This window comes from Eumetopias jubatus, unplaced genomic scaffold (genome assembly GCF_037043125.1).
Source record: "Eumetopias jubatus isolate StellerSeaLion01/CBP00866 unplaced genomic scaffold, mEumJub1_p1.0 scaffold_4, whole genome shotgun sequence".
NCBI lineage: Eukaryota > Metazoa > Chordata > Mammalia > Carnivora > Otariidae > Eumetopias > Eumetopias jubatus.
In genome coordinates, this window is record NW_028274810.1 from 170,614,911 (window position 1) to 170,858,703 (window position 243,793).

At 36.1% G+C, this 243,793-nt stretch overlaps 1 protein-coding gene across 2 annotated transcripts; it reads right to left on the minus strand.

Moving 5' to 3' along the window:
• Positions 1 to 87,896: 87,896 nt before the first annotated feature.
• On the minus strand, positions 87,897 to 236,248 carry CUNH8orf34 (chromosome unknown C8orf34 homolog). Of its 2 annotated transcripts, XM_028112586.2 has the most exons (7): positions 235,923 to 236,248; positions 155,574 to 155,721; positions 149,075 to 149,206; positions 146,204 to 146,332; positions 127,367 to 127,395; positions 97,636 to 97,808; positions 87,897 to 88,080 (listed from the first exon to the last, which is right to left on the minus strand). In XM_028112586.2, the coding sequence occupies exons 1-7, from the start codon at positions 235,989 to 235,991 to the stop codon at positions 87,897 to 87,899; spliced, it is 864 nt and encodes a 287-aa protein (XP_027968387.2). In that variant the 5' UTR covers positions 235,992 to 236,248. The 2 variants fall into 2 exon arrangements, with proteins under 2 accessions (XP_027968387.2, XP_087879261.1); XM_088023135.1 differs by lacking the exon at positions 146,204 to 146,332.
• Between the last annotated feature and the right edge of the window lie 7,545 nt (positions 236,249 to 243,793).

The window sequence follows — 243,793 nt, forward strand, 5'->3', positions numbered from 1 at the left end:
CTTTCTTGTTTCCTATCATAATCTCAGTGTTTTAGAAGTGTGTCTACCACAGGATATTCATTGACATTTGCTGACTACAGGACTTTTTTTTTAAAGGATAGCCCTGAGTTCCTGTGAGACTTTACTAAAAGCACTTATCAGACACCAGTCTCAAGGGAAGACTTCGGTATAATCTGACAAATTCGGTTAATGATTTGACAAACTGATCTTTTATGTGGAATTGGCTTTTTGTTTTTTTTTTAAGATTTTTTAAATTTATTTATTCATGAGAGACAGAGACAGAGAGAGAGAGAGGCAGAGGGAAAAGCAGGCTCCCAAGGAGCAGGGAGCCCGATGTGGGACTCGATCCCAGGACACTGGGATCATGATCTGAGCCAAAGGCAGACACTTAACCATCTGAGCCACCCAGGCACCCTGGAATTGGCTTTTTGAAAATGGGTTTCTGAATACATTTGTTGCACTTGCCTATAGCCCTTTGGAAAGGTAAAAACTGAAAACAGGGAGATGAGGCAGGAAGGAGTGCCTATCAGTAGTGAATGTATAAGCTTCTGAGGGCCTGGAGCAAGGAAGTCACAATAAGAAGCTAGAGAAATGTGTTAGAAGGTCATTTCAGAGGAAGACTCAGTAGGGTTCGTGATTGAATGTGAAATCCTAGCAGGTTTCTCCACATTACCTTTTTGGGGAATACAGAAAGAGAGAACACCTTTGGTTTGGCACACGCTGAGATGGAGCTAACTGTCTTCAAGATATCCAACCAGGTGTTTGGTAAACAGAAGGACAAGTCTAGGGCTAGGAAGGGAGTGTGGAGTGAAGGGATAGACCATATAAGGGGGGAAAAACTGATACAGTTACTAGCCTAGCAGTTAAAATCAAGCAGGGTCAATTCTTACGTTAACTTTCTCTACCCGTGAAATGATACATTATATTAATATTATATTTAAAAAGAGAGTGCTGCGTTCTGCTCTGCGTGGAGCACTGGGTGTTATGCACAAACAATGAATCATGGAACACTACATCCAAAACTAATGATGTAATGTATGGTGATTAACATAACAATAAAAAATTTTAAAAAAAGAAATGCTGAAAGCAAAAGATAAATAAATAGATAATAAATAAATAAATAAATAAATAAATAAAAAGAGAGTGCCGAACTTATTTTTTTCATAGTAGAAAATACAAGCAGTTATTTATTTTTAAAGGTAGCCTATAAAATTGTGCTGCATCCTTTGACTCACGGGGACACTATTGAGAAAAATGAACCAATTTATGACTAAAGACTGTGAACACTTTATACAATCTAAATAACCAAGAATTAATCAAGCAAAGAATTGTTTTTATTTAATTTAAGGAAATAACAGCTGCCTAGATGAAATAATTTCAGGACTTTCATTTCATTCAAGTGTAATCCATGAAATAGTTTACAGCTGCTTGAACTAGACAATGTGGTATATGAGTGAATTTTCACATCTGTTTCTGGGAATTTTATAACAAAAATTAAAAGCTTTCCAAACATAAGTCCCTTCACAGTGATTCAGTGAAGGGTTACATAAGAATTATATGGCAGTTTTTTCCTGCATTGCAATTGGTTTGTTGATTTACGTTGATAGTGATGATTTGGTCAAATATTTTAAGCAGATGTTATATATTCTGAGTGAATTATTAAAAATAAAACAAATGTTAAGAAAATACATAAGAAATTAGACAAGTTTAAATAAAAATATTTATGAAAACTTTTGTTATGTGAAACAGCTATATTTCTTTATAAGAAGGAAAGAAAAAATGGAGAGCAAAACATAATTCACTTTGCTGGGACAAATTCTGGTTGAAAGGTACAGGAAAAATGTTAAGGCCATGCTTCTATTGGTTCTTTTTCTAAAATCATGCCTGAAATATGAGTTCAGCATTCTTTCTTAGTACATCAGAATAGTACAAGTTAACCAAATTTTTAAATAGTAAGAACAAAGTCATAGATATAAAAAATTATGGGCTGTAATTTTTTAGAATTACCTTAATTTAAAAAAATTTAACTTAGAATTGCATTTGGAAAAAAAAGTCTTATGGAATTTATATGCTGTGCTGGTTTCCCTCTTTAATAACATAAGAGAGAGCAGGTTACAGAATATTTACTTTCCTTGACCACATGAGATCAATAAACAAAGAAAGTGATTAGACCAGTAAGTTAGGGAAAATGTTTACAGAAATTTAAGTTTACATATATTCTGTATCTTCTATTAACTGAAAGGAGCAAGAAACTTCCTGAGATATCTTTGCTAGCTACCAGTTCCTGTTTAATTTCTTTGACCTTCAAGAGCCAAACCCATCATGACCACAAACATTTGTAAAAATTGAGGCTAGAATTTGTTCACTTAGATTGCAAATGAATCACAAGACTTGTGCTAATTGAACCCATCATGATGTAAATTGTGAAGGTTTTTCTCTTAGTCAGAAAAATTAAGACATCTGGGAGTGGTTTTCTCTTTCCAGTCTGCAAGAAAATACTACTGCTTCTAGCAAATTCAAATCCAGACACTACCCAAAGTCTGGTTTCTGCATTAGTGTATCTTTATTTTTCTTAATTTTCACCCACCACAAATCAAGAGATTATATTGTGTAAACAACAACAAAAAATTGGCTTTTCCCCGAAACTTTTTACCCTTGGAAGGTTTTACAGATAGAGATTGTGAACAATTCTCTTCCATAAAACTTACTGAAATTCCAGGCATGTGGCCTTACGTCAGGTAAAGTTATATGAGCACAGTGGCCTGATATAAGTGAAAGCCCAGCTACAGCCCTAGTTGAAGTGAGGACACACTGTGGATAACAGAGAACTAGAGACTGTATCAGAGGAGTAGCATCAGGGACCAGATTGGGAGGATAGTAGGGAGAGGCTCCAACAGATCAGCAAAGAGCTTAGAAGTAGAGGTGTTCAGGAATACAACTGGAAAACAGAATGTGAGGCAAGCCAGGCAAAGTGTGTAGACACGAGCAAGGCAGAGATGGTATCTAGGAGGTCAGAGGGAAAGGTTGGTTACCCTAAGAGACTGCGATTAAGTCAATTATTAATTTTCATAAGGTGATGAGTAAAAAGGTGTAATTTTTTCAAATATAAAAATCACCACAAAAATCTTGCAAAAGCTTATCATTTTAACTACTGTTTAAAAGTGTATTTATTCCATTTTAATTTCCTTGGCATGTGTCTCTGGCTAAAGCACTCATGTAATTTTTATCTCCCAAGAGTGAGAAGGCAGGTGCCTGGGTGGCTCAGTCGTTGGGCGTCTGCCTTTGGCTCAGGTCATGATCCCGGGGTCCTGGGATTGAGCCCCACGTCAGGCTCCCTTCTCAGCGGGAAGCCTGCTTCTCCCTCTCCCACTCCCCCTGCTTGTGTTCCCTCTCTCTCTCTGTCTCTCTCTCTCTCTGTCAAATAAATAAATAAAATCTTTAAAAAAGAAAAAGAGTGAGAAGGCATTTCTCATCCCAATGGTTTAGTTATAGAATGACTGCTGGCCGTATTAGCCACCGTTATGTTATAGGAAACATTATTTCAGCCACTAGGGGTGACACAACATAAAAACACCTATTCTTTTTGTTTTTAAACTAATTGTTAACCCTATTTAAAATAATTTTTATGTTTCTACAGGCTCTATGTTAAATAAATAAGGTCCTACGTTGAAAAGTCCCTATGTGCACTATATTAATTTGTTGATTGCTAATGAACTTTGACCATCAACCTAATAATGTTTGTACCCTGTACCATATTTGATGATATTTTGATTTTTTTAAGATTATTTATTTATTTATTTGAGAGAGAGAGAGAGAGAATGAGAGAGAGCACGAGAGGGAAGAGGGTCAGAGGGAGAAGCAGACTCCCCACTGAGCAGAGAGCCCGATGTGGGACTCGATCCCGGGACTCCAGGATCATGACCTGAGCCGAAGGCAGTCGCTTAACCAACTGAGCCACCCAGGCGTCCGGTATTTTGATTTTTGATCCAGACCACAATTATTAATCAGGCTCATTTTGATGAGTGTTTCTGCATTGATTATATAAAGTAAGTCCTTTGAGAGAGTATGATAAATTTATTCACTAATTGCTACAGCCCCAAGACTAGCAGTTAAATTTTCTGTGTCCATGCTCCAAACTTATCTTTAGTAGAGTTGACTCTACCTAAAGCCAGTTTACTTTATATTCATGGTGCAAATACACAAAAGTAAATTACTGTGATATTTGTGATTAAACTCAGGATTCATTGTTAGTTTACTTTTTTCTTGGACTTCAACTGTAACATGTCTTAGGTCATTGACATCTTCCACCACTATCCTTCTTTCTTCTTTCTTTTCTTATATCTTTATTTTTGATTAAGACTTCAGTTTTGATTGTATTCTTCCTTCCCTAGATCCTTGACACTGCAGACTTCTTTTGCTCCAACAGTCCTCCGTTGTAAATCCTTTGTACTTTGCTTCACTCCCTCGCTCAACTTTGTGCTACTGATATTGAGATTTTTTTCATCTCATCATGTGCTATTCTTTTTTTTTTAAAGATTTATTTATTTATTTATTTGAGAGAAAGAATGAGAGAGAGAGAGAGAGAGCACATGAGAGGGGGGAGGGTCAGAAAGAGAAGCAGACTCCCCGCCGAGCAGGGAGCCCCATGCGGGACTCGATCCCGGGACTCCAGGATCATGACCTGAGCCGAAGGTAGTCGCTTAACCAACTGAGCTACCCAGGCGCCCTCATCATGTGCTATTCTTAATTAGGCAAATTTTAAACAACTAAATGCACATTTAAGAAATTTTTAAAAGTTGGGTAAAGAAGTATTTCATCATGCTTATCACATTTGTTGGAATTCTAAATCCAAAATGGTTAATCTAAAAATAGCATTAAGTAACATAGCTACCCCTTTTCCTGTCCCCTCCAAACTCCCTTTAATTCTGTTTTATACTCAGTCCTTTGGAATAAATTTTAAAAGAATCAAATTTTAGGAAAATAAAAAAAAAATCATGGCTGGCCATATACTATAATTGCTACTGATGTATTTTGGTTGTGGTTGCCAACTCATTCTCCCTTGTGGTGTGCCACAGGCAAGAAGCAGGCACAGGACATACCTTTCCCATCACTGAGATGGGAGCCACATGCCACAAGATGTTGCCACCCTGTCTGACACACTGTAAATTCTCTTTCCATCCTATGCTGCTTTTTTGGAATTCACATGCTGTTCTCATCCTTTACACTTCAAGCCACAAAACATTGTTACCCCAATGAAATTTTACAAGACCATTTTTAACTTTGTTCCATTTTCTTGGATAGTTGCCTCTATGGAACTATTCTTTAATAACGTGTCATGTGGCATGATATCACCTAAGAACTCATCTCACATCCTATATTATATAAATGTTTTGAGTTTACTAAAAATGGATGTTTCAAGATAAGAAAAAATATAAAAACCAAAAAATGTACAAATTGGCTGTACAATATACTCCTTCTATAGCAACCCTAGCCTATTTCTGTGCCTTATGCAATCCAAGAATGTTAATGTTTTCAGGTCCCTAGACTTAACATGCTCCCTTCCTGGGTGCCCTTTCCCTAGACAGGATCATACTGCTCTGCTCAAATACTGACCTCTAATAGGAGACTCTCTTGACTATTCTATCCAAGAGAGCATCATCTATCATTCTTTATCCTTTTTATCCTTCCTTATCTCCAGAACATTTGTTACATTCTGTAAATACATCTTATATTTATTTGTTCATCATTTGATTCTCCACTAATAAATTTCCAGGAGGGTAGAGACTGTCTTACATTTCCTATACAGTCCCTGGAACATAATAGATGCTCAATAGGTATATAATGAATGAATGAGTGAATGAATCATCCCAAAACCATATCCATGCCATTGTTTTTCCATTTCATTGATAACTAAGGTACATTATAGATAAGGTCCCTTAGAAAATATGAAGCACTTCCCCAAGGCACATAATATTAACTGGAAGAGACAGTAATTGAAGCTTGATTGGTTTGACGTCAGAGGTGAGGACCAGCTTTTATATATACACATAAACACCTACAACTAATGATTTCCCAAATTAGTGCTCATATAAATTATTATTAACATAGTATTATTTACCTTCTATATTTCAGTAAACTTATATCAAGTTAATTCCATGTATGATGCTACTCTCCAATGTCAAATATTTAGAGGAAAACTATCATTTGTTCAGTGTCAATTATGTTTTAATCACTCTTTCACATGCTTTCAGATGTTACACCTTATTTTGTCCCAAACAATGACCCTGTAAGGCAATGGTTCTCAACCATGGGTAATTTATTCCTCCCCTCCCCTACAAAGAGACATCAGAAAAATGTCTGAAGACATTTTTTTTTTTTTGTCATAACTGAGGGAGAGGGGGTGGTAGATACTACCAGGATCTAGTGGGTAGAAGCCAGCCTCTCACAACAAAGACTGTTAATAACGTCCAAAATGTCAATAGTGCTGAGGTTGAGAACCCCTGCTCTAAGGCTTGTATTATCCCCTTAGCCGCATTACAGGCAGGTACCTTATATGAATAAAACAGATAGGATAAGAAAACTGAATATTGGCAGGAGATTAAGCAGTTTTAGGAGTTCAAAGTATAGGCCAAACAATAGTTAAGCCTATGGATTCTAATAATTGAGTTAGTCTTTAGTTTGAAGTTTTTTTTGTTTTTTTTTTTGACAGAATGAGAGAGCAGGAGAGCACAAGCAGTGGGAGCGGCAGAGGGAGAAGCAGGCCCCCCACCGAGCAGGGAGCCTGATTCTGGGCTCCATCCCAGGACCCTGGGATCATGACCTGAGCTGAAGGCAGTTGCTTAACCAACTGAGCAACCCAGGCGCCCCGAGTTAGTCTTCAGTTTGATCAGGTCACACAGCTGATATGTTGTGCAGCCTGGATTTGAACACTAAGGCAATGTTTTCTCAACCATAGCATGATACTCTATTCATACTACATTACTGATTAACTCTATGTTACACAAAGATGACTTAGTCTGCTGGTGCTATTCTCCTTTTACCTTAACACCAATCTCTCCAACATCTCTCATCATATACCCTCATTCCAAATGACATCTAATGGATATTTTTCCTGAAAAGTTCATAAGACGGTGGAAGAGATAGTCTCTTGACTATCTTTTGCTTTAAAGGAATAAAAATTTTATTTATTTAAGAGAGAGAGAGAGAGACCACAAGGTGGGGGGGGGAAGGGGGGTAGAAAGAAAGGGAGAAGCAGATTCCCAGCTGAACAGACAGCCCAAAGTAGGGCTCGATCCCAGGACCCTGGGATCATGACCTGAGCCAAAGGCAGATGCTTAACCGACTAAGCCACCCAAGTGCCCTTGACTATCTATCTTCACTAAGTTGAATTTTGAACAGCAAAACTTCCCCCAAACCACCTTTAAACATTTTGGGTATTTCACCAGTTTTTGCTCCCTAAGGCTGCTCCAGATTTTGCATCCCATCTTTTTTGATTCTCCCATCTTTCCTAACTACAGCCTTATTCACAGTCCTTCTGGAGCACAACTGAACTCATTCTCAGTTTGCATCCCCACTCAACACCATGATTAATAAAACAAAGATTTCACCTTGAGATTCATCATCCTTATGAAATCATTTCTGTCATGACCATTTATTACAATGTCTTTTAGTATTACAAAAGCCCCCATCTTATGGCTGTATCATTCATCCCCTATCACTCTGCTGTATGAACAATGCAAAAAGCACGTATGTTCTGGTCCCTTCTCTACTCACAACATTGATTTCTTTGTCCTTCAAGAGCACTGTATATGAGAAAGAAAACAAGAAGAGTTACATAAAGGTTAATATGCTGAACACATCTGTGTCAGGATGACTCTAAGATGATCCATAGCCCCTGCTTTCTAGTTACTCATGCCCTTGTATAATCTTCTCCCATTGAAGTATGGCTGAATATAGTGACTTATCTTCTAAAGAGTAGAATGAAGCCAAGTTGATTGGATATCACTTGTGTGATTAGGTTTTTAAAAAACATGACTTTCATCTTTCTAGCACATTTTCTCTATTGTTTGTTTGTTTTGGGGGGGTTTTTTGGCTTGCGCACTTTGATGAAATAAGTTGCCCTGTTGTGGAGGCCCACAACAGGAACAAGGAACAGAGGGTGGCTTCTGCCCAACACCTAGGTAAGAACTGAGATCCTCAGTCTGAAACCCTTGAGGAACTGAATTCTACCAACAACCCTTTGAACTTGAAGGGAGACCTCCCCAGTTGAACATCAGAAGAGACCCCAGGAGCCCTGACTAACACCTTGATTACAACCTTGTAAGAAACCCCAAAATGGAAGACGTACCTGAGCTGGACCTAGATACTTGACCCAAAGAGATTGTGAAATAATAAATATGTATTGTTTTAAGATGGTAAGTGTATGGTAATCTGTTATAAAGCTATCGATAACAAATACAACATTCAAGCATTTTTTCTTTTCTCCAAATTATTAAGAATAAAATTCTTGGGCGCCTGGGTGGCTCAGTTGGTTAAGCGACTGCCTTCGGCTCAGGTCATGATCCTGGAGTCCCGGGATCAAGTCCCGCATCAGGCTCCCTGCTCGGCAGGGAGTCTGCTTCTCCCTCTGACCCTCTTCCCTTTCATGCTCTCTAGCTCTCATTCTCTCTCTCTCAAATAAATAAATAAAATCTTAAAAAAAAAAAAGACAAGCTAAGTACAGAACATTTCAAAAAAAATAAAATTCTTAGTGAAGTCTGAAAGAACTACTTTACTGGGTAGTTTTACATTAAATAACCTGACTTGCAGATTAGTTGAATTTACAAAATATATAAAAGACAAACAATTAAAATTTCAAAGGACCTTATTTTAAGACACATGGTCATTCAAATAATTCCTTAAAGTATTTTCCCAGTTTCAAAATGGCAAGTAAAATTATGAATTAAAGATGAATAGTTATCATAATTTAACATTTGGTGAAATCTATGATACATACAGCTAAGTTGTGTGTAGAGTATTTTACATAGAGTTTACAGTATATTGGAGTTCCACCTATAATTATTTTATATAATACTTTTATTCATAGTTAATACTATCATGATGTAATTTTGTTATTTTAAATTATTATAAAATTTTGTAGTAACTGAGTTTTCCCTTTGTAGTTGTAGTGCTTATGATAGCTAGGATTTGATGCTGTATCTTAAATTTAAACCAAAATTATAACATCATTTGGATAGGAAAAAATATGATCTACTCTGTGAGTCTCAGATCCAATATGTGGTTTCCATGACTACATTTTGACAAAAAAATGGAGTCAGCCTGTAGCAGCTTTTCATAGAAGGTACGCTCATATATATGCAGACAGACACACACAAATATACATGCATACAGACACACATTTATACCCATACCCATACACACATACCCATACTCATGTACACATGCACATACAAATACACACATACACACTTATACACAGACACACACACATAACCACACACACACACACACACACACACACACACACACACTGCTGGAGGACTAAAGCATCACATGACCCATTATGTTCCACACTGTCCTAGCTCAGAATCTCCAGGATGGACTATTGCCATAGCTTAGATAAAGCCAGAGCCAGAGGAAAACTCATCCAACGTTTCTGTGTTTCATCTTCTGGAACTTTTGAAATTAAAGCACTTTTTCATATAAAACACATTGAATATATTTCCAGATCCAACTTCAATGTATTGGTGTTCCCACATTCAGACAAATATTTATATATTTCTAAGTCTACGGATCACTACTTCCTAACACAAACACTCCACTCCAGGAGGTTTGGTTTATTCACAGCCTCCAAAACACATGCAGACTGCTCCAGAACTAGTTACAAGTCAGACGGGTAAAAACTGCGGCATTCTTTATTTTTTATAAGTGATCTATAAGTGATCCATCCTTTCACATGGGGGCAAATAAAATAAAACTAACAAATAATGATAATAAACACTTACATTTGCCTTTTAAAGGTATCTTAATTTCCTCTGGCTTAAACTTTCTTTTTCAATAAGCGTAATCTCTTTTTAGCTTAGATACAGTCAAATTTAGGTTCAAATTCCCAAAAAGGACCTTTTCTCCCTTCTTTCCAGTTTCACTTTTCTCCCTTGCCAACTAAGGTAGCACCTGGATATAAAGGGAAGAGTATGTGTCCTCAGGACACTGGCTAGCAGGCAGCTACCACGTGTGTGGACTCTGATGCCCTCCTCTGTTCCTTGCTGGACACTGAGAAGACTGTGCTTATGCAGCCTGGGGTCTGAGCATGGCTTGTTCTCAACATGGTTAGGAGCCTGGCCATCATCCCTCCACCACTGATTAAGCTCCACCTCCATTCTGGGATCCTCTGAGTCCCACCTCCAAGCTCCTGGACTCAGCGTAGGCTGGGACATCACATCTCTGCTGTGGGGTCCCCTTGCCCTCACTGTGGCAGCCCCCTAACTCTAAATTCTCAGCTTTCCTCCATGTCCCTCACAGGGCATGTAAGAGCTGCTGGGCCTCCTCCTCTTGACCTGAAGCTCAGGGAGAACTGGAAGTGCCCTCTGAGGCCATCTTGCTAGTCCTCGTCTCTCTGCTCCTTTCTGTTCTTCACTGTTGGTTACATAAACATGGAAGGGAAATCAATAGCCCAAGAGCTTTCAGATTTTATATCAACCAGTCTAAGGTTTTTGAGTAAAGATTTTGTCACCTTCCTCCCCATTCTTAATTCATCTGGATGTTTCTATACCCTACACGACTGGGATTTGTATCCTGAGAGGTGAACCAGGGCATTTGTCTCTGATCTCCTAAGCTGGTCTTTCTGTCTTTTCCTACTATCCAGGATTGTACGAGATTTCCTCTTTCACTCTGTCAGCTGGCTACTTTCTCTACATCTCATTTTCCATTATGAATATGATCCATGATTAAACCTCTGAGGGGTTTTGCTTTAGAGATGCAAAGGGAGCCCTTTTAGACTTTAGAAAATACCTTTCCTCTCCCCACAGGTCTTGCTTTAAGATGACTACATCCCTTTACCCTCAAGGAAGTTAGCTTTGAAAGATAAAGCTAATCAGAAATAACTTCTTTTTTTAAGGTAGTACTTCTTTTTCCATGAGGTGATAGCTTCACTGTGGTCAAAAGCAGCAGGGAAACAACTTAAAATTAAAAAAATAATTTAAAAACTTTTAAAATTGGGGGGCACCTGAGTGGCTCAGTTGGTTGTGTCTGACTCTTGATTTCAGCTCAGGTCATGGTCTCAGGGTCGTGAAACTGAGCTCCGTGTGGGGCTCTGTGCTGAGCTTGGAGCCTGCTTAAGATTCCCTCCCTCCCTCCACCCCTCCCCTCACTCATGCTCTCTCTTTCTCTCTCTCTCTAAAAAAATTTTTTTTAAATTTCATTCAATGGCAAAATATTATCCCTATTTTTCATGAAAACCTTGTTTCCCACATGCCTTGTTTGTTATCATAGGTTATGTGTCCTCACTCAAATTTTTGTCTCATCTGTAAAGCCCTCTCATGGTTTCTCTATCAGTAAAAAAACAACTTCTCCTTCCAGTTTAGCTCAAATGTTACTTGCTCCATGCCGTCTTTCTCATCACCTTAGCTCACAGACACAATTTATTTCCATTGAACTTCAATGACATATTACCTATGGTGTCTGAAACTTAATATATTGCTTTGCACCCTTATCTAATTTTTAATATTTGTCTCCTCATTCATTGACTTACACATCTGTTCTTGAGAACTGACACATATGTAGATCATCTTTTGCCCCTTCCCCACCATGTCCATTCAGCTAGTACCAGCTTGACAGGAAGCCTCCAAGCTGCAAACTGATTTTATATTTCTTAATTTCATCCATATAATTTGACCTTTTAAATGAAGTAACAGATATTCAACTTTTGGCAGAGGTAAAGAAGTATATCTAGATAAAGAAAAGAAAAAAATTTTTAAAAATCTAATAAGTATATGAGTTGCATCCTTTAGTGGAATTAAGGACCTTAGATATGTGCTTCAGGAGTGTAATTTTGATCATCACTCCTGTTATTTTGTTAAAAAAAAATAAAGAGAACATGAGTTTAAACATCCCTCACAATTATTTTAAGAAAGTTAATACCTGTTTGAGACATTCAGATACAAGATTACAGTAAGTTTTGAAGATTCATTTTTAAATTGGTACATAAGAAGGGGTAGGTGGTCCAAAGGAAAAAACAGCATTTAAAAAGGCATAAAAATGGAAACACTCATAAAAAATTTTTTTCTTCACAAGAAAAGTTCAGACCATGGGACAAGAATTCCTACAGCTTTCTCCCCATTGCACTTTTGAGTTTAACTCCAATAATATCCACTATTCTTACTTTCCTTCAGTTTCACTGAAATCCACTGGGTTCAAAGTCAATTATCCAACCAATGATTTTTATCCCATTTATAATAGGTAGGCTATATACTCACAGGTACAACTTTCTGGAAGATACAAATATTTTTAATTTTTCCCATATGAAAAAATAACCATACTTTACATTTGCAAAATCACTAAGACATATTCAAGTGGATGAAACATTAAATAGTGCTTGAAACAAACTCAGTCAATTGTGGAGTAGCCAACATTTTATGAGGTAACCTGGAATTTGAGATTTTTCTAAACATGGGCATTTTATTGTGGATGTTGACTTATCAATTCAAACAGATCTATAAGACTCACAGGAAGAACCATGTTAGCAAAAGGTGCAGACACACAGCAGAGAAAGAACTTAGCCAGAAGTAATGGAGTAAGGAAAGAAAAAGTATAATAAATGATTTATTTGTCAGTGCTCCTATTAATTTTTAAGTTCCTGAAAATCAGAAACCATAGCATATTCATCTTTGTTTCTCTAGTACCATGCACAGTTCTTGGCATATATTTAATAAATGTTTGTTGAACGTATACATAAATAAAAGTTTCTTATGGGAAATACAATTGGATGAGTAAAGTGATAATTAAGAAAGGTCTTGAATGGCAATATAAGTTGAAATGATCAGACAAGCAAAAGGTTTATTGAGCTAGGTCAGGGTAAGATTTCTGTAGTATTTCAGAACACTGGAGAGGTGAAATGGTTTAATGGTTCAGTGTTATCTCTGGAGTCAGACTACTAAAATTCAAATTCTGATTACATTTCCATCTAGCTACTAGCTGTGGGGCAAATCAGAGCCTCAGGTCCCCCATAAGTAAAATGAGGAAAAGCGGTGGCTAACTCAGAATTGTTATGTTGGTTAAATGAGTCAACACATGAGAAGTGCAAAACAGTGTCTGGCACATAGATAACAGTCAATAAATAGTACTTTCATTGTTATTACTTCAAGAAATGATAAAAATGGATTTGAACTGGAGACACGGCAGGGAATGGTACCAGATGATTATTCTATATCCCTAAAGCTATGGGGAAGATCATTCCACCATTCCTCCTATTCATTTAATAGGTACAACTTACTAGTATATTTCACTTCCAAAGTTGCCCTTCACAAGTTTGACTTTTCTGAACTTTTCTAGGAAAATATAAAATATTAAACTTAACACATGTCATTTGACAACAAAGCCACATTAATTTGAAATTAATGTGAAAAACAAAGCTTTTTCCTTCTGACCCACTGAAGTACAAGAATTCATTGTTGGTGATTTTACTCTTGGTGCCTTTGTTTACGGTTTGTTGTTTATAAGTACATGGACAACTGAAGTCAGAGACAAAACTAACATGCATTTTTGTGTTCTCTCTGGTAATCAAAATTGTTAGCAGACTCAAAATCTATAAACAGTGCGTACCAAGCAATATAGCAATCTACAGTGAAGATATCAATAAATTAGTTGATACTGACTTAAATTCATGTCACTACAAAGTGAAAATTTGTAAAACATGAGGAAAAGATTTCAATTTAATTTTAAAGACTAAGAAATTTAATTAGGAGCTTTTCTTCCAATCTGACTTAAAATAATGCTGTATATTGACTGTGAGTACTTTGTTTAAAACTGTAATTGACTTGAAAGGCTTAAAGATATTTACTTATAAAATGCATCCACTGCTTGCAGTCTCAGCTAACAATCCTATGAGAGACCTCATGAGATCCCAAGGTACTTTACCTTAGACCTAGGAGTTCTTCAATTTCTTTTTACCAAAATAAATGCAGCTGAACTGAATTGACAACTAAGAACAAGAACAAATACAGAGGTAGTTGGTTCTTTCTTGTAAAAAGCTCATCAGTTTCCTCATTTCTTCCTAAACATTGCCATTTGTTTCCATCTCCACACCTTAGCTCATGCTATTTCCCTGATGTCTCTCTGTATAAATCTCTCCCTTGAAGACATGACTAAAGATTTACTATTACCATAAAACTTTGATCCAAAGTTTTTCAAATCAATTTCTTATTTATTCATCATTGGCATACATAATAAAATGTACATGACACTAATATGTCCTCACTGGGTACTTTTAATACTTAGCTTTTTTCTTATAGTTTTCAGGTATCCACCAATTAAGTTAATAAGTCAAACTAAGTTAAACTAACTCAACTAAGTTAACAATTGAGAAAGGGACAATAATAATATTCTACCTCCTCCTATAGCTCTGGCTTAATAGCCAGTTATCTCCCAAAGCTTAGTAGATACCTAACAGGTCTTGCTGAATATGTGAATCAAGGCAAGAATATATGAAAGTTTGCCTAGTTATTTTTAATGACCTAAGTCCAAATATGATTACATTAGACCTAAATGTCACATATATGTTTGAGAACTAATATAGATTTACAACACTAACATACATTTGATTATCCCCTAGGAATAACTCAGAGAACTTCTAGGCAGTACCTCATTAGAGAGAATCACTACATAAATAATATGACCACCGTTTACATACAAGTGTCAACACCCAACTCTTGGTACATGCAGTGCCACAAATAGTAATATTCTTCAATGCATTGCCCTCATGTAATTAGTTTCATGAATTACTATCTTCCTATCCACCTCCCTCTCTCATGTATCCACTCTTCCAGAACTCTTAAAAACATCTGAACTTCATATTAATAATTCCTGAAAAAATTTATGTTGAGACCTATTTCTGTTCATTAAAAACTCCTATGTTGCATATATATGAAACAAACTGAGTGCAGACATTGGAAATTCATGCTTGAAATTGGTCTTCAAATTCTATATTCTTGTACTTTTTCCTGAGTTAATGTGTAGGTCACAGTGGATTTGTTTCCATGCTCAGCCTCTCAGCCCTTCTTTATTCCTCATTGCACTTGGAAGAATCTGGGAAATGGCATATATTCCCAGTAAAATAGGAGATACTGTTGATTAGTTCATTAGTTCACCTTCTTTACATCATCATTCTTTATCTCCATCTGGCTCCACTTCCCTAGTTTTGTTGTTTGATCTCAACACTTTCCACCTTCCAGGAAACTAGTGATTGGACCATACGTGGTATTTATCTGGCCTGCTTCTCCCTTGAGGCCCACAGACCTTCAAAGCTGAAGAAGGGTATTAATGGTGCAAAGAGAATGTAACACTTTCCCTGAAAGATTCATTCAAACTATACAGGAGAGTGTTCTCTGTTTTCTTACCCACCATTATTTTTTCTATTTATTGCAATCTGGATGCTGGCATCACCACACCACTGTTTTCAAGACAGCCAGTGATTTCCCAGATATCCAACCCAATGAGCCTACTCAGTTTCCATCTTAGACACCGGTGATCACCAACATTTTTAAAACTCTTCACACCCTTGGCTTCTGTGACCATGCCAATTTCTGGTTTCCCTTGTAGTTCTCTGTTAATTCTTCCTTTTGCGGACTTTGAGATCTTGAGATTCCTCAAGTTACATGCTTATTTTTCGCTTCTTCTTACTCTGTTCTCTCCTACAAAAGAACCTTAATTCCCAAGGGTTTCAACTACCACAGACATGCTAATAACTCCTAAGAACATCTCCAGTTTGCTGAGCCCCATATAGTCAAAGGGCACCTGAATTTGTAACACAGAAATTAGGGATCCATCTTGACTCCTTTTCTACCCTCAACTCCCCACTTCCCATCTTCCAACTTACCGTCAAGGTCTGCTAGTTTTACTTCCCAAGTATGTCTTATATTCACCTGATCCACTCTATCCTTACTACTGATGCCTTGGGTTAAAGCACTTAGACTACTGCAAAGGCCTTCAACTCTTCTCCTTACTTCTTGCCCTGTCCCCTCAGACTAGCTTCCACACAGCTGCCACATGATCTAGAGAATATGCACATCAGCTCATGTCATTCCCAGACCTTCCCTGACTACAGAACATATCTCGACTTCTCTCAGTGTCACAGGAGACCCTGCATGTGTGAGGAGAGGCTCTGCCCTCTTATCAGTTTATTTTCCTGCTTCTGATTATCATCTAGCTTCACCAAATAGCTGCTTCTAGTTTCCTTTCATATACAATGCTATTTCCTAGCACTGTGCCTTTGCTCATATAGCTCCCTGAGCTTTGCTGTCCTCTCTCCACCTTCTCATCATTTCGTCCTCTTCACCAAAGGAATTCTATCCATAATTTAAGGCTCTTCAACCCTGTTCTCACAGCTCTAGTGTGGTATGGCTCACTTACCTCTATGTTCCTATTATACTCCTCTTTTTACCACATGGTATTATAATTTTTGCTTGGCATGTCTTTCTCACGATGAAAAACTTGAGTAGGGAGGCCACGTTTTATTGTTCTTTCTGTGCTCAATGTCTACTTCACTGCCTAGCACATAATAGAATAGGCTTGTTGAATAAATGAGAGAATGAATAAATTAATAAAAAGTATTATATTGCTTGCTACCATCTGTCTATTTTCTTGACCAGAAAGTTCTGTTTACTTCCCCATTAGGAACTTCATTGACCATTCCGACCACACCCAGACTTCCAAAGTTGCTTTACAATTCATATTCATTAGAGTCTCACTGAACATCTCAACCATATCCTTTTGAACATATCTTAGCCGTGAACTTCGCCAAATCATGATCAAGACTCAGTGTATGTGCTACCCTCCAAATGACACTACTCATTGAAAGGTTTTGATGCCAAAAACTTTAAGTGAGAAGTAATAGAACAGAGGTTCTGCAGATTTTGGTATTCAACAGCCTTGGTAATTCATTTACACTGCACCAGGAATGATTTCTAACTTTCCAATAAATCTGCATCTTCAAGCCTCAATGTAAATAAGTAGGTCTTATGAGCTAAATTGTGCGCTCCTCTGCCCAAATTCTTATCTTTGAAGTTCTAACTTCCAGGAGCTTGGAACATGACTATTTTTGGAAATAGGGTCTTTACACAGGTAATTAAGGGAAACTGAGATCTATAGGGAAGGCCTTAATCCAATAAGACTGTTGTCCTTATAAGAACAGGAAATTTTACAAAGATATGGGCCAAAAAAATAGGACATGAAGACACAGAGAGAAGATGGTCAACTACAAAGCAAGGTGAGAGGACTCAGAAGAAACCAACTCTGTAGCATCTTGACCTTGAACTTTCAGCCTCCATAACTATTGTTTGAGCCACCCAGTCTATATTTTGTTATGGCAATCCTAGTAAACTAATACAATAGACCACAATATTAATCTTGAATATTTCATTATAATAAGGAGTATTTATTACAGGGAAACAAATCTTGCTACCAGTGAAGCAGGGAAGAAAAAAAATTAGCCTTTCTGTTTTGCTTTTTCTGATCAAGACAGCCTTAGGAATACCTTCAACTGTTGGTGATAACACTCCAAGAGAGTCTTAGGAATACCTTCAACTGTTGGTGATATTGAAAGTAAGAAACCACAGATGGTAGTTTTCATTTTTTCAAATACTTATAAATGGTAAACATCTGGAGATGTGTACTCTGTGTGTGAATGTTTCCTGAGAGATGCTACTATGCAAAATTTTACTCCTTTGTCCAGCAGTGCTTTGAAGGTAGACACATGGAGATCTTAAATTAGTTCCACTAGTTTACTTTCATTTCAAAATATACAAGAAAAAAGTAAAATCCAACCAAAAAAAAAAATCTATCTTAATACCAGGAATTAATTGAACACAGTGGTACGAGGCATTTTTAGTTTAATAGATGTGATACATGATCCTCAACTATGCCATCCTTTATCCAATTCCCACACTGCCCCCCTCTTCATCCTACAAAAAATCTATGACCATTGCTTTTCCATTACAACATTTTTCCAACAAATTGTAAAGATTAGGAGGGAGAATATCAGGTTGCCTGTGCTGACTTAGTTGCCGATTTACTATACCACATTAATCTCACTAGATTCAAATTAAATACCAATAAATACAATTTATCTTCCTTCAGAAGTCTGCAATCTGAGGTAATGAATGATATCAAATTTCTTAAAATACAGTCAACTCCTGATTATTAAAGAATTAGCTAGTGGATGGTAAAATCCTTTATTCTGTTACCTCTCCCTAAAAGGCCCATCTTTTATCCACAAATATTTTGTTTATTTATGATTTTGTTAATAACTGGTCAGAATATATCAGGGACTATTTTTTCCACACAACAAATATTTGTTGGATACATTATTCCAGGAACTGGGATATTAAATAGAATAAAGCATAACTCCTGCACTTAGTTACTAAAGCTATGTTTCTTCATAATACTAATATAGGAGAATTTACCAAATACTATACCAAGTACAAGTCACTTTGTCAAATACTTATTAATTATAATAGTCTGTTTCTTGTTTTTTTCTCAATAAATAATAGAATTAATTCCTAATAATTATGATTTTGTTTTTCACTATCAGTTATGCTTCATATGGCATTGGTTGATAGTTACAGAAAAAATATTATACTCTTATCTTATTCCTGACTTTATGAGGAATTCCAAATTTTGAAACCCATGAAAATTGTTGTCATTAAAAAGATTTACTTTTATTGACATAAATTCACATTATGTAATGTATTAGATTATACTCCATTAATCTGGAACTTGTTTGTACTTTATTTTTACTTATAAATTCCTCTGAATCAAATGAAAAAAATAGAAAACTTCAGCCAAGAAATAGTAGTTAAAAGAGATCAAGCAAAAATGATAAAAGTAAAAAATACAGTAACAAATAAAAAGCTTGCTGGATGGGCCAATAACAGAGTGGAGATTACAGAGGATAGAATCAGTAAATGTGAGGACAGATCAGTAGAATGTATCTAATCTGAACAACAAAGAGAAAAAATAGATTGGGGGAAAAAGAGTGAACAGAGTGTCAGGATGAATCCATGGAACACTAACAAAGAAATAGTATGTGTACCATTGCAGTCCCAGAAGGAAGAATGAGAGAGAAAGGGGGTAGGGGGGAGAGAGAATGAAAAAGTATTTGAAGAAATAATGGTTGAAAACATTCTAAATTTGGCAAAATAATAATAATAATAAACCAACAGAAACCAGAATATGAGCAAATCCCAAACAGTATAAACGCAAAAAAAATCTATACAAAGATACATCATAATTAAACTTCTGAAAACTAAAGACAAAGACAAAAACCTAAAAAAGCATCTAGAGAGAGATGACACTTTATTTAGAGAACACCAAATTACATGATGGTGGATTTCCTATCTGAAACCATGGGTGTCAGAAGAAAGTGACAACAATTTTCAAGGGATGAAAGTAAAGAATTGTCAACTGCAACTTATATCAGTCAAAATATACTTTCGGCCCTGGGATGCCTCTCCACTGTTGTGAACACTAACAGAGGTAATTGGACATTTCCCTATAAGCGTCCTGGCTCATCCAGCATGTCAGTAAGGCTCTGGCCTCCACTATGAGAGCTGCACAGCTGTGGCTGAATCTACTTCCTGTGTCATAACCTCAGGAAATAAATTTCCTTGACTTTATAAAAGTCAAAACACTTTAGGAATAAGGGAGAAATAGATATTCTCAATGGAAGGAAATTAAGAGAATGTGTTGGTAGCAAACCTACTCTTAAAGAATGGTTAAAGAAAGTTCTCTAAACAGAAAGAAAATAGTAACAGAAGAATTAAAACTTGAAAAAGGAAAGATAAACATTGGAATAGGCAAAATAGCAGGTTATCTTTACCACAAGTTTTAAAAATCATGTTTGTTGGTTGAACCAAAAATTGTAACATCACCTAATTATATTTACCATATTTTCATGTCCTTATTGGCCATCAGTGTATCTTCTTTTGAAAAATGTCTGGGGCACCTGGGTGGCTGAGTTGGTTGAGTATCTGACTCTTGATTTTGGCTCAGGTCATGATCTCAGCGTCCTGGGATCGAGCCCTGCGCTCCATGCTCAGTGGGGAGTCTGCTTGAGGATTCTCTCTCTCCCTCTCCCTCTGCCCCCCCAAAATAAATACATCTTTTAAAAAAAGGAAAGAAAAATGTCTGTTTTTCCCCATTTTATGGTTATGTTTTTACTATTGTTATTAAAGTTATTTAGATATTCTCTTGACATATATCTTTGTGTGCATATAGATGCTACTTCTGCTTTTTAATTTTCTTAAAGGTGACTTTTGATAAGCAGAAATTTTTAATTTTGTTGATGCTTAATTTATCACTTTTTTTAATGATTGGCATGTTCCATGTCCTCTCCAAGAAATCTCTGTTTTCTATGTTCATAATCTATATTCATAACCATATTATCCTATGTTTTCATCTAGAAGTTTTATAGTTTTAGCTTTTGCATTTATTCTTAAATTTATTTTTATATAATAGAAAGGAAGAGTCCAACTTCATTTTTATCAGGCATAATTCATTTAAAAACTTGCCTTTCAGACTACATTCATAAAGGTCCATTTCTAAATTCTCTGTTGTTTTCTATTGACTTATTTTCCTATTCTTATCCTAGTACCACATTGTATTTCTTACTATAGCTTGCAAATATCAGATAGTATGAGTCCTCCCATTTGTTCTTCTTTTACAATATTGTTTTTTGGCTACCTAGGACAGCTGTGTTTCCATACAAATTTTAGAAATATTTTGTCAAATTTCTATAAGGAAGCTTGCTGGGATTTTCACTAGGGTTGCACTAAAACTATATTGACATCTTAATAAGATTGATTTACCCAGTCCATGATCATAAGGTATCTTTCCATTTATTTGAGTTCACTTTATTATCTCTCAGAAATGTATGTTTAGCATTTAGGGCAGACTCGTAAACTTTTGCTAAATATATTTCTAAGTATTTTATGTCTTCAATGCTATCTTAAGTGGGTATTTTGCTTATTTCTTTTTTCTATTTTTTGTTGCTAGCATATAGCACTAAGATTGTTCTTTGTATAATGACCTAATCTTGTTTAACTTCCATTTTAATTTTCCTTTCTCTTTTCAAGCTCCATTTAAATTTCACCATGTTATCTTTTTATATTCTTTTTAATCCCTTGTTTCATAAACACCTTATTTTTTGAATATTGAGAGTGCAAAGCAAACGTTTCTTATATTATAGAAAACCCTCTCAGCTCATTAAGAGAAAATTGTCCACCTCTGTATCTTATGCTCTCCTATTTATGATCTGTAACATTTTCACTTTTCTTTAAGTTAATGTTTTGCAGATTTCTATTCAGATCTGACATCTTCTCTGAAAGAGAATTGGTAAGTCCGCATTAGATTCCTTCATTCTTCACTTAATTACTATAAGAATCCTCTTTTCACATCTGAAAAGGAAGGTCTTACAGAAGAAAATTTCTATAATCTATTCAATGAACCAACGGTCTTAGAATTTGAGAGATGCTGGAGTCACAGGTAATCTAGGAGAGAAATCCTTTCATGTGGTTTCTAGCTTCATTTTTTTTATATTTCTTTTTTTAAATTGAGGTATAATTTATATACAATATTATATTAGTTTCTGGTATACAATATAGAGATTGGACATTTGTGTTCCTTGCTAAGTGAATACTTTACTGTATTTCTGTATGGCTTTTTCCTCTACTAGTCTAGCTTCTTTTTGTTTGTTGATACCCTAAAGCTATGATCCAGATTTCTTTATCCATGTCAGCAAAGTTAGCTGTGCCATGGATTCTTCCCATTGGTGTTTTTTGCTGTTTGAGTAATTAACTTCATACACACCAGGGTTAACTCTTATATCCTATAAACCTTGAGTCCCCAAGAACCGTTGGTACCCATTACTTTTGATCTCCAGTAGCAAAAGTAATCCCAAATGGTATGCTGCTAGAATATTGTACATCTTGTGCTCCCTTTAAATATTTTGGGCATATTAATGGGACAGTATAATACTGCCTAGGGAGCAGAGTTGAAGCTGATCTGTGGAGTCTTTAGTTTGATCTCTGCTGCATTATTTCTAGCTTCAAGCTTCTAGCTTCAAGGATTATGGAATTGGTGGCCATCTTCCAAGGTTGTCAGTTATAATGTACTGTTTATTTTGATTGGTATGGGGGGTTTGACGAAAGAGAAATTTGCTTAAATATGTTAAAATAGTCACCTTAGCCTAACACTACTTTTTAATTTTTAAAAGCAACAATTAACATTAGTTTGAATTGTAAATTACCTTAGCACAGTTTTGTCAAAATGTTAATTTTCTTGAATATAGTAAAGAAAAAAAAAGGACCGTCATAATTAAAAAGTTCTTAAATCTAAATAGTTGTGGGAAGAAAAAAACTTCTTGGTTTTAAAATATTCACCATATTCATTATTTTATCAGTATAAACAAACTTAAAACTAAGACATATGTGCTACTGACTGTCAGACCGTGACAAGAAACAGGAATAAAGTTACTCTTTCCTAGTAGTTATATTACTTTAAGGCTTAAAGTGGGTTTAAAGGTATTATCTGAAACATGAGAAAAATTGCTCTTACAGTATCAATTTTCTAGCAAAGAGACTCCCTTTGGGGTTCTTCCTTGGATGCCAAAATAATGAGGGAAAGAATCCATTTAAATTTCCCTTATCATTGCACATGCACACACATACACATACTGATTTGGCTTATGTATTATCTGAACTGCAGGATGAATTTATTTAAGTTCCTCTGATTTCCCAGGATTTGTACTTAGAAAAATAGACAGATGAGTTTTCAATGTAAAGTTTACGCCCTTATAATTCAACTACTCTTCCAAAGCACATGGATGAAGTCCTTTGTTTAAAGAATAAAGATATTCCTAATAAATCATTTTAAAATAAACATCTTATTTCATACATATAAAAAAAAAGTCAGCCATTAGAATACTGTCAGAAAGCCAATCTGTAGGCCATAAGAGAGTGTGCACATGACCCACTCTCACATTTGAGACACCAGACACCTGCCACTTGACTGAGACTGACAATGCTTCTCTTTGTGTGACCCTCACTTCTTGTTCCATAGGGAGTAGTCTGACCTCAGGAGCATACTCATGAGAGTGGGTTCACCTAAAATCCTGTCAGGGGATATCTTCTGACATCTCTGATGTTTTGACATCAGGATTCTAATTTGAGAGGTTCCCTCTGAGTTTCATTTGTGTTTTTGCACTTTTTGAAAAGAAAAATCCTCTTTGAAATGATTCAGATTTCATTCATCTTTGGCTTTTTAAGCAAAGACTAAGTTTCTCAGAGTTCTACTCTATAGGCATATGGTATGTTTTTGAGGAGGATGGTGGCCTCGTTAAGAATTCCTACCAAAACCATAAACTTTCCACCTCCACATGAATTGCGGCTTTGAAAGAGTGCATGTTTCCATGGAGCAAGATGACTGCAAAACATAACTATTTTAATTAAAAATAAAGAAATCAAATTTCAATTCTCAGCTACAATGTAGAAAATATTTTAAAGGTTTAAATGATTCATAGCAATTATATGTACATTGAGGATCCATAACTACACATATCTTGGAAAATTCTTTGAATTGATTATTAAGATAGTTTATCCACCCATGTTCAGAAATAACTGTTTCTGCATGCCTTGACACCTTTTGTTCTGGACTGTCTTTTCAATGCATTTGTATAGTAAACAGGCTTGGGGCATAGAAAGTATATCACTAATATCTCCCTCCTGGAAAAAAGTTGGGCAGGTTTGCTTGCATTCCCATTATAAAAGACAAGAGTTGCCCTGGCTTAGGGTTAATTTCCTGTATACAATCCACATATGTGCAGGTGTCACCTGGCCTGGTGACGCCACCTGTGGGAACTGGGATATGAGGAATCACCAAAGGAAATGCTAATACCCTGGCTACTGTTATTGCTGTGGGTACTGAACTAACCTTTATCTCTAATACAGGAGTCTTGTATCTTCTGCCAGCATCCATGAAACCATAGCAGACTATCTTATTGGCCAGAAAGTAGGGCAAAAATCACTGGTCCTTCATAGTTTTGTTGTTGCTGTTGTTGTTTTTTAAGATTTATTTATTTTAGAGAGAGACACACAGAGAGAGAGCACATGAGTGGGGGGAGAGGCAGAGGAAGAGAATTCTCAAGCAGACTCCTCGCTGAGCACAGAGTCCAACCTGGGGCTCAATCCCACGACCCATGAGATCATGACCTGAGCTGAAACCAAGAGTTGGACACTCAACCGACTGAGCCACTGAGGTGCCCCATCCTTCATAGTTTTTGACATCTGCATTTTAATAACATATATATGAATGGGCAAAAATAAATGTGTTCAGAGTAAGGCCATGATACTTCAAAGATGAAAGAGGCTTTAGAAAATGAAGTATCCAAGGAATATGATCATCTAATGAGGGTGGTAATTGAGTTCATAGTACAACAACAAGGTTCTTTATCCTACCTCTATCCCCAGCTCCCTAAAACTTAGTTGGAGATGGGGACTGGGCTTTTGCCACTCTCTCTTAAGTCTCAGTCAAGTTAGTCAAAGGGAATATATAGTCACATAGAGAAAGAACTCTTATGGCATTCAAGGGGCATAAGTGCAATAAAAAGAAACACACAAACTAGATAATCTATACCAAAGTAAGTAGAATTAAAAGACCAAAAATAGAACACTATTCATAAGGAGCACAATGGAGGTTCACAGAGAGACAAAGGGAGATCTCAAAAACACATAGCAAAAACAAGTAGTTATAAGAAAAAAAGACCATTTGAATATATTGGATATAAATCAAAGCATGCAGTATTGACAATAAACAGCTGAATTTGTTCAATACAGGCATAGATACAAGCAAAGAATCAGTGTTCTGGAAATACTTTTTGGGATCTCTGCCAGAATGTTTCAGGAAAGGACAAAGAAATGAAAAGAAAAAGGAAAAATTAAAAGATGTGGAGAATATAAACAAAAGTATCAATTTCTATAGAATGGAAGTCTTAGTTGAAGAGAAAACAATATAAAAAGGAGTCAATATTTGAAGATATATTGCCTGAAATTTTCCTGGAACATGAAAATCCTCTGAATCAAATGATTTATAAGGGGAATATCTAAAGAATAGGTAAAGGGAAAGAAACTCCCCCACACATAGAAACATTACAGAGAAATGTAAAAACCTCAAGGAAAAAGAAAACTCTAAAAGCTTTGAGAGACAAAAATAGATTACAAGAAACAATTATAATACCCTCAGACTTCTCAACAGGAACAATATTCACATATTTTTGAAGAAAAACATTTCAAACTAGAATTTTATATCATCCTTGATTTAATGTAAGAGCAAAAAAATTTTAAATAATAGTTTCAGATATACAAGTCCTTACAATTTTTCACCAAAGATCTTCTTTGAAAGAACTGTTACAGAAGATATCCTATAAAGAGAGAAATGAACCAAAGAGGATGCTAAAAGTGTCTGGGAGGTGAGCATCAGTTAATCACTTAGAAGAGTTTGTTATTGTAAACGAACAAACAGAAAATGCAACTGTAAAAATCAAGAGCTAAAAAGAACTATAGATAAAAGCAGCCAATGTGGAGAGCTGAAAGCTCAGAAGGAAGTGAGAGTAAGCAAACATAATTGTGTTGGCTCAAAAATCATTAAGGAAAGACACAAATATGCATTAATCTTAAAGTCAGGGAAAATGCCAGAAGGTAAAAACAGAATGCATAAATTTTAAACCAGCAAAAGTAAAATTGATCTACCCTATCGAAGGTATGAAAGAAGAAAAAAAAAACAGAAAATTTAAGACAAGATAACAAAACTATTCCCTGATCAAAGAGTAATTACCATGAAGTTACATGGATTAAGTCCATTGCTCAAAAGTCCAAGACATTCAGGTTGAATTTTTAAAAGATCCGGAAATATATTGGCTAGAAACTATAAATATAAAACAAAAAAGTACAGAAAGGCAGAACATAAAGATATGGAAATAATGAACCATAAAGCTATAAACAATGACTTCTATAGTACTCATTTTAATATTAAAATATTAATATTTTATTCTAAAAGATAAAAGAACTTAATGTAGAAAGACATCTCAACAGGAAAAGGGGAATCATATTTAAATAAATGGAGCAATAGATCAAGACATCTTAATTATCATCCCCATGCATGGATCTAACATAGTCTTTTTTTTCTTAAGATTTTTTTTATTCACTCATTTGGGAGAAAGGACAAGCAGGGGGAGCAGAAGGCAGAGGGAGAAGGAGAAGCAGTGTCCCCACTGAGCAGAGAGCCTGATGTGGGGCTCATCCCAGGACCCTGGGATCATGACCTGAGTGAAAAACAATATCAGACAGAATTGTAGAAAGAGAGATATATGCAGATATTGATAAATCAAGAGGACAAAAAAGAAGCATAGTATTTGAGAGCACATTTACTACACTCGACATATGGATATAGAAAACTTAACACTCCCAGAGAATAGGCACATTTCAAACATTCCAAAAAAATCTTCCATGGCCACAAGATATTCAATAAATACCAATGTATAAACATTGAAACCCTAAAAAAGGATACCAAAAACAAAATCACACAAAAAAACTTTCCTATGTCTATAAGAGAAATGAACCACTATTAAATAACCTTTAGCTTAAAAAGAATATTTGGGAAACTTAAACAGTAGTTAAAACTAAATCAAAAAGAAGTCACTATATGCCCAAATTTGTGGGACACAATTCAGTACCTTAAGGAATATTAGACTGGAACATGTTTACTAGAAAGCAAGAAACAACTGAAACTTTAACGATTTAAGATAATAAACCTGAGGATACAAGAAGAAATAAAATGATAAATGTTAGGTCAGAAATCAACAGAACAGAAAACAAACAACAAAAAAGAGATATTAATAAAACAAAAAAATACATCTTTGGAAATACTAATAAGATAGAAAAACTCTGATTTTTCTATATTACCCATTTACATTTTGTATTTTGTCCCTTTGAAACATTTCTCTCATTTATTTCTTCTTTCATCTTGCCAAAGATTTATCTATCTAAGATACTGAACGCTTTATGCAGGAAGTAACCTTATGAAGAATTCTCAATATCTTTATGGAGAAACATGTAAAAACTCATTAAAAGTTATGTGAGTTGAATAGTTTACTACACTAAATTGGTTTATAGATTAAATGCAATTCCAATCAAGACCCCAAAAAGAAATTTTTGCGGAACTGAAAAATTAATTATGATTTTTTTAGTTTAAATGCATTACTATGAATGCCCATGTGGAGAGTGGGAAGAAAGAAAATATTAATAAAGGCTAAAGGAAAAAATAACTATAAAATAAATGGAGAAAGATATAGTAGGTGCCCATGTGAGAATGTGTTGTGAACTGAGGTAGATGATCCACTCCTAAATTTATACACTTACAAGTTAAAAAATAAAATAAAACAAAAAACAAAAATTTCAAGTAAATCAGGGGAATTATTTCTCTCTTAAAGAGATTGTTTTCTTTTAGGGGTTCTTTTTTTTAAGATTTTATTTGTTTGAGATAGAGAACAAGTGGGCGCACACAAGGAGGGAGGGGCAGAGGGAGAGGGCGCAGGAGAAGCAGGCTCTACACTGAGCAGGGACAGCTAATGGGACTTGATCCCAGGACCCTGGAATCCCGAACCGAGCCGAAGGCAGACACTTAACCAACTGAGCCACCCAGGCACCCCGTTTTAGTGGTTCTTTCTAACAGTAATCTTACTCTGTGCATATTTTTATGAATTTCAATTTAAGAACAATCTTACTCAGGAAAGTGCACTCGGATCATGAAATGAGAAAGCTCCTGGGGTCAGTCAGACTCAAGTGACATCCTGATCATGGGCAATTCATTGAAATTCAGTTTTCTAAATCCTGGTTTATTCATCTGAGAAATGCAAATAACAACATGTACTTTATAAGTTTGTGGGAAGTACATGAGCATATATACATGTAAAAGCAGTTACGGTTTTGCCTAGCACTAATATTTCCTCACGTATGATAGGTACCATCTATATTCTCTGGTGGGATAAACTCTAGATGATCTGTGGGAATAAATTCTGATGTGTAGGGGAAAATATGTTAAGTTAGCCTATAGTTTAGGTTATTCCCCACCAAATTTGGAGGATCTGCTAATTATGAAATATTAGGTATATTTAAGTATTCCACACTGCCTCACCATAGAGGTGAAATTAATACCATTCATACCATCAGTGAGGTGAATCTCAATTATCCTAAAAGCAGCAGTTTTCAGATTTTTTTCAGAATCCTAATCTTGTGGGACAGTTAAAATTTTTACCTGATATTGCCCAAATGTGCAAAGGAAATGTAGCTTCTTTATTTTCTCTTCTAACTAGTCCTCTTAAGGTCTCTATCCTACTGGATAATAATGGAAAAAGCAAAGAAATCATCAATAATATTATTTTGTCAAATAAAGCAACTGGAGAATTTTCAGTTCAATAGTTTTCTCTTGAATGACTTAGACTTCACATATCTCAACTTATCATATTTTGCTCCCCTCCTGTTGATACTTTCAAGATGGTAACAGGGTCTCCAGGGGGACTCACATGACCACACGATCTTGAGGCAGAAATAGAGGAAGGGGCCTCAAATCTCTCTAGTACTTTCCCCTGGGTTTCTCCTGCACTGTGGCTTGTCTGATACTGGCCTTGTGTCTCTGGTATCCTTGGTAGTAGGATAGGTCTCAACCGGGTTTTTTAGAAGGTTGTGCTGGCGCCTCCTGACTCCAGTGAGAGGCCCTGCACATTGTAGCATCTCTATTCTAACTCCAGGTTTCTTCTGCCAGTCAGCTGTCTCAGCTGGGTGCCTGAAGTACTGCTGGCTATGGGAAGTCAGCTGCCTCACATCCATCACTACACACTCCCTTCTGCCAGTGTAGCCCTTTGCTCCCACATCATACTGGGTTAAACTGTGAGCTAAGGGCTGGGGTTCTGGAATTTTATCCTGATTATAGATTCACAGGCTCAAATCCTTGGGGGGCTTCCATTATGTGGTTGTATGTTTTAATGATTTCATTGGTTCCAATTTTATTGATTTAACGATTTCAATCCCTTGAATTTGGCTTCAAGAGGGAATGAGAATTAGAACTCTTTCATCGACTTGTTCTCTGTTATTTCCTCCATCCGCCTCTGCCACATGTGTTTGGATTTTTCTCCTATTTCTGTGAATAGGAACTTCCTTTAATTAATATCCTGAGTTCTTGACACCTTGACTTTATAGTACAACTCCATGATCTGCTTCAAAACCCAGGCTCTTTAGGTTAATGAGGATGAAAGAGAATAAGAAAATGTTCTTTCTTAATAAAATTGTTGCTGAGGAATTGAAAAGTCATGCTCTGTATTTTAAAGGTTTTTCCTTCTTCCCTCTCTCCTACCTCTTTCTCTTTCTATTTCTTCCTCCCTCCCTCTTTCTTTCCTTCTTTTCTCTCTTTCCTTCTCTTTCTTTCCCTTTCTTTCCCTCTCTTTCTTCCTCCTTCCCTCCCTCCCTCCCTCCTCCACCCCCCTTTCTTTTTCTTCCTCCCTCCCTTTCCTTTTTTTTTTTCTGTATTCCTGCTATATCAATCTTAATCTCCATCATAATAACAGATATGTCTGGTCAAATAGGAGAGAGGTAACATATAATGAAATGTGAAAGAGAGGCATGGGTTTATAGATAGATATGGAGCAGAGGTGGGTCCCTGTTCTTACACTGTCCTTGATATTGAAGAAAACTTAGGTAACATTCTCTGTCATTCTCAAAAATCTGTGTAGAATGTGACTGATAGAGAGGCTACTTGTCTGCGTTTGTAGTACCCAGCCTTGTAAATTAGCCTAGTCATAGGCTTAGCAAACTGGCCTACAGGCCAAGTTTAACCCTTTGCTTAGATTACAAATAAAGTATTTTTGAAACTCAGCTACAGTCATTCATTTGCATGCCATCCAAGGCTGCTCTGCACTAACTAAACAGCAGGGTTGAGGAGTTTGACAGACCATCTGGCTTGCAAAGCCTAAAATACTTATTATCTGGTCCTTTACAGGAAGAAGTTGCTGACTTCTGGCCTGTTATGTTAGCGAGCCTAACTCTTAGAAGTTCTTCCAAATGCAGAGCTGAAATCAGTCATTAGCCACTTTCTGTCATTAGTCCTGACTCTACCCTTGAGCGCCACGTAAAATGACAGTCCGTTTTTCCACATGATAGTCCTTCAAATTCATGAAGACCTCACTATGACCACCCCTAAACCTCTGTTGCATTGACTAATATCCACAGCTCATTTTTCCCCATTCAACTGTGTTTCTAGACCTTTTAATGTCTTATTCTCATTTTCCAATAAATTCCTAGGGCAACTTGTTTTCCCTAATATTCACGCAGTACTTGTTTACCACTATATCTCTTAACCTTGAACAGTATCTAGTGGAAGCTCAATAAATATTTAATGATTAAATATAAGAAAATTTGGGGAAAATCGTTAATATTTTAGAGCATATCCATTGTTTTTATTTTGCATTAGATTTATTTTTTTTGTATATCTACTGTATGCTTTTTTTTTTTTTAAGATTCTATTCATTTAATTGACAGAGAGAGACAGCGAGAGAGGGAACACAAGCAGGGAGAGTGGGAGAGGGAGAAGCAGGCTTCCTGCTGAGTAGGGAGCCCGATGCGGGACTCGATCCCATCATGACCTGAGCCGAAGGCAGACGCTTGACTGAGCCACCCAGGTGCCCCTATACTGTATGCTTTTTTGCTGATTTTTACTACAATACTGTATCATGGTCTTTATTATTACCAACTCACATGAAATTCAGTGTCTTTTTATGTAAATAAAAAAATAATAATGGCTATCTTCGATATACACAGGCTCAAAGCTAGAAGCTGGTTAGATTTCTACTTAAAACACCTCAGCTTTTTGATGGGGAAGGGCAGATAGTCAACATATGTAAAGGCTCTAGCACAATTCCTAACATATGGAAGTATAACTATACCTATGAAAATAATCAGTGTAAATATAATTTAACTTTTCCTATTGGGGATCAATGTTCCCTTTAAAAATGGCATCTAGGGCCACTTGGCTGGCTCTCGGTCAGCAGAGCATGAGACTCTTGATCTCAGAATTGTGAGTTCAAGCCCCTCATTGGATGTGGAGCCTACTTAAAAAAAAAATTAAAAATAAATGAATAAAATATGGCATCTACAACTGAACACAAATACTTACTTAAGTATGATTGGTTTGATTTGCATCCTTTGATTTGTACATTGTATGCTTTCAATGGAACCTGAGATTGCATATTCTCTCTTTCTCATAATCTTTCCACCACTCCTCTCTCTTTCTCCTTTTACAAACAGCCATGCCTTAGTTTATTCTAAGTCCTTCCAAATCTGTACTTTTATACAGTGCTTATCTATCTTTCCTATCTTTGGGTCACTTATAAGTATGTCGTCTGTCACCACTCAAGTCTTGGCAAAATGGTCAAAAAACCCTAAAGGCAATTCCTCAGAATTCCACGTGAGATCTAGATTAAAGTCAATTAACCAACACAGATTCTATAAAATAATAACATAACATAATATAAAAGTTAAATGCTTATGTTCAAAGGTATCTGCATTGAATTTCTCATTTCATTCATTTCTATTACTTATAGGTCATCTGTTTAATAATTTGTCCTAAAGTTTTACCATTGTCCAACAGCTATGTACTATGTTGTACTAGGCACTTGGTACACTTAACATCTCAGCCTCAAAAAAAAAAAAAAAATCTTATGATAGACTAAAGGAGAAATGTGACTCCAAGAAATTAAGTAACTTGTTCAAGATCATAACACCAGAGAGGGCAAGAGATGGTTTAGGAATAGGTAAGTAACCAAAGTCTGTGTCTTTAATCTCTAGACCACACCGAACCACACTGTCTTCAAATTTACCTGACACTCATATATTCTGGACACTCACTTAAAGCACTCAGAACAAGGGCTGGTAAACTTTTCTTATAAAGGGTTACAATAAAAATTTATTTACAAAAACAGGCAAAGTGTCAGATTTAGCCCTTGGGCCAGTTTGCTGACCTCTGATCTAGATGACGTGTGTCTGTTTCTTTATTCACTCCCTAAAGTAAAATCGGTTTTGAGAAACTAGCTATGAAATAGGTTAAATAAAGTACAGAAGAAAATATTAAACATGCTATATTGTTTTGTTTCAAAAATAAAAGAAATTAATCTTTATTTTATTTATAAGTTAATGCTGGTGCCCTTTGTTTCTATGTCTTATGGTCACATTTTAGAGAAAGAACATGAGGTATCTGGAGGATCAGTAGGATTCTCCTAACCTTGGCAGTCAACATTTTGTCTTTCTTCATCTGCTCTCAGTGAGTTAAAAGGTATTACAGTCTATCTGGCCAGATTAAGTGAATTAATAGATTTTATTATCCAGTTTTACTTAAGTAGCCCTCACAAAATAGATGGCTTAACAGATTTTTGGATAGAAATTACAGATTAAAGATAACACTAATAATGAAAAGTAAGGAATTAACAAGAAAATGGCAAAACTGGCCCTTCTCTTTCAAATAATACAATATCTGTGTCAACCAGAAGTAAAAAAAAAAAAAAAAAAATCACCTAGCCACGTCTGATAAGTACAAAATTTTTTACATAAGTACATATTTTTCATTGAAATATTACTGATGATAGAGAACATGTAGACAATTTGAAAATAATTACATATACATGCATTGATGCTCTCCCCCCCTTCTTATTTAGAGAGGGGCATAATCAAACACAGCTGGAGACCACTGTGCCTGGACCTTCAGGGCAGGGGCCATAGTGATAAGTCTAGTGCCTTGCACTGTACTGGAAAAGAGTATGCACTTCAAAATATATACTGAATGCTGAAATTAATGCAACAATACACCCTTGGTCTGATCATTCCTGTACTCTAACTCTTCAGTTAAAGACAAGGAGGAAAGTAATACAGGATTCCTTGTACAGTAAGAAATTATTCCTGGGAATATCAAGTCGACTATGCAAAATCATGGGGGTCCACTGACTTCAAGGTGAATAGGGGCATCTTATATTTATTGTTCATATGGAAACTTAAACGATACTGTATTTAAGCCCTATAAATGATCATTAAAAGTTTTGGAAATGAAAAGATACCAGATCTTTAGGGCAACAGATGTGCTATACCAGGCAGACAGTCTCTCCTCTGCTGTCCTGCCCACCTGTCCCTTGCAGTGTATTCAATAAACTTCTAGCTCCTTTAAAAAAAAATAGATGTGCTATAACACCCTAGATTCTATAAACAAATATTAATGTACTACAGTGCAAAGAAAGAAACTTTAAGGCTTCTCGGTTTAGAAAGATTTCTGTAGGATTTCAGAAGTATTTTGTATCTTTCAGCATTTAAAGCACTTAATTTTCATACACATGCCTAAACTCGTCAAATGTATAGCGTATCTGAAAATGTAGCCCATTTCAGTGATATTTCACTTAAGATTTCTTCTTTAACTATGGATTAGCTTGATTTGGTAATATTTTGCATTGTTCTCAGCAAATAGTAAAATGCAACAATGAAGGATATGTTAAATATCTAGCTCTGTAAAATCTTTCTTCTCCTTTTTTATATCTATACTTAGAATCAAAATCTCATCCATTTTCAGTTCTTAGTGTTGTATTTTGTTTTAGTATTTGTGGTAGTCAGCCTCCAAGCTGGTCCCCAGTGATCCTGTCTCCTGGTATTTACGCTCTGTTCTTTCTCACACTGTGTTACGGGAGAACTGGGTGACTCCTAGGATGCGTCAGGGGTGATGGTGGGTTACTTTCGAGGCTAGTTTATAAAAGACATCTGGCTTCTGCTTCTGTCTGCCTCTCTCACTCTTTCTCTCCCTTCCTAGATTGCTCACTCTAATGCTAGTTAGCAGCCATGTCATGGGAACACTTCGCAGCTTTATGGAGCAGTTTATATGACAAGGAACCGAGGCCTCCTGCCAACAGCCACGTGAGTGAGCCTCTTTGGAAACAGATTCCCCAGCCCCTCACTCCCTCACTGGGGAATGTGATCAAAAAAGACATGACTGGATGGCATGGTCAGTTAAGCATCTGACTTTTGTTTCTGGCTCAGGTCATGATCTCAGGATCATGAGATCCAGCCCAGAGTAAGGCTCAGTGCTTCCTGCAGATTCTGTTTGAGACTCTCTCTTCCTCTCTCTCTGTTCCTCCTCCCACCCCCTCACACACACTCTCTCTCTCAAATAAATAAATCTTGAAAAAAAAAAAAAAGACATGACCAACCAATTGAAGTGAGTTGCATCCAGGCCCTCAGAGACTTCTCACCTGCTCCCCTGGTCCTTGAAATGCAGTTTCCACTGCCTTTCCCACTCCCAGAGGCCCCTCCAAGGAAATAGACTTGAGATGGTGATGTGATCTTGAAAACACCTGCATGGTATGTGGCTGAGCCCTTGTAAAGCCTCTTTATATCTTTATAAATCTTTTTTTGTTTTGTTTTTTGAGAGAGAGAGAGAAAGATTGAAAGCATCCATGGGGGTGGGGAGGTGGTGGTGGAAAGGGGTAGAGAGAGAAAATCTTAAGCAGTCTCCACACCCAGCATGGAGGTTGATGTGGCGCTCAGTCTCAGGACCCTGAGATCATGACCTGAGCCAAAATCAAGAGTCAGATGCTTAACCAACTGAGCCACCCAGGCGCCCCCTCTTTATAAACTTTTAAGATTTGGAGGGCGGGTGCAGGGATCTATTTGTCTTGTTGCTGTCCAAAGCAAGTCTCATATACAAGTTCCCTTTGCTATTATTAAAATTGTCACCTATCAATATGGAGTTGCCAGCCTCTTCTCTTGAGTCTTTTCCTGCCCTCTTCCACAGGGGACAGTTTCAGATTATACCAGGAAAGCTGCTGAGAGGATTGTGAACCTACACTGCCCTCCTCCATGTCAAACCTGGCTGACATCCTGACTGTAACCTCCTGAGACCTTGAGTCAAAACCACCCAGCTAATCTGATTCCAAATTCCTGACCTATTAAGACTGTGAGATAATAATTGTTTGCTGTTTTAAGCCACTAGGTTTTAGGACAATTTGTTAGGCTGTGATAGATAACTAATATAGTATTGTAACTCATGGTAAAGCAAAATACAAATTACTGCATAACTGTCTGCTCAGTATTTTACCTAATATACACCTTTTATCCAATATGAGAATCTAGTTTTTTGTTTAACCATACACTGAAAATGTCTTATCCCATCCTTGACCAAACTAAATTCATAAATTATCCCCACAAAATTCCTCCCTACCTTTCAAAGCTTTTATCATGGTTCCAGCACTTCCAAGAAGCTACATTAAACATTAAAGTTGTCTTTCTCTCTCTCTTCTACAGATGTACTCAATACACCACTATTTTCTCTACATTTTGCTCAATAAATTGAATTATAAGCACCCTAAGAGCAATCTAAATTCACATCTCAGGCTTTTAAGTTTTCTGCCTACAAGCCAACACTGAGCATCAAGCTCAAAGACAGGATTTTAGTTAATGTAGTCAATTAAAAAGAATCTTAGTTCAGAAATCTTAATATTTGAGGTTTACAGAGAGTAAGCAACCTACATAATGACAGGTCTGCATTAAATTGTAGGAATCCTACTTCTCCATCTAGTCCAATTTCCACATCACCATGTTAAAACAAAAAATGATGTTGGTATGACAGTTAATAAACTGCAGAGGCAAAGGAAAAAAGGGTTATATCTAACTCTGTTTTCTTTATGAGATCCTTTAAGACCCATCACAACCCAATTCATGGTTATTATTTTTATCATGCCAAATATTCCATTTTTAAGCAATAAGAACCAGGTTTAAAAAAATAGAAAAGAAAACCAAGACCAAAGGAAGTTACAGTCATGATTTATTTTAAGATCTATGTTTTAAACAATGTTTCTCTTTCCAGATTTCTGGACTACTTTGTCAGAGAGAACACTCCACCTGCAGGGTTTTTACCTTGATCCTGGCTATGCTTATATGACTAATGATTCCCAGCTGTTCTCTTTGTGTTGCATTTGCTCTTTCTGTGCATTTGGTGCCTAAGAGATTAGACACTGAAGATATGGACATATGTATTTATATGCATATAAGTAGGATTTACACAGAAAGATATATACATCTCAGTTGGTGGGACAAAATAGTTCCCCCACTGAGGAAAACAGATACCCTTATGAGTACTCTGTTTTGCTCATCCTTCCTTGTTTGCATTCACTCTTTAATCAGGTTCCACAGACTTTTTTCTCCTAGAGAATTCTTTGAGGATGGAGGGCTTTTGGCAACAATCTCCAGGGACTTTTGGGGGCAAAATGAAGCAGATCTGATCTGTCTGGAGGTACCATTTAAGAATCAGGGGCAGATTTTCTAATTCTACCTATATAATAATACATTACAAACAGTACGCATATAATATTTATTGAAATATAAAAAGATTAATGCACTAAGTGATTGCCTATGAATCCACAGCTAAAGAAAAGTTGTCCTCATTATTCCACATCAGCAATTTTCAAACACTGTTAATCCCATGTCAGTAATGCCTGACAAACAGGCTTCAGCAATGTGAATTTTTTCCATGGTTGCCTTCACATGACAGATCACATTCACACAGATGACCTATTCCTATATCCATAATTTTTTAAAAATTCCTGTACTTAATATTTTTTACTTAATCATAAGTAACAGACTTTAGGATTCATAACCATCAGTAAAAGCCACTCACAATGAATGTGGAACTGGTTACATAGGTAATGTTATGTAGCATTTCCTGGATGTCCATTTCATCTCCACCTCTTAAGAATGCAAATTGGAATGGAAGTAAGATAATGACCTTGTTTGAAAAAAAACTCTGATTTTGTTCTAATTTGAAAAAGGGCATAATTTATAATCTTAGGTTCTTTGAATATTATTAGACACAAATTACAAAATTCTTCACAGCTATTGATGGCCTGAGAGTATAGATTTACACTTTCGTTGAGAACCATTTATACATATGTCCTATTGACTTAAAAAAATGAAATTGGATCAATACACTGAAAAATACCATTGTGGAGATTTGGAAATGAGTAATAATTTAAGCATACTGGGGTCATTATTTATCTGAAGAATTCATTGAGATTAGCACTATATGATGAATAGGGAAATAATTTTTTACTCAGAGAAAACTGAGTTCAAATATTAAACATTTGCTCTATCATTTACCAGTTATGTGAACTTGTCTAAGTTACTTAAATTCTCTAAGCTTCAGTATAAATAGAGTAATAATTTAAAAGTTGTTTGAAATATTAGGGTAATAATTTAAAAGTTGTTTGGAACACCAAGTAACTTAAAAGCCCTTTAAAGTTTCTCATACATAGGAGGCATCTAATATATGTACCGTTTTCCTTCCTGCAAATTATTCTTTCTCTCCACATGTTTTCACCACTATTTCTGCTCAGCACCCCTTCCTATCCTTTTATGCGCTTCTCCAAGTTCCATAAGAGTTAGGAGACTGAGGATTACTTTCCTGAGATTCTCTTGCAGCTAGAATTCTGGATGCAATTTGGTTCTGTCATGAGATGCACTGACAAATTGGAAGACAAAGGTGATAGAGGACATTTTCCGTGTGGCAGTAGTAATGCTACTACCACCACTACACTACAGGAATGTGATTTTTTTTTTTTCCATGGTGGGCTTCCATGACTGGTCTCCGCATCTAGTTACCAGCTTTGGCACTGAAGGACAGGTCTGACTTAAGGGCAGTTTCGTGAAGCTTCCTGATCTCTGGGTAGAAGCAGCTGCTCCAGGAATTTTGGATCAGCAATAGAAGCTAAAGACCGAAAACCGAAAACCCTGACTTTTGCTCCTTCATCCTGCCAATAATTTTGATAGTACCTAATCCCTGTATTAAATCACTCTTCACTTGAAATAGCTAAATGGTTTTCTGCACTGGACCTTGACTAGGTTCTAAACACGTTCTAGACACTGGGAAAGGTTAGAGTAGAAAAAGATTTTATTCCTGTTTTCAACAATGTGAGCCTAAGGAGTAGGCAACTCCATCATCAGAAAAATCAATATCTTTTCATTATTTACATTAAAAGCTATCTCTGGAAAATATTATGAATTATTTAATAATTTTGATACAAATTCTTTAATTTCACATTTTCTCAGAAGTAATTAGGCATATCTTCTCATGATTTATTAGTATTAGGTACTGATTATGCTGGTAGACATAAGTTAGTAACTCAAGTTTTATGTTCTTTTTTTAAGATTTTATTTATTTACTTATTTATTTATTTGTGAAAGAGGGAGCACAAGCAGGGAGAGTGGCAGGCAGAGGGTAAACTAAATTCCCCACTGAGCCGGGAGCCTGACATGGGCCTCAATCCCAGGACCCTGGGATCATGACCTGAGCCGAAGGCAGACACTTAACCTACTGAGCCACCCAGGCAGCCTGTAACTCAAGTTTTTTACCATGTAACATTCTCATGACCTCTGTTCTCTTCTGCAACCTAATTGTTAAAGCCAGAACATACCTTATTTGAATTAACCTGATCAGGGGCTTAAGTATAATGTTATCACTGATAGCATTTATTATAAAATTACCTGGATTTTTTTCTCTTTTGTACTTCCAACTAAAGAAATAAAAATTCCAATTCTAATGATTATACATTAATGTAATATAATATAAATGAATAGAACTACTAACAAGTCAAATACACACTTTAGATCCCCTTCCTTCCTTTCTCCCATTTTCTCCTCCTCTTCTTTCTCTTCTTTTCTTTTTATAAATTTAAAAGGCAGGTCTTGGGTTATTTCTCATAACCTTTAGTGCTCTGATACTGTTTCTCTATTTAAGAAAAAACAAGTTCTTGGTCTACAGGGACTTGGTCCAAGATAATCTTTACAGTTCTGGGAATGAATAATCCTCTCTCACTTACTACCTACATGTCAAGTCTTGTCACTCATTCATTATGTATTTGTTCTAGTTTCTGTACTTACTATGAATTTATATTGCAATGCTCTTATATGCAGCCATTTATAAAGTAATTTCTCTTATTTTTCTCTAGGGGTGAACAAAGTTGGTAATCTTTGTCCAGAAAGCTTAGGTAAGTTATAATGAATAGATTTAATGTGAATCTATGTTAAGGGCTACTTAGAGTGCTGGTTTGAGAATCTGTCTCAGGAAAAGTCTGGGATCAAGGGAAAAGAGTGACATGTTCATTTAGTGATGATAGTTATTACCACCAGTCGGAATAGAGGAAAATAGTAGCACATGTGCCCTCTATTTGCCATCCTTAATCTAAAATTCATTTATTCAGTCATCCTTGCCCTTAGAATAAGCACTCAGTTAGGCATAGCCTTCAGACCACAAATGGTAATGGGATGCACATGTGCAATTCTAACAAGTTCCCAGGTGATGCTGGAGCTGCTGCTGATGATCTATAGAACACACTTGGAAAGGCAAAGTAGAGAAAGCTTCATGAAAAACAAAAAGTTTATAACTTTTCTTTAAGGGGTAAGATACATCATCAGACTAGTTCTTGAGGGCAATAAAGGATAAGACAGTAATCAAAGTTTATATGACTAAGAGACTGGTATTTTCTGAGAAGGAACAAAGCCAAGAAGAATGAATTTAAAGAACTACTAGGTCCTTTGGAACTAATGTGTCTTTATATTAATGTGTCCTTATATTTATATACTAAGTCAGGTATAAGTATACCTGGTTCAGTCTTTCTAATTGCATTTTTTTAAGATTTTTTATTTATTTTATTTATTTGACACAGAGAGAGAGGGAACAGAAGCAGGGGGAGTGGCAGAGGGAGAAGCAGGCTTCCCGCTGAGCAGGGAGCCCGATGTGGGGCTCGATCCCAGAACCCTGGGATCATGACCTGAGCCAAAGGCAGACACTTAACCCACTGAGCTATCCAGGTACCCCTCTAATTGCATTTTTAAGAATGGAGATGCTTTGAAAAAGTGAAAAAAAAATTAAATTCTGCTCTCATCAAACATTTCCATTTTGTGTTCACATAAAATTTGATAAAAATTATTTAGGAATTCTCTCATGTCAAGAATCAAGGCAAAGAAGTTTCTGCACTTGAGAGCAGCAAGACAGTTATGATCATAAAAAATAAAATCTCAGAACCTTAAAGGGACAAGAATTCAGAGGGGCAGAATCTGGAACACCAGCCCCCTAAATAGGTGTTACTCATTAATTCTCATTTGGACATTAAAACATATATATTTTCTGCACAATTTTGGAAGACCTGTGCTGTATTCTTTTAATGAGGTAGGCTTGTGCTTTATAAACATCTAAAGACCTCTACCCCTTAACAAAGAAACAGATTTAATTATTTTACATGTTGATTTACTGAGGGCTGGTACTGGCAAATACTCCAAATAAGAAAGTAAAAGTAGCATGTTTAGGAATTGTGATCGGTTGTTTGCTTTTAACTTTTAAATGATATGGTATTTTTTTTCTCTAAGCAAGATCTTCTGCCAAAAGTAGAAGAGTAATAGATCAGATTTTGATTAGACATGCAACTGTAGGAAATTCAAATATATTAGTGATATTCAAGTATAGTTTATATACTAATGGCAAAATGATGGCAAACCAAGCAAAACCTGCTAAGTTCTTCAGACTGTGATAATAAGTACTGGAGAACAGATACATATTACATATCATATTTCATCTACAATGAACCATACATATCTTTCACAAAAAATTTTGCCATAGTTTTTTCTCTCCTGGGGCTAAATTACTTATTATCACATTAATGAAGCCTCTAAGAAACCACTTCTGTTGGCCACCAAGTTTGTTCTAGATTTAGGAAGGCAACCATATTGAAGTTACCCTCCTGATTTAAAAAGAATTAGTATATCCTGACAGAGGAACACATTTGTACTAGTTTAGGTATAGTCTCACTCAGTAAGAAATTTCTATTGAGAGAATATCTAATGTTGCACTGATTTAAGCAGGAATCCAAAATCAAGTTATGTTACTTTCCTTGTAGCCTTGGTAAATACTAACGAAGAGGAAAATTCAGGGCATATCTTAACACTGCAAATATTATTTAAACCTATTCACAAGACTTCAAATTCTTTATTTCTTGTGTCTTTCTTACATTTAAATCATTTGTAAGTGTCAAGCAAAATTTGAGTATTAGCCCCAACATATCTTGGCAAATGACTGTTAAATCTTTTCTTCCTTCCTTCCTACCTTCCTTTCCTTCTTAATTTTTTTTTTCCTGGTTTTAAATGTAATCTCCCATGACCATGGTAAGAATATGAAATGGAAAATACACAGAAACACATAAAGAGTATAACAGTTTCCCATAATGTCAGTCTCATGCAGTAGCCACTGTTCATATTTCAGAATATTCTCTTCAATGTTTTTATGCTAAAATTTTCTCTAAATTTTGCAGAATGTTGAAAAAAGAATGGAAATATGAAGTTTTCTAAATTAATCTTTGTACATAAAAGAAACTTGTAAAATAAGTTTGATTTATAACCCAGATTTCTATTTTAATAACTTACACCATTTTGTTCTGTGTGGAGTTTACTTACATATAACACAGTCATTCTTTTTCGAAAACTTAATTTTATCTAGATGTAAAGTTTCAAATTGCAAATCAAAAGCGTTAGCACCCCCTTGTGGTATAAAAAATTTTAAGCTCAAAGAAATGCTTTCCTTAAACTTGCCGCAATTTTTCTTTCATTCCATTTTTAATAATGCATAAAATAATTTAAAAATCTCATAACATGTAATTCTAAATATATTCTACTCATTCCAAAGTGAAAATTCACAATATAAATCATTTTAAAAAGTGTTAAAAGAAATATTACTAATTTAAAGAAAAGTTTAATACTTTGTTATATTCTTATATTAACACTTTATGTGAATTTTTTCTTTATGACCCTATGATAATAATAGCATATTTAAAAGCACTTATATGTATTTTTTAAAAGTAGATAGAACTTGTCAATGTGTGTATGAATCAGCTGGGCTTTGGTTAAAATGCAAATTCTGATTCAATAGGTTTGGATGGAGCCTGACATTTTCTAATCTCCCTGCAGACACTGATGTTGCTGGTCCAAACAGCACACTTTGAGAAGTAATTAGGTGGAGAAAATATTTAAGCTTTTGTATAAAGAATTTACAAATCTTTAGAAATACTTTATACAACAAGCTAAATAAAAGATATAAAGATACAGTCCTTTAGAATATGATTGCACTTTAAAAAGAGCAACAATTTATAAACTAATTGATTTGTGTGCATTTTACTATACCAGCTTACATTAATAAGTTCACAGAAAATTCCCAAATTGTTTTTTTTTAAGATTTTATTTATTTGAGAGAGAGAGTGAGAGAGAGAGAAGAGCACGAGTGGGGTGAGGAGCAGAGGGAGAGGGAGAGGGAGAGGAGGACTCCCCACTAAACAGGGAGCCCAATGTGATGCAGGGCTTGATGTAGGGCTCAGTCCTGGGACTCCAGTATCATGACTAGAGCTGAAGGCAGACGCTTAACAGACTGAGCTACCCAGGCGCCCCAGAAAATTCCCAAATTGTATTTGTGGATTTCTTTTACACTTTTTTGATTTGCGAATGTGGAAACAAAAGTCTATTTTGGTACATATTTTACTTTTAAATGTTTCTATCAGATTTTCAAGAAATCTGTGTTTGAATTAAACATCAATTAGCAGAATGAATTTTGACCCTAGAACTTCTTTTGGCACCAAATGTCATGGAACAATGCATTAAGCACTGTGTTTAACATACAATGAGAACTTTGTAAATTTTAACTATATTATACCATTCCATCAAATACAATATCCAAACAAAGTCTCCAATTATAATACATTTATTAGTGATTCTGTAGACAGTTACACTGAAAGGACTGTACTAAGCAAAAGTAACTAGGTAGTGATGATTCCTTCTGCTAAGGATACTTAGCCTGTTACCTATGACATTAAGCAGCTATTTTAAAGACTCTTGGTTTCAATAACTTTCCATCCCTAATTTAGCACCATGCTTAGAAGAAGGAAAAAAACTACTTGAATGTTAGCTGAATTCATTTTACTGTTTGTGTTTTATACTTTATCACCGAGTACTGAAAGGTTTAAATCCTCAGGGAAAGGTTACTGTTTCTTCTAAAATATTTCCATATACTTATAATATTATTTTAATAATTTGTATTTCCAGAAAAGCAGAGAGATAACATATAGAATGATGGTTGTGCATGTATATGTGTGTACGTGTGTATGTGTGTGTGTGTAAAAAGAACACTAAACTAGAGATAAGTAAATGCCCTAACAGTTCGAATCTTAGGATAGGAGTAAAAGCAAGATTATTGCACAGGTCCTGGGAAACACTGGGAATGACAGTCATTTTTGATGTCTAAATAACACAATTTTATTAAAAAATAAATAGAGAAGGGAGAAAATTCTCATAACCTATATATCAATCATAAAAAAATGTAAGCATGTATTATCATCCAACTTATCCAAATTAGGAAACCAAAGTTAAAAGGAGATAAATGACTTACCTTGTCACTTGGAGCCAATGATAACACTTAAGTCCCAATAAAATCACTATGCTCCTGAAGAACAGGAACTACAGCTCTTTAATGTATGTAGACCTTTTAGGACATACAGCATATGGAAGACTCATCATATTATCTCTGTTCACTCTTAATATAGAACCCCATTAAAAGATCATTCATTATTGGGTGGTCAGTGCTCATGGTAGGGGCTGAGCACTTTGTAGCCTTGAGACAGATTTAGGATGTCATCATTGTGGACAGTTCTAGAGATTGCACACCTCTGTAATGACAAAATATCTTTTTCTCCTACTTCAGTTATTTCATAAAATGAACAGTATCCATCTCTAATGCCAATTGCAAACTCCATTCAATGTATCACTGTAACACATACGGAATTAAAAATATGAGTAGGCAGTTATATACACACTTCAGGAAATGACCATATGAGGGATTAGAAACTATACTGTGCCAAAAGTAGTAATATAAACTGAAGAATAACAGCTTGACGAAAAAAGTGATTAAGAAGTAAGTGTGATAAATATTTTTAGCTATATTTAGTTTATGCGGATTTAGGTGTATACTATTTTATTGGCATTTTAATTCACAAAAATAGGAATGTATCACATTACCTAAATACAAGTCATATTTATAAGTGAAAAATTAGGAACTTATGGCACCCTTGTGCCTGTCTCCTAATGACATTTCCAACTTTTAATGGTTTATATTCATATTTCTTTCCTTGCAGACACAGTATAATTAGTATAGAGATGTCATTTAGAGTTTAGATTTTGCATAAACTTATGATTTTACTTAGAACAGCTTCCAGCTGTGGAGTTTTTATTCAAATTTGTATATATGTCAAAGTAAGGAATTCAGATCTCCCTATTTCTTTCTTTTTTTTTTTTTAAAGAAGAAGAAATATTTCACCGAGGAAGTCCTAGCAAGCACAGAAAATCTTCCAATATGGACTTATTTGGTCTATTTTCTACATCTGAAGAAATCACCACTGCTGTCGGATTTTTGACAAATAAAATTACAAAATCTAGTAGAATTTCAAGTAAGATCTTCCATCAAGTAAAATAGTAGCTCCTTATATGTGTGTTTTGAGTCTGTATGAAATAGAAAACAAACGTATGCACTACATTATTACATATAAGACAAACGATAACTGGGGTTCTCTTACTCTCATTTCCTCAGTGGGTCACATACTACTTAATTAATTCTATGTGATCTATAATAAGTATTTTCTACTCGGCAGTTCCAAAAATTTAAAGCACAACACAACGGAGATGACCTTTGCTATATACTAGATTTTTTTGAATTAGAGAAATATTCTGATTTTAAGACACTAGATAATATATCCTTATTCTAATTTTGTGAACAAGACGAAGTAGCATAAGATGGATGTTATGTCAGATAGATGAATACTTTCTGGTTGAACAATGATAATCAGAGAATATCACATAATCATGGGACAGATAATAAGCTGAGGTAAGAGCTCCAGTACCTTGTCCTAATACTCACTTTTCACCATTTTTCTCATTATCTTAGATCAAGATAAATATCACATCTATCAAAGACTTAAATTTTTATACAGATGTTAGAATAGCAGCTGATATTATTGGAAAATCAAATCAAAATTAAATCGATCCAATAGAATAAATTAACAACTCACAAATTGTATCGAGCAGAACACCAGCTTAATGATATGTCACTAACATGACTTGAAAATAATTCAGTAGTCAAATAAATTTGGGAAATATTGAGTAAATGAAGTTTAAATTGGTTTCCTAACTGTAGAACTTCTCAGAAGTTTTGATTATCTAATAATGATGACTGAAAATCTGCAAGACAGGAAACACAGTGTAAGTAATTTTATAAATTTATTTGACCACAAGAATTTTTTCTTAAGGAAAACTCCATAGGATTAGTATGTCATAAGAGGCACTAGCCCCCCGACCCTGTACCCTTTAGATTCCCCCAATAATCAGCATTTGACTTTGATACAGTCAAGATAAAGAAAGAACCAATCATTAATACTACCCAAAGCAATATACAGATTCAATGCAATCTCTAACAAAATTCTAATGGTATTTTTCAGAGAAATAAAAGAAATAATCCTAAAATTTGTCTGGAACCAAAACCAAAACCCAAAACAAAACAACCCAAAACCAAAGAGCCATATTGAGGAGAAAAAAGAACAAAGCTGGAGGCATCACACTCTCTGATTTCAAACTATATTATGAAGCTACAGTAATTAAAACAGTCGGATATTGGCATAAAAACAAAACACACAGATCAGTAGGCCAGAATAGAGGTCATGATATGCACTTTTGATGACCTAATATAAATGGCCAAATAACTAAATTGAAATTTAATAGGGATCAACATAAAATTACATGTTTAGATTATAGTCAAAAGGTCAACCAAAGGAGTAAAAGACAAGGAGACCTACCATAGTTGTTCTAGAGGAGCCAAGAATACGTTTGTAATGTGAACACAAAAAAAGCCAAATGCAATATTAAACAACATCCAAGATATGTGCTCATTAACACACATTCAATTAGAGTAGATCATGAAAAGATGCCAGAGATAGAAACAGCTCTACAAATGAAGATATCATGGAGCAGTCGAAGAAAATGAGAATGTTTAGCAGAAGGGAAGACTTGGCACATCCATGATAATACACACCCATGATAACTCAACTAAAGGCCACATATGAAGGAGTGCCCAGAATTATTCAGGGTTGCCCCAGGAGATTGAAATAATAGAAAGGCAAATTCCAGTCCTTTATAAACAAACAGGTCATGCAGTATCATTACCCCTGTTGTTTTGAAACACATAAAATCTGTCAGATTCCAAAGCAATGATCATCACAGTGTAATCCTGCTAAACTTAGCACCTTCAGAAACCAGACAGCAGTCATTAAACCCAAACATATTGTTTATGGTGCACTAAAGTGTAGTGATCAAATCTGGACAAATAGAGTAAAATGCCTATCAGTAAAATACAATCCCTAAGAATAGTTTAAAGTGGTGCAATACTTCTACAACCTGATAAGAAATAAAAACATAATACACACTGATCAAAGACATAGATAAATGAAATAGAATTTTTTTTCTGAATCATCAGTGTCAAATATATACACACATATGTATATGTACGAACTTATATATATATGTATACATATATACACATTGGAAATCATATCAAATATATATATTCCAGAAACACACACACATATCTGGAAATAATGATTGCAATAACACCACAACACTGTTCCAGAATATTTTATGTTTTTATAGTGTGAAAGCGTCAAATAGGTAGTGTAAGATACATAGCTTATATACTGTTCTAATGATGTCTTCAGTTAGAAAACATTAAAAGCAGACAAATAATCTCACTGGGAAAAAACAGTGATCAAATTCATTAAAGTACTGTTTAACAATTTGTTTGAAATACTACATATATACATATTTATATTTATCATTACTGTTAGTATTAAAAATCCACACATTTGCTTTTTCATAGCAGTTAGAAGGCTCAATCAGTATGTTCACATACTGAAATCAATGTAAGCAACATAAATGCATACCTAGCTATCTTTGGCATTAAAAGATAAAAAGAAAGCTAGTTTGCAATTTCCCTATGCTTCTTCCTTCTTTGATATAAGGGCTATTTATCAGTCATAATAAATAAGTTGCACACAAAAAGTATTTTTTCTTATCTCTTTTTCACACTATTCACAGGCACATGGGCCATCTGCCTACATTAATCTCAACCACTGGCACAATAAGCACAATAAGATTAAGAGTAACTTTTAAAACATTTTACAGATTGTGGGTGCTCCACACCCATTTTTAAATGAAAGGAATGATGGACAGTTCCTGATGGGCTTGACATTGCATCCATTGCTATAATTGTCTTCAACTTCAGGGCTAGAAGACTGATTACAAAGTTCCCAAGGGGTAATTTCCTCCTGGGGATTTACTTATGAACAAATTAAGCACAGTTAAAAAAAATGTTTTAAAAGCCTAATTATGTAGGAAGCAGACATACCAACAAAAAAATGTGGCCCTGTTGCTAAATGAATCTAGGTCTAGCCAAACATACAAGGCACTCCCTCTGTAGAGAGGAGGGGTCTCACTGGAATGGTTTTCTTGAGATTGCTGAGGTCCACCACGTGCATGGGTCTCAACGCTTGAATCCCAAAGGTGGACACATTTCTGTAGGCCCCTGCTCTTTTTTCAGGGAGAGGACCATTTCCCAATGATTCCCTTGACTAGTCAAAACTCCTTCCATCAGCCTTCATGATCAAGCAGAGAGGAACAAAAGCACACATTCCCTTCTCTTAAGTAAAGAGTGAAGTCCTTTTGCCCCAGGCTTCGGAGCCAGGCACTCAGCACATACCATCTCATTTAATCCTTTTCACCATTTATGTATTATGATTTCCAATTTAATGAGAAGACTCCCAAGAATTAAGTTGGCACTTCTCATACCTTAATGTGCAAATATATGACAAGGGATTTTGTTAAAATGTACATGATGATTCAGCAGTTCTGGGTTTGGGACTAGCTCACAGGTGATGCCTATCTGCTTGTTCAAAAGTACCCACCCTGTGAGCAGCAAGGGGTTAATGACTTATTTCACAGGGCTTAAACTTAACAGAGGAAAAGTCTGTGCCATTGACAGCAGTTAAAGGTATATTTCAAAATGTGTATAAGTTAGGTAGAGGAACTGCAACTAATATTGGATGCTCCGCAAACATCCACAGTGAGGTTGGTTTGTTTTTTTTTTTATTAGCATGAGGATTCTGCTCCCCCACCCCGCCCCGCCACCACCACCAAAGGAGAGCTCTAAGGCTACGTTGCTGAATACCAACATCACTGCCTTGTTTTATCTAGGTGGGGCATTAGTCTCCTATTATTGTTACTGTGGTTGAGGGTTTTTGGACATTATCTAGTTTCATGATGACAGAGTTAGGAAATGCTTTTGATAGGAAGCTTTCTAAGGATGAGTCAGAGACAGTAAATACAGAAAATATAACAAGGAAGATCTTCCCCAAATTTGTTTAAATGTCCTGGGCGCCTGGGTTGTTCAGTTGGTTGGGCAACTGCCTTCGGCTCAGGTCATGATCCTGGAGTCCCAGGATCGAGTCCCGCATCGGGCTCCCTGCTCAGCAGGGAGTCTGCCTCTCCCTCTGACCCACCCCCCCCAGGCTCTCTCTACCTCATTCTCTCTCTCAAATAAATAAAATCTAAAAAAAAAAAAAAAGAATTTACTAAATGTCCTTAAGCCAGATTCAGCTTCAGAACTGTATTTACTGACTAGTGATTATGTTCAAGTAATGTTTAGGTTTGCCCTCTGGTAGTGGTTCTGATAGACTGTGGTAGTGGTTCTGATAGACTGAAGAGAGGAAATTGCCTTTGATATAGAAATATGTGGGGTTCCAGCCAATTATTTTGATGATAATAGAAAATATGAGAGAATGGGACAGGAGGGAATTGGCAATGAGAAAAGACTGAGTCTCGGGAAGGCTGAAATTCAAACTGCATCCTGAATAGAAGCTTTGGTGTTGATAACCTAGTTGATGATCGCATCTCATCTTTTCTTGAAGTTATTCAACTATTGATAGAGATAAGCTATAAGTACAGAGGGAATGTCGGTGCTCTACAGAGGCAACTAAAATACTAAAGCTAGCAATATTTATCAGCAAGGCTATTTTAAAAGCCAACGAACGTAAGGGAAGCATGTTTAAATTTTAATGACACTGACTGACATTGTCCTCTGAATTCCTTGGCAAAAAATACTTGAATTCAGGGAGATTTGTAGCATAGTTCAGTAACAGTTAAGAACTGTCTGGGAGATTTGCAAAGAGGAAGTGAGGCAGGAGCAATGTTGAACTAGGAAGGCAGGTGCAGGTTCAGGTGACGTTGTGTCGGGTGCATCAGAAGAGCCTGCAGCCACTTCAGCTCCTGCCTGATGTCTGCCTTGAGGGTCTGTGACGCCTACACCAGGAGCGTATAACAAGCTCCGTGGAGAAGAGCACCCGCTCTGGGAGTCACATGTATCGCGGAAGTTGGAGGTCAAGTTGGGAAGGGGCTGATGTGTGTTCCAGTTGGTCCCTGTGGCTTTGGTTTGTCTTTGCTATCTCCCACTTCATGCCCATCTTTCCTCCTTCACTTGCTGTGCAGCTGACATCAGCCCAACACCAGACATAGAAGCAACAGCCTCACCCAGACTTTAACCAGCTCCCTCCATGTGTGTGGTCAAATCCTACAATAAATCCTTTCTTCTGCATCACTCTTAGAATTTTTGTTTCTCCGAGCAAACTCTAAGTCATGCAGGCTTAAATCCAAATTATCTTTTCTTAGTAAGGGTCAGTGTGTAAAGATTGATGATCTTGGCATAGAAACATGCACCTTATTTCTCAGAGCCAATATACCAGGTGGTTATTTTTTTTTTGAAAGATAAGTGAGTGAAAGGAAGGAAAAGAAGACAGTCTGCAACACAGGTTGACAAATGAAAGTCCATAGCCCAAATCTGACCCACTGCCTGTTTTTGTAGTTTTACTGAGACACAGCCATGTCCATTTGTTTACTTATTACTTATGACAGATTTCGTGATGTAACAGCAGAGCTGTGTAATGAGAGATGGTATGGTCTACAAAACCTAGAATAGTTATTATTTGACCTTTTACAGAAAAAGTTTTCTGACCCCTGTTCTTGACCTTAAAGATGGAATCCTTTATACCAGGTTTAATATTAAAATATTATAAATTTCTATTTTTAAAAGCTTTATATTATTAGAATTTCTTATATAAAGGTCTTTCAACAAAGGATTATGAAAACTTGGGGTCTTTATAAAATATACTGATGTGGTTATAATGTAAATTACCATACATTAATCAGGTACTTTGTGCTAGACACTGTTAAATATAAAAACATTATTACAGTTGCTCCATATTGTAATACACTTTACAGACTAATAATCAAAAGTTCAAAGAGCCTATTAAATTTCCTAGGATCACACAACTAGAGTGATGGGGTCAACATTAAAACCCAAATTCTATTCTAATTTTTAATCTTAAAGTCTCCCCTGGCAATATTTATGTTAAATATTTAGTGGAGTCTTAGTACCGTGTAAAGCTCACTAAACTAATACTTCACAAAAACAAAAATAAGAAGGATTTGATAGAATTACAAGTAAAATTAAAAACGTAACTTTACAAATAACTAACCATAATATGATGTTATATCTTTGAAATGCTTAACAGATAAAACAAAAATATAATTAAAATACATATGAAAATGCTGTAATGTTTCATAACAGCATCTTGAGTAAGACTCTTATTAGCTGACTTCTCTTTACCTGTTTATGTATAATTTGTACCTTCTTCCAACCTATTCCTGTTTCTTACAATGACTATCCATTTTGAATACACCAAGATTTCACTTACAAAAAATCCTTGGTAACTATATAGCTATATTTCATTTTTTTAAAAACTGTCTCATAACAAACTAAGTCCTATTTCAAACATTCTGTTTAAAGGATAAGATAAAATCTGAGTAAATCTTAGTCCATGCTGACAGATAACAGTTTAAGCAATTTTATGATATATTTTCTGCTGTTCATCACTGATCTTCATTGAGATTAGAAAACTCTTGGCTTTGGGGTACAAATAATGGGCCCGTTCTGCTATCAGCATTATTTAGCTTTTGAAATGTACCCTGTGTTTCTATTTTTTTTCCTTTAAATGCTCATTCCCTGTTTCTCTTACTTTCCCTCACTGTGCACTGCTTTTTCCTTTCCTCTATCCCCTGGAAAGAGAGTTGAAGAAACTCCTATTTTGCAAGGTACCTTTGAAGGCTATTCAGGGAATGATGGCACTGATTCATTCTGGCTTCACCCTGACCTCTAACCACTGGGCTAGCAGCTTTATCTTTTGGAAATTGATTTGCTTCCTAAAATGTAGGGCGTATCAGTTAACTGAGTTGAATGTAAGAGAGACTTATCCTGTACAAAAACCCATTCAGAAACACTGAGGCCAACATGGACAGACAAAGGCAAAATAGAAAGGGATTAGATGCAATATTAAGCAGAGAAAAACAGACCTGAAAGTGCAAAGAAGAGAAATTAAGAAAAGGAAAATGAAGAAACAATCCACTGTGGTTCCTACCTGCCCCCATTGGGCCACATGGAAGAAAAAGATACATAAGATGATGTTTTTGTGACGAGTGGTTCTGTGATTAGAAATGCCAGGCACTCTGTCTGCCCTTGCCTCAGCTCCAAGAGCATGTCCAGGGCAGTCAGTTTCCTCCTCCAGTGGTGGGTAGGGAAACCACACACTCTTTAGTTCCTTTGCATGTTTGTTTTTCAGTGTACTTACTAAAATCTAGAAGCCCAGTTTCCCTCCGTCTCTCTCTCTTTCTCTAAGTCTCCTTCCTTCCCTCCTCACCCACTCCTTCACCACCTCCTTCTTCTTTCCCACTTGCTCTCCCTCTCTCTCTAGAACAACCTGCAGAGTCCATTAAATCCAAACACTCAGCTTATATTTCATAACTTCTATGGAATTTATTTCCACCGACAAACCTCTCTGTTTTCTTCTGCTTTGCCTCCATCCAACATTGACTCTCTCACCTTCTCTGCCTTTTGTCCTGGTGGCTGCAGATCAGAGACCAGAGGGTGGACCAATGAGAAAAACAGGCTTCAGGAGGAAAAGCAAGCGAGGTGGTTGGAAGGAGCTGCCACCTGAATCTGTTCCTTGTTTGGATTTAGGGGGTAAAAAAAAGAAAGAAAAAAAGAAAAAAGTATTCCGAAAAGCTGCAGTCTGATCCAGGATAAGATTCCTATACTTAGCCACACAAGAACCAGGGTCAAAGAAGTTTATAGGAGAAAGATGCACTATCTCTTCGTTATATCAGTCCACACACTTCAGCACTGAAGAAAGATAGGTAAGTAACTCAGAAACACTTGCCGATTAAGTGGCTACATACACATTTGAAAATTCCTGTCTGCCTTATTCTCTTGTCTTTTCAACCCCACAGTCAGTCCGGCCGGAAGCTGGCAATGCAGTGAAAAATTGCAAATTGAAAATCTTGAAAAAGAAAGGATAATGTGAAGTGCTGGAAGTGGACTAGAGAGCACTCGGAGTCCTGTGTTTAGCCATTGAGAAATGAGGATGTGGTTGAGTTGGACCAGTTAAACAACTGAAAAAGAAAACAAGATAGGAATGGTGAGATCATAGGCCCTTCAGAAGATGAGTATTTGCAAATCAAAAGATTGAAAGAGAACCTTGGAAAAATTATCGAAGCCTCCAGATCATTTTGCAAAAGTGGCCATTTCTATGAAAGTGCTCAACAATTCAATGTGAATGAAGGATACAGTGACCATGCCAAAAAAGTCCACACAACTTACTCATTACTCTAACAATGAGTACCTAGTGGAACAGCAACCTAAATTTTATAAGCAAAATATAACATAATTTTAAAGAGAATCATTCATTTAATTTTTTAGGAAATATTCTAGTCAAACTTTTCTCCAATATTAACTATGAAATTGTGCACAGCATTTTAAATGATTTCATTTTAAGTGATCTCTTCCTGGTACCACTTTTTCTCGGATAACAATATCCTCCTCTATTAGGAAAGAACCTTTGGCATCCCTGGTCCTGTTCCCTCACTCTACAGAGAAAGAATCCAGAGCCCACAGGATGAGATGAGTTGCCTAAGGCCAAGGGGACCCAAATCAAGGGCAGGGCTGTCAATCATCCCACTGGATCTAAACTTAGGACTCCCCTCTTCCATTTCTAGTCTAGGCCCACTTCCACATTTCAGACTAACATGCAAAGTCTGTAAAAACAGAAGGTTTCCTACCATGTAAACATGTTACCCGTCCCAGGGTGCATCCTGAGTGAGCAGGTTCCCTACATTTGCCTTTTGGGATCTTTTCTAACTTCAAAGGTAGCAGTCCAGAGAGAAAAGATGACAATATATGTAATCAAATATCATTTTTTTGATTGAGTGAGGTTATAACTAAATCAATTATATTTTAATTTTTATTCTTTTAAAATAACACAGTCCGTTTTTTAAAGAGAAGGATATTGTCTGCAAATGCCATTTTGCAAAAGTTTATGAAAACTGGAGTTTTTGTTCATTTGTAAAATAAAAAACTTCAGAAATAAAATATATATACATGGCATTTTTACCACACTAACAAAATGTAGGGCATAAAGTTGTTTCCTTACTAAGAAACTATTAGCCAACTTATCTAGTTAAGTATATGCAGTCTCCATAGTTATGTAACACAGCCTTACTTTCAAATTCAAATAAACGAATTATAGGTACTTCTTTTTCAGATATCCTTTTGTCTTATCCAGTCAATACTAAATGTTGTGTGGAAAGCTCCTAGCAGATTTTCTGAAGGTAAATTGTGTTTAAAAATTCCCCTTTCTTCTATATATCTGTTTGATTTTATTTTAGACAATTTATTCTATCTTTCCTCAATTCCTCCTAGATATTTGCACATGCTTCTGTTATATCACTCACCACGTAATATAATTATTCAATTACATACCCATTTCCTCACTAATCTTAGAAGTTTTGTTTTGTTTTGTTTTTAAAGATTTTATTTATTTATTTGACAGAGAGAGACACAGTGAGAGAGGGAACACAAGCAGGGGGAGTGGGAGAGGGAGAAGCAGGTTTCCCGCCGAGCAGGGAGCCCGATGCGGGGCTCGATCCCAAGACCCTGGGATCATGACCTGAGTGGAAGGCAGACGCTTAATGACTGAGCCACCCAGGCGTCCCTAATCTTCAGAAGTTTTAAGGACAGAAACTTTGTTTTATTATTTAAGTATCAATGCAGCATAATATAACATCAGGCACATACTGAGTTTTGATGGGGCTACTATGTCTTTTTATTTTTTCTTAATTTTAGCTCTCTCAAGTGGATAATCTCAAACCTGAAACATGAGCCTTCTAAATCTCCTAGCCGGCTTTCAGTTGAGCTTTCCTTCTCCCCTTGTGGCACTGGGATCTGCAGGTCACCCCATTAAGGAAAAAGAAAACACTTTTTTAAAAAATGCTTTAAAAAGTTGTGTTTTTATTTTAAACTTCCACAGGCTTTTGTTAAGGTCACTAACGTGACCATTTCTTATAATGGCTCCAATAAACATAGCATTTCTTTAATGCTTTGATTTTCCTGACTCAATTTCAATCCCTCCTCTAAATAGAGCTGTGAATATTTAGAGATGCCACAACTATAAAGTCTGAAAAAAACTGGCTTTTCCAAATATAGGGGAGCTATGGCCCTAGAAATCACTTCATTTTTAACTACGTACTTCTTTCGGTAAGAAACCAATATTTTAATTAAGTTTCTTATTTATAAAAGCATTTCTCTGGCTATCAAACCAGGCTAGATCCTTTATCTGAAGCTTTATGTATTAATGGCAGTATGGAGGGTGTGGCAGTGGTAGGAGTATAGAGGATTAGTGGTGTTAGAATGGGTCAAACAGGGGTGCCTGGGTAGCTCATCAGTTAAGTGTCTGCTTTCGGCTTAGGTCATGATCTCAGGGTCCTGGGATCAAGTCCCGCATCGGGCTCCCTGCTCAGCGTGGAGTCTGCTTCTCCTTCTCCCTCTGCTCATGCTCTCTCACTTGCTCACTCTCTCAAATAAATAAATAAAATCTTAAAAAAAAATAGAATGGGTCAAACGGTCTTGGGAGACTGAGATGGATACTGGCCATTGTGTAACAGCCTCCCAAAACAACAGTTTCACACAGCTTGGAAAGGTATCTGCTTTGCTAGTACTATAACCCGAAACCAAAATGGACTATGTCATCAAGAAACATATCTTTTAAAAAAAATCATAGTGATATGCCATAAAATGCAGTTTTGGAAACAGGTCCAGCAATTATGCATAATTATCAAGATTAGGGCATGAACAGAAATTTAAATTCCTTAAGAAAAGTTCAACATGTCAACATTTGACAGGGATTAAGAGTACCAGTGGTGTTTCAGATGCCATGTTAAATTACTTGATAGAACAACAGCAAAGATCAAGTCTTTACTCTGAAGGAGCTCCCAGTCTGATTGGAGACACACACAAACATGAACAAATAAACTACATAATATAGGAATGCATCAAGGTACTTTGCCCCAAATGCTGCCCCTGTGTCTTCCACTTTCCATGCAATAAAGCATTTTACAAGAAATGGCACACAACGGATCCCCAGTATATTTAAGATTAATCAGGCTATTCTTCCTCAGTCTCTCCTGTTTTCCCCACCACTACTTCAAATAACTGTATGTATTGGAACTTTACACATTTTCCTTCCAACTTCCAAATAATCAGAGGCTCAGAGATAACAAATGGTGCCTAATACAATATCTGCAATAAGGGTGAGACTGCAGAAATGATTTACTGAACGTTGAATGAAAATAAATCCCTTTATTGACTTAAAAGAGCAGCTAAAACATGATAAAAAGTCATAAAAGAGAATGTTTCCTAAGTATCAACTTCATTTTCGTATCATGCTCTCACCCTACCAAATAGTTAAATGAAGGTAAGTTGTCACTAATTTCGGTCCCAGTTTCAGGGCAAACTGGGAAATAGTATAGGACAGTGAAAGGCAAATATTTAGAATTAAAATGGTCGGAAAGTATGACTATAAAATTTCACGCATGTTTTTCTGATATGAAACTAAATGAACACAAGGTCAGAAGTGAAAGTTCCTGTTCCTTTCCCCTACTGAGTGTGTGTGAAGTATTTCTCTATATGCATGTATATGAGTGTATTTTTCCCCACCTCTGGTCAGAATGTTTTTCCAATACATTACTAAACTTTCATGAAAAATACATAGGATCATGTGATTCCCTTGCTTATACCTTTCCAATGAGCGCAGGAGAAAAGCCAAACCATTTAAAATGAAACACAAAACCCTCCATTATCTGACCTCAGCCAATCTGTCTGCTTCATCACTTTCAACGATCTGTCTCCCACCTCGTGAACAACCCAGTATGGGTTGTTCATGCTCTCTGTTGTCCTCATTTAAAACCTAATTTTCCGCTCTGTAACTATTTGATTTTCAGAGACTCTGTTCCATCATCAGCTCCATGAATCCTTCTCTTCACACTCCACCCTCCTCTATTCATGGGGCGCTTACCCATACGTTCCCCACAGTATCACATTCTTGCTACATGATAGCACAGATCACTCCGCATGTTTTAACTGTTCACCTAACCTACTACCTTCTTAACTCTTTGAAGTTCCTGGCTATGCGTTTAATTTCATACCTAAATCACACTGGGGCTTATTTTTTAAGCTGAGATGTTTGTAGACATGTAAGAACAAAAACAAATCCAGATGATCTTTTCATGTACATGATTCTTCTGTATTAAGGCAGGTCACTTGTGACAACTAAGGAAAAATGAATATTTATCATGTGATTAATGTTGCCATTTCTCAAGTTTGCATTAGTATCCCTTCTGTTTTTACTTTAAATCTCTCTCTAAGCAGGTTTAATTTGCAAAACTAAAATTCCTATCCTACTTTCTTCATCAACCCCACTGCCAACTTATAGATCACCCATATATGCCTTTTATTTTACAGATGATGTCAAAAGAACATTTTAAAACTTGTTTTAACATGAAATTATTTCTCATTCCAAAACTGAAAATTAATTATTTTGTCTTATATTCCTTTTCTAGGTTGGTGACACCAACATTCACAGAGGCCAGATGTATGGAAATCATTTTAGATTCTTCCATCTTCTTCACCTCTCGAGTATAATCATCATGTTTCATCCAGATTCTTGCAAAGTTACCTCCGGTCTCCAAATGCAGTGATAATTCCTTTTAATCAAATCATTCCCATAACCATCAGAATTACTTCAAAAATGCCAACCTAACTTACCTTGTTGTATTCACTACTACTTTTAAATTAGTACTCAGCGTTCACTCTTAGTGGTATAACCTCTGCCACTCAATCTTCTTACAATAAAACCCATCTTTACTAGTCGAAACCCTGTCAATCTATCACTTCTATGAAGCCTTCCCTGATTCTCCCTCTAACAGAATCAATCACCCCTTCCCCTGAATTACATCTTATCTTGTACATACTTCTGATATTGTATATATCACATGGGTTTACCTATTTTAAAAAATGTTTTTGGTCTTTTTCTCTAATGTTACATTTGAGTAGGAACTGTATTTCATTTGGCTCTGTACTTTCAGCACCTAACACAGCACGGCATAGTCAATGACCTAAACAGCTAATTGGGAATGCAATCATAAACCTTGACTGGCACTGTTACCTAACGATAATCACAAAGAGAATTAGCTTTTTTTATGTTTAACAATTTCTTTTTGAAAAATCCTTTTTGAAAATTTCTTTTACTTGTGTGATCTCTCTTCCTCCTCTCTTCTCTCTCATCCTTCCCCTATTCTTAACAATTATGAAAAAAATTTTTCAAATAATTAAATTCCACACATTGTTACATTCTATGAGGAGGGAAAAAGAGAAACTATATGGTTAGGAGTTTTCTTTTAAGCTTGGTGAAAACAATTTATTGTAAAACAGATACATTTTATTAATTAAAAAACTAATAGCACAAAACATACATATGCTTTCCAAAATTTAAAAAACAGCAAATTTTTTGATTTTTACATTTCAGGTTAGTTATCACAATTAGACTCAAAGCCCAAATAAAGTGAAGAAGAATTAGTTTCTAACTTCACTCTTAAATTAGGTGTCTGCACAAACTTATGTTGCTAAATAACGGACGATTTCATTCTGTTCTGTGTTGACTCAGAATAAAAATACTGAGGGCTAGTGTATAATTCTCATCTATTTTCCTACAACTTTCATTTATAAAAAATTCACAACTCAGAAATGAGGACCAGTAGATGAGAACCAGATTCATAAAGAAGCACCTTCTGAACCACAGGCATTTCAGCATCTGTTCTTATTTTAAGTGGAAAATTTCCACTTCTTTCTCCAACTATACGGGCATTTTATTCAAGTGGCCAAAAATCAAGGCAGAGAACACTCTAAAACATTTCATTACTAACTCACATCTGTTGTTAATTCTTAGCCTCTCATCTCTGACTGCCAACAACCCTGCTGCCCATATTCTGATGTTTATGCTATGAGCACCTGGTCTGAAAAGGCACCATCACTCGTATCCATCTGAATAAAATAGCACAGAGGAAAATATCCTTGTTGTTAACAAATTGAATATTAAGTAGAAGCCATAATGAAAGTCACAATATTCCCTCAGTAACAATGCCTCTCAATCACACTTTTGGAAGTGTATTTATTCGTTATTGGTATGGAAAGCTGATATGATAAAGTCACACTTTTTGTTATGGGCTGTTCTATGGCAAGGCCATTTATAAGGAAATCAAAGCACCTCTGAGAATCCACATGCAAGGTGGGGGTTTCTATTTATGTGCAAGATCTAGGTGGGCATGTAGCAAATACATACTGACTAAATATATTAAGTTTTGTTTTGATGGGTCACTTAATTCCCAGGATAAATAGACTCACTGTTAGCCTAATAGTAATTTGAATATGGTATCTTCACAAAGTAATCTGTAAATAGCTTATTTTAAAAGTAGAAATATTTTGGTTCACCTTTTGCAGATCAAGTTCAGAGTCAGTTTCCAAAGGATCAGCTAATTAGACAATTTAATTTGCAAGAAAATGATTCCCCCACAGAGAAGGTTAATGGAGTTTTCAGTGTAAAATTATTTGCCTAGAACTAAGTGCTGAGTAAGATGCCAAATATAAATGGGTAACGAGTTAATTACAAAACACAGAAGCTAACAAACTTTATTTTATCCTGCAGGGAAATAATGTAGTCTGAAGTACTGTTCAATTAGTATGTAGAGAAAGCAAGATTTTTTTCCCCTGGTTCTATGCACTGAAATTCAATAAAACACACATTTTGTCTGTTGATGTGAATAATGTTGGTTGTATGTATGGCAGAAGTGATCTAAAGGTAGAGTCAAAATAAGTTAAGAAACTTAGGTTTAGGAAAATCTGTCGTAAGCATTGTTATTTCTTATTTTATGATAAATCAAATATGGTTTGCGGAAGGTTGAATAAGAATGAAAAATTTAAAAAGGGAGTATGTGGCTACCAAAATTGAAGGCAGTGCGCTCTGAAAGGGAAATTCAATTGACCTTTAAATGGCATTTGTGGATGGTATCTATCATAGCTGCAACCTGCATTATTATAAATGATTTAAAATCCACGAGGACTTTGTGGCCCTCTATAAAAAGCACAAAATTCCATAAGGCTGACACAAACAGAGAGGACACAGACCGATACTGACTTCCTCCATGAGTGGCCACAGTTGATCTGATTCACGTGTTCCTTTGTCTCCAGCAGGCCTCCGAGACATGTTCTGCTCTTGGTCACCTCCCAAACCTGCTCCTGCACCCAGATCCTGGGGTTTGCTCTGAGGCTGACTGCATTTCCAGACTTATCCATCACACAGCAGTCAACAAAACAAGTTCATGATCTGTCTTTTTTTTTTTTTTTAGCTTTACAAGGTTTTTACTTTGTTTTAAAATTATTAGTAGTTTTAGCATCTTTTTCTTGTTTAAATGCCTATATACAAAATCAACAACGAGGAAATAAATAAAGTAGAAACATGAAAGATTCCCTCCCTCCTCAGTTCTGTCCCTCTGAGTTAACCATGGATAGTAGTCTGGTTTGACGCATGGAAGTAGAGATAGATACCTGTATGCTAACTTATATATTTATAGCTCATATAAATTTATATAATTTTTGACAAATTTGCTTTTCAAAAATTAAATGACATAATGTTTGCTACTTATTTATAAAAACTAATTTTTATGTATTTATATATTTGTTGCATTTATTTTTAAATTTTTTAAAGATTTTATTTATTTATTTGACAGAGAGAGAGAGAGCACAAGTAGGGGGAGTGGCAGAGGGAGAGAGAGAAGCAGGCAGGCTCCCCACCGAGCAGGGAGCCAGACGCAGGGCTCAATCCCTGGACCCTGGGATCATGACCTGAGCTGAAGGCAGATGCTTAACAGACTGAGCCACCCAGGCACCCCTATTTTTTGCATTTAAAAACTATTATTTGGATTTCATTCAAATTAAACAATGTAAGTTTCCACCAATGTGACTAATTGAATGTCACAAAAGACTTTCTGTCATCCCAAACACAGAAATGCTAAATAACGTATAACAAAATAAAGTTACTTCAAATAAGTTCTAAAAGAAATGAAGTCTTTATGTAGCAGAAACAAGGAAGAACAAATCTAGAACAAAGACATCTAGTCTAAAGCCTATAGCCTACAGAGTTCTAGGACTGGATAGGTAGGCCGTGAGGCTAGTAGCAGGAATTTATGAAGTAAAGAGATGAGGCCTTTAGCTCACGTAAATCGTGGAGCTAGAATGGAGTCTTCTGAATAAAGTTAAGAACCCCCAAATGCTGTATGTTACATTAAACTGTGACCAGAAACTGGGCCAAAAAAATTCTCCTACTCAACCATGGAAGCGGTGAGGAAGCTTGTCATCCACTGATTCTTGTTGGAAGAGAAGTCATTAGAAATGGAAACACACAGATATACTACATGGTGGTGTAAAGTCCTCATTTACAATGTCTAAGTGATGAGGAAAGCCCAAGTTGAGAAATGAACATGAAAACTCGACTGAGAAATCCTCCCCCTTTCCTATAAGAGAAATGAAATAACACTTTGTATGAGTGCTTCCACAGCCCATGCTAAATGGGTGGCACTCTCCACTGAACTTGGTCACAATTCAAAGCCACAAATAGCATTAAAAAAGACAACTACCAGGAGGGAGCATAAACAAATGAAAACAAAGGAAGAAACAAACTGATACCCCAAGAACTGGAGATGATAGATTGACTTCAAAGACTAAATGTAAGTTTATTTAAAATGTTAAAGAAAGAAAACACTCAGAAACTATAATGAAAGACTGGTATATATGGGGAAGACAACAAAAACAAACAGATTTGATTTAAAAAAATAAAATTAGTAGGTATGAAAAATATAATAATTGAAAGTAAATATGTTAAAGGACAAGATAACTACAATCAAACAGAGAGAATGGGACAACATAGCTAAGGAAATCATCCATAACCCAAAAGAGATAAATAAGGAAATAGAAAATATGGTAACTCAACTTCATTAGTTATCAGAGAAATGAAAATTTTTGAGGTAATCGAACTGACAACTTTTTTTTAGGTTGTACATAACATGATCTTTATAGGGTATACAACATAATGATTTAATATAGGTATACATTGTGAATTAATTTGATTACCACAATCAAATAAATTAACACATCCATCACCTCATACGGTCAAAAAAATTTTTTTTAATTGACAATATCATGTATAGTCAAAAGTTATAGAAAAGCAGAAACACTTATTCATTGCTGTTAAGACAATAAATTGGTGCAATCACTTTGGAGTTCAATATGGCAATCTGAGCCATATTTGAAGATGTTTATAGCTATGGCAAAAACGGCAATATCACTCCTAGGTATATACCCTCAAGTAATGAAATATGTCTTAACAGGGGCACTACTGGCAAATTAAGTAGGAAAATTATTCAGTACCCAGAACAATCTTGCACAATACAGAATATTTAACATTCTTGTTCCTGCACAATAAATGCCAGGAGTGCCCCCAGATGCTATGCCAAGTAAAAATTCCTTCACATATTCAGAAATGCACCTGAGTGGTGCAGCACTCTCCCTGGTTGAGAACCATTACCCAGACTCTAGAGAAACTAACTCAGGCATACAAAGAGATAAATGAGAGAAATTAAGTAAAATCCAAACTGTTGCATATACACAAATACCCATTACCCAGAAGTGCCAGTCTCAGCTATGTACCCCAAAGATACTCCAGAACAGGTACCCATGGAGACAGGATAGGAATACTCATAGCAGCACTGAAGGTAATAATGTAAATCGGGAAACTGATGAATAGAAAAATGGATAAAAAAATTTTGGTGAATTTATACAATAGAATGTAGGAGCTGAATTGAATGAATTATATCTACATGTACCAACATGGGTACATTTCCAAAACATAAAATTAATTGAAAAGAGAAACATATTGTATGTACAATATGATACCACATATGTAAATGTTTAAAACTGTACATTATTATGGGCACATCTTTTACCATATAAACCATGGAATGAAAGAATACAAACCAACTTTACCATCCCTGGAGAAGGAGAAGGAAGAAATGAAACAATGGGGATGGAATAGGGAACTTGGCTGTATCTATGTGATTTTTGATCCTTAAAAAATATTTGGAGTAAATATGACAAAATGATGAAATTTATTAAATCTAATGATGAATACAACAGATTTGTTTGATTACTTTCCATAATTTTTTGTATGCTTGAAATACTTCATGATTACATTTTATTTTAAAAAATATTTCACAGAGATTAAGATACATGGAGTACAGAATGTGACTAAGAGAAAGATCTCAAGAGTCACTGAAATGGAAGGACATAATATGCATACAGAAAAGACAAACTGACTTCTTCAAAGTATTGTCTTCAAAATCCTGGTAAGAAACGACCATCATCCTAGAAGTCTACAACAGCTGAACTATCATTGAAGAATGAGTGTGCAATTGTAAGAACTCTAAGGAAAAGAACGATTAAAAAATCTTGTTTAGACGTATGGTGATTAACATAACATAATAAAATAAAAAAAAACTTGTTTAGAAAGAGAGAAATTGAATCCAGAAGGAAAAAACAAAACAGCAAAGATGATGAAAAATACATTGGCAAATCTAAAGAAGTACTGACTATAAAAGCAAATACTGACAAACTCTGGGGAATTTAAACACAGGGTAGAGCTAAAATCCTAGAGCACAATAAAGTGGAATATGGAGGTGGAAAATTAATAGGAAATGTTCTAAAATTTTAGTTTTGCTAAGAAGAAAGCTAGAGAGGCTGATTCCACTTAGACTTTGTTATGTCAAAAATGTATGTTAAAAATTTTAAAGAATGTAAAGACAATGCAAGAATCTCACCAGAATAAAGGAGGAAAGAAAAAAAGGAGAGGTGGATAATAGCAAACATTCACATAATGCTTATTATAAGTATGCATCAAGTACTATTCTACGTATATTTACTCTTTTAATCTTCATGGCAATTCTCTGAGTGTCATCCTCGTTCTGCAAATGAGAAAACTGCAAAAGAGAGAGGTTGAAATAACTGGCTTAAGGTTGTACAATTACTAACAGGGAACTTGGGAGTCTTAAACCTTGGCATGCTAACTCCAAAGGCCATTCTCTTTACCATGCTACCTCTTTTGTTGTTTAATAAAAACTGACAAGTCAATGGAAATCTGTGGATGGGAAGTAAAGTAGTGAAACAAACAAAAACTAGGGGAAAAAAAGAGGTAGAAGAAGAAAAAATAGTATAGCAAATATAAAACACAGAACAAGGTAGCAAAATAAATTCAAATACTTTCAGACCTAACAAATGTAAATAGAATAAGCGCACCAATTAGGCAACAAGTCTCTGAGCTTGAATTTTAAAAACAAGGGACAGAACTAAAAAAAAAAATACTGGCACAGAAATACTAAATTAAAATGATAAAAAGATTATATGTGTGTGTGTATGGCAAACCACTGCCCACAGAACTGGATAGACAGACAGGCAGATACAGATAATCACAATTTTCTGGAGAAGAAACCCATGAGTAGAAGCCTCCATGGGAAACAGTGCATCAGTAGGTATACCTAACCTGTAATTGATGAATTGCTTGGGCTCAGGCTGGACAAGTCTGAAAGTTAAAAACTCCAGGGAGCCCAGTCATGGAGGAGCACCAATACATTTGTGAGTTTTACTTCCAGGAGCTTTACCCCATTCTCATGGTAAATACCATGGAAAAATCCCCTTGTGCTTCTGGCAGGGGGAGGGGAAAAGTAAATAACTATCTTAAAATATGCCAGAGTATTCTGTTTTTAACAAGGCCTGCCTTTGAGAGAAACTATTTTACCAGAACCCAAACTATTATGGTTTTTAAGACTTTAATTGACCTGCGGGAAGTAAAATACCTAACACAAGGGAAATACTAAACTCCAGCATCCTGTAGCCATCCTGTCTCCAACTAAGGGGTTAGGGGGAGCAAGGAGAATGCAAAATACTTATAAATTTCACAGTCCAGAGGCACCAACTCATTAAAAAGCTGAGACCTAATCATAGGACTATAGAACACTTCTCCTCCTCCCAAAAGTTACCACTACATTACAAAAGGCTTACTTACCCCAGTTGCTTTTACCAAATACATAATGCTTGGCTATCAAGGAAAAAACTACAAGATACTAAAAACCAAAAAATAATCCAAGTGACAGAGCAAGCATCAGATTCAGACTCAACACAATATAAAAGGAGAAGAACAAAGCTGGAGGACTGGCAATACCCAACTTTAAGGCTTACCATAAATCTCAGATATAGAAAGGATGTTGGAAATATCAGACCAGAAATTTAAAATTACTATGATTAAAATGCTAAGGGCTTTAATGGATAAAGAAAACAGCATGTAAGAACAGAGGGACAATTTAAGCAGAGATGAAATTCTAAGAAAGAATGAAAATGGAACGCTAGAGATTAAAAACTAACAGAAATGAAGACTGTCTTTAATGGGCTCATTAGTACACTAGACATGGCTGAGGAAAGAATCTCTAAGCTTGAGGATATGTCAGTAGGAACTTCCAAAACAGAAAAGCAAAGAGAAAAAAGACTGGAAAAAAAAAATCTCCAGAATATCTAAGAACTACAGGATAACCACAAAAAGTGTAACATATGGATAACAAGAATACCAGAAGAAAGGGAGAAAAGACCAAAAGAAATATTTGAAGCAATAATGGCCAAGAATTTCCTCCAAACCAGTGTCAGCCACCAAACCACAGACCCAGGAAGCTGAGAGAATGTCAAGCAGGATAAATGTAAAAAAAAAAAAACAAAACAAAAACTCTACACTTAGACATATTGTATTCAAGCTGCAAAAAAATCAAAGATAAGGAAAAAATCTTGAAAGAAGTCAGGGGTGAGGTGGGGAACACATTATCTCTAGAGGAGAAAAGATATGAATTACTTCCAACTTCTCAAAACCATACAAACAAGAATAAAGTGAAGTGAAATGGTGTTGAGAGAAAAACATTCAACAACCCAGAGCAAACTTCAGAACAAGGAAAGTTATCAGGGATTAAGAGGAGCATTACACTATAATAAAAGGGCCAATTCCCCTAGAAGACATAATAATCCCTAATATGTATATGCCTAACAATGGAGCATCAAAATAGATGAGGCAAAACAGAAAAATGGCGAGGAAAAATAGATGGACTCATTGTTATAGCTGGCGACTTCACCATCCCTCTATCAGAAATGGACAGATCCAGAAGGCAAAAAATCTGTAAAGACATAGTTGAACTCAACAGTGCCATCAATCAATTGTATATAATTGATATCTACTGACTACTTCATCAACAACAGCAGAATACATACTCTTCTTAAGCTCATATGAAACAGTCTCCAACACAGATCACATTCTTGGTCATAAAACATAACAAATTTTACAAATAAAAATAATGAAATGTCTCCTTTCAGACCACACTGGGATTAAATTGGAAATGAGTAACAGAAAAACAATGGAATGTCAGAAAATAGTTGGAGATTAAACAACATATTTCTAAATAACACATAGTTAAAGAAGATATCAAATTTAAGAATATGTTGAACTAAATGAAAATGAAAAGAAACATCAAAATTTGTGGATGCAGCAAAAGCAGTGCTTAGAAGAAAATTTATAGCACTGAATACATATATTAGAAAAGAAGAAAGCTCTAAAATCAATAATCTAAGCTTCTACTTTAAGAAACTAGAAAAAGAAGAGCAAAATAAATCCAAAGCAAGGAGAAGAAAAAATACTAACAAAAATTAGAGCAGAAAACAATGAAATTCACACAGGAAATCAATAGAAAAAAAATAAACAAAACCAAAAGCTGGTTGTTGAATAAAATTGATAAGCTTCTAACCAAGCTAACTAAGAAAACAACAGAGAAGACACAAATTACTAAGATCACAAATGAAAGAGGGAATATCACTACAGATACTGTGAACATGAAAACAATAATAAAGCAATAATATGAACAGCTTTATGAGTGCAAATTTGGTAACCTAAATTCAATGGACCTATTGCTTGAAAGACAAGAACTGCCAAAAGTCACATAAAAAAATAAGAAATAGACAATCTGAATAGGCCTATATCTATTAAAGAAATTGAATCAATAAATAATCTTCCAAAACAGACTCAGATGACTTAATTGTGAATTCTACCAAACACGTAAGATAGAAATGATACTAATTCTCTTCCAGAAGATACAAGCAGAAAGAATACCTCCTAACTCATTGTTTGAGGATGGCATTACCTTAATACCAAAAACAGATGAAGATATTACAAGAAAACTACAGTCCAATACCTCTCATAGACACAGATGCAAAAATCCTCAACAAAATATTAGCAAGTTGAATCAATTAATGTATCAAAAGGATATAAACCATGACCAGGTGAGGTCTATCCTGGGTATGCAAGGCTGGTTCAGCTTTCAAAAATCAATCAACATAATTCATCACATCAACAGACTAAGAAAAATCACATGATCAAATCAAGGGATGCAGAAAAGCATTTGACAAAATCCAACACCCATTCCTCATAAAAACTTTCAATAAACTAGGAATAAAGGGGAGCTTCATCAACTTGAGAAAGAATATCTACAAGAACTTACAGCTAAAATCCTACTACTTAATGGTGAGAAACTCAAAGCCTTCCCACTAAGATTTTAGGTGAAAGGAAGGAATGTTCTATCAATCCTTGACACTGTACTTCAAGCTCTAGCCAATGTAATAAGAAAACTAAATAAAAGGTATACAGATTGGGAAGGAAGAAATAAAACTCTTTGTTCACGGATGACATGATTGTCTATGTAAAATAAATGAAACAACTGACAAAAAAGCTCCTGGAACAAACAAGTAATCATAACAAGGTTGTAGGATACTGGTTAGTACACAAATGTCAATTGCTTTCCTAAAAAACAGCAATAGATAAGTGAAATTTGAAATTGAAAATGCAATACCATTTACATTTGCACCCTACAAAGTGAAATATTTAGGTATAAGTCTAACAAAGAAAGGAAAATTGCAAAACTCTGATGAATGAAATCAAAGAACTAAATAAATGGAGAGGTATTCCATATTCAGGAATGGGAAGACTCAATATTATCCCGATGTCAATTCTTCCCAACTTGATCTATACATTCAATAACAGTCCCAATCAAAATCCCAGAAAGTTATTTTGTGGATATCTTACAAAGTTACTCACAAGTTTATATAGAAAGACAAAAGTGGCCAACACAAAGATGAAGCTGAAGAACAAAACTGGAGGACTGACAGTACCCAACTTCAAGACTTACCATAAACCTAAAATAATCAAGGAAGTGTGGCACTGGGAAAAAAAAAAAAGACACAGAGATGAGTGGAACAGAATAGAGAGCTTAGAAATAGACCCACATAACTACAGTTAACTGATCTTTGACAAAGAAGTAAAGGTAATAAAATGGAGAAAATATTGTCTTTTCAATAAATGGTACTGAAATAACTGGACATTCACATGTAGAAAAATTAATTTGGACAAAGACCTTTCACCCTTCGCAAAAATTAACTCGAAATGGAACACAGATCTAAACGTAAAAGGCAAAACTATAAAACTCCTAAAAGATAACATACAGAAAACCTTAATGATCTTGGGTAAATTAATGCCTTTTTGGACATAACACCAAAGGCATGATCCATGGAGAATGAATTAAAAAGAATTAGTAAGCTGGACGTGATTAAATTCAAAACTTCTGCTCTGGGAAAGACAATGTCAAAAGAATGACAGAGAAAATATTTACAAAAGATACATCTGATAAAGGCCTGTTATCCAAAATATACAAAGAGCTCTTAAAACTTAACAATAAGAAAACAAACACCAATAAAAAATAGGTCAAAAATCTGAATAGACAGATATATAGATGGCAAATAAGCATATTAAAAGATGCTCAACATCATATATCATTAGGGAATGTAAATTAAAACAATGAGATAATTCTTCACACCTATTAGAATGGCTAAAATCCAAAAAACTTAACACACAAAATGCTAGTGAAGATATGCAGCAAAAGGAACTCTCATTCCTTGGTGAAGGGGATACAAAATGGTTCAGCCACCTTGGGAGACAGTTTGGCAGTTTCTTACAAAACTAAACATACTTTTACTATATAATCCAGCAATCATGTTCCTTGGTATTTACCCAAATTAGTTGAAAAACTCATGTCCACACAAAAACTTGCACACAGATATTTTCAGCAGCATTATTTACAACTGTCAAAACTTGGAAGCAACCAAGATGTCTTTCAAGTAGATGAATGGATAAATAAACTGTGCAGAACTGTGTGAAAGTCAGTCTCAAAAGCCTATAAACTGCATGAGTCCAACTGTGTGATGTTCTGGAAGAGACAAAACTATGGGAAAAGTAAAAGAAATAGTGGTTGCCAGGGGTTATGGGAGAGGAGGCACAAATATGGCATAGAGGATTTGGGGGGTAATAAAACTACTCTGTATGATGTTATAATGGAGGATACTGTATTATACACTTTCATAACAAATAGAATGTACAACACCAAAAATGAACCCAGATGTAAAGTATAGACTTTGGGTGATAGTAATGTGTCAATACAGGTTTATTATAACAAACATATTACTCTGGTGTGGGATGTTGATAGTAGGGGAGGCTGTGCAAATATGAGAGTGGGTGGTATGTGGGAACTCTTTGTACCTTCAGTTCAGTTATCTGTGAACCTAAAAATGCTCTAATACGTAAAGTCTGCTTTGTTTTTTTTTTAATGTTACATTGATCAATCTTGTAAACTTTATGCTAAGCAAAAGAAGGTCTTTACAAAAGACCACATGGTATATGATTCCATTTATATGTAATGCTGAGAGTAGGTACAGAAAATAGACTAAAGATTATCTAGAGGTGAGGGAGTGGGTGGTGTGAGAGACAAGTAGTGACTGCTAAAATTGGATTTCTTTTGGGGTAAGGAAAATATTCTTGGATAGCGAGATGCTTGCAAAATTCTGTGAATTTTGTAAAAACCACTGAAACGTACACATTAAATGAGTGAATTTTATGTCATGTTGTATATCTCAATAAAGATGCTTTAAAAAGATGCTTAAAAAAAGAATATAATCAGATTCACATTATAGTACTATACATTTTCAGTTGATAATAAGGGCATTTTCAGGTCAAATTTCCACATCTTTCACTCTTTATATCACAGGCACACTAGTGAGAAAGGTTATTTCAGTATATCAAATATATGAGAGTGACCACACTGGAGGAGTAGATATATTCAAAACTAGGAAATTTATCAACAAAGATCAAATTCTGCTTTTTGAAGTGCTCCTATGAAATTAAAATGACAATTTCTGTTTCTGCTTAGGATTATTCAAACATCGTACTTACAAAAGACACACATTTTTGCAAAACTTATCAGAGGTCACGGTTATGAGACATTACTGTAGTAAGGACCCATATGATTGTCTTGAACTACTTTTCATACCTCATGTGTTTTTACATGAAATTCAACCATCATTTCATTTCAGAAACAATAACAAATGTCAATTTTAATTTTAACTCCTGGAATAGTCTCATGATGTAACATTATACTGCCACAATTTTTATTTGTGAAAATTGCTGTTTTCTCTTTCAATCCAAATTTTTAGTAAAATGCATAGATATTAAATGTACCATGTAATGAGTTTTGCAAAATGTATATGTGCACCCATGTAATGAACAACCCAGTCAATATACAAAATATTTCTATCACCCCAGAAAGTTTCTTCATGCTAATACCTCACCTGGCCCACCACGTTCAGATTTCTATCACCATAGATTAGTTTTACCTGTTCTTGAATTTCTTATGGTTAAATTAGTAGTATGTAATCATTTGCATCTGGTTTCTTTAGATCAACATAATGTTTATGAGTGTCTTAGTTGGCTTAGGCTGCCATACCGAGTATCTTAGACTGGGTGTCTTAAACAACAGAAGTTTATTTTCCCATAGTCACAGAGGCTGGCAAGTCCAAGATCAAGATACCAGCATGGCAATAACTGGTGAGAGCTCTCTCCTTGGGCTGCAGATGGCCACCTTCTCACCGTATCCTACATGATCTTCCCTTAGTACCTACACATGAGTGACACAGAGGGAGCAGAGAAGGGGAGGGAGAGGGAGAGGGAGAGAGAGAGAGAGAGAGAGAGAGAGAGAATGTTCTTCCTCTTCTAAGGCCACCAGTCCTACTAGATTAGGTAGGACTTTCTTTTTGGCCACTTTTATGACCTCATATAACCTTAATTAACCTCCCCCAAACCCTATCTCCATATACAATGACATTAGGAATTATGGCATTAACATATGAATTTGGCAAGGGAAACAATTCATTTCATAGTAATGATATTGATCCATGTTGTTACCTGTATCAGTATTTAATTCATTTTTATTGTTGAAGAGTATTCCATTATGTGAATATACCACAAATTGTTTATAAATTCTCCTACTGATTGTAATTTTGATTGTTTTCTGTTTGGATTATTTTGAATAGAACTACTTTTATATACAAATATTTGTGGATCCATGTTTTACTGCCCTTGGGAAAATACCTAAGAATTGCTAGGTTATAGGGTTAAGTACATATAGAACTTTATAAGAAACTGCCAGACATTTTCTACAAAGTGTAGAATTTTTCATGGGCAATGTTTGAGAATTCCAGCTACTCCACATCCTTGGTAACATTTGGTGTTGAGAGTCTTTAATTTTATCCATTCTAGTTGGTTGTGAAGTGATATCTCAATGTTGTTTTAATTTGCATTTCCCTTATAGCTAATGATGTTGAATACCTTATTATGTGCTCATTTACCACTTGCTTAGCTTCTTTTGTGAGCTGCATATTGAAATCTATTTTTATTAGGCTACTGACCCTTTTAAAAAATTGATTTATAGAAGCTCTGTATACATTCTAGATACAAGTCTTTTGTTGAATATATTGCATATATTTTGTACCACTCAGTAGTATGCCTTTATATTTTATTTTCTTCTTTCTTTTCATTTTCTGAGAAGCTTGTAATTGTAATGAGGTCCAGTTTATTAAAATTTTTTTATCCTTAGTAATTTTTGTTATCTCTAAGAAGTCTTTGCCCACTCCAGGATTACTAATATATTCAGCATTTTTTCTTCTAGAAGTTTATAATCTTTGTGTTTATGTTTGCACATATAATCATTTCAAAATAACTTTTGTTGTGGTATGACGTAGAAGGTCAAAATTCATTCTTTTTCTGTAGGTTTATCTAATTGTCCCAACACCAGAAGTTGAAAATATTATCCATTCTGTATCAAATTGCTTTGGTGCTTTTGTTGAAAACTAATTGAACACATATATTTCTGGACTTTAATCCATTCCACTGATTTGTTTGCCTATCCTTACATTAATACTAAATGGTTTTGATTATTGTAGCCTTATGTTGAGGCTTAAAAATCAGATACTGTAATTCCACTGATACTATTCTCTTCCTAGATGACTTCGGCCATTCAAGGTTATTATTTCCAAGTAAATTTTAGAATTAGCTCATCAATTTCTTTTTTACAAAAGCCCATTAGGAATTTGATTAACACTGTATTAATCATAGAGATGTAATTTAATAATGTTTGGTTAAGAATTTATGCATCTATGTTCATAAGAGATATTCATCTGTAATTTTCTTTCAATGTCTTTGTCAGGTTTTGATATTATAGCTACATTGCTCTCAAAACAATCTGAGAAGTGTTCCCTCTTCTCTATTTTCTAAAAGAGTTTATTACATTTGAATTTATCTCTTCCTTAAATATTTGATAGAATTCTCCAATAAAACCATCTTCACCTTAAGTTTTCTTTTTGGGAAGGATTCTGTTTACAAATTCAATTTCTTTAACAAATATTTGACTACTCAAAGGTACAACTTCCTGTTTTATGTCTGGTATGAAGTTTCACCAGAATTTTTTTTCATTATATCTAATTTGTCTAATACGTTGGCATAAAGTTGTTCATAATATTCTTTTGTTATCCACTGTGTATATATGATCTGTCGTAAAGTTTAGTCCTGTCTTTCATTTCTAATATTGGTGATTTTTGTTTCTCTTTTTGTCAGTTTTACTAGAAATTTATCAGTTTGGCATTGTTGATATTCTTTATGTTAGCCTATTTTCTATTTCATTGGTTTGTCTTATTTTTATTATTTCCTCCTTTCTTATGTAGATGCAATTTGCTTTTTTTTTTTTAGATTTAAAGGTAGAAACTTGTATCAATGATTTAATAACCCTTGCTTAAACCTCTGAACTTCTCTTTAAGCACTGATTTGTATGCTGTGTATGTTGTATTTTTATTATCATTTAGTTTAAATTATTTTCTGAGTTCCCTTTTAATTCTTCTTTGGCCCATGTGTTATTAAGAGGATTTAATTTCCAAATTTTGGGATTTTCCTAACATTGTTATTGATTTCTAGTTTAATTCTGTTGTGACTTAAGTACAGAAAGTTGACCCAGTATAGTGTTTCTCAATGAACATTTCATCTGCATATGAAAACAATGTGTTTCCTGTATTGTTAAGTATACTGTAAATTTCCATTTACAATAAATTTGACAATGTTGTTCAAATTTTCTCTATATATATACACACACTTTTTCCACTTTCCTGTCAATTACTGAGAGAAATGTATTAAAATATCCAACTATGAATACCCATTTGTCTAGTTTTTTTTAATTTTGTCATTCTATATTTTTAAGCTCAAATGCATACATATTTACAATTGTTATGTCTTCCTGATGAATGTGCTTTATATCATCGTGTTATATGTTCTATGCTTACTTTTTGCATGTAATATATTTTCCTATCCTTTTATTTGCAGTCTATCTGCTCTTAACACTGTGAATCTTATACTCAGCCTATATAAATCTTACTTGCTTTTCCACACTGACAATCTCTGTCCTTTAATTGGTATATGTAGTCCATTTATATTTAATGTAATTATTAACATGTTTGGGTTTAAAGTTTATCATTATGTTATTTGTCTTGTATTCACCCCAACCGCTTTTGATTCATTTCTCCTTAGCCAAATGATTTTTAGTATTCTGTTTTTATGTTCTTTATTAGCTTTTCAGCTTAACTTCTTTGGTTTCCTATTTTAAAAAATGTTTTTCTTAGTGATTGCTCTTAGGATTAAAGTAATACATCCCTAATGTATTAAAGTCTATTTAAAATACAGTCTACTTGTTAATATTGTATCTTTTTTTTGTGAAAATGTAGAAACTACAGCACTGTAACTCCATTTACTATCATCTGCTTATGCTATTTTTATACGATTTTATTTCTTTCTATGTTATAAACTCTATACTGCATTGTTTGCAGTTTTGCTTTAAGCAATCGGTTGTCTTTCCAAAAATTAACAAAAGGAATATAGTCTCACATATTTATTCACATATTTATCATATCTGGTGTCTTCATTTTTTCCTATAAATCTTATTTTCCATCTGATATAATTTCCTTCAGCCTGAGAGACTCTAACATTTTTATAGTGAAGGTCTACTGGTAACATATTCAGTCTGCTTTTGTTTACCTGAAATTGCTTTACTTTGTCAGCCTGATATTTTCTAAACTTGTACTGTAGGCTCATATTTTTCATCAAATTGGGGAGAAAATGGGCAATATTGCTTAAAATATTTTTTCTTTTCTTTCTTATTCTTTCTCCTCTTGAATTCTGATTAAATGTTTTATCATTTTAAACTGTCCCACCAGTCATTGAAATCCTTTTCATTTTATTTTACTTTTTAAATCTCTGATCTTCAATTTGGATAGTGTCTGTCAACCTATATTCAACTTCACTGAAACTTACTTCTACATTGTTCAATCAGCTGTTAATCTTATCTAGTAATTTTTAAAATTTCAGATTTCTAGACTTTCCTTTATATTCTAGACTTTCCTTTGGTTCTTTTTCTAGTTTCAATTTTTCTACTGAATTTCTCGTTTACTCCTTGTGTTCTTTTCCTTCAAGTCCATAAAATATGTGTAATAATTGCTTTAAAAGTATTTGTCCCTAATTCTAGCATCTGAATAAAATGCTCTATAGGTGTTTTTTTGCCTTAATTTTGGGTCACATTGTCTTACTTTGTTGAATGATTAATAATTTTTATTATATGATGGACATTATAGTTGATTCTATTTAGGAAGTCTGGTTTATGCTGTCTTCTCTAAATGACATTGAGTTTTCTGTCAGGAACTAAATGGCATACCTACTTCACCTTTGTAGGCATGGTTTTATGCTTTGTAAAGCTAGTCTATTTCAAATTTTCCTTCATTCTTAGGAGTGGCTCTCAATTCAGTGTGTGATCATTACTCCTAATGGTTGACTTTTCTAAGGCCTCCTCTGAATGCTAAAGGAACTCAGGAAGGTTTCCTTTCTCTGGCTGGGCTGAAACTCTGATGTATCCCAGCTCTGTCTGAGCCCTCTTCTTCCATTCAATTCTCAGACACACAACAACCACTATCAGGTCATGGGTGGTTTTGCTCTGTGCAAGAGCAGCACAGCCTCAGCCAAGGATGTAAGGGAACATACCTGTTGACTTATGTCTACACCCTCTGCTCAGCTTCCTTCTCTTGCTATACTGTCTCACCAATCTCAGCCACCTCAACAGCCCCAACTCCAATCTCTTCCTCCTCAAATCAGTGAGATTGCCACTCTTCACTCTCCAGTTGAGCTCCTCGTCCACACAAGTTGGCCAGGGAAGTGTCATCATGAAAAAAGCCAGTGTGAAACATAGGGCTCACCTCACTTTTTCCCCTTCTCTTAAGAATCAAGGTCTTGTACTTTTTGTCCAGTGCCTGAAAAGTTGACCTCATATACTTGGTGTAGTTTTATAATTGTTAAATGCAAGAGATAAGGCCAATACCAGTTATTCCATCATAACCTGAAGCAGAAACCCCTGATGTTACATTTTAAAATTTTGTTTATTATGTGAGAACTGCATATATGTGGCAAGTAAATATATACATGTTAATTTAAATGTGCATTTTAATGTGTATGTGTTGCACAGTTAATGTTTAGTTCAGAAGCTTAGGCATCTGATTCTTGGGTATCAACTACATAATCTAGGTAAATTTTGCTTTGCAAGGATTTGTGTCCTTTTCTATAGTGTGAGGATAATAATACAGCCTACTCCATGGTATTTTGTAATTATTAAGTAATGTATAGCAACACTTAACACAGTTTATTGCTTATTACAAATGCACATGATAATACTATTCTTCATACATTATATATAAAAATATCTAAAACATCACCAAAACATTTTAACAGTAATTATTTCTGGGTAACACATATCTCCTTTGACTTCTATAATCTCACACTCTTTACATTGAATATATATCTTTTAATAATCAAAAACAAATATTATTTTAAAGGACAGTTGACTTCCAGAATATTTGATATTAAAAGTTCCTAAATTAGCTTATATTGCCAAAAACTGCCAGTATTTTTCTAGAGAAAATTATTCTTTGTTTCTTTTTCTTTTTTTTTTTTTGCCTATCAGGAAGGTAATAAACAATGAAATAAGTTAATAGTATGCACATTTGAACAGTCAGTGGAAGAGGGAACTAAGAATGCCAAAATCCTGAAGCCATTATAAGACCAGTAATGAGCACATATACCTTTTCTTGCCCCTGAACTGAGAATTATTGAAACATCTGATTACTAGAGAAAGCAATGATATAATTTAGAAATGATACTATTTAGAAAATAAAAATGTGAAATGCATTTCTCTTTATGGCTGGAAAGTGTATTTTAAACAAAGATAACATTTCTAAAGGAACCACCATGTTTGTTTATTAGTGGAATAGTGAGCAAATAATCTAAATTTTATCACAAAAAATGTTGCTTTTTTGATCTTTTTAAATGTATGTTTTAGAATTTTCTTTCTTCCAGTTAAAAGCTTTTATATTGGAGAATAACTCCTCTCACATCCTTTTTTTAGAGAAAGAGAGAAAAGAGTGTGAGTGGTGGGGGGAGAGGCAAAAGGTGAGGGGGAGAGAGAGAATCTTAAGCAGGCTCCATGCTCAGCATGCAGCCCGGTGCAGGGCTTGGATTTCACAACCCTGAGATCATGACTTAGACCAAAATCAAAAGTCAGATGCTTAACCAACTGAGCCACCCAAGAACCTCACTTCTCTCACATTCTTAATTTTCTTTATCAGAGTGGCTAGGAGTTTGCTTGGCCTTTGGTCCTTTTGTGTTTAGATTATATATGAGCAGAGACACATTTCTTATCTTAAACTACGACTTTCAGTAAAAGATGTCCTTAACTCAGCCACCGAGATGTTAGGAATTAAATGGTATCAAAATCTTAACAAGGCTATTCGAGAAAGTTTTAGATTATGAACATCAGAAGTCCACAAAAAGATTAAGAACACCAGATTGTAGCCTGAAAAAAACTTCCTTCTTCCTCTCCTGATATTTTTGTTTATATTATTGGATGTGGATTTTCTGAATCATGAGAGGATAAAAGCATTATTTAAAAAAAAAAGAGAAGAATGCATTATAATATGAAAATGCATATAGCCTGCACAAGCTTTGGAAAATATTTACTTCTTTGAGCTAGTTTTGGAATGCAACAAATCTTATTCCCATGATAAGTTGGGATACATGGGCCAAAAAGTCTCCATGTTTCTACAAACCAGGTATTTTTTAGACTACTGAAGGCCCTATGAATGTCAATGACTGTAAATCAGGAAGGTAGTAACCTGGTAACAAAAACCAAAACAAAAACATATAAAAGAAAATCAGATATAAGTTCCTAGCTTTTGATACTGTTTTTAAAAAGTTTTAATATTTCAAATTGCTGAAAATAATTTCTTCAGTCAAATTATTAGAAAAAATTGAATATTATAATATCCTCTTCTAATGGGGGTATTATCTTTCAATGGAACAAAAGGCCAAGATTATTTCTGACACACTGGGGGAAATATAGGCTCATGTGGCATTCTCTCAAGAGAAAGTTGTTTGTGATTTTTTTCAGGTAAGGGAAAAAATTAAGAATAGGACTTAAATATCAAGTGAAGAATACCTGTTGAAATAATTTCTAAATATTTGGAACATACCTATATGAGACATTTATGATAAAAGACTAAACACTTAAACCCAAGGCCAAAGTCCCATGATCTTACTTTCTTTTTCACATGTACTAAACCTCATGGGCTAGATGGAAATAGGAAAGGAATTGGTATAAAAATGATATGAAGTATAGTAACAAATCCTTTTCTTAGCTCTAATCCTTTATCAGATGCACTGAATACTTCATCTGAATGATTTATTTAATCTTCACAAAACCCTATAAGTATTGCCAAAGTTCCTATTTATCTGATGATGGATCTGATAGTAGAAAGAAAAAAGTTACTGTTCCCAAATCACAGAATTAGTAAGAGGCAATGGTGAAACTAGGCATTGGTGAACCCTAGGCAACTAGGGTTACCCGAATACAAGGCTCATGTATGCTGTTGTTATTTCTAATATCATGCTATACTATCCTCCATAAATTTAATCTCTTTAGGTTAACTTTTGTTTTTACCATATTTATAATACTCTACATTAAATTCTGAAATAGATTTTATTCAAACACATGTTGGTAATTAAAGTAAATATGACAGCACTTAAAAGATGAAAAACAGATGGCCTAATAAACTCCCTTCTGACAATTCCTGAAAAAGTAAATTTTAAAGAAACTAAAATTTTACATGAAATTTTACATTTATATTCTGATATAAGTAAATTCATTCTACATTAATATCAGGCATTGAATCATCTTTTGCAGAAAGAAACTACAATGTTGAAAAGTAAAATAAAATCAATAAATTTAATTTACCTCCATTAGAACACTGTCATATTTTTTTTCCGATTGTGTTCCTTTTGTGTTCCTTAGTGCCCTTCTATTTAAACATTTTAGAGCAACTTAAAAAAATATTTTCATGATTGTTAAGAATATTTTCTGAAATTACACAATATAAGACTATCAAAAAAGGAAAATCATAATACTTTCATTTTAAAAGAAATTCCTATATAGAACCAGTTTAAATATTTCAGATTTTAAAAAACGTATTCTAAAACCTTTAAAAATCTTGAATGAAACTTTACAAAAACTATTGCTTTTAGATATTGAAAACAATTGACAAGTTCTGTGACCCTTCTATCACTGTGTATTCAATATTTCAACTTCAATAATTTTAGTTTTCTATTTAGAGATGATTAAATATCAGTGATATTGTAATATATAGAAATTTAAACAGATTACTGTAGTTAGACAAGAAGTTTTAAACAATTCAGAAGAACAGTTTTAATACCTCTTTAATGTCTATCATTTTTTATGTCAAAATGCAAATAATTGCTAAGTTAGTAACACTCTGTTGCATATTTTCAACCAAGAAAAAAATACAATAAAATAGTGATTTTGGCACCACTTTCAAATGGTTCTTACATAGAATACAAAATTAATTTAAATTCAAACTGTATGAAAATCAATACCACAGCTAAACAAATCATCTTGAAGTATAACATCACCATTTTATTATGTATTTGAAATGGGAAAGTTTATTTCAAAAGCAACAAAACCCTAATAATAGTTAACACTGATTTTTAAATTGTTTGTGATTTGATTATACAATGAATTAATGTAAAACCAGAAAATTGTGCTGTATCAGTATTTTCATACTTATCAATATAATTGAAGAGTTTTTAAAGCTTGTAGATTTTTCAACACTTTTATGGTTTTATTTACACAAAAGCATGTAAACATATTGTACAAATTTCTAGTCTTATATATCTCGTCTTTGTCTCTCTCGCCTATTCCTGCTCCCAGCTCAACTTATGCTAGTGAATATTCTTGTGTATGCACAAAACATTTTTCTTTTCCTCCTAGAAATTATACACTTATGTGGAAGAAAATTAAAGACAATGGAGTAATTTGCTCTATATCCTTAACCAAATCACATCAATGTTTGCCCCTGTTTAAATACCCATGTTAAAAATAAAAAATGTAATGCATTGTATTGATATATAAATTATTTTGGCTTGCAAATACATTTGTAGCTTCACCTCCTTTCTCTTCAAGCCTTTGATTGTATTATCTTGTGGGAAATATCAATTTTTACTATTAGTAGGTATTTCCAAAGCTACAGAAAGCTATTTCTTTTCTTTGCTTATAACTAGACAAAATATATGTGGAGTTGGAGAATATAAATTTACTTGGAAGGAAAGTTCCATCTATAAATTCTAGTGTCTTTTTTCAAACATTCCGGTTATGCATGACAAAAAGAAAATAATAATAAAAGCGTTTTCAGAGAACATCTCATTTTTATTCCTGCAACATCCCTATGTGATAGGAAGATTGAAGTTGTTACCAGCATTTTATAATTAGTACTTGTAGCTCGGATGACAAAACTAGCAAAAGGCAGCATGAGGGCTGGAGCTGGTCTTAGAGTTTTGTAGCTCAATGCTCTGGACATAGACCACATAATCACATCATAAAGTGGCTCACACCTTTGCAAGATACTCAGTGAAAAACTATGACCTAAATATGAAAAAGCACATTAACTTATATTACTGTTATATGTCAAACAATCTGTAACTTATTTCAAAGTGAGAAATATGTACTAAACAACTTATTTACAAATATAGTGAAACAGCTATCTCTGAAATAAAGGAATTTTCATAGAGGTCTACAATTGAGATGAAGGACAATTGTCAATTATATGTCTATGGGTTTAGATTTTATTTTCAAACTCTTGACTTTATTCTGCTATGTTGATCTACTTTTACCACTAGAAAAAATTTTTAAAGAAAAAAAACATTTCTTATTAAATGCCATAAAAGTAAATCATGTAGGATGATGTATGTTTTTGGTGACATGCAAGTTTATATTTATTTAAAAGGCAATCTCTACATGTAAATGCCAGTTATCATTTGTAAATGTTCGAATATTTTGTTGAAAAGAAACACAAGTGAAGAATGAAGAGAATGAATCACAAATGCAATTCCAAACACAAAACAAGTACTTCTAGAAGACTGTGAAGGGGGCTATAAGTCACATCTAACAAAAGCAAAGTCAGAATCCCAAATAAAGTTTAGAATAATAACATGATAAAACAGAATCTCAATGAAACCATGTCCACAGGTCTATGCTAGAATGGTTTCATAACTTATGTAATTTTTGTACTCTAGCATTTGTCTTTCAAGTGCTCCTATAAAATATGATATTGGGAGGGAAGACAGAAATAATTACTAATACAAACTACAGTAACCAAAGCTTCTTAGCAAGACTTTTCCTTGTTTTCAGGAGACATTTCAAAAGAGCTTGGTTAACTCAGAAACCTCTATTCCATGCTCTTTTTATTATAAAAATCACACTTTCTACAACTTTATTCCCCTTGCTTCAGGATATATTAGATCAAACAACAAAAAAGTTCATTGACCATACCTTCTAGATTAGAGTTTCTCATTGTATGCTATACAGATCACCTGCAACAGAATTTCTTAAAGGACAGGAGGAAGGGCATTCCTGTTGGAAAATGGTAATTCATGGGCTGTGTTCAAATCTAATGAACCAAAAATTCGGGATAGAGGGGACTGGAATTTTTATTTACAATAAGCTTCTTAAGTGAACCAAATTTTGAGACTCATCAAGAATAGAGAATAGTTAATATTTCATGAAACATGCTCAAATTTGTGCAAATTTGAACTCCCAGGAATGTGCAGAGTCACTTTGTAAGTGGAGAAATTGATAAAACTATAAATGAATGAACGGACTAACTGGGAGCTGAAGCAAAAATCTACAAATTGTTTGGTTCTATATAGATGCCAGTGTTCACTAGATTCACCGTTCTCTCAAAGCCCAAAGAGATCAAGTAATTAGAAAAATAAAAGATGTAATAGTCTACTGCTGTATATTAATATGAATTAGTACTGTTCACATAGCAGGTGCATGATATTTGCTGAATGAAAAAATATGTCTGAGTGGATTTACTCAAATGTTGTCACTGTAATCCCGGAGAGACAAACACAGTGCTATTCAATTCCACTTAAAAGACACTTCAGCCTGAACTTACTTGGCATTTGTGCAGGCAATGGAGGCTCTAAAGCAAGCTGAAGTTAAAATTCAAAAATATAGGACTAAACTCAATAGCAGGGGCATTTCACAGAGTTTCTGTTACAATATATCACACAGCTCAACAGCAGTTAATATTTATTATTTAGCATGTGAAAGATATTTTCATATATCTGTGTGAAGTCCTAGGTTTTCAATTATATTAATTCATTTAGTGAACATTTAAAATATATGTGCAGACTTTTTATAATGTTTGGGTAACTGTGGTCATCAATTGCCAGTATAATTCCTGGAATTTCTGAGAGTATCTGGTATTTAAAAAAGAGAGCTACTTGGATTGAGGTGATCTGGGTGTTATTTTATTCAGTATGTTCTAGATTTCACTGACTTCAGTGGTCCTCAAATTCGCTGTACCTTAACACCCCACAAATTTGGAATATTTTAATCTCTAATACTAAGTTATTTTGGTACTATGCTGAATGAATTTCTAAGCAGTATTTAAAGCAACCTTACAGATAATATTAAAGAATCCATAAATTTAATTTTGGAAAGTCCTTCCCTTTTTAAAAGAATCTTTTCTACAAAGAATCTTCAATTTAAAGTGATAATTCTTCTATTGTCCTGATATTCCCAATGATCAATACTCAAAGGAAACAAAGTTTACGTGTGCTTTAGACTAGTTCACATACTTAATATCATTAGAATATAAGTATATTGATAGGTAGGTAGATTTTTTTTTGAAAGATTTATTTATTTATTCATGAGAGAGAGAGAGAGAGAGAGAGAGGCAGAGGGAGAAGCAGGCTCCCAAGGAGCAGGGAGCCCGATGCAGGACTCGATCCCAGGATCCCGGGATCATGACCCGAGCCGAAGGCAGACGCTCAACCATCTGAGCCACCCAGGCGCCTCAGATAGATTTTTTTTTTAACATTTATGGTCCTCTCCCCTCTTTTTCTAACATCATTGAATGACAGCATTTTTCACTAAATGAAATAGATGTTTTTATTCTGTAAATATGGGTGCTTTCTGCTTTAAGAAGCCTCCAAATGGGGGGGAAAAAAACAGAACAGAAAGTAAATGTTTAATTTTATTTACTTATTTTTTTAAAGATTTTATTTTTTTGATTTTTTGTAAATGTTTAATTTTAAAGATTGGTCACAGAAGAATGAAGGGGAGTAAATCATAGGGGGAGACGAACCATGAGAGAGGATGGACTCTGAAAAACAAACTGAGGGTTCTAGAGGGGAGGGGGGTGGGGGGATGGGTTAGCCTGGTGATGGGTATTAAAGAGGGCACATTCTGCGTGGAGCACTGGGTGTTATGCACAAACAATGAATCATGGAACACTACATCAAAAACTAATGATGTAATGTATGGTGATTAACATAACAATAAAAAATTTAAAGAAAAAAAATAAAAGAAAGATTGGTCACAATGCAAAAGAATTTGCCAAAAGACTGCCTTAATGCAATGAGTTCTTCTTGAAAATTAAACATTTTACATAATCTGGTAAAATACTGGGGTTTTAGAAATTTAGAAATTACTGTATTCTGCAAAGAATAGCAGTATAATTACACTTGTTCTTAATTACTAAATTTAAAACAAATAAAATATAAAAGGTGATTTGTAATCACTTTGTTTGCTTTTGGTAATACAATGTTAGTTTTAATTTTTATATGATTAATTAAATTTATATGATTATACTTTCTAAGACCAGAAAGTATAAATCATGACTAATGCTGCTTTCCTTTTTTAAGCATCTCTGGAATGTGATTTTTAGATATTTGCCTCATCATCAATTCTGAGAGAAAGCCAAAAAAAATTTTTTAAGTAATTATCTTATACTAAAATGTGTAAGAATAATACTTGTGCCTTTCAAATAATTCTGATATTTTCAAGGGAGTATAAATTATACAGAAGATAAACACATAACTGCAATTAGCATTTCATCAAAAATAAAATAAAAATGCATGTAATGAAAATGAGCTTATATTTAAAAGCTGAAATATCTTTCTTAAATTAGTAAAGTTCCTAAAATTCTCTGTGAAAGTTAATGAAGTAAAAGATACCTATAGGCTTTTTATAAATCCCTTGCTGTACCACTGTAATTTGTTTTTCTACTTTTGAAAAATTATTGATTTTAATAACTTTTGAAAATATGCAAATTTAATCATGGTGATCCTTAATTTCCAGCATAGTTACTAAAATATTAGGGAATATCTTATTTTTGAAGATGAGAACTACTTACTTTGAGGTGAGTTGGTAGATACTTTATTCAATGTCTTCTGTAAATAGAGCACCAATTTCAGTGGTGCTTAAAATTGTTATACCTTAAAATTCCAGAAATTTGGATATTTTATTCTCTGTTATATATTAATTCCATTTAAACTACTTTTGTGCTATGAATTTAAAAGTAGTATTTAAAGCAATCTTACAGTAAATGTTTAATCTACTTAAAAATTATAGACGCTGTATGTACTATATTTTCATATGCCCAATAGACTTGGAATAGAAATCCAAAAACATACAATTAAACAACTGTGAAGAATTAAATCTTAACCAGTATGTGTTATCGATGATAAATTCCTTAACAAACAAATTAAGATAAGAAGTTTTACTGACTTCTACTTATTCAACTAAAAGGCTTATTTTCCCCCTTCAGTTTTACTGAAGAACAATCCTTTGTTACATTGACATTAACTAATAATGACACTTCTCATTTATTTATCACTTCACAAAGAGTACAGACTACTCTTGGGCATAATACATTTTTCAGCCAGTTATACCTGATATAGACAAGTTATACACTGAAAACACATAAGTTATAGCAAACTCATTCTACACAATGTTGCAGATTTGCAAAAGATATTTTAAATACCAGATGTCTCTTGCCTTTTACAATGATTCTATGTACTAAAATTTCATTTCAAATAACTTTTCAGGAGCTTAGCATTTGTATTTTCCTCAAATATGTACAATCACATATGTTTCTCTGGGATCAGGGTTTCAAAAAATACTGTTTGAAAATTCTTTAATAATAAACAACATGATTGAAATCTAATATTAAAAGGGTTGGAAAAGTAGGCATTATATAGTTTCTAAATTGATTTAGCAATATCACATTAACTGATTAGTGTAGGGATTGAAATCTACTGAAATACTAATAGAGACATACATGGCTATGAAGATATAAGGTCTTAAAATTGAATAACTTAATAATCATTGTATTTTATACCATACTCATCCATATTAATCATTCATCCATTACTATATCATGACTGAAAAAAAGTTTTAGCTTTTATATTAACTGAAATTTTTCACATACATCTGTTCGATTTCATGTAAGAGATTAACCATCATCTTAGATAAAAGCATAAGTAAAATTTTAAGTCATGAATTTATATACACTACTTTTGAAGAAAACTGAACCTGTATTTTAAATATGTATTTTCTAAATAATTGAATGGATAGGTATACTTTGGTCTTAAAGACAAATATATTTCACATCCAAATACCATTTTACATAATTAATGAACTTCTGGGCAAAACAATCTTTTGGATACAATTTTCTGCTATATGACCTTTATTCACTGAGACAGGGTTGCATATGGCATTATTTTAGAGGATAGCCCAGTGGACTTGGAACATCTGATGTCATGGCAGAAAAATCTCATAATCTAGAGACCAGCATTAGTATACTATAGCTGCCTATGCTGAGATATAAAGTCCAAACTTTCAAATATTTCTCATTCTTAAATTTGCTCAGACATTTAAAATGTCTAAATGAAAAAAAAAAATGAGGACTAGCTATTAACTGTTCATATTAGATAGTCTCCAAAACCTAACAGTCTGGTCTTCAACTTGGGAGACTAGAAACTTCAGAGGAGCTGAGATCTAAGGGGTACCAGCACTGAGTGACACCTAAGTTTTCATAAAGAACTCCTCAACATCACTGAAAGTTATGATTTCCTCTACTCTGATGAGATACTCCTGAGGCTATCAGGAAATCCAAAGTTATTCGGAGCATGCCTGGATTTCTTCAAAAGATTATCTTTGCAAGTTAAGTGTAACTGCCCTCCTGTGGATATCAACTGACCAAGAGCTGTCATGTAAAGGAAGGGAGAGAAAGAACACTATCAGCACAACCCAATGTCGATGTACCAAAAAGCCAACATTGATGTTATATGAACAACCTCCTGGCCCTTCCATTGACAGTCATGGTTCAAGCCTTGCCCCCTTCACTGTTACTGACCAAAGCAAAGGAACAATTTACAGGCGCAGTTATGGAGCACAAGAGCAAAAGAGTCCATTCCTACAAGCACAAACCTACAAGGTTAATGACCACACTCTGCCTGCTGAATGAACTTCCATCTACTTGTCCTCCAGGACTCACCTCACCACTGGAATCAGTTTCTCTACGAAGCATTCCCTGGTTACCATCCCCTACCTCCGCATTAGGTGTTATTTCTACATTAAACTGTCTGCTTAATCAAATTGGCACCTGTCGCAAAAACTACTAGAATGATGTATTTACGTTTTTATTTCAAACACTAGAAATGTAAAGTTCCTGCAAACAAGATCCAAGATTACTTTATTTTTACATCTCTAGGACTGAGCTCAGTGCTTAGTACATGGTAAGTACTTAGAAACATTGGCTGAATTGAAGCTGAATGAGGGTACTACAACATCTGGCACATCTGCCACATTAATGATTTGGAGGTGGGGAGATGAGATTCCTTAAAAAAACACCCAGACTTCACTGTTCTTAAAAACAAAAACGAAAACAAAAAACCAGATGAACATCATGAAGTGAAAATGCCATGACAGTCTCCTCAATGCTAGAATGAACGCAGTATTATAAAATCAGAAAACATCAGTGACCTTGCCATCACTGAGTAAATAACACATTTGTAGGTCTATGCAAGAAGACCTATACCATTTTTTAACATGACAATATTTTACTGCCATAAACACTTAAAACCCAGGAAGCTGGTTTAGAAAAAAAAATTTTAATGTCTGTATATTTCTGGGACTCCTTATTCTATGTTAAACTTATTTGCAGCTTTCAAATGATTACATCATTTATTCACTTCAGTACATGGTTACAAAGTATTTGGAAACTGCTTTAATGACTTAGAATAAAAGGAAAGTTTAGTTTTAAAAAACTACTATCCAAAGATTTATGGTGAAATAAAAACATACATTTACTTCATTTACGATATAAAGGGTTCCCTATATATACAACACTAATAAGGTTTTTCATGAAAGTAACAAGCCTATAAAAACACTGAAATCTTGCAAACTTTCCTCTAACTTATGGAAGACATAAAACACTAATTTACTATCTGTCTCTCTAAATTTTACTGTATTTTTCTAAAACATCCTTGAAACAACAGGGGAATATCTTGGGATGAGGGCTGAAATATGTATTTTGGATATATTTTATAGACAAAAGGTGATCAAGGCAATCATAATCAGAGAATAAAGCAGACAGACTTGAATTTTTATCACAATTGCACATGGAATAAAGCTTGAGCAAGGAGTCAGAAGGTAAAGTGCTGCATATACAAAGCACAAAATACAGTCTAATAAATACTTCACATGCTTAGGTGATTTCAACTTAGTTCTTACATGCAACTTCGTGAAAGGCTAATGTTTAAAGTATGTGTTAAACGATTTCTTTCCCCTAAGACAAAACTATTCAAAAACTTTAAAATCTCTTAATCACTATACATTTTTACAATGCCAGAGAAGAAGGAGAAATTATTAATTTTTAAAATTACCCAGCAATTCCATTGCATCATCTTCATTATCAATATCTTCTTCTGTTACAGATGGGGTAGGGCTGTGGAGAGACTCAAAAGAATCTTGAGAGAGCATTGCTGCCAGAAGTTTCTTATGTTGTTGTTGCTGTTGTTTTAATCCTTTAGTCTTGGGCTCCACCTTTAAGCTGAAGAAATATTTAAATGTTAGTTTTCAGCGATGACAACTCTATCAGTTAGCTGTGGTAAAGAAATCTACAACCAAATTTTCTTTCTTTTTTCAAAAAATATTTTATTTATTCATTTGAGACACAGAGATAGAGAGAGAGAGAGAGAGAGAGAGAGAGAGCATGAGCAGTGGGAGAGGCAGAGGGAGAGGGAGAAGCAGACTCCCCGCTGAGCCAGGAGCCCGTTTGTGGGACTTGATCCCAGGACCCTGGGATCACGACCTGAGCCGAAGGCAGACACTTACCCATCTGAGCCAACCAGGCGCCCCTACAACCAAATTTTTCATTCGATTATCTTGCTATGTAAAATTATAGGCATATTAGTAATATTTTCCCTAAGGATAATGGAAATATAGACTGTCTTCTTTCCTAGACATCCTTTGGTACCTCACTAACCATATCGCAAGGGGGTATAGGTGAGAAATATGGCAAACGGAAACTCCTGCCCCATTTAAGGGAGGAGGTGCTAATCAGCTCCTACCAATTGTCGCTATGTCATAATGAAAGCCCACCGTTAATGGATTTTTCTGATTTTTTTAAAAGATGAGGCAGCAAATCCAGATTATTATATGAAATTCCTTGACTTACAAACAAATCCATGTCAAGAAAAACAAATGTAATGGGACAACTATTTTAACATACTATGACAAGATTATTTTTTTAAAGATTTTATTTATTAATTTGACAGAAAGAGAGAGACAGAGCACAAGTGGGGTGGAGGGGCAGAGGGAGAGGGAGAAGCAGGCTCCCCACTTAGCAGGGAGCCCAACGTGGGGGTTGATCCCAGGACACCAAGATCATGACCTGAGCCGAAGGCAGACTCTTTTTTTTTTTTTTGTTATGTTAGTCACCATACAATAAATCATTAGTTTTTGATATAGCGATCCACACGATTCATTGTCAGATTCTTTACTGAATGAGCCACCCAGGCACCCCTGACAAGATTATTTTAAATGAAAATTTTAATTTTTTTAAAAAAAGATTTATTTGAGAGAGACAGCACGAGTGGGGAGAGAGGCAGAGAGAGAATCCTCAAGCACATTCCCTGCTGAGTACAGAGCGTGACCTGAGGCTTGATTCAGGACCCTAAGATCATGACCTGAGCTGAAATCAAGAGTTTGCCGCTTAACCAAGTGAGCCACCCACAGACCCCAAAATTTTAATTTCTATGATTAAAATAAATTTCCTCATTGTTCTATCATGCTGCCTATGTCTTGGGGTAGGATGAGGTAAAAGAAAGGATGGATCCAGAACTGGTAAATAAATGTTTCTCAGTTTCTTCCAGTCTAGAGAGTCTGTAAATTTGGAAGAGTTTCTTTGTGATAAAGCTGGGCTCCTTTGGGTAAATGCTATCTTTCATGGTTCTCTCTCCCCCAACTTCTCAAGACAGTGTCTGACTAGACAACTTACAAGTCCAAAGAGCAATCATATATAGTTTCAAAAACTGTCCCAAAGTTTTTCTCTTCTCTGTAATCCAATTTCTTTTCATGTTATTGCCCAAAGGAAGGAAATGCCAAATGTCACCCCATGAAAGAAAAAGACATGATATGTAGAAGAAGTCTTCCCCAAGCAGGATGGAAAGATAATCTTTTCTATATTCAGAAGGAGGGCCCATAAGGCAAATGGGTTAAATGAATTGTCCCCACTGCCACCAGGCCAAAATGCAGAGGTAGCTTAGTAAAAAACAAAAACATAGAACCAACCAGATAAATTTCAGGGCACAGACCAGAACATTTCAAACTGTCTTAATAGAAGTACCAGGTTTAACACTGTCTAAGAAGACAATGGAAAACAGCAAAATGACATTGTATGTCATCAGTGGGCAAAGATCAATGAACCCTACCTCATTGGTTCACCTCCAAGTTATGGTGAATATGTTAGAGAAGGCCAGGGGAAATAGGGATGGAGAAAAAGCTTTTATTTTTCCACATTAATGCTAGTTAATAAATGTAGAAGGAAAGACAGAATCAGAAAATCACCATTTTGCAACCACCAACATAGTAACTGTTTGGGTAAGAATCATCAGTGGATACTAATGCCCTTTGCTGAAAGATTGTTGGGGGAGGTGGACTGTCCAGAATCTCAAGGTGGGGGTGCCTGGGTGGCTCAGTCGTTAAGTGTCTGCCTTCAGCTCAGGTCATGATCCCGGGATCCTGGGATCGAGCCCCGCGTCGGGCTCCCTGCTCAGCGGGAAGCCTGCTTCTCCCTCTCCCACTCACCCTGCTTGTGTTCCCTCTCTTGCTGTCTCGCTCTCTGTCAAATAAATAAATAAAATCTTTAAAAAAAAAAATCTCAAGGTGTTTTCAACAGATCACTAACATTTTTAATTGTTTTTTTGGCTTTGAAATAATTACAGATTTACATGTAATTCTAAGAAATGATACAAAGAGATCCTGTGCACTCTTTACACTGTTTCCTTCAATAACATTATCTTATAAAACTAGAATACAATATTATAACCAGGATCCTGACAATGATACGATTTTCTAATCTTATTCAGATTTCCCATTTTAATTGTACTCATTTGTGTGTGTATGCCTGCATGTATTTAGTTCTAGGTAATTTTAGTACTTGTGTAGGTTTGTGTATCATATATCCACCACCAAAACCAAGATACAGACCATTTCAAACACCACAAGGCTCTTTTCTAGCCATTCTTGCTTTCTGCCATCTGCCTTCTTCCCTGTCTCTAATCCCTGGCAACTAACTACTAGTCTGTTCTCCATTCTTTTAATCTTGTCATTTCTAGAATATTATATACATGGGATCATATAATTTTAAGATTGGCTTTTTCAGGCATTCTAAATCCCTGGAGATTCATTCATGCTGTTGCATGTATCAATAGTCCGTTCCTTTTCTTTGCTCTGTAGTATCCCATGGCATGGATATACTTCAGTTTATCTAACCATTCAAACATTGAAGGACATCTAGGTTAAGTTTTTTGGCTATTATGATGGAGTTGCTATGAACATTTGTATACATTCTTTTGTGTGAACGTAAGTTTTCATTTATTTGAGACAAGTGTCCAAGAGTGCAACAGCTGGGTCATATGGTATTTGCATGGTTAGTTTTATATAAAACTCTCAGGCTATTTTCCAGAGCGACTATGACATTTACATTCCTGGAAGGGTCATCAGTTGAACATGAGGACTGAGGAGAAGTGCTGGAGGTTTGAGGAGACAAGAAAAGGCATGCAATCATCACTGAGGAGCATGGACATGTGAACAGACTAGGTGAACGCAGAGTATCTTTGGGCAGGACCAATGACTTTCTGGAGTTTGGTGGCCACGAATTCACAGTGACACCCGTCAGTGTGGCCATGTGTTCTTCTCCAGTCTATGCCAGTTCAGCCACAAAATAGGCAAAGAGTTAGATTTAAATAGGATAGTTTTACCACACAAGGAAAACAAAGGACAAGAGAGGTAAGGGAACTAGGATATATTCAATAAATAAATCACAATAATGAGCCAAAAATAAAAACTTGCTGAGTGGCAAGGGAAACTCAGTGGAACCAGTGTATTTGGGTCCCAGTTAAAGCTGGGTACCGGAGGGAATGAACTAGAAAGACAGGAGGTGTAGTCAGAGAGTGAAATATACAGAAATTGACATTAGAGTTTGCAGTTAATAATAATGAGACCTACATATAACAGAGGGAATAAGTGATTGAAGTAGGGTGGAATTCAGGATCAGTGGTGAAGTGCGGGCAAAGGAAGGAGAGGCTAGGTTTGGGGAAGAATCATCAATGTGGATATTAACTTCATCAAGATAGGAAGGGTGTTGGGGAGTGTCAGTTGAGCCGGATGCTTGCATATTTAGGAAAAAGAGAATGACCTGGGAATTGATGAATTATTGCTACAAGAAGTGGTAGAAGATTACCATGTGAAAAACATGGAATTCAGAACCAGAGACTTTTTTTAGGGGGAAAGGAGACAGCAAGGTCCACAAGCAGGAAAGGGGAGCAAGGATGATACCTTCCTCTCTTCCAGCTCCGTAACCTATAGACTGTAGAAGTGAAAATTACAACATTAGAAAATACCGCCCTGCCTCAGGGAAGCAGGACTCTTACTGCAGACAAGTGGTGAGTGGGATGGGGAGAGATGGGGTGCAGGGTCTTTCTAAGAGCACTTAGGGCTCTGGACCCCCTCTCATCCCAACCTCGAACCTAAACTTTGATGATAAGGGGATTCTTAGAACTCCTTTCTGAAGAAAGGTGGCATAGCAAAGCACTTAAGGGCACAGAATTTGCAGCAAGACAGACTGGCTCAGCTACTTAATCGTTGTACAATCTTGGGACTGATGCAACTGCTTCAGGACTTGGTTTCCTTATTCCTAAAATACAGATAATAATGTTTCATGAGGATGAAATGAAGTAAGAGATATAAAGCCCTGACAGCAGCCACTAAATGGCAGTTAATACCATTATGTGCTCAATGAACACAATGTGCAGCATCCTAGATATTTACATGTGTTTCCTTGAGCGGTATATCCCACATAGAAAGAAAGGGAATCAGAAAGGGGCCTTACAAAAAAGAAGAGCAGTTAATACTTCAATGTGGTGAATATACTCTAGAACTGCATTTTACTTTGGTTCAAAAAGATAAATTCTAAACCAGATCAGATTGAAAAGGATGGTTTAACAAGGCTACCCTCCCCGCCCCCGCCAGCTAACCTATCTAGGTGGAACATTCCTCCCACTCCTGATGGCCTACATTCTGACCATTGTTCCCCTCCTCCTGACCCCACACTTCCCTGGGTGCCTGACGCTGCTTTTTTTGTTTCATATTCTTGTTTCTGAACACAGGTTGGTAAGTATTAGTTTTATCTGACCCCAGGTGCTCTTTTTGGTAGAAAACTGGATTATTCCTCTCTTGACCCATCTCCTAAGCTTGTTTAGTTCACCACTGCAGCCTAGCAGGCAGAATCTGTGCCCTTCCTCTCGACTCTAGTCAGAAATCAAAGGACTCTCTTTGCAATAAGGCCCAGGTTGTTGAAGAGATCATAAAAAGTTTCACACTGAATTGTTGCATTTTGGTTTATGCATAAGAGCTCTTTTTTTTTTAACATGTCTAGATGTGGTGTTTTTATAATTAATTTAGCAGACATTTATTAAGTGCTTTTTATATACCAGGGATTGTGGGTACTGTACTAGAGAAATAAGACATATCTCCTTGTCATTCTCCTCATTTGAAAGTAAGTACTTTGAATCTGGGATGTTCTTTTTCATATGGGTCCCACCTAGTATCTAGCACATATTCACTTTTTCTTCCTGAACCCCATTTTTTAATACTCTAAATAAAATAAGAATTTAAGAAGATGTATATGAGTCTTACAACTTGACAGATATGAAAATCGAGGGAAATATATTGACAGTGAAACAGAAAAAGGAAAACTATGTAGATTGGGATGTCGAAGATAAGGAACAAATGGCAGATTATAAATGCATAACTCCCGGGCACCTGGGTGGCTCAGATGGTTAAGCATCTGCCTTTGGCTCAGATCATAATCCCAGGGTCCTGGGATTGAGCCCTGCGTCAGGCTCCCTCCTCGGCGGGAAGCCTGCTTCTCTCTCTCCCTCTATTGCTCCCCCTGCTTGTGCTCTCTCTCTCTGTCAAAATAAATAAAATCTTAAAAAAAATAAATTAAAAAAATGCATAACTCCTATTCAACAGCCAACAATGACCAAGATCATTTCATGAAGGTTGAAGCAAGTGTTTTCCTGAGTCTCATGAAAATACATGGTTTGGTCATGAAGATAATGCTAGGCTATGAGTCCTAGACAGTAAGTCCAAGATGTTGCCTGTCTCGTAAGAGACCACCTGTGAGTCTATGAGTCCATAGGTAACTAGCAATGTGTTTCATAAAATAATAACTTGAGTTAGGATATGTATTTCCTAAAGAAATAAATGAATAAATGAGAAAGAACAAATTTTGAACATATCAAAATGACCTCATCAACATTCCGAAATAAATGCATGACTTAGTTACATACTTTTGGATTGAAAAAAGAAATGTGTGAATCATAAGGTACATTCTTTAATATATATTTTAGATATTTTTAAGGCCTCTGTTCTTTGATTCCTTTGACAGATTAATTTTTGATTAATCAATATTCTTTCTCCTTAAAATTTACATTTAGAATATCCCTAAATTACTAAACTTAATTCAGTTTCTGGCATATGTATTACATATTTTCTATCATGTCCAAAATAGCCAAAATCTGACAATATTAAGGTTCTTTTTTCTTGGACTTCTTATGTAAAATAGTGCCCTTTATTAATTTTCTTCCTTCTTATTCTGGTTCATTTTCCATCTTGCCACTTATCACTACTTGAATTTATGGTATATATTTGTATATTTGCTTGTTTATTATTTGTCTTTTGCTGCCAATTGAGGAAGCTCTAAAAGAAGGGGAACTTTTCCAGGCTTTGTTAACAGATACATCAGAAGAAATTAGGAGCTTTAACGAAAAGAAACATTTCTTAATGGAAAGTGAAGTTAGCTTTTATTTTAATATTTAATACATATTTCTAAATTATAAGATTTTCTATTCATTTTATGGCATACTTACCATCTAATAACAATGCTCACTTAACAAAGCCAATTCACCAGATCTATAATATTTATTGATATTATTCTTACTTTCATGAAGTGGTTAAGCTTAGAGGAGCTTCATCAGGTTTTCAAGGCTTGATAAGCCTATTTATAAATTCACATTACAATTTAGCTAGTAATTTTAAGAAATCCATTACCCAGCTATTGCAAAGTTTAATTAAGATGGCTTAAAATAGAAAAAAAAGATAGCTTAAAACAGAATTATATAGATCTATTACACTCAATTTTTATTTACATTTACATTATCAACGTGTGATTATTTTTAATATTTCTAAATGTGCAATAAACACAGGATTTCCCACTAAATGGCTAGAGAAGCCATAGCAGTTCATGCCAATTGGTGGTATGAGAAAGCCTTCAATTATTCCCCAATGTATTCACCTCTCTCTTTTATAAATTCCTGTTTTCTTGCTTAGATGCTTTAATTTCTTTCTTAAACTTAATAGAACCTTTTGAAAAATCTAAGAAAGATGTGTCAGGAAAATGCCCATGTCCACAGAGCCTTGTCCACATAATTTAATTTCAGGAGATTCAGAGATCTCTTGGGTCCATCCAGAGACCATGGACGGGTCAGGGACCCCATGTCAGTCACTCTTGTCTCTAATCCCTGGCAACTACTAGTTTATGGAGAAACTATAAACTAATTTCTCCATAAACTAGTAGTTTACTAAACTACTAAACTACTATTAGTTTCTCCATATTGCCCTCATAACTGGTTTCATTTTAACCAGCACTTAACCCTTCAGGTGACAGCTCTGTGTACTAAAGTTGCTGACCCTCTTCATACAATGTCCCATATGCAGGACCTAAGGAGAAAAGTTGGCTATGTACTAAAGATGGAGTGTTGTAATAACAGCCATTCAAATTAGACTTGAGCAATTAACAGGAAAAACTGTGATAGGAAGGGGCAAAAAGTTAGGATAGACTATAAACAACCCTTCTTATAAATAAGCTTTATTTAGCAGATGTCTACTCACAGCCTTCTATGTGCCTCCTTCACTCACACAACAGATGTCTATTGGTAATGACAATGCACCAGGCCCAGTAGGGGAGAGAAAAATGGAAGAAGTCATCCTTGAAAATTAAATCTTCTCCTTCCAAAGCCTAGAATACCACTTAGCCTGTTAATGTTTAAGACCGTTATACTACAAGTTCATTACTCTTTAAAGGCAAAAGCTAATGCTCTAGTTATAGCCTCTAGAGTCATTAAAAAATTTCTCCCAATCCATTTTTATTCATCCAATTCAAATCTAATGCTATGTGAGTTCCTGATATAAATTCGGAATCCTGTTTGGTATTAGAAGATGTGAGAGATACCGTTTCTAACCCATAGTTTATTGCTACTCTTTAAACTAAGTTCAGATATGCATGCATTCTTTCTGCTCTGATGGGGCATTGGGGTGGGATTTCACCTGTCTTCATTTCATACAGAATACCTCAATTCATGATTTAAAGATAGAGAACAGTAACACTAAGAAAAACTTTTCATAACAAATACTTGAGAGAGGTCTTCATGGGTTGAGTTTTCTTGGACAGGGATTTGACTTGGATTGAAGGAAAGAATCCCCTTTATTGGGTATTCAAGAGGGAATCAGAGCTCACTGAAGCTAGGAAGAAAATAGAAGCACTAACATTTGCAATAAATAGCTCCGATTATTATTATGACTAAATGAAAGCAAAATGAAAGTTGACATTTCTCTACTTTACATTAAAGATCTGGCAATGACTAAAGATGAAGGTCTAGTGGGTTTCATAAGTCTGGTATTAAAAATAAAATTACCTTCATTGACAGGTGAAATTGATCTGGCATTTCACAAAAGAAGGTAAATGGATTTTTTAAAATGGCTTTCTTCTCCTTACATGGGACCACACTTCAACTATTTAAATAATTTAAAAGTTATTTCTCATGGAAACAGAATCAATTTTCTATATGCCTAAAGCACATTAATGAGTATTCTGAATTTCCTTCCTTCTAGCCAAGTGATAAGTCAAAGTAAAAACCCCCCAAAAGCTATTACATTGTAGAAAATACAATTTTCTCCTTGAGAAAGAACAGTTATTGGTTGCTGCCAAATTTAATGTAGGAAATACAAAGTTACTGTGGCTATGCTATGCATAGGAAAATCTCTTCTGTGGTGGTCATCTAGCAGCACCCAAAGAAAGTTGTGGCTCTCTTACATTCAATTCATGAGCATTTAAATCCATTTTCTCAGGCTCATGTAAGCCGTGCCTCCATAATGCTTTTTCACTCCAACTTCCTTGTGGAAGTTTTCATTTTGAGGTTTTACTCACTGCGGTTGGTGTTGCAAAACAAGAAAAAGGTTGTTCTGAATATACTTTTTTCTAATAAATATGAAACTTTCAAATTCAAAAATCATAAATGCTTCCAAAATTAAACAAAGAAAATGAATTATGTTCAATCATAGTTACCAACTCTAAATTTAAATGGTTCTAAACGGAAGTTTTTCTCTCTTATTCTACATTAACTCTGCTTCATGTGGTCTATTATAAATAGTTTTCTTCTTGTTGATCAACTACATCTCTCTGGTAAATGAGAAGCTCCTTCATCTCCAGTTCTTAATAGTCAGCCATTCCCTGCCCAGCATTATAGTGGGTCTTGACTGACAACCTATGTCTTTGAAATTATTTCTCTATTTGGTTTTAGTAGCAAAGAGATGGCGATTTTCTTAGATATAAAGAAAAAATTAAAACCAAAATCTAAAAGCAATCTAGTAAAACTTTAATTTTAAAAGAGAAATTAATTTGTATCTCATGTGCAACCCAGCATAATCTTCTATATAAAATTGCTAAGTTATTTCATCAAAATCACACCCTTGGATTTATTTCCCTGTTAGCTTTTAACGATCAACAATATTCAGAATCTTAGAAGACATCTCATCTCACCTTCCTGCAGGGCTAGAGCTATTATCTTCATTTTCCCATTGTTCATTTTTACTTCTTGGAACTGGGGGCTGTAGCATTTCAGCGGCTAGTGGGTCAGCATCATTCTCTTCTCGACCAATCCATTCTCCAATCACACGGGGTCTCAGAAGAGAAGAATTAAACGCCACTGTTTCCTAAAGAGAAAAGAATGTACTGACTCAGACGCCTTATTCTTTTTTTTTTTTTAAAGATTTTATTTATTTGACAGAGAGAGCACAAGCAGAGGGAGAGGGAGAAGCAGGCTCCCGACTGAGCAGGGAACCCGATGAGGGACTTGATCCCAGGACCCTGAGATCATGACCTGAGCCGAAGGCAGCCGCTTAACCGACTGAACCACCCAGGCATCCCTCAGATGACTTATTCTTATTAATGGGACAACAGGGAAATAATTTCGTCTAGAGTTTTGATTGCCTCTGCAAATCAAAATGTTCCTTTTTTCTTTCTGTTGACTTAAAATTTCAGGTCTCTCCATTTCTATTAGGTGACTTACTCTATGTAATTTGTGCTGACTCCTGAAGGTCACTGTGACAAAGGATCCAGGAGTGAAACCTTTGATTTGCATTTGGAAGGCTGCATATGTGTTCTTAGGAAGGAGGAGTGGAGACTAGCATTTGTGACAGAAGGAAAAGCGTGTGGCAAGGCTCCCACAGTGAAAGAGCTTAGCGTTGCTGGGAAATGGTAAATAATTTCTTAGGAGGAAACTGGTGTGAGGTCAGGGAATAAAGTCAATAGTGGTGGAAGGATGGATTGCCTCCAATTGTGGGACAGTCTGGACTTGTAGGGATCCAGTAGAGGTTGGAAGCAGGGCAATATCAATGACAGGTATGGTGTGCTAATTCAAAAAATGCTAAAGTGATTCAACAGTCTTGCATAAATCACAGTGCTCAGCAATATATGTTAAGAAAAAAAAAAGAAGAAGATACCAGGAGGGGAAGAATGAAGGGGGGGAAACTGGAGGGGGAGATGAACCATGAGAGATGATGGACTCTGAAAAACAAACTGAGTGTTCTAGTGGGTGGTGGGGGAATGCGTTAGTCTGGTGATGGGTATTAAAGAGGGCACGTTCTGCATGGAGCACTGGGTGTTATGCACAAACAATGAATCATGGAACACTACATCAAAAACTAATGATGTAATGTATGGGGATTAACATAACAATAAAAAATTTAAAGAAAAAAGTGCTAAAGTGACCTCTTTTCATAGATTTTCAGAGGATGTGGGTCTTAAAATGATACTTAACCTATTTAAATCATTTAATAATTTGAAGGGTACTAGAATACTGAATGTGTGTAATTGCTGGAGGTATCTCAGTAAGTGGGGAAAAAGGTTAAAAGCAATGCCTACTCTATGATCTTAGGTTTGTTTTAAAAATTCATATGGGTGTATATCAAGATTTTGTGCTGGTCTCAGCCTCTCAATAACCAATGTTGTGGTTATGATTACAAGATGGCCTTCAGCAATAGCCATCAGGAGACTTTGAAAAATTAAAAGTTTATTGCTCCTAAGACCTGCAAATTATACAGCACACCTGGGGGCCACACACTGAGGTCACAGGTAGAGAGAGAGAAAGAAAGAGAGCTAGCAATCAAAATGCTGCGGTTCTGCTTTTATTGGGGTTGAGGATGGAAGCCTAAGGTTTTGTGGGCTCACTCTTTATTGGTCAATTTAAAAAATAAGAATAAGAATTAAAAGCATGGGGAGAGAAAAAACAAGTGGCCCAAATGGTCAATAATTGAAATCAACCAAGATCTCTAAAACAAAAGAGCTTCAGTCAGGGGAGGTGGCCTGGACCTTTATCTAGTCTACTATGGCTAACAATGTCAGCCATAGTAGATTTTTTGATCAGAAATCAAAAATTTCTGATATTTCTGTCAGAAATAGCCATCTTTGAAGTAGACACTTTGACAATCAAGTTTAAGTGGGGCACTTGCATTACAAAAAGAAAAAAAAAACAATTGTTAGGGCTTATACTACAATCCATCATTCATACAGTAATTACTCACTTATTAATTTTCTTATATTTATTAAGACCCACTGTGTGCCAGACACTGCTTTATTTGTTGGGAAAAACAATTGTAAGACCAAAATTTGGTGGTTTTATACGAACAGAGGGACTACAGGTAATTTTAGTTTCTTCTTTTTGTGTTTCTATGTCTTTGCAATATTATGATAAATATATATTTGTCTTATAATGAGAAAAAGTGGTTTTAATTTTTAAAATTTTATAATGTTATGTTAGTCACCATACAATACATCATTAGTTTTTGATGTGATGATTCACAATCCATTGTTTTCGTATAACACGCAGTGCTCCATGCAGTACGTGCCCTCCTTAATACCCATCACCGCGCTAACCAACCCCCCGCACCCAAAGCCCTGTTTGTTTCTCAGTGTCCATAGTCTCTCACGGTTCATCTCTCCCTCTGATTTCCCCTGAGAAAAAATGCATTTTAAAAATAACCTGATCTGAGAAACACAGGCTTGACTTAAATTATGTTTCCCTATAGTTTTTAGTATTACAAGAGTTCTGAATAATTCCTTAAAAATTCAGACCTGGTCTTCTGAGTCTTTACAATTCTCCAAAATATTATACAAATACAATACAATGCAAATATGGTATAACAATATGTACAATGTAATATTAATTAGTATACAAATATAACACCAAAGGAAACATGAAATATGATGACATATTTGATGAATATTTATCCAAGTCATATCAAGGGATAGAAAGTAGTTGGATATCTTAATACTGATTTCCTAGCCCACATGAAAATGTACCAGATAAGTTTTAGTAATAGGTATTTTTATAACACAGCAAATAATCTGAATTCTTTCTGTATTTATGTTCCCATCGTCAGGAAATCAAAGCACTATAATGGCTTTCAGCTGTGAAATCATGCAATCAAATTATTGTTTTGAAATTACTAGAAAGGCACATTCACCTATCACAATTTAATATCATTTGAAGTATAACAAAATTAACATCAATATTGTTAAATCTTAAACCTGTATTTGCTTTTAAAAGCAAACTGAAGTCATGTTTTAGAATTTTAAAAAATTATAAACATATTTACAGCCTCAGAATCAATTCTTGCCTGTGTCTGAAGTGCTACTTATTTTGTGAATTTCACTTTCTCCAAATGTAAAACAGTGATGATGGGAACTATAAAACCTACTGTATCAACTGAGTTCATAGGTAAGCACAGTTAAACCACAGAATTATGTACATTTCCTAGATACAATTATTTAAGGATGTGGACTATATTAAAACCACTTCTACATGTGTGATATAACTGGGGGAAAAATGGTAAACAGAACTGCAAGAATGGCCAAGTTGGGTGAAAATAAATCCTTGGTTGTCAATATGGGCAGAGTAACAGAACAGAGACTTGATGTGACAAATTTTCAACCTCTGAAGTTTTATTTTATAGATAGAGTATTAAAAAGGTTGGATAATTGGGGCGCCTGGGTGGCTCAGCAGTTGAGCGTCTGCCTTCGGCTCGGGTCATGGTCCCAGGGTCCTGGGATCGAGCCCTGCATCGGGCTCCCCACTCGGCAGGAGGCTTGCTTCTGCCTCTCCCTCTCCCCCTGCTTATGTGCCCTCTCTCTCTCTGTCTGTCTCTGTCAAATAAATAATCTAAAAAATTTTAAAAAAATAAAAAGGTTGGATAATTAAGTTCAATATTATTAATCACATTTATGTAATAAAGCAGAATTGGGCTTAGAGATTTGTCCTATTTTAAGCTCAACAGGTAAGAATGGGGACAAAGAGACTGACCACTGTAACAACAGAAAGGAGTGGGTTTGGACACTGTAAATGAAAAATGTGAAACAGAATTTAAGAGTTGAATATGATCAAAAGTTGAGAGCTGAAGAGAATCAGAAATAACTCCCTGGTTGCTTACTGGGAAATTAAATAAAATGATAGATGCCATTGCTGTTGGAAAAGTAGAGCACTGAGAGGCTAATTCGTTTGATATGCAGCCTGTTTAACACTGGATGGCAGCAGAAATTTCAGTGAGAAATAGCTGATGAACAAAACAATACAAAGAGCTGCAAAGAGGGTCAGAGGAGTTAGGAAGTGAGTATTTTACAGGTCAAAAAATGGGACTCTTAACTTTTTGTATTTTTCAGAATGATTAAACCTCTTTTGATACCTATGCTTTTTTGAAAATGTTATAGCTATAGAAATTATTGAATGTAATCTATTTACTTGTAATAGATTAAAATAGCAAATATTTCCTTGGATATATTGCTTATATTTGATTAAGTTAACATAAATTTTTATGAAAGGATTTCAATGAAGAAAAGCAGTTCTTAACACTATATACAACGTACCCCAAATGTCATTACAGAGCAAAAGAAATTTTAAAATGCGTATCAAAAGCAGTAACTTTTTTTTTTTTAAGATTTATTTATTTGACAGAGAGAGACACAGCGAGAGAGGGAACACAAGCAGGGGGAGTGGGAGAGGGAGAAGCAGGGAGCCCAATGCGGGGCTCGATCCCAGGACCCTGAGATCATGACCTGAGTTGAAGACAGACGCTTAATGACTGACGCACCCCAAAAGCAGTAACTTCTTGAAAATATTTTAAGTACATGGTAAACAAATAATTTAAGGTGTCAATCTAAACGATGTAAATCCTAATTACTCTTTAAAAATGTATAAATACATATTCCTTTGCCATCCTAAGGATAGAGTCTCTAGAGGTTGAGATTCTTAAACAAGTATGTTGAAATTTAATAAAAGCATTTCTGGTCAAAAATTCAACCAAAGATTACAGATTTGCTTAGTATTTTCCATCAGCAGAAAGCTAACCTATCCAAGAAGCAATTACAGAAAACCAGGCCTACTTTCTCCAAGTAGCTTACTCTCACTGGCTAACTCACAATGGGTTCAACTGCTCTGACCACTTTATCACATTTGATCACACTCTGTGTTTTTTTTTTCTTTTTTCTTTTATTTTTTAATTCCACTATGATTAACATACAGTGTTATATTAGTTCCAGGGTATAATATAGTGATTCAACAATTCTACACATTACTCAGTGCTCATCATGGTAAGTGTACTCTTAACCCCCTTCAACTATTTTGCCCATCCCCCCATCCCTCTGGTGGCTACCAATTTGTTCTCTATATTTAAGAGTCTTTTTTTTTCTTTTTTTATTTGGTTTGTTTCTTAAATTCTACATATGAGCGAAAACATGGTATTTGTCTTTCTCTGATTGACTTATTTCACTTAGCATTAATCCCCTAGATCCACCCATGTTTTTGCAAATGGCAAGATTTCATTTTTTTATGGCTAAGTAATATTACATTGTATATATGTATATATACACTACATCTTATCTATCCATTCATCTACTGATGGACACTTGGGTTGCTTCCATATTTTTGCTATTGTAAATAATGCTACAATATCTTTTTGAATAGTGTTTTCGTATTCTTTGGGTAAATGCCCAGTAGTGGAATTGCTGGGTCATATGGTAGTTCTATTTTGAATCTTTTGAAGAACTTTCATACTGTTTTCCACAGTGGCTGCACCAGTTTGCATTCTCACCAACAGTACACGAGCGTTCCTTTTTCTCCACATCCTCACCACTTCTTTCTTGTATTTTTATTTTTAGCCATTCTGACAGGCATGAGATGATATCTTATTGTAATTTTGACTTGTATCTCCCTGATATGAGTGATGTTGAGCATCTTTTCATGTGTCTGTTGGCCATCTGATGTCTTCTTTAGAGAAATGTCTGTTCACATCTTTGGCCCATTTTTAATTGGATTATTTGTTTTTTGGTGTTGAGTTGTATAAGTCTTTATATATTTTATATACTAATCCCTTAGCAGCTATGTCATTTGCAAAAATCTTCTCCTATTCAGTAGGCTCTCTTCTAGTTTTGAAGACTGTGTCCTTTGCTGTGCAGAAGCTTTTTATTTTGATGTAGTCCTGGTAGTTTATTTTTGCTTTTGTTTCCCTTCCCTCATGAAACATATCTAGAAAAATGTTGCTACAGATGATGTCAGAGACATTACTGCCTATGCTGTGTTCTAGGATTTCTATGATTTCAGGTCTCACATTTAGGTCCTTAATCCATTTTGAGTTTATTTTTGTGTGGTGTAAGAAAAGTGGTCCAGTTTCATTCTGTTGCAAGTTGCTGTCCAGTTTTCCCAACACCATTTTTTTTAAAAGATTTTATTTATTTATTTGACAGAGAGAGAGAGAGCAGAAGCAGGGGGAGCAGCAGAGGGAGAGGGAGAAGTAGACTCCCCACTGAGCAGGGAGCCTGACTCGGGGCTCGATCCCAGGACCCTGGGATTATGACCTGAGCCAAAGGCAGATGCTTAACCGACTGAGCCACCTAGGTGCCCCCCAACACCATTTCTTGAAAGGATTTTTTCCCATTTAATATTCTTGTCTCCTCTGTCAAAGATTCATTGACCATATAATCGTAGGTTTATTTCTGGGCTCTCTATTCTGTTCTACTGATCTATGTGCCTATTTTGTGCCATTACTATACTGCTGTAATTATTACAGCATTGTAGTGTATCTTGAAATTGGAGATTGTGATACCTCCAGCTTTGTTAATCTTTTTCAAGACTGCTTTGGTTATTTGGGTTCTTTTGTGGTCCCATGAAAATTTTAGGATTATTTGTTATAGTTCTATGAAAAATGCTATTTGTATTTTGATAGGGATTGCATTAAGTCTATAGATTACTTTGGGTAATATGAACATTTTAACAATACTTGTTCTTGCAATCCATGAGCATGGACTATCTTTCCATTTGTTTGTGTCATTTTCAATTACTTTCATCAGTGTTTTATAGTTTACAGAGTACAGTTCTTTCACCTCCTTGGTTAAGTTTATGCCTAGGTCTGGAATGACTCCCACCAGCCCCTTTGCTCTGCAGGTCTCCTAAATGTCTCTGCCCCTCCACCACATGTTCTGAGATTAGCAAATAAATCTCAGGTACTTTCCAAACTGCTGCTTCTATACTGTATCTCAATAGGGCTGCTTGTCTGTTTTAGGGTGGGACTCAGTTTCCTATTACTCTCTGTCTCTCCCAGAGCCAAGCCCGCTGATTTTTTTAAGTTCCAGGTGTTTAGTCCCACTGACTCTAAGAACATTCAAAGTTAAGCCCCTCTGGTTTCCAAAGCCAAATGTTGTGGCTCCCAGTGCAGGTCCCTCATGCCTGGGGTGCCTAGTATGGGCTCTGCTCCTTCCACCTCCCTATGCCTATGTTGTCTCTCCCCATCATGGACAGTCTTAGGGGTTAACTTGTTTCCTGACCATGTCTCCACCCTTCCCACCACTTTCAATGTGGCCTCTTCTCTAAGTCCAACTGTGAAGAGTCTATTCTTTCAGTTCTTGGGTTGTTTTCTGCATTATTTACAGTGATGTGGGTTATCTAGGTATATCTGTGGGATGAGTTGTGCCTGGGATCCTCTTACTCTGCCATCTTCCCCAGAAGTCTGTTTTCTCTTCTTAATAAATCAAGATGTTTATCGAAGCCTGAGATCACATCTTAAATGCCTTTGTTTCCTCCATATTAACTAGCATAATTATGACTTCATAAAATAAGCATAAAACTTGTGTAAATGAACTAAAAATAATTCATATAATGAAAACCAATGCAAATGTGGTTATGTTTAACTAAAAATTATATAAATGATTCATGTACAACACTGATTACATTTTTAAGCAACATAAGAAAGTCTACAAGATGTGATCTATTTAAAATCATTAAATATTTCTTACAAACTCTTAAGCTTTTGAGTACATTATTTTAATACTACCAGTTCAAAAAAGGAAAATTATGGAACACAAATCACACATTAAATGTTTAACAAAAAATTGCATTAAATGTTTAATTTAATAATCATTGTTAAGGTAATCCACACATTGAACTTGCATTAGAGTTTAAAGAAAGTAATGTAAGCAGATAGTTAAAAGCTTTTTTCCTACTGCTCCTTCTATTTTCTTCCAGCTCTGAGATATAATTAACGTACTCATCACTTCATATAATTACCATTGTGTGTGTGTGTGTGTGTGTGTGTGTGTGTGTGTGTGTGTGTGTGTGGTGAGAACTTTTTAAGATCCACTTTCTTAGCAACCTTCAAGTATACAATATAGTGTTGTAAACCTTAGTCACCATGCTGTGCATTAGATCCCCAGATCTTGTTCATCTTATAACTGGAAGTCTGCATCTGATCACTTGCACCCATTTCCTCCACACCCTCACCTCTGGCAACCACCACTCTACTCTCTCTTATTATAGGTTAGTTTTTTTAGATTTCACAAATTAGTGAGATCATACAATATTTGTCCTTCTCTGGATGACTTATATCATTTAGCATAATGTCCTCAAGGTTCATCCACATTGTCATAATGACAATGGCAGGATTTCCTTCCTTTTTATGGCTGAATAGTATTCCATTATATTATATATATGATATATATTATTATATATATATAAATAATTACTTTCTCTTTATTCACCTATTGATAGGCACTTAAGATTGTTTTCATGTTTTGGCTATTGTAAATAATACTGCAGTAAACATGGAAGTTCAGATATCCCTTTGAGAAAGTGATTTCATTTCCTTTAGATATATACTCAAAAGTGGGATTGCTGAATCATAGTTTTATGTTTTTTGAAGCACCCCCATGCTGCTTTCCACAGTAGCTATATGAATTTACATTCCCACCAACAGTATACAGGGGTCCCCTTTTCTCCATATTCTTGCCAACACTTGCTATTTCCTGTCTTTTTGATAAGAGACATTCTATCAGGTGTGAGGTGATACCTCATTATGGTTTTGATTTGCATTTCCCTGATGATTAGTGATGTTGAGCACCTTTTTATGTACTTGGCCATTTATCTATCTTCTTTGGAAAAATGTCTGTTCAGGTCCTCCACCTAATTTTGAAAAATCAGATTTTTTTTTCTACTATTGAGCTATCTGAGTTTCTTATGTATTTTGGATATTAAACCCTTATCAGATATATGATTTACAAATATTTTCTCCCATTCTACAGGTTACCTTTTCAGTTTGATTTTTTCTTTTCTGTGCAGAAGCTTTTTAGTTTGATGTAGTCCCACTTGCTTGTGCTTTTGGTGTTAAAAAAAAATTTTAAACCACTGTCAATACCAATGTAAATGAGATTTTTCTTCTAGGAGTTTTATAGTTTGAGTCTTACATTTAAGTCTTTAATGCATTTTAAGTTGATTTTGTACTTGGTGTGAAATAAGAGTCGAGGTTCATTCTTTTTTTATAATTCTATTTTTAATTTTAATTTTTTTATGCTATAAATGCTTGTATTAAGAAACAAAGTTCATGGGGCACCTCGGTGGTTCAGTCAGTTAAGCGTCTGCCTTAGGCTCAGGTCATGATCCCAGGGTCCTGGAATGGAGCCCCACATAGAGCCCGGCATTGGATTCCCTGCTCAGCAGGGAGTCTGCTTCTCCCTCTCCCTCTGCCCCTCCCCACAGCTTGTGCTCACTCACTCTCTTTCCAAAATAAATAAATCTTAAAAAAAAAAAAGTTCAAATAGACAACATTACACAAGGAACTAGAAAAAGAAGAAACTTAACTGAAATTTAGTAGAGAAGGAAATAAGAAAGACCAGAAATAAAATAGAGACTAGAGTAAACCATAACATAATATTGAAAGTAATAACCAATTTTTCCAAAAAAATAAATGCAATTGGCAATGTTTTAACTACATGAACTAAGAAAAAAGAGATAAGAATCAAAAAGCAAAATGAGAAAAGGAAAACAATACAACAGATGTCACAGAAACAAAATTTCATTTTTTGTAAGTGATTATCTAGTTTTCCCAACAACTTTTATTAAAAAGATTGTCCTTTTACCTGCTGGATTAAATGTATTCCTATTTATTGTATTGTTTTTTTATGCTGTTGTAAATGGGATTCTTTTTTCTTTTTAGGATAGTTCACTGTTAATATACAGAAATGTAACAGATTTTTCTATGTTGGTTTTGTATACTGCAACTTTACTAAATTCATGTATTAGTTCCAACAGTTTACTGGTTGAGTCTTAAGGGTTTTCTATGCATAAAAACATGTCATCTGCAAACAGAGAAGTTTACTTCTTCTTGTCCAATCTGGATGCCTTTCATTTCTTATTCTTCCTCAGTTGCTCTGGCTAGGACTTCTGGTACTTTGTTGAATAGGAGTAGTGAGATTGGGCACTCTTGTCTTATTCTTGATTTTAGAGAAAAATCTTTCAACCTTTCACTGTTGAGTATGATGTTAGCTAAGGGTTGTCATATATGTCTTTTATTATGTTGAGTTACATTCCCTCTATACCCAATTTGTCAAAAGTTCTTACCATGAAAGAATGTTAAATTTTGTAAAATGTGGGTTTTTTGCATTGAGATGATCATGTGATTTTTATCTTTCATTCTATTAATGTGATGTATATTTATTGATTTACATATGTTGAACCATCCTTGTATCCCAGAGATAAATCTCATGTGATTGCAATCCTGGTATCTGATTCTTTTAATGTGCTGTTGAATTCAGTTTGTCAGGACTTTGTTTTGAGAAGTTTTACATCTACATTCATCAGAGATATTAGTCTATAGTTTTCTTTTCTTGCAGTGTCCTTACCTGGCTTTGGTATCAAGATAACGCTGGCCTCATAAAATGAGTCTGAGAGTCTTCCCTCCTCTTCCAATCTTTGGAAGAGTTTGAGAAAGATTGGTGTTAGTTCCTTAAATGTTCAGTAGAATTCATCAGTGAAACCATCTGGTCCTGGGCTTTTCTTTTTTGGGAAGTTTTTGATTCCTGTTTTAATCTCCTTACTTGTTATTGGTCTGTTCAAATTTCCTGTTTCTTTGTGATTCCATCTTGGTGGGTTGTATGTTTCTAGGAATTTATCCTTTTTTTCCTATGTCATCCAGAATTTGGCACTAATTGTTCATGGTAGTTTCATGATCCTTTGTACTTCTGTAGTATTAGTTCTAATATCACCTCTTTCACTAGTAATTTTATTTATTTGAATCCTCTCTCTTTTCTTGGTTAGCCAAGCTAAAGATCTGTCAGTTTTATTTATTTTTTCAAAGAACCAACTCTTAGTTTCATTAATCTTTTCTATTACTGTTCTATTTTCTATTTCACTTATTTCTGCTCTGGTCTTTATTATTTCCTTTCTTCTCCTAACTTTGTAGCCCTTACTCTTCCTTAGTAATCAATATAAACTGCTGAAAGCCAGGACCTCAGCAATTGGAAGTATTCAAAGTATTTTGTTTTAGTCTTTAATATATTTACTTAGCACAAGTTTTTCTCAAAAACTATATATCACATTCTGTGAAAAAACTGAAATATGTTCTGAGCATTTTGATAGATCCCCAGTGCTCTTGGCTTAGTGATCATGCCTTTAGTGTATGGTATGATGGCCTTAATGGTCCTAATTGTTCAACCTCAGTGTGTCCATGCCCCTTATCATGTGAGTTTATAGTTTCTCTTTTAAAAGTGGGACAAATTTACCCTCCACGTGATCTGTTTTAGCCAATAAAATAGGGACATTATTGTACGTCTGTTATAAACCTAGGCCTTAAGGCACCTTACATGTTTCTACTTACTCTCTTGTATTTCTGCCATCCCCATGAGAAAGATATGCCTATTCAAGTCCACTTGCCCCAAAATGAAGATAAGAAACACTTGTAACAGACCTGAATGACACCAAACAAGCCGACCTTATGTCAGCTGACAGCAGCCAACCTCCAGTCACATGAGAAACTCCAATTGAGATCTGTTGAGCCCATCTAACCAAGATCCAGCCAAGGTCAGCTGAATTCCAGAAAAGCAGGAAAAATAAATTTTACTGTTTCAAGCCTCTGAGTTTGGGGTTAAAACATTACATGGCTATAGCTAACTGAAACAAACTGATCCTAGAAGTAGAGAGCTGCTTAATAAAAACTTAAAATATATGTCATTGGCTTTGGAATATAGGGGCAGGCGTTGGCTGTAAGAACAGTGAGGAAATTATTGTAAGAGGCTGGAAAAATGGAGGCCTGTGTTATGTGGTGTTAACTGCTTAGTAAAACTATCATCTCTGGTTAAGATAGAAAGTGATCTAATAAAGTCTCAAAGTTGTACAAGGAGATGTCCAAGAAAAAATCTGTCAACATTACCTACTTGTTTTTAGCCACATATGGTTTCTTCAAGAAATAGATGAGTGCAAAAAATAACTTGCCAATTTGCAAGCAAAATTTAGAGGAAATATTAAGAGTCTGGCTGAATTTCTTATATCCAGCCTTTCTCAACAGCTCAAGATTTTTAAATTAAGATAATCCTTGTATAAATATTAAATCCATGGCCCTGCCAGAAAGACAAAACCTCAGGGTAAAGAAGAAATTAAGAATGTGGTTGTAAGGCCCTTCATTAAGACTTCTGAAAAAAATTAAGAGAGTGTCTTACTAAGGATGTTGTTTCACAACACCTTAAATACCATTAATTAAATCTAGAGAGGCATGTCCTGAAAGAATTGTGGATGTGGTTTTTGGCACAAGAAGGAGAGAGGAATCAAATACAAAGGAAACCCAAAAATTATTTAAGACAGCTGAATTGGCAAAAAGCACCTGAAGTAAAAGGGACATGGACTACAAAATGTAAATGCCCCTTGGGGACGCCATTTTTCTATAAGAAAGAACCTGAAAAAGTTGCTCAAAGGTATCTTTTCTAAAGTCCTCTTCAGAAGTGGCCAAAGACATTAACAAAAAAGAAAGTCCTACAGGAAGAAGCCACGAGCTATGGAAAAATGATAGATGGAGACTCCCAGGGAACCCACTTTCTACTCCCACAGAACAGAATTGGGGCCCAATTAAGGAACATTTCCAATGCCTTGGAGAGGAATACCTAATGATATGTGCCCATAAGAACCAATAATTTCTATAAACCTCTCATTATTTCCCTTTTCTAGTGGGAATATTTAATGTGGTTACCTCACGTCAGTCTTATCACTTAATGGAGAGGAAGAAACAAAACTATCAGTCACATATGTTTCCCTATATAGAAAAATCAAGAGAATTCAGAGGCAATTTATTATATATGAGTTTGGCAAGTTTATGGAATTTAAGATAAAATTAGAAAAAATTTTCATTCCTACATTCCAGCAAGTTTTAAAATGGTAATTTATAAAACAGATTCCATTTACAATTATAGCCAAAAGTACACGTTATCTAGGAATCAATTTAATAAAATTTGCATGGTTTTATTGAATATAACTATATGACTTTATCATGTAACATTATAATATTTAATTAAATGGAAATATGCCAAGTTCACAATAGAATGACTCAGAAATGTAACAATGTCAATTCTCTCGTATCAATCTAAAATACAATACAACTCCAAACCAAACGGAATAACAGATATAAGCAAATAGGGCAATAGAAGAAAAAGGGCCCAGAAATAAGACAAGTAACAGAAGCATGCATCCTGATGGACAAATGATGAATTTTTCAATAAACAGTTATAGGAAATATATTATCCATATGGAGAAAATATGTTCCAACTTCTTACCATATTAAAAAAAATAATTTCAAGTGGATGAAAGACCTAAACGTGAAAAATAGAACTTTTAGGAGAAAATAAAAAACTATTTTCATGACATCAAGTAGGAAAGGATTTCTTAAAACAGTATTACAAGTTTATGTTAAAAATGTCTGTTAATAGAAAGCACTATTTAAAAAGAGATGACAAGCCTCAAACTTAGAGAATATATTTGAGACACATATAACCAATAAAAGTTGACATCCAGAATATAGAATAAACTCACAAATCTAAAGACAAAAATACCGGCAATAAAAATGGGCAAAAGAGACAAGCAGGCATTCAATCTTATTGAAAATTATAAAATCACTAATTGAATCTACAAGAAACTATCTTTCATTAAAATGTTTGATGACAGCTAGTGTAAGCAAGGATCAGGAGCAAAAAATATTATTACAAACTGTAGGTGGAAGTGTAAATGATACAACCTTTAGAAATTCTGCATTATCTAGTAATGTTAAAAATGCACATTCCACATTGGTAGATTAATTGAAGTTCATTTGGTTGTGTTTTTCTCTTTCAGTTCAGATACATTTTCATTCCTCAGTTAATTTCAACATTCCCTCTCTCTCTCTCCTGGTTCTCAGCTTATTATGTTGCTTCTTATTTCAATGGGAAAATGAAAGCAATCAGAAGAGAATTTGTTTATCTTTTCATCAACAAACCCACCAGCTATTAGCATCTTTTTTTTTAAGATTTTATTTATTTATTTGACAGAGAGATAGACAGAGAGCACAGATAGGCAGAGTGGCAGGCAGAGGGAGAAGCAGGCTCTCCGCTGAGCAGAGAGCCCGATGCGGGGCTCGATCCTAGGGTCCTGGGATCATGACCTGAGCCGAAGGCAGATGCCTAACCAGCTGAGCTACTCAGGCTCCCCAGCTATTAGCATTCTTGTCTACAGTGACAAAAGATCAACTGTCATTTCTTCTTTTCTGGCATATATAAGGTACTCTATATGTACAGTGAATAAAAAAATTAATAAAACTTAAGTAACATATGATTCAATGGTTCATAAGGCTTTATCAACATTACTAGTCATTGGAATATGTAAATGTAAATCAAGCCCACAAAGAAATACTACTTCACACCCATGAGGATGACTATAAGTGAAAAGACAGACAGGTACTAACAAAGATATGGAGAAACTGGAATCCTCACACTTGCTGATTGGAATGTAAAATGGTGTTGTCACTGTGAAAAATAGTTTGGCAGTTTCTCAAAGAGTTTAAACAGAGTAACATATGAGCCAGCATTCCCATTTCCTACAGATATGCCCAAGAGAAATGAAAACAAAGGTCCACACAAAAACTTAAACGTGAATATTCAGAGAAACACTATTCATAATAGCTGAAAAGTAGAAACAACTCAAATGTCCATAAATTGATGAATGAATAAACAAAATCAGGCCTATCCGTACAGTAGGATATTATTCACCAACAAAAAGGATGAAGTACTGATACGAGCTACAGCATCACTGAACCTTGAAAACATTATGCTAAGTCAAAGAAGACAGTCACAAAAGACCACATTTGTTTGACTGCATTTATATGAAATTTCTAGAAGAGGCAAATCTATATAGACAGAAGGCAAATTAGTGGTCGTCTAGGGCTGAGGGGCTGGGGGGATGGGAATGGGTACAAGGTTTCTTTTGGGATGATGACAATGTTCTAAACTTAGGTTGTGCTAATATACTTTGAATATAATAAAAACCAGTTTAGATTTTATTATATGAATTATTATCTCAATAAAGTTGTTATAATAATGCATTAAACCCATTTTAGCTTCTCCCCTTTCAATGTGGAGTACAGTATATAGTATAAGGGAAAAGCATGGATTTGGAGTCAGATGAACAATCAGAAGCCAGAGGGACATATTTAGTCTAGATCTAAGTACTAATTCTGAGACCTTCAGCAAATCACTTAATCATTCTGGCCTCAGTTTCCTTATCTGTAAAACAAGAAAAACACAACCACTTCATTGGACTAGTCCAAAAACTAAATTCAGTAACACATCAAAAACCCCTCAGGATATCTGCTAGCCCTAACAGAGACCCAAATTATCCCTCCTCCTTTCCCCCACGATCTTCCGTACCCTCCTACCTGTGATCTAAAACATTTTATTTTTCATTATGGGAATTTTCTTGCAAATACAAAAGTAGACAGAAGAGCAAAATAAACCCTTTGTAGTCACACACATTTTCATCAATAATCAACTCACAGGTAAACTCACTTCATCCTATCTCCATCCATGTCCCTTCCACATCCCCTCTTCCCTGCCAAGATCATTTCAAAGCAAATCCCATTCACTGTACCATGTCACTTGTAAATGGACAATCATGTATCTCTCAGAAGGGTGCTTTTATAAACAAATACCATTATCACTTTCAACAATAAAGTAAAAATATACTTTAATATCAACAAATACCTCAGTTTTCAAATTTCCTTGATTATCTCAGGGAAATTATCTGTTTGTTTGCACAAGTCAGACTCTATGCAAGACTTGATGTGTTATGACTTACTTTTATGTCTCTTCTAATCTACAGGTTCTCCTCTGTCATTTTTTTCCCTGTAATTTTGTTGTTGCTGTTGTTTTTCAAAAAAACCCAAATTGTCTGTCCTGTGAGTTTTCCATAGTCTGGATTTTTTCCTATACATCCCTGTGATGTGGCTTGAAATGTCCCTCTACCCCTTGTAATTTCTGTAAATTAGTAGTTAGTTTTGGATAAAGTTTCTGTTGTTGTTCTGAGTACTGCTTCAGAGAGAATGGTTATACATTAGTCCCCCCACCCCTTATCTGCGGTTTCGTTTTCTGTGCTTTCAGTTACCTGCAGTCAACTACGGTCCAGAAAGTCGTTGATCCTTCCGACATATCGTCAGAAGGTCAATAGCCTCACAGTAGTCACAATGCCTCCATCTTTCACCTCACTTCTCTCATCACGTATGCATTTTAACATCTCACGTAATCACAAGAAGTACAGTGCGATATTTTGAAGGAGAGAGACCACAGTCACAAAACTTTTATTATAATATAGTTATAGTTGTTCTATGTATTACTTATTGTTAATCTCTTTGCATAATTTATAAATTAAACTTTATAATACATACGTATGTATGTATAGGAAAAACATAGTATATATATAGGGTTTGGTACTATTCATGGTTTCAGGCCTCCACTGCACTGGGATTTTGGAACGTATCACCCCACAGATAAGGGAGGATGATGATAGTTCCTTCTGGAGGCACATAATGTCCTGTTGACTCTTCACTCTTCTTGACTAATGTTGGCAGGATTGATAATTATTGCTTAGATCCATTAATTCACTAAAGACTGCCAAATGGTGATTGTCTAATTTTATAAGACCATATTCATTTATTTGCTGGAAAACTTCTGTAAAGAGAAACTTCCTCAAATATTTGGTTACCCTGAAATACAATTTGTATAGGAAAGGTAGATTAATTTTTGATTCTTTCCCTTTACTTTTACCAGTTTTTGAAAGTAGTAACTTTGGTCTCCTCACATATTTTTAAGGTTAATTTTTGGATGAACATAAAAATTTTAAAATGTTAGATATAATTCACTGCATTGTCGTTATTATTATTATTCATGTTCAAATTTTCTCAACTCTTTCCAGTGGGAGACTATTTAAAGTTGGCTCCTAAGCTCTTTTGACACACCAAGTGGTCTTTCACATGTTCTTGCTTTCTGGTATGACAGGATATTTAGGCTCATTTTGCTTCCAACTCAGAATCAACCATTATTCCAAGAGACTCCGATTCATTTTAGTGGGAAATATATTTTAAGACTAGATTCTGGACACTTGGATGAACTCAAAAACTAATGATGTAATGTATTGTGATTAACATAACAATAAAATTTTTTTAAAAAAGTTAAGAAAAAAAAGAATTTCTGTATACCTTTCATTCAGATTGCCCAAATGTTGCTAATGTAATAATGTCAACATTGTTGGTTAATATTTTGCTTTATCATTTTCCTTCTCTTTTTTTCATATTTATAATAAAATTTCCCCAGAACCATTTGAAGGTAAGTTGCTCTTTACTCCTAAACACTTCAGGGTGTTATTTCCTAAAAAGAAGGACATTTTCTTAGGTGGTCACAGTATAATTATCAAAACCAGTAATTAACATAAGTACAATACTAATATTGTATTAAATAACCTTGTTTAAATTTCCTCAATTATTTGAAAAAAGCTGTTCAAGGCCATAGAGAATCCTAGATCATATATGGCATTCAATTGTCATGTTCTTATTGTTGTTGCCTAATTTCCTTTAACGTAGAACAGTTTTCAGTACTTCACATTTATGACCTTTATGGTTTTTTTAGGAGGTCCCTCAATTTGTCATTTTCCAATGTTTCCTATGATTATAGTGAAGTCATGCATTTTTGGCAAGTATGACACAGAAGTGATGTATTCCTTTCATATCAAAAGTCACATGATACTGATTTGTCTCATCACAAGGGATAATAACATTGGCCACTTGGTTAAGGTGATGTCTTTCATGTTTCTCCATCATAAAGTTGCTAATTCTCTCTTGTTAATTATTAAGTATCTTCTGGGGAGTAACTCTGAAACTATGTAGATAACCGTAATTCATCAAAATTTCACCTACTAATTTTAACATCCTTCGGTGACCCTTCCCTGCATCAATTACTATGATGGCTACCAATTTGTGATTTTCTAATTTCACCATTCCTTCCAAATTTATTTGTTGGTACTCTATCATGAGAAAGAGCTTCCCTCTCATCTCCATGTGTGTATGCATGCATGTACATATGTAGGCATATCAGAATGGGTTTATGGATTAATTTTTTTATTCAATGGACTATAACATATTAGTATCATTATTTTTAGGTTTTAAAAAGTCCCTAGAAGGAGCGCCTACAAGTAGGCTCTGGTGTTTTTTTGAAATGTTCCATCATTCTTTGATTGCATCTTACTTCTTCACACTAAAAGACAATCCAGACACAACACATACTTTCTTAGCTGCAGCCCTAGATTCAGCCATTTCTCCAAAGAGCCCTGGTTCCTTTTAATAGAGAATGATATTTAGAAAACAGTATCTGCTCTCTAGTTGTGCTCAGTGCCAGTGGAGAGTGTGTTATACTGAACTAATGAATCACTGAACATTATATCAAAAACTAATGATGTACTATACTTCAGCTAATTGAACTGAAATGAGATACTACCTCACACCAGTCAGAACGGCTAAAATGAACAAGTCAGGAAATGACAGATGTTGGTGAGGATGCAGAGAAAGGGGAACCCTCCTACACCATTGGTGGGAATGCAAGCTGGTGCAGCCACCCTGGAAAACAGTATGGAGGTTCCTCAAAAAGTTGAAAATAGAGCTACCCTACGACCCAGCAATTGCACTACTGGGTATTTACCCCAAAGATACAAATGTAGGGATCCGAAGAGGTACGTGTGCACCCCAATGTTTATAGCAGCAATGTCCACAATAGCCAAACTATGGAAAAAGCCAAGATGTCCATCGACAGATGAATGGATAAAGATGTGGTACACACACACACACACACACACACACACACATATACATACATATATACACATATACATGCAATGGAATATTATGCAGCCATCAAAATGAATGAAATCTTGCCATTTGCAATGATGTGGATGGAACTGGAGGTTATTATGCTAAGTGAAATAAGTCAATCAGAGAAAGACAAGTATCGTATGATTTCACTGATATGAGGAATTCTTAATCTCAGGAAACAAACTGAGGGTTGCTGGAGTGGTCAGGGGTGGGAGGGATGGGGTGGCTGGCTGGGTGATAGACATTGGGGAGGGTATGTGCTATGGTGAGTGCTGTGAATTGTGCAAGACTGTTGAATCACAGACCTGTACCTCTGAAACAATACATTATATGTTAAAAAAAAAAAGAAGAAGATAGCAGGAAGGGAAAAATGAAGGGGGGGAAATCGGAGGGGGAGATGAACCATGAGAGACGATGGACTCTGAGAAACAAACTGAGGGTTCTAGAGTGGAGGGGGGTGGTGGGATGGGTAGCCTGGTGATGGGTATTAAAGAGGGCACGTACTGAATGGAGCACTGGGTGTTATACGCAAACAATGAATCATGGAACACTACATCAAAAACTAATGATGTATGGTGATTAACACAATAAAAAAACACCCAACTAAAACATAATAAATAAATAAAAAATTAATTAATTAAAAAAATTAAAAATAAATAAACCAGGAAGTTTTTTTTTTCAAGTTTTTATTAAATTCCAGTTAATTAACATACAGTGTAATATTAGTTTTGGGTGTAGAATTTAGTGATTCATCAAAAAATATGAGTTCTTAATGATACTTCCTCTTAAAAACAGGATTACTGGATTTTTACTTAATAGTCATCCTACATCCTACATCCTACATTTCCTTTCCCTTATGCCAAAAATTCTGGTTCTTAAGGATATTAACATAATTAATTCTTTGTTATGTCACACAAAGCATAGACAATAATCTCTTTATAATAATGCCAACATTATCCATCAATGACACGATTGCCAAAAACAGCTTTAGATTGTACTGCTGTTCCCTCTGTCCTTAGGGAACAGAGAACAATCAAATCACTGTGTTTATAAGACTTGGAGTAATTCATCTGTGTGTTTACACCATCAACCCTGAAACAGTTGTGCTGATTTGTTTCATTTTGCTTTTGATTATTAAAAATTACTCTTTTAAGATTCTATTTTGTTTTAAAATTATATATTTAAATGGTCCCAAATGTATACATATTCAAAGTTCTAAGAAATCAAGCCTCTATCCCTATCGTCTCCTCTCTACACCTTTCTATAGGTAACTTTTAAAAAACAATTGTGTGTGTGTGTGTGTGTGTGTGTGTGTGTGTGTGTTTTACAGTATGACAGATTTTGCTCTTGTTATTTTGGCTTTCATCTAAGCAAATATGTATCTATATTTTCATTACACTTACTCAGATAAATGGTAGCACACTTATAAACACATTTCCTCTTCTTGCCTCTTTCATTTAACAATATATCCTGGGAATTACTCTGAAGTCTCTATAGAGAGATGCTTTCATTTTTACAGCTATATAATACTCTATTGTGTGGAGGTACTACAATGTATCCAATATTTTTCTTTTAATGGACATTTAGCTGTTTTAAATTTTTGCTATTAAAATAGCACGACAAGGTGTAACCTCATGCATAAGTCTTTTTATATTTTTGCCAGTGTCTTTGGAATAGACTCAAGGAACTAATCAAAAAGTATTGCACATAAAGTTTTTTAAATGTTGAAAATTTTCCCTGCATAGTGTTTGTACCATTTTGCATTCTCTGAAAGTGCTTATTTCCTCAAAGAGTATTTTAATTAACTTGGGGATTTTTAAAAGTCTGATAGGTAAGCAGTGGTGTTTAATTTTCATTTCTCTTATTCTGAATGAGGCGACTAGCATCTTTTCATATGATTAAGGAACATTTTCATTTTTTTTCTGTGAACAATCTATTCATATGGCTCATTTTTAGTGGAATTTAGGCCTTTTATTCTCTATTTTTACAAGTGTCCTATAATTAGGGTCATTAAGCTTTGCCTGTGATGTAAGCTGCAAATATTTTTCCTTGATTGTCACTGTCCACGTTTCATTTTTGAGAGATAGGTTTTTAAGATAAAACATGAACAATAATTATACTGGTGGTCTCCCTTAATATATAAGGACTATTGCTTGTTATAAATCAAACATATGACCAACACAAGATATTAAGCAGTTTTATGGATTTTCCTCTACTGCCAAAAATATAGGATACACATGTAGTGGTCACATCTGAGTGGGCAAGAGATTCTGGAACACAGAAACAAGACAAAGGATCATAACAGTGTAAGTATGCCCTAAATCCAAAAACCATTCTCTAAATAATTACACAGACATGCATGCACACACACACACACACACACACACACACACACACACACACAAGGAATGTAATCCAGATTTGTTTGCTTGGGGAGAAATGAATAGAAATGGAAAGTCAATAGCAAAACAAATCTATCTGGTGAAAAAATATCTTATCTTTGAAGCAGTTAAGATTTCAGTCCTTCCACTGGTATACTTAGTAGGGATAATCATCAGGTGGCTAGAAAGCCCATGGCATATTATGTCTGTACCAGATTATGTTACTCGCATCAGATAGCCAGTCTGAAATAATAAAAAAGTCTCTCTTTGAGCTTGTTACTTGTTAGTGAGGCAACATAACATAGTATTTAAGAAAATGGGTTTTGGAGTTAAATTTGCACTCAAATCTGAGTTCTACAGTATATTATCTATGTCTGTAAATTCACACAAGTTACAAAACTCCATGGGCTTCAACTGTCCTATGTGTAGAATGGACATAAGAGCTTTCTCAAAATAGGGCTCTTGCAAATGTTAGTAAGAAAGTGTACTTACAACACCTGGCACAGTACCTGTCATACTGTATGCTTGATAAATACAATCCATTATTATGTACCTACTTAGTCTTTTGCATGGTCTCATATATACTTAACTGCCATGTTGAAACATAATTTGTGAGAATGAACACTACACTGTCGGCCTCCCTTTCTAGATTTCTATCATATTAGAACTAGAGCTCTTAATATAATAAAATAACTCAAAGAAAATGTCTTGATAGTAGGTAATAAGGTAAAAGGCCACAAAAAGTGAAACTGGATTAGAGAAATGGAACATACTTAGTTCTGGCTATTACACGATAATTTCCCCAAGGCTTAGCGCAGACTTAGTAGGCACTGTGAACAAAGAGTTTCTTTCTTTTCTAAAAAAAAAAAAAAGATTTTATTTATTTATTTGACAGAGAGAGATACATAGCGAGAGAGGGAACACAAGCAGGGGGAGTGGGAGAGGGAAAAGCAGGCTTCCTACTGAGCAGGGAGCCCGATGCGGGACACGATCCCAGGCTGGGATCATGACGTGAGCCGAAGGCAGACGCTTAACGACTGAGTCACCCAGGCGCCCTGAACAAAGAGTTTCTAATAAAGAAAGGAATTATTAATTGAGTGATTTTTCTGCACCAGGCACCTGTAATAGGAACTGTACTTGTATAATCCACTGGAGAGACTACGAGTATAGATTCTGGAGTATAAACTGTCTGGGTTTGAGTTCCAGTTCTTCTATCTACTGTGGGACCAAGAGGAACTTATGAAACTCTAAGAGCTCCTGTTTTGTCATCTAATAGACTGATAACTAACAGTAACTATATCACATAAATGACATAATTGTTAAGAGCATGGGCTCTGAGATTAATGTGTCTGTGTCCCACTTCTATTTTCAATTAATAAAACTTCTGATAAACTTATTAACCTCTATGCCTCCCAATTTTGTTGTTCATCAAACAGGAATAATAGTACCTAATTTCACAGGGTATTGGTAAATATTAAATAAGATCCTGCAGGTAAATAATTTAGAACACTGCCTGGCATGCAGTAAGTTCTCAACAAATGTAAGATATTTTTTCATTAGGGTAAAATGGTGTAATCTATAAGAAATGCTTAGCCCAAGGTATAGAATATAGGATGCACTAAATAGTCCATTATTATTATATCCATTTTTATTATTATTACACCTATTTAAAGATTCAAGGACTAGAAACTCGAGCTGTCATTCAATAGTTAACAAGTTGGTTAAATGAGTTGTCTAAATGATGAGTTGTCTAAAAGAGATGCAAGCCGTCTATAACCCTAAATACTCTAAAATGTATCTTTTACTTGCACCAGAACGCCAGGGAGCCCTGTCGTATAACTCACTATTTAGACTTCCTGTGGAATTGTTCCAGCTAAACTTTGCTTTTGCATCATGACATCTGTCTAGTCAGCAGACAGTATTCAAAGAACTCCTATGAAACTAATGATCTTATTTACTGTAAGAATACATTGTTTTAAAATTATGGTAAAACAAATGAACCTCCTAAACCACTTTTAAGTATACATTTTAAGTATACAATTCAGGGCTGTTAATAAGTAATTTCACGATGCAGTGCAAACCAATGTTGAGTGGGCCTCTTCCACCTTGTGAAACTGAAGCCCTATACCCGCTGAACGACTCCCACGTCCCACTCCCCTTGGGCCTTGGTGACTATCATTGTGCTTTCTGTTTCTATGAATTTGACTACCTTAGATACTGCGTATAACTGGAATCAGACAGTATGTGTCTTTCTGTAACTTTTTTTTTCACTTAGCATAATGTCCTCAAGGTTCATCAATGTAGGAGCATATGACAAGATCTCCTTCCTGTTTAAGGCCGAGTAATATTCCATTGTGTGTGTGTATCACGTTTTGTTTCTCTATTCATCCATCAGTGGACACTAGGTTGCTCCCACCTTTTGGCTATTGTGAATAAGGTTACAATGAACATGGGTGTGCTGCATGTGCAAATATGTCTTCAAGATCCTGCTTTCAATTCTTTTGGATACATACCTAGAAGTAGGATTGCTGGATCATATGGTAATTTTATCTTTAATGTTTTTAAGAACTGCCATACTGTCTTCCATAGTGACTGTACCCTTTTATATTCCCACCAACAGTGTGCAAAAGTTCCAATTTCTCTACATCTTTGCAACATTTATTATTTTCTGGGGTTTTTCTGATAGTAGCCATCCTAAGGGTTTGAGATTAGTATCTCGTTGTGGTTTTGATTTACATCTCTCTAATGATTAGTGATATGGGAATCTTTTCATATATTCACTGGCCATTTGTACATCATCTTTGGAGAAATGTCTCTTCAAGTTCTTTGCCCATTTGAAAATCTGGTTGTTTTGTTGTTGAATTGTAGGAGTTCTTTATATATACTGGATATTAACCTCTTATTATATATATATATATATATATATATATATATATATATATATATATATATATATATGATTTGCAAATATTCCTACTAATCTGGAAGTTATTTTTGCACCCTGTTGATTATATCTTTTGGTGCACAGAAGCATAAAAATTTTTTAAGAATATTATTGATAGGGGTGCCTGGGTGGCCCAGTCATTAAGCATCTGCCTTCGGCTCAGGTCATGATCCCAGGGTCCTGGGATCGAGCCCCACATCGGGCTCCCTGCTCGGCAGGAAGCCTGCTTCTCCCTCTCCCACTCCCCCTGCTTGTTCCTTCTCTTGCTGTCTCTCTCTTTGTCAAATAAATAAAATCTTAAAAAAAAGAATATTATTGATACATTATATGTATCCACTTCATGAGGATTAATGAGGGATATTTTTCTTAAGATTCAATAGTAGGAATAGTTTCCCTGTGAACAACTAGTCTGCTATGATCCTGTGAGTGGTGATGATACCAAGTGACAAAAAGCTCAATTGTGGCTCAACCAGAGTGATGATATTGAGCCCCAAGACTGCATTTTGCACAGGGGACTCATATATTTCCTATGCTCTGTTCCCTTTGAAATGATTTTCCCAAATATTCCTTTTAAATGTTTTACATTTTAGCAATCTGCCTAAAATTATTTTTGAGTGGGAGAATAATTGATGTTATTTTCAATAGTTACTAAAACCATTACATTTCACAGAGAAGGAAACTAAAGCCCAACATCTATAAATAACTTTCTAAAGTCCACATAATTAGTAAATGGCAGGAGCCAAGTTCAATCCAAGGTTTCCTCTATGGATTTTTCCAAAATATCAGGCAATTTCTTCAAGCAGTGAACAAAAATTTCCATAATATGAGACAAGAAGTGTCATTTGTGATGTGGTTGCTATATCCTCTAAAAACTCAGAGGAGGTAAGATCACTTTCTGCAAGAGTGATCAGGGAAGGCTGGAGCTTGAAAAATGGAAAACTTAGAGAGAAGAGAGGGAATGACAATGAGCAAAAATGTGGAAATAAACAAAAAATATGAAAAGTACTGTAGTCTAGCTGCCTTACACCTTGTGCCTTGTTGAGCACAAAACAGACTCTGAATAGAGAAAAAGAGGGAAGCAAAGCATAAAATATAGGTTTGAGTGACAAAATGGAGACCGCTTATTCTATTAGAAATTTGGACTTAATCTGAAGTAGCAGGGTGTCATGGAAAATTATTAGCAGGATTCTCAAAGTAAGTTTCCCTAGAACCAGAGGCTAAAAAATGTGATATATTAATAGGGTCTCTCAAGTGAACCTGTAAGAGAGTAAAGGAAGCAGAAGACAGGGGAAGAAACTAGGCAAACATATGGGTTCGGGTAAAGTCTACTCACAGCCTGATCTCATAAGGATCTCTGGAATGTAAATGACAAGTCAGAGTCTTATTTCAGTCAGTTACTAACTGAGGGCCAACCCAGGCATCTCTGGGCAGGATGGCTCCCAATGGATTGAGCAATCCTTAGGAAAACAGTGAGCCCAGAAGCACCCAACCCTCACAGCACTTGAAGGCTTGGTCACACTGCCCCAACGAACAGAAACTGAGCAGGCACCAGTCATGTCTCCTATATGGCATTTTAAAGGATGAACTGGAATGGTAGCAGCCTGAAGAATTAGAGACAGATATGAAAGGTAATACTATCTGAACCTGAATAGTGGCTGTGAGGCAAAACGATAGCTTCCCCAGAATGTCCACATCCTAACCCCCAAACCTGTGAATATGTTACATTAAATGGCAAAAGGGACTTAGCATGATTAAAGTTAAAAATGTTAAGATTCGATTATCTGGATTAGCCAGGTGGCCCCAACCTAATCACATGATCCCACAAAAGCAGAAAGCTTTTCCTGGCTACAATTAGCCAGAGATGAGATGTTTCTGGTTTTCAAGATGGAGGAAAAGGGTCATGCACCAAGAAATAGAGCAGCCTCTAAGAGCTGGAAAAGGCAAAGACACAGATTTCCCCTAGAACTTCAGGAAGGAATGCACCCTATGATACCTTGATTTAAGCCCAGAGAGACTCATGTTGAACTTCTAAACTACAGAAACATAAGATAATAAATTTGCATTATTTTAATTTGTTACAGCAGCAATAGAAAACCAATACAGTGGCTAAGGAAAGAGGAATGACAAAACTAATGAAAAGAAATTGACAGAATTCCCACAACTAAAAATAAAAGCTTTAAAACTAACATTAGCCTCTGTTTTGTTTTATTGTTTCCATTTTAAGTAAGATTAATCATTCTTACTACCTTTATCAGAATTCACAAACTAACTTTGAAATCCGCAGGAAAAAAAAATCATTTCAAAGAAATGACAATTAAATATAATTGGAATAGGATAGTAAATGATGGTACTTTATAAAGGTTAAGAAAAATAGATCTTTAGCAAACCCCCCAAATTTTTAATGGAAGATTAAAAGGAAGAAACTTAATTGATTTTTATTATTACATTAAAGACATAGGTGTCAGGTCAACGCAAGTTGTAAATCATTCCTTTTGGGTTTTTTTAGTATCTGCCTGAGAGTCACATTTTCTTACTGAGAGAAATGCAGGACTGTGAGCTTAGTGGTCAGCAGAGAGCGCTATGGGGCCAACTCTCTCCCCAACCAAAGCTGCTTTCCAGGCAGGCAAAGAATAGTGGCTATGGCTCTGGCAGCCTGTGTTTGCCTTTTATTATCTGGGAACTCTCAAAAAATTAGGTATGAGAATGGGAACAATTTCTTTACACTTACATAAGTATTTTTAAATAAAAGTTTATTTATGACAATTATTGACATCTTCCCAGTAAAAATTAAGAATATTAAATGTACAATAAATTTCAGCAATTTCCATGAAGTCCTCAAAAATAGGAATATCAGGTAAGTAAATGAAAAATAGCAATTTAGTTAAATTGAAACTCCTTTCAGCTAGTACTTGGAAGAGAGAGGGTATTGGGGTATGGATGTGTCCTGAGGATGATACTAATCAAGGATCATGGCATCCACTGAGGGTGAGGGTGAAATCTATTTTCAGTTGAAAAAACAATTAGTATATTCTTTAGCTCACAAAAAAGGTGTAGACACCAACCCCACTGCTAATTAGAACCCAGAAGAAAGGAAGGACAAGGGCCAAGCAAAATCACACAAGTTCATATATGGCTCAGGCAGCCAGGGCTTTGCAAAATATATTGGAAGGAGCAAATGAACCTAGAAATAGAGATGATGAGGTCTTTGTACTTAAAGTGAACACAGAATAAAAATGCAGGAGTAGGGATTATGAAATTTCTGCAAGTTGTAAGGAAGGTCATGGTATAAGAAGGAGGCCAGCTGGGGCAAAGACAATGATGGACACAAAGAGGAAGAAGACTAGAAAAGCAGGACAAAGTCAAGAGACCACATCTGCCGCTCTTCCTACTTGCTATTATTTGTAGTCAAGATCTAGTTTTGCACAGAGTTAGTATAGATATAAATTAATTTTTTAAATATTATGATGGTTTGTTAACTTACTTAATACTTATAAGTATGTTGATAAATTTTAATTATTATTTAGTCAAACAGAAATGTATTTTTATGGTACAAAATTCAGAAGGTATAATCCTATTTGGAATAGAAGAGTATTAACTTTATTGTTTTTGTAAAAATAATACAATTATTACATTATAGTTTATTATTTTAAAATGTAATGATTCACAGAATCCCATTTTTTGTATGATACTTTCTATCATTCTCTTTCTATCTGTGTATCTAGCCACCAAGCCAGCTGCAATATGTCTTCTGTTTAGAGAGATTTGGGGTCAACAGTCACCAAATATTAATGGCTATTTCTAGGCGTTTTGCCCTTTTCAACCACATATCTGATGTCAGATTTTTTTTTTCAGCCGAAACAACATAACACAATGAGCACAGAAATAGTTATGAAAATGCAGAAATTTCCAATTAAGCCAGGCATTAAAGAGACTTTTAAAAATGTAAATAATGTAATGTTCTCACAAATACCTTGTTTTGGCAAATAAAGTATTTTTCATAAAAAATGTTATCTTTGTTAATATAATGGCTTTATCACTGCTATTTTTAAAATGAACAACATGTACATTTTTTAGAAGTCTTAATTTCTTACACGGTAGATATCGATAGATATAATCTACACAAACCAAAGCCTCTTGAGGCCCTCTGTCATAAGAATGTAGAGGGGTCCTGAGACCAAACCAAACCAAACAAAAATGACAACTTCTATCCCAATGACTCCTAAATGTAAAACTAAATCAAGTCTCTCATGAGTAATAGTGCATATAAATATGCTTAATATACAACTAAAAATAAGCCAAAAGGAACTCTTACTGTTACTGCAATCTGCCTAATCTGCTTTTCTCCAGTTTTTCCTATTTTGATAAATGGCACTACAGTGTACTTAGTTGTTTATCTCCCAAACCTAGAAATCATCGACTGATTTCTTCCTCTTTTTTTAAAAGATTTTATTTATTTATTTGACACAGAGAAAGAGACCGTGAGAGAGGGAACACAAGCAGGGGGAGTGGGAGAGGGAGAAGCAGGCTTCCCGCAGAGCAGGGAGCCCGATGCGGGGCTGGATCCCAGGACCCTGGGATCATGACCTGAGCCAAAGGCAGACGCTTAATGACTGAGACACCCACACGCCCCCCCTTTTTTTAAAGATTTTATTTATTTATTTGTGACTGATTTCTTCTATAACTCCCCACATCGGGTACACTTAACAGGTTCTACTGACACCACTGTTAAAATACATTCCTAATGATGTCACTTCTCACCACCTTCACAACTATCACTCCAGTAAAGGTACCATCATATTCTCTTCATATCTTGGAATTTAAAAATAAAACAATACAAAAACTTACTAAGTTTTCCAAAGGATAGCTATAGAAAAGTACAAGTGTCTTCCATATCCTCATCTTCATCATCATGTACAGAAAAAAATATTTTACGTAATATAATATGATTAGTTTTCTTTTTTTTAAGTATAGTGATTCAGTGAGATTCAGTTTTCTCTAACCAAATTCTAAAACTCCTGACTCTGAAGAGTAGGTGATATATATACTTCATGCAATAACTTTCATAAAAGAATCAAAGCATATAACTGGAAGTTTTGAAAAGTCAGCACCAAATAAATTATATTTGAAGACTTTATGTTTCAGATAGTTTTTCATTTAGACAGTGAATTAAAATAAAATGTAAATTCTATATTTTCTTTTCAACTTACCTTATCGAGTTCATCTGAAATTGCAATACCTGGGATTCAAAAGAGATGTATAAAAAAGTTTTAGAAGAAGTCTTTAACAATCCAATGTTAGAAACAAAAACAAAAGTTCTGTTTGTAAAATGGTACATTTTCCATTCTATTTTTGGCTTTTCTTAGTGCTTCAAAATAATGTGGTATATCCTTTCTACTAACAAAACAAATTAGGAATTTAAGTCAACTATAACAGCATGAACTGCTGAAACAGTGCAAATGTGTGACAAAAACAAAACAAGTACCATACTGCTTGCAGATTGTTAAATACAGAGCAAACATGCAAAGACAAGTGTAGAGATGACAGTCAAGTATAGCTTAGCATGCTATAATTTTGTTCCTTCTGAAGAACTGATTTAGACTCCTAGAGTGATAAAATATTATAGCAGAACAGTGGTTGGAGAACATTTATTTTAATTCCCTTATTCTACAACTGAAAAAACAGAGACCAGAGTTAAAGGGATTTGCCCCATATTCTCTTAGGCTGACAGCTTCTTGAGCCAATGGATAAATGATTCCTCCTCACAAGTTCACCTTCAAACCATCCACGCATTTCTCATTGTATATCAAATTTCTGTCTTTCCTATTCCTCCAAAATTGGTCTAAGTCAGCAATGTAAAAAGTTTTAGTCCTTAATTTATTTATCTGTGATAACACGCTCTTTTAACCTCATTCTCCTCCTTGAAATGCTGCCCTCTCTCTTCATTCTCTTTGTCGTCTTCACAGGAATCCTCTTTTTGGGGGGTAGGGAGTCCTTCCCTGAAATGCCTAGGGTTCTTTGCTGAGCTGTCTTTTCTTTTCACTAATATGCTTCCCGTGGTAATCTAACTCATACCAATGACATTTTTATTTCTCTATACGGTGATGACCCGCCGAATCTTCATCACCAGCATAGACTTTCTTCCTGAGCTGGTTGCTGAGTCCCTGTGGGCATTTCAATCTCGACATGCCAGGTTAAAGACATCATCCTCCCATCTCCTCACTTCTTCTTTTGAAAAATGGTGTGCCTATGGCTAAACACACTGTGGCCAGGCACAGGAGTAGGTGCAGGCAGCCCTCAGGTTTGAGGCAGAGGGTAAGGGGAAGCTGGTGTCAAACCCCAGTGTAGGATGGGCCAAGAGACAAGGAAAGTTCTAAGGTTTGAAGTCAAAGGAAACACAGAGAAAATAAAAAGAGCTTGAAGCCAATGTTCAGCAGGCTATTAATAAAGCCCAAGAAAGAATGAGCTGGGTTAGAAAAAAGAACCTGAAAAGAGTAGCAAGAAAATAAGTCTGAGTAAAAATCCCCTCACCTGATCAGGTACAGAATGTCTGTATAGAAGTTCTGTCCTTTGTCAATTGCTATATATTATTTTGCTCTCCACTGACCTAATAAATCAATTATACATAAAGTAGAAAAAGATGCCCTACTTCCTCTCAGTAAGCAGCATAACACTTCCCCTTGTAGATAAAACTAAAACACAGGTGTATTTGAGACACATTCTTCATTGCAATACTCTATGAAATTCTTTTTTGGTAAAAGTTATTGTAACTAAGAATTTTTATGTGTCACTATGCTAAAAAAGAGTCTAGCTACCACTATTGGGATTTTGGGGGACCTAACTTAACAATTATTCAAGGACTTGCTGTATTATAAAGACAGCTCAAGGAGAGACGACTTCATGAAGGAGCACTACAGCTGGGGTGTGCAGTGAACTCCGAGATACAGTGGTACTGCAGTAGGGGAGCATATGCTGATGGATGAGGGACCCCAAAGCTCTGCGCAATTATAAACATGTCTAAAGGCCTCACAGAAGTCACACACTTATGAATGTTTGGGTTTAAAAAATATATACAAATATGAATGTCACTTAGAATGACTATGATTTCAAGCTAATGTAGGAATTTCAGAGTATCAAGTGATTTACGTCACAGTCTATAGAAGATTTAAAATACATTATTCTGGTTTATAGAAGCCAAATATGCATTTTAAATGCTTGGTATTTACGTTTATTATAGTACTGAAGAAGTGTTCCTTTCCAGTGAGTTCAAGATTAAAATTGAACATATGGTTTAAAAATAAATATTTAAAAGACTTAATCTATTTTTAAAAAGAGAGAAAAAAGATATACAAAACAAAACTCTCTCATCCAAAGTCATAAAACTTAGCTATTTAGAATTAAATAATCCATGATTCAATTGACTGGGATCTTTTAAACTCTCTTGATTTTTTTCAACTTTCTGCATTAATGCCCTTGGCCCTGCAATGAGTTTTCTCATTAGATTGTTAGAAATTGTTCAGTTGATCCTTAAATTTTTTACCCCTCATATTTATGAAATCCATTATTCATAAAGATAATAATACTTCACCTATCTAGAATGTAGCCAAGATCTAGCAAGTAAGTCAAAAGGCCTTTGAATAATGAGAATACATGGCACAGAGTACTTGCCTATCACTTATGAGCTAGCTCCTTTCAGCATCTGTTTACTGTCCATTACTCTTGATTTTAGCACACATCAGGAGGTTTTTTGCAAGACAAAGAAATATTTGCCAGTGGAAACTGGCGATAAAGAGAAGGTTGCCATGAAGAGATATTGAAGTACAATGAAGTGACAGGTCCCAGAATAAACCTCAAACTAGCTAAACAGGAAACGTTGTTTGGGAAGGGAATTATGCCTCTAATTATTCCAGGTGTTTGGTCTTACATATTTTGTTCAAATATCTATTATTATATTTTCCTAACATTTATATATTTTGATGACTTTTCCTAATAAATTATTTAAACAAATCCCCACTCTCTTATATATATAATTCTATCAGCTCCTCATTATTTATATCAAATTGTATAGGAAATTTTTCACTTTTTATTTCATTTTTAATCAAAGCTTAAACTGATTAAAAGCAGTTGAAAGAATGCTAAAGAAATGCTCCTTTACAGAAACATGAAGCCGTGATGAGAACAATTCATATTGAGGAGCTGAGATTGTTTCTGCTAGTGCCCAGCAGAGCATTCACAGCTATTCCCTTTGAGGAGATTAACAATTTTTGGCCATTTCATTAACTCATAACAAGCCTTCATATCTTAAGTTATATTTTTTAAGTTTATAGAAGCTGAGAAGATGTGGGGAACAGAAAATAAAATACCCTGGAAAATATGCAAGAGGAAATATAGTGGGTTACTCTAATATGTTGTAAGGAAAGAAGGCCCAGAGAGCAACTCTTGATGCATACTGGCACACACGGTCTTCCTAAAAGTCAACCTTAAAGGAAACATTGTCCTATCAGAGTAGCCAAAGAGGCTTGGTTTAGGGTAGCAATGGTGTCCAACTTACAGAAGTGGGCTGCCTATAAGAAACTGGGGAAAATGAGTGCCTTCAGAAACTAAGCTTTTCTTCTAGATAAAGAAGCAAGGGCTACCACAGGCATGTCAGAGGTGGCTTCCTGGTTCTGCTGTAGTGCAACCCTATCTGGATGGATTCCATTTGTGCCCTTCAGCTTATGGGCATTTCCATTTATTCTAATCTCCAAAGAGGTCTCAAAGTATCAGAAGTTTATACCAAAACACGGTTCTCACATTCCTAAATTTGAGCTGTGCTCTATCAAGGAAACAACGGCTTTTCTGCTTCATCAAGATGTGCATCTTCCCAGGTATCAGCTTAACCCTAGAATTCAAATTCAGCTGTAGCTACAAAAAATGGAAGTAGAAACTTTTCAAAAGTCTTTACAGTTTAGTCAGTGTAATTAACTCACGAGAGTAGGTCAGAAAATTCATATGGTATGAAATGGAATGAGCTATTTCTCCAAAATTTGTTTCCCTGTGGAAAAAAATCCCAAACTGGCCCAAACTGGCTTGTGAGAACCAATTCTGCACATTTCTTCCCAACTTCTCATTCAGTACTAATTGGTAGCCTGAAATTAGCCATGTTGGGAGTACTTATACCATGGAAAGTGGCAAATGCTACAAATTAAGGATTATTTTTTGAGTCACTGTCCCAGCACACTATGGAGTAATGCATAGTGTTAAAGTAAATACCTATGTAAGCATCACACATATCAACAAATTGAACACTGCCCATACCTCAGACCTATCCCTGACCATTTGCCAATTAAAACACTCTTTAGATAGGTTGCTGACTGCTTTTAGAGCAAAGGGAATTCCTGCTACAAAGTGAGGGATTCTACTTCAATCTGATTACCAAAGAACAAAGTTGGAAAAATTTTCTGTAAGGAGTTAAATAGTAAATACTTCAGGATTTTCAAGTCACATATGGTCTGTGTCATATCCATACATTTCTTCCTCTTTTTTTAAACAACCTTTAAAAATGTAAGAAACATGCTTATTAGCACATGGGCCACAAAGACAGACCACAGGCTAGATTTGGCTCCCTGGTCAGAGTTTGCTGAGTCTTTTTCTAGAAACACATACCAATTTTTATCCTTGATTAATTGACTCTTTCAGTCTTTGAAGGACACTTCCAAACCTTAAGGGTTTTCATCAGACCCCCACCCATCTCTTCACTATAAAAGACTTGCTCACTATTAAAGGACTATCAGATTTAAACTCCCTGGATGTTCTGACCCATCTTACCCCCTTAAACAAGCCATTTACACTGTTCTCTCTAATCTCAGGGATGATATGTTCTTTCCCCTAGGAAGACCCATCTCCACACCTGTTTCTTGACTCCATCCCCATCTACCTTCTCTGGTATTTGCTCCATCTATTATCTTCCTTCTCTGTCCTGAATCTGCAAGTTCTTTATTTTGGTTTCCTCTGATCATCCTAAAACCCATTACACATTTACACAGAGACACACCTATTCTCTGTAATCGCCTCTCCTGTCTCTGTTACACACACCCACACACACACACACGCACATGCATGTGTACATGCACAAAACTAAAGAAAAACCAAACCAAAATGACTCAAAATCCTAACATCCTTTACCTTCCTCCACTAATTATGTTCTCTTTCAGACCTTTCCTTTTCTCATCAAAACTTTTCAAAGTATCATACTCCTTGTCTCTCTTTCTTACTGTCTATTCACTCTTCCAACCCCTACCTACTAGCCTCTGCTCCCATTATCCTCTTGAAACTGTTCTCTACACACATCCTGATCATGTAATCAAATGGAACCTTTTCTACTACAAAAAGATACCTATTTTATTTCACTTTATCAAGCCAATACCTGTTTATCACCAAAAAAATAGAAAGCATAAGGGGAAAAAGGAAAACAAGCCTCCATTCATAGACAAATAATGATAACAGCTGGTTGTGAACTCTTTCAAATAATTTTGTGCACATATATAGTCATGCATATAAATACTGTAGGTCTATATAGGCATACATACAAGACAAAATGAAATATACACACTTTTGTTACCTGCTTTTTACTTAGAGCATATCTTAAATATATTTTCATATACTATTTTCTATATCATTTTTAATGGCTATACAGTGTACCATTGTGTGAATGTACCATGATTTCTTTATCCATTTCTCTAATAAAAGATCCTTAATTTCCAACATTTCACTATTATGAATCCCACAGCAGTAAACAATGGAAGTGGAGCTTGGAGATAGCTGCACACACAGTGGAATATGTTTCCATCTTCTTTTTATAAACTTATCTGCCACTTCAGACACGTCAGTTTTCTGAAATATTTTCCCTCTTCGATTTTTATGAAAATTCTACCTTGGTTTTCATCCCACCCTTTTCAGTCTCCTCAGCTAGATCACTTGTCTACCTGTATCTCAAATGCTGATGGTGTGTGTGTGTGTGTGTGTGTGTGTGTGTGTGTGTGTGTGTGTGTGTGTTGTCTCTCCCTATGTACTGAAGATTCCCACATCTATAACCCTAACCCAATTTCTCCAAATAGGCGACTTTTATATGTATGTACTTGACTGCTGGGACCAGAGAAGAGCTATCCAAACCACTTGGATGTGCCAACAGTATCTGAAACTGGTGTGAAACAATACTCCTCCTTTACCCCAAAACCCTTTTAATTTTTATTTGAGGTAGAGAGAGCACCCAGTCACCTTGATTATAAAAAAAATAAATAAAACAAACACATCCTTTTCTCTTTATGTGCATCCTTCCTTCATATAAACCAAGGACTAAGCCCCATTCTCTGTTTTCTATCCCATGGCTTTTTTAGGCTCTCTTCATCTCGTCTTTGCCTTGAGGCATGGACTATAATCATTGTGCCAGAGTGATTATTCAAAAACACGGGATGATGACCTGCTTAGAAGATCCCTGTAGCACAGAAGCCCCCACCCCTGGCTCCCCTGACACCTAGACTTCCTTCTTCATAGCCTTTCTTACTCACTTCATCCTTTATGCATCAACAGTATAAAATTTTCCTCTTACACACATGCTTCTCTCTCTGCCAGGTACCTCCCTCTCCCCATGACACATCTTCATTCTCCTTTTACCTTAGCTTTATCTTTTCATCCTTCTAGACTCCATTCAGATATAGTTTCCATCAGGTTGGCCCTAAACCCCCTTGTCAGAGTTTCTTCTACACTCCCATAGCCCCTCCTAAGGCACCTTATATAAGGCTTTGAAATCCTGCTTTTCACACTTACCCCTCCTACTAAAAGGTAAACTTGAGGTCTGGGTGCACATGTTAACCATCTTTTAATGTATGAAGACTAGATAAATCTATGGGGCAATGAATGGATAGACAGCTCCACATTATCTGCTTCCATTCTCATTCACAGGCTGTCATCCTCTAACTCCTCAGGCTGTTTGTCAGACAAGACTTTCTTGGTATGTTCACAATTGACGAACTAAAAAAGTCATTTGTTATTTTTTCTTGGCTGAGTCCAGATTGCTATTATCAGTCACAAAGCATAAATATCTGTCTTCTGTCCTCTCAACAGCTGGGCTCTTTTCCTTGGAAAAGTTCCAGCCAGTGTTTCTCATGAACTGCAATCTGTAGACCGACATCTGATGGACTAAAGATACTAATCCTATCACTGCCTCGTTTCAGAGAAAACTGCCAAAAGCAGCAAAAGCCTTAGGCTCGGAAAATGCTGGAAGCACTGCTACCCTAGAAACAGAACTCTGCTAAGGAAAAGATTCTGTTGACCAATGTCATATAATATGGAACTGCTACTCTGTTGCTTTTAGTTTGTTATTTACTTACTCACTTACCTATTTATTTTTAAGCATAACTCCTTCAATAGATAAGCCACAGTCAAAGCTAAAGATCTCAGCAAACAAATCAAATCTACAAATACCAAAGCCATGTCATCTGATATCAAAGGCCCACACGTAGAGAAGTAGGAAGTAGCTCAGCAGTGAAGAAAGAATAAGGGAGGTGTCTCAGAAAAGAGGGATCAGGAAGAAATGGAATCACAGCTGGCACTCACTCAGCAAATCATAGCTGAGTTACGTGCTACATGCTGAGGAAGGCCAGGTGCAGAGTGGCCCTGGCACCAGGAAGGAGATGAGTGAAAAGCAGGTAACAGCAAGGTAATGTGTTCAGAGAAAAAACAGAAGCACAAAAAGGGGGCACCAAATCCAGTCCAGAGAAGGACAGCAACAGGAAATCATTTTCAAAGAACTGGCATTTGAGCTGAGGCTAAAAGGAGGAATAGGAGTAACTTGGTAGAAACAGAAGCCCTGGAGAGAAGTGACGGTGACATTTCAGGGAACAGGGACAGCATAAGCAAATATGTGAAATGGAAGAACTTCAGTAAGTGTGAAAAACTCCCATGTTGCTAGTGCATAAATGGCTAGTCATGAGAGATGACACTGAGACAGGATTAAGGTCAAATCATGTAGCACCTTCTATGAGATTTTAAGGAGACACTGAATATCTGCAAGAAGTGTCAGGTTTTCGCTTTAGATCCATCATAATGATCACAGTGAGGTACTGGAGGAACTAAGAAACAAGAGCATGGGCAAGACTAGTTATTCATTCCTCAAGCCATTTTCATGTTCCTCCCGAGCACACAAGCTAGATTACATTTCCCAGCCTTATTTACACCTAGTTGTGCAATGTGGTCAGGTGTAATGCACTATTACTTTTACCTCTAGGCATTAGAAACCTCCCCCTTCAGCAGGACCATTGGAGGTCATGTACTGAAGATGGCAGAATAACAGGATGGAAGTAGTCTGCACCTCTACCACACATCATCAGGCTACTTCCTGAGTAAGAAAACACTTATATTGTATGAAGCCACAGAGATTTTGGCCATGAGACTCCCCTACATAAGGTTATTGCAATCCAGCCAGCCACTAGCTCAGTAAGGGCAGGGATTGCATCTGTTTTTCTTTGTCCCAGGACAGGAATGAAATGGAACAAAACATAACATGTCAAATGGATAAACCAATGATGTGGTTGGTGATGTTGAGTGTGAACAAGGGGGTACTAACAGGGGTGAAGAGAATCAAACCCAAGACAGAGAGAAAATGAACAAAAATGAACAAAAATGAACAAAATTTGGTAACTGGTTAGTTATGAACAGCAAGGAAGAGAAAGGAGTCTATAAGGGTTCCGGTTTGGGTGAACTGGTAAGCGATGGTGCCATCACCTGAAGAAAAGTATGCAGAAAAAAAGTCATATTTGAAGAGAGATGTATGATCTACTTCGATATACTGAGTTTTGCATGGCAGTGGGATATCCAAGTGGAGATACGCTTCAAACATTTTGTATAAAGTGTAAATGTCTGGATGGTCAATATACTCACCTGACTTAGCTGTGTAGGGGTGATAGTTAAAACTATGAGGGAGGATGACAATGGAAACAGAGAGCATTTGAAAGAACAAAGAATGACTTGTGGGAACAGTATTTAAAGTGGTCAGGAAGAAAGAAGAGCCCGGAATGAAGCCTATAAGAAATGGTGTGAAGGGCATCTCAGAGGATCAAATAAATAAGGGCCAGGTCCCAGAAAGTAGAAGATGAGCATCTGAAGAAAGACAGAATAATCAATGGTGTTAAAACTATCAGAGCAATTTTGTAAGATGAGGATTTGAAAAGTGTTCATTCAGTTTGACAATGTGGATTCAACTGGTGACCACAGTGAGAAAAGTTTCAATAGAATGATAGGTACAATCACATAGCCACACTGAAGGGAGAAAGGAAGATGAACAAGTGGAAATAATAAGTGTTCATTATTTCTTTTGAAATTTTCTTTTTTAAAGATTTTATTTATTTGACAGAGAGAGACAACAGCGAGAGAGGGAACATAAGCAGGGGGAGGGGGAGAGGGAAAAGCAGGCTTCCCGCTGAGCAGGGAGCTCGATGCGGGGCTCGATCCCAGGACCCTGGGATCATGACCTGAGCCAAAGGCAGACGCTTAACTGACTGAGCCACCCAGGCGCCCCAATTTCTTTTGAAAATTTGTATGAAAGAAGAATAAATCTGATACTTTTATGAGGTAACTCAAATTCAAGAGAAGAGTTTTCATGTGTGTTTGTTTTTAACATTAATGAGAGCTGTGGTATCCAATATGGTAGCCACTCATCATGTGGCTATTGAACATTTGAAATGTGGCTAGCTCAAATTGAGATGTGATGTAAATTAAAATTCACATCTGATTTTGAAGACTCAGTATGAAAAAAAGTCCCAATAATAATTTTATATGGAATACAAGTTAAACTGATAACTTGGATATAGTGGGTTAAATAAAATTTTATTAAAATTCACTTCACAGGCTTCTTTTTGCTTTTTTGTAATGTGCCTGTTTGAAAATATAAAATCACACATGTGGCTCACATTACATTTCTGTTGGGTCATGCTTAGCTGAAGCATGTTACAGGCTATTAAGATAAACAATAGTATTATCTGAGCTGCAGAAACTATAAGATAGTTAATATATGTGGTAGGCAGAATTCTAAGATGGTCCCCAAGGTACACATCTGTGTAATCCTTTCTCTTTGAGTCTGCATGATGGGACCATCAAATATGAAAGGATATCACTCTCCTGACTTGGTTACTAACTGGTTTACTGAGTAAATCAGAGAGAGATTATCCTGGATGGCCCTGACCTAGTCAGGTGAGCCTTTGAGCCTTTCAAAAGAAGGCCAAGCTTCAGAGAGATGCTCCCCAGTGGACTCAAAGAAGTAGTACTGAACTACCATTACGAGAAGATCACAAGGCAAGAACCTGAGAATGGCCTCTAGTTTTTAAGAGCAATCCCCGGCCAATAGCCAATGAGGAAACAGGGATCTTAGTGTTACAAGAGCAAGGACTACATTTGGCCAATGACCTGAGTGAGCATGGAAAGAGACCCTGAAGCCTCAGGTGAGATCACAGTATGAACCAGCATCTTAATTTCAGCTTGCCTAGACCCAGAGTAGAGGATTCAGCTAACCCACACCTGTACCCCTGAGCTGCAGAAACTATAAGATAGTTAATTTATATTTTTTAAAGTCACAAGTTTGTGGTAATTTGTTACACGGTAATAGAAATATAATATCTAACATTTAATTAGCAATTATTATATACCAGGCACCTTATGAAGCACTTTAGATATACACCATCTCATTTCATCTTCACAAAAACCCTAAGAAATAGGTGCCATTATTACTGCAGTTTTGCAAAAAAGGTAACTGGAGACACAGAGAGGTTAAGAAATTTTCCTAAGGTCACAAAACTAATATTAGGGGGACTGGAATTAAAAAGATTTCCACATACAGAAAAGACAAAGTAATTAGTGGAATCAGATCTCAGAGGACTGGGCAGGAACTGGGATCAATATCATGAGTGGAAAGGTTGGCCTTAAACAAGAGAAACACCTTCTCTCTTGATAATGGAAGGAGAAGGGCAGGACAGATGTGGATGCACTTACATATGCAGATGGGTAGAGAGGAACACGTTCTACACATTCTACAGTTAAGTTTTTCTATAAAGTTGAAGGCAAGCTAATTGGTAACACAGTGAGGCAGGGAATAAATAGGGGTGTGTAGATTATAGTGTGGGTTTTTCATAGTTGCAGGAAGAGTGCAGAAAAGGAGGAGCTGACCAAGATAAGTAACAGTGTTGAAAACCAAGAATTTGTAGGGTCGTGTTTAGCTGGGCCCTGCCATTTTTCTCTGGAGCTCTCAGCCTTACTGGTGAAGAAGAGCTGAAGATGGCAGCACTTATTCAAAGATGGGCATTTCACAAGGAGACACAACAGAAGGCTGAAAACAATAAGGAACGAGGATATTGGTAAAAGTGGCCCACAGTTCAGTCTGGGCAGGGGAAGAGAGAGATCAGAAGTGAGAGAAAAAGATGAAAAAGAATGAAAGGAGAATACACCGGAGATACTCCAATATACTGAAAGTCACAATGCAGGAAGAACAGAGTGAGGATAACAAAGAGCTAGAAAGAATGCAAGCAGGTTGGGTGCTGCCTGTGTGGCTCAGTCAGCTAAGCTGCCTTCGGTTCAAGTCATGATCCCAGGGTCCTGGGATGGAGGCCCACGTCCAGCTCCCTGCTCAGCGGGGAGTCTGCTTCTCCCTCCCCCTCTGCCCCTCCTCCCAACTTATGTGCTCTTCTCTCTCTCTCTCAAATAAATAAAATCTTAAAAAAAAAAAAAAGAATGCAAGCTGGTTGAACCACAATCTGTAAGCCATGAATACAATTTTATTTTGGAATATAGATTCTAGACCATTAAAATAAAGACCTGTGGAAACTGGAGAGATTCTTGATGGTAATCGGGGATAAATTACTTCATTTCAATGAAGAGGAAACTTGAGGAAGGAGGTCAAATGGTATACTCACAACTAGAAGCAAGTGAGTGGCAGCACAGGACCCATGACATTTCCCACAGTAGCCCCTGCAGCTATTCTAAATGATATACATTATGGTCTCAAAAAAGGATAGAACTAAGACAGCATAGAGTATATAATATTATATATTAAAAAACACTTTAAAAATGTGTACCTAACAATGACTGATTTTACAGTTTAATTACAACCTCAGACACATGCACATGAGTGTGTGTATGTGAGTATAGTTAAATAAGATGTTATTCAACAGAGAAGGATTCAGAATAACATAATAAATGTCTAATACAAGAGTGCTACTCTTTCTTTCATTCTCTGGAAAAGTTTCCTAAAATTATTAATTATATATTCATATGTCCTTATTCCCACAAGGCATTCTAGGGAGAAATATTATTTATTTTGATGGACACTAAACCATTCCAAAGCAATAATTACTGATAGTGCTGTCTCATACTTCTACTGAAGCACAAATCCCTGGAGATACTTTGCTAGGTTTTAGAACATGTCTTTGATCCATGTAGAGAGTAAGCATAGAAAATGTAGGTAGAAGAGAAATACCAAGACCTCTTAACAAATCTGTCCCTTTTAGATTGTGGTTTCTTGAAAAAGCTCTTAAATAAATTTAACCTGACAAATTTAGCATATTCAAAGCCAAGAAAAATCAGTATGAATTAATTTTGGAATATGTATTTTATTCTCTTTTATATCAATATCCAAAGATAAATGCTTATATCTATATTCACATTTATATCCATATCTACATATACATATATCCATATTCATATCCATATGCATATCTGAATATTAGATAAAAAGAAATATGACCAGTCATGAACAAAGGTGAATAGACCTTGTTACTCTGGGGGTGGTTATAAGTCCATTTCTCCTTCTCTCCATTAAAGAAGAATTACAATGAATAAAGGAATGAGAGAAACAGAAACCATCTTTTAGAAAACCCTAGTAACAATTGTTTTAGGCAAGATTTACCAATGGATGCTAAGATTACTGGGTAAAAGTGTGAAAAAGAAACATGATATTTTCAGTCTTCAAGTATCTCTCCTAAGATATTTATTAACTAAAAAAAGGAAAAGTATTAACGGTGGTGAAACCTGACAGACACCACCTTAACCAACAGATTGATGTTACCATCACCAGTAATAAGATGATGGGCCCTAATATAATGCACTGAGAAGGATACGGCCCTAAGGCCCTTCAATCACAGCCACTAGAAGAGATACATTATTTGGGGATGTGAAGGTCTTTTATCTTCCCAATTTCCCTATTCAGTAACAGTTTTTCTTACTACTTGAAAGTCAGATGGAAACAAACACTTGAAGGAAAGGGCATGAATCCAGGCTCCTGGAATGAGAAAGTCATGTTTGAAGAATGTTCGGAAATGCTGCAAAAGGAGGGATCCAGGCACCAAAAATCCACCATGCCTACCACATCATGACTATGCCGCATTACTAGCCACTGCAAGTTTTTCTAGCACATCTACCTTTTAAGAGAATCACAGCATGAGAGTGTCATAGCTCCTGACTGACTTTAAGATAAAACATCACACTGAAAGGTTTGTAAAAATCCAGGAAAAAGAAGCATGGTACAGTTGTTACTAAAACAAAAATCCTGTTTGCAAATTGGAGAGAATATCTAGTCTTTCCTGTTATTATTTGAATCCTGTCGAGAAAGAGAGAGAGAGAGAGAGAGAGAGAGAGGGAGAGAGAGAATTTAAGTCTGGATAGGCTGACAGCTGAAGAACTGAGATAATTCTATCATTTTGAAGGATATAAATAATTTTTTGCTGTCAATCTCAGGTAAATAACAAAATACTTCCAAAATATGTCACATCTTTTGGACAATACAACAAAGATAAAGCAAAGTCCAACCTTGCGAGAGAGAATTCTATCAAAAAGTATGAAAATTAAGAGATCACTAAAAACTTTGAAATTTTCCTATCAACAGCTATGGCCCTGGAAAGAGAGGTCCACAATAACAAGACACTGAATATTCCCTTCGACCATACCTTGAAGGAAAAGTCCATTTCCAATGTCTTGCTAGTAAATAAAACAATGCATAATAGAGATTAGAGATAAAGGTCAGATTAGAGAAAGAGTTACCAACTTGAAGCTATTATAAGATCAAACAAGAACTAATGACATCCTGCTTCAGGACAACAAAAGAACCGAGTTTGTGATTATAGTTAAACAGTGGGCAGCTAGACTGCTAAATAAACATCAGTAAATGGTAAAGCTGCATTTCTACTAATTTACCCTGGCCATCTCAGGCAAAATGATAACTTGGTAGTTAGTCACATATTGGGCCTAAGACAAAAAGTTAGTATTTAACCTCAGATAGCGAAAATCACAGAAACTCAAGTCATTCCAAGAAAGCAGCATTTTGTTCCAAGAGACTCAAAAAAACTTAAAGGGAAAAAAAGCAATCCCTCCCTATGTGAAGACCTGCTCCCTTATTCCCACATAAACCCCACCACTACTGCCACAAAAAAAATTGAGCCCCCTCAAAACCATCAAGGGCAGCCAAAAGCAACTCTCCATCATATACACAGAACTGAATGTTACACCTTATTTCTGGTCAAGCTACTGACTCATCTGATAGCCTCCTCCAAAGGCCTTGACTTTGTCCAAGAATAATATCCCATATTTGCATCTCTTCTACTCTCCCAACCAAGGATTGCCCTCTGGCCATTTTTGTTTCTCCAGACTTCCTTCAAGAATTAAATGAGCCCCGTGTTACAGCCCCTAACTAACTTCTGATCATAGGAATCAGTTGCTAGGTCCCACCTATAAAGCCACACCTAGGTTTTCTTGGGACAGACCATCACTTGAACCTTGACATTTCTGCTACACATTTTGGCAAATACATAAGTGAAAGGCAATCAAACTCCTTTATTAAAAAGTTTTAGGTACAGGCCAAATACTTTCTTACCAGCTAACAATGGTATAACAAGTCTCTGTTAGGCAATTATCATATTTTTTAAAGAACAAAAATTGACTAATATTCTATTTGAAGATCTGTGTAATAATTGGGCATATTCTTCAATCATCTTTCTTTCAACTCATGCTTTTAGATAAATTGAGAGGCTATAAGGAGCCAGAGGCTCTTCTCAAAGGGATAAGATTTATACATATTAATATAAACCTTTGACATTTAATAGGATAAGACTTATTTCATGAACATAATATAGTAATAAGCTGCACTCATTTTATCATTATTTCTTCCAAAAGTAAATCTAGCCAAAAGTAGGGCCTTCTTGAATCCCAACCAGAAGATGTCTACTAATGGCAAAATTATAAGATCCTATGCACCAGGAAAAAGTCTCTTCAACAAATGGTGCTGGGAAAACTGGACAGCTACATGCAGAAGAATGAAAGTGGACCACTTTTTTACACCATACACAAAAATAAACTCAAAATGGATTAAGACTTAAATATGAAACCTGAAACCATAAAAATCCTAGAAGAGAGCACAGGCAGTAACTTCTGTGACATCAGCTGTAGCAACTTTTTCTAGATAGGTCCCCTGAGGCAAGGGAAGCAAAAGCAAAAATAAACTATTGGGACTACACTAAAATTAAAAGCTTCTGCACAGCAAAGGAAACAATCAAAACTAAAAGGCAACCTACAGAATGGGAGAAGGTATTTGCAAATGACTTATCTGACAAAAGGTTAGTAATCAAAATCTACAAAGAACTTACAGGACTCAGTCCCCTAAAAACAAATAATCCAATTAAAAATGGGCAGAAGACAGGAACAGGTATTTCTCCTAAGAAGACATCCAGATGGCCAAACAGACACATGGAAAGGTGCTCAACATCACTCATCATCAGGAAAGTGCAAGTCAAAACTACAATGAAATATCACCTCATGCCTGTCAGAATGGCTAACATCAAAAACACAAGAAACAACAAGTGTCAGCGAGGGTGTGCAGAAAAAGGAACCCTTGTGCACTGTTGGTGGGAATGCAAACTGGTTCAGCCACTGTGGAAAACAATATGGAGGTTCTTCAAAAAATTAAAAATAGAATTGCAATATGATCCAGCAATCCCACTACTGAGTATTTACCCAAAGAATATGAAAACACTTATTCAAAAAGATACATACATCCCTATGTTTATTGCAGCATTATTTGCCACAGCCAAATTATAGAAGTAGCCCAAGTATCCACTGGTAGATGAATGGATAAAGAAGATGTGGTGTATATATACAATGGAATATTATTCAGTCATAAAAAAGAATGAAATCTTGCCATTTGCAACAACATGGATGGAATTAAAGAGTATAAGGCTAAGTGAAATGAGTAAGTCAGACAAAGACAAATACCAAATGATTTCATTCATATGTAGAATTTAAGAAACAAATGAACAAAGGGATAAAAGAGAGAGGCAAACCAAGAAACAGACTCTTTTATTATAGAGAACAAGATGACAGTTACCACAGGGAGGTGGTAGGTAAAATAGGTGATGGGGATTAAAAAATACACATATCATGATGAGCACTGAGTAATGTATAAAACTGTTGAATCACTATATTGTACACCTGAAACTAATATAATACTATATGTTAACTATACTGGAATTAAAATTAAAAACTTAATTGAAAAATTGTATGATCCTATCATAAGGCAAATTAACTTGTGACATGGGTTCACCACACAAAAGTTCTAGTGAGTTATGCATTAAGAGTTATGAAAAAACTCAATCTCTTTCTATATATAAAATTATAATATAATAAAATGTAAGGTGTAAATATATATAATTATAGTATAATACAATATGCAAATACACATATATTATATATACATATGATACCTCATTATTTCTCCCAAAATATACAAAGGGGCAATTTTTTTTCTGTTCCCTATGCTGTGCCTTTTAATCCCATGACTTATTCATTCCATAACTGGAAGCCTATATTTTCCACTCCCCTTCACCCAATGTGTTCATCCCCCCCAAGGCAATTTTATCTCTGATACATCATGAAACTAGTAAAACTGTGCTATCTAAAGAAACATATAGATCTTAAAATATAATCCACTAGAACGTGCTAGTATCTTATTCTATTTAAGAATTTTTAATATTTCATGACAGCAAAAGAAAATTTTAGTGAGGTCATGGCATTAATGTGCTTCTAAAGGTATCTAATTTTAAAATAGAGAGTTATTTCAGAATCAGAAATAGATAGGAATACTCTGAACTCACTACTAAAACCATAAGGTATATATGTATGTCTAAATATATAGAATGCATTTATCAAATATTTGATTGTCTACTCTCATGACAGTAATATTTAAAAGTTTTTACTTGAACTATATCATCTTAAACTTTCATACCTACCAGAAAAAGGAGACAGAATCATGTCTTCCTTCTCTGGAGATGAGAGGACCAAGGTTCATTGGAAGTTTAATGATTTACTTGAGGTTATTAATAAGTGGCAGAGCAAAACCTATAACCTTGGCCTTGGATTACAGAATCATTGTTTTTACAAAAAAAGTATGTTGCTAGGTTCTGAAAGGATTTTAAGAAGAATCTGCCCCAGTTGCTACCCTTAGAAGTTTAGAGACATCAGTGGCATCAGGGAAATACAAATCAAAACCACAATGAGATACCACCTCACAACAGTCAGAATGGCTAAAATTAACAAGTCAGGAAATGATAGATGTTGGTGAGGATGCAGAGAAAGGGGAACCCAATGATAGATGTTGGCGAGGATGCAGAGAAAGGGGAACCCTCCTACACTGTTGGTGGGAATGCAAACTGGGGCAGCCGCTCTGGAAAACAGTATGGAGGTTTCTCAAAAAGTTAAAAATAGAACTACCCTATGACCCCTCAATTGTATTATTAGATATTTATCCAAAAGGATACAAAAATAGTGATCCCAAGGGGCACATGCACCCCAATGTTTACAGCAGCAATGTCCACGACAGCCAAAGTATGGAAAGAGCCCAGATGTCCACTGACAGATGAATGGATAAACACAGTGTGGTGTAAACACACACACACACACACACACACACACACACACACACACACAGGACTATTACTCAGCCATAAAAAAGAATTAAATCTTGCCACTTGTAAAGAAATGGATGGAACTAGAGGATATTATGCTAAGTGAAATAAGTCAATCAGATAAAGAAAAATACCATATGACTTCACTCATATGTGGAATTTAAGAAACAAAACAGATGAACATGGGGAAGGGAAAGAAAAATAAAATACGATAAAAACAGAGAGGGGGGGAAAACCACAAGAGACTTTTAACTGTAAGAAACAAACTGAGAGGCGCGTGCGTGACTCAGTCAGTTAAGCGTCTGCCTTCGGCTCAGGTCATGATCCCAGGGTCCTAGGATTGAGTCCCACATCGGGCTCCCTGCTCAACAGGTCATCTGCTTCTCCCTCTGCCTCTGCCCCTCCCCCTGCTCATGCTTTTGCTCTCTCTCTTTCTGTCAAATAAATAAATAAATAAATCTTTTTTTTTTTTTAAAAAAAGAAACAAACAGGTTTGTTGGAGGGGAGGTGGGTGGGGGGATAGGGTAACTGGGAGATGGGCATTAAGGAGGGCACTTGATGTAATGAGCGCTGGGTGTTAAATGCAACTGATGAATCACTGAACTCTACCACTGAAACTAATAATAATACATGATATATAACTAAATGAATTTAAATAAAGAATTTTTTTAAAAAGTTTAGAGACATCAAAAACTCATGGAGGCAATAGGTGTCTTTACTATTTAGGATGACAAAACCATCAGGTTCAAAAGAGAAGAATGAGTAAGATACCATTATATGTGTGCAGCTGACCTGGGTGACAGAGACCTTGTAGAGAGACTGGAGTCAAATAGCAAGGGCAAGGGACAGGGTGGGGCAGGGGTGGTGTCTACAATTCCTCCTACTCTCTATACCTGTCTTCCCAGGAACGTGTGGAAAAGGCAAGATCAATCCTCATTTCCAATCTCATACACACTCTTACAGCCTCTCATGTAATTATAATGAGGATGTTGGAAATGGGTTACTGGCAATAGTAATAAATGTTTCTACTTTAATATTGGTTAGGAATTTCAATTATAATCAAGTAAATGAACTTACTTCGAGAAAGATTCTCAAGGGCTTTTCCCAGCTTCTTGCTCTCTTGAAGGATGTGGTTCAATTCATCAAAATCACGGCTTTCTGGTTTAATTCGCCAGTTCCACTTAGGATGATCTACTGACTTTGGCACTATGTTTTAAAAAAAATGATTACTTCATAAGCATGCTACATAATGATAAAAATTTACTATTCATCATTATGTGAAAGATTGTATCAAGATCAATGTACAGAATAAAAATGTTTGTTTTGGAAATAGTTTTCTTATGAGCAAACAGAGGGAAGTTATGAAGCTGGGTTTTAAGAAATGTTTTAACTGAACTAGTAAAGGGAAGTGTGACTGTTTATAGAAAAAAGAGAGTTCAGGCACTGATTTACAATTAATGATTTCTATAACTTAGGGGAAAACATACAAGCAAATTATATTTTATATCATCTTCTAGCAGCTTAAAAATTACCAATTTCTTCATCAGCAATTAGTATATATTTTTAAGACATTTTGCTATCTTCTGATAAAACAGAAGACAGAACACACCTACCTTCACTTCCCCCAAATTCCTACTAAAATTATATTAAATATTTTTTGGGTCAAATAGTTAGTCGAACAAGAAGAGAAGACATTATTAGGCAAGAAATAGCAAATCTTTTTTTTTTTTTGAAGATGCAGTATAAATTGAGGAGTGGTAACTGTATCTAGCAAAGTAGAGAATACTGAAATCTAGTCTCTGAGGAGAGAGAGATGCCCCAAAAGGTGGACATTTCATAACATTTCAACACTCAAGCATCAGTCAAGGAGGACAAATGTCAAAATAATAAGGATATTAAAAAACCCATTTCTCAGACTGGAATGATCCATTAAATGTCCAAAACAATGCAAACCATATTATCACAAAATTTTACAACAGTGGCAAAAAAGAAAAGATCCTAAAAGCTTTCAGGGACAGAAACAGCAATCAAGTTCTTGTCAGACTTTTTAATAGCCATACTTGCCCCAGAAGACACAGGGGAAATTCCTTCAAAATTCCAACTGAAAATTAGTTCTAACTTAGAATTTTATTCCCAACTAAGGAACCAATCAAGTTACTTATAAGGATTCAAACATTTATCTTGCAATCATTCTTGTTCAGAAAGCTTGTAATGGAGATACTCCACCAAAATGAATAAATAAACCTAAAAGCGGAAAGACTTGGGATTCAGGAGACAGATGGTCCTCCACAAGAAGAAGGAAAAGAGAATCCTCAGGATCGCAGTGAAGGATGGTCTCAGAAGACAGTTGAGAAAAAGGCTAGAAACCAAGAAGCCAAGATTAGAGCAAGAAGACAAAGGGCTACAGAAGAGAGGTCTATAATTTTTTTAATGAAATGAAATATAAAATAAAATAAGATCAAAGTTAGAATTACTTGATGTATTTGATCATATTGAGTGTTCAATACTTTAAGGAAAGGTTTAGTGAAACAGTGAGGGGTACACAGAAAACAAAGCAAATAGAAAAACAAGACAATTATTAGTTCTAGAAACAAATTAATAGTTGGACATCTATGGCTCTACTGTGAAATTATGGCTAATTAATGCAGTCATAACAACGTTGTGGGATATATATTCAACATTTGAAATACTTGTATGATTGTATTGTGAGAACAAAATGGGCCTGAGGTATGAAACCACAAGGTCTTAGAAGGAGGTCAAGAGATGATGCCTCAAATTTAAAATGTAAAAGGGAACTATGTAAATAACTTGTATGTTTGGACATGTAAACTTGTGTACCAAAAGGAACATCTAAAAGAATTAAAAGTGACTCCACATTAGAAGCCTATAATACTACTTTAGTTCTCAAACCATATATTTTTTGTTTTGATTAAAATAAAATAATTTTTAAATATTTATATGGTAATGCTATAGCAAAGGCGAGCTCAGACTACTGAAATATTTTTTCTGTCACCTTTTAAAAAAGTAATAGGAAATATTTACTATAATAAAAATATGCTGATTCTCTGACCCCACAATCTTATGTCTGGTAAATTATCATAAAGAAATGAGAACCATATAATTATGTAGATATGTACAAAGTTGTTTATCAGAAATTGCAAGATATTCATTTATTTCAGTTAACAGTTTATGTAGGCAAAACTCTGTAATCAATCCAACTGTTCTTCCACAGGATAATAAATAAATTATGGCACATTCACAGCATGCTACAGTATGTACTTATTAAGTAGTGTAACTTAGATCTAAGTTTAGCATGGAGATATATCCACAGCACATTCTAAAATAATAAAAACAAATTGCTCAAGCATGTGTATAGTCTAAAGCCATTTTATAAAGCGAATCAACTCACACATATTTTATATGCTAGTTTGTACAAAGAAAAGGATGTAAAAAGATGCAAACTATTTCAAAGGATGTGAAAATTATAAACTATTTCTGAGGAGTAGAATTTGAGGGGGCTAAAAGAAGAGAGAAGGATTAAGAATTTAAATTTTGTTAATTTTTTTAATATAAATCTCCTTTGATTCCCCTCTAAAAGATTTAATTTGCTTTTATGTACTTTATTAAATGCAGGGCTAGTTTTGCTTTGAATGTGATACAAGGCTGCAACTGAACGTGACAGGCAAGGAACCTGCTCCAGGCAGCTTACGTTCTTAAAAGAATATACTCCAGAAGGTCTAAATCAATTAAACATGCTTGAGAATATGAGTGAGTAGATATATATAAATAAAGCTCAATGTTACTGCTGAAATGAACACAACATTCATTAGGATTAATAGTCAGAAATATCAGATAAAAAGTTTGACTCCAATTCTTACCTTTTGTTCATTTTGTTAGTAACACATACTTACATATATTAAGTAACATTTGAATGACAAAATTCCTTACATGATTTGGATTCTGGTGATGGTGGAGAAATGTTAGACACAGCAAGGTCACTTTTTGACTTTTTAGGCTTCTTTGCATTTAATTGCCAAGGCTTATCATAACTTCTGAAATCCCTTCTTGTTCCTTTATGTTCTGTTAAGACAAACAAACAATATATATATAAACTCAACAATAAGTGATTTCAAGATTGACCAAAAACTAAATCCATGAAGTCATTAGATATGCCTGGCAAAAGCTATAGGTCACACATCAAAAATAATGCAAATATTCAAAAGTATTTCTTACTTAATTTCCCATGTAAATTTTAGTTTTGGATTTGATATGATTCAATTTGTATATTAATATGATTAAGATCATTTTAAACTGTGAAAGGCTTCTGGAAAGACTCGTTAAGGCATAGATTACCATTACTTAAAATAACATTCTTTAAATGGGTATTATGGAATAAAGCACTGTATTCTAATGTAAATGAAAACAACTGGGGCTCCTGGGCGGCTCAGTCCATCAGGGAATCGACTCTTGATTTCAGCTCAGGTCATGATCTCATGGGTGGTGGGACTGGGCCAGTGCTGGGCTCTGCGCTCAGCGGGGAGTCTGCTTAAAGATTCTCTGCCTCTGTCCCTCCCCCCACTCTCTCTCTCTCAATTTCTCTAAGGTAACTAGATAAATCTTTAAAATAAAAATAAAAATAAATAAAAACAACTAAACATTTTGTAAATTTTACTCATCTGATTTTACCTTATCCATTATTCACTAAGACACATTAAACCACTGACGGTCATCTACATTCCTTCCCTAGGATCACTCATTTTTTCCACTTCTCTATCCAAGAAAAAGGGTAATTCAACCAACTTTGTTGAAAATTATAGCTCCCCTTCAAATGTGGTCAAAGTCATACTAATTCCCAAATTAAATGATCTTTCCAAGAGTTCACCCCTCTTGACATCTTTGCCAAGCATTTCATATTTTTAGACAGGCCTATGTTTGTGGAATAATTTCTTCTCTTATCCTCAGGGCCCTACATTCTCCTCATCTCCATATCACCTATTTGACTCTTCCTTCTCTGTCTCATTCACTGCTTCCTCATCTTCCTCTTTCATCTATGTGACATTCCTTAGAGTTTCCTTCTGCCTTCCTGCTTAAATTTATAAGTTGTTGAATCATTCTAGCTTTATGAATGACTTATCAATCTTTCTCTAGCCACCCACTTGTAAATACCAAATAGACATCATGAAACATTATATGGATCCCTCAAATTTATATTTGAAGGTTGTGCAAAACTAGCTGTTACCTAATTGTACTACCTCCAACACGCCATTCAATACCAAAAGAGGCATAAATATTCTAAAACTCTAGGAATAGAAATATCAGTCTGTGGTCTGCCAGAATGCAGGACATATTTCCACAGATAGGAATAAGACAAAAGATAGGCAAATCAGAAAAGGACTGGAAGATTTCTAGGCATCCATGATACTTGCCCCTATATCAAAGTCATGTTTCTGTTCTCCTATGAGAATCTGTCTTTCCACATCCATCCTAGGACCATAATATCTTCTAATGCAACATGGCTAAAGGAACAAAGAATCCTGATCAAAAACAGAGCATTTCATGATGCAAAGAAAAAGACTAGAAAGAACAAGGGAGGAATAGCATACTGGATTTTGTGGCTTTTTAACTTTTCCACTCTAGGTAAGGAGAAAAATCCACATTAATTTAAATAATCTAGCAATGATACTGTTCTTATTTAGTTGGTTGAAAACAAGATGAGACAAAGTTACTCATGAACATAGGAGAGATCCATAGGATTCAACTGATAATGGAATTTTAGTAGCAGTCATGATTTCTTCTGTCTCTCTAGAATTCTTGAAAGGGATCCAAATTGTCCTGAGCTACACGTTGAGGGGACAAAGAGTCCACCTATAATATTAACTGACAAACGTAAAACTAGATAGACTACTCCTCATTTAAATTTGAATAAATGGAAAAAATATCATTCTAAAAAAATTTCAATATGAAAAGCAAGAACACAGCATTCAAGATACAAAGAAAATTCATAGTTTTAGAGAAGATTTACTCTGAAAAACCTTTAAATTTTAGAATGTGGCTAATTGCCTTCTTAAAAAAAATAAAGAAAATGGATTCTATGAAACAAAAAGAAATGTGAAAGGAGGTAAGTTAACCAACTAACCTACAATAAAATATAACTGCAGACAGAAATGAATAAAGACGATAAGGAAATATTGACAATAAACCAAAATGCAATACCAACATTTAAATTTGTTTTCAAAGACAGAGAGAGAAAACTGATACTGCAGAAAATTGAATCAGTGACACAGAGAGCACACTTGACAAATCTCCCCAGAAGTTAGTCAATAAAGAAAGGCAAATATAATGTGAAATGAAATGAGAGGAATGAAGAACAGCAAGGCAAAGTCAATTTACACATAGCTGATTTTCCCGAAGAAGAAATTGAAAACAAATATAATAGAAGCAATAACTAAGTACACAAGAGGAAAACAGTTTTAGGCTGAAGACCTGGATTTGCTGATTGAAAACATTCACTGAATATAAGAAAAAAATTTAAAGAAAAAAGATAATCATCGGGATATATTCCCAGTAAAACTCGTCAATATCAGAAAGAAAAAACAAATCCTGTAAGTATTTAAGAAAAATAATTAGATATCTAAAAAGACATAAAAATAAGGAAGGCTTCAGGTTTCTGCACAGTAATATTAAATGACAGACTTTTAGATGATGCTGTGTCCTGAGTTGCTAGATACATTTGACGGGAATAAGAAGACAACTTAAGATATTTTCAAAAGATACTACACCAAAACACTTTGAATACTGAGATAATTTCTAGCTAATCAGAACATGCACCAGAAAAAACAACTAAAAATTGCAGTCAAGGTGTAAACTGGCATTATTTACTATCACACAAATTATAACTTCATCACTTATATTCATATCCAAGAATTATCCTATGCTTTCCTTCTCCCTCCTGTCATACTCTTTCTCTCTAAAATTTTGCCCCTTCACCTTCTGGGACATACATTCCACAGTAAACAAACACTCTTCTATCCTCAAGATAGAAGAGTGTTTGTTTTAAGAAACCTTTCTTGTTTCATGTTTTAAGAGACCTTTCATGTTTTAAGAGACCTCACTCTTCCCACAAGAGCGCTCCCTCCTCTGCAGCTTCCTGGGACGGAGGGTTCATTCCCCTACGTGGTACTGGCCACAGGCTGGGTTTTCCTGGGCCAACACCGTTAAGCTGGAAGTCCCTTCACTCTGGTGGTAAATGCTGCCTGTCTACACTACTCACTGCTCCTCACTGTTGCCATCACTGCTCCTTATTACTCCACAGCCCAACTCAAGACATCGGCACAGTCTCCCTTGACTTTTCAACAACTTGAATGCAACTCTGGTTTCATCTTCTTAATAGTCAGACTAATCATGCATTAAGTCTCATTCTTCCTTGTCCTCCCTAACTCTGAAAAGCTTCACTTCCCTGATAATTAAAATACCCCACAACTAAGGCTACCAACAGGACCTTCTCATCATCTGGACTCACTCCACCTCAGAAGTCTTGATCTCAAATATCACAATTTCCTTCCTTCTAATCTCTCTCATATTTTCACTGCACCTACCCCTGCATCAGCCTTCTAAAGGTCTTTATCTTCAGCTCTCTGATTTGCTTTTTTGTCTAATTCTTTTCCTATTCTTGCTCGCTACCCTCTCATACCAGACTAGGTGCTTTGATCAACTTGAATAAAATTCCTCACATATGTCCTCGACTGCTTCGCAAAACTGTTCTTCCACCCTCTACCCTTGCCATGCCGCAACCACAGTTCTCACTCAGTCCCTCAAACTGTTGGCTCTGCTCCCTTCCCACTGCTTCCGGGCACTGTTAGAGAAAATCACAACTGTCTCACGGTTTCTAAGAGTCATTCATGTCTTCAACTTCAGAGAGGACCAAGAACTGCCTCACAGTCTTTTTTTTTTTTTTTCCTTTTGCCAACTATTTTCTCCTTTTCCTTGGTGACTTTTCACAATTGGCATCACTACAATCTCCCCTCTTCAATTCCCAATCCTCTTGTTCTCAGCAAACGACCTCACTTCTTAATAAAAAGACAAAATTTCAGGCATCAGATATAATCTCACACTTGCTTTGCCCCAGTCCATCTCCCACTCTAATGGCAAATTTTACAACTTCTTCCATTCTTTCACTCTCATAACTTTAACGATTATATGTATGATACTAAATGCCACTCTGTGACTCCTGCCTTGACCCAGCCCCAGAGTTTTAGACTCATATCTAACTGCCTGCTGGAATTATTTATTATGATGCCTCACAAAAACTCAGTCATCAATAGGAAGTAGACTTATTATTGTCCTCTGTTCCCATCTTGCTTTGTTAAATAAGCATTTATGCCATTACCCAAGTCAGTAAATTGGAAGTTATAATAATCTCCTCCCCTCCTTCACCCTCTCCAAGTAGTAAGTCATTAGTACTTGTGCTACTCAGAATTCTAAGATGATCCCCATGATCTCTGCCCCTGACATTACGTCTTATATAATTCCCCTCCCCTTAAGTGTAGTAGATAGGACCTTTGACTTGCTTCAAACCAACAGAAGATGGTAAAGGTGATGGGATGTCAATGCTATGATTATGTTATTTTATATATGCTAAGTAGACTTGAATGACAGAAATTCCCTTGCTGATTTTAAAGAAGTAAGCTGCCATGATATAAAAGAGCCATGTGGCGAGGAACTGTGGATTGCATCTAGGAGTTGACAGCAACCCCGGGCTAAAATCCAGCATGAAAACAGGAACCTCAGTCATACAGCTGCAAGGAAATTAATGCTGCTAACAATCTGAATGAGTTTGGAAGCAGGTTCTTTCTTATTCCAGCCTCCAGATGAGACTGCAACCCAGCTGATACCTTGATTTTCAAGCTTATGAGATTAGACAGGGGATCTAGTTGTGGTAGGTACAGACTTCTGGCCCACGGAAAGTATGAGATACTAAATATGTGATGATTAAAAGTACAGAGTTTAACATACTACTATCTCTCCAGATAATATAATTTATAAACACGGGCTCATATGAGCTTCACTAGGCTCACCGATTTCATATGGTCTGCCTTTACATGATGGGTGCCATCTTTGTACCTACAAACCAGAGTTCATGCCTATATACCCATGCTATTTAGAATCTAAACCCAAGAAAGTGAGGCCAGGAAAATGCAAGAGTTCCCTTTTATATGCCAAAATCCTAGTTTCCTGTATAATGCAGATATCTTCTATATGGATAACTGCCAGCAGAGAGCTCTACATTCTTTCAGAGGATACACTATTCCCTACCCACTTTAGTATGGCTTTGAGACATGGTCTCAAGAAGGTACCAATATGAGAATATAGCCAAAGAAGACCAAAATCCTTTCAGGGGATTTCATAAAGCATGAAGAGGATAAGAAAAGTGAAGATGTCAGGAATGCATTTGGAGTCCTGTCAGTCAGATTCCCATGGGAATTAGGCAAGGAGTTGGCTATTGACATAACAGGCATAGGAGATTTGGTTTTAGAAGTAAATGACAAACCAACAAACCAGTATGTAGAATAAAAAAGCTGTCAGACACACAAACCATAAGCAAAGATCAAAGTCAGGTCTACCCAATTATCTTAACCGGTGCTTATTTGGGAGATAAGGCTATTGCAGACTTGGTAAGGTTTGTTCCCCAATGTCCAGAGTAAATGAATCTTCCTGAAGTTAAACTTACTACATAAGATAAAAATAGGCACCACAGGAAATAGAGAATAATCATCAGTTTGGGCAAAGTGAAAGGTAACTTTTTTAAAATCTTTTTTTACCTTTCTATAGGTAAGCTATAATTTAATTCAAAGTCCTCACAAAAAGAAAAGAAATAAGTTTAGAATAATTAGTTTGAATTCACACAGAATGAAATCTTTTTTTGCAAATCTGAATCTTCTATTAAAATTGAACACAGATTCTCATATTTTGAAGCATAATATATAGCATAATATATAACCATATATTCAAATTCAAGAATATTTTATGACAATTTTTTTTCTTTTTTGGAATATAATTCACATATAGTGTTATATTAATTTCAGGTGTACAATATAATGATTCAACAATTCTATACATTACTAGTGGTCATCAAGCTAAATATACCCTTGATCTCTTTTATTTATATCACCTCTATTCCCCCAACCCCCTCCACCTCCCTTCTGGCAACCAACAGTGTGTTCTCTGTATTTAAGAGTCTTTTTTGTTTGTCTCCTTTTTTAATTGTTCATTAGTTTTTTCTCTTAAATTCCACACATGAGTGAAATTTTAGCATATGAGTGAAGTTGCAAATGAATACATGAAACCCTTGGTAACCATCTACATTTATCTTATTATAATCAAAAAGACCTTTGTACATTTTTACATTAAATATATAAAAATCAACTGTAAAATATACTTTTGCACTTACCTGACGTTTCACTTTCTGCCCAGAGAGCTGCAGATCCAGATAAAGTTCTTTGAAGTTGTCCGCGGTTTCCTTGTTTAGACTGAAGATGGTCAATGAGAAATGGGATTGGCTGGTCAGGTGTTTCAGTTATTAATTTGGTCATTAATTCCTGAAGGCAGAATAGAGCAAACATTTATACCTAATAATAATAGTGAACACTTACATAGCACTTATGCCAGGCACTGCTCTAACTGCTTTACATACAGCAAATGATTTAATCCTAATAATAATCTTTTAAGGCAGGTACAAGTTAGTGTCCTCTTTGTGAGGAAAGTAAGGTGCAGAAACGTAAACTATGTTATACAGCTAACACATGCAAAGCCAAAATATATTTACTTATATTTATTTTTATTATTCTACTTGGCCAAAGAAATACTAGAACTTTGATCTAAATTCTTTTAAAAACTATAGCCCAAGAATTTTAAACTTCAAATTACTATCTTGAGAAATGCCATTACAAACTAAACTTTTGGTAAACCTTGGTTTACCAATGTTATTTTCCTTCTTAACCATTTATATATATATCCCCAAATGAAGAAAATTTTGTTGGAATGAAACAAGTAACAAGCCACAGACTCACAGAAACCAAAAAGTGTCTTAAACTAGTCTCCAAACAATACAGAATTTACTTTTTCCAAAAGCCCTGATGGGTATTCATTCTTTTTTTTTTTTTTAATGAGTTAAGCAATGAAGATTTCTCCACCTGCTGAAGCAGCCTGTTCCATTTTTGGACAGCTATAATGATGCCTTAAATTGAGTGGAAAGCTGCCTGAGGGTAATATCTATACATTGTTTTTTTCCAGGAAGGAACAGCAAAGAGCAAGCTCCAATTTGTGGTCAGTCAGAATCCCCAGATTGTTCTCAGATGAACAGCTGCCAAGCCACGTGGATATCATTTTGTGCTGTGTAACTAGGTTTATGAACTTGTAAGCACCATTGTACGTTCATATCAATCACGTTTCACTTTGCTAGTTTTAGCCGAGAATTCTAGTCTGTCAATTATCATTTTTTTTAAAGATTTTTATTTATTTAATGAGAGAGAGAGAATGGTAGAGAGAGAGCATGAGAGGGAGGAAGGTCAGAGGGAGAAGCAGACTCCCCGCTGAGCAGGGAGCCCGATGCGGGACTCGATCCCAGGATTCCAGGATCATGACCTGAGCCGAAGGCAGTCGCTTAACCAACTGAGCCACCCAGGCGCCCTGTCAATTATCATTTTAAGTTTAGATTCTGTGAGAGGCAATGGTCTTATGAGTGGGCCAGAAAATCAGGTATTAGGAGTGCTAACAGAAGGAATAGTGGCAATTCCCCCATTCCATTGTCTATTTTTGTTGGTGGCCTATTTCCTTTGCCTTGAATGCTCTTCTCTCAGATGTTCACATGGCTGGCTTGTCATCATTTGTCTCTAATGATATCTTAAGAGAGGCTTACCGTAATGAATCTTCGTAAGTCTTTATCACTTTATTATCTTATTTTCTTCGTAGCATTTAGTACTCTACAGAATCATCTCATTAAATATTTGCTCATCTTTTTGTACCTGCCTCTGCTCATCCTCTACTACAGCACTAAGAACATGGGCTAGCCTGGTTTGATCTCTACTCTCTCCCTAGGGCCTGGAACTCTTCATAGCTCATAGATGGTACTGAATGAATGAATGGATTAATTAATTAATTCTTGGTTTACTGATCCCAGGTAAATATTAGTAATTAAAGTCCCTTAATGCCCTAATAAACAACAATTAAAGCATTCATAGATTTCTTAGCCCAGCAAAATACACTCTTCAAAATTCCTATACGAGAAACTGCTGTCATGATATCTCAGGTATATTTGCTGACATTTCTAACAGTCTAGAAATACACAGATTTATCTGAGTAGAGGTTAAACGGACTTTGTAGATGACAAGATTCCAAGGTGATCTCAAAGACATGGATAAAACAATTCAAGGTATCTCAAATGTGCACATTGAACACAGAGTTGGAACTAAAAAGAGCAAAGGATTTCTAACACAAAAACACTGTGTGGCAAAATATTTATTGGACAAATGTGATTTTTTTTTAATGTTCTGAAAAAGAAGCAAACAACCAGTTGGCACAGGTCTTCTTTATTTCTGTTTTTTAAGATCTCAACTATTAGTTTTAACTAAAGAAATCATTCCTATACTGTGGTTAAAACAATGCAGGGTTCAATTAAACCCCAATTATACATCAGTGGAATGCAATTTAAAACACTTTGGATTTTGCTTCTGTAGAAAAGATGTATTTTATTCTATTTAAATTCACTGTATGTTACCAAAAAAAACAGAAAAATAAATAGAAGAACCAACTAGATTACTCTTGTCACAGAAGGCCTGGGCACTCAGATAAAGCAAAATCAGGTCAAATAATAAGGCTTTAAAGCCATAGCAATTTCTATTCTGAAACCTCTGAAGATCTCATGCACTTCTTTTTACCTTTCAAATTAGATGGAAAGTTTCTGTGGGTATTTTCTTTCTTTTAAAATAAACTGAAGTGTTCCTGTATTGTCTTTAGACAATGTCTATAGTCATAATAAACCAAGTAATCACTGTTAAATTTTTTTTTAATTTTTTTATTGTTATGTTAATCACCATATATTACATCATTAGTTTTTGGTGCAGTGTTCCATGATTCATTGTTTGTTCATAACACCCAATCACTGTTAAATTTTAAAAATATCATTAGTAACTAATTTTGGATATCCTTATATTCCATTAATGAATATATATTAACGACACAGGACAAATTCAGTCATAAATAAAATGAAAATAGTTTGCAATAGGGTATGTTGGGTACCTTGACTGTACAACAGTATAGCTTTAGATTATCGTGTTTATAAGAGAAATTATCCTGACTCTCACTCAATCCAGGTATCCACCAGCATTTGAACGTGAATAATTTTGAGGATTTGAACTGGACAGAAACCTCTTTTCCAGGTGTGAAAATTTAAATCCTCAGATTTGCAAAGATGCTCTTGGTAATAAAAAGGTTGATTTCCACCACCACGACACCGCCCCCCCCCCCCCAAGATTTATATACACACAGACACAACTTTAGGGCAGATAGACTGGGGAAATGAGAGGGAAGTCGTGCAGCTAGAATGTTGGGTTGGCCACAGAAACCCCACTGCTGAAAAGTTTCACAGGGATCATTCACATACGGCAAAAAGTACTCCAGAACAGCCACGGGTGTCAGGTAAGGAGGGTGAACTTCCGGGGAGGGAAAGGAGGCTTATCTACAATTCTTACCATCAGCGCAAGAGCTGTGACATGAAATTCCCTGGATGCTAGAACCTAACCAAGATGGAGACAATGCGGCTAGCCGTCCACACGACATGTGGACCGTGCTGGATGTCAGCTAACAGAGCCCGCAGACGAGCGCCGACAGCGCTGGCACCGGGGCCAAGCTCGAGACTTCCCGCTCTGCCGCGACGGCGGCTCTGCGCAGGCGCAGACACAAGCGCCAGCGCGCGATCTCCGACCGACCGGCGTCGTGGAGGTACCCACCCGCCTGCCCCGGAGCCCTAACAGCGCCCGAGCGCCTAGAGAGCAGAGTCCTTGAGTAACAACGCCTTTACTGCCCCGGGATGCAGTCACCTTCGCAACTTCCCCAAAGGAGAGCCACCGACGCCACTCGTTGGACTCCGCCCCAAGCCTGTCCCGGGATGTAGACCTCCCCGGAGTCCGGGAACCAGGACACGCCCTCAAGACGCCCCCTAACCCTGTGGCCCCGAGGCTGGCTGCAGTGTATCAGGGGATCCCTGTGTCTCCCGAGTCCTGCCCCTTGCCGTAAACCCACTCCTCCTGCCCCGCCCAACTTGCGCAAGACTCTAGCCTCAGACCCAAAGGGGATGCTGGAACCACCGTGTGGAGTTGCTCCCCAGGTCTGAGGACCAGGCACCGGACCCTGCCTTACAGCTCAATGACGAAAGCCCTCCCAGAGCTCAAGCCAACAGCTCAGGGGCTGCCCTGAACTTAGGCAAGATTTGGGGAGGACCCGCCTGGGCCTCTTCTACTAATGTCCTTGCCTGCCCCCTTTTCAGCCAGGAATCAGGCCTATAGTGTGGGGCGCCCTCTTCATCTGCTGCTTCAGTGACATTCAAGTCTTCCTTCAGCCAAGGATCCCTGAGAGATGTTGGCCGTGGGAACATAAAAATTGAAACAGCAATGGAAGTCATAGCACTCCTGCCTTGGAACAAAAACATTTGCAGAAATTTTAGGCTAAGGACTTGGGGATTGATAAAATGTAGGTATTAATTTTAATGTGATCAATTTGCACTTACAAGCTTAAATTTGGGGCATTAAAGTTGCAAACAAAATATATTAACTGTCACCAATGGAGGATTTAATTCATACTTAACTAATATTAATAATATTACTAATGTAAATGAAATGCGATAGAAGACAGGATAAGGTAGTGATTAGACACCAAAGCTTTGAAATCAGAGGGACACTTTTTAAAATCATCTTCTACTTACTAGCTGTAAGGCTCTGGGCAAGACCATCACTTTAAAATTCAATAGGACCATCTACTAAATGTGAATGATACTACTTACATCATAGAGTGGCCAGGAGGATTAAATAAAAAGATTGCAAAGCACTCATAAAGTGCTTGGAATATATGTGGCCTACTATAACAGGCTGTCTACATTTCCTTCTAAGGCTGGGAACTGTTTCCCAAAATCTCCTTTATATGATCTGGGTTACAGTTTCCTACTGTGAGGAATTCAGAGGAGACTTGGAAAGAGCACAGAGAGGCAGAAGAAATTCTCCAGAGTTAACTGCAGGCAGATGTGAGGGTAGATGAAGAAGTCACAGCAGTTTCCCAGCAAATTTGTGAAAACCGCTGCAGACTGGGATAGCTGTGGGAGATCTGCAAAGGTACTGGAGAACTGCAGCAGCTTCCAGGCAAGCATTTGAGAGCCACTTACTTCTGTGCTCCGGGCAGAGACCTTCAGGGTCAGCTCCTCCTGCCTTTGGCGACAGCCCCACAACCTTCAGCAGCATTTCCCTGGCCTCTGTGTCCCACCTTCTAACTCACCATCACATAAACTGGTTTGTTTTAAACCCTATATGACCCAGATACATCTGTTTTCCTGACTGAACCCGTAATGATCCACCCAAAAGAAGTGTTACCTTATATTTTCATGTTTACTATTACTTTTATATATTTACATAATATTTTATATATTTATGTTTATTATTACTACTATCACATTACCATTTTTATCACATTTTATAGCATAAATTTTTTGATGCTATAAATGCATACTGCATCTTTTTATTGGCTTTATTTTTCTGGTTATAAAAATAAGAGATGTCCTCTTAATATAGTTTATTACCAACTACAGTCTTTAACTTCATAAATATACTATATATTTAGACAGTCCTCTGCATTAATATCTGTTTCCTTGTTAATTATAATTTTGTTACTGGTACCAATTCAAATATATTAATTTTAAAAATACACATAGGAAGATAACATTCTTTTTAAAAATTTTGAAAAACAATTTAAAGAACCATTAAGTAATTACTGAATGAAGATTTATATTATATAACACGTAAGGACTAATAGAATTTAGGGCTATTATTGCTAATAATAGGCAACCATGTACTATATGTAACATTAGCACAATTAATGAGCTGGAGAATGGATACTAATTAAATAACAATGATGAGTGTCTCAAAATACATTTTAATGTCCACTAGATAAAAGCAAAACTATGAATGAGGATGTAGCTCATCATAGAGTCATTATTAAAACTGGAAGAGTAATCAGTCAATAGTAGAAATTATTTTAATAAAAGATCATTTCATTTAATGAAAGCTAAGGGACTCCTTAGTTTAAAAAACAAACAGAAAAAGCACATATGTACACACAAACACCAAATTTTACATAACATTCCTGGTGTTTACCCATCCACAGGCTGACCCTCCGAGGTTCTAGGTTAAGAACCCTTGTTCTGGGTCCCACAATGTACAGATAGCATGGGATTCTGCCCCAAAATTACTTACCTAATTACTTCCTTAGGAGTAAGTTACTTTGTACTTCATTACCCTAAGAGGTAAGTACTACTTTTGTTCCTCTTAACCTCAGGAGAAAGTTATCAAGAAACAAATTTAAAGCCAGTTCTAAAATCTCAGGACTTTCTAGTCTTTTTGTTAAAGCAATAAACATGCAGGACAATTACAGTCAATAATGGAGGTGGTGTCAATCAGATATATTTCTTACTCAACATCTATAATTATCTTAAATATTAATTGCATATGGCACATTATCATTTGTAGAATGTTGTTTTAGTTCAAAACTGTATTAAGATCTGATCACTGAATTAATTCTAAATCTGCACGTTTCAATTTTCTGTTTTTAATTAGATCTCTTAAAAATTTGCATTTGAAATCTCAACCTTCTGAACGCCCACCCCACCCCCACCACCCAGCTATATGTCATAAATAGGCAGGTAATGGACATTGGGTTATCAACAAATATATGAGAGAACTCTACTTAAAATTCAGTTGTCCCAGGAACACTTTTTTCTGAAACATTTTTTTAAGACTTATTTATTTATTTATTTATTTGAGAGAGAGCAGGAGAGGGGGGAGGGAGAGGAGAAGAATCTCAGGCAGACTCCATGCTGAACACAGAGCCCCACATGGGGCTCGATCTAATGACCCTGAGATCATGACCTGAGCCAAAACCAGGAATCATATGCTTAACCGACTGAGCCACCCAGGCGCCCCTGAAACAACATTATTTTAAATCGATGTCACCAATCCCAGTTGGTTGAATTTTACTTGGTTTCTACCCACACCAGAACCCATGCTTTCCTTTCTCTCCTTCCACTTTTCTGAATGGAAGTAGAACAAGGGGGATTTTTTTTTTTTTTTTTTTCTGCCTTAAGCTCTGTTCTGAGTTTCGGCTTTGGCCAGGAATGAGTTCCAATGCATCATCTAGGTTTCCATGCACATGTGAGAAGGGGACAGACATCTGTTTGGATGTTTTTCTGTCCTCTATTCAGAGAACTCAAATTATCTGCTGGTTATTCAACCTTCCTGCATCTCAGAACCATGCCCACACCTGCCCTAAACTCACTTCCCTCATTCCCAATTAAAACTGAGATTTCATTGGAACAGTGATCTCAACAGAAAAGGAAGCAAAGTGAATAGCAATAAGTAAAATATCAGTTATTTATTGCACTCAATATGCACAAGTATCAAGTATTTTATATAGATTTAATCATTCACTGTAAATTAAAGGCTTGCATACAAGATGCACAATCCAACTGGTATGTGCTTGTTAAATCCTTGCTTATTTCTGGTTACCTGCCCCTCACCAACAACCTATCAATGCAAACCATCACAGTCACACACCCACCCACAACAATATAAGCCTAGGGAAAAGAAAATTTGCACTCCTCTTCTGAAAGTCTCTTGGCCCTTTTCAAATATAATCTAATATAAAATTAGGATTATAATCCTCATTTATAATTAGAAAAGGCATCTAATTAGCCCTGCTGTATATTATGGAATATAATCTAGATAATCTAGGAAAAGCAAAAACTAAGTTGTTCTATAATAAAAATTAAGAATAATGAAATTACCACAATTAAAATGAACAATTCTAAATCTAAAGCTAAGTCACTGACACTGAATCCTCCCTGCTTTTAATAATATAGGCAAATAATAAGTAAATCTAACCAGTAGAACTACTGAATGATGACCAGTGATAAAATATTTATCTAATGCCTACTAATCTTTCCTCTAATACAGAAATGTCTTTTCAGATTAAATTATTTAGAATATTTAGTATTTTAGTATATTTAATATTCACTTTGAGAAAATCTTCATATAAAAGTACAAGCTTATAATTAAATTTCCAGGCAAATGTCAAGGTCCCCAGTGAAAAATATTAACATACTCTATGAAAATACTTTCAGTTAGGGAATTATATTGTTCAGCATAAAAGTCTATCAAAACAATTTATCTGGTGTTAGGAATTTCCAGAGTCTTACTTGAAAATACCACTGTAGGACTAAAATATGGGTGATACTTAGTGAAACACTTCAAAACTCAAAGAAATTATTTAAATCAACCCATGATGGAAGTAGCAGATGTATACAGAAATTACCATAAGATGGATGTCTCTCAGTTGAGTATGAATTAATTTGTTTTAGACTTTTATCATTTGTAAAGAATATGTAACTAAAACAAAGTGCTCAGCATGACAGAATAATCAGGAAATTTCATAGTGCATGTCCAGCACTTCCCCTTAGAACTAATGATCTAAGGAAAGGATGTACACATTTCTGTCTCTATGGCAAGTATAGCTTCAAACTGGTGATGGGTATATTGGACTATCATAGGTAAACACTGCTACATAGTGAGTACATATTCTAACTGCATGCACCCCAAAAAGTCATAAAATCAAGTGGCCATATATACACGGTCTATTTCTAGAACCTACATTCTCTTTCATTAATCTATTTGCCAATCTTATGTAAGACCATTGTTAAAATATCTTAATGACTATGGCCATACAGTAAATTCTGATAGCTTGAGGAAAAATTCTTCTTATCTTGTATGAATCACTTTTCTACTTATTTTGTCAAAACTGTTCATTTTTTTTCTTCTTTGCATTAACTGAAATTTCTTCTACTTTTCCCTCTGTTAGTCTGAAAGTCATACACACTTTTAATATTCTTTTAGTGCTTATCCAGAGATTATAAATTAATACTGACTTATGTACATTAAGTATTCATTGGTCCTTTTCCCTCATCTCAGATTTTGCAAGGAACTTAAAATACTTTAATTGCACAAAATACTTTAATTCCACTTGTCACACCTGGCATTAGCATACATTTATATGTATCTACATATTTACTATTCTTATTGCTCTATTTCTTCCTTCACCTCCAACCATCCATCTGGGATCATTCTCAGCAGCATAAGGAATACCTTTTATTTTAGTAGTGACAAATTCTGTGTTTTGTTTTGTACAGCAATTTTTTTTTTTAGACCTGAAGATATTTTCACTGTATCTCACTATATATTGGGATTACTTTCTTCCTGTTTTCTTTTGTTTCCATTATTATTTTTGAGAATTCAGCCACATTTCTTTTTTAAAGAAAATCTGAATTTTTCTACGGATGTTTTTAATATTTTCTCTTCTTTTTATTTTTTATTTATTTGCAGTTTTTTAAGAGACTTTTTTATTTTGAAACAACTATAAATTCACAGGAAGTTGCAAAGATATGTACAAAAGGTCTCATGTACTCTTCACCCAGCTTGCCTCATGCAAAACTATACAGCATAATATCAAAACTAGGAAATTGACGTTACATTCACCAGTTTACATGCAGTGTGTGCATGTAGCTCTACACAATCGTATCACATGTGTAGATACTTAACTGCACCATTATCACAAGACTTCCTCTTGCTATCACTGTATAGTCATACCCACCCACTCCCTGCTCCATACCTAAGCCCTGGCAACCACTATTCTATTTTTCATTTCTATTATCATGTTATTTCACAATGTTATTATATAACAGGGATCATAAAATATATCTCCTTTTGAAATTTACTTTTACACTCAGCATAATTTCCTTGACATTCATTCAAGTTGTGTTGATATGCACAATAAACAATGAACAATAGTTTATTCCTTTTTATTGCTGAGTGTTATTCCATGATATGGATGTACTATAATGTGTTTAACCATTCATTTATAACTATCAATAATCATTGAAGGACATTTAGTTAATCCCAGGTTTGTTTGTTTGTTTGTTTTAAGATTTTATTTATTTGACAGAGAGAGACAACGAGAGAAGGAACACAAGCAGGGGGAGTAGTGGGAGAGGGAGAAGCAAGCTTTCCACTGGGCAGGGAGCCTGATGTGGGGCTCGATCCCAGGACCCCGGGATCATGACCTGAGTCAAAGGCAGACGCTTAACGACTGAGCCACCCAGGTGCCCCGTTAGTCCAGGTTTTAACTATTATGAATAATGTTACCACAAACATGCATGCATAGGCTTCTGTGTGAACATACATTTTCATCTCTCTGGGATAAATGCCTAAGAATGTAATTGCTGGGTTATAATGCTAAGGCCATTCTTAGTTTTAAAAGGAACTGCTAAGCCATTTTTAAAGACTCAATTTTACTTTCACAACAGCAATATATGAGTAATTTTAATCATTCTTGTAGTTTTATAGTGATATCTCATTTTATAGTGATAATTGCATAGTAGCTATACCAGTTTACCTCCCACCAACAGTGTAAAAGGGCTCCCTTTTCTTCCCATTCTCACCAACACTTATTATCTCTCTTGTGTTTTGACAATAGCCCTTCTAGGAGGTGTGAGGTAATACCTCATTGTGGTTTTCATTTCATTCAGTGTTCCTTAGTAACACTGATCGTCTTTTCATGTACCCTTTGTCTTTTTTTTTTTTTTTTGCAAAAATGTTCAGATGATCTCTCCATTTTTAATCATGTTTGTTTTTGCTATTGAGTTGTATGAGTTCCTTATATTTTGGATATTAACTCTTTAACAGTTATATGGTTTGCGAACATTTTCCCCATTCCATATGTTGCCTTTGATTATTTCTCTTGCCATGCAGAGCTTTTTAGTTTAAAGTATACCCAACCTTTTTAGTTTTGCTTTTATTGCTTGTGCTTTTGATTTTATAAACAAAAACTGCTGCCAAGACTGATGTTAAGGAGCTTTTCCCTGTTTTCTCCTAGGACTTTTATAACTTCAAACCTTATAATTAAATCTTTAATCCGTTTCAAGCTAAATTTTATGAGTGGTGGAAGACAAGGATGCAATTTTATTCTTCTCCATATGAATAACCAGTTTTCCCAACACTTTATTGAAAAGACTATCATTTCCCCACTGAGTATTCTTGACTCCCTTATCAAATATTAGTTAACCATATATGCACGGGTTTATTTCTGTGTTCTCTATTCTATTCCATTGATTTATGTGTCTGTTTCCATGCTGATAGGATACTGTTTTGATTTCTATAGCTTTGTAGTATAAAATATGCAATCAGGAATTGTACTACCTACAGCTTCATTCTTCTTACTCAAGATTGCTTTATCTATTTGGGGTTTCTTATGGTTTTATACAAATTGTGGGATTTTTTTTCTATTTCTGTGAAAAATGATATCAGAATTTTGATAGGAACTGTACTGAATCTATTGAGGCTTTTAGCAGTGTAGACATTTTAACAATATTAATTCTTCTAATCCATGAACATAGTATATATTTCCATTTATTGGTGTCTTCTTCAATTTCCTTCATTGAAATCTTATAGTTTTCAGTGTACAGATCTTTCACCCGCTTAGTTAAGTTATTCCTATATATTTTACTTTTATGTATTGTAAAGGAGATTTTTATTTCTTTTTCAGACAGTTCGTTGTTAGTGTATAGGAATGCAACTGCTTTTTGTATATTGATTTGTATCCTGGAACTTTACTAAATTCATTTATTAACTCCAAAAGTATTTTGGTGGAGTCTTTAGGATTTTCTATACATAACATCATGTCATCTGCAAATAGAAACAATTTTACTTCTTTCTTTCTTATTTGGATGCCTTTTCTTTCTTTTTCTTGACTAACTGTTCTAGTTCGGACTTTCAGTACTGTGTTGAATAAGAGTGATAAGAGTAGGCACCCTTGTCTTGTTTGTGATTTTAGAGAAAAAGCATTTAGCTTTCCACCACTGAATATAATGTTAGCTGTGGACTTGCCATATATGACCTTTATTTTATGTTCCTTCTATACCCAATTTGTTGAAAGTTTTTATCATGAAAGTGTGTTGAAATTTTGCCAAATGCTTTTCCTGCCTCTACTGGGAGGATCATGCGATTTTTTCCTTAATTCTGTTAATGTGGTATATCATGTTTATTGATCTGCATATGTTAAACCATCCTTACAACTCAGGGATAAATCCAACTTGATCATGGTTTATAATCTTTTCAATGTGCTTTTGAATTGAGTTTGCTAGTAATTTGTTGATAATCTTTGCATCTATATTGATCAAGGATATTGGCCTGTAATTTTCTTTTCTTATAGTGTTCTTATCTGGCTTTGGTATCAGGGTAAGCTAGCCTCCTAAAGTGAGTTCGGGGGTATTCCCTCCTCTTTAGTTTTTTGGAAAAGTTTGAGAAGGACTGGCAAACATTCTTTAAATGTTTGATAAAAATCACCAGCATCTCTTTCATTTATAATTCTTTTATTGAGTCCTCTCTCTTTTTTCCCCATTGGTTAATCTAGCTAAAGGTTTGTCAATTGTGTTTATCTTTTCAAAAAACCAGCTCTCAGTTTCATTGATTTTTTTTCTATTGTCTTTCTGGTCTCTATTTTATTTCTGCTCTAATCTTTTTTTATTTTCTCTGCTAACTTTGGGTTTAGTTTTTTCTTTCCCCCCCCAACTCTTGTAGTATAAAGTTAGGTTATTTGACATTTTTCTATTTTCTTAACGTATTCATTTATCATCCCTTCATTTTCAGCCTATATGTGTTCCTAAAACTAAAGTGATTCTTTGGTATGCAGCATATAGATGGAGCTTGTTTTTAATCCATTCAGGCACTCTTTGTCTTTTTATTGGAGTATTTAGTCCATTTAAATTTGATGTAATTATAGATAGGTAAAGATTTATTATTACCATTTTGTTAATTGTCTTTTTGTTGTTCCTTTATTCCTTTCTTCTCTCTTGTTGTTTTCCTTTGTGATTTATTTTCCGTAGCAATATACTTGAATTCCTTTCTCTATAGATAAATATAACAGTCTACTTTAAGCTGATAACAAGCAACCTTCAATTGCATTAAAAAACTCTACACTCACAATTAAAAAGTCTACACTTTTACTCACCCACGTTTTATGTTGTGGATGTCACACTTCACACCTTTTTATACTGTGCACCATTTACAAATTATTATAGCTATAGTTATTTTTAATAATGTTTTTAACAATTATGCTAGAGATAAAACTGATTTTCACACCACCATTATAGTTTTACGGTATTCTGGATTTGACTATTTACTTTATCAATGAGTTTTATACTTTTGTTTTCATGTTGTTACTTAGCATCCTTTCATTTCAGTTTGAGGAGCTCCCTTTAGCATTTCTTGTAACACTGGTCTAGTGGTAATGAACTCCCTTAGCTTTTGTCTGGAAATGTCTTTATCTTCCCATTTCTGAAGGATAGTTTTGTCAGACATAGTATTCTTTGCTGGCAGTTTTTTTTTTTTTTTTCCTTTTAGCACTTCAGATACATATTCCCTTCTCTCTTGGCCTGCAAAATTTCTGTAGAGAAATTTGCTGATAGCTTTATGGGTGTTCATTTGTATGTGATAAGTCCTGAGACTTCAAAGTTCTTTTGTGTTTGATTTTTAACATTTTGATTATAATATGTCTTAGAGTAATCTGTGTTGGAATGATTTTGCTTAAGGTCCTTTGAGCTTCCTATGCCTGAGTGTCCTTATCTCTCCCATGATTTGGAAAGTTTTTAACTATTATTGCTTATAATAAGCTTTCTTCCCTTTTCTCCATGTGAATATTCCATTTTGGTGTCCTATACCTCATGTAGGCTTTCTTAACTCCTTTTCATTCTTTCTTTTTTGTTTTCAACCCTGTCATTATATTTTTCATCTTCAGGATGTCTGTCTGGTTTTTTTTTTTATGGTTCCTTTTTATTAAACTTCTTGTATTGTTCATACATTCTTTTCCTGATTTTTATGTGTGTTCTCTTACATTTCATTGAGTTTAAGATGATTATTTTGAAATTTTTAGGCAAATCACAGATCTCCATTTCACTGGGGTAGGTTATCAGAGCTTTATTGGTTTTCTGTGGTTGTGTCAGACCTGCCCAATTCTTCATGATCCATGTAACGATAGCCTTGCATTGGTGTCTGTGTATCTGAAGAGCAAACACCTCTTCCAGTCTTTGAAGACTGGTTTTGGCAGATAGATCTTCTTCTGTCAATTCCCCAGACTGATAGGTTTACTTCCAGAATTTCAGGGTTACAGCTGGTTTAAAGCTGTCACTGGGACTATGGTGGGGCCCATGTCAGTGGTCTTGTTATCAGGGGCTTAGGTAGGCATAGATCTTCTCTGGTCTCTGCGTGAGTGGGACTGCCTCCTATACCTTTCTCAGTAGGATGGTGCTGTGGAAACGGTCTGGATCAGGTTCCTCAGTTGGGTCTTCAGGTAGTGGGCCTATTGCCGGGTGTGCAGATGGCTGTGTCCCACCAGATTCATAGCAGAGCTCCTCCCTGGTCACTGGATGGGTCCCTAGGTAGAAGGATGGCCCTGGATCATGGCCGTGAGGGACAAGAACCAAGCTCTAGGACTGCTTCAGGTTCCACAGCTAAAACTAAGGTCTGTGTATCCAATTCTGAAGGCACAGATAGGTATGTCTCCTGCCAGGTCCCAGGACATGCTTGATTGCTCCCTGACCACAGCTGGAGAGACTGAAGTTGATTATAGGGCCATTTCAGGATCTCCTGAAGCATAGACATTAGTGACTCCTGCCTGATCCCTCTGCCAACCAGACTACTGGAAAATTATGGCTATGACGGGATAGAGCCAAATATAGGGCCCTTTCTGGATCTTGGAGGGCACAGACAGAAGTAGCTCCTGCTGGGTCCCTGTGCCAGAGGACTATTCACAGCATGCAGGTGAAATGGACAGTTACAGGGCCCTTCTAAAATCTAGAGTCTGACTCAATTTAATAGGCTTATATCCAGGAGCTCCCAGACCACACCAGAGAGAAGCTGCAGCTGGTTTATGGGCTTCAGCATCTACAGCCAGGACTGAGGTCTGTATGCCTAGTACCCAATGCATGTGTAAGCATGACTCTTCCTGGGTTCCTTGGTCCATGGTACTGGTGACAGGATTAAGGTCAAATGGGGTTGTTGTGAATACTCAGAGGGTACCTAGTTATTTGTAGGGCTGTAGCTAGGATCAGGATTGGTGAGTCAGCTACCTGGGTGTAAGGCTGCCTTCACAAAATGGTTCTTCATCTTGGACCACATCAAAATTTCACAGTCTCCTACCAGATCCCAAATCTACCTCAAAGGCACTTTTGTCTGTGGATGGATGTCCAATTATTGTTGCTGAGAAGGGGATCTGAATGGAGGACATCTTATTTATCTATCTTCCTAATACCACTCCTGTAGTTGTTAGATCATTTTTATGACAGCTGTTTTAAAATCCCTATCTGTTGACAAGGGAGCTAAAAATATTCAATGGAAAAAAAGTCTTTTCAATAAATGGTGCTAGGATAATTGGGATATTGACATGAATGAAACTGGACCCATAACTTATACCACTCACAAAAATTAACTCAAAATGGATCAAAAATTTATATGTAAGACCTGAGATCATAAAACTCGTAGAAGAAAACATAGGAGTAAAGCTCCTTGATATGGGTTGTGGAAACAGTATTTTGGATATGACACCTAAGCCACTAGTAACAAAATCAAAAATAAACAAATGGGAATACATCAAACAAAAAGCTTCTGCACAGCAAAGGAAACCACTAACAAAGTAAAAAGAAAACCTAATGAATGGGGAAAAAATATTTGCAAACCATATACCTGATAATGGGTTAATACCCAAAATATATAAAGAGCTTATACAACTCAACAGCAAAAAAACAAATAACTCAATTTAAAAATGGGCAAAGGCTTGAATAGACATTTCTCCAAAAGAGATACACAAAAGGCAACAGATACACGAAAAGATGCTCATCAATACCAGTCATTAGGGAAATGAAAACTAAAATCAGAATGACATATCATCTCATGCCTGTTTGAATGGCCATCAACAAAAAGAGATAACAAATGCTGGTATGGATGTGAAGAAAAGCAAACCCTTGTGCACTGTTGGTGGGATGTAAATTGGTACAGCTGCTATGGGAAATAGTATGGAGGATCCTCAAAAACTTAAGAATGGAATTACCATACGATCCAACAATTCCACTTCTATATATCCAAAGGATATGAAAACACTATGTTCACAGCAGCATTGTTTACAATATTTACAATATTACAATTATTTACAATAGCCAAGACAACAGAAACAACCTAAGTGTCCAACAATAGATGAATGGATAAACAAGTTGTGGTACGTATATATACAGAATAGAGTAGCATTCAGTCATAAAGAATACAGAAATCCTACCATTTGCAACAACATGGATGGGCCTTGAAGACATTATACTAAGTGAAGTAAGTCTGACATAGAAAGACAAATACTGTATGACCTCACTTATATGTGGAATCTTACAAAAGAAAAAAAATTACAGAAAAGATCAGATTGTGGTTACTAGAGGTGGAGGGTGGGGGAAAGGGAAATCGTAAGAAGGCTGTCAAAAGGTACAAACTTCCAGTTATAAGATAAATAAGTACTAGGGATGTAATGTACAACATAATGGTTATAGCTAATACTGCTTTATGATATATACAGAAGTTGTTAGGAGAATAAATCCTATGAGTTCTCATCACAAGGAGAATGTTTTTTCCTTTCATTTTATTATATCTATATGAGAAAATGGATGTTAGCTGAATCTATTGTGGTAACCATTTCACAACATACATAAATCAAACCATCAAGCTGTCTGCCTTAAACTTATACAGCGACATATGTCAATTATTTCTCAATAAATCTGGAAAAAAAAAACAATCCTCGTCTGGTAGTTCCAACATCCAGTTCTTCTTGATATTAGCTTCAGTTGATTAGTCTTTCCTCATTCAAATTGTGGTTTTCCTGGTACTAGGTTTGGCAAGTGATTTTATATATAATGACATTTATATATAATCCAGGACATTCTGTTTAATACATTAGGAGACTCTTGATCCTATTTACCAATATCCTATCATTTAACATGCAGTCATACTGTTTAGGTTTAGCAGGTGGGTTCTGCCCTACTTTTGTGGGCTTTTGTTTAAAAGACAGCTTAACACATGCAGAAGAATGAAACTGGACCATTTCCTTATACCACACACAAAAATACTCAAAATGGATGAAAGACCTAAATGTGAGACAGGAATCCATCAAAATCCTAGAGGAGAACACAGGCAGCAACCTCTTCGACCTCAGCCGCAGCAACTTCTTCCTAGAAATATCACCAAAGGCAGGGGAAGCAAGGGCAAAAATGAACTACTGGGACTTCATCAAGATAAAAAGCTTTTGCACAGCAAAGGAAACAGTCAACAAAACCAAAAGACAACCAACAGAATGGGATAAGGATATTTGCAAATGACATATCAGATAAAGGGCTAGTATCCAAAATCTATAAAGAACTTATCAAACTCAACACCCAAAGAACAAAGAATCCAATCAAGAAATGGGCAGAAGATATGAACAGACATTCTTCCAAAGAAGACATCCAAATAGCCAACAGACACATGAAAAAGTGCTCAACATCGCTCGGCATCAGGGAAATCCAAATCAAAACCTCAATGAGATACCACCTCACACCAGTCAGAATGGCTAAAATGAACAAGTTAGGAAACAACAGATGTTGGCGAGGATGCAGAGAAAGGGGAACCCTCTTACACTGTTGGTGGGAATGCAAGCTGGTATAGCCACTCTGGAAAACAGTATGGAGGTTCCTCAAAAAGTTGAAAATAGAGCTACCCTACGACCCAGCAATTGCATTACTGGGTATTTACCCCAAAGATATAAATGTAGTGATCCACAGGGGTACGTGCACCCCAATGTTTATAGCAGCAATGTCCACAATAGACAAACTATGGAAAAAGCCAAGATGTCCATCGACAGATGAATGGATAAAGATGTGGCGCATATATACACCATGGAATATTATGCAGCCATCAAAAAAAAACATCAAAATCTTGCCATTTGCAACAACACGGATGGAACTAGAGGGTATTATGCTAAGCGAAATAAGTCAATCAGAGAAAGACAAGTATCATATGATCTCACTGATATGAGGAATTCTTAATCTCAGGAAACAAACCAAGGGTTGCTAGAGTGGTGGGGGGTGGGAGGGATGAGGTGGCTGGGTGATAGACATTGGGGAGGGTATGTGCTATGGTGAGCACTGTGAATTGTGTAAGATTGATGAATCACAGACCTGACCTCTGAAACAAATAATACATGATGTTAAAAAAAAAAAAAGAAGATAGTAGGAAGGCAAAAATGAAGGGGGGCGGAATCGGAGGGGGAGACAAACCATGAGAGACTATGGATTCTGAGAAACAAACTGAGGGTTCTAGAGGGGAGGGGGGTAGGGGGATGGGTTAGCCAGTGATGGGTATTTAAAAAAAGCGGGGGGGAAAGCTTAATGTTTGGAGCCCTTGCAATGTTTATTTTAGTCTGATTTGTTCTTGTAGCACTGCAGGAACTCCTGCTCAATCCTGGTGTTGCAATCAGTAGAAGCTAAGATTCTTTCCTAAGCTGATTGGTATCAATGGGTGATCATGGTCAGGGGCTAAGCAAGAAGCCTCTGGCCCTTGTTGTTCTTACGCCATTCATTAGAAAGCAGGTGAACAGGACTGTAGGTGAATGGAACTGCCTGCTGGTGTGCCAACTTGTAGAGCCAGGACTAGGTCAGCCTACAGCTTTGCCACCGCCACTGTGGAAACATCAGACAATCCACTAGCTCTCTAATTGTGTACAAGGGACTAGAATGGCCTAGAGCTTTGATGATGCCACTGCTGACAGATCAAACTGCACAGAGGTGCCTCAGTTGTACACTGGTTTCTGTTGGGGGTTCCTGGTCAACCTCTTAATGGCCTCTAAGAAAAGACCAATGCTCTCAGGGTAAAAGTAACCCCAAACACATGGCTTATCACCCTGAATTTTCATCTTCTCCTTGATCTTGGCCCAGTCATCTTTCACTAATTTGTTAGCTTTTTGAGGCTCTCAAAAAGATGTTTTCTATATTTTGACCAATTATTCCAGGTTTCCTTAGTTGAATGCTTGGTCTAAATTATCTAGTACACCATACTAAGCTCTTTCAATGTTATTTATAAAAATGTGTTCAAGAACAACATATGTTCTTATTCCTTCCTCTCTCATAAAAGTAACATATTTTGCATACCTCACTCTTTCATTTAATAGCATATCAGCACACGGAAAAAATCATCTGTATAATATTCCACTGGGTGTACAAAGTTTATTTAATCAGTGCCTTGAGAGACCAGGGTTAATTTCAATGTTCTGCTAAGACAAACTGCAATAATATGTGGTCCATTTTGTACATGTGCTAATATATCTATGGAATAAGTTCCAAAGAGATTTAAAAGTAAACTTAAAATTTAATTTGAAAAAAAGTATATGGAAACTCTCTGTACTTACTATTAAAATTTTCTAAAAACCTGTACATGTTCTAAGAAATCAGGCACTTTTTTAGTCTATTAATAAAATAAAATCTATTACTTTAAAAATAATAGTCTATTGGGATACCTGCATGGCTCTGTCAGTTGAGCATCTGCCTTTGGCTCAGGTCATGATCTCAGGGTCCTGGGATCTGGACATCCGCCTCAAGCTCCCTGCTTAGCGGGGAGTCTGCTTCTCCCTCTGTACCCCCCCAAGCTAGTTCTCTCTATCAAATAAATAAAAAAATGTTTTAAAAAATAAAAATAATAATAGTTTATTAACTTTGAAAATTCTAATTAGAAATAATTAAAAAAATGGCAGTTGGATTCTCTAACAGGAGCTCAAGAATTACTATGTATACTAAGTCTTTATATGAACAGTAGTTTTAATAGCAGTTGCTAAGAACTATGAGCCATTTTTATCAAGAGTGGAACTGCTCCCATATGGTACCTAAATCTTTCCTCCATCCTTCCCTTCTCCCATGTCTTACGACGTCAGCTCTGAGGAAAGCAATAATATAATACTTAAGGAACACAATAGAAAGTTTATAAATAACTGTTTTTGAAATTGATGTTAACAAATACAACACAAGTAATAGTCATAACATTATTCTAAAATATTCATTCACTCAATAAATATTTACTGATCACCTGATATGTGCCAGTCTCTTTTTGAGATACTTGGAATACAGAAGTGAACAAAACAAACAAAATCTCTGTTCTCAGGGAATTTACATTATAGTGGTAGGGAGAAGACAATGAATAAAATAAATACACAAATTATATAACATATTGATAGGTGATGAGTACTATGGTCAGAAATAAAGCAGGGAAAGGGAGGGGTCAGGTATCCCATAAATGGGAATGGTTTAACAATTTTACCCAGAAAAATGTCATAAATTAATTCATTTTTAACCAGCTAGGGGAGTTGTTTAAGATTATTTGCGACCTTAACATTATTGTTTCTACTAAGAACCCAAAAGTTAAAATACCACCCTCCAATCATACATCCTGGTTAAGAATGAAGAAAGAAAAAAATTATCTGCAAGGCACAGTCCTAGGTGTTTAAGACATGCTTTCTTTTCATGCTCACAACAATAACCCATGAAGCAGGTATTCTTTTGCTCATGTTAGAATTAGGAAATTGAGATATAGAAATTTTAAGTGACTTTCCCAAGAGATATCAATTAATTGCTAAGTCCATCCCACAAGAATTTTTAAAAAAGGAAGGCTTTTTGAACATAATCCAGGCTTCATATGTATGTAACAGCACAAATAGAGAAGCCCTTTTGAGCAGAGTTGGCAGTTGTGGATACCATTTGCTGTAGCATATGCTAAAGAACAACTCCCCTTAATATCACTGCTAAGAGGATAAATGAAGCCATGTACTTGATGATCCCTCTGTGTAAAGTATAAAGTAGATGGAGAATTTTCTGTAGTTAATATTTTAAAATGTGTGGTTCTGGTCACCACAAATCTGATCTCTTTGGTCTGTAAGGTTTTTGTTTTTGTTTTTGTTTTACATTCCATATGTGAGATCATACAGTATTTATGAAAGTATTGATCATATAGTAGAGAAAGTATTATCTTTCTCTGTCTGACTTAATTCACGTAGGATGATTAGCAAAGGCCGGGGGTGGAGGAATTGGGTGAAAGTGGTCAAAAGGTACAAATCTCCACTTATAAGACAACTATGTCCTGGGGATATAATGTACAACATGATGATTATACTTAACACTGCTGTAGAGATTTGAAAGTTACTAAAAGAATAGATCCTAAAAGTTATCATAACAAGAAAAAGAAATTTTTGTAATTATGTGAGGTAATGGATGTTAAAGGAATTTATTGTGTTAATCATTTCACAATATATGTAAGTCAGGTCATTACGTTGTATACCTTAAACTTATATAGTGCTGTATGTCATTTATATCTCAATAAACCTGAAAAAAATAATGATATTGCCTCAAAAATTTATGGCTCAGTCAAATCTCTAGCTTGGGCAAAAATGGAGATTTATTGGCTTACAGATTCCAGAATGAGTTGAATAAACCAATCTACAGGAAGTGGAGTGATGAATGCTGGCTTTCAGGAAAAACTGGAGGCAGGCTCTTGAAGCTCATCACATGTCTCTCTCCATTTACTTTCTCTTTCTTTGCAGCTGGCTTTCTCCACATGTTGGGAATCAATTCCTGCAGCTTCCAAACCAACTGTCCTCTGCGGCTGTAGTGTGTTACATGACCATACGTAGCTAACCTAACTTAGCTCCTACATGTCAGGTCAACAAGACATAAATGAACTTTGACTCTCTGGGTTTTGAATATAAAAATTTCCAGAGAAGGGATGGAGTGGACATATTGATCAGGTTCTCATGAAGAATATTATAGCCTTTTTAATAGCCATATGGATGGTGGAAATGGTAGTTTATTAGAAGAAGAGGAAACGGTGCGAAAGTGATATTACAGATGACTACTAAATATAGCTTCAAAGAAGTGACTATCATAATAAGAACCACATGGAATTTAAAAAAAAAAAAAAAGCAGCTCTGATCAGCCCCCAAGCACAGCTGGTTAGGCATAAGAAGTATTTGAATAACATTATGAACACAGTTCTAGACAACACTCATCCCACTGTATTGAATCATGTGTTTACCAGCACAGCTCTTTGCAGAGTTCAGGAAACATGTCTTAGACATCTTTGTTTTCCAAGATCAAAGAACAGTTCTTGACACATTTGCTACAAGAAAGAATGAGTAAATGAATAAATTATGTCAACAGCTTTACCAAAAATCTTCTGTAGCTGCATATTACCTGCAAAAACAACGACACATACCTCCTATCATGGCATTCATAAATATATAAAAACTGTTCCCAACCTGCAGTTTCATCTCTTACAATAATACGCTCCAGACTCTACAGATAGCAAAGGTTCCCTTGATAATCTTTCACTTTCATATCACATATTTATAGTAGTCTCTAGTCTCAAAATAAATTAGATGGTCTAGGGAGCTTACATTCTTTGGAAGAGTAAGATAACAAACACTCATATCAACAAATAAAATAAAAACAAATTCTGGAAAGCTCTATGGAAAAAAATGGCAGAATAATATATTAGAGAAAAATGGGGGTGGGATATATTACATAGGGTGGTAAAGAAAACCTCTCTAAGGAGGTGATATTTGATCTGAGACTTGAGGGTAAAACTAGAACCAGACATTCCAGGCAGAGAGAACAGTAAATACCAAGTCCGCTGGGCATTGAAGAGCTTGATACATTCCGAAGAGCTGTCAGAATGCCAATAGAGACTGAACAGTATGTGAGTTGAAGAGGTAGGCAGATGCCAGACCTTGCAGAGTCTTGTCAGCTAAAGCACAGAGTCTGTAGATTACTTTAAATGGAGTGCAAAGCCAAGGAATGCTGTTAAGGAAGGAAGTGCCATGGATTTACCCTTCTAAAAGGTGATCTCTGGCCACTGGGTAAAGGTCAAGAGGGGAATCCAGAAGAACTGTTCAGAGACCACTAGACTACTAGAGTGGTGGCATAAGTGGGCTGTGGCCTGACTTTACACAAATTTCAAAAGTAGAGCTGATCTGGGGAGGGAGTTGATAAAAGCAGGCTGAGGAATGAATCTCCTAGGTGTTGAGCTCGAATGACTGAGCTGTGGTCAGTGCCACTCACTATGACAGGGAACAACGGGCAAGGGATGGTTTAGGGGCAGAAGACCAAGAGCTCCAATTTGATAAAAGGAGCTGTGAAGTAGCCAGACAAATGAGATAGTGCTCACAGCAATTTTCAAGTTAATATTTTAATGTGTCCTTTAGAATATCAATGATACTATTTATTTGTTCAGCAGATATTCAATAAGCACCCACTGTAAACCAGGCACTGTGTGTTGCAGATTGTCAGTGAACAAAAGAGAAGAGTACCCCTGCTCTATAGCTGGTGGTGTTGGTCTGAAGATTTTCTCTTCAGATCAGAGTGCTTCAATTATCTCAGGGAAGTAGGAAAGAAGGTCAACAGCAGAAAGAGAACATGGGAGGGGCACATGGGTGGCTCAGTTGGTTGAACGACTGCCTTCGGCTCAGGTCATGATCCTGGAGTCCCCGGATCGAGTCCCACATTGGGCTCCCTGCTCGGCGGGGAGTCTGCTTCTCCCTCTGACCCTCCCCCTCTCATGTGCTTTCCCTCTCTCTCATTCTCTCTCTCTCAAATAAATAACATCTTTAAAAAAAAAAAAGAACATGGGAGATGAGGACTGGGAGTTTTGGGGAGAGGGAAACATGTAAAATAGTGACCCAGGAGTGCATGAGAGTGATTGAACTATGAATGGGATCACTGCCTGGCCACTTGATATTTGTGGTCACAAATCTAAAGCAAGGCAAGTTAGTGTCACCACATGTTTCCCTCCCAGCCATGTTCAGCTACACAGGTACAGGCATGAAAGAGGAAAATGTTTCTATTTAGGCAGGGTTATGGTTTTGCTAATTGAATGGGATGAACTGAGAGAGGGGGCAAGGCACTTGAGGGTACATGCAGGGGAGCAATTATGACGGGCCATGGACTCCAGAATCTAAGCTGCGTGGGAAGCAGAGTCAGGACATCAAGGAGGTAAGGGAAAATGAAAACACGGTAGGATCCATGGCCTGGATGTCCAGGTAAGGTCAAAGAAATGCTGGGGTTGGACTACTAGAGGTAGTGAGCTAGAAGGACAGGAGGAGATGGTCAGAGAGAAGGATGCTTGAAGGTGAGACTATGGAGAGTCTGCAGTTATTGGTGATGGCAATAGGGGTGGTGGAAGATGGAAATCAGGTAAAAATTATTGGTTAAAAGCTTAATAAAGATACTAGGATGGGGAGGGAAAGGTCATCTACACATATACGAAAATTGTCAAGAATGAATACATGTGTAGTATTAGAAAGAGTGGTAATGATTAGGAGTTAAGACTATTGAGGAATATGGGGAACCACCCAAGGGTCTGTAGATAAAGGTAACAATGAGGAGTGGTGGGCAATATAATCGGATAACATGGAGTTGAAAGACAAGACTATATTTAAAATATCTCTTAAATCTAGCAAGTCTAAAACAGTTAAGTACTAATCTTTCTTCTTTACTAGAAATATTTTCTCAGCTATACTATTACTATTCAAATCCAAAATTATAAAACATTACATTAATATTTGAATTTATGTATTCATTTTAGAAGAAATATTCTACCTAATATGCAATGTAGAAAAGTCAATACAGAAAAAAGTTAATGGATAAGGCATTTAGTACTAAATACTATATCTACATTAAAGCAAAAGCCACGGCATTAGGCATAGACAGACATGCTTACATAAATTAATTTAGCGGCATGCTGACAATCATATATTCCCTGTGGTTTGTGACAAGTAAAAGAGCAAATTCACGTCATCAGTAATTGCTGGTAACACATTTCTAATTTACAGACACCTAATACCCCCATTCACAAGGTAGGTATTGAGCTTTGTTTATATTGCTTTATGTAAGGTTTTGTTGAGTTACACATGTTTTGATAAAAACAGATACCATGTGTTTTAGACTAAAATTCCTTAATGAACAATAAAGAGCAATCGGTTTCAACAAACATTCAGAGTCCAACTGAGCTCACTGCAGCTGGTAAACCACAAGGTGATTCAGAAAGATTCACAACCATTCAGTAAACTCCATTTTCGGCTAAGGCAGTGAATAATCTTGCCAGCTGTTTTCAAGACTGCTTTCCATATGAAATATGCTGTGTACACTTATATACATTTATTTCACCAAAAATGCTCTCCCTCAACAGAAAATCCAGACCACAAATGCTATTTGGAAGCATGTGGTTGTGTGACATTTGTGCAACAAGTTAAAAACATGTCAGTTTCTCATGTAATATAGTGGAATGATCTTACACATCTTCACACTGACTAGTCCTTCCCTCATGCCCCAAAGTCCTATTAAAATAACAGAAAAAATATTATTTAAAGAATGAAAACACTTCATAAGAGAAAGCAAAAAAAGGTACCATCAATGGACCAGAAAGTTTGAGAAACTCTGGAAGCATGAAGAATGAAGCAGGGGGGGTAAGACTAGGGGTTCCATCAGAGCCGGAGAGACACTACAGCCCAAGACATGGGAAGTAAAGTTCTTTTCTTCCTAAGAAAGCTAGAGAGAACATTCAAGCTGAAGCATATAACCAGAAGCCAAGGGAAAGCCTTTGGTGCATTCTTTTACGAATGGCGTTCTGAGCAACTGGGCTAGTTGGGGTCCCATCTCCCTCTTCTCAGGGCTGCTGATGACAGCTGGGGCTTTTACCCACACAGTGAGGTTGGAGAACTCTTTTCCCATGGCACCTGTCTCAGAGAGTCTCCAGGAATGGTGTTAGACTCCAAGAGGTAGCAGAGCAGTAGATAACACTGGACTCTACATCTCATGAAAAGTGAGGAGAGATGCCTGTGACTGAGCTACAGAGAAGCATTCTACACTCCTCATTTGGGCAGCTGGGTGTTCCACCTACGCATTGTATGAGGAAGCCTGATTGCTAATCTCTCAAACAATTCACCCAGCCTTCCCAGTGAAGGAAGAGGTCAGATGCGGGAATCTAGTCAAATACAGAGAAAGCTATCTATAATAAGCAACCTCATTTTCATTCATATATATGAATCAACAACAAGAAATCACCAGAAATTTTAGGAAAAATTGTGCAAGTGTATAAACAAAGAGCACAACTGAGCCAAGAAGAAATAGAGCTATTTCAAGAAATTCAGCTGGAAAGACTGTGGCATTTATAAAACAGGAATTTACTGCCATGAAAAGTTAAAAATCTGAGAAAAATACAGAGTCCATGGAGATTAAAATATTATGGCTAAAATCAAAATATAAATGGAAGGACTCAATAAACTAAAGGCAATGTTAGTGACCTAAAAATAAAGATAAATGGATCTAATGATGAATGAAATAAAAATATGAAAAGAATGGGGAAATATAAATGAAAAGTTATGGAAGTGAGATATGGAAGTCCCAACAGTCTTTTAAGAAGCATTTCAGAAGGATACAGTGATAATGCAAATAAGAAAATAAAAAAAATATAATAAAATTTCTCTAAGCTGAAGAGATACCCAAAGCTTCAGATTGAAAGAGATCAGATTTAATGAAAAGACCCACAACTAAAAATATCCTGATGAAATGTTATTAGCTCATAGATAAAAATAAAATAATAAAAGATGTCAGTGGGGAAAAATATTGCCTATAAAGAAAATCTGACTATTACCAACTTCCCATCAGTAGAATTTGATGTTAAAAAACAAAAGGGCTGGGGCACCTGGGTGGCTCAGTCAGTTAAGTGACTGCCTTCGGTTCGGGTCATGATCTCAGGGTCCTGGGATGGAGCCCCGCATCAGGCTCCCTGCTCAGCGGACAGCCTGCTTCTCCCTCTCCCTCTGCTGCTCCCCCTACTTGTGCTCTCTCGCTCTCTCTCTGTCAAACAAACAAAAATAAAATCTTTAAAAACAGAACAAAACAAAAGGGTCGTACCTTTCAGATCCTTGGCTAGGGCAAGAGGGGAAATGAATGTGTTGTGTTATAATCAACTGTGTGGGGGAAAATAAGGATATTTTCAGATATCACATTCAGAGTTTATCTCCTTCACACCCTATGTAGGGGAAACAAGTAAAAGAAGAGATATTCTATAAAGAAAAAGGAAAAGAAAAAAATAGAGTATGAATATAAAAATCAGAGGCAGCCAGGTATACAGAAATGTGGTAAAATGTTAGAAAGAAAAAAAAACATTTAAATATAGAATTTGATCGTTAGTAAAGCCTTTAGGTGATAGTATTTTAATAAGATGTGGTTACTTTTCAATTTTTATGGGCACAGTCCTCCTACATGGCTCTGCAGCCACGGGCAGAGGCAGCGCCTTCACATCTCCCGCTTCAGCCTCCACAACACCCTACATCTGGGGCAGCCCCGGTCTCTGGCTCCAGGCTAGCTTTCCTCTCCCTGAGCCACCCACACCATAGCTCCACCAGAAGGAAGATGTCCTCACGGTCCCTGTGCTCTAGTCCACCCAACAAAGCAGTCCTCTGACACACCATCACCACTGGGATCTGTGAGGAGAACAGTGTTGCCCAAGAAGCTCCTGATCCCGTGTGGGCAGATGACCCTCCTTCACCCATAAGGCTCTCAGGACACACCATGCCTCACATTTCTCCCAACTGAGTCATCAGCAGAAACACACATCTCTCGGTTTACCACCCAGAATGTCACACCCATAGTCTTCTGTATAGTCACAAATCTAATCTATCTTCAACTCCTCCCTATGATTCTGGATCCTTCCACTGTTCTATGATAATATGCTTCAGGGAGGACAGAAGCCACATTTAAATTTACTAAGACCAAAGCCACCAGAGAACCAGCAGATTGACTTGTCGTGCTATCCGCACCCCTCCCCCCTTTGTTTCCTCGGTTTCTACAAGGCTCTTAGCCCCGTGATTGTGTCCCCTGACCAACCTGCTTCACGTTTCAGGGCCACATTCCCCCCTCCCTCTTATACTCAACTCTCTACCCTGTAAGTTAAAATATTTCTGTAAATAATCTTTTTGCCTTTCCTACGGTAACACGGTTTTTATGTTGCTATACCTTTCATTCCTCCCCCCAAAAGCCAATTTTTTTGTGCTCTTTTGATATTTTTCATGGCGAAAGAAACCAGAGAAACTCAGGAAATCTAAAAGTTGGGATATAACAACAAAACTCTCTAACGGTTTCATTATAGCAGGAAAATAGAAGAGTTTATTTTATTTGCTTTGGTATTTTTTAAAAATTAGGTTGATTTGCCTTTAATTTCTCATGGAATTATGGGAAGAAGTGAGATTGGAAACAAAAATCAAATGTTTATTTTCTTTTGAGATAGTTGCCAAGAGTAGTAAGCAACCAGATTTTGTCTGGGTGTTTCTTTTGCCTGCTCTTTCATATGTCCGACATGGGTAGATACAGATTACAATACTCTCAGAGGTAAAGGACCCTCCCTGGATGGACTTTAGATGACATATGAACTCTAACCTATCACTCAACATATCACCCATCTATTATGTGTTCTCTGCCAGTCTAGTTCAATCCTCCACCAAGTTATTGTGGTGGGTCTGTGAGAACTGTCCTAATAAGCAATGACTCAGACTGGCCCACCCCTTTGAATTTACAGTATCTTAGGGAAGATCAGGTTAGGTAACAGACTTATAATATTTTATTTTAGGATCTGGGTGAACCCAGTGATCCCAGAGTAAACCAAATTCTTAGGTCTTAAGTAACCCCAAGGGCTCTAGGGATCTTCTGTGAGATTCAATATAGAATCCTGGTATCAAAATAAGTGACTTAGTAAGCTAACATTGATGTCAGGCTCTGATGGACAAATGATCATCGAATCACCTCAAAAACGTACAGAGTCGAAAGACAAACTGACTCACTCATATGTAGTAACTCCGAGGCTTCCAAGAGATGGGGGGAGAAAGCACAGAAGGCTAAGCAGAAGATGACCAGTGGTGAGAATGAGCAAGTCTCCAGGAGGTGGAGCATGACCCGACAGCTACAGGAGTCATGGCTGGTCTTCAAGCACTCCTACCTCCCAGTGGCCTCCTCCATGGGCACAAATGTACATTGTGGAAGAGGAGCATCTCCACTACTGCAACGATAACATCATAAAGCTCCTTACTGATGTTTGTTGCAGGTGGAATCAGGGTCTTCAAGAAGTAAGTTGAAAAATAGTAGGAAACCTCATCATCAAGGGGTTCTCTGTGACTGCAGAGGGTAGAAAAAGAAAATGTGAGACCCCTTGTTAAAAAATGATTAAGAATTTCAAGACAACAATAGCAGAGCATTAAGCCAAGAGTGGAGACGTCTGAGCCCGGGGCCTGTGTGATGGCACAAGTTGCACACCCACAGAGCCAGCCCTGTCTAAAGGAAAGTTAAGAGTTGCTGAGTCAGATACTGCTGGGATGTAAACTGCTTTTTCAGTAAATTTCCCCAATGCTAAAACTGCATATTTAGCAAAACAATTCAAATATAGAATGAATATCTCAAGAGTACTTGAAACTTTCTCAAACTGCTTTGAAATCATTTCTTTCTTAGGGATGTTGGATTATGTAAGTGAATTCTTCTGTGCCAAAACAATAACTCTATTTTGTGATGATACTACTAGATTTTCAAAATACTATTTCAGTATACTGTGTTTTGCTCCTGATGACTGTTTGATTACATATTCCTTTCAGGCTTACGTTCATCAACCTGTGACTACACATTTAATATAAATGGGATAGTCTTCACAAATATTAATTACTGGTTCAACTACAAGGGAATTTTAATTAGCTTTGTTTAAGCATACCTTTTAGGCTTTTCAATTAATTAAGGGGCCCTAAAGACTTCCAATAGTTAAAGTGGCTACAGAAAAATCATAGGTTATATTTTATATATTTGTGTCCCTAAAATCTGTGTTTCTGGTTTATAAATTGTATTATTGGCAGTACATGTCATAAATAAAAGAAAAAAATTTACTAAAAGTAACTAGTAAAAAATATAAAAAAACAGTTCACAGGACAAAAGGAATGGCTCTTAAACAGTGCAGCAAGGTATTTCAAAAGTAAAAATGTGCATCCTAATCTAGCCAATTCAAAAAGGACAAATAAAGAAGAACATTTATTTAAAGCACTATTTAAAATAACAAAGATTGTAAACAATTAAAAGTCTAAGATTTTGTCTAAAGAAATTACTATACACCACACTTTAGAGTATTTTACAATTATTAAACAGAAAAAAACAGTTTATATATACACATACCATCTTCCTCCAAGTTAAACTGCTAAATGAAAAAAAATCAAACAAGGAGTTAGCTTATGATTATTAAGATAATGATCCAGTATAATGGAAGTTAGGAGCCTAATTAATATAGCATTTAAGAAAATAATGGGATTGAAAGGAGAATGGGGAAATATCTGGGGGGCTAGGAGAAAGGAGGCTGCCTCAATGTAAATGAAAGAAGAAGCAGTACAGGTGAGAGGAGCAAGAATGACCGTCTAACACGGCCAGAGCTTGAGGAGACCTTCGGAATAATCTGGCAGAACCTTCTCACTTTACAGATGAAGGAACTGAAGAACACAGTCTACTTGTCTAAGCTAACAAAGCCCCTAAGAGTTGTACTGTATACTGTACGAGATGGAATTAGTCATTTATTTCTTACAATGATTAATTCATCATTAATTTTTTATAAATATTACAAAAATAGAAACATGTTGATATATTCAGTAAATAGATACTGAGTTCTTTTTTTTTTAAGTCACATGCTAAACTCTGTGCTAAGGGCTTAGAGATATTATAATGAATAGGACATGTCTCTTACTGTTTCGTGGCAGGGGTGATGGGGGCAGGAGTGGAGACAAAACTATGCCCCGGAAGTTGCCATTTAGTGTAAAAGTTGCTAGACTTCTATAGGTACTGCCCCCTTAGGAAGAGATATAAACATAAAGTGTATGGTTTTATTACATGTAAACTTCCATTAAAAGTAGCAGGCACACTTCTATTTCCCTGCCTTCAGAATGTGTAGGTTTCCTTATGCCTGAACACTTCAGACAAAATATGGATGTTAGTCTTCTACCCCACAACATCAAACTCCAGCACAGATAATGAATGAAGCCGATGAGTTTCCCACTTGGCCCTCCTAAAAGCCCTCTCCCACATCCCTTGCCTGCCATTATACAGTTGCTTTAATAACATAGTTCTAATATAATAGGTGTCCACATATCTCTCCCCTAAGAGACTATAAACTTCTAAACCACAAAAATCTGGGCTCTAATATGGGTGCCTGGGTAGCTCAGTTGGTTAAGTGTCCGACTCTTGATCTCAGCTCAGATCTTGATCTAGAGTCTTAAGTTCAAGCCCTGCATTGGTCTCCTCATTGGGCTCCTCACTGGGCTCTGCACTGGGCATGGAGCCCACTTAAAAAAAAAATAAAAAAGATCTGCACTCATATCTATTTCTAAATTTCTCAAAGTACATATCAATGATTTGTACTGATTAGGTCAGACTATTAACTTTTAATTTTTGTTTGTTTGTTTGACATGGTGAGGCAAACATAGGAAATATAAAACAACACGTTCCTTGACATGGAGGAGTTCATCATTAGTACTTTGACAATTGATATTCAATAGGAACAGGAGGTCCCATTCCAGATATTCAGAATCTTGAAGTGTTGGTTGGAGCATGTGTATACATGCATATGTGTGCATGTGTGCATGTGTGTGTATAGCTGGATTCAGAGAGGGCTGGAAGCAAACAGCGTATTTTGCTATCTTCCCCCAGTGAAGTTATATTTCCAGGGAAAACCCTGTGCTCTCTTTATTTGCATCCTTCAGAATATGAAAAAATTAATCTTTGGGCACACAAAAACTGCTCAGTAGGCATCTACACACTGATAGTTATAAAAACCCCTTTGTAAAAAAAAAAAAAAGACAAAACAAATCAAACAACAACAAAAACCAACACTTTGTATCTTTTCCACATATTTGCCATTGAGGGGCATTCTATCACTTGACATGATAGGAAGGAATTTGAACTATTGCTGACTGTTTTGCTAAATTCTCCCTAAAAGTGCATTTTAAAATAAGTTGTTTGAAGTCCTACTCTAGAAAAACCAGAATACATACTACAAAATTTAACAGAATCTTCACATCACTAACCTTCTACATAATATGATTCATTCAACTATAAGGATTCCTACTGAATTTTTCAAAGAAGCTGATTCTCCAATAGCTAATATTTACTGTGGTATAGCCTTCTCTCTCAGAGCGATATAATTCAAGAAACGAAATCTTGAGCACAAAATTAAATGAAAGGTACCATAACTAATAATGGCCACTAGATGGCAACAGCAGAAATGTCATCATTTTTAGTACTAAATCATGCACTGAGATAACTGCCTTCACTTAAGATGAGAAATTGTGTGCTCACTGTAAAGCCTGAGTCCAAAACAAGATGGAATTCATCATTAAAGCTGTAGTAAATATCATAAATTTAGAAACAAAATTATTTTGCATAATACTTGGCACTTAAAAATGAGGCAATAATTGCCAGGGATGTGTGTTTCTTCCCTCAGAAATAGCACGTCTACACACTCAATTTCACTACCTATGCAATTATTCTCGAATACTCCTTCACCCTCACCCCCACAGGTAATGAAATACCAAGTTTCACTGATAACACATGGGCTGATGACTAGATCTTGAAGCCGAAGTATACTGCAAGCTGTAAGCTTTCATCTAATTATTTCACTAACCTGTTTCAAAGCCCTTCAGTGGCTTGCTATCACCTTCAGAAACAAGCCCAGGCTCCTAAAGATGGTTATATGGACCCGCATGAACTCACTTCTGCTGAATTCTCTAATATCATCTCTTTCCACTTCTCTCTTCTCCAACACTACACATTTCTGAAATATTTTGTTTCCTGTAAATCTTCTAAAGGTTCCCCTTTCTCTACTTTTTCCATGTTCTACATTTTCTTTCCCCATGCCAATCTTAGGAAGCCAGATGAGAGAAAAACTCACCTGATTTTTAGGCTGGGATATAGCTTCCAATTTGTCACTGCAGCCTAGTACTGTTCTGTTATGGTGGGAAAGTAGGTTCAATGCAAAATTCTCCACTTTTCACTGATCTAACATTCCCATGACGTATGCTACCAAAACATGTGAGATATTCATGAATTTTTTTTTGTTTCAAGATATCCTCCATTTATTTCCTGAAACAATGAACAACTCTGCTGAATGTGTCAATTCTCCATACTTCTTTATTTCATCACATCATATAACATAGACAACATTGCTTGTCATATATGGAATGAGACTGAGATTATCCCTCATTTTTAGGTGGACTGGGCTTGACCAACCACCACTTATACCCGAATTCGACTCATGTTACTCACAAAAAGCTATTTAGTTGTAGAAAATTTACTGCATACATAGACATATATCCACCTCAGTCTTCAGCATTTTGTCCTTTCACCAGCCCCAAATAATTAGTTTAAAGCATGAGTGAGAATTACAGCACTGTTTTACAAATGAAATGAAATTCTGGCTAATGGATTAAACAAAATTAAGAGAGTAATGTGTTTCTCTAACATATTCCCTTATAAAACATTTCCAAGGTCAACATTCAATCCTTGGACTTTTTCCAAAGCTTAGTCTTTATTCCCTGAAGCCAAGAACATGATGTTATCACTTTTCAAAATCATAATAACCTATAAAAGAAAACAGGACTGCAGTCCCTAACACAGGCATATTCTTCAAACCAAGAATAGATTGAGGATGAACTAGGGTCAATCTCCTTTAAAGTGGATTCTGAGAAGCTATCAATTTTTATATATTTAAATGGAATATTCTTGCATTAAGTATTTTTTTAAGTAAAGCATAATTGGGGATAAAAAGCATTTGATAAACAAAGATATTTTGTAATGAAATTTTATCTGTAATACCTTCAGAAACTTTACAAAGAAAAAAATAGTTCTGGCTAAACATTACCTTTTTATATTTGGGAATATATACAAAAAGTTACAAAGACATCCACCAAACATTCTTTTACTCAAACTCAAAATTAACATACATTACTTTTGTTTCCAGGTTTGTATGTTCCTTTTACTATAAAAAATTTAATTTAATTAAATTTAACATTGTGAAGAAAAATCAAAAGCCCCTAGGCACCCAAATAAATATGAGAAATTAATATATTTTAGAGGTAGCCTTGTATATCCGAGAAAAAAATGGACTATTTTATTAAGGGTATTGGGATAATGTACTTTCTATACATAAATAAAATAAAAACTAGATTCCTAATTCAAACCCCATACAAAAACAAACTCCAGATCTATTAAATGCCTAAACACAAAAAGAGAAAACTATTAGAAGAAAATATAAAAGAAGATCTTCATGACCTCATGGAAGAAAAATATTTTGTAGATAAGAAATGGCAAAAAAAAAAAAAGAAAAAATGGTAGTTTTGAAATCAGAATTTATATTCCGTTCAGATCAGTTACCTTTTACCAACAAAACTATCTAATGTGTTTTACATGAGTTTAAAGTTGTGTGAACCATTTGGTATTTATTAGGGATGTTCATCAATTTTCCTGGTTTTGCCCTTCTGGATGTGATAGGATTACACTTTCCCAGGTCCTTGCATTTTGGGGTGGCTATGTGATTTGCTTTGCACAATGAAATATGAGCAGAAGTGATTTATGTTATTCTGGGCCTTTAAGAACCAGTACACAATCTGCCATCTTCCTGTCCTTCTGCTGTGGTGGCCAGCCATACTTCAGAAAGCAGAAGTTTTTGAGTGAAGATGACAGAGCCCAGAACTTCCCACTGACCCAAATGGGCATGGAATGTGAGCAAGAAATAAAACTTGTGGCTTAAACTGCTGTGATGTGATGGTTGTTTGTTATGTGTCACTTTGATAGTAATGTGGCAGTATCATGCAGGACTCTGACAGCAAGTGCCAAACACCTAACTGTTGCTTAAGGAAAGAAAAGCAACAGTTAGTTAATAACGTCAAATTGTAGGACAGAAGAGACCTCTTGTAACATCCATCATCATTTCTCTGATTTTCTCTGTCATCATTGCTTCCCTGAGAATGTCAGCCTCATGCTCTTCAACCAGCCTGTTATGTGGCATGTGCGACATGGCCACCAACATGTCAGTACAGCCTGAGCATTGAGATGGTAGAGAAAATATTCTCTTTTCCCATTTGAATTGGAAAACATTTGTGACAGACTCTAGCTGACCCAGACATGACTCCCATGCTTGTGCAAATTTCAGTGGGACAGAGGCAAGTTTTATCCTTTCTAAGATAGTAAAATCTCCTCTTGTGATGTTTATCAGAATCAAGTAAAGTAATCCACGTGAACATTTAGCTCAGAGTAAGTATATATTAGCTATTATTAATATGAAAACTGTGTGATAATTAGTTTATGAGTCAATATGGCTAGGTCACAGTAGTCAGTCATTTAGTCTAACACTAATCTAGGTATTACTATAAAAATACTTCGCAGATGTGGTTAATATCTACAATCAGTTGACTTTAAGTAAAAAATATTACCCTTGATAATGTGGGTGGGCCTCGTCTAATCAGTTGAACCTGAGAGCAAAAACTCATATTTCCAAGAAATAAATTCTGTCTCCAGCTTGCAACACCAACTTCTGCCTGAGTTCCCAGCCTGCTGGCCTACTCTACAGATCTTAGACTTGCCAGCCTCTTCAAATGCATGAGTCAATTCCTTAAAATAAATCTCTATTGGATCTGTTTCTCTGGAGTACCCTGAATGATACACACTACAAATATACTCACACGTTAAAAACCTCCATCTCCAAAACTGAGCTATTAACTGGTACAATTTAATTCAAACTCAGATCCCCTGGTTTCAAAGCTTATGGCCTGGGGGAGATGCACAGGATAAATTTTTAAACTTGATAAATTTCCCATAGCCAAAGAAAAAGGAAAAACATGACAGGGATGAAAAGAAAGCCTATTCTGGTTTTAAAGAATCTATAAGATACAGCTTCCATTCAAAATCCCCTCTGATTTGTATTAACTTCCACCACCAGAGCATTTGTCTTTGTATATATTATTTTACTGCTAGCTATTTCTTTTTGACCCATTTATAGCTTATGTACAAAGCAAGCAGCTATTACCTTCTAGTTCCAAAAATTTCATAAATTTAATTAGTTACATTCAGCTATCCCTCCAACTTTTCCAAAGAGAATAAATTAAGTTCATGGTCCCAAATTCATGGACATGGAGCCCAATGTGCTAAACTTTTCAAACACTGGCCCAGGGGACAGACTGGCAGACTCAGAAGCAGAACTCCCATCCTTTAACCCTGACCAAGTGTATGCTCATTGCATCCTGCTTCTTTTTAGTCCTTTCCATGGCAAAAGATGCCACACCAACAGGGAAAAAAATATAACAACAATGAGGAAAAAGACGAAACAAATTCAAATTTGAAATAGGATATATAAATCCAGGGTAATGAAGGAGTCACCTATTCACTAATAGTAATGGTGATGGTGATAACTTCAAAAGTAACTGTAGCTCAAAATGCTTACTCATATGCCTTAATACATAAGTACCTTAGAAAGAGGTTAAAAGAAAAGTGGTCAGCATTAGGATTATATAAGCCTAAAAATAGTTTCCATCTAAAGAAATTGTCCTTGAACCACATTTTGCTTCTTATGTGAAAAGTAAATATATTTCTCTCCACACGAGTTCACCAAGCCTTTTAGAAAATAAATAGAAAAGAAATTGTCAAATCATCACTTCCATATATCAAAAGATCACCTTATTTCTTTTATTCAGTCTCACCTTCAGATTTTTAATATATAAACCCTTGAATAAATAAGTCTCGAAGTGCCTGATAATTCTGAGTTCCTAAGCTACAATCAAAAAAGAGACTGTCACCCATGCCCTTTATAATACAATAATTACAAAATAAATTCTTACCTTTAAAGAGGGAGGCTCATGTGCTTTGTACAACAACTTGAGTAACAAGTATACTTAGGTATTGTATGTGCTCAAAATGTGCCTGTAAGTCATCACTACAATGCCTTACAAGAATCTTTTTCTTTCTATCATGGTCTCTCCTATATACACACTCTTTTTTTGTTTGTTTGTTTGTACCTCACATCTAAGTAGCACTTAATAGTATACAAGGCACTTACAATACCTCACTTAATTCATGGCAGCTATGTGAGTTTTATCATCATCACTACATCACAGATGTAGAAACTGAGGAGCATGCCCAAGATCATAGATCATGCTCGATCACTGAGATGAAAACTATGTCTTAAATTTTATAATTGCCTACTTATTATTCTTTTTCCCCAATAAATTACAGGTTCCACGAGGGCAATAATTCACTAATTAATCTACCTACAGGAGGGGGTGGGATTTGATAAATCTCTATACAATAAATGTATACTAAAATCTGGATGCCAGATCTTATTAGCAATGATAAAGCTTCAATTAACTGAACATCTGCTGGATAGCACATCTTGTAATTGGTATTTTACATGTATTCTTTATCAACTGACAATACAAAAGGGTTGCAGTACAGATCCTAATCAGAAAAGGCTAACATAAACTTGTAACACTCATCTAAAGGAAGTACAGAGCATTGGTTCTCAAAGTGGGATTCCTGGATCAGCCACATCTGAATGTTTGGGAACTAGAAGGGCAAATTCTTGGGTCTCACTTCATATCTACTGAACCAAAAGTTCTGACAATGGGACCTACCAATGTGTGCTATGACGAACCCTCCAAATTATTTATATATATATGCTAACACTCTGAGAAAGACAAGACTAGACTAGACTAGTGAAATAGCATCCATGGAAGATGGTTTGAAGGCTATGAGGTCTTTCTATTTCTCTATACCACAAGCCACATTATTTTGGCCCTCTATAACGTTGCTTTGCCTGCATTGTGTTCTGGCATCAAGCTACTGACCTGTGTCGAGAAAGAATAAGCTAAAAAAAATTGGTAAATACCCATTTGTTCATTGCTCAGTAGATTCAGTATGATAACACTATAGCACTTCAGTCTGCTAAAGTGCCTGTAGCCAAGGGAGATGGGAGGGAAAGGAAGTAAGCCCCTATTCCCAAGAAGCTTAAATTTGAGAAAAGAGGAAAAATAGTTACATAAAAATGCATACCATAATGACATGGGTGATAAGTGGTTACAGGTAATCCATACCTCAGAGGAGGGGTGGTTCCAGCTAGCTGAGTAGCTAAGGTGATCAGATAAGACATTTTATGCACTCTGGAGAGGAAGAAAGCTATGTTAGACTCCACTGGCTCTCTGAAATGAAAAACAATAAGGCTAGCAAGCTTAAAAAATGAAGTTGCTAAATACAAAATACAAGCAATTGCATTTAATCCCCAAATCCTTTATGTAAGCTTTATAAAGATTTTTCTCCATGGAATAATGAGTAAAAGAGAAAAAAAAAAACAGTAAATTGAATGTTTACTGAAAAAAACAAAATCAGTCCTGGGGACAAAAATCGGAAGCAGTCTTCATGGAATTCATTATTAGAAATGATCAGCGGAAAATAACTATCAATGATAGGAAGCAACCAAGTATTCCCTGCGACACATAAATGGGAAATATACAATTCGTATTAATCAAAAAAGTAGCTCCCTACTGGTAGGTGCCATTTCCCTCCACCAGGCCCCAGCATACACACAGAGACACCTGGGGGAACCAGCACTGCCCCAACATTCACTATCTAACTTGTTAACAGTGTGTCCCAACCTGCATTCTCCTACAGACACTCCCCCTCAAGTTAGGCCTTGTGGTGTTAGCACAGTTTGTTCAGTTAGCTGTTGGAGGAGGTCTCCTCCAACAGCTAACTGAACAAACTGTGCTAACACCACACCTCCCAACCACTGGGCACCTCCATGGATCCACCCTCTACAACTCCTACAACCTCCCCTGCCTCAGTCCCAGCAGCTGTAGGTCCCCTCCTGGTGTGGTCCTTGCTGGTACTATGTGCTCTGCCCCTGCATTCTTCTGCCGTGTGATGCTACTGCATCTCTGGTAAATGCCTAATCTTACTCAATTTAAGCCCAATGCAACCACAGATTGGCCCACTAAACACACAGGAAACAAACCCTGCCAATAATAGACAAAGCGAGCCATTACAGACAACTGCACTGAAGGCAAACACAGCTCAACCACAATAGCAGGGTGCAGGCAACACACATAGGAGACACCCCTGAAGTGTGAGGTTCTGGTGAACAGGAGATATTCCACAGCAGGGTACTACAAGACCACTTCTTCATAAGGCCACTACTTTCATCAGCAGATGTAGCTGAATTTACTAACACATAGAAACAGACACAGAGAGTTAGACAAAATGAGGAGACAGAGGAACACATCCCAAATGAAGGAATGAGACAAAATCACAGCAAGAGACCTAAATGAAATAGAAATAAATAATACAGCTAATAGAGAATTTAAAGTAATGGTCATAAAGATATTCACTGAACTAGAGAAAACAGTGGAGGATCTCAGTGAGAACTTTAACAAAGAGATAAAAAACATGAAAAAGAACCAATCAGAGATGAAGAACTCAATATATAAACTAAAGATAGACTCAATGGAATAGTAGACTCGAGCACCCTGAAAGAGTAATGGAAAGCAATCAACCTAAACAAGAGAGAGAAAAAAAAAATGAAAATAGACTTAGGGAACTCAGCAATACCATAAAGCATAATAATATTTACATTATATGGATCCCAGAAAAAGACAGAGAAAAGGAAGCAGAAAATTTAGTTAAAGAAATAATAGCTGGAAACTTCCCAAATCTGAGGAAGAAAACAGAAATCTAGATCCAGAAAGCACAGATAGTCCCCAACAAAATCAGCTTAAGGAAGTCCACACCAAGACACATAGTAATTAAAAAGGCAAAACTGTAGAGATTTAAGAAAGAATTTTAAAAGCAGCAGAAAAAAAGAAAACAGTTATGTACAAGGGAAACCCCAAAAGGCTTTTAGGTGATTTTTCAGCAAAAACTTTGCAGGTCAGAAGAGAGTAGCATGATATATTTAAAGTGCTGGAGGGCGCCTGGGTGGCTCGGCTGGTTGGGCAGCTGCCTTTGGCTCAGGTCATGATCCTGGAGTCCTGGGATCGGGTCCTGCATCGGGCTCCCTGCTCGGCGGGGAGTCTGCTTCTCCCTCTGACCCTCCCCCCTCTCATGTGCTCTCTCTCCGTCTTTCATTCTCGCTCTCTCAAATAAATAAATAAAATTAAAAAAAAAAAAACTACAACCAAGCACTCTATCCAGCAAGGCTATCATTCAGAATAGAAGGAGAGATAAACAGTTTCCCAGACAAACAAAAGTTAAAGGCATTTATCACCACTAAACCAGCCTCACAAAAAAATGTTAGAGGAGACTCTCCGAGTAGAAAGGAAAAACCATAACCAGAAGTAAGAAAAGTAGGAAGCTCAAAAGCAGTAAAACTAAGTATATCTATAAAAATCAGTGAAGGGATTCACAAAATAAAAGGATGTAAAGTATGACACCATAGACTTAAAATGTGAGGGGGGTGAGTAAAAATGTAGTGCTTTTAGAATGGGTTCAAACTTAAGCAACCATCAATTTAATATAGACCACTATATGCATAAGATGTTATATATAAACCTAATGGTAACCACAAATCAAAAAACAGTAATAGATATGCAAAGAGAGAGAGGGGGAAAGGGAGAGAGAAAGGAATCCAAATATATTACTAATGAAAGTCAGCAAACCATGAGAGAGCAAGAGAAGAATGGAACAGAGAACTACAAAAACATTACATAAAACAAGTAACAAAATGGCAATAAATGCATACAAATCAATAATTACTTTGAATGTAAATGGACTCAACACTCTAATCAAAAGATACAGGGTAACAGAATAGGTAAAAACATAAGACCAATATATATGCTGCCTACAAGAGGCTCATTTCAGAACTAAAGACACATGCAGACTGAAAAGTGAAGGAACAGAAAAACTTTGGAAAGGAAGTAAAAAGAAAGCTGGGTTAGCAATACTTACATTGGAAAAAACAGACTTTAAAACAAAGAGTGTAACTACAGTCAAAAAAGGACACTATACATTCATAAAGAGAACACTCTAACAAGAAGATAACAATTGTAAATATTTAGGCACCCAACATGGGAGCACCCAAATATGTAAAGTAGCTATTAACAAACATAAAGGAAGTAATCAGTAGTAATACAATAATAATGGAGGACTTTAACATCCCACTTACATCAATGGAGAGATCATCCAAACAATCAAAAAGGAAACAGTGACTTTGAATGACACATTTGACCAGAGAGATCTAACAGATATATTCCGAACATTTCATTCTAAAACAGCAGAATACATATTCTTCTCAAGTGCAAATGGAAGGTTCTCCAGAATAGATGAGATATAAGGCCACAAAACAAAGCTCAACAAATTCAAAAAGAGTGAAGTCATACCATATAACTCTTCCAACCACAATGCTATAAAACTAGAAATCAAGCACAACAAAAAATCTGGAAAGAACACAAAAACATGGAGGTTAAATAACATGCTACTAAACAATGAATGGGTCAACCAAAAAATCAAAGAGGAAATAAGAAACTACAGGGAGACAAATGAAAATGAAAACACAATGGTTCAAAACCTTTGGGATACAGCAAAATCTATTCTAATAAAATTTATAGCAATACTGGGGCACCTGGGGCTCAGTCGTTAAGTGTCTGCCTTCGGCTCAGGTCATGATCCCAGGATCCTGGGATCAAGCCCCACATCGGGCTCCCTGCTTGGCAGGGAGCCTGCTTCTCCCTCTCCTACTCTCTCTGCTTGTGTTCCCTCTCTTGTTGTGTTTCTCTCTGTCAAATAAATAAATAAATCTTTAAAAAAAAATCTAAAAAAAAAAAAAAAACTCTCAAGAAGAAAGAAAAATGTCAAATAAACAACATAATCTTACACCTAACGGAGCTAGAAAAAGAACAGAGCACATGAATAGACTCTTTTCCAAAGAAGACATACAGATGGCCAACAGACACATGAAGGGATGCTCAGTAGCACTACTCATCAAGGAAATGCAAATCAAAACCACAGTGAAATATCTTACACCTGTTAGAATGGCTAGAATAAAAAAAAAAGTAACAAGTGTTGGCAAGGATGTGGAGAAAATGGAACCCTTGTGCATTGTGGGTGGGAATGTAAATTGGTATAGCCACTGTGGAAAACAGTGTGACGGTTCCTCAAAAAATTAAAAATAAAACTACCATATGATCCAGTAATTCCACTACTCAGTATTTACCCCAAAATAAAACAAAAACACCAATTCAAAAACAGAAATGCACCCTAATGTTTGTTGCAGCAATTATTTGTAATAACCAAGATATAGAAACAGCCCAAGCCTCCATCAACAGATAAATGAACAAAGATGATGTGGTGTGTGTATGTGTGTGTGTCTGTGTGTGTGTGTCTGTGTGTCTAATGTATACACAATGGAGTACTGCTGAGCCATAAAAAAAGAATGAGATCTTCATTCTTTTGCAACAACATGGATAGACCTAGAGAGTATTATGTATGCTAGGTGGAATAAGTCAGAGAAAGACAAATACCATATGGTTTCACTCTTATGTGGAATCTAAAAAACAAAACATGTGTGGGATCTAAAAAAAGAAAAAAACAAAGAAACAAACAAAAAGCAGAAACAGATCCATAAATACAGATAACAAACTGATGGGGAGAGGGTTGTAGATGGATGAAAAGGATTGAAGAGCAGTGGGAAGTACAGGCTTCCAGTTATGGCATGAGTAATTCACAGAGATGAAAGGTACAGCATAGGGAATATAGTCAATGGTATTGTAATAGCATCGTATGGTGACAGACGGGAGCTACACTTGTGGGGAGCGTAGCATAACATATAGACTTGTTGAATCATACTGCTGTACCCCTGAAACTAATGTAACTGGTATGAACTATAAAAAGAAAACATTATTCTGCAAAAAAAAAATTCTATAATTTGACTCTAGATCAATTAATCTTGTTTTCCAGTGACTCTTGAATATACCTACTCTTCTATCTTGAAAATTAAAAACTCCTTTCCTGCCTTCAGTGTTTTGGCACTTCTGTGTTTCAGCTTGGCATGTATGGCATGGGGAGCAAACCCATGGATACTGATATTGAAGTACCTGGGTTTGAATCCTAGTCCCTCCACTTGATTGATACATGACCCTAGAAAAGTTAACTTCTCTATGGCTCAATATCTTTATCACTAAAAAGAAGCTAACAAAATTACCACATAGAGCTGTTGTGAGAATCAAATAAGATAATACCCTAACACTGAGAACAGTGACTAGCACATCATAATTGTAGTTAGATGTCAGCTTATTAATAAAAGAAGGTACACAGTGGTTCTATGACCTCAACTGTTGAATTCACAAGGATATAACTCTGAGCCAAAAGACTTTCAGTTTATTAGAAGCATATTGCATTATTTTTTTTTCCTCATTTCTTGGTCTTCAGCTTCCTCTTAATCAAGAACATCCTGTTTTATGGTGTTTAAAGATAATCCTCTTTGATAGAAAATATATTAACAAAATAAAAGTGAATTACTCTTTCTCCATGTCATCTGTTAAAATTTCACCATCTGCTCCCACCATGAGCTTTGTTCCATCATATTATTAGAACCTACATTTCCAATCTTTCAAAATATATGAAGAGAGAGAACAATGCCTTTAGCTGAGTGGAAATAACAGTTATGTCTATGCATAATGACCGAATCAATTTCCTTGTCAAAGTATTTTTATGTATTTAAACAACCAACTTTAGCCTATTAATCTGATAGTAATCAGCAACAGCAGAGGCTAAATTGTGCCTTTATACAGTAATTTCATACTGGCTTCTACTGAGCATCTTTTTTTGATGTGACCAGCAGTATATTGTATTTGGAACACTAAACTGGCAAAAGTCCTTGAATCCATGCTCTTTTGATCCATTGTTTTTGCTATTGATATATTTTCCTTCTATAATTAAGGATTATTAAAACTTCAAAGAAGAGGGTTAAGAACTCTAAACTGACATTGACTTGAGATGCAAACAAATTTTTTTTGTTTCAGAAAATATAATTGGAACAAATCAAATTTCTATCTCTGAAGCATAGCTTTAGTTCAAGTTATTTTAAAAAGGTGAAACTCCCCTTCTTAATATATCTGCTGAGAAAGGGCAGTGTTGTTAAACACTTATAAACTTATAAAACTTTTATAAACAGGACACACATTTGAATGGCAGACTACTTAAAATACATCCATAGCTATCCCAATGTCTAGTGTATTGCTTTTCGTGGAACCGAAATACTCTTTCCACCCCAGACTAGAGAGATTGCACAGGTTCATTTAGACTGCTTGATGACACAAACCTGGATTCTTTCATCCAACAAATATTCTCTCAGTACCTAGTAACTGCCAAGATAATCTCTTGGGCACATGGCTGCAAAATATTTATGGAGATACCAATGACCATAGAGAGGATATGAGCAATTCTCACCACACATTAAAGAATTAGGATGGGCTGCAGTGTTGAGTGGGGAAGTTTTTTCTTATATTTTTTTTCTGAAAGGTTCACTGTTGTATATTCTACAACTTGAAGCATTAATCTGGATGTGATAACTGAGAAGCTTATTGATCATTTTCACACTGCAAGTGTAGATGTACATATTGGACTTGAAACCTTAAAGGAACATCCCAGACCCAAATATATTTCCTCTCAGTAAACAGTCTGAAGAGAATGTGTCTCTATAGTTTATATACTATAAATTTCAATGTTAACACTGGGAGGAAAATCTTAGGATGGAGAAATGTCTAAACCATACAAGCAAGACACAGATCTCTGAAGCAGCTCATTAATGACCACAGTCACCATCATATGGGTCTGAAGTAGAAGATGAAGAGATGGAGGGATGGAGGACAGAATTTCATGTATAACAACCTCCCCAAATTTAGGCAAAAGGTTCTCTCCTTAATGTGTTCTATACTGTATAGTTGAAAAAAGTTCAGAATTTTCAATAAAATTTTACTAAGATTAGAAAGTAAGAAAACAGTTATATGAACACAGTCATGATAATGGCCTTGGATAACTTTATTTTCAACTGTGTACTCAACCTAGATGACAGTTACATCTTGCCTGTCTCATGCATTTCTGAATTCTTGGCCTGATGCCATCATTCACCTCTGCTACACTGAATAGCTCACAGGTATCCAGTTTCTGGCCCACTCTTTTTCTGCTCACTAGAATCATCCTCTCATTTTCTAGTTCTTGTCTAAGGAGCCCCCTCTTTCCCAGGAAGATGGAGCTGTCAACAAATCTAAGCAACAAGGATATAAAGTAAACATATCAGAAGACATGATATGAAGTGAAAGTATAAAACTCAAAATTTTCAGCAAACAAAAAGCATTTCAATCCAAAGAGGTGGATGAGTCTAGGATTGAGCCCTGAGAATATACGACATTTAAAGGGTTGGTGGGTAGTAGAAGCCTGAGCAGAAATGGCCTAAAGAAGCAGGGGGAAAACTGGTGTCATAGGGGCCCAGGGAAGATGGGCATCTCACTGTGTGAAATAGCTGGGAAGCTAAAAAGGATAGAAAATAGAAATACCTCTAAATCTAAGGCAACACCACCCAATAAAATATTCTGCAATGATGGCAATAACCTATTTCTGTTGTGTTCAACACAGTAGCCACATGTTACTACTGAACTCTTGAAATGCAGCTAATGAAACTAAGGACTGAATTTTTAATTTAATTTAATTAATTTGCCACATGTGGTTGGTGGCTGCTGTACTGGGCAGAGTAGAGAATCTAAGGAGATATAGGGCAAACTAGCCTAGTAGTTAAAAGTATGAGCTTTGAGGGGCACCTGGGTGGCTCGGTCATTAAGCGTCTGCCTTCAGCTCAGATCATGATCCCAGGGACCAGGGACTGAGCCCCGCCTCGGGCTCCCTGCTCTGTGGAGAGCCTGCTTCTCCCTCTCCTTCTGCCCCCACCCCTTGTGCTCTCTCACTCTGCTCTCCCTCTCTCAAATAAATAAATCTTAAAAAAAAAAAAAAGAAAGAAAGAAACTATCAAATGATGTAGTAATTCCACTTCCAGGTACATATCCAAAAGAAATGAAAACAGGATCTCAAAGAAATATCTGCACTCCCATGTTCATTACATAGAGCATCCATGCAGCATTACTCACAAAAGCCAAGATGTGGAAACGAACTATCCATCAACGAATGAATGAAGAATATGTAGTGTGTATGTGTATATATATATACACAATGGAATATTATTTAGCCATGAGAAAAGGGACATTTATAACAACATGGATAAAACTTGAGGGCATTATGCTAAGTGAAATGAGTCAGATAAGTATTGTATTATCTCACTTATACCTGGAATCTAAAAAATCCCAACACGTAGAAACAGAGAGTAGAATGGTGGCTACCAGGATAGGAGAGTGGGAGAAATGAGGAGATGCTGGTGAAAGAGTACAAACTTCAGTTATAAGAGGAGTAAGTTCCAATGTACAGCTTGGTGATTATAGTTAATAATACTGTACTATCTACCTGAAAGTTGAAAAGAGAGTAGATCTTAAATGTTCGTAACACAAAAGAAAAAAGGTACTTATGCGACCTGATAGAAGTGTTAACTAATACTATGGTGGTAATCATGTTGCAATATATAAGTACACAAAATCAACACTTTGTACATCTTAAACTTATACAATGTTATAAATAGTCGTATCTCCATAAAGCTGAAAGAAATCTAAAAATTAAAAAAAATTTAAGTATGGACTTTGGATTCAGACATATACCAGCTTCATATCATCTCCTCTAATTGTACTCTGTATATTTTGGGAAAGTTGTGTCATCTCTATAAAGCTAAGATCCTTCACACGCAAAATGGACACAATAAAAATAATAGCATTGTTAAAAGTATTAAATAACTCATGTATTTTAAGTGTTAAGGGTTATAGACTTGGCACTTCTTAAAAAACTTAATAAATGAGATAAATGGAACACTAAGCAAAAATCTATAAATAGCAACACTCAAGAGGTGAAAACATAGATATAAAAAGTCATCTAAAAAGAGGCTTCCTTCCTACATGGCTGCACTTAACAAACTAAAAAAAGAAATCTGTCAACTGGAAGGGATGATGGTCAACTATGGAAGCATAAAAAGTACAGTCAGGAGGCAAACAATGCAGTCCTCATCCAAGGCCCATCCAGCGCTAAGATCTTAATTACTAGTCTTTAAGTGTTTATCTATTTACAAAAACTAAACTTTCCTCTTGCAAGATTAATGTATGGAACAGCTTGGCCTGATACCAACACATCAAGCTCCCACTGTTCCAATCAATGTCCCTAAGGAATCTTCTGAGTCTCACATAGCTCTATTCATATGGAGAGAAAATCCTGGAAAATATATAGTTTGCCTACTTTCAACCCCCAGTAATAAAGATTTCTTACAGAAAAAAAATTGATGAAATGTATTAGAATAATAATTTTCTTTTCATAAAGCTTGGCTCCAAGAAAAACTCCTGGTCACACCCACCAGTATTACTGGTCCAGGATACATTTATCAATCTCTCTTTTTAAGATAAACTTAGCATTCTGCTCTTCTCCCCTGGCTGCTATGTATTTTGAAAAGTGAGGTGGGTTTTTTTTTTTTTTTGCTTGTTTGTTTTGTGTTGTTTTGTTTTTTCCAGGGCTTGGTCACCAATGCTGGATATCAAGAGCTAGTCTCTGGACTTTGCCAGCTAAGGCTCAGATCTCAATGGCTTCTCCTAAGATGACATTCTCTGATGGTTGCCATCTAATGGCAGGGGTTCCCTGACAGAGATTACATTATACACACACACACACACACACACACACACACACGCATACTCTTAGTAAGAAAAGTTTTAAGCTATTTTGGAAATTATGTGAAACTAGAGGACCACATGGAATTATGGAAGATAATCTTCCTTAGATGGCCAGATACTTGGAAATACCCTTCGGAATAATGTGTGGGGTCTTTCACAGACGGTAAATCACACAGCAGCAAAGAGAATGGCCTCCTGCTGAAGAAAAAGCTTGGTTTATAAATCTATAAATCAAGGCCTTTGTATTTAGAGCACACAAAGAGATAGACTGATGCTTCCCCCTCCTTTAGATTATATAACCCCTTGGGTTTTCCTGGGCCTTATAAAGAGTAGGTTGGGACAGAGACATGTTATTTCCAACTAATAAAGGCATGTGGAGTTTTAAGGATTAAGCAAGTAAACAGATGCAATTGCATAACTGCTTTATTTAGTAGGTCACAATATCACCTTTTCAGACTATTTTATTTGTATGGAATGTAAAGTGATTGGCTCAATATCTAGAACATAAGAACTCAATGACAGGAGAGAGAGAGAATCAGCAAGCAGAGAGGCTCACAGAAGCCACAGTAAGACAGAGAACTGCAGGTTATTGGAGAAAACTCCATTGGGACCTTGAAACATCAAGCTTCTAATTCTTTATAGAAACATTTTCACATGTCATTACAATGTGTTTTCCCAACAAGCCTAGAAAGTGGGAAAGAACTGTATTATTATCATTATTCTTATTTTATAGATGAGGAGATAAAAGCTCAATATGAAGAAAAAAATAACCTACAACACTACCGAGATTGTGACCTGTAAAAATCGCTCTGGAAAGCAGTTTGGCAATATATGTAAAATTTCCTAAACTGAGCACATCTTTTTATATAGCAAATGTATTAATGAGAATTCACTCTAGAAAGCAGAGATATATATGTATCTATCACAGCAATGTTTATAATTGCAAAGATGGAAAAATGGAAAAACAAATGCCCAATAAAGTAGGAAACTGGTTAAATACGTTATGATGCTTTATACAATGAAATAGTATTAAATTTAAGTTATCAAGGGAACTTTTGTACAAGATATATTTCTAATTGAAATTTTCAAGTTGCCAGTTTGTGTAGTATGAATCACTTTTGTTAAATAAACAACATATATGAATAAGAAAGAATGGAAAATGTGTATTAAAATCTTAATAACAGTTACTTCTGATGATGAGGTTATAAAACAAATTCATTTTGATTATTTTTAATGTCTATTTTTAAGCAATGGTTATTCAAATTTTTTTTTAATGGAACAGAACACACACCATGTTTAAGACACATAACTTGTAACCCGTTTAATTGCCTATTTTAATTGCCTATTAAAGCTTATAAATGTTTTGGTGTTTTAAACGTAGGCTATAAATGGTGAAGGTCTTCCAATGATGATGGAATATTCAAAAAGCAACATTTACAAATTGGAAGATATGGTACTGACTGTACATGAAATGCAGGGATTAAGTGGACTAATTAAAGTCTGGTTAGTTAACCTATAATTCTTCTCTTTGGAAGATTTAAACTGAGAGCTGGGCTTCTGAATAAAGACTCATGAAGTTTGTTGTTTTCCCTTCTTGTTAGAGAATCATAACCTAATCCTCCTCTTTCAGATAATGTGACAAACTAGCCAATCCCATATAGTCGTTTCTTGTTGTAATTCTCAAAATATTCAGGAAAAAAATATTTAAGTATTCTTTCATTAACCTGCTCTTCTACTAAATAACTAAAATCCTTCATACTTTAGTTCATGATAATTATTCTAGAATTCTTAATTGTAATTCCTTCACCTAAAAGCCTTCTTTTCCCTAAGACAACTCATCTTAGCAGCTTTCATCTTTCTGCTTACATTTTATTATCTAATTTATTAATATGTACTCTCAGTTGAAATTTAGCTTCAAGGCACAATTCAACACATAAAAAAAGTTAATGTTTTCCCAAAAGAATCTTCTGAAGCAAGTGCCTGTGTTGTAAATCTTGATTGCCTTGGATTAAGTAATATATATATTCTTCCAAGCTTGGGTTCAATCTGAGTTTCTTTCCAAACTGTCTGTGCAAATAAAACATTTGCTGACCTCATCAGTGTCTTATGTATATCTATGTACCAAGTGATACAACTGAATTAAGTTAGTGTTACATAAAGTGGGTTTTTTATGTCAATAAAATATCAACGCATTCAGTAAACCCCAATTAGAGCCAAGAAATCTAGGGCTTGCATTCATCCAATCTAAAAAACCTATCAACAGTTTTGCTGGCTTGACAGCCACAGAGCCAAATACTGATAAAAATGCACTTGTTGGAAGCAGGAAATTATCCTAATCAAAATGTCACTTCTAAAAATATCTTTTAAAAATGACAATACTGTAAACAGAAATTTCCACAGTGACAATTAAACATAATTAAATGCTGGATTTCTCTTCAAGTTTCTTTCATTCTCTACAACTTATTTTTTTGGGCTGAACTCAATTACTCTTTCAAGCACATCTTGTTCTTGTCAGAGAAAATGTAGCTACTATTTTTTTAACTTATCAAGTGAATTTAAAGGCACGTTGAGCCATATTACAAATCCTAATGACCCTGAAGATATTTTCTCTAACCATTAGAGGAGCCTCGGATTAACATGCAACAAGACAAAGGGTGGAAGGTTTATATATGTGCCCAGGAGGAACAGAAGGGTGTCCTGGCACATTTGTCTACAAAATAATAATATGATTTTTTTTTTTTTTTTTTTTTTTTTTTTTAGTTTTCTAAAAAGTGGCCTACATTGTTCAGGTTTTATTTTATGTGTTTCTTTCTTTGAACATCAACAGCCTGTGGAAGGAATCAGATAACACTGCAAAGAGAAATGAAAGGAAGGTCCAAGCAATGGAAGGAAAGAGAACAGATAAAGTTACAATAGCAAGAGTGGGACCAAAGTGAGAAAGAAAAACAAGAGTAGCAAAAATGGTTAAAATGATATCCCAATATGGGGTGCTTGGTTGGCTCAGTCGGTTAAGCATCTGACTCTTGGTTTTGGCTCAGGTCATGATGTCATGGGTCATGAGATCAAACACTGGATGGAGCTCCGGGTGGGGCTCCCTGCTCAGTGGGGAGTCTGAGTGGGGATTCTCTCCCTCTGCCCCTCCCCCTGCTTGTGCCTTCTCTCCCTCTCTCTCTCAAATAAGTGAATAAATGAATCTTTAAAATAAAATAAAGTGATATCCCAGTAAGTTTTATCTAAGTCAACGCTGCTATGGAGTAGGGCAGATAGAGGTGGAGGGAGATAAACTTCACGCTCAGTCTACCTGTAGGAATGTGAAAACTATAGTAGACATTGCCCCTTTGTGGGAAAGAGAACAGATGCCTTCTGGAGTATTGTTCATAAAAGTATGATTCTTCTCACCAAGAATAGGCTGCACATAGGATTGATAAGCTGAAGTAACGATGGAATGTCCTAGAGATGCAAAGTCTGATTTTCAAATATCCATGAACTGCTAAAGCATTCTATCATCTTGTTCCTTCTCCAAACAATTAGTTATAAGCTATTGTTTACAAATTAGTACAATGTTCAGTTTATCTAAAAATACATGTTTTTTAAATAAATTAGGGCATGTAAAGTATGCTTACTTTGTTCACATAGCAAGTCTTCTTTCTTTGAAAACTCTGAAGAACAACTTTAAAACACATTTAATAATATATAAGAAATTCATACAAGTGTTGGATGCCTCATTGTCCCTTTTCATTTCAAAGATAATCCTTTGTTTTTTGAAATTTATAGTATCAGATTTCTATTTTTAGTTAGACATTCTTAATATCAGTCTTTACATATTGATCCAGATTCAAACTTTAAAAATAAATGTTCCTTACAACAGACACCCCAGCCTTTTTATTGCTTATCCCTCAACTTACCCATCCTATATGTGTATTGCTTAAGATGTTTGGGGTTGCAAGTAATAGAAAACCCAATTCTAACTATATTAAATAATAAACAGGATGTATTGACTTACTTAGCTAGAAAGTCCTCAGCTTGATAGACTCCAGGTTGGTTGACTGAAGGGTTCACTAGCATCAGTAAGGAACCAGCAAGGATCTAGTCATTTCTGCTTCTCTGCTTTGATATCCATACTGTGGGCTGCATCCTAAAGAAGGCTCTACATTGATGTGGGAGAAACTTAAACTTAACCCTACCCAAAACAATCAAGGCATGGAGAAGTTTAGGGGGCAAGGAATTTATTCTAAAGACTATTACCATTCAAGCATAGAATCTGAAAAATAGAGTTTTCAATAAATATTTGTTGAAAAAGCAAGTAAATGAATTATCCAGGAAATAAATTACATAGTATGATTCCAAATCAATGTTATCAGGTCTCTCTGCCTTAGCACATTCACACGTATGGCTTTTTAAAAAAAAATTGCCTTGCCAGGCCTTAAAAATAAAAATAAAAAAACACCAATCACTAAATCACTTTACAAAATGGGGGGGGGGGGGGGAGTCATGTAAATGTTTCCCAAGGATTCACACTTAATATAACATAATGTCCAATGAGACTCAAAGACATTAGATACAATTGTGAGTAGCAGAATCTTAGAAGATTCTTACTGAGATTGTAACTGAAACCTGTACTTCCACCATCTGCTTTTATTCCTAATGACAGGCTTACCAACTTGCTTCTGCCTTTCTCATAATTGGACCTCTATGAGGTTCCTTTTCTCAGCTTTTATTGCTGACATTTAAAACAAGGCAAAACAAAATAGCACATTCCTGTCTTAGAATGTCTGGATTATTATAAAAAAAATACCACAGAGTAGGTAGCTTATAAATAAAACCATTTATTTCTCAAAGTTCAGAGTCTGGGAAGTCCAGGAACATGGCACTAGAAGATGTGGTGTCTGGTGAGGACCCACTTCCTGGTTCACAGCTGGCTGGCTTTTCACTGTGTCCTCACATGGTGGAGGGGGTGAGGGATCTCTGTGGAATGTCTTTTAAAAGAACACTTCATGATTCACCCTCATGACCTAAGCACTTTGCAAAGGCCCCACTTCCTAATACCATGACATTGGACGTCAGAACGTCAACATATGCATTTTAGGGAGACACAAACATTAAGACCACAGAAGTTCCTTTGGAACTTTGGACCACTGAGATCCAAATCCTTAGGTTACAGACAACTTTCTACTATGGCCTTTGTGTCCAAGAGCATGGTCCCCCCGTTGACATATCGTCACTAGAAATTCTGAAATAGAAATCTGTATAAAAAAGAAATGTCATAGGCTAGCTCAATCAGATTCTAAGTCAGTAGCACTTACAATCCACTGAGTGCTATGGACTCAGTTGTAATGGTGCATACAAGGAACCCAGGATGGCTTTCCTTTAAAAGATGGGTAACATGTTAGGCAAGATTTTTTGTCTTTTGTTTTGTTTTTATCTGTTTAGTTAAAATACAGTCAAATAAACAGGCATGGTCAGAGTGAAGTAAAATGACTGAGGGTAAAAGAAAAAGACACACACAACATAAAGGGAAAGGTAGAGGAACCAAAAGTAGGTAGTGCAACGACCCTACAGGTTTTGAAGGAGCTAACTCCTGACCACTGTTGCAGCCACTTTCTGCACCATTCCTCCCTTCATTCTCTACTTCTGAGGCACACCAGCCAATATATTCCAGTGTCAAATAGGCCAAGCATCTCACTACGTCAGGGCATTCTTCCACCTTATTATGTAATTCCTCTGCCCAAATCTTGTTCCCACTCTTTCTTTCAACTTACATCTATTAACCCTATTAAATCTATGTTCTGTCTCGTCACTACCTGAAGAAATACTCACATGACCTACCTATGCTTCATGAGGTACTCATTTATAAGCTCTCACAACAGCTGTACTTTCCCTTCCTCTTCTCAATTCAATCAAAATTAAATAATTATTTATCTAAGTTTTTGTATTTAATGTCTGCCTTTTCTGATATACCAAATGATCTTCCCTCTCTTCTTTTCTTCTTTCCTTCCTTCCTTCCTTCCTTCCCCCACTCCCTCCCCTTCCTCCCTCCTTCCCTCCCTCCCTTCCTTTCTTCCTTTCCACAACAAATATATACATTGTTCTAGGTCTTGGGAATACAAATGTGAACAGAAAAAGAATGGAGACCTTGACATTGCCTCATGCAACATTATGTGTCCTCAACACCTCAGCACCTAGCACAGTCAATGGTATGTTGCAGGCACTCCATAAACTTTGAAGAGTAGATGATGGTTGGATTGATGGAGGGGATTAGGAGTATAAGTACATTTCAGGACTTGATTCAAAACTAGATGTACCTGACTCTAAAGCCCAGCCTCTTAAACACTTGGCTATCTTGCTGAACGCATGTATATATTATTTATAATACGTAGTGTCACCAAGTCTAATCATACTTTTGGAACAAATTAACACCTAGCACAATGTTGGTATATAATAAGAACTCACTAAATAGGTGCTAATTCCTAGATTACAATAGGTCCAGACATGTGAATATTTTAAGTAGTTTGTACTTTGTTTCTCTAAGCAAAATAATACCCTTAGGGACCCGCTCTATAACACATACTTCATGAATCAGTCTTTCATGACTGAAAGATCACCTTGTCTCAGGTCATCCCATTTGTTTTCTGGGCTTGAAAGACACCGGAATACCAACAGAACCAGAAAAGAACATAGGAATATCCTATATAATGAGTTTCTATTGTAACAATGCTTGTGCATGTCAACTAAATGGTTGGAGCAATGGTTTCTTAATGGAGTGTACATGACCATCTATTAGGGAATGGGAAGAAAATATTAGAACTTCTACTTAGATTTACTTTTATCTCATCTTTTGCAAAGGTCTTTGTTCACATGTTTTATTAGATACAAAGTTTATTAACACAATTGTATATGCCTATAATTTATACATGCACATAAATATTATGGGTACATAAAGAAACAATTTTTATGGATAGGGTTGCACAAATAAAGCATCTGAGTTAGAACGTGATATAGGCAAAGCTCAGGTCAAAAATTCAATTTCCTATGTGACCTTATTGCACAAAAATAAAGTCTCTCTCCTATAAGGCATAAAATTAAGTCCAATTAATTCTATGTGGATGAGTCATTACAGAACTATCTCTGATAGAGTTAGAAACATCTCAAAGAATTTTAATGATGTTGATTCTATAAAATCTGTTCCTATATGGAGAAGAGAAAACTATTTATTGACTCTTATTTTATAATAGTGGGAGGGATGGGGTGGCTGGGTGATAGACATGGGGGAGGGTAGGTGCTATGGTGAGCGCTGTGAATTGTTTAAGACTGTTGAATTACAGACCTGTACCTCTGAAACAAATAATACATTATATGTTAAAAAGAAGAAGAAGAAGAAGAAGAAGAAGAAGAAGAAGAAGAAGAAGAAGATAGTAGGAAGGGAAAAATGAAGGGGAGGAAATCGGAGGGGGAGACAAACCATGGGAGACTATGGACTCTGAAAAACAAACTGAGGGTTCTAGAGGGGAGGGCGGTGGGGAGAATGGGTTAGCCTGGTGATGGGTATTAAAGAGGGCACATATTGAATGGAGCACTGGGTGTTTTACGCAAACAATGAATCATGGAACACTACATCAAAAACTAATGATTTAATGTATGGTGATTAACATAACATAATAAAATAAAATTTAAAAAAAATTAAAGGAAAAAAAAAGCTAGAGAGGAAAATTCTTTGAAGGAAATTCCTGTACGCAAAGAAAGCTGGGTTGTTTCACTCTCCTTCCATGATGCACTCCCCCAACCCAAGCCAAGAGAAAATTTATAATCTTTGTGCCAATTATGAAACCTTATTTCTCAACACATCCTCCATACTTCTATAGTACACATCCTCCATACTTCTATAGTCTGCTTCATAATTTAGAAGCTGGGATTCTGAAAACTTCATTTCCTTTGGCAGCTTGCTTCCTATTAAGTTTATACCAACAGAGGGAACTTGAGGAAAACTGGAAGAGGGGAGAAAGCAGTTACTCCATCCTGAGTTCTTGCTGTTCCTGTCAATATAACCCCTTGTCCCGCTGGGTTCCTGTCTCTAGCTTCTGTTGGCACTTGGGGAGCCACTCTCATTACAGCTCCGCAGAGGTACCAGCACCATCTAGGTTAAGATGCTTTCTGAGCAGGAGGGGCCCCCCTCCACTGAGCTTCTAAATTCTGATAACTACAGTTTCTTCCCTTTGTTCCCAAGGCTCTCAGCGTAGCTACCTCCTGAAGTTACCCCAAACTGGCGTTACCTCAGCTTTTCCCTATTTGCTTTTTCAGTCCTCCAATGTTGCCCTATTCTGCCAGTTCCCCATAATAAATTATCTCTGTTGAAATACTAAATATGGTTTCTGTTTTCCAACTTGCTCCTAATCAGTACTTAGGATTGAGACCCTCGGAGATGGAACTTTATGATTAGCTTGGTCATATGCTTGAACCCCAATGTTAAACTCCTTGCCAATGAGAATTATGATACTAATAATATGTGACATGTAGACACATCACACTTTAAAATATTATCACCTATGTTTGACTGTGATAAATCATTTGGAGAAGCCTGTGCCTTGGGGAACTGAATGGCTGCTACACTTAACCACGATTGTAATAATGGTGAGCATAAGGACTGCAAAATGATCATAAGGGGGATTCTGCCTAAACTGACAGCTTATAGAAATAATGGCAAGCTCAGAGCTTTAAACTCTCAACTCAAATCACAGTCAGAGAACCACAATGCTTCACCAGCAGCTGTAAAACAATCTCTTATTTCTTATAGCTATAGATATGATTTCATGGGAATCACGCCCTTCTTTGCTAAGGAGATAGTCTTACTTTGTTCAGGGGCCCTGAACAACCTCACCTGGGCAGCTGCCTTGCAATGGGATACCTTTCTCGTTAAGACTCACTCAACCACCCTTTTTTTTTTCCTTTAAACTAATAACTACAATCAGGTATCAATTTATTCCTGGGAGACAGGTAAAAAGGTTGACCATGTAGGAGAAAACTCATACTCCATAAGATGTCCCTAATTTATTTTGAGAAAAATATGTGTAGAAATGAATTCTAAGGATGTCCGATCAGAGCAAATGCAATAAAAACACTGGATTGGGCTGGACTGATTGATATGGAAGAATCTACAGATTCCTTATGTAAAGCGTTTGCTCTCATGTTCTAACAATTTGCTGGGTCGGCTGGCTGACACTGGGCCTCAACAGAGTCCTGCATTCGATAAGGCTGAGATGTCACCGTATATCATGATACAAAGGAAAGAATCCAAATGCTTGGGAAAGATAAGAATAGTGGAGCAAATGTATCATGTGACAACTGCACTCTCACTCACTCTTGAATCTACACAAGGACAAGGACATTCTCTTCACTAAAGCATTAGGAAATACATTAGGGAGAAGACAAAGAGGGTATCCTTCAAAAGCCCTGTGATGGCTGTCTCCTGAGGCTAGGGATGACAGGGAAAACCCTGCTACTAAGACAGGCTCTGCTTTTAACAGGGATGACGGCTTCCTGAGTAACGAAGGTCAGGTGCCACTGCTTAACTTCGCAGACAGGATGGACATATTTATTGCAAAGAGCAACAAGAACCAAATGATAAGCAAAATGTTCTGACCAGCAGTACTCTTTCATATTGCCTAGTAATTAATCATGGTGTCCCTAGAAGTGGAACAGATGGGCAGCCTACAGACTATTACTCAATCTATATAAAAAGAAAACCTGGTAAATCTGGTAGGCTAAAACCTGACTTGAGTTACCACAATGGAGAGTCGGGCTCATGAAAATTTAGGGATGTACCAAGTTAGTGAAACCTCTGAGGGCCCATTAATCCTGCAAGATTATCCCCTCCAAAGTTGCTGCACCCACACCAGCAAACACGACAAAGGGGCACGCCTTTGATATACTGAATACTTGAATACATTGAATAACCCATTAGGTTGCTGTTTCTGAGTGGGGTCCAGAGCAAGGTCCAGACTCTGCTGCAGATGCAGCTGTAGTACATGCTGTTCTAGCACTAAATCCTTATGTCCCAGGAGATCCAAGGATACTCTAAGTGCCTGGGCCAGGTGGGATGCTGAGCTGAGTGTTGAGCAAGCCTGCACAGGAGAATAAGCACAGGCCCCAAGAGATTTTAGTAAAGTCCTATGTGCTCCTCCAAACAACTGGTTTCCTTTTGAAATTTACTTCTAGGTTTATACTGAGCCCTAGAAGAACACCTGACTATTGGACATGAATTGGCCATGAGACCTGAGCTGTCCATTATGAACTGGGTATTTCTGACTACCAAACTGTAAGATTGGATATATATGGCAGAAATCCAGAGCACAGTAAGTTACATATGCATGTGGCTCAGACTCCTTAAATACATACTTCTGTTACATGGCCTCCCTTCCCTCAGTCTGTATGTACATCCTCATGGGGAGTCCATTATGAGCTATGATGAAGGAGAAAGAAGGAAAAGCAAAGCAAAGCAAACCAACCAAACCAAAAACTTGAGACTGGTTTAGACCTGCATGATATACTGGCATAAAATCAAAGTGGACTGTTAAAGCATTATATGTGCACTAAGACGTCTTCTGGAAAGATAGAGAGAAAGGCTCTCCAGCTTTAAGAATATTTACTTGCCCAAAAAATGGATCTATTGCCAGAAGTAGGGATTCACTTATTTATGGACAGTGGATAATGGTGTGGCTCAAAGATCTGAAAAGAACAGAATTGGAAGATTGGTTTCAAGGATGTCTAAGAAGTATGTGAAAGAACATCTTAAAATGTGAATAAAGGATTAAGGTATTTGTTACCTGTCTGTTTAGTGGGTTGGAGTAAAAAAAAAAAAAAAACAGAATAATGAAAAACAGCATATAAGCTGGGAAAAGTGGTGTCAAGAGGCACCGCCCTCTAAGTCCTCTGCATTATTCAGGAGGAAGGTAAATATATCACTCAACAAGCACCTTACTATTTCTGGGAAAACCACACACACACAAAACTAAGTTTAATACTTCCAAAAGTAGAGGGGGACAGTTTTAAATAACATATTAGCAATCCAAACCCAGCAATGTAAAAAAAAGATTATACATTTTGATCAGAATCAATTTCTTCCAGAAATGCAAAACTGGTTTAACATTTTAAAAATCCAATAATGCAATTCTTCCAATTAACAGAACAAAGGAGAAAAATCATATGATAATCTCAATATACAAAGAAAGACATTTAAATATTATATGAAGTCTTTTTTTAAAGATTTATTTATTTATTTATTTATTTTAGAGAGAGAAGGAAAACACGAGCTGGGGGGTGGGGGAGCAGGGGACAAGCAGACTCCACACGGGGCACAGAGCTCAACATGGGGCTCAATCACAGGGCACTAAGATAATGACCTGAGCAGAAATCAAGAGTCAGACGCTCAACTGACTGAGCCACCCAGGTGCCCCATCAATTTTTTTTAAGTAATCTCCATGCCCAATATGAGGCTCGAACTCACGACCCCAAGATCAAGAGTCACACATTCTACCAACTGAGCCAGCCAGGTGCCCCAGGTGAACTCAATTTTTATTTTTTTATTTTTTATTTTTATTTTTTTAATAATCATTTTATTGTTTTGCAACCTATTGAGGTAATATAATTTTTTACATTCAGGAAAAAGTGTTTATGAATCAAATCTTTTAATGTATTAAGGATCTGGGATTTTACATGTGTGATTATTAATCATAATTTATAGCTATAAAATATATTCAGAGATCTCTCTAGAGTTGCCCTGTTCTTGCTAGCTACACATAATACACCATAAATCACCTTTCAGAAATTAGAGTCAGATAGTCAGGTCTCTCCCAGAAAGGGGCCTCGGGGAAGCTATTAGAAGAATGACTTATTTTATTTCAATGTCAATCAAATCCTGTTGTAGACAACATTATGTTTCTTCCTTTATACAAATAAGACAGAATTCCCACTGCAATGAATTTCTTTTTTTTATTATTATTATGTTATGTTAATCACCATACATTACAGCATTAGTTTTTGATGTAGTGTTCCACGATTCATTGTTTGCATATAACACCCAGTGCTCCATGCAGTATGTGCCCTCTTTAATACCATCACCAGGCTAACCCATCTCCCCACACCCCTCCCCTCTAGAATCCTCAGTTTGTTTCTCAGAGTCCATAGTCTCTCATGGTTCGTCTCCCCCTCCAATTTCCTCCCCTTCATTCTTCCCTTCCTGCTATCTTCTTTTTTTTTTTTTAACATATAATGTATTATTTGTTTCAGAGGTACAGTCTGTGATTCAACAGTCTTACACAATTCACAGCGCTCACCATAGCACATACCCTCCCCAATGTCTATCACCCAGCCACCCATCCCTCCCACCCCCAACCACTCCAGCAACCCTGTTTGTTTCCTGAGATTAAGAATTCCTCATATCATATGATACATGTCTTTCTCTGATTGACTTATTTCACTCAGCATAATACCTCCAGTTCCATCCACATTGTTGCAAATGGCAAGATTTCATTCCTTTTGATGGCTGCATAATATTCCACTGTGTGTATATATATGTGTGTGTGTGTGTGTGTATATATATATATATATATATATACCACATCTTCTTTATCTATTCATCTGTCGATGGACATCTTGGATCTTTCCATAGTTTGGCTATTGTGGACACTGCTGTTATAAACATCGGGGTGCACATACCCCTTTGGATCCCTACATTTGTATCTTTGGGGTAAATACCCAGGAGTGCAATTGCTGGGTCGGAGGGCAGCTCTATTTTCAACTGTTTGAGGAACCTCCATACTGTTTTCCAGAGTGGCTTCACCAGCTTGCATTCCCACCAACAGTGAGGGAGGGTTCCCCTTTCTCCTCATCCTTGTCAATATCTGTCGTTTCCTGACTTGTTCATTTTAGCCATTCTGACTGGTGTGAGGTGGTATCTCATTGAGGTGTTGATTTGGATTTCCCTGATGCCGAGCGATGTTGAGCACTTTTTCATGTGTCTGTTGGCCATTTGGATGTTTTCTTTGGAAAAATGTCCGTTCATGTCTTCTGCCCATTTCTTGATTGGATCATTTGTTCTTTGGGTGTTGAGTTTAAGAAGTTCCTTATAGATTTTGGGTACTAGCCCTTTATCTGATATGTCATTTGCAAATATCTTCTCCCATTCTGTTGGCTGTCTTTTGGTTTTGTTGACTGTTTCTTTTACTGTGCAAAAGCTTTTTATCTTGATGAAAGCCCAATAGTTCATTTTTGCCCTTGCTTCCCTTGCCTTTGGTGATGTTTCTAGGAAGAAGTTGCTGTGGCTGAGGTTGAAGAGGTTGCTGCCTGTGTTCTCCTTTAGGATTTTGATGGACTCCTGTCTCACATTTCAGTCTTTCAACCATTTGGAGTCTATTTTTGTGTGTGGTGTAAGGAAATGGTCCAGTTTCATTCTTCTGCATGGAGCTGTCCAATTTTCCCAACACCGTTTGTTGAAGAGACTGTTTTTTTTCCATTGGACATTCTTTCCTGCTTTGTCGAAGATGAGTTGACCATAGAGTTGAGGGTCCATTTCTGGGCTCTCTATTCTGTTCCATTGATGTATGTGTCTGTTTTTGTGTCAGTACCATACTGTCTTGATGATGACAGCTTTGTAATAGAGCTTGAAGTCCGGAATTGTGATGCCACCAGCTTTGCTTTGCTTTTTCAACATGCTTCTGGCTATTCGGGGTCTTTTCTGGTTCCATACAAATTTTAGGATTATTTGTTCCATTTCTTTGAAAAAGTGGATGGTATTTTGATAGGGATTGCATTAAATGTGTAGATTGCTCTAGGTAGCATTGACATCTTCACAATATTTGTTCTTCCAATCCATGAGCATGGAACATTTTTCCATTTCTTTGTGTCTTCCTCAATTTCTTTCATGAGTATTTTATAGTTTTCTGAGTACAGATTCTTTGCCTCTTTGGTTAGATTTATTCCTAGGTAGTTTATGGTTTTGGGTGCAATTGAAACGGATCGACTCCTTCATTTCTCTTTCTTCTGTCTTGTTGGTGTATAGAAAATGACACTGATTTCTGTGCATTGATTTTATATCCTGCCACTTTACTGAATTCCTGTAGGAGTTCTAGCAGTTTTGGGGTACAGTCTTTTGGGTTTTCCACATAAAGTATCATATCATCTGCAAAGAGAGTTTGACTTCTTCTTTGCCGATTCGGATGCCTTTGATTTCTTTTTGTTGTCTGATTGTTGTGGCTAGGACTTCTAATACTATGTTGAATAGCAGTGGTGATAGTGGACACCCCTGCCGTGTTCCTGACCTTAGGGGGAAAGCTGTCAGTTTTTCCCCATTGAGAATGATATTCACTGTGGGTTTTTCATAGATGGCTTTTATGATATTGACATATGTACCCTCTATCCCTATACTCTGAAGAGTTTTGATCAAGAAAGGATGCTGTACTTTGTCAATTTTTAATTCAAAAATCCTAGCAAACTACTAAGAAGGAAACTTTCCTAACTTTATAAAGTATCTATTAAAAACAAAAACCTACTAATGTTTCAGTGATCATTCCTCTTAAAATCAGGACCCACTCAAAAAAATATTAAGTATTACCACTTCTTTTCAACATTGTATTTGAATCCTTAGGCCCAATTAAAAAAAAAGGACATAAAAGCTATTGAGACTGAAAAGAAACAAAACTGTCATTTTTACTACTTTTCACTAATGATAGCGATCATATAATCATATGAGAAAAAAAGAAATAAAAGCTATAATAACTGGAAAGAAAGAAATAACACTGTCATTTTCACAAACAATATGGCTCTTTACATAGAAAAATTCGAAATAATTTCTGGCTAAGTAAGAATAAATAAGATAATTTAGCATGTTTCTCCATGCACATTTAAAATCAAAATAATAAACTTCTTTCATCATAATTAAATCCACTTTCTCGTCCAATCTCAGAGAATAATCCATGGTAAAACCTCCTCATTTTCAGAGTAGGCTGGCATTGAAGCCCTTTTGAAGCAGGGATTCAATGAGCTGGATGATCCTCCAAAATCACACTTTTAAGTATATTAAAATACAGCAGAAAGTAAACTAATAGATTCTGTAGCACCTTCACTAACCCAGAGAAGAGTAAAATGACCAATTTGTCTATCTTTATCTCAGCAAGGCATTTACTTTTCACAAATTAAAACTCTGCTAGATATTAAATAAAATCTCAGTATCAGTGAAAAGAAAACATCAAATTCAGAATTTCTGCAAACTATATGATTTTTATGAATAACCATTATTTGGTCAAAATGAGCCAGAAAGAAAAAAAAAACCCTCCATTTAAGAACTCCAGATGTATACCCGGGGCGCCTGGGTGGCTCAGTTGGTTAGGTGTCTGCCTTTGGCTCTGGTTATGATCCGAGGGTCCTGGGATGGAGCCCCGCGTCAGGCTCCCTGCTCAGCGGGAGCCTGCTTCTCCCTCTCCTCCCTGCTTGTGCTCTCTCTCGCTATCTCTGTCACTATCTGTCTCTCTCTCACAAATAAATAAATAAAATATTTGAAAAAAAAAAAGAAAAAGAATCCCAGATGTATACCCTATGTGAGTGAGAAGGCAATCAATTAAACAAACAAAAAAAGATGCTATTTATTTCAGCTGCATCTTTCTTAGCCTTGCTTAGATTGAATGGAGTCACATAAATAGTTATGCTTTTACTTTACATAAATCACAATATTTTTAACCACATGGATAACTTAAGACTCTTACAAACAACAGAAAATCCAACTCAGTCCTTCTTACACACACACAAAAAAAGGGGGATCCACGGACTCCTCTACTAGACTATAGAGATTTTAATTCCTTTTACTTTGTGGATCATCTTTTACCCTTCTTTGAGGTCTTTGCATATTTTTCATTTGTGAAACTTAGAATTAGTGGAAAGGTTTAGCCTGCTTTGTAATAAAGAAAAAATTATCTTGTATTTCTGCAAGCCACAATGGCTTTTTGCATTTATTCATTCAACAAGTATTTAATTAAATTCTTATGATGCATATACTATAAATTAGATACTTAGGAGGAATATTGAGGGGGAGCCAAGAGTATAGTTAGAAAGACAAACTATAACCCAGAAAGTAGTTAAATAACACTGTGATCAACCCCTAAAGTGAGTGGCACAGCCCCTAAGTGCAATAGGAGTTCACAGAAAGTATATCTAGGGTAGTCAGAGATGTCCAAAATATTTAATTAAGAAGACAAAACATGAACCATCCGTTAATGAGCGGTTGATACTCAGATAGGAAAATGTAGATTCTGGGGTATGTGCCCAGATCCTTCCTTCAGAAACAAAAGCTCATTCTGCCAAATGCCAGGAGTGTTGGCTGTTGGAGGCCCTCACCTAAGGCCTTTTCCAGAATTGTCCTTCCCGGAAGGCAGCTGCCTCATCCAAGGTCACATTCTCTCTCTTGAGGAAGCATGCTTCTAATCACTAAGTACAAAAACCCAGCCCCATGCTTCTACTGGAACAGCCTTTAAAGGCCTCCCCACTTCCAGGGCTCTCCCAGTGAGGGTCCCTATATGATCAGCCAAAGGCTTTCTTTATAAGACTTTATAACAAATCACTTGTTCCTCCACTCAGACCCACTGCCTTCACTCCCTTCAAGGTGCAGCTCCCATGAGCATTCTGCAATTAACCCTCTGCATGAAAATCTCCACCCAGGGTCTGTCTCCCGAGGAACCTAGTCTAAGACATTATAGAAAACAGAGAAAATACTCAATGCAGACAGAACACCAAGCAAAGACTTGACATTCTGAAAGAAATAATGCAATATATATTAAGAAAAAAAAAAAAGAAGAAGATAGCAGGAGGGGAAGAATGAAGGGGGGGAAATCGGAGGGGGAGATGAACCATGAGAGACTATGGACTCTGAGAAACAAACTGAGGGTTCTAGAGGGGAGGGGGGTGGGGGGATGGGTTAGCCTGGTGATGGGTATTAAAGAGGGCACGTACTGAATGGAGCACTGGGTGTTATACGCAAACAATGAATCATGGAACACTACATCAAAAACTAATGATGTAATGTATGGTGATTAACATAACAATAAAAATTTAAAGGAAAAAAAAAAAGACTTGACATTCTAAGTTTTGGGGTAATTGGACAAACTAGCCTGGTTCACACTGAAGGCAGTGTGTGCAGAAAATGAAAAGTATGGTTAAACAGATTTTGGAGGACCCTGAATGCCACCCTCATTTGGAATTCATCCCATAATTCAGTGTTCCAAAATTCTTGCATCTTCAACGGCCCAGGACTGTGAATTCATCCTCCTGGATGTCTAGACACAGAGCTAAAAGTGACAAAGTGCAAGCATGAAAATTCTCTAAAGTTTGATTATCTTTAAAATTTACATGAATCTTGCATTTTGCCCACAGTTATCGGCATTTGTCATAATGAATGCATACTCTTGTTTAAGAAGCATGGCCACAATGAGCAGAGAAACAGTGTGTGTGTGTGTTTGCGTGTGTGTGTGTGTGTGTGTGTGTGTTCACAATTCTCAGGGTTTTCAGCTCTTTAAAGAGGGCTTCAAAGGGCTAAAAAAATGAGGGGGGATGGGTAAAAATGATAGTCGGATTGTGTTTGAAAATGTTGACTCATTTCTTCCTCCTGCCCCAGCACCCATTCCTCCCCCACCTGATGCTCATTTCCACACTACCTGCTCTTAGCCTCTCCTAATCATCACTTCTGATTTGTCTACTCAATGAAGAGTTTTCCTCTCATCCTCTGCCAATAGGCCCCATCAAGGTTTTAGTTGACAAGAAATTCAGTACTAATATGCCAATACAGTATGCATGTGGGAGTCAGTAGGGGCCTCAAGACATCAAAATCATCTAAAACAAATGACTTAATACTAATAGCAATAGCTCAGTAACACAGAGAGCTTGGAAAATCAGAATGGTTGTGGGAGCAAAAACAGCCCCTTAACTTGGTACCTCGTATAAAAGCTGGATCCCATTCTTATCCATTCTTATCTTTTTGCACATGCGACAGAGTTATAATAATATCACACATACAATCTTGAATTCATCTTTTCTACATTTTTAATGGTTCCATAATATCCCATCTAGAGAAAAGTTATTTAACCTTTTAAAATAATGTTTAGTAAGAAGAGTAAGAACACATAGCTAATTGTAGGAAATGGGCTCCCGTGCACTGTGGAAACAGGTCAGAGAACAAGGCTGACCAAGTCTCTTTCCTTGTGGAGGTTTTATTTAAGACAGGGAGCCAGACACTAAACAAATAAATGAGAACCTGCCACACCTGATGAGTGCTGTAGGGGATAAAACACTGTGGCATGGTGGAGTCTGATGGGAAGCTGTTGAGACTGGGTTGCCTGTGAGGACCTCTGTGACATGTTTAACCCTGAGATCTTAACGGGAGGAGGAGCTAGCCATGTGAGTGGGGCATGCAAGGGGAAACTCCAAAGCAAAGAAACAGACCATGCAAAAGCCCTGAGTCTCAAAGCTTGCCTTTTAGGCAGCTTCGTCTCTGCTACTCATAAGGCTAACCCTGGGAGACATCATCCTGCAAATATATTCTCACTAAACAATCCAGAATGAGCCAAGCAAATATTTTTAGAAAGAAAGCCAGCTGTCATGGGTAACAACAGGAAACAGGATTCAAATATATCCTAGGATGTGCCTAAATTATTTGGACCAAGAGTAGGTCATTTTATGAGTTATAGAACATGTTTATATTCATCCTTATTTCAGAAAGAAGTATTTTCCAAAGAAGTATAAATTATGATCAAATAGCATAAATAAAAAGTGGACGGAAAAAAGATAAAGTAAAAAAACGTAGACAATGTGGGGAAAAGAACGAAGGTATAAATGCTCATGAAAAAGGAATTCTCATATACTATTGGTGGGAATGTAAATTGGGGAGGGGTGAAATAGAAGAGATTAAGAATACACTTATCTTCATGAGCACTGAGAAATGCATAGAATTGCTGAACCATTATAATGTACACCTGAAAATAATATAACACTGTATGTTAATTATACTTCAATAAAAAAAAGGAAAAAAGGTTCATGATAATGGCCCACATTCTGGCTACCACTAGGTATGACTTTTCCAGAAGTCTATGCAAAAAAAAGGAAGGGAATACTATGAATTACACAGTTCAAAATATTTACATATGATTGTTTTTTTCTTCTTTATTTTATTTATCTTTTAATTCCAGCATAATTAACATACAATGTTATATTCATTTCAGGTGTATAATGTAGTGATTCAACAATGCTGTATGTTAGTGCTCACCATGATAAGTGTACTCTTGACCCTCTTCACCTATTTCACCGATCCCCCCACCGACCTCCCCTCTGGTGACCATCAGTTTGTTCTCTGTAGTTGGGTCTACTTTTTAGTTGGTCTCTTTTTTCTTTGTTTGGTTTCTTAAATTCTACCTATGAGTGAAATCATATGGTATTTGTCTTTCTCTGACTTATTTCACTTAACATAATACCCTCTAGATCCATCCATATCATTGCAAATGGCAAGATTTCATTCTTTTTATGGCTAAGTCATATTCCATTGTGTGTGTGTGTGTGTGTGTGTGTGTGTGTACACCACATCTTCACATCTTCTTTTATTCATTCATCTATTAATGGACAGTTGGGCTGATTCCATAATTTGCCTACTATAAATTATGCAACAAACAGAGAAGTACATTTATCCTTTTGAATTAGTGTTTTCATATTCTTTTGGTAAATACCCAGTAGTGGAATTACTGGATCATATGGTATTTCTATTTTTAATTTTTTGAGGAATCTCTAGACTGTTTTCCACAGTAGCTGCACCAGCTTGCATTCCCACCAACAGTGCACGAGGGTTCCTTTTTCTCAGCATCCTCACCAACATTTGTTGTTTCTTTGATTTTAGCCATTCTGACAGGTGTGAGGTTCATACACTATCTTTGACATTATAAAATTGAACAATAGCTTTCTTAAGAGGATGCTGCCTAATGCAACGAACATGCCCCTCCACAACATCCTTTAACAGATGACAAAACTGTATTTTCATGGTTTGATTCTTATGACTCCCAAAGGATTCTTAAATCACTCCACTGCACAACTCAGGGAAAGAAATTCTTCAGTGGGTCACCCTAATGCTGAATGGGTGCTCAAGTCACTGTTCAACTAATTTTATCCAAAAATATGTTTGCTAATAACTTGAGAACTTAATGTATATGACCTTCATGAATTATTCACTAAATATTATTTCTCAAAATTGAACTATTGATAAACCTATTGACACTGATCTCTGTCTTAGATTCCCTATCAATCCATACACCGTAGAAGTGGATGTTGACAATTGTGCACAGACCTCAATGTCTTTTTTTTTTTAAAGATTTTATTTATTTATTTGACAGAGAGAGACAGCGAGAGAGGGAACACAAGCAGGGGGAGTGGGAGAGGGAGAAGCAGGCTTCCCACTGAGCAGAGAGCTCGACATGGGGCTCGATCCCAGGACCCTGGGATCATAACCTGAGCCAAAGGCAGACACCTAACAACTGAGCCACCCAGGCGCCCCTAGACCTCAATGTCTTAACTGAAAGTTAAGAAAGGGTTAGATTTAAAACAATTCTGCGAAAACTAGGACTTTAAGCTTCCACAGAGTAGAGGATTTGTCATCTGTATACTTTAAGAGTGTTTTTTCATATCATCGTTATACCACTAAGAGGAAAGATAGTAAGAAGCATTTCAATAAATTTTCAGTTGGAAGAGAATAATATTCTGCACTTAATAAACTGTAGCTGGTTTTAATTACCATTTTATATAATGCTAAGCTGATTATTATACATTGTAAACAAAAAAGTACAACAGGAAAAAATGAAATAACCAAACAATACCAGGTCCTCTGGAGAGAATTCACAGAAGTAAAATACCATTAAAATAAAAATAGTATCTCAAAAATATACGGCTACAATAAATCTTATACAATAAAGTTCACTTCATACACATAGATATATTACTTCAATGTACAGACAAATAAAATGTATTCTCAATTCAATATAGCTAGTCACTTTGAATTTAGATCATGTTCAAAAAGTGAAGAAACAGCAGGAGTTAAACACTCCTTTATGCTCCAGGCTATCTTTCAAAAAAAAAAGTTCTCTCTTTTATGTTAAAGGAACAAATTACAACCTAAAACTATCAGTGTGTTTCATGTAGAACATTACCCAAAAATCAGATCATTTAGATATTTTTAATAATTCATGTTTAGATGTCTTACTGTTGCTAAGAATTTCCAGGAACAAAGACAACAGAAACTAAGTCTATTTAACATACCTACTTTTTATGTTCTTTAATTTACATACTTGGTTCTACAGCAAATTTCTTGAAAACCAATCTCTAAATGTCAATTTCAAATATGAATTTCTTACTTCTATTAGCATAATGATGGAATGTATTGATGAGTATGAAAATGGACCAAGCATATAAACAGAAAACCAAGGTAGGCTTTTGTAAAATTACTGGAATATGATAGTTGAGAGTGCTGCCAAGTATTGCCAGTCTTTTCTAAATACACAGGAGTTTTTGAGGACAGGAAATGTTTTATTTGAATTTATATTTCTCAGTACATAATACAGCATCCAACAAATGTACCAAATAAATGTAAATGAAGTTCCAAACATCATGCACCAAAGAATTTAATAGCTGCTGAAAAGATAATAAAGTCATAATGAATTTTCAAGAAAGTGAAATCTCCCATAAACTACTGAGATATTCCCAGACTCCTAGTGGCAAATGATTATTCATACGCAAACCACACTTTTCAAATTTGTTAAGTTGGTCCTGATTTTTTTTATTCATAAATGTATTGACAACTATTTAATAGAACACCTATTACGCACTAGACATTTTCTAGGCATGAAGATATAAGCAGTTAAAAAGACTGACAAATATCTTCCTGTAAGAAGCTTATGGACTAGTGGGATAAACAATACAAACTGAAATCAAAGGAAAAAATCCAATAAAACAATATCAAATAACAATAAGGTATATATATTAAAAAATCATGCTACAGAGACTGACAGGGAGGCTGGGTCTGTGTGTGCTATTTTAGTTGAGGGTGATCCAGCTTGCCTCTCTGAGACAAGACACATTCGGGATTGTTTTCTAATTACATATAATGTTTCCAAATTTAGCCAAAGTATACTTTTGTGATACAGCCAACAAACAAGACTTGCCCCCACCACTGAACAAAGAACACACACACACACACACACTGTTTGGCCAAGTGCTACTCTCCTTTCTACCTGTGCCAAAATGCTTTTTCAGAGAATCCAGAGCTACAACATAAAAATGCAGGAGCACACTTTGAATTAGTCCTAATTTCAGGATACTAGAAGGTCATCCTTCAAAAGCACACATCGTCTGTCACTGAGGTATCAATATTAATAGGAAAGAGAAGTAGCAGCATCTAATGTGATGGCAGCCAAAATTCACTGGGTGTACACCAAGTGCCAGGCACTGGACTGGGTTCTTTAGACTTTGTTTCATCTCATACATTCCTCATAAAGCCCCTCTTAGGTATTACCTTGCAGATGAAGACATTGATGTTCACAGAGATCATCAAGCAAAGTGCTCAGGGTCACGCAGAGAGTAAATGATTGCTAGGCTTGAGATACTTCCAAAGATCACCTGCTTCATCCCATATAACTGTGTCATGAGACTTCCTCATGCAAATGCACCTGAGGTGTATGCATTAAGTCTTGCACAGTGGTGTGACTTATCAGGTCCTCTCTTAAAAGCAGATATTAAAAAGGGAAAAATATGACTGAAAGTGAATTAGGTAGTTAAGTACATAATTAAAAGTTACTCACTGTACATAAAGGGTAATTAATGTGATGAGGAATATTTTGCTCTGGGTCTTAAGGGAATAAATATGAAGATGCTATTTGCTAGCTGGTTATATCTTCAATGTACTTTTTCCATAAAGGAAAAAATACACAAGTTAATGTTTTGTTTAATTCAACAGATATCAATTAAGCCCTTGTTATAGTCTGTGCTCCATTAGACACTATAGTAGATGCACAGTAAAGAATGAGGGAAGATACTCATTTCCCACCTTCAGGAACTAAAGGTCTACCTTCAATATCAAACAAGATATATTATACGAACAAACACCTCCTGTCAGCAGTTACTGATATTCATACATCCTTCACTGTAGAAGAGCCCTCTGTCTAGCTGGATAGATTGTCCTCTGGGAATGGAAGGGCCCAGAGGAATGACATGAAAAGCAGGCTCCCTATTCTAACCAATGACATCAGTCCACTTTTTAAATGTATGCATGCTAGCCAATAAAATTCCCTCTCAGCACTGCTTGAGCTGTGTCCCACAAATTTTGATATATCTTCCTTTTCCTTGCTTGATGGATTTTTATTCCCCTGAGATTTCTCCTTTTTAAGATTTTTTATTTATTTGTCAGAGAGAGAGAATGAGAGAGAGCACAAGCAGGGGGAGCAGGAGAGGGAGAGGGAGAAGCAGGCTCTTCACTGAGCAAGGAGTCCGATGCATGGCTAGATCCCAGGACCCTGGGATCATGACCTGAGTAGAAGGTAGATGCTTAACCAACTGAGCCAACCAGGCATCCCTGAGGTTTCTTCTTTGCCCATATTATTTAGAAGTATGCTGTATATTTTCACAGTGTTTTAGAAATTTTCCTGTTTTCTTTCTGTACTGACTTATAGTTCTATTCCATTGCGATGGAGAAAATACATCGTAGGATTTCAAATGAGGTTTGTTTTGTGGTTAAGCGAATGGTCTGTCTTTGTATACATTCCATGTCACTTGGAAAAAACATGTATTCTGTAGTTGTTGCAGAGGATGGTCTACAAATGTTGACTAGGACCTAGTTGACTAAGTCTACATCGAATGGTCTACAAATGTTTACTAACACTTACGACTGCTATTTTTCTTGGGTTGACTCATAATACTATATAATGATGGTTCCTATCTCTGGTAATTTTCTATCCTCTGAAGTCTACTTTATCTGATATTAAGATAGCCCCTTCTCCTTTCTTTTGATGTTTGCATATTTTTTTTCTATTCTTTTACTTTTAGCCTGTTTATATCTTTGTATTTTAAATGAGTTGCTTAGACACAGCATATGGTTAGGTCATGTTTTTTAATCCACTCTGAAAATCTCTGTCTTTTAATTGGTATCCTTAGACCATTTTCATTTAATTTAATTATTGACATATTAGGGCTAAAGTCTGCCATGTTATTTTTTGTTTTCTGTTCTTTGTTTTGTTTTTCTTTTTCCTATTCCTGTGAGTTATCTGAACATTTTTTAGAACTCCATTTTAAATTACTAGAGTTTTGGGGGCACCTGTGGCTCATCTGCCTTCAGCTCAGGTCATGATCCCAGGGTCCTGGGATGGAGCCCCACGTCAGGCTCCCTGCTCAGCAGGGAGTCTGCTTCTCCCTCTTCCTCTGCTCCTGCCCCCTGCTTGTGCTCTCACTCTCGCTCTCTCTCTCTCAAATAAATAAATAAAATCTTTTTTAAAAAATCTATTAAATTACTAGAGTTTTTGAGAGCATCTGTATGTGGTTGCTCTAGGTATGACATTCTATATATATACACAACTTATCCAGAGGAGTCATTGTTTGACCAATATAAGTGAACTATAGAAACCTTACCTCCTTTGTTCCTCTTTACTCTTCCTTGCTTATAATACAACTGTCTTAAATATTCCTCTACAGAACCACATCTGACACTGCTATAATTTTTGCTTCAACCATCAAACATAATTTAGAAAACTTGAGAAGAAAAATGTATTATATTTAGTCATATCTTTGCTCTTTCCATGTTCTTTCTTCCTTCCTAATGTTCTAAAGTTTTTTCTTTTATAATTTTCTCTCTGTTTAAAGGACTTCCTTTAGCCATACTTTTAGGGTAGACCTGCTGGTGACCAATTCTCTTAATTTCTCCTTCAATTTCTTTTTTTGAGTTTCAGAGGTAAAATTTAGTGATTCATCAGTTGTATATTACACCCAGTGCTCATTACTTCACATGCCCTCCTTAATGCCCGTCACCCAGTTACCCCATCCCCCCACCCACCTCCCCTCCAGCAACCCTCAGTTTGTTTCCTAGAGTTCAGTGTCTCTTATGGTACAGCAATGTCCACAATAGCCAAATTATGATTTCCCCTTCATTTCTAAAGGATATTTTCTCTGAGTACAGAACTCTAGGTTCTTCCTTTCAGCACCTGAAAAAGTTGCCACCGCCTCCTCATATCCATAGGTTTGATGAGAATCTGCTGTCAAATTGTTTTTCCTGTATAGGTAAGGTATTTCATTTCTCTTGCTGCTTTCAAGATATAACTTGTCTTTTTTTTTTTCCAGAAGTTTAATTATAATGTATCTTGGCATGGATTTCATGGCAGGAGTGGCCTCATTACCACTCAGCAATGTAGAAAGTCCTGACTCTTTTCTAGGCTTCCTCTGACATGACCCCAGTGGGGAGGGAGAGGAATATCTCATTATTGCCAGGGGTAAGAGAAGCCAGGCTTCCCAGATGGTCTCCACTGACACTGGTCTCACATGGTAGGGTTAACAGTGACGCCACAATGTAAATGTAAAATAAAACCACAATGAGAGATCACACATTCTATTAGAATGACTACTATTACAAATACAGATGATACCAAGTTTTGGTGAGAATATGGAACAACTGGAACTCTCATACAATGCTCATAGGAACATAAAATTGTACATACACTTTTCAAAACTAGTGGCTAATGTCCTAAAAAGTTAAACCTACACCTACCATATGATCCAGCCAATCCACTCCAGGCATTTAACCAAGAAAAACAAAAGCATACATCCATACAGAATACTGCTCAGCATTTAAAAGAAATAAACTATCAATACATGATAAATGGATGAATTGTAAAATAATTATGTTGAGTGAAAGAAGATATACCCCCAAAAAAGTACATAGTGTATGATTTCATTTATATAAAACTCTAGAAAAGGAAAACTATTCTATAGTGACAGAAAGGAGACCAGTGGTTGCCTAGGGAGGTGGAGGGAGTAAAGGAAAGGTACAAAGGAGGAATTACAAGGGGTATTCTAGACAACAGGAAGGAGAGAAGGCATATGAGGAGCACGTCCTAAGTCCATGTATTTTAAGGCACCTTCCAGGGAATTCCAAATAACATTTCCAATATTTATCATTGCCTCTATGCCACTTATATATTTTATTATGCACTATATATAGTGCAAAGGAGATATCACTATTCATAATAAAGAAGTTCTATTATAAAGAAGGAGAAACAATCTCTCTGTCTCAGCACCCTTCCTTGTGTCCCAGTACTCTTGTGCATTTATTTTTTTAAGATTTTTGTAGATATTTCAATAAAATTTTGGAGGAAGAAGAGGAAAATGTAATAGGCTTAGTTGACCAGAATTGTTAATTTTCTTTACTCAGAATTATAGCTTGTTACTTATTGGTTTCCATGTATAAACCACTGATACAATTCTTAACTAAATTCACATAATTTAATGTTTAAAGAAAACCCAATGGGTGAACTATTTGCAAGTACTTATTTACTAGATACTCATCTTTATTTTTAATTTTTAATATTTTTCTACTTTGAAATAACTTTAAACGTACAAAAAAGGTATATGAACAGCACAAATAACTCCATATCCCCTTCACCTAAAGACCCCATTCACGTTTTGCAAAAGTTTCCCAAGAATGTCCTTCTTAGTGAAAGTATCAGTTCTAGGACCATATTTTGCACTTAGTTGTACTGTCCCATCAGTCTGAAACTTCCCTTGACCTTCATGACCTTAACATCTTTGAAGACACCAGAAAAGCAGGATTTCCCTATCAGGTTTATCAGATATTTTTTTCATTAATCAGTTCAGGTCATGCATGATTGGCAGAAATATTAAAGAAGCAAAATCATGTTGTTTTAATTGCATCCCATTGGAGGCACACAATATTGATTGTCCCATCACTTAAGTAAAGCAGCATCAGCCAGCTTTCTTTACTATAAAGTTACTTTTCTCTTTGTAATTAACAACCACTTTGTGGAACGATACTAGAGATTAGGTAAACATCTCATTCCTCCTCCAACTTTCACCCATTATTTTTGGCAACAATTAATGTTTCTTGCCTGAATAATTGCTAAATGCTTGCCAAATAGTGATTTTCTAATTCCATCACCCCTTCTACTCTTATTAATTGGCATTCTACTATAAGGTAAAGCTTTCTCTTCTCCCCATAAGTTGAATATCCCATTATATTGCAGGATAATAAAATAGTCCTATTCCATAAGTAAGAAAATCTGTTACTCTCATACTTAGAGTCTCAAATTGTCCCAGATTTAGTTAACAGAGCCTCTTCAAGCTTTTGACATGTTCCTATAATTCTTTGACCACTTCCTTATTTCGCATAAGATGATCCAGGTTCATCTTGAACTTTCCCAGACCCATTTCTCCAAGGATACCTGGTTCTACTTGATGGAGAATGGTATTTAGAATGTAAAATCTGGTCACTAGGTGTGCTCATTGCTCCTGAGGTGTTGCTATTCCCAGGCCATCCCAGTAAACAGAGTAAGAAAATAAATGCAGGCATATATACTTATGTATATGTTAATACATACAAATCTATACTTACTTCTGTTTCCTATTTTATAAGTAAGACAATCTGTTACTCTCATATTTTGAGTCTCAAACTGTCCCAGATTTAGTTAACAAAGCCTCCTCAGGCTTTTGACATGTTCCTATAATTCTTTGACCACTTCCTCATTTCCTGGTATAAGATGGCCTAGGTCTTATATTTTCCCAGACTCAAGTCTAGAATCAACCATTTCTCCAAGGATACCTGGTTCTACTTGATGAAGAATGGTATTTAGAACTCAAAATCTGGTCACTAGGTGTGCTCATTGCTCCTGAGGTGCTGCTATTCCCAGGCCATCACAGTAGACAGAGTTAAGGAAATAAATGCAGGCATATATACTTATGTATATGTTAATACATACAAATCTATACTTACTTCTGTTTCCTATTTTATAAGTAAGACAATCTGTTACTCTCATACTTTGAGTCTCAAATTGTCCCAGATTTAGTTAACGGAGCCTCTTCAAGTTTTTGACATGTTCCTATAATTCTTTGACCACTTCCTCATTTCCTGGTATAAGATGGCCTAGGTCTTATACTTTCCCAGACCCAAGTCTAGAATCAACCATTTCTCTGAGGATACCTGGTTCTACTTGATGAAGAATGGTATTTAGAATTCAAAATCTGGTCACTAGGTGTGCTCATTGCTACTGAGGTGTTGCTTTTCCCAGGCCATCACAGTAGACAGAGTAAGGAAATAAATGCAGGCATATATACTTATGTATATGTTAATACATACAAATCTATGCTTACTTCTATTACATTGATATCTATTTCTGTTCTTGAAGTCATGAGATACACCAATACTTCCAATTTCAATCCAACACCACAGGGTTCGTTCTACATTTTTTCCTTTTTATATTTGTGACTCCCATCTCTAATAGCAAGAGAGCTGGCTTGCATTATTTTCAATATGTTTACTTATTCTCTCCACAGCCCCCTACCTCATATATAACAAATCTCCTGATCCTGCCAGGCAACTGCCTGATAATCTCCAGGCCAACTGGAGTTCAAGGTTGCAGACATGGCTGGAAAGTGTGGGCTAGGGTACCAGAGAAAAACAAGTTGTGCAGTAATAGGTGTGTGAATGATGCAAGCTGATGGTTGACCACCTGTTTGGTATGAGTCCACCTCATAACATATATGTCAAATTGGTTAGCATGAATTTAGCCCATGTAAGTAGAGGTACTTTGAAATACACGGAGGTGATAAAGTGGTTCCATTCTACTTGGAGTGGTTCAGACCACATTTGGAGAAATATAGTGAATTGGGTTTGCCACATCTTCAATACACAGAGATTTAAATATTCTATGGAGAGTTAATGGGGGCTCCATTATCCTGCTTTTAATAGTTTAGGATTTCACTCTCTTATAAATGTAATCATTCCTAAACCAAGATATACGACTGCCCTAAGCACCCTTCCAACCAATAATATTCAAATAATTATTCTGTTTATTTCATGGGAAATGGGAGAAGCTGATAAGTATATACTTCTCTATGTTGAAAATAAGGAATTTATTGTGATGTTCCACATCATATAATTTATTGGGAATGAAGTTTAACTGCTTACAATATAGACGAAATAGATCACTTGATCCCAATAAGCAGATATATGCCAGTTAATTTTAGAATTTTTGACTGTCAGGTTCCTCAAGTATTAAGTGGTTGGTTGAGATAAGTCTTGTGTTTGCACCATGAATCTTGCCCATATATGCTGCAAAAAAATGTACTTTGGTGGAAGCCAAACCACTTCACATCTTGCTAATTAAGTAAGTTATTACATGTGGAAATCTATATTAAATAGGACTACAGTTCTAATTTATTGAAGCGATGTCCAGCATTCCTTAAAGATTGATGCCTAGGCTGTTCACTACTAACCTGTCCTGAATAAGCCAATGAGAATACTAATAGTGTTCCATCTCACAAAAATTTCAAAGAGATTGTAGAATATAAGTCATTATTACTTATCCACCTTACATCTTTCTTTATATTATTTAATTAAAATATCATTACCCAAGACTCTAATGCAATGATTTCTAAGCAGGTTTTGTAATGCCTCAAAGCATGTTAAATCATTTAAAGGCAATATAAATTTATACTCTTAAATCACCTGGAAACAAGATAAATTTTCATCTAGTTTTTGAAATACAATACTGTGTACAGTTTTATAAGCTTCTCACATGATAAAATGTTAGAAATAAGCAAATAAGCTAAGAAATAAACTAAGTAACTAAATTAAGTAATTAAGCTGTATAGGTAAAAACAGCAGGATACAAGTATTCTTAACCAGTATATGTTAATTTGCTTTTTGTTTTAAACAATATTCATGTGCTCTCTTTAAAGTGCCTTACTCCAGTAAGTTCTGTCAAAATATTCCTACCTTACAAAATCTGTAAAGGGAACATATTGTTGGGTTTTGTATATTTTCAAAACTAAGGTAAGCCTATGTCACCAACTCCAGTGCCTCAGCACAAAAAAAAAAAAAAATCACAACATAGAACAGATAAAACTTGGGAGTCACCTATTTCAATCTGTGATAGGTAAGAGATTTTAACTTATGTACTGTTTCTTACAATGTGGTCCAGGAATTAAATATGTAACAATCATTTGTGCCACTTCTTACTAAGTTCAGGTTTCTGGGATCTTCCTTGATTGATCTCCTGAAGCAGTTCTTATGAGAACCATTGACCAAAGTCCTGGGAGCTTTGAGGAGAATGCAAGATCAACAATATCCATTTTACACTAGTTTCACTGGTTTTCTAGCATGAGGAGAGAGAGGCTACAAGCTAGTGAGATTTTCTAATTTTGTGAAGTATGTAGAATTCTACTCAAAACCAAGCTCTGTTATGATCAAAATTTTTGCATATGAACCTGCTTTTAGAAGTTAGCTATTTTCTCCCTTCAATTATTTAAAGTGCATATCAATCCTCAAAAATTACCTACTCATCACTGCAATCCAAGCTAATGGGGATGTAGGTAATGTGTAACCCCCCCAAAAAATCAATAAAATACACACCATATAATTTTGTCATTGTTTGGTTTTCGGTGAGCAGATTTTATGATTTTATGAAAACAATTCTGCCATCACTTAAAATTCATCAATGCAGAACTATCTGGTGAGCTAGTTTTTTTTTTTTAATGAGCACTTGATAAAAATCAAGTTGGATTTATTTCCTAATTATGTAGAAAGTTTACATATATCCCAAACTCTATTATCACTTGGAGAGAGTCTCAGGAATTTTAAAATAAGTTAATAAATCTATTAAAACAATTCACTTGTTCTCCCTGGTAAATGGTACTTTATATTTTAGGGGAGTAAATACACTCTGAAAATATTTATTTTAATATTTCTTTTGACACAATCAACACACTGTGTCACAAAGGCTTGTTACACTTTAGCTTTTGATTGATAGAATTATTTATAGTCTCTAACCGTTAGACTAAAGAAGAACAATCTAGTCGCTCCAGCAATTCTACATTGCTTTTACATATGGACTTCCTTTGCTAACACTTTTGGCAGAAAAAAGAATCAAGACGTGCATTATAGGATTTTATGACTATACAAAAAAATAAGTTTCAGCTGAAACAATGGCCATATCTCTCTCTAGACAGTACAACGTTAACTTAAAGTTGGGCAGAAAAACTTGAGATCTAGTTATCTGAAACCCATCCTTCCCATATCTGATCATATTCCTGTCTGCCTCTCTCTCCCTTTTTCTGCTAGGGCATTATTTCGCATTATTTTTTTTCTCTGCAGTTATTCTCTTCTCTTCAGTACTAGGAAACCAGCTCGGTTCTCCCTCCCCCCAGCGCATTCCAGCCTTATTCCGACGCCGCGGACACGTAAACCCCGAATAATGACCACAACTGCCTTTTTGCGGGGGTGGGGGTATCTTGACCCTTCCACGTCAGGTCGACTCCTATCAGTGCCCAGCTGACGGCTGAGCCGAGATGGGAACGGACCGTGGGCGTCCCTCCCCGCCGGCACCGGCGTCTGCCCAGCGCCTTGGCTACCCGCGGGACGCTTTGCCAGCGCCGGGTTCAGTCTCCCGTTCTTTTTCTCATGTCCTCCCGCTCTTCCTTTCTCCTACTGTATTTCTGTCACAGTTCTTTGATGGCGAGAGAAAACAGCTCAGAGCTACACGTCTCTTCTCATAAATACGTGTATGCTTTTCCTGAATCTTCCTCCGCCCCTTTCTCCCCCTAACATATGTAGGGTCTGCAATGCAAAGGACTCTCCGTCCATCCAGACATCAATGTCAGGGTCTCAGTTTGACAATTTCATTCAACGCTCCAGCACCTACCGAAGCCTACTCCTTACCACTTCAGTTTTCTCCCAGTTAACCATATTCCTCTCCATTGCTAAGCACCTCTACCCCTTTCTGGGTTCTACTATTGCCCACATTAAAAAAAAAAAAAAAAAATCCAACACGCAATATAGGGTAAATTCCAGGAAGAAAGTGTGCATGTGTAAGACAGTCTAAGTGTGTGCATCTATCCGTCTCAGCCTGTCCGGGTCCTGTGCATGAGGCTGCGAGATGCAGGACGGTCAGACCGCTCAAACTTCCCTGCCAGACTAAGGCTGGGCCCTCTCCAGCTCACCTGTCCGCTCCCAGGTAACCAGCGAGGAGCCTGCCCGGCCGCGTTCCAGGACACCTGGCCCGGCCAGAGCTAATGCCAATGAACTGGGGCAGCACGGCCGCCTCCTCCCGCGCATTTTTTCACTATCCCTCCTTCCTCCGGGTGTTCTGAACCCCTTCCCCCCCAAACACAAACGGGACCGCCCTCACCCACGGCGCCTTACCTCAAACAGGGGACCGATCTTGTTCTTCTCCAGGTAAGCCTGGATCCGGGATTGCTGATGAGACGCCATGGAGAGACAGATCGGGCCGCGGAGAGTGCGGGAAAAGCGCGCGGCCGTGCGCCTCGGCCAGGGAACAGCCCTCCTTTTTCCCGGACTGGAGCCGGGACAGGAGCTCTGGAGCCTCGGCTCCCCCGGCGCGGCGCAGAGTCCGGGCCGCGGGCGTGGGCTGCAGCCCCGCGAGCCGCGAGCGCGTGGGGCGCCGAAAGCCGGAAGCCCGGGCGCGGCGCCGCCAACTCAGTCAACTCCGAGACGAGGGGAGAACTCATTCACCGCGTTCTCCTCCTCGCGCCCACCTCCGCCGCTCTCCGCAGCGCGCGGCGCCGGGGGAAATTCTAGGCAGAGGTTCCAGGTTCCTCTCTCCTCTGGGCGGCAGCAGCAGGAGCCAGAGGGCGGATGCTGCTCCGCTTGTCGCGACGCGGGGGGCGCCCTCGGGCAGTCGGGGGCTGCGGGGCTCGAACTCGCCGCGAGCGTGCGTGAGCGTGCGTGTGTGTCCGCGCGCCCGACTATGTGCTTCCCCTCTCCCGGGTTACAGGAACAAACAGCGTGGGCTTCTCCTGGGGCTGTGCTCGCCCTGCTCGCCGCTCCCTAGCGACAGCGCCGCTCAAAAAGCCAATGGTGAAGGTGCTTCTTTCAAAGTGCTCATAAATCTGGTGCTTGTTGGCTACTCTTGGCAGCTACAAATGCTGTTCGAAAGTGTCGTCCCCAAACGCCCCTTGTGAACCATTCCTCGGTACCTCGTGCTCTGCCCACTCTAGCTCAGAATCCGAGAAAAGCAGAGTTGTGAGAAGGTGCGTGGGTCTGAGGGTTTGCCGCTAAAATGAATGTCTGGCTTGGCCTGGAGCAAGTCAACGCTCAACTAGAGGCTGAGAACTCAGCTGAAGACTCCCGAAGTGTAGACAGCCAAAGGTTGGGAGCCACCCTTCAGCTTTTGACAGGAAGAAGGAATAAATTGAGCCGGCCCTCCCTTCCAAATTTGAATTCCTGATTCACATATAACTATGTGGGTTATAATCCACATGTAAATGTGCTTATATGTCTTTATACGTGAGATGCTACTACTCTATCCCACTTAAAAATGTTTCCTCTAGACACTTCAGGAAATCCTCAAGTTTAGCCAATACCTTTCTTCCTATGCAGGGATTTCCCGAGTTGAAGATGACAGACATCAGAGGTTTCTTCACAGAGCTCTCTTGAAAAACCCACTGAGGTCTCCAAAGACGATTTCCGTGGCTTCTAACCATGCTGTGCTACCAAAATTAAGATTTGTGTTGGTAAATATGAAGGTTTAGAATGAAGGGAATAGTTGTACCTAAAGCAGACTGCAAGAGTGTAGATTTATTTTTCTTTCTCATCTGCAATTCTTTCGGCAATTCATAATTTCTTTATTGGTATTGATGTTTTATTTTTCCTTCTGTAGGACTAAACAGATCTTATGTGGAAACAGTCAATAATTAAGAATGGAATATTTCAGAAAGTTCTGTTAATTTCACTTAATAATTCATATAAGAAATCTGCCAGAGAGTGAAACAAAAGCAAAAATGAACTTTTGGGACTTCAACAAGATAAAAAGCTTCTGCACAGCACAGGAAACTGTCAACAAAACTGGCAGCCCACAGAATGGGAGAAGATATTTGTAAATGACATTACAGATAAAGGGGCTGATATCCAAGATCTATAAAGAATTTCTCAAACTCAACACTCAAAAAACTAATAACCCAGTCAAAAAATGGGCAGAAGACATGAACAGCCACTTCTCCAGAGAAGACATACAAATGGCTAACAGACACATGAAAAAATGCTCAACATCACTAGCCATCAGGGAATTACAAATCTAAACCACAATGAGATACCACCTTACCCCAGTTAGAATGGCAAAAATTAACAAAACAGGAAACAACAAATATTGGTGAGGATGTGGAGAAAGGGGAACCCTCTTACACTGCTGCTGGGAATGCAAGTTGGTACAGCCACTTTGGAAAACAGTATGGAGGTTCCTCAAGATGTTAAGAATAGAGCTACCCTATGACCCAGCAATTGCACTACTGGGTATTTACCCCAAAGATACAGAGGTAGTGAAAAGAAGGGGCATGTGCACCCCAATGTTCATAGTAGCAATGTCCACAATAGCCAAACTGTGGAAGGAGCTGAGATGCCCTTCAACAGATGAATGGATAAAGATGTGGTACATATACACAATAGAATATTATTCAGCCATCAGAAATGATGAATACCCACCATTTGCATTGACATGGATGCAACTGGAGGGGATTATGTTAAGTGAAGTAAGTCAAACAGACAAAGACAATTATCATATGGTTTCACTTATATATGGAACATAAGTAATAGCACGGATAACCATAGGATAAGGGAGGGAAATCCAAAGGGGGAGAGATCAGAGAGGGAGGTGAACCATGAGAGACTATGGACCCTGAGAAACAATCTGGGGTTTCAGAGGGGAGGTGGGTGGGGGCAGGGGATAACAGGGTGATGGGTATTGAGGAGGGCACGTGCTGGGATGAGCACTGGGTGTTATACTTAACTAACAAGTCACTGAACACTGCATCAAGGACTAATTATGTGCTATACAGTGGCTAACTGAACATAAAAACAGAGTAATCTGCCGGAATACCTAAGAGTTTAACCATCACTGATAACTTGAATTACACATGATTTGGAATGAAATGATGCCCCAGTTGTTACTTTTACAATCAGACTTAGGTGATCTGCCCAGAGGGAATTAATTGAATAGCAGTAAGGTACATAGGGCTTTCATGTATTTTCCATTATGGATCAAAGGTATACTTACTTATATATTTTAAATATGTTCAGGAGAAATTAAATGTACATAGTGAATATCAACATTTTTATTCGCTAGAAGGTATGGTGTATCTATGACCCAGCTAAAAAGTCAAGTACTTTTGATACCACATTGTGCTGGAGAATCAGAATGATATCTTCTTCCAAAAGACATGAGGAAGATGCTTCTTTAAATCAGATAATTAACATACATAGTCTTCATCGCACTCAAAGCAACTGCACCTTGGGCCTTGAATAGAAAAAACAAAGCCTTACCGGCAAAACACTTATGTATTAAAGGGAGAATCATGAAGATGTATACATTATGTGTGTTAAAACACTGAACATCCCAAAGTTACATTTTTAAAATTAAGAAACTATTTCAGAAGTTTCTCAAGGCCAACCTCATATACCACCTCCTCCACAAAGCATTTCTTGGTTCTTTCCACTGATCCCCAAATATGACTTCACTATTACAATAAATATTTATTGCACAGCCTCTCCATGGTAGACGTTACGTTAGGGCTGAGGATTCAAAGGTTAAAAACCTTGTCTTTGCTCTCAGGTGTTCAGTATTGTTGAGGCAATTGGCATATACACAAATATGACATTTGAATGCATTGTGCTAATGTAGGTATATAAAACATGTTGTGCACATACTGATGATGGAAAAATTACCTGTACCAAGATTCTCAAGGAATTCTCCACAAAGAAGATGGCATTTGAGCAAAGTCTTAAAGGAAGACTAAAATTTTTAAGTTTTCCAGATGGGATTGTTGGAGTGTGGGTGGGGGCAATGTTTCAGGCTTTGGTGTTAAAAAGTAGTGTATGCAAAGGCACAGAGCACAAAACAGGCTGGTGGTCAAAGAAACGTAAGGTCTATATGGAGGAAGATTGGCATGTGGGGTTAAAAATGGAAGCAGAGTTCAGCTCATTAAAAGTCTTAAATGCCTTATTAAGACGTGTAGACTTGCATCTTCTAGACAATGAGAAGTAACTAAAGAATTCTGAGCAGAGGAGCGTTGTAGTGAGGTAAAAGTCTTAGAAATATTGCTCTGGTTACAACATGCATGATAGATTGAAAAAGAATGATATGGAGATAGAAAGCAAATTTGGTTTACAGAATCCATAAGCAATCAGGAGAGCCAACCTTAGGATTAGGGATGTGGGGATGGGGACGATGGAATGTATCCAAGAAATACTTAAAGACTAATTTGTTGATGAACTATACATAGGATGAGGTTGGAAGAGACAATCAAAGATGATCTTCTGATTTCTGCAACGAAACTAAGAGATTATAAATTACTTGCCCCAGTCACCCAATGAATAGTTGATAGGGTTTTGATTCAGGTTTTTCTAATTCCAAAGCTGACACTTTTCCACATTCCACACATTTCCATTCTCTGCCCTGTATCCTGAAAAGTAGTCAAGAATTTAGTTTGCAGATATCAGTGTCCCTTAGTGAGAAGAGCACCTAGTAGGTACTCAATCAATAGCAGCTGAATGAGTGAGTTAAATTTTAGTAGATCTATTCAATCCAGCTATATTCTTTCAGGCTAAACTTTGCCTCAAACACATGTCATTTATGTTCTGTTTTGTTCCATTTAATTGCATGCATATCCTGGCCCCTCTTTTCAGTTGCACACCCTCTAAATCATTAACTGTATCTTAATAATTATGTTATGCTTTATAGCATGTAACATAGTATTTTTTTCATGCAGTAGTTTCTTCATAAATACATCTTTAATTATTGTCCTGTTGCTATACATTTAAAGAATCTATTTCATTTAGTCCCTTTAAGATTAGCTGAAAAGCATCCATTGTCTTGGATTGAATTTAACAACTTTCTTCTGTACACATAATATGGTGCTTTTATGATCATTTTCCTCTTTTTTTTGTTGGCTTGAGTATAGCATGAAAAGACCATTTTCGGTAAGATTGTTTTGACCTCATTGTGTTATAGGAGTGCCTGTCAGCATAATTTACAAATATACAGAATCCAGTTTATAGAATGTACTAAAACTCTTGTCTAACCTTGTTTGTAAGATACCTTGTACAGCTCCTTAAACAAATGATTTTTGATGAGACAAGAAGAACAATGGCGAAATTCACCTGTTGACCTAATTAGGAAGTATTAGCAATGTAATTCCATGAAATTAATTAAATATTAAAATCAAAGAGCAGAGAAATTTATACAGGTTGCATATGTGCCCCTTTCCTGTATCTCTTCCACTTTTCCACTTTATAACAAACAGGGACAAATATCTTCACAGAGAATTCAATGAACCACCCGGGATTTTTATTTTTGAGCTATTAGGTGGGAAGATTGTATCCGAGACTGAAATAAAGGAGATTCTGGAAGAGATGAAGAAGAAAAATGGGGACATGGAATTGTCCTGAGTGACGGACTTCCCAAATGTATTTAGATTTCCAAGTCTGAATTGTCAAAAATAAATGATAATTATGGTTTAAACCACATTGAACTATTACATAGTGGGATACTCTATATGCGGAAACTTTCAATATATATGTTTCAGGAAACAATTCAGAAGATTCATGGGTACATTTTGATGCTAATGCAAGAATATTATCATTATATATATTATAGTATACTTTGTTATGAAAATACTAATTTTAACAAAGTGTTGGTTTTGTGATTAGCATGAGGCTTCATATCTGTGTATGTGTGAAGGGTCATGTAACTGTCCCTTGACTTTATCTATTCAGTAGCTCCTCAAGAAAATTTAGGACGTGTTTTCTTTTTTACTTGGCTAGTAGTTCAAATTCAGCTGAAAGGGAGGGACATATTCCAGAGCCTATCAAGCATGATCTTTGAGAATACTCACCTTGGAGTTCTAATATGGGATAGAATCTAGGCTTTGCCACTTACTGGCCATGTAATCTTCACAAGCTTCTTAACCTTTCCATCCTCAGTATCCTCATTTGTAAACTGGAGATAAATAGTACTTAGTTCATCAGTTTATCCTGAAGATTACATGAGATAATGCAGGATGTACTCAGCACAAATCCAGGCACAGAGTAAAGATTCAATAAAGGGTAGTGCTAATATTATTATTGTCATCATATCATCATCATTATCTCCATCATCATTGTCAATTCCCTGAGATTTAGACTTGCAAAATTCACATCAACTGTATTGAACCAATTACCTGAAGATGTCCCAGGTAGAAAGAATATCTTGCTAATCAAAGCAGTGAGGGTATTATAGTCCCCTTAATTAAAAGAAGGTATTCTAGAGGCAAAAAGAGAGCTGTAAGATAAGTATAGATTATAATATAAAATGATCTACTCAATTGTAAGACTCTACATAAAGAAATTAAAATAAGGGAAGAAAGTTTTATACCCAAAGCCTGGAAAATGGGAGGCAAGAGGAATTGTGGGTGATTATTCAGGCCTTTCTACCAAGACAAAAAGCTATAACACCCAGCACATATGAGTAATCTGGCCATTAAGGGGCTGACAGTGGTCACAAAGAGTTTTCTTCGTTGCTGCCTGAAATACCTCTCACAACTAATGCAAATGATGAGCACATATATAGCATCTACTGGGCCAGGTACTGTTTCAAGCACTTTATCCACTGCCCTGACTCATTTAATTCTCAAAACAATGTCATAAAGTAGGTACTACTATTACTCCCATTTTTTTCGGGTGAGGTGACTGAGGCACACAGAGGGTAAGAAACTTGTACAAGGTCACAGCTAGTAAGTAGCAGAGTCCACATTTAAATACCACTCTTCTGCCTCCCAAAGCCTGACTACCAAAGTCCCAGGCATACCACTTCCCTTTTCATTTTGACCAAGAGGTATTTTTTTATTTATTTTTTTATTTTTATTTATTTATTTTAGAGAGAGTGTGTGTGTGTGTGCGCGCGCGCGCGCAAGCAGGGGGAGAAGCAGAGGGAGAGGGAGGGAAAGTGTCCTCAGGCAGACTCCCGGCTGATCGCAGAGCCCCAGACAGGTCTTGATCTCAGGGTCCTCGATTCAGCCTTTGAGTTGAAATCAAGAGTCAGACACTTAACCGACTGAGCCACCCAGGCAGTCCTCAACCAAGAGGTATTTTGGTGACTAATTTTACTTCCCTAGTTTGTTTTTATGGGAAAAGAGGTAGAGTAGGGAAAGATACCATGGTACTTTTCTGGCCACAGACTAAATGAATATGGTGACCAAATGGCTTGTATGTGTCCCTTGTGCTTTTGAATAATGATAATCACGTTGGGACTGATTCTAACCGCACTAATAACTGACTTACTGGACCTACAGAATTCAAATGATGCTGCCAGCTTATAAAGTCCTGCCATCCAGCTTTCTCAAGTGACATTTCTCTGTCTTTAATCTCCACATTTGAATATTGGGTTTTAATATTTAATTTTTAATATGTGGCATATTTATGAGCAATTATCATGTAAAATACTTTATGTCAATATCTTTTATCACTTGTTTATTTGAATTACATTATGAATCACTTAAAGGAAATCTACAGGTATCAAACTGTGTAGATAACTTTCATCTCAATTATCAATAAACTGTTAACTCTGACATGCCTTTTGCTTACAATTTCCAAAGTGATGCTGTCTTGATTTTTCATCCCAATTAGTGAGAGTCTTTGTTAGGAATTTAAAAAAAAAAAAACTTAAACTAGGAAAAATGTTACAGAATACTGAATTTATTGATAATTTACATGATAGTGTAAATTATAGTGAAAAGAAGGAGAAAATAAGAGCAACTAAGCAAACAAAAGATTACTTGGGAAGGAGAAACAATTCTACTTGTGCACCCTGGGGAACCAGGCACTCTGCCAGGACAGAATGTGCTATTGTTCCAGCCTAGCTATCAGGAGGTAAGTAAGTAACGTGGGACCTATTTCTCAAACATGCATCTCTGGAAATGGCAACTAATGCTCAGTCATGCAGCTCATCTCAACAACCCCAGCACTGAAGGTTAAAGGTACATTTTAGCAGAATTCGTGGAACTATCACCAGCTAGACCCTAAGACCT

Bases quoted from the DNA above. Each gene is read 5' to 3' on its own strand.
- CUNH8orf34 (XM_028112586.2), bottom strand. From the start codon at position 235,991: ATGGCGTCTCATCAGCAATCCCGGATCCAGGCTTACCTGGAGAAGAAC. The intron at 155,722-235,922 runs GTAAGGCGCCGT...TTCTGCCTTCAG, and splicing joins AGATCGGTCCCCTGTTTGAG to GAATTAATGACCAAATTAAT. The intron at 127,396-146,203 runs GTAAGTTCATTT...TTTGAATCCCAG, and splicing joins CCTTGAGAATCTTTCTCGAA to GTATTGCAATTTCAGATGAA.